Below are 259,249 nucleotides of genomic sequence, written 5' to 3' on the forward strand. Positions count from 1 at the left end.
CAACCATTGTGGAAGTCAGTGTGGCGATTTCTCAGGGATCTAGAACTAGAAATACCATTTAACCCAGCCATCCCATTACTGGGTATATACCCAAAGGATTATAAATCATGCCGCTATAAAGACACATGTACACGTATGTTTATTGTGGCACTATTCACAATAGCAAAGACTTGGAACCAATCCAAATGTCCAACAATGATAGACTGGATTAAGAAAATGTGGCACATATACACCATGGAATACTATGCAGCCATAAAAAATGATGAGTTCATGTCCTTTGTAGCGACATGGATGAAATTGGAAATCATCATTCTCAGTAAACTATCGCAAGGACAAAAAACCAAACACTGCATGTTCTCACTCATAGGTGGGAATTGAACAATGAGAACACATGGACACAGGAAGGGGAACATCACACTCTGGGGACTGTTGTGGGGTGGGGGGAGGGGGGAGGGATAGCATTAGGAGATATACCTAATGCTAAATGACGAGTCAATGGGTGCAGCACACCAGCATGGCACATGTATACATGTGTAACTAACCTGCACATTGTGCACATCTACCCTAAAACTTAAAGTATAATAATAATAAAAAAATAAAAAATAAAAAGTGTTCTTTGCAAATTTCAAATAAACAATACCATAAGATTAACTATAGTCACCAGGTTATACTTTGGATTGCCAGAAATTATTCATCTTATAACTGAAAGTTTGTATCCTTTGAACAATATCTCCCAATTTCTCCCACTCCTCAGACCCTGGCAACCACCATTATTTGTTAAGAGAGTAGATCTTGAATGTTGTCAACACTCACACACACACACAACTCTGTGAGGTGATGGATGTGTTAACTTGATTGTGCAATTTTTCACAATATTTACATATATCAAAGTAAAAAAATGTTAATTTCTTTCCAAAGAAACCCAAGGCCCTTAGCTGTTACCCACTCAATCATCCCATTCCGCAGAGATCCAGGCAATCACTAATCTACTTTCTCTCTTTGCAGATTTGCTTCTTCTGGATATTTCATATAAATGGAATCATATCACCTGTGGTCCTTTGTGTCTGGCTTCTTTTGCTTAATGTTTTCAAGGCTTGTCCATGTTGTAGCACTTATCAATATATCAATATGCTGTATTTTTCTTTTTAAATTAAGACTATATATTTTTGGAGCAGTTTTAGGTTCACAGCAAAATTGAGAGGTACCGAGATTTTCCACATATCCCCTTTTATCTCTTTTTATTGCCAAGTAAAATTCTGTTGTATGGTTATACCACATTTTATTATCCATTCATCTGTTGATGGACATTTGAATACTTTTCACTTCTTGGCTATTATGAATAGTGCTGCTATAAACATTTGTGTTTTTGTTTGAGTAGCTGTTTCAAGTCTCTTGGGATATACCTAGGAGTAGACTTTCTGGATCATATGGTAAGCTCTATGCTTAACCAGTTGAGGAAATGCCAAAGTGTTTTCCAAAGCAATTGCCCGATTTTCCATTCCTACCACCAGAGGATCCCAATTTCTCCATATTTTCACCAACACTTGCAATTATGTGTCTTTTTAATTATAGCTATCCAAGTGGATGTGAAGTGGTATCTCATTATAGCTTTAATTTACATTACCCTGATGGCTAATTATGTCAAACACCTTTTCATGTGCTTGTGCCTATTGTCTATTTGTATGTCTTCTTTGGAGAACTGAATTACTTTTCAGATTCTTTGCTCATTTTCTAAAACTTGGGTTGTCTCTTTATTTTGAGGATCTTTCACTTTCTTAATGATGTCTTTTGAAGTACAAAAGTTTTTTAATTCTGATGACATTCCAGCTTATCTATTTGGTTGCTTGTGCTTTTGATGTCACATCCAAGAAATCATTGTCTAATCCAAGGTAATAAATATTTTCACCTATGTTTTCTTCCAAGAATTTCATAGTTTTAGGTCTTATATTTATTTGATTCATTTTGAGTTTGTTTTTGTAATATGGTATAAGGGAAGGGGGTGCCACTTTATTATTTTGCATAGGGATATCCAGTTGTCCCACACTCTTGAATTAAGGTTATATTATGCCTATTTAGTCTGTGAAGAAACTGAGGCTCAGAGAACTAAAGTGATTGGCTCACTATCATATGGAGCTAAATGGCCAAGCCAGAATTTGAACTTGAGTCTTCCCACAATGCAACCAATATTCTTTCTGTTAGGCTATAGCTGCTGCCCTATTTCTATTTCCAACCACAAAGAACTTAGACATCAAATGGATTTTTTAAGCTATTTTTAATTATTATTTTCCTTATTTTGAAACATAAAGAAAAAATGAGATAAGGGTCCATTTTCATTCTTCTGCATTTGGATATCTAGTTTTCCCAACACCATTTATTGAAGAAATTGTACTTTCCCATGGTGTGTTCTTGACATCTTCTCAAAAATCAATTGACCATAGGTAGGTGGGTTTATTCTGGAGCTCTCTATACTACTCCATTTGTTAATGTGTCTGTTTTTATGCCAGTCCCATAGCATTTTGATTATAGCTTGTAATATATTTTGAAATGTGGTAGTGCGATGCCTCCAGCTTTGTTCTTTTTGTTCAAGATAGCTTTGGCTACTTGTTTTTTGTGGTTTCAAATAAATTTTAAATTTTTTTCTATTTCTATGAACAATTATGGTGAAATTTTGATAGGAGTCACATTGAATCTGTAGATTGCTTTGGATAGTATGAATATTTAAATAACACTAATTGTTTCAATTCATTAACATAGTATATTCTTCTTTTCTTTTTTTTCTTTCTTTTTTTTTTTAGGAGACTCTTACTCTGTCACCCAGGCTTGAGTGCAGTGATGCAATCTCGGCTCACTGCAACCTCCGCCTCCCAGGTTCAAGTGATTCTCGTGCCTCAGCCTCCCGAGTAGCTGGGACTACAGGTGCACGCCACCATGCCCAGCTAATTTTTGTATTTTATTTTTTTAGTAGAGATGGGGTTTTGCTATGTTGGCCAGGCTGGTCTTGAACTTCTGACCTCAGGTGATCTGCCCGCCTTAGCCTCCCAAAGTGATGGGATTACAAGTGTGAGCCAGTGCACCTGGCCTATTTTTCTATTTATTTGTGTCATCAACTTTTTTCATCAATGTTATATAATTTTCAGCATATAGATCTTTTACTGCCTTGATTAAATTTACTCCTATGTATTTTATTCTTCAATCCTATTGTAAATGGAATTATTTTCTTAATTTATTTTTCAGATAGTTTGTTGTTAGTGTACAAAATGCTACTGATTTTTAGAGGTTGATTTTCTCTAATTATCAGACAAATAAATGCAAATTAAAACCACAATGAGATATCACCTCACATCTGTTAAACTGGCTATTACAAAAAAAGATGGAAGATAACAAGTGTTGCCAACGAAGTGGAGAAAAGAAAATCCTGTACACTGTTGGTGGAAATATAAATTAGTACAGCCATTTTGAAAAACAGTATGGAGGTTCCACAAAAAACTAAAAATAGAATTACTATATGATCCAGCAACCTCATTTCTAGGTATATATCCAAAGGAACTTAAATCAGTATGTCTAAGAGATATCTGTGCTCCCTTGTTCACTGCAGCATTATTCTCAATAGCCAAGATATGAAAACAACTGAAGTGCCATCAACAGATGAATGGATTTTTAAAATGTGGTACACACACACACACACACAATAGAATACTATTCAGCCTTTAAAAAGCAGAAATTCTGTCATTTGCAACAACATGAGTGAATATAGAATGCATTATCCTAAGTGAAATAAGCCAGGCACAGAGAAACAAATACTGCATGATTTCACTTACATGTGAAATTTTTAAAAGTTGAACTCATAGAAGGAGAATAGTGGTTACCAGAGGCTGGGAAGGTAAGGTAACTGGAGAAAGAAGAAATGTTGGTCAAAGGGTACAAACTTTCTGTTAGAAAAAATAGGTTCTGGTGATCTTTTGTACAGCATGGTGACTGTACATGGTGACATGTTAATAGTAATGTATATTTTTAAATAGCTAAAGGAGTGGTTTTAGATATTATCACCATAAAGAAAAGTATTTAAGGTGATGAATATGTTAATTAGCCTGATTTAATCATTCCACAGTGCATACTTGTATCGAAATATCATATTGGACTCCATAGATATATATAATTATTATTTGTCAATAAAACTTAAAAAAATAAAATAATAGTCCTGATCATCATTCAGGAAAAGGTCTTTAATTTGCAACATATTCTAATGAGCTAAATATTCTTCCTATTTGTATATGTTTGCATAAGATATCGATTAGTGATCTAATACCAAGAAGAATTGTTTTTCTTAAACAGAAATATGTTTATGACAGAGTTGGTTAAAGTCACCTAATCAACAATATTTGATATTTGTTTTATATTTATTATGTGCTAGGCTTTGTGTTACAGTACTAATTCAAGCCATGGCAACCCTGAAGAGAATATCTTAGTAGCTCAATTATAGTCCCAGGGCTTAGGGAGATAGGGTAACTTGCAAAAGTATACACAATCAGATGCAATAGAGTTGAACTTTGAATGCATAATATTGGATATCAAAGTTTCTATTATGAACCTCTGTGCTTTACTCTCTGTAAGAATAGGTATGATGCTAAGGACACAGTTGGGTGCCTAATACATGTTTTTTGCTTTTGAATGTCTCATTATGTGAGTTAAATAACCTATATGACCCACTCAGAAATCATTTTGTGTGTGGATTCTTTTCTATATAATAAACCAATCAATTGCTTAGAAAATAAAATATAACGGCCAACATATAAATTTGACTACAATGTTATGTATGACTTTAAAAAAATTATTGTATAGCATATCCATAAAATCATTTTGGTATAATCATACTGACACCATCGAGGTGGTATTCAGCTTGCTGAAACTTATTCCTGTAAATAAAATCAGATTCGAGAAAAGAGGACTAAAGACATAGAAAGAGAATAGAAACCAGAGAATTTCATTTCCAAGGTTGTTCAGGTAGGCTAGTTTATGCTGTGGCAACAAACGTCAGTGTGTCTCTTCCATGCTGCATGTCCAGCGTGGGTTTTGAAAAAGGACATTTTCTTTCTCGCTAACACTCAGGGACCCAGGCTGATGGAGGCTCTGCCTTTCTGTTGCTGCATAGCTCCGCTGTTATGGCCACAGAGGAAGAAGATAATAAAGTCAATTTTTATCCATATGTCTACCTTGCATCTTGAAATCGACAAACATCACCTCTACTTATAGCCCATTGGCCCAAAGTAGTCACATGACCCTGTATAACTGTCAAGGTGCTGGGACTGTGGGGAAGCACCTCACATTCTTCAGGCACTAAATGTATCTGTCACAGAGAGCTTATCTAGTCCACTGTCTTTCAAAATGTGCACCTTTGAAACATAGGGCTTTGCAGAGTTGTGTAATGAGTCCTGGAAATAATAAAGTACAGTCAACTAAATAATAAACATGAAAACCACCGGATGGATTTTATCAACTGTTAAGTGCTTTTTTATTAGAAGAGCTATAAATTATTGTGTCGTGGAAAGAAGGAAAAGTTTTGCAGCCAACAGAAGTTGGGAATTCACTCATGTGCTTCATTTTTTTCTGTTTTCAAAGAATCATTCACTTAAAAAATCTCACCCAGATTAAAGCTGTCTTGACCAGCCACTTAACATCCTGCAATGTCTTATAACATCCTGCAATGTCTTATAACATGATATTTCTCCTGCTTGTGTTTTAGCTTCATAAGCAATAAAGCCAGGATGTTAAGCTGGTATTTCTAATTACGTATTACAATTCTATACATGCTAGTTTTCAACAACAACAAAATCAAAGGAAAGTTCACATGTGTTGTGAAGCAACCACCATACCCCCTCTTCTAAGACTCTCTTTTTTTATAATTCTCTGCAAAATTCCAAGTTACCTGAAAACAAAGCTTAAAAATAAGGCTATTCTGTATCTAGCTGGTACCTGTCTCCACCAGAAGAGAAAAATCCATAAGTCTTCTTTATCTTATAGTCCATTGGGTCTCTACTGATCGGGATTACTTTTGTGAGAAAACAAAGTAGAATGCTACTCCAAAAAAAAAAAAAAAAGCAAAAAAGAAGCCAATTGCTGTTAATATGTCTATTATATTGTAGATATAAACACATAGACAATGCATGCTATAATATATCATTCAAATTTATAACACTTGTTCAACGTTTACGCTTACATGCCCTTCCTAAAAATATATATTTTATCAGATTTTTTTCCCTTAAAACAGTGAATGACTCCCTCCCACATCTGGTAGGTCTCATTCTAGGCCAGTTTATGGCACAGTTCCCATAAGGGGACAAGGATCTGGAGAAAGAAACTGAAGAGGAAGAAATGCTGAGGAGCACACAACAGTACTTCTCTTTTCTCTTTCCTTTGTAATACAGGCTACACAACAAACTAACCACTTTTTGAAACATTTTTTATAGATATAGGTTCTTGCTATGTTGCCCAGCCTGAAGTGCACAATCACTACACACTACAGCCTGGAACTTCTAGGCTCAAGCTATCCTCCCACTTCAGCCTCCCAGATAGCTGGGACTACAGGCTCACCCCACAAACTAACCACTTTTTCCCTGTGAGTTAAGAGAGAACTAAATGAGTAGATCATGATGACAACAAGGTCAAGGTGCTATCTCTTGCAGCTAATAGTTTTCTCTTTATGAAGAATGCAATTCTGTTTAATGTTTTGAGGACATGTTCTGGAATCAGAGTCCATGGGTGCAAATCCTGCCTTTGCCACTTACTAGCCATGTGATCCCAATTAAGTCACTCAGTCTTTCCAAGATCCAATTCTCTCATTTTTAAAATAGGGATAACAACAACAACAACAACAAAACCTAACTCATTGGATTACTGTGAGAATTAAATAAGTTGAGGGATGAAATGGGCTTAGCCAAGTACCTGATACATAGTTATTGCAAATATCAGGTAAGCACTCACAGTACCTAGTTGCAACTTTATATTGCAAAAGAGGCATTGAAAGGGTAGAAAAACAGTCTTGAATTGCAAATACCACCCCTCCTCTACCTGCCAGCAGCAGTGGTGTGATACAGAGAGTGTCTCTGGGCTCTGGGGTAGGGAGAGTGCAGCACTTGTGAGGCATTGAACTCAGTGCTGTCCTGTTATAACAGAAAAGAAAACTGGACCAAACTCAGCTGATGCCTGCCCATGAAGGGAGCATTTAAACCACCCCAGGAGAGGGGAATCACTGATCCCAGTGGTCCGAACTTGAGTTCCCGCAATCCTCACCACTGTGGGGGAAAGGGCTCTGGGGCCCAAAATAAACTTGAAAGGTAGTCAAGGTCACAAGGACTGCAACATCTAGGCAAATCCTAGTGCTGAACCAGGCCCAGAGCCAGTGGACTGGGGGGCACACAACTTACTGAGACACTGGCTGGTGTGGGCTAGGGGAGAGCTGGCATCACCCATCCTCTAACCCCAGGCTGCAAAGTTTGCAGCTCCAAAAGAGACACTTTCCTTCCACTTGAGGAGAGGAGAGGGAAGAGTGGGGAGGACTTTGTCTTGGATACCAGCTCAGCCACAGCAGGATAGGGTACTGGTCAGAGTCCTGAGACTCCCTTTCCAGGCCCTAGACCCCAGATGGCATTACTAGTCATATCCTGGGCCAGAAGAGAACCTGATGGCTTGAAGGGAGGGACCCAGTCCTGGCAGCATTAATCGCCTGCTAACCGAAGAGCCCTTGGACCCTGAATGACCATCAGCAATACACGGATGCTATGTGAAGGGCTTCGGATGAGAGTCTGAGACTTACTAGCTTCAGGTGAGACTCAGCACATTCCCAGCTGTGGCGACTATGGGTCGAGACTCCTTCTGCTTGAGAAAAGCAAAGGGGAAAGTAAAGGGGACTTTCTCTTGCACCTTAGGTACCAGCTCAGCCACAGGGAAACAGAGCACCAAGGGGGCCCTTGGGCTTGATTTCAGGACTTGGCTCTTGGACAGCATTTCTGGACCTGCCCTGCACCAGAGGGGAGCCCACTGCCCTGAAGGGTGAGTCCCAGGATGGGCAGCATTCACAAGTTAACTAAAGAGCTCTTGAGACTTAAGGGAACATTGGCGGTAGTCTGGAAGTACTCTTTGTGGGCCTGTGGTGGTGGTGGCCATGAAGTGAGGCTCCTCTACCTTTGGAAAAGGGAGGGAAGAGTGGAAAGAACTCATTTTGTGGTTCAAGTGCAGCTCAGTCACACTACAATAGAACACTACGTAGACATCTAAGGTTTTTTATTGTAGTCCCTGGTTCCCCAACCTGGCACCTCTGGACACAACCAGGGCCTAGGGGCTCTTGCCACCCTGGAGGGAACTACACAGGCCTGGCTGGTTTTGCCACCTTCTGATTGTAGAGCCCCAGGGCCTTGTACAAACATAGGCAATAGCTAGGGAGTGGTTATAGCAGGTTTTGGGCAAGACTCTGCTGTGTTGTCTTTAGGTCTGACCCAGTGCAGTCATAGTGGTGGTGGCCACATGGGTGCTTCTGTCACTCTACCCCTAGCTTCAGATGGCTCAGGATAGAGAGAGAGAGAGATGCTGTATATTTTAGAGAAAGTAAAGGAAGAGAACAAGAGTCTCTGCTTGGTAATCTAGAGAATTACCCCAGATTTTGTCCAAGACCATCAAGGTGGGACCTCAACAAGGCTGTAAGAACCATAGAATTACTGGGTTTGAGGTGCCCCCTAAAGCAGATACAGCTTAGATCACAATACCCAAGTCATTTGGAGTATCTGAAAAGCCTTCCCAAGAAGGATGGGTACTTTCTTCCCAGACTGTTAGGGCTAAAATAAATACCTAACTCTTCACAGATGAACATCTACAAGCATCAAGACAATCCAGGAAATCATGGCCCCACCAAATGAACTAAATAAGGCACCAGGGACCAATCCTGGAAAAACGAAGTTATGGGACCTTTCAGACAGAGAATTCAAAATAGCTCTCTTGTGTAAACTCAAAGAAATTCAAGATAACATGGAGAAGGAGTTCAGAATACTAGCAGATAAATTTAACAAAGTGATTGAAATAATTAAAAAGGTGCAAGCAGAAATTCTGGAGCTGAAAAATGTAATAGGTGTACTGAAGAATGCATGAATCTTTCAACAGCAGAATGGAAAGAATTCTGAAAGATTTGAAAGAATTGAATTCTGTTATTTAAGAAGAAGAAATTAGTGAACTTGAAGACAGGCTATTTGAAAATACACAGAGGAGGCAAAAGAAAAAGTAATAAAAAAGAATGAAGCATGCCTACAGAGAGTGGCATGAAATATTTAAAGGGCTGAAGGAAAAAACCTTTTTACCCTAAAATAGTATATCTGGCAAAAATATCCTCCAAACATGAAGGAGGAATAAAGACTTTCCCAGACAAACAAAAACTGAGGGATTTCATCAACACCAGACCTGTCCTACAAGAAATGCTAAAAGGAGTAATTCAGTAGAAAGAAATGTATGTTAATGAGCAATAAATAATCAGGTACAAAACTCACTGGTAATAGTAAGGACATAGAAAAACAAAATATTATAACACTGTAACTGTGGTGTGTAAACTACTCTTCTCCCAAGTAGAAAAATTAAAAGCTGGAGATTTCAACACTTCACTTTCAACATGAAACAGATCTTCCAGACAGAAAATCAACAAATATCAGACTTAATCTGCACTATAGACCAAATGGACCTAATAGATACTTACAGAACATTTCATCCAGTGGCTGCAGAATACATATTATTTTCCTTAATACATGGATCATTCTTAAGGATAGACCATTTGTTGGATCACAAAACAAGTCTTAAAACATTTAAAGAATTAAAATAATATCAAGAATCTTCTCTGATCACAATAAATGAAACTAGAAAGTAATAACAATAGGAATTTTGAAAACTATACAAATACATGGAAATTAAATGATATGCTCCTGAGTGGCCAGTGCACCAATGAAAAAATAAAAAGGAAACCAAAAATTTCTTGAAACAAATGATAATGGAAACAATGGAAACACAACATACCCAAACCTATGGGATACAGAAAAAGCAGTATTAAAAGGGAAGTATATAGCTATAAATGCCTACATAAAAAAAAGAAAAACTTCAAATAAACAACCTAATGATGCATCTTAAAGAACTACAAGAGCAAGAGCAAACCAAACCCAAAATCAGTAGAAGAAAAGAAATAATAAAGATCAGAGCAGAAATAAATGAAATTGAAATGAAGAAACAATACAAAAGATCAATGAAACAAAAAGTTGTTGTTTTGAAAAGTTAAATGAAACTGACAAACTTTTAGCCATACTAAGAAAAAAAGAAGATACAAATAAAAAAATCAGAAATGAAAAAGGAGACATTACAACAGATCCTGCAGAAATTCAAAGGGTCATTAGTGGCTACTATGAGCAACTATATGCTAATAAATGGGAAAATCTAGAATAAATGAACAAATTTCTAGACACATACAACCTACCAAGACTGAACCAAGAAGAAATCTAAAACCTGAACAGACCAAACCAAAAACCTGAACATAACAAGAAATGAGATAGAAATTGTTATAAAACGTCTCCCAGTAAAGAAAAGCCTGAGACCTGCTGATTTCACTTATGAATTCTAGCAAACATTTAAAGAGCTAATACCAACCCTACTCAAACATTTTGAAAAATAGAGGAGGAGGGAATCCATCCAAACTCATTATATGAGGCCAGTATTACCCTGATACCAAAAAGAGACATAGACACAACAATAAAAGAAAACTACAGGCCAATATCTCTGCTGAATAGTGATGCAAAAATATTCATCAAAATACTAACAAGTCAGATTTAACAATTCAGTTAAAAGATTATTCATCACGAACAAGTGGGATTTATCTTTGGGATGCAAGGATGGTTCAACGTATGCAAAGCAATCAATGTGATAAATCATATCAACAGAATGAAGGACAAAAACCATATGATCATTTCAACTGATGCTGAAAAAGCATTTGATAAAGTTCAACATCCCTTCATGATTAAAAAAAAAAACCCTCAAAAAACTGGATATAGAAAAACCATACCTCAGTGGGGCACAGCGGCTCACACCTGTAATCCCAGCACTCTGGGAGGCCAGGCAGGTGGATTATGAGGTCAGGCATTCGAGACTAGCCTGGCCAACATAGTGAAACCTCGTCTCTACTAAAAATACAAAAAATTAGCCAAGCGTGGTGGTGAGCGCCTGTAATCCCAGCTACTCGGGAGGCTAGGGCAGGAGAATCACTTGAACCTGGGAGGTGAAGGTTGCGGTGAGCCAAGATCGTGCCATTGCACTTCAGCCTGGGTGACAGTGCAACACTCTGTCTCAAAAACAAACAAACAAAGAAAAAACATAACTCAACATAATAAAAGGCATATATGACAGATCCACAGCTAGTATCATACTGAATGGGGAAAAGCTGAAAGCCCTTCTTCCAAAATCTGGAATATGAAAAGGATGACCACTTTCACCACTGTTATTCAACATGGAGTACTGGAAGTCCTAGCTAGAGCAATTAGACAGGTGAAAGAAATAAAGGGAATCCAAAATGGAAAGGAAGAAGTCAAATTATCCTTTTTTTGCAGATGATACGATCTTATATTTGGAAAAACTTAGACTTCATAAAAAACTATTTGAACTGATAAACAAATTAAATAACGTTTCAAGATACAAAACCGACATAAAAAATCAGTAGCATTTCTATATGTCAACAGTGAATAAACTGGAAAAGAAATTTTAAAAGTAATTCCATTTACAATAGCCATACATAAAATTAAATACCTAGGAATTAACTACAGAAGCAAAAGATCACTATAATGAAAACCATGACATACTGATGAAGGAAATTGAAGTGGACATCAAAAATTGGAAAGATATTCCTTGTTCAGGGATTGGAAGAATCAATATTGTTAAAATGGCCATACTACCCAAAGCAATCTACAGATTCAATGCAATCCCTATTAAAATACCAATGACAATCTTCACAGAAATAGAAAAAAAAATCCTAAAATTTATAATATATGGACTTCAAAAGGCCCAGAATAGCCAAAGCTATCCTAAGCAAAAAAAAAGATCAAAACTAGAGGAACCATATTACCTGACTTCAAATTATACTACAGAGCTATAGTGACCAAAACAGCATGGTACTGGCATAAAAAAGAAACACATAGACAGGTGGAACAGAACAGGGAAACCAGAAACAAATCCACACACCTACAGTGAACTCATTTTTGACAAAGGTGCCAGGAACATACATTGGGAAAAAAAAATATCTTCAATAAATGGTGCTGGGAAAACTGGATATCCACACGCAGAAGAATGAAACTAGACTACCATCTCTCACCATATAAAAAATCAAATCAAAATGAATTAAAGACTTTAAGACCTCAAACTATGAAACTGCTACAAAGAGACATTGGGGGAAAATCTCCAGAACATTGTTCTGGGCAAAAATTTATTGAGTAATACCCCACAAGCACAGGCAACCAAAGAAAAAATGGACAAATAGGATTACATCAAGTTAAAAAGATTCTGCACAGCAAAGGAAACAATCAACCAAGTTAAGAGACAACCCACAGAAAGAATGGGGAAAAATATTTGCAAACTACCCATCTGGCAAGGGATTAATAATCAGAATATATAAGGAGTTCACCTCCATAGGAGAAAAATCTAATAATCCTGTCAAAAAATGGGCAAAAGATTTGAATAGACATTTCTCAAAAGAAGACATACAAATGTCAAAACAGGCACATGAATTAGTGCCCAACATCACTGATCATCAGAGAAATGCAAATTGAAACTACAATGAGAAATCACCTCACTACAGTTAAAATGGCTTTTATCCAAAAGACAGGCAATGCTGGCGAGGAGGTGGGGTAAAGGGAAACCCTCATACATGGTTGGTAGGAACGTAAATTAGAACAACCACTATGGAGAACAGTTTGGAGATTCCTCAGAAAACTAAAAATTGAGCTACCATATGATCCAGCAATTCCACTGCTGAATATACACCCAAAAGAAAGGAAATCAAAATATCAAAGAGATTATCTGCACTCCCATGTTTGTTGCAGCACTGTTTGCAATAGTCGAAAATGTGGTACATATACACAACAGAATACTATTCAGCCATAAAAACAATGAGACCCTGTCATTTGCAACAACATAGATGAAACTGGAGATCATTATGTTAAGTGAAATAAGCCAGGCACAGAAAGATAAACATCACATGTTCTCACTTATTTGTGGGATCTGAAAATCAAAGCAATTGAACGCATGGAGATAGAAAGTAGAAGGACGGTTACCAGAGGCCGGGAAGAAGAGTATGGTGGCAGAGGGTGGGGTGGGTAGGAGGTGGGAATGGTTAATAAGTAAACACACACACACACACACACACAAAATTAGAAAGAATAAATAAGACTTACTATTGGATAGTACAACAGGGTGACTATACTCAATAATAATTTACTCGTACATTTAAAAATAACTATGAGTATAATTGGATTGTTTGTAACATAAAGGATAAATGCGTAAGGGGGATGGATACCACATTCTCCATAATGTGAGTATTATGCATTGCCTGCCTGTATCAAAACATCTCATGTAACCCATAAATATATACACCTACTATGTACCCACAAAAATTAAAAATTAAAAAAAAATGTTAAGCAGCCATGGGTGATTACTTCTCTTTTTTTTTCCATATTAAAATCTTGCTCATGCCTATATCCCCAACACTTTGGAAGACTGACGTGGGAGGATCACTTCATATAGGAGTTTGAGACTCGCCTGGGAAATATGGTGAGAGGCCCTGTCTCTACAAAAAGAATGGGAAAAAAAATAGCCATGCATGTTGGCATGTGCCTATAGTCCCAGCTACTGGGAGTGGACAGGGGGAGGGAGGGTTACTGAGGCTGGAGGATCACTTAAGTCCAGGAAGTTGAGGCTGCAGTGAGCCCTGATGGCACCACTACACTCCAGCCTGGGCAACAGAGCAGAGACCCTGTCTCAATCAATTAATCAGTCAGTCAATAAAATCTTAAAATGACTTCCCTATAAATGAGTGCAAACTCTGACTTAATGCTTACACTTATGTTTTGGCAGGGAACTTCCTACTTTAAGTTTTAATGGCCTTCCTCCCTAATTTCTTGCTTTAATTACAAATGTTCAATTGCACCACCATTTACCTCTGCAGTTCTGTCAGTAAATACATAAATTATTTTGTTTCAGTATGTAAAGTATAAATTAAATTATAATCTATGCCAATTTATTTCCTTTGTATAAGGAAAAGGAAGGTCAACTTCTACTATCACAAGTGCCAAAATGGCTATCTCCACGACAATGTTCTGCATATAGGTGATCTCACTTTCATATTAAAAGATAATCAAAACATTCATCATTCCATTCTCTTCAGCTAACCCCCACTCTGGCAACCCCTCACGTGCTCATCATTAACACTGTCATCCCCCACCTGTTTGTCCTCTAAACTTTTAATTTGAGACAGTTTTTTCTCTACCTTCTACCCTCCCAGCTCTCACTCATTTATTCCCACTACACTTCCTTTTCAGCCTCAAGGATGCCTACCCCTCCTACTGCTTCTTCTTATCGTCCTTCTTCTGCCTTCACTTCCTTCCCTTTCCACCTGATACTTTTGCTCAGTCCACAAACAAATGTAGCTTGGAAGTGCAGGGTTAACATCCCCAGAGGTAATCATTAATAAATGGGAAACAGAAGCCAGTCAATAATTGCTTCTACTTCTTATCTTTAATATGGACAATTCTAGGAAGTATTATATATTATTCTCAGGTGATCCCAGTGAAATTGAGCTCTTGATGCTCTAACACCTACCTCAAAAACAGAACCTTAATAATGACTTACTCTCTTCCTGATCCCTCACTTATGCTACCTGCAAGAACATCCCAAATAAGCTATCTGCACACAAGTCCTATCTCAGGCTCTGCTTTCAGTAAAATCCCAGTTAACACATGAGAATTTATGCTGAATGTATACTTATATATAATATAAAACCCCAGGCTAGGGAAACAAAATGAAATATGGGACTTCCAAGTATATTCCTCTTAACTATTCATTATCCCAAAGGTCAACAGATCTCCTGTGTCTGCATTCTTTTTTAAAGTGCATAAACTTGTCAGCCAACATTCATCCTTACTGAGCAAGAAAAAGCAGCTAAACACTAGCTCTGAGTGACTGCAAATTTGGCTAAAGTGGATACTGTATGCAAATACAGTGCTTCATTGCGACCCTTAGCTGTTTGGGAGAAGAAACCTTCCCTCAAAATGCACCTGCCATATTCAGTAGAACCTGCCAAGTTATAGTCTGCAACTTTCAGAGATGTTGTGGACTTCTGAACTGCTTTCTTCAGCTCCTTCTGACTCCAGATCCCTGAGCCTGTAAGCTAAGCTGTGAGCTACTAACTCAGCTTCAAAATCACTACATTAGTCTGGAAGAGTTAATGCACCTCAAAGTACTTAATTTTCTCCTAGGGAGTCATGTGCTTGCTAGTAGGAAATGGATGACTAAGCAATCATTATCAACCTCATGGGATAATTCTAGCCCAGGGAAGCAAATAAGCCACAGAAGAACAACATGCACCACACAAAGCTTCCTCACTGTGAAATAAGAGAGGCAAGCAGCACTTTATATAATACTGGAAGATAAATTATGACATAAGTGTTCACTCTGTTATTAGTGTCATATGTTTTCCTGAACATGGTAAGATTTCTTTTCTGGATTTCATGGTAAATACTTGACAGTTATAAGTCTTTAATAGATTCCACTACAGTTACTTGTCTTGGCATACCGTTATATTTGTGTTTCTATGCATTAGCAAAAATATGGTATCTGCCAAACTATAATTGCAAACACTTTGAGTCAAAACAATGCTTCCAGGTTAATTAAAATATAAATCAATACATCAATCAACATACATTTATTGAATATACTCTGTAAAGAAGGTGCAATCCTGAGCATAATAAAGTGTAGAAATGAATGTAAGACACCATTCCTGTCCTCACAGGTCTCAGAAAACTACCATTTTATTACTTTTAGCATTAGATACGTTTACAATAAAGAATTATGTTAATAGAGCCTAGGAGTTCCAATTGCTAGTTGAGAATCACCTCAAGAAAAATAGAAAATTTGTAGAAATAATTATTAAATTTTAAAAATCTAAGCCTTTTAGACTTTTCAAAATAAAAATTTAAGTATGCTGCCTTCACAGTGAATTTAATGTGATAAGATTTTCATTCAAATGACATTATTTCTATTTAATGTTTTAATACAGTTATGCATGAAATCAAATTCCAACTTCTTAAAAAATGTGGAGTTTTTTTGGATCATTTGATCATTTCCTATAAACCATGTATTCCGGTCTCTATATTACTGAGAGTGATGTTAGATTCTTGGTCTACTGTTGAAGATACCAAACACATGCACCATTTGAATGTGTTCTTGAACTAAGTCCTAAAACAAAGTGAAGCAGTGTGTTTTTGTAGAGCTCAGGTCTAGGTGCTGCCAGGTGGGGTAGTGCCACTCCTCCAGAAGGCCCTGGTCCTTGTGAGGCCCAACAGATGTCATATTCTTTGTTTATATTCAATTCGGCATTGCCCTTCCGGCTGGGGGACACCCACCAAATGGAGATAACTCTAAAAACAGAAATGCAGAAGAAATAGAAATTAAGAGACATAAGTCCACAGTTTCAGACCTAAGGTTTATTCCATTGTAATCTTCTCTAAAAAGTACAAAATTTAGGTTTTTCAAGTTGGGAAATGTTTGCATCAATGAACTTCACAATATCCAACATCAACTTTAGCCTTCCATTCAGGCAGAAGAAAAAGAATACAATTCCTTATTCTAATAACAATCTCTTTAGTTGTACACACCTGAAGGCTATAGGCCTGCCACCCTTCGCTTTATCTGGCTAAAGAGGTTACCACAAATAAGGCTCTTTCTACAATTCTGGCTCAAAAACTGTGACACTTCATTTAGAATCGCTGAGTGAGATCTCCATACTGCAGGTTACAGGTGTTTAAAGAATGATGTGGAGTTGGTGATGTGAGCCACTTATAGCGTATTCATGATCGTGACTTTCCATAAAGATATATTTTTTTTGAGAGGAGTCTCACTCCATCGCCCCCATAAAGATACTTTGTAGGCTCCAAATATTCTGACTTTTTTCGCCCGAGTTAGAAATAAGATATGAAACTGTGTAGGGTCAAGGGGAGGTCAGCGTATTGTAAATAATACAAAGAGATATTTGAGGTTTAGGGGATTAAAAAAGAAAAGGAACATTTTCTGTCAACCATGAGGGCTGAGGGAAGATGAGGAGTGAGGAAAGATGAGGTGGATCCAATTTAGAATCAGTCTATTTTCAAGTTTGAATGAAATAGGGCACAAAATGGGCTCTTTAGCAAGGAGATTCTTTGGAGAGTTGAAAGAATAAGTTGCAGGGTTCCACGAACCCACTGAAATTGCATCCACAACTTTGTGTGTATGAAGAAGTATGCACTTTTCTACAAAGGGGATCCATGCATTTTGTGAGATTTCCTAAGGTTCTATGAACCCCAAAAGTAAAATGAAAAAAAAAAAAAAACAACCATACAAAGAAATAAAAACCCATTGTGTTAGCAAAAATGTGCTTGCTTTTGCAAGAGAATTAAAGTTGACTTTTCCTTAATGCTCAAAATGGAACAGCCCTCACTGCTAGCATCAGGACACTGCTGCCTGACCACAGATCCTTAAACTTTGTAGTATTTCCTTTTTGTTTGATTCATAATGGAAGAGAATTAACACTACATTATTTAAGGCCTTTTGAGGTAAAATAAAACATTGGGCTGTTGCAAAATTAAAATTGGAGATTCTAGCATTTGATTTTTTCTACTATGTTAAGTAAATTCCTTCAGGGGAGTTGGTTTCCAAGTCCACTGATTTCCCCTGCACCTGACAACAGAGTGTTCAGGACATGCTTTGACAACCCATCCCTGCCTTCTCCTAGAAGAGCCTGGTGATTTGACGGCCATTTCCTGTACTTTCTGGTCACCTGATTTTATAATTTATTGAAACAAGTTCAATAGTTAAATAAAGTTAATTGATGTTTCTCATTCTAGAATAAGAATTGTGAGATAAAATGCTCTTTGAGATCATGGGAATTCACTCAGACTTGTACTTTTTATAACCTGAGAGAACATTTCTTTAAAAAGTGTTCTCAGTGGTGTCAAAACATAAATAGGACATATATAAAATAGTATAAGAAATTAAATACAGATAATAGAATTCTTAGGAGAAAATGCTAGGAAAAATCCTGTCTTAAGGAATTGGTCAAAATTACTAATCTCCATGGTTTTAACCAATGCCATCCTTTTCACCTGAAAAGGCATTCTGGTGTCCTCTTGCTGGTGAGAAAATCTTTGGATGTTGAGTTTAACCTTGAGCAAAATTGTGACATTCAACTCAGTGGATCAGGAACTAGTATTTGATGTCCATAAAGCCTGACCCTGATGTTCATTTTGTCAACAATATAGCAGGTAGCTGAGACCCTTTGTGAGAGTTGTTTTGAGTTCCCTTTCATTGTAAGATTCTGAGAGCTCTTCATCACCGATAAGTTACTCGTCCTCAAAATAGAAGTGCAAAAGAAATCAAGTGAAATGCTGAAATGTGCATATTTGTGAGTAATAAAATACTTTCTGTGTCACTTACGCACTTACATAATTCCTATTGAAATGTCACCTAAGAGTTTTATTTATCTCTCCATACATTAGCCTTATTATATCAAGAGTAAATCAAAGCACAAAACGCTATGTGAATAGCTCTGAGATTGCAATCCTTAATTTCTGAGCTTCAGCCCCAATTTAAATAGCACCCTTTACCCAAAGTTTTCACATGATTTCCAAACATTTGGATTTAAATTGAACTTCCTTTTATTTCTTACAACAGAGGTCCTCAAAGTGTGGCACCCAGACAAGCAGCAGCAGCAGCGGCATCACCTGGAGCTTGTTAGAAATGCAAATTCTGGGCCAGGTGCTGTGGCTCATGCCTGTAATCCCAGCACTTTGGGAGACCAGCGTGGCCAACATGGCAAAACAACATCTCTACTAAAAATACAAAAAATTAGCCAGGCATGGTGGTGTGCGCCTGCAGGCCCAGTTACCAGGGAGGCTGAGGCATGAGAACCACTTGAACCCAGGAGGCGGAGGCTGCAGTGAGCTGAGATTGTGCCACTGAACTCAGCTCACAGTGTTTGGAGACTCTGTCTCAAAAACAAATAAAAAACAACCCCCCAACCAAAAAAAAAAAAAAAAAAAAAGGAAAGAAATGCAATTCTGTAGCCCCTCCCCTGTTCCTACTGGATCAGAAATTCTAGCGATAAATAGCACCTTTATACAGTCTGTTCTAACAAGCCCTACTAGTGATGCTGATGCTCACACCAATTCGAGAGCCACTGATCTATGAGAATAGATCTACAGAAAACTTAAATGACTGAATATTCAATAGTTTGAGGTAGGAATAAAACCATGACCTTTTCATTTCTGTTCACTGTTTTTACTGCTAGGTTAGTTTTTTTCCATGCTGTTCCTTTTCAGATGGACCAAGGGTTATGACTTGCATTAAAAACAATAGTTCACATTTGGATCACAGACATTCCTTTCTAGAAAAATAAGGGCAAAGTGGGCGCCATGTTTATTTAACTCAGAGAAAAGTGTTCAAATTGGTAAGTGCAATGAAGAGCTCCTAACACTGGAAGTGGTGGAAAGACTGCTATTAAGTCCCAGTCAGGTAGTAATTGGGTACATAGATTAGATCCTGAATTAAGGAGACCGAGTATCTTCTCAGTCTGGTTCAATCTAAGGCACCTGTTAAGATCAGGCCTAAGTGAGGAAATGTCAGCTCATCTCTAGTAATCAAAATTGGGGGAAGTGGGGGTGGTTATGTCATATTTATAAGTAGTCATGATACTCAAAATTCTGAAAACACTTACCTGTTTGGGTAATGGGTCCAGAAGACTACAGTCATATTTATAAAGTATTAAAATAATACACATCTGAACCTCTAACAGAGCAAACCACCTGGAAGAAACGAATAAAATTGTTACTTGATTGTGAAAGATGTATAAATATCTGCCAACAGAGAATATCTAGAAAGCATACATATTTCAGAGTAAACATGCTCTTCTTTACAATATACTCTTTTCCTATTTAAAGGACAGAGTAAGAACTTAACTCTTTCTTAATACCACCTACTCCATAGGGTAGCGGGATGATTAAATTGCTTTAAAATGTATATAAAGTGCTGAGCCAGTGGGAGCTCTCAATAAATGACAGTCCCAAGTCTCTCTCTTTAGGACTGTGCTTTCCAGTATCATAGCCATTAGATACAAGTGGCTATTTCAATTTAAATACATTTAATAAATAAGTTTAAGATTAAGCAAAATGGAAAATTTCAGTTCCTCGGTTGCACTGGCCATATTTCAAGTGCTCAAAAGCTGCATGTGGTTACAGGCTACTATACTGGACAGTGTATATTTAAGATATTTCCATGATCACAGAAGGCTCTATTGGACAGTCCTACCTAAGTCTAGATCCTGTTGCCCACTGGAAATTACTGCCTGAATGTTCTACAGGAACATCAAATTCCCCAGGACCTCTAAATCCACTTTTCCTTTTGCACTCCTTGTCTAAGAGTGCCCAAGCATTTTGATCACACACTCTTGATAATAAAATATTTCAGCATGCCCTACAATATATTGATACTCATTTATTTTAAATTATGCACATATACTACACTGTTTAGAGACTATTTTCTAAGACACATACAAATAGAAACTAAAAAACTGAAAAAAGTATAAATAGAATTCTGTTATTTTTCCCTGTGTCCCATTGGGTTGTTTTGAACTCTCTGCAGGATAGGGAAACCTTTTAGGAAGCATAGCCCTTAATGAATACAATTAGTCCAACGGGACAGAACATTGTCATAGACTAAATCCTCTCCATCACCCTCCATATCCAATTAGGCACCAAGTCCTTTTTTTATGGTTCTCCTAAATAGCTCTTAATTCTCCTCCTTAACCCCTTATCTCCAGTCCCTCCATGACTCCCTCAGTGTAGTTCTTCATCATTTATTTCCTGGATTACTGAATCAATTTACCTTCCACATGGCTTCCAGTTTCACTTCCCTCTACTCTGTCCTTTACCCTACCACTGGAGTAAACTTTCTAAAACACATATCTTCACTATCTCCTCATTACACACACACGCAGACACAGACACACACACACACACACACACACGCAATCTTTCAAACACCACAGCAGAATACAGCCAGCCCTTGAAGATCTGCCCCTTACCTATCTCTGCAGTCTCCTCTCCCCCAGAGCTCCCCCTTGACACCATGTGGCTCTAGCCACGTTATATTACTTGACATTCTCTGAATGATGATGCTCTGTGCCACAAGCCTTTCCCTTTCTGAGGCTCAATCTCCTCTGGAAGCATTTCCTGATAACTGTCCTCCAGGCTGTAGTGCCCTTCCTCTCCACCACATGGTTCCCTGGTCACATCTTAGCCACAGCTGCTACTGCACCACATTGTGATTGCTTGTTAGCCAGGGCTCTCCCAGAGGAGGATTTGTATTATGAGGCCTTAGCACAGTGCACAGCACACTATTAGTACCTAATAATGTTAACTGAATAAATGAATAGTGATGGAAAGTGATGCCTTCCATAGAGAAGATTCAATTTCCTGCCCTTTCCACCTGTCTCTGTATTTCTGTGGCACTTTACATATCCCTTAACTAATGCCTTTATCCTACAATCCTACTATATCTTACTATATTACAGCTAGAATTTGCATGTCTGTCTTCCCTTATAGACTACAGCCTTCACAAAAAGCAGGAACTATGTCTTATCTTTAAATCATCAATGTTTGTTGATTGAATGAGTGAATGTATACATATCAATGATCTCATATTCATATCAAATAATTAGATTTTTCTGCACTACTGTTCTTGAAACATCTTGACTGTATTTTATTTCAAATGAAATCTGGAGCACTCCAGGTGTGGCTATAATCCATCTGAATATCACATCAATTATTCAGTAATATTTATGATGCAAATTTAACCCTACTTACTTGCAAATGCTAAAGATAATTTATTCTAAAAGGGTATCCATGTCTATGAAATAGGACATGGCTAATATTTACTGATTTGGATCAAAGTCAGCAATGTTTCTAAGAAAAAACAACTTTGCTAACTCACATAAAGGTTCAGAATGTCTCACAACTAAGGTTTTGTCAAACTTTTCACAAATTGGAATTTCCATTCCTGGCCATGATAAAGTAACAAAAGTTGGTGTTATCTTCCTGCCTTAAATAACTCAAAAACGGGGCAAACTCCAGTGTAGGACAAAGATCTCCAGAGGAAGTAAAGAATGAGACGAAACCCATGATTGCTTCGGTTTCCTGCTTCTGGCAGTCTTCAGGCCACAGTGCAAGGACAGAAAAAACTCACAGGTCTGAGAGTATTATTAATTCAGCAGACAGAGATCCAAGTTCAGGCAAGCTAAAGAGACTAAAATTTGTAGAGAAGAGTATCAGAAAAGAAGGAGTTTCACAGAAAGAGAGCGCACAAGAGTATTCCAGGGATCTAGATAGGAGTCTACTTGAGTATTTGGCAGAGTACTGATCTCTGCATGTGTGAGAGAAAACTACTGAGACGGAAAAAGAACCACAAAAGGGAAATCAAAGCACAAGAAGCTGAATAAGGCCAAGAGCTCACACAAGACATGGAGGCTGTGTTCACACAAGAAAAAGTCTCACCATTGTACAGCACATGGACCATTAGCTAGAGCTCTTAAATGGGTATTGCCTTAGTAGTGGGATTAGATTATTTTACATTAAATGGCGCTCTGGATTTACCTTACTGAAGCTTAAAAACAAGTTTTGCAAAGTTGTTTTTCTAAGCAACTAACTGCATGTCATAATGAGGTCTAAACTAAAAGAATACAACACAACCCAGTATCCATGGCACTTAACATTTACGTCTTGCCATCTATTCAAAAGTTAACAGGCTTAGAAAAAACAAAACAGAAAAATGACCTCAATCCAAGAGAAAGCCCATTGAAAAAATATAGGCCCAGAAATGACAGATATTAAAAATAGTTATTATACTCCACAGGTTCATAAAGGTAGAAAAGAACAGCATGATGAGGAGAGAAAGATAAGATATTTTAAAAATAATTGTGCTTCTAGCAATGAAAAATACAATATCTTAAATGAAAAATAAACTGGATGGGATTAACAGATGGTAAAATGCTGCCAAAGAAAAGATAATGGAATTTAATTAACATAACAAAGAAAAATATCTAAAATGAAGTACACAGAATAAAAGCCTATAAAAATAAATAGGTTATTAACTTATAAAATAACGAAGTCTAACATACATGTTATTAGAGATATAGATGACCAAGCAGGGAAAATATTTTGAGAAGTAATAGTGAAACATTTTCAAATTTTTTTGAAAACTATAATTTACAGATCAAGACCCCCAAGCAGAAGAAATATAAAGAAAATCATGCCGACTGGGTGCAGTGGTTCATGCCTGTAATCTCAGCACTTTGGAAGGCTGAGGCAGGTAGATGACCTGAGGCCAGGAGTTTGAGACCAGCTTGGCCAACATAGCCAAACCTCGTCTCTAATAAAAATACAAAAATATTAGCTGGGCACGGTGGTGTGTGCCTGTAATCCCAGCTACTTGGGAGGCTGAGGCAAGAGAATAGCTTGAACCAGGGAGGAGGAGGTTGCACGGAGCCAAGATTGTGCCACTACACTCCAGCCTGGGCAACAGAGCAGAACTCTGTCTTTAAAAAAAAAAAAAAGCAAGGCACAGTGGCTCACACTTGTAATCCCAGTATTTTGGGAGGCCGAGGAGGGCAGATCATGAAGTCAGGAGTTCAAGACCAGCCTGGCCAAGATGGTGAAATCCCATCTCTACTAAAAATACAAAAATTAGCCAGGTGTGGTGGTGGGTGCCTGTAATCCCAGCTACTGCGGAGGCTGAGGCAGAGAATTGCTTGAACTCCGGAGGCAGAGTTTGCAATGAGCTGAGATCGCACCACTGCATTCCAGCCTGGGAGACAGCAAGACTCCATCTCAAAAAAAAAAAAAAAAAAAAAGAAAAAAAGAAAAAGAAAATCATGCTAATGTGAATCATAATCAAATTGCAATTAATAAATAAACCCAGGGATTAAAAAAATTAAGTAGCCAGAAAACAAAGACACCATAAAGAACAACAAACATTAAAAGTTAACATAGACTTTTCACTGGAAACAATGCAAGCCAAAGGACTTACAATGTGTTTAAAGAATAGAAAGAAAAATAATAAGCAGTCAAGGTATAAAGAAAGGGAGCTAATACTGTTTGTATTCATCTGTTCTCACACTGTGAAAAGAACTTATCTAAGACTTGGGAATTTATGAAAAAAAAAGAGGTTTAATTGACTCACAGTTCTGCAGGCTTAACAGGAAGCATGACTGGGAAGCCTCAGGAAACTTGCAATCATGGCAGAAGGTGAAGGGGAAGCAAGCTCCTTCTTCACATGGTGGCCGGAGAGAGAAAGCGAGCAAAGGGGGAAGTGCCACACACTTTTACACCATCATATCTCGTGAGAACTCATTCACTATCACGAACATCAAGGGGGAAGTTCACCCCCATGATTCAATCACCTCCTACCAGGCCCCTCCTCCTCCAAATGTGGAGATTATAATTCAACATGAGATTTGGGTGGGGACACAGAGGCAAACTATATCACTGTTCTTTCTAATAATGCACTAATTTTACCATGAGAGAGATCAGCCTAAGTAATCTGGGGGTAAATATTTAATTTTCTCCGTAAGGATTTAGATTATAGCATGCATTAGGAAAAAAGGTGATTGTCGGCCGGGCACGGTGGCTCATGCCTATAATCCCAGCACTTTGGGAGGCCGAGGTGGGTGGATTACTAGGTCATGAGATTGAGACCAGCCTGACCAACATGGTGAAACCCCGTCTCTACTAAAAATAGAAAAATTAGCTGGGCGTGGTGGCACGCACCTGTAATCCCAGCTACTCAGGAGGCTGAGGCAGGAGAATTGCTTGAACCTGGGAAGCAGGGGGTGCAGTGAGCCGAGATCGCGCCACTGCGCTCCAACCTGGTGACAGAGCAAGACTCCATCTCAAAAAAAAAAAAAAAAAAAAGGTGATGGTCTTTGGGAATTGTGTAAAAGAGAGAAAGAGACTGATGTTGAAATGACAATCAACCATTCATTCAGTAGAAAATTTAAAAGAATTAATATTTGGGCAGGTCTTAAGGAACATAGTGTGCCTGTGCCCGCAATGAACAGTTTTGAGGAACTCAAGTCCCAAGGACAACCATGGACAGTCCTGCTAAAGCCCCTCATGTTACTCTATACTCAGACTGAGAAATGACCTAGGGAGGAAGGGTGGTGATATATCTTGGAGAAAAATCAGCTTCTCAGAGGAGGGATGAGACTAAAAGGAGGGCAGCTGCTCTGTGACTATTTTGCAAAAGAGACAAACACATTGCCATGTAAAGGCATATAAGGTTAGGAAAAAGGAACCTTCTGTGAAGTGCTCAATTTAAGTACTTTTCTCTAGGACTATAGGAAAATAAACATTTTATGTACAATTTTAATATTTCCCTACCTATGCTGTAATTTGCTTACCCTAAAAATTCCATAAGAACTGACACATTTACACTATCTTGTGTGATAGTGCAGTGGAAAGTAAAGAGGTGATATAATGGCAGGAAGCATGAGTAGCCTCACTTTCATCCCTCTGCTGGAGATGATCTGAAAAAAGCAGCATCTCATTTTCAGTGCTGTGGGTGGTAGCACGTGGAGGAGCTGGGAGCTCAGCAAAGACTGCAGAACACCAAGGGTCAAATTTAAATGGATAACTAGGTTGTGAATGTAACACACCTGTCTTTTCTCTCTTCTCCTTTGAAAAAAAGTGACTTTTATGGGAACAGTAAAGCGACACTTAGATTATACACTAAGAGTTCTAACAATAAAATAAGACCCCCATTCATTCATTCATTCATTCGATGTTTATTGTGTCCTTATGTGCTTTATATACTTCTAAGCACTGAAGTCACCCCAGTAAACAAAAACAATATTCATGTTCTCATAAAGCTTAAATTCTAGTAGAATGCATTCTAGAATAATAAATAAGAACAGGAAAGAAAGTTGATGGAGGTGTGGGCTAAAATATTTTAGAGAAGGAAGGTCTCTCTGATGAGGTGACATTTTATCAGACCCTAGAATAAAATAAGAGGGTGAGCCATAAAAGGTGCAAAAATCCAGAGTTAGAAGAATGAGAAATGATGAGAAGGCTAGTATTGAGATGGGAAGCTACTGGACAGTTTTGAGAAGTATGACAAGCTCTGAAAGGATCCTTCAGTTGCTACACTGAGAATAAAATATAGGGTGAGATGAATGGAAGCGAAAAGAGTGATAAGAAAGCCACTACAATTTTCCAGACAATAGAAAGTGGTGACTTAGAACAGGATGGTAGAAATAGTTGTAAGCCATAGTTAGAGTCTGGATATATTCTGTAGGATGGACTGATGGTTTACATTATACATGTGAAGAATATAAAGGAATCAAGGATGACTCCAAAGTTTTCGACTTGAGGAAATGCAAGGATACAGCTGTTGTTTACCTCAGAAATGGGGAAGATTGAAGGAAGAGGAGGTTGAGGGAATTGTAATCTGGAGCTCAGTTTTGGACTTAAGTACAGCTCTCTATAGACCAGTGCCTTTTAGATATCCAAAGAAGATGTTGAATGGAAGCTAAGTAATGAGCCCCATGATTAGGAAGGATTCATTCAGGGTCAGAGATAGAAGATTTATAAATATAAGAGTCATCATTATTTAGACAATTATTTAAAGCCATGGGGCAGTATGAGATCACTTACAGAGTGAGTTAAATAAACTTGATTAAAAAAAATCTACGGAAGGAGCCCTGGGGTAATCCAAAATTTGGAAGTCAGGAAATTGAGGAAGATGAGCAAAGGAGATGGGAAAGAAGCAGGCCAAAAGGTAGAATAATAAAGGAAGGTGGTGTGTCTGCAACCCCATAAATAAAGTGTTTCATGGAAGGTGTGAGCCAGCCTATCAAATGGAAAGAAGGCAAAAAGCACCAATATGTGAAATTAGACATCAAGCTCCCACTTACATAAAGTAACCACTTCTTTTCAGTACTTAGCTCTCTTCCTACAAGTAAATTAAATGAGCTCACTTTTTCAAATAACTAAGTTGGCATTTCATGTTTGGTAGAATATTAGGAAGTAGTGACTTCCTAGCATTCAATATTTACTTGGCAGCTCTAGAAAAAATGCTGGCTAATTTTGTATTTGTGAATTATAGAACAGTTTTGTAGGTTCCTTGCTTTATTCAAATAAATCCTATCTCCTTATCATTGTTTTAAGCCCTTCTCTAATATAAGCTTGCTATTGACCAGTGCAGTGATTTCCAACTTCTCTGAGTTCAGCATCCTGGGATAAAAGGCCCCTGCCACTCTTCCTCTCAAGTCCCTAGAGGCACTGCAACAAGCGAAAAAGACAGTCAACAATTTGAGGGTGCAGTATGGGAGCTGCGCAAGTGAAGAAGGTACACTTGGCAGAGAGAAAATCCATTCCAAGGGACAGACTTAGAAGAAAAATAGTATCTAGGGACCTGCAAGTTGTTGACTCCATGCAGAAGGTGAGGTGATGAGAGATGAAGCTGGACAGTGCAGGAGGAGCCGGTTCAAGGGGGGTTTGAATGTGCCATGTGACAGTGTTGGGACTTTAATAACGAAAGTGCCCCTCAATAGATTGTGCTGATTGAACAATTATATCTAGGTGTGGAAACGGGGTTTCTCGAAGCTTTATTACAACATATAGGAGGTATTCAATAAATACTTCCTGGATCCCTAAAATAATTTGCTAAGCAAATGAGAAATGCAAACAAGATCAACGTTCATAAGTTAAGAGCACAATATTAAACATTTTAGAAATACCGTGCATATTTTGATTAGAAATAATTAGAAATAGTGGTTACCAAAGGCTGGGGTTAGGGGAGTTGGGGAAATGTTATTCAAGGGACACATTTCAGTTAGACAGGAGGAATAAGTTCAATATACTGATTGTATATCATGGTGGCTACAGTTAATAACAATATGAAAGTTGCTAAGAGAGTAGTTTGTTTGTTTGTTTGTTTTTTGAGACAGTCTCACTCTGTTGCCCAAGCTGGAGTGCAGTGGTACGATCTTGGCTCACTGCAACCTCCGCCTCCTGGGTTCAAGTGATTCTCCTCCCTCAGCCTCCTGAGTAGCTGGGATTACAGGCACCTGCCACCACAACTGGCTAACTTTTGTATTTTTAGTACAGATGGTGTTTCACCATGTTGGCCAGGCTGGTCTTGAACTCCTGACCTCAGGTGATCCACCCACCTTGGCCTCCCAAAGTGCTGGGATTATAGGCATGAGCCACTGTGTCCAGACTAAGAGAGTAGATTTTAAGTGTTCTCACCTCAAAAAAAAAAGTATGTGACATAATGCCTATCTTAAACAGCTTAACTTGGCCATTTTACAACATGTACATATTCAAAGCATCATATAGTACATCATAATTTTTACTTGTCATTTAAAGTAAATACATTTTAAAGGCCAGGCATGGTGGCTCATGCCTATAATCCCAGTGCTTTGGGAGGCTGAAGCAGGTGGATCACTTGAGCTCAGGAGTTGGAGACCAGTCTGGACAACATGGTGAAACCTCCTCTCCATTAAAAAATAAATAAAATAAACAAATAAATAAATAAATTTTTAAAAGTTTGAAGCTGAAAAATATGTTAGAAAAAATCTGTAGAGAAAGTAGAATGAGGAACAGAATGAATAATAAAAAATTTCAAAAAAAGATTAGAAATAATATTTACCAATGTATTAAAACAATTTTCTGTTACAATCTATAAGGCAGAATTTCCCTAATTAATTTTAGTCTATGTGATGTTCTTAAAAATGATAAAACTACATTTCCCTTAAAGATAAATACTCAGGCTTTTGGCCAATTCATAATGTACATTTTGAATTTGTGTGGCTTAATATTTTTCTTTTCTACTTTTTAGTGTTAGTTTAGTTATTAAATTAATAACTAGCTATTAAGATAGTATTGATATTTATATTACATTAAGATTTTGATATCTTAAAGGAAAAGTTGAATTTTCTTCAAATCCAAATATTTGGATATTCTAATAGAATTACCTCAATTCACCACTAAAGTTTTTTTCTTTACAGTGGCAAAAAAAAAAAAAAATACTGTTTTTTAAAGCCTTTACTATGTCACTGAATTTTGTTCAATGTGTAAAATACCAGAAACTGACATATACATACCTAGGACATAGAAAGCTTTTTATGTCAAAGAAAACGGGCCTTGTAAATTCGTATTTTTACAGAAGCTCTTCAGAAGCAAGCTAAGCTATGTTCAGGTAAGTAATGTTTTCTTAATACTTCTAATGTCAAAACAGTGAAAATAATGAGGCACATTGTTTATGACAGATTTATCTTTTACACTTACAAGAACAACATTACACATCTACTAATAAAGCTCATTAAAATAGAAACATGTTGAAAATTTTTTAAATACTTGGTACTTGCGTATTTTCTGCATTTGTATTTAAATACTTCATTAAGGAATGCTACACAGGCATTGAGAACACCAAGACCGACACAACACAATGCTAGCAATGCACATGGAGAGATGGAAGAGGTCACAATAATATATAGATGAAGGTAGAAACAAGGGAAACAAAATTTGGAGTCTGGAGAGCACTCTACAACCTGGCATGATTAACACTGACTTTATATGGAGGTGAAACTTGAGCTACACCATGAGGGCAAAAGAACCTTTAAATAAGTAGACTTGTTGAGTGAGAGCATTCCAGAGCCAGCAGAAAACATGGGCAAGGGGAGGAGTGGACACTCTGTAGTAAGGAACAGCAAGTAGACGCTCTGGGGAGGACATTCTCAGATGTTTAGAAAGGTAAGGCTGGTGTCAGATTATGGAGGGCCCGGAGTTCTAGGCTAATGAGTTTGGTCAGCAGGTAGTGGCACCAGAATCTCAATGAGAGAGTGACAATCAGATTATTATTTAAGGAAAACTCATCTGTATGTAGTGAGTAAGATGGATTGAAATAAGAGATAATACAGTCAGGGAGAAGGGTTAGGCAATGATAATAGTCATCTGATGCTGAGGTGAAGGAGACCTAGTTTGTTTTTTATTTTGTATTTTTTTTATTTTATTCTATTTTATTCTATTTTATTCTATTCTATTTTATTCTATTTTATTCTATTTTATTCTATTTTATTCTATTTTATTTTATTTTATTTTATTTTAAGACAGAGTCTCCCTCTGTTGCCCAGGCTGAAGTGCAGTGGTGTGATCTCGGCTCACTGCAATCTCTGCCTCAGGGGTTCAAGCTATTCTCTCCTGCCTCAGCCTCCCAAGTAGCTGGGATTATAGGCACCCACCATTACACCCAAGTAATTTTTTTGTATTTTTAGTAGAGACGAGGTTTCACCATATTGGTCAGGCTGGTCGCAAACTCCTAACCTCAAGTGATCCGCCCATCTCAACCTCCCAAAATGCTGGGATTACAGGTGTGAGCCACTGGACCTGGCTGAGGAGACCTAGTTTTAAAGGAGTGGAGAATGTACACAGAAGGCCAGAAGGAAGGAGGAGTAAAGGATAACTCCAAAAACCCAGGTGTCTAAGAGAGCAGTGATAGAAGGAGAGAGAGTACTGAAGGAATGCTAGTATTGGGGAAAATTGATGATTTTAATTTTAGATGTCTTGATTTTGAGACTGAATACCTCTGTCACTTTTAAAGAGAACACCTCTCTCTTTTTTCCTCCTAGAAGTCATTGTAGGTAATGCCAGCATGTGCTGGAAAGCTATCACTGTTGCCAGGAGCAAGAGGTCTGAAGTATATTCCTAGTTGCCACCAGCTGCAGCTTATGAAAATAGAATGATCTTGCCCCGGAATTCAGAGAAGGTAGCATACAGACATAGTGTCATAGGCATCATTCATTGAAGCGCAGCTATCAAGTTAAAGCGGAAGTATGGCAACCTCATCCCTCTGAGAAATCTTTTAGGAAAATAAAATCAATATGGTAGCAGGAGGCAAAATAATCTAGCACCTGTGATTCTCAAATTTTAGTGCATCAGAATCATCTGGAGGGCTTGTTAAAACAGATTGCTGGGCCCCACCCCCAAAGTTTCTGAGTCGGGAGATCTGGGACAGGGCCCAGGAACTTGCATTTATTACAAGTTTCCTGGTAATCTTAATACTGGTGGTCTGGGGACCACATTTTGAGAATACTGATCTAGAGGAACTTGTCAAGGAAAATGATGAAAAAAAAATATGTTAGAAGATGCAGTTTGCCAAACCTTTTAATTTTAGCACACAACATTAAAATTATAAAGAATATCTCCATTATACATGCAACATTATGTCTGGGGTACCAAACTTTTGATTGGGAATACTGGTGAAAGCATAATCTGGTAGAGTGGGAAGGTAGATGTTTTATATTAAATATAGAAAAAAAAGAACAAAATGGGAAGAGAAGAAAGGGATAAGGGTAAGCTGAATGAGAAGGAAAAGAAGAAAACATAAAAAAAAGAAGAAAATGGGAAATAAATAAAATAAAAAAAGGAGATGAGAAAGTGTAAACACATCAAACGAATCTGGTGTAGACGTTTATGTAACAATGTTGTGAGTTGCTTTTCATTTGCCATGGACCCCCAGGATGAAGGTCATGTAACCAGGGCATGCCCAGATAACCAACTGTGCAACCACAGAGGGATTAAGTGCTTGGACCAAGGAGCAGGGACTGAATTAAGCAGCATACACCACATTGCAGGATCCAGGATCCAATCAGATAGAGCACTGTCATCACCCATGGCAGGATCCAGTCAGATCATGCTTCCCGACATCACCTCATTGTTAAGATCCAATCAGATCACACATCATTACCCTATGCTTATGAAACCTACCCCAGCCTCCAGCTTGGGGAGACAGATTTGAGCATTTCCTCCTGTATCCTTGCCAGTTGACTTGAAATAAAAGTTTTCTTTTCTCAAAAGCCAGTGCCATGGTATTGGCCTCTATGCACATCTGACAGCAAACTCACTGATGCTCAGTCACAAGAGCAGATGGGACAGCAAGAATGAAGAACTGGAGAACCTCAGCCCTTCTCGATTTGACATACTGTTTTCTGTTTCATTAGGAAGATTATAAGTGGCTGTTACTAGGAGTGCATGCTCTGGAGCTATTGTTTTCCTGACTGCAGCCAGGATTGTTCTAATGGTGATCCTATGGTTACTCCTCCTAGAAATAAAATTTCCATACAAATGAGCTATGAGCTAATAGTTTGGCTATCTCTTTTTAAACATTCTGTATTGGTCCATTTTTATACTGCTATAAAGGACTGCCCAAGACTGGACAATCTATAAAGGAAAGAGGCTCAATTGACTCATAGTTCAGCATGGCTAGGGAAGCCTCAGGACACTTACAATCATGGTAGAAGGTGAAGGGGAAGGAAGGCACCTTCTTCACAAGGCGGCAGGAAGGAGAAGTGTGAGCAAAGGGGGAATAGTCCTTTATAAAAACCATCAGATCTCGTGAGAACTCACTCACTATCATGAGAACAGCATGGGGGAAACCACTCCTGTGATTCAATTATATCCACCTGGTCTCTCCCTTGACACATGGGGATTATGGGGATTATACAGATTACAATTCACAATGAGATTTGGGTGGGGACACAAAGCCTAACTATATCAGCTTCTTATTAAGGAAAAGGGGCAAAGGAATAGTACTGACTTAATTAAGTTTAAGTACTTGCAAAATAGAAATGATCTTATGGCTTATTTTATTTATAGCTCATTGAGATAAGATTGACCTCAAAATATAAATAAATAAGAATTATATATATATTTAAAGCACAAAATGAGATGATTATATATATATATATACACACACATACATATATGCACACATATATACATGTACCCATATATACACATACACACACATTGTGAAATGATTACCACAGTCAACCTAATTAACATATCCGTCACCTCATGTGGTTACCCTTTTGTGTGTTTGGGAGAAGTGGGGGGGTGAGAAAATTTAAGATCTGTTCTCTTAGCAACTGTCAATTGTACAATACATTATTATTAATTATAGTGACCATACTGTACATTAGGTCTCCAGAACTTATTAATCTTGTAACTGAAAGCTTGTACTCTCTGCCTGATATCTCCAATCCCCCAACCCCTGGTAACCACCATTCTACTCACTGTTTCAATGAGTTCAAATTTTTAGATTACACATATAGATGACTTTATGTAGGATTTGTCTTTCTGTGTGTAGCTGATTTCACTTAGTATAATGTCTTCCAGGTTGACTCAAGTTGTTGCAAATGGCAAGATTTCCTTTTGTAAGGCTGAAAAATATTCCATATATATATATATAACTTTTTTATCCATTTATCAATCAACACTTTGGTTGTTTTAATATTTTGGCTATTGTGATTAATGCTGCAATGAGCCTAGGAGGGCAAATACTTCTTTTGAGATACTGATTTTGTTTCCTTTGGATATATATCCAGAAGTGGAATTGCTGGATCATATGGCAATTTTTTTTAAATGCTTGAAGAACTGCCATACCGTTTTCCATAGCAGCTGTTCCATTTTACATTCCCACCAATAATGCACAAAGGTTCCAATTTCTCCACATCCTCACCAACACTTGTTATTTTCTTTGTTTACGGTAGTCATTCTAATGGATATGCCAACTCAAAAATATATAGAGATGAATCTCTAAGCAAGAGGTTTTGTTTGGAATATATAAGGAATAGAACTGCAATTCAGGGCACACACACAGACTAGGGTGGCCTCTGTTATGCTCACAGAACAAAGAAATGGTTAAGGTTTACTGGGGCAAGGGAAGGTTAAACAAATTGTTTTGAGAGAAAGTTCACTGGTGCTGGCAGCATCTTACAAGAGCTAGTGAGCTCTGATAGGTGAGTTTCAGCAGTTGCCAGGTGGGACTTGCAGTCTTGAAATTATGGTTAGGTCCATGCAGATCTGGATTGAGCTTATAAGACATTTTTTTTTAAAAAAAAAACAGGTGTATGTAACCTTAGTGTTTTTCTCATGGCTTCTTGACTCATTTTAGTTGGGTATGACATAAATGACTTCATTTTGTATAATCAACTTTCACAGGTATAAGGTGGTATTTCAATGGAGTTTTGATTTGCATTTCCCTAATGATTAGTGATGTTGAGCATCTTTTCATGTGCTTACTGTCCATTTGTGTATGTTCTCTGGAGAAATGTCTATTTAAGTTCTTTGCTCATTTCTGAATTGGGTTATTTTGTTGTTGAGTTTTAGAAGTTCTCTATGCATAATGGAAACTAATACCCTTATCAGATATGTAATTTGCAAATATTTTATCCCATTCTGTGTGTTGCCTTTTTGTTTTGTTGATACTGTCTTTTGATGCACAAAATTTTTAAATTTTCATAAAGTCCAATTTTGTCTATTTTTCATTTGTTGTTTGTGCCTTTGGTGTCATATCCAAAAATTAATGCCAAATCCAATGTCATAAAGCTTGTGCTCTGTTTTTCTTCTAAGATTTTTATAGTTTTAAGTATTTATTTTATTTTGAGTTAATTTTGGTGTATGGTATTAGGTTATAAGAGTCCAACTTCATTCTTTTGCATGTAAATATTTAGTTGTCCCAGCGCCATTCATTGAAAAGACTGCTCCTTTCCCATGGAATGGTCTTAGTATCTTGGTCAAAAATCATTTGACCACATATTCCAGGGTCTATTTCTGGGCTCTCTATTCTATTGTATTGGTCTACATGTCTATCTTTATGTCAACAGCACACTGTTTTAATTACTGCAGCTTTGTAGTAAGTTTTGCAATCAGAAAATGAGAGTCCTCCATTTTGTTCTTCTCTTTCAAGATTGTTTTGGCTACTTGGGGTCCTTGAAATTTTATATAAATTTCAGAATAGGCTTTTCTATTTCTGCCAAAAAAAAAATAACATCATTGCGATTACATTGAATCTGCAGACTTCTTTGGGTAGCACTGGCATCTTTAACATTATTAGTCTTCCAATCCAGAAACATGGGATATGTATCTATTTATCTATGTCCTTAATTTCTATCAGCAATGTTTTATAGTTTTCAGTGTATAACTCTTTCACCTTCTTGGTTTAGCTAATTCCTAATTGTTTTATTCATTTTTATGCTATTATAAATGGGATTGCTTTCATAGTTTCCTTGTCAGATTGTTCAGTTAGTATATAAAAATGCAATGGATTTTTTGTGTGTTCATACTGTATCCTGCTACTTTGTTGAGTTATTTATTAGTTCTAACAGTGTTTTGGGGGCAGTGGATTGTACATATAAGATCATATCATCTGTGAAGAGTCATAATTTTACTTCTTCCTTTCCAATTTGGATTTCTTTTATTTCTTTTTTTGCCTAATTGCTCTGGCTACAACTTCCAGTACTATGTCAAATACAAGTAGCAGAAGTGGCATCCTTGTCTTGTTCCTGGTCATAGAGAAAAGTTTCTAATCTTTAACCATTGAGTATGATGTTAGCTGTGGGCTTGTCATATATGGCCTTTATTATGTTGAAGTACTTTCCTTCTATACTCGATTTGTTGACAGTTTTTTATCATGAAAAGATGATAAATTTTTTCAAATGCTCTTTCTGCATCCATTGATATAATCATATAATTTTTGCTTTTCCTTTTGTTAATGTGGTATATGACATTCTTCATTTGCATAGGTTGGACCACCCTTGCATCCAAGGGATAAATACTACTTGATCATGGTGTATGATCCTTTTAATTTGCTGTTGAATACAGGTGCTAGTATTTTTTTTTGTAGAAGCTTTGCATTTATGTTCATCAGGAATATGGACCTGTAGTTTTCTTTTCTTGTAGTTTCCTTGTCTGACTTTTGTGTCAGGGTAATGCTTTGTAAAATGGGTTTGGAAGTGTTCTCTCTTCAATTTTTTCTAAGAGTTGGAAAAGAATTTGTATTAATTCTTTAAATGTTCAGTAAAATTCAGAAGGGAAACAGTTCATGGGCTTTTCTTTGATAGGAGACTTTTAATTTGTGATTCAATCTCCTTACTTGTTGGTCTGTTAAGATTTTCTATTTCTTTATAATTCAGTCTTGGTAGGTTTTATGTTTCTGGAAATTAATCTAGTTTTTCTAGGTTATCTAACTGGTTTTATTTAAATGCACATAGTAATCTCTTATGATCCTATGTGTTATCTGTTGTCCTCCTTCACTTCTGATTTATTTGTCTTCTGTCTCTTTTCATCAGTCTACCAGAAGATATATCATTTTTCAAGACTTAATTTTTTAACTGAAAAACCTTTTTGTTGACTTTTTAAATTGTTTTTCTAGTCTCTATTTCATTTATTTCTGCTTTGAGCTTTATTTCCATATGTCTGCCAACTTTGTGCTTCATTTGTTCTTCTTTATCTAGTTCCTTGAGGTGTAAATTTACATTGTTTATTTGAGGTCTTTCTTTATTCTTAATGTAGGTGTTTATCACTATATACTTCCCCCTTAGAACTGTGTTTGATGCATTCTGTAAGCTTTGGTATGTTGTTGTGTTCGTTCATTTGTGTTGCTATGAAGGAATACTTGAGACTAGGGAATTTATAAAGAAAAGAGGCTTATTTGGCTCATGGTTCTGCAGGCTGTACATGAAGCATAGTGCCAGTATCTGCTTCTGGTGAGGGCCTCAGGAGGCTTACAGTCATGGAAGAAGGTGAAGGGGAGCCAGCATGCAACACAGGGAGAGAGAATGCAAGAGAGAAATGGGAGAGGTTCCAAACTCTTTTTAACAATCAGATATTGCAGTAGTTCATTGCCATAGAAAGGCCCCAAGCCATTCATGGGGGATTTCCCCTCACTATCAAAACACCTCCCAATAGGGCCACCTCCAATACTGAAGATCACATTTCAACATGAGATTTTGAGAGGACACACATCCATACCATATCAGATATGTTTCCATTTTTACTTGTCTCAAAATGTAAACAAAGTATTATGTCTTCTTTGGCCCATTGTCATTCAGTAGTATGTTGTTTAATTTCCATATGTTTGTGAATGTTCCAGTTTTCCTCCTGTTATTGATTTCTAGTTTCATAACACTGTGGTAAGAAAGGGCACTTGATATGCCTTCAACTTTCTTAAATTTTTTATGGTCTACTATATGACCTATCTTGAAGACTGTCATAGCACTAGACATAGGTGCTTGAGAAGAATGTATATGCTGCTGCTGTTGGATGAAATGTTCTGTATATGTCTGTTAGGTCCATTTGGTCTAAAATGTAGTTCAAGTCCCATGTTTCCTTATTGATTTTCTGCTTGGATGATCTCTCTATTGTTGAAAGTGGGGTATTTAAGTCCCTTACTATTATTGCATTGATATTTATTTATCCCTTCAGTTCTGTTAATATTTGCTTTGTATATTCAGGTGCTCTGATGTTGGGTACACATATATTTACAATTGTTTTACCCTCTTGATGAATTTATCCCTTTATCATTATATAATGACCTTCTTTGTCTTATTTTACAGTTTCTGAATTAACGTCTAGTTTGTCTAATCAGAGCTAACTCTGCTGTCTTTTGGTTTACATTTACATGGAATATCTTTTTCCATCCCCTTCACTTTCAGCCTATATGTGTCCTCAAGGGAGCATTTTATAGGCAATATATAGCTGGGTATTGTTTTTGTTTGCTTTTTTTTTTTACCAATTCAGTTATTATGTGACTTTTGACTACATAATTCAATCCATTTACATGCAAAGTAATTAATTATAGGTAAGAACTCACTATTGCCATTTTGTAAAAATTTTCTGTTTTGTAGTTCCTTAGTTCTTTTGTTCCTCTCTTGCTATCTTCCTTTCTGATATGATTCGTTTTTGTAGTGGTATACTTTAATTCATTTCTCTTTATCTCTTGTGTGTCTACTATAGCTTTTAGCTTTGTGGTCACTATGAGTCTTACAGAAAACATACTTATAGCAATATATTTTAACCTAATAAAACCAGTACTACACTGTACTGCATACCTATCCAAGGGTGCACTCAATTTAACTTCATTTGCCTATGGAAACTCTACATTTTACTTCTCTCCTACCCCCACATGCATTATATGTTTTTGATGTCACAATTTACTGCTTTTTATATTATCTATCTCTTAACAAAATATTGTAGCTATAGTTATTTTTAATACTTTTGTGTTTAATATTTTTTTCGGGAGTTAAAAACATATTTATATAACACCATTATTGGATTATAATATTCTGATTTTGACTATATATTTACCATGACCAGTGGGTTTTATACTTTCATGCATTTTTATGTTATTAATTTGTGTCCTTTCATTTAAGCTTGAAGAAGTACCTTTAGCATTTCTTATAAGGCAGGTATAGTAGTGATGAACTCCTTCAGCTCTGTTTGTCTGGAAATATCTTTATCTCACCTTCATTTTTGAAGGACAGCTTTGCCAGATATATCATTGGTTTTCAGAATGTTTTTTCTTTCAGTAGTTTGAATATATCATCCCATTCTTTTCTGGCCTGTGAAGTTTCTCCTGAAAAGTCCAAAATAGTTTTATAAAGGTTCTCTTGTATGTGACAAGTCACTTTTCTCTTGCTGCTTTTAAATTTCTTTGTCTTTGACTTTTGGCAATTTGATTATAAGGTGTCATGGTGAAGTTCTCTTTGGGTCGAACATGTTTGGAGACATTTGAGTTTCACAGGTGTAAATGTCCATATCTCTCTCAGGGTTCGGGAAAATTTGAGCCATAATTTATTTAAATAAGGTTTCTTCCCCTTTCTCAATCCTCCTTCTGAGACTTTTATGATGCATACATTGGTTTCATTATTAGTGTCCCTTAAGTCCCATAGGTTTACTTTACTCTTTTCAATTTTTTTCTCCTTAGTCTGGATAATTTCAAAAGACCTATCTTCAATCTCAGAGATTCTTTCTTCTGCTTGGTTGAGTCTGCTGTTGAAGTTCCCTATTGCATTTTTTCAGTTGATTCACTGTATTTTTCAGCTCCAGGATTTATGTTTGCTTTCTTTTGATCTTTCAATCTCTTTGCTTCACTTCCAGTTTTATTCATATATTGTTGTTATGATTGATATTATTGAGTTCTCTTGTATCTTGCTGAGCTTCTCTAAAATAATTATTTTTAATTCCTTGTTTAGGAAGCTTACAGATCTCTAACTCTTTAGGGTTTCGCATTGGAAAATTATAGTGGTCCTTTGGTGATGTCATTTTTCCTTTGTGTATGTGTTTATGACCTTGCAATGATATCTGTGCATTTGAGGTAGCAGTCATCTCTTCAAGACTGATGGGCTGGATTTGTGGGGAAATACTTTCATTTGTGGGTGAGTGCTATGCTAAGTGAACAGGATGTGGTGGCATAGTCTGTGCAGTTCCATCAGCTGTAATCAATATTTGACAGGACTGTGGGGGTCCTCAGTGGCCAAGGTTGTAGATGTATTTGAAGGCAGCAGTAGTGATGAAAGTTTTAGAGGGCCTTAGTGTCAAAGATTGCTGTGGTCCTCCTGCTATTCTTTTTCCTGGGGCCGCCTATGACACTGTGGGGAGTCCTAGCCAAAGGGATCCTCTTGGTGCTGAGTCTGTCACAAGGGCATGCTGGTAACCACAGTAGCACTGGTTCCAGGGCACAGGCATTTTTGTGGCAGTGGTGGTCCCAGTATTCAGCACATAGGTGATCAGAGCAACATCAGAGCCAGAGTCCTGGGCTCAGGAGTGTATAGAACATCTATGGCACCTGGAGAACAGGGCCATAATTCTATAGCAGTGGGTGTCATCAGTGTCTGAGACAGGCATTTGACAGTCTTAACTGATATAACCAAAGTAAATGAAGCTAAGCCCTTTAAAAAAGCACAGGTTATTTAGAAAGCAATTAACTTACATGATTAGGAAGTGCTAATACAAGATTTCATGGAGTTCAATAATTCTTGAAAGAAAACTCTTGCTTTTAAGGGAATTACATTACTGAGGATACTTTTGGTTGCAAGGAACAGAAAACACACATCAGACTGATTTCTATATTGAAGGAAATGCATTGCTTTATGTATATGAAAAACCTGTGGCTCATGCTGGCTTCAGGAAGAGATCATTCCAGCAGCTCAGTGATGTTGCCATGGAGTCAGTTTCCTTCTACTGCTCTGTTTTATGTTATCAGCTTCAGCATAATATTGTCTGCTTTTCTAGTCTCAAAATAGCTGCACCAGTTTCTGGGGTCAAATGTGTCTTTATGAAGATCCTGGAAGGAATGATTATTTTTGACCCAGAGGTCTCAATAGAAACCCTAGTAGTTAATTTTCCTGCTTAAAACATCTGCCAATACCTAAACTAATCACTATCGTAAAGGAGAGAGGGGGCAGGGACATCATGTGCTGATTGTCTTAGGGAAGTGTTCCATCTCTACAGAGCTGGGAGTGGAATCAGTGCTTCAGAATCCCCATGGATATCCAAGTGAAAATTAAAACTATTAGAAAGCGAGGAGAAGGAATTAGGTGATGAGGAGATAATAACCTATGGACAATATTGTAAAATAGCAGTTTTAATTCTAGTCCCCTTTTCTTAGGAATGAAATTTCTTTTGAACATTAGAGATACCTAACTTATTAAAGAGCAGTCATTCAGTTAAGATGAGATGAGAAAGTCCATGGGAGAAAAAAGGGATATCCAACCCTAAGTGGCCTTTCTTTCTCTCCATAGATACATATCCTGCCCAGGTATTCTGTGCACAGGATGGGGGCTGGAGATCTATTTTGTAAATAAAGGAAAAGGGTGTCATCCTGAAATTTTTGCTCAGAAATAAACACAGTTTGTTTTAGAATCACTTTGGTCTAAGTATCAAAAATCACTGTTAATTTTTTTAGGGAGCCAAGATGGCCAACTAGATACAGCCAGGAAGAAATTCTCCCACTGAAAGAGACTAGACTATCAAGGAGACCAGCATACTCTGAACAAGTCTTTGGAAAGAAGGCATGGAGAGTGGACACAAAAAGGACACAGACCATAGGCTGAAAGTAGAGAAAGTTGGGAACACTGCAGGGGGTTGCCGAGCACCAGGACTCATTTCTGGGCCCAAGAGCCTCCTAAAGAAAGGGTAAGTGAAATAGGCATGGAGTGGCTCACCTTCACCAGGGGCTTCTGAGATCCTAGCTATGGGAGATCCCACAACTCCCATGACATTTGAGCTGCTAGTGATAATTGCCTGGAGAGTTGGTGGAAACAGAATTCCAGCCTGGAAAGAGCCCAGAGGGTTTGACATGGGAATGTCTATAGTGGAGCATGGCCATGGACACTCATCCCACAAGGCTCACCATACTCCTTTAGGTGACTTTAGCCTTTGTTAGCTGCTGGACCTGGAGAGAGTGGGGTTGTCTTGTCCATGCAGTCTGATTTGAGCACACCCCAGTCTGCTGGCCTCTCTCAGGGTCCCTGCCTGGCTGCAACCACATGCAGCCCAGCCTCAATTGCCCAGCCAAAGTGCTTGTCAATGGCCACCACGAGTTGTTTCACTGGCAGATGCTGCATACCCATTGGAGCACTTTTGCATCTTGCCAGTGTGCACCCACCTGCAGCCTTCCCACATTGATGTGCACTCACTCATAGCATCCCCCTGTCCCCACCTCACTGGAATACATGCACACAGGGGCCCACCACTGCCCTGCCAGAGCACTTTTGCCAGAAGCTCCAGTCAAGTGTTGTTGCCAACAGACTGGAAACACCTCAAACGCTCCAGCACAGCCCGTGCTTTAATCTCAAGGGGCCCCAGAACAAAGCTGTGGGCCTGCTCCCAGCCCTCCTGGGTTAGAACACCCAGTCCAGGAGTGATGAGCTGAGCCTTGGGCCTCTGAAAATATCCAGATATGAAGCCAGTCAACTAAATCCAACTTATACCACAGCCAAATCCTCAAGGGCATTGTATTAGTCCATTCTCACGTTGATATAAAGAAATACCTGAGACTGTAATTTATGAAGAAAAAAGGTTTAATTGGCTCATGGTTCAGCTGGCTGTTCAGGAAACATAGTGGCTTCTGATTCTGATGGGGTGGATATGGCCGAACTTCAGGAAGCTTCCAATCATGATGGAAGGCAAAGGGGGAGCAAGCTTCTTACGTGGCAGGAACAGGAGCAAGAAAGAGATGGGGGATGTGCTACACACTTTTAAACAACCAGATCTCACAACAACTCAGTCAGTATTATGAGGACAGAGCCAAGAGGGATGGTACTAAATCATTCGTGGAAAACATCTCCATTATCCAATCACCTCCCACCAGGACCCGCCTCCAAAACGAAGGATTCCAATTCAATATGAGATTTGGGTGGGGATGTAGATCCAAACCATATCAGGTATCAAAGAATATAAGAAGCAAAAAGTCCCATCCAAAAGATTAAAAGAACATCAGCTCACACAGATGAGAAGGAACCAGTGCAAGAATTCTGGCAACTCTGAAAGCCAGAGCATTTTTTAACCTCCAAACTACCACATTAGCTCCCCAGCTATAGTTCTCAACCAGCCTGAAATATCTGAAATGACAGATATAGAATTCAGAATCTGGATGGCAAGGAAGCTCATCAAGATATAGGAGAAGGTTGAAACCCAATCCAAGGAAAACAGTGAAATGGTCCAAGAGTTGAAAGATGTGATAGCCATTTTAACAAAGAACCAAACTGAATTTCTGGAAATGAGAAATTCGCCACAGGAATTTCAGAATGCAACTGGAAGCACTGATAACAGAGTAAACCAAGTTGAGGAAAGAATCTCAGGGCTTGAAGACAGCTCCTTCAAATCAACGCAGGCAGACAACAATAAAGAAAAAATAATTTATAAAAATGAACAAAGTCTTTTAGAAATATGGGATTATGTTAAGAAACCAAACCTACAACTTATTGGCATTCCTGAAAAAGATGGAGAGAGAACAAGCAACTTGGAAAACATATTTCAGGATATTGTCCACAAAGATTTCCTCAACTTCACTAGAGAGGTTGACATGCTCATAAGATTCTCCAAAGTCAATGCAAAAGAAAAAATCTTAGAGCCAGCAATGGAGAAGGGGCAGATCATGTATAAAGGAATTGCCATCAGGCTAACAATGAAACTTTCAGCAGAAACCTTACATGCCATGAGAGATTGGGGGTGTATATTTAGCATCCTTAAAGCAGAGAAATTCTAACCAAGGACTTCATAGCCAACAAAACTAAGATTCATAAGCAAAGGAGAAATAAAATCCTTTTCAGACAAGAAAATGTGAACAGAATTCATTACCACTAGACCTGCCTTACAAGAGGTCCTTAAGGGACTACCAAACAGAAATCAAAGATCATTATCTGCCGCCACAAAAACACACTTAAGTACATAGCCCACTGACACTATAAAGCAACTACACAATCAAGTCTACTTAAGAACCAGTGAACAACACGGTGACAAGATCAAATCTTCACATACTGATATTAACCTTGAATATAAACAGGCTAAGAACCTCATTTAAAAGGCACAGAGTGGCAAGCTGGATAAAGAAACAAGACCCAACTGTATTCTGTCTTCAAGAGGCCCATTTCACATGCAATGACACCCAAAGACTCAAGGTAAGGGGATAGAGAAAGATCTATCAAGCAAACAGAAAATAAAAAAAGAGTAGGGGTTGTTATTCTTACTTCAAACAGAAGAGACTTTAAACCAACAATGCTCAAAAAGGACAAAGAAGGGTGTTACCTAATGATAAAGGGTTAAATTCAACAAGAAGAGTTAACTTTCCTAAATATGCATGAATCTAATGCTGAAGCACCCAGATTCATAAAAAAAAATTCTTAGAGGCTTATATTGATACTTACATACCACACAATAATAGTGGGAGACTTTAACAACACACTGACAGTGTCAGACAAGTCATCAAAGCAGAAAATCTAACAAATATATTCAGAACCTAAATTCAACACTTGACCAAATGGACCAAACAGACATCTACAGAATACTCTACCCAACAACAGAATATACATTATCCTCATATGCACATGGCACATACTCTAAGATTGACCACATGCTGGGTCATAAAAGCAATACTCAACAAATTCAAAAAACCAAAACCATACCAACCACACTCTCAGACCACAGTGCAATAAAAATAGAAATTAATACCAAGAACATCTCTCAAAACCATAAAATTAGATAGAAATTAATTGCTCTGCTCCTGAATGACTTTAAAGAATGAAATTAAGGCAGAAATAAAAACAAATACTTGGAAATGAATGAAAACAAATATACAATATACCAGAATCTCTGAGACACAGCTAAATCAGTGGTAAGAGGAAAGTTTACAGCACCAAATGCCTACAACAAGAAGTTAGAAAGATCTCAAATTAACAATCTAATATCACCTATGGGAACTAGAAAACCAAGCACAAACCAACCCCAAAGCTAACAGAAGAAAATAAATGACCAAAACTGGAGTTGACCAAAACTGAGATGCAAAAATCGAGACGCAAAAATCCATACAAAAGATTAAGAAAACCAAAACTTTGTTTTTTGAAAGAATAACTAAGATTCATAGACCACCAGCTAGATAGATTAATAAAGAAAAAAAAAGAGAAAAGATCCAAATAAACACAATCAGAAATGACAAAGGGGATATTACAACCAATCCCACAGAAATAATTTAAAAAACCCTCAGAGAGTATTATGAACACATCTATGCACACAAACTTGGAAACCTAGAATAAATGAATAAGTTCCTGGAAACATGCAGCTTTCGAAGATTTTACCAGGAAGAAACTGAAATCCTGAACAGACCAATAATGAGTTCTGAAATGGAATCAAAACTCGTTATTATATTATAATCTAACAACCAAAAAAGCCCTGGAATAGAAGGATGCACAGCTGAATTCTACCAGATACATAAAGAAGAGCTGGTACCAATCTTGAAATTATTGGTACTGAAATTATTCAAAAAAGTCAAGGAGGAAGGACTCCTCCCTAACTCATTCTATGAGGACAGCATCACTCTGATACCAAAATCTGGCAGAGACAATGAAAAAAGAAAACTTCAAGCCAATATTGCTGAATAACATACATGCAACAATTCTCAACAAAATACTAGCAAATTGATTTCAGCCATATACCAAAAAGCTAATCCACCATACTTTGTATCCCAGGAATAAAGTCTACTTTAGAGTAAATAAAACTTACTTTGTTTACTTTATTTACCTTGGATACAAGATTGGTTCAATATAAACAAATCAATCAATGTGATTCATCTCATAAACTAAACTAAAAACAAAAAATACATGATCATCTCAATAGATGCAGAAAAGGCCTTCGATAAAATTCCACATTCCTTCATGTTAAAAACCCTCAACAAACTAGGCATAGGAGGAACATACCTCAAAATAATGAGAGCCATCTACAATAAACTCATAACTGACATCATGCTGAATGGGCAAAAATCGGAACCCTTCCCCTTGAAAACCGAAAGAAGACAAGAATGCCCAACTCTCATACTCCAATTCAACCTAGTACTAGAAGTCCAAGCCAGAGTAATCAGGCAAGAGAAAGAAATAAAAGGCATCCAAATAGGAAGAGAATAAATCAAACTATCTCTCTTCACAAACGATATGATTCTATACCTAGAAAACCCTACTGTCTGTCCCAAATCTCCTAAAACTGATAAATAACTTCAGTAAAGTTTCAGAATACAAAATCAATGTGTAAAAATCAGTGGTATTTCTATACACCAACAACACCCAAGCTGAGAGCCAAATCAAGAATGCACTCCCATTCACAACAGCCACCCACATAAAATACCTAGGAACACAGCTAACCAGGGAGGTAAAATATATTTAAAATAAGAATTAAAAAACACCAAGGAAAGAAATCAGATATGACACAAACAAATGGAGAAAGTGTTCCATGCTCATAGATAGGAAGAATCAATATTGTTAAAACGGTCATACTGCACAAGGAATTTAAATATTCAATGCTATTCCTATCAAACTACCAAAGTCATTTTCCACAGAATTGGAAAAAACTATTCTAAAATCCATATGGAACCAAAAAAGAGCCCAAATTACCAAAATAATCCTAAGCAAAAGGACAAAGCTAGACACATCACATTACCTGACTTAAAACTATACTACAAGGCCACAGTAACCCAAACAGCATGATACTGGTACAAAAACAGACATATGGACCAATGGAACAAATTAGAGAATCCAGGAATAAAGCTGCACACTTAAAAACATCAGATCGGATAAGTAAGCAATAAAAACAAGCAATGGGGAAAAGATACCCTGTTCAATAAATGGTGCTGGGATAAACTAGCTAGCCATATGCAGAAGACTGAAACTGGACCCCTTCCTTTCACTGTATACAAAAATCAACTCAAGATGAATTGAAGACTTAAATGTAAGACCTAAAACTTTAATGGCTGTAAAAGAAAATCAAGGAACTACCATTCTGGACATAGGCCTTGCCAAGGATTTCATGATAAAGTCTCCAAAAGCCATTGCAATAAAAACAAAAATAGACAGGTGGGACCTAATTAAACTGAAAAGCTTCTGCACAGTAAGAGAAACTGTCAACGGAGTAAACAGACAATCTACAGAATGGGAGAAAATATTTGGCATATGCATCTCACAAAGGTCTAATATCCAGAATCTGTAAGGAACTTAAATCAGCAAGCAAAACACAACCCCATTTAAAAAAAATGGGCAAATAATATGAACAGACATTTCTCAAAAAAAGAAATACACATGGGAAACAAGTATATAAAAAACTGTTCAACATTACCAATCGTTAGAGAAATGCAAATGAAAACCACAATGAGATAACGTCTCACATCATTCAGAACGGTTATCATTAAAAAGTCAAAAAATAACAGACGTTGGTGAGGTTGAGGAGAAAAGGGAATGCTTATACATTGCTGATGAGAATGTAAAATAGTTCGGTCACTATAAAAAGCAGTTCGGAGATTTCTCAAAGAACTTAGAACTACCATTCAACCCAGCAATCCCATTATACCCAAAGGAATATAAATGATTATACCAAAAATACACATTCATTCATAGGTTCATTGCAACACTATTCACAATAGCAAAGACATGAAATCAACCTAGATGCCCACTAACAGTGGACTGGATTTAAAATAATGTGGGGCCAGGTGCAGTGGCTCATGCCTGTAATCTCAGCACTTTAGGAGGCCAAGGTGGGAGAATTGCTTGAGCTCAGGAGTTCAAGACTAGCCTATGAAACATAGTGAGACCTTGTCTCTACTAAAATTTTTTTTAAAATTAGCTGGGCACTATGGCATGTGCCTGTAGGCCCAGTGACTCAGGAGGCTGAGGCAGGAGGATGCTTGAGCACAGGAGGTTGAAGCTACAGTGAGCTATGATCACGCCAGTGCACTTTAGCCTGGGCAACAGGGCCTGTCTCAGAAAAAAAAAAAAAAAGAGAGAGACAGAGAAAAGAAAAAGAAAGTATGGTACATAGTAACACCATGAAATCCTGTGCAGCTATAAAAAGAATGAAATCCTGTCCTTTGCAGCAACATGGATACAGCTGAAGATCATTATCCTAAATGAATTAATACAGGAACAGAAAACCAAATACAGCATGTTCTCACTTACAAGTGGGAGCTAAACATTAAATACACATGGACACAAAGAGGGAATTGTTGTGGGTGGAGCATGGGAGGGGGGTGAGGCACTGTGCTTACTACCTGGTTGACAAATCATTTGTATATCAAACTCCTGAGACACTCAATCTACCCATGCAACAAACTTGCACATGTACCCCCCTTGAACCCAAAATAAAAGTTGAAAAAGAAAAAAAGACCACTCTTGAATTGCTGTTTCTGTTCTTCTGTTCTTGACATACTTATGTCTTAGCTTCATAATGAAGTATCAAAATGAAATGGCCAGGAAAATAATGACTGCAATTTTGCCAATGGTTTCTATGCTCCTTTGAGTGACTCATTGCTCCTTTGCAAAGCAGTGAGAAGAGAGAAGCATGGCTAAAAATCAATAAGGATTCTGATAACCTGGCTCAGAGTCTCAGAATTAGCCACATTCACCTTTCCCACCCTCATTCCTAACCCTCTTTTATATACTCTCCAGGATATGTGCACACTCTTGTGAAAATGTTAGGAAACAATTATACAAGTAAATACAATTCCTTTAATTATATTTAACAACTAGAGTTGAGGGGATGCATTTGTTTATGGAACAAATTCCTCAGAATAAATTGGATTTTTAACTTGTCACTAAATTTATGGGGATTTAAATTTGCTCACTCCTTAAAAGCAATCAGCTATTTCTAAGTATAAAAGGGAGAAAGCTACTAATAACACTTCTCAAATACAAGAGTGTGCAGATACTTTACTATATAAGGCACAGCTTTTAAAATGGCATTATCTTTAACATAAATATATAGAAAAAGATGTGCTCAGAGCATCATAAGTCCCAAATATATCATCGCCTTGCTATCACTAACATATAGGTATATTATATTCCTATAAGCACTTAATTTTTTTTCTTCCCTTGAAGTTTGATACTGCTGCATCTTAGGAAGCTGACCTTTCTTTTATGTTGTTTACTGATTATTCTAATCTAGTCCAAAAGCCTTTTCTAATCCCCCTTCCTCCAAATTCTTATGGCAGTTGTTACATATCTGAGTCTTCTGGCATTTGTCATGTGCCATCTTAAGCTGTTAAGTAGGGCTTTTTTTTTTCATATGGCTATGTCTCATTTCCCCAACCACATTATAACCAATTCAGAAATGTTATGAGTCTTTGACTCTTCCCAGTTTTTAACAAGGTGACTTGGGTGGGAATATAACATCCTAAAGGAAAGGGGCTTCATCTGATTTGTTTTCCATGATAACTCCCAGAACCCTAACCTGACACATAGCACACACTCAGTAAATAGTTATCAAATAAAAGAATAATTGTATTAATACTAGATGCTCAAGAGATGTTTGGTTAAAAACAGTACTACTAAATTACTATTAGATGGACCTCTGATTTTAATTAATTTTCCAATAGATGTGAGATTTTCATTAGGAACTCAAGACAAGCCCATGACTTTGTGGCCTAGGACTCCCTAGAATACATGAAAGACCCAAACATACACAAAAAGTAAAAATCACACTTTCTATTCCTGAGGAATCCATGCTTCATTTTAACTTCTCAAGTATTGCAGCCTTCCTCTTATTACACTCTCTTCTTATCCAAGCATGCCTTTATAAGCAGATTAATCTTGCCAAAGATCAGGGCTGTTGTTTTACACTGGAGTTTAAGCCATATCAATTTGCACAATGACACAGCAAATCAGGCATCCTCTTGCAGGAATTAGAACCAAGGAAAATCAAGCTTGTTGGTTTTGGTGTGTGTTCCAGGGGACAGGTATAGCAAGCACATCCCTAAGATCATCAACTCTCAGAGGTGCTCACTCAAAGAAGTTTTCCTCCACACTGAAAACCCTCCGTCTTATTCCTCCATTTAAATCGTATAGTTTAATGTGAGACTGTCTGCTATAATGAGACTCTTCACTTTGCAAGCTACAATTTCTGAAGAAGTCTGGTGGTTCATGCTGCTCTTTCCTGTTTGTTTTTCTGAAACAAAACAAAACAGAAATAAATCACCAGACTTCTCCAGTAGTAGAATTACTAGAAAGATTTTCTTCCATGTGCTACAAGGAAGTGCCTCGCAGTGGGATCCTGCTCCAAACCTACTTTCAGAACCCCCACGAATACGAAGAGGAACCACAGTTCTTCCATTCTGATTTTTGGTTGTTATCCCATGGCAGCACCGAGTACATACTGACTTAAATCAGCAGAACCTTCTGTGTTTGCTTGTGAGAGGGGTTCTCATACCACCTCAGTGGCTTGAACTCCAAGAAGTGACAGCTGCAAGGCCATAAGAGTGTGTGTTCATGATGAACTTTGATCATCAGCCATATTACAGGCAACTTTCTCTGACTCACTGAGTATTTGGTGCATGAGAAAATAAATTGGCGCCTGGAACACAAATCAAGAACGAGTGCAATTTTCTGGGGATTACAACTAAGGATTTGTGGGATTAAATTTCTAGTGCAAAAAAAATCTACCTTGGTATACATTGTCCAAATGAAGTCATTTGCTTTCCTGAACAATTTGCTATTTTATTTCTCTTTAGAAACAAAACATTTCATGCATTGGCTGTTTAAAATAAGTAATAAGTAATAAGACAAAATTAAGGACATTTTAAAACAGAAACAGTAGAAAACTAAACTTGATGAGGTTTCTTAAATAGGTCACATGTATTCAACATTTATATTTAACTGGTAGATTTTGGTTAAGTGATATATATATTTTGACACACTCTACTTTCAAAGGAAAACTTCAGATCTTGCTCCCAGACTCTCTCTCATTCCTGATTTCTGTATTTCCACCACCTCTACCAGACACCTGGATTTAAAGCCACAGTCCACCTCAAAGCCTTCCTCTCACCTGACCCCCGCTTCTAATCATCTTCCAAATCTGGTAGATTCTACCACTCCCTGTCTCACACATAGAATATTAGCATAACCATATAACCTAAGTCATGCTTCACATGAATCCACTCTGCCCAAAACCTTTTAGTTCTTTATTAGTGCCATGTGAGCTGCATACAAACTCATACATCAGGTATTAAGGGGCCTTTTCAATTGGGCCAGTGTACATTTTCAGCCTTACTTCTCACCACTGTAATCTGGTCCCAGTAACAGTAAAACCATAAGGCCTTAAGCCACATGCCTCTGTGCTTAGTAACCCTTTGCTCATTCTGTTGTCTCAAGCTAAAAGGTCTCCCGCCACTTTCCCCAGGAAATCTTCTGAGAGCATCTTGACCAGACATATCCTTTCTCTTGAAGCTCAGTGTGACGCTTTGGCATCTCTCGACCAGAAATCCTTGCAGTTATTTATTAATTGAATGTCCACTTTGCCCCTACTAAGTTGTTTCTCATGTGGGTTGAAACATGTCTTACTCATGCTCAAAGCCCCTATGGTAGCCAGAGCACTGCCTTGCACAGAGTAAGAGCTCAGCGTGCTCTAAAAATACGTAGTTTCTGTCTAAAGAAGATACTATTGATTGAGTTACAGCATCATGGTTCCCTTTATTATACCAATTACTTTCAAACTCAAAAAAATGTCTGTTAGCCTCAAATGTCATCATGGAAGGTAGTAATAGCGCCTCTTGGAAACAATAGTCAACAGGTAATCCTTGACCATTGGCCCATACTACACACTTCATTGCAAGACATTTCAGTCATTGGTTTAAAATACTGCTAGCTCCAGGTCAAGGATGATTACAATAAATTATTTAGTTGCTATTGGTATAGATAGATAGATAGATAGATAGATAGATAGATAGATAGACAGACAGATAGCTAGATATAGTGATATAAAGAAACCTGAAAAAAGTAGCATCTATTGTTTTTAGAAGAACTATTCTTAGGACATTGACATTTGGTATGTGACAAAAACAAAAAATTTGTTATTGGCTTAAGAACTGCTTCTCTAAAGTGAAAATAATATGAGAGGCAGGATGAGCATGATGGGTTTTTGTTGCTAATGTTGTTGTGTGTTATATGATGTCCCTAAAGTAACTGATACTCAATTATAATGTTCAGCTTTGGAGTTTTATGGTGGGTATGTCAGTATATGGTGGGTATTCAGCTCCAAACAATGGAACCCTCAACTAAAAGTGACTTAAAAAGTAAGGACACTTATTATCTAACATAACAGGAAGTAGACAAGCTCCTCAAATCTGATGAATTCAGCGACAAAATAATATTACTGAGATTCCAGGGATTCAGGCTCCTACTATATTTCTGCTCTGCCATCTACAGACTGCACCATCATACAGCTTATTCCTCTTGAACTTGCTGCTAGTAACATCTGAGGCTGCATGCTTCCTTGTTCATATCCAATGGGACAGGATGAACGGGGCCTCATCCTGAAGAAGTCTCTCCTTTCACTCTGTTTGGCCAGTTTAGCTCAACTTCCTACCTCAGGACAAGCAGCTCATCAAAACACCAGGCACCCATTTGCTTAGGCTTAGATTTCTAGAATAATGCCTAAAATGAGGATAGAATTTCCATGATTGGCTATGACTGATTAATACTATTTTAGGGGAAGCGTAAATTACCAAAATCATACTAATACTCTAAACACATGAAGAACGGAAGGATGGAATGGATACTGCGGAGCAATTAATAACTGCAAATATGGACTGGCATTATTGTTCAAATAATGAAGAGGACTGACTTCAAGAAACTACAATTTTTTAAATATAAAAATTTAATGGATTTCTACATTTATTGAGTGAGATTTTGTCATAAACAGGTACTGACATTTCCCCTACAGAATCATCCCCAATGAAGAAATGTGACATATTTAATGTAGATTGTAAATTCTATGAAGTCAGGGACCATGTTGGTCTTCCTCAGTGCTCTCTGAAGCTTAGAAGAGGGCCTGGCACAGATGAGATGTTCAAAAACCTTTTCTGCTTGAACAAATAAAGATAACAATAACTTTCATTAAACAATGGACACTTGCATTAGAACAGGGTATCACACTGAGGAGGAGGGCTGGGTGCCAGATTAATTTAACTATAAAAGGTATCAAAAGAAAGTTTTCACAAGCCAAACTAACACCATAGACAAAAACCACCTAGTAAGTGCCTGCTATGCTCCAAGCCAAAGATTTTCTAGAACCCTAGCAAATATCCATGACAATGTCATAGTGAAAGAAATATAATTCTATCTTTGTTTTTAAAGAAGGTAGCACTCAAACCACTTCCAATTATGTTTGTGTGAAAGCTGACAATTTGAACCATAAACGCTGCTTTGATGTGGCATCTGGCAAGTGTAATGTTCTCTTCTCATAAGGTCTTCTATCAGAAGCCACTTTAGATATTCCCAGAGAGACACTGCACAGGACCACAGATAAACCAGACAAAATGTGTTCTTCTGGATTTCCCTATAGTTTAAATATATATATAAAGAGATTAAGCCAAAGTTGTTCCCCTCTGAGCCATCATCTTTCTGCAGACTTTCTGGATAAATGTGGCCCAGCTGTCTCACTGACCTTGCAGGACACTGGAACTTCCCGCTTCCAAATGCCATGAAGCAGTCCAAGAAAGAGTGCTTCTCTAAATTTGCCTTTTTCCAACGTTCCTGTGGGAAGAAAACATTTTTTTTTCCAAATCAGCCTTATATAAATAAGCTTAACTTTATTTCTCTAGGCTAAAAATGACCTTGTACAGCTAATCCTTGCATATAAAGTTGCAGGGTTGTTGGTAATTTTTTCCACCCTGTTATTAATATTAGACACAATTGTGTTTCTGGAACATGAACTTATAAATAAAAAGGTTTTTAAAAAATTCTGTTAAGTGGTAAATGTAAATGATAAGGTAAATCAACCACAGAATTGACCTAAGAAGAGGAAGAATATTTATAATAAGGTCTCAGGCTCCGTCATAAAATTGCTCTTGGTAATAAATTTAGTAGTAAGACACTGACATCCCTGCCTGTTAGAAAAAGCTTGGGATGCAGAATGAATGCATCTGGATGCCATTTTTGACAGTTTTACCTAAAGGCAGAGAACAGACTAAATGACCTCTTAACATTCTGTTCGGCCCTGTAACTTTCCAGTTCTAAGAAACAGCAGATCACGGTTTTAATTTGCTTTATTTGTATTTTTTTGTACTCCTTGGAAACCAATGACAGAAGCAATTGCCTGAAGAACATGAAATAAGTCTTCTATCAAAAACAGGCTTATTCACTTGAACATGCCCTTCTGGTTTCATGTAAAATGTATTTTAAAGTTAGAGAAGTTTACTACAAAAACTTTTCTAACTGATTTGTAAATGTTGCACTATCTATATTGCAAATCTGTTCTGTACTTTGTAGTCAACTTTGTTCTTAGTTACGAGAGAAATATGGCTGCTTAATTATATAGTCCTAATTAATTTCTGAATTTACCCTTCTGAAATAAAAAGAAATTAAAATGAAAGAATAATATATACTGAAAGAGATAACTTACAGGTTTGAACAATTCAGGCTCAGGAAAATACTTTGGATTTCTATGCAGCCAAAATGGAGACAACATCAACAAGTCACCAGAAGGAATGATGTAATTCTATAACAGAAAAATCAGCTGCAAATCATTTTTTTGAAATATACTTTAAAGAGAATTTGGGCCACTAAAAATGATGCTACAATTATATTGTGGTGAAGATATACCTTTTATAATTGAATGTGAGAAAATCTAATTTTTAATATCTATATAATTATATAATATCTAATTATAAATAATATAAAATCTAATAATATAGTATCTATATAATTCTGATTTCCATATACATATATTTGGTTACATAGAGGAAATTATATAATTCTGATTCACATGTACATATATTCAGTTATATGGAAGGAAATATTAGCTAAATGTCAAAATTTTAGAAACTAGTATAAGTCCCTTCTAATGTACCTTTTGATGTTTGATATTAGGGTTTGTGGCCAGAGTTCTTGAAGGCAGAAACTACAGTGGAGGCTCAGGTTATGAAACAGAAAAATTGGACTCTGAGACAGGGACAATGGCCATGGTAGCACTGAGAAGAGGGGCAGAGGATGTCCTGTTCTTGTGGATACTAATGACAGTGTTAGAGCAGGGGCAGTGGACTTTTCTTTCCTCAGTCCAGCACCGGTTATTAGGAAAGAAACAAATGAAAAACGACTGGTTAGGAAGACACAGGAAAAGGCAAGTGTTGTGTATTTGTTTGGTTGGGTTTGTGTTTGGGGTCACAGTGCTTGTGGAAATGAGGATAAACAATGTGTTTCCTCAGGTAGTCTACATTATCCTTCCTGATTCATATGACAACAGATTTTCATGATCTATAAACTATACAAAGAACTAAAACCCATTTCACAAAATCTCCCTATCATCACCATGTTCAGGAATCACAGGACAAAGAGATCTCCCAAGTTTTATAATTGCTAGATAGCTACCAACTTTACTAAGGTAGAGATATTTTATTAGGTAATTCCCACTGCCCATCATCATAAGCCACATCTATTTAACCGTGTATAATTTTGAAATGTCCTCAAGATATTTGAAAAACTTTTACTTTAGGTTTACTTATCCAAAGCATAAACACCTTACAATTAAAAACATGTCTTCTGCTGGGTGTGGTGGCTCATGCCTGTAATCCTAGCACTTTGGGAGGCCTTGGTCGGAGGATCCTTTGAGCTCAGGAGTTTGAGACCAGCCTAGGCAACATAGGAAGACCTTGTCTCTACAAAAAAATGAAAAATATTAGCTGGGGATGATGGTGCACCTGTAGTCTCAGCTACTTGGGTGGTTGAGACAGGAGGATTGCTTGAGCCCAGGAGGTTGAGGGTACAGTGAGCTATGATTGTGCCACTGTACTCTAGCCTGGGAGACAGAGTGACATTCTGTCTCGAAGAAAAATAAAAATATGTCTTTTACTGGTAGCTATGAGTGGAGTATGGGTAGGGATGTCATCATTTTTTTAACCCAGGAGAACCCCTGTTGGCTCTAGTGGCAGCTGAGTATTGCTTGAGATTTGGCAATTTCAGAACTGGGAGAGCTGGAGAGACTCAAATCCAAGACTGGGAAGACAGTGAAGCTTTTGCAGGTACCTTCTATCATTTTAAAATAGAGAGACCTGTGAGATCCCAATCCTGTCTGTTTTACTTCCATTGGAACTGAGGCTAGAGAGGTCATTACTGACTCTGGAATCAGCCACAGAGGGCCGTGATGTGTATTTGAGAGCAGGGTTGGGGGCAGCACAGGGATGGGCCTTCAGTCAGGACAACCACAGCCCTTCCCCTTCCCACCGCAAAGTCCTCTTAAGTTGCTGTTGACCTGTGATCATGACTTGGAGGCTGCTGACTGTTGTAGCCTATAAAGCAGGTTAGCAAAGGGAGGAGAACTTCATACAGGTCCTCAGTAACAGAATTACCACTAGCAACAGGGAGGAGACAAGAAAGAGGTGCCTGTTGCAGCAGCAGCAACTGCCAGACTGATAAATAGCATGAAGGAATGAATGCTGGAGCTGGTTCTGTCAAGAAACCCTCTGAGCAAGCAGACATCATCACGCCCAGCCTAAACAGTCCCTATCTTTACTTACATGACAGATGAAGTGAAAGATCAAGAGGGAGGCAAAACAGTTGCAGAATGAGAACACAGATCACTAGCAAAGGGAAGCTACAACTTCTGTGTGTTGCAAGAACTGCATCTCTCAGGTAGACAGAATTGAGCCTGGCCAGCCCACCTCACCTGGATGGTGTGAAGCCAAAACAAGCTTCATCTGATAATCTAGAAGTGGGGCTTTCTTTAAAAAAGGAAGAGAAGGCAGGACTCTGTGTTGTAATTCAAGAAAGGTGCTCAGAGCTAAGTGGGTGCCAGGAATACATAATCTTAAAGAGAAAGGAGGAGTCCAGAGGCAACACATCTATAGCAGGAGGTCTAAAGCACACAGCCTTTTCTCCTAGCTTTCAACCAGAGGCTTGGTTGGTGTTTGTGCCGAAAAAAAATAAAAACAAAATAAGTATTTTTTAAATTAAAGAGTATATTCTTTTGTATGATAAAAACTTATCTCTACAAAAAGTTTGGAAAATTCTGAAAAGCAGAAAAACTAGAAAAGAAAATCCAGAGTTCTGACACCCAAAGACAGTCATTAACTAGCTAGATTTCTTTCCAGTATGTTTACTTAGTATTAATAGGAGATATTTTGTTGTTGTTAAACTTTAAACATAGTTTTGATCCTCCTGAATAACCAATTTAATCTTTCTTAGTTCTCTTAACTTCATAACCTGTTTTCCCTTTTTATTGTATATTCATGGTGAATATTTCTTCCTCCAATGACTGTTTAATCTTCCATTGGGTACATTAAACAATAATTAATGTAATCATTCCCTACTTTTTTTCCTGTGGTAAATAGTGCCACCATAAGCACTTTCTTCCACACAGCATTTTTCCACATAGATTCTGTTAACACAGATGTTCAGATGACACAGGACATGCATATTTTAAGGCTATAAATGCATGTTATTCAACTGTTTCCTCAAATTTTGTAGCAAAATATATTTCTAACTATAATTTATGAGAATGTAAGTTTCATTACCCTTTTATCTGTAATCTAACATTTCTAATGGTTGTTTTAGGTTTACATTTTTATGTTTTTACATTTACATTTTTATGTTTGAGAGTTTTTCCATTTATTTTATCCTATAAACTTTTATGTTCTGTCCTGATTAACCTATGTGACACTCATTCTTATTGATTTGTGTCAGTTCTTTAAATATTAAAATTATTTATAGTTGTGTTGTATATTGATGTTTACATTATATTCACATTTGAGTTACACTTTTAAAAAATGAGACATTAAATTTTGCTATGGTACATTCAAATCTGTTTATCCTTTTTGTGGCTTCATTGATTAATCTTAAAATCAGGCAGTCCTCTTCTTTTTATAAAATAAATATAGTTAATGTTTTAGAAAACTATGTATCATGTTAGCATGTAAGAGGTTTTTGTTATTTTAAATGAATCACCAAATTAATATTTTAACAATTTCTCAGTTTAAATTTAAAATATAGCTAATATTGATAGATTTAAAATAGACATAGACAAAAACTCTTTGGGATCTTCAATAATTCTGAAGAGTGTGATGGGATCATGAAACCAAAAAGTTTGAGAACTTCTACTTAAGAAGTTTAAAAAAAACCCACTTTTAGTCAGTCATCCCAAGCCACATATTAATTTCTTCCCTTTACATTGATTTATTAAAAGAGTCACTTATCCTACATTAAATTATTATGTATAAGGAAGCTAATTCTTTGTTATCTTTCCAGTTATTTCTATTGATCTGAACATCTGGTCTGACACCGGGATCATAACATTTTAATTCTTTTGGCTTTATAACAGGTTTTAAAGGATAATTAATATTTCTCAATTACTCATCTTTTCCAATACTCTTTTTTGTTACTCTTTTCTGGATATTCTTGAAGATAAACTTTTCTACTAAACATATAAAACCTTGAAAAGAGAACACAGGTAGAAGTTTCAGAGTTTTAGAAAGGTAGCATAATAAAGAGAAAGAAAGAATGCAGTAAATCCAAGAAAGTAGAGAGTGTTCGTCCATTTCAATTCATTCCATTTCCAGGAAAGGGCACAGAGGCAAAAGCAAACAAAGAGAGCCTGTTCGAACTACCTTAGGGAAGGGTGGTGGGAGAATACTTCTAGTATGCATAAAAAGGAACATTGACCAGTTGCCCAACAGAGGAGAAAATATGAGCCTCTGTCATTACTCAACATAGATAAGCCCATGTGAAATGTGTTTTAAAATACAAATTTCTGGGAACATATCGTTAAACTTCAGTTCAGCAAAAACATTCCACCTGTTTTTGAAAACATATGAATCTTGAAAGAACCAAATTGTATGAATTTATACTAAGGAAATAATTAGTAATGTATACAAGGATTTAGCTAAAAGGATGTTCATCTTCACACTGTTTATAGAAGTGAAAAATTGGAAGCCACATACATATGCAAGAACAGGGACTAGTTTAAAAATGTATACTATATCCATATATTAGATGACTTTGCTACCAATTCAAAATTGTGTAGATGTGTTTTATTAAAACAGAAAACTTTTCAGCTGAGCGTGGTCGTTTATGCCTGTAATCCCAGCACTTTGGGAGGCCAAGGCGGGCAGATCACCTGAGGTCAGGAGTTCCAGACCAGTCTGGCCAACATGGTGAAATCCTGGCTTTACTAAAAATACAAAAATCAACTGGGCATGATGGCACACTCCTGTAATCTCAGCTACTTGGGAGGCTGAGGCAGGAGAATTGCTTGAACCTGGGAGGTGGTGGTTGCAGTGAGCCAAGATCATGTCACTGCACTCCAGCATGGGCAACAGAGATGCAAATAATTACCACATTAACATAACCACAAAGTAAAACAATCTAAATTCTGAAGAGTCAAAAACTACTAAATATTTATGCTTTCAAGAAAATGGACTATTATGTGACCACTGAAATAAATGTGAAAACTCTCTAGATGCATAAAAAGTGAAGAATTAGTGTTAAAAAAATTTTAATGACAGATTTACACTATGCTGAAACTTTGGTTTCTATATTAATGTCATACAAAGAGAATATTAGATAGTTGCGGTAGTACATTTAAGAGGTTGTGCAGATGGGGTATTGTGCATGCAAGAGTATACATCTGTGTGCATGTGTTTGAGCATGGGTATCTCTTCTGGCAAAGTTGTCAAAATAAGTAAAATTACTTTTGAAAGAATATGGGAGGTTAATAGCCCCAACAAAAGTTACAACTCCCTTTATAACATAATCCTGACTAATACATGAGGTTAAAAGACCGTGGAAGAGCTACTTGTAGGTTGTAGTGAGCTGAGATTGTGTCACTGCACTCCAGCCTTGGTGACAGAGACCCTGTCTCAAAAAAATTAAAATAAAATAAAAATAAATAAAAGTATGAACTGTTGAAATCCCACAAAAACTAAATACTCTAATTTACATAAGGTCAGTTAAATAAATCATGTCTCCTTTGGAAGCAAAAGTTTCAACTTTTACAAAATTTGGATTTTTATCTGTGTTCTATTACAAAATTTCCTTGGTTTGAATCCAAGCACTCTCAAGCTGCATATAAAAAAGCAAACAATAGTAGAGGACTGATTAAATGTGATCCATTTGGATAATGCAGGCCCTAAGTCAAATCATTTCAAAAAAAATAATTTGTTATGCCATATTGATTCACAAATATTTAACTAATAAGTCTGCCATGTGCACATACCCTTTCATGGTGCACTTGAGAATTTCCTCCTACTTTGTCCATAGAAAATCCTCTCACCTTCACTCAGCTGCTGCCTCCTAATATAAATTGAGATTATCCAATATATTCCTGTTATCTGTTCCCATATCTGTAATCTGTGGCCTAAAATTGTCTTCCAGCTATGCAAAATAACTTTCTTCACATCCTGAATTCCTTAGCTCATTGGTGCTAAGAAATTCATGTTGGTTGAATCAGTAGACAAGAGACCATTCAATTCACCTGCCTGATTTAAATAGGATTATATTGATTCTGATTCAGAATCAGATGGCCAGAATGATTATTAAAGGGTTATTATGTTTTACTTAAAGTACTTGCCATAAGATAAATATCTATATTAATGAAACATTGCTACACAACTCTTATTAATAACCTGTTCTAGGGTCATTTTGTGCTCAATGGAATTCAAGAAATTACATAATATATGCTATCAAAATTCTAATGACATTTTTACAGAAATAGAAAAAACATATGAAACTACAAAAGACCCTTGAACAAAGAAAAAACCTGAATCATCACACTATTTGACTTCAAAATATATTATAAAGCTACAGTAATCAAAACAGCATGGTACTGGCATAAAACCAGGCACATAGATCAATAGAACAGAATAGACAGCCCCAGAATAAATACACACATTTACAGTCAATTGAATGTCAACAAAGGTTCCAAGAACATACAATAGAAAATGGACAGTTTCTTCAATAAATGATGTTGGGAAAACTGGACATCCACATTTATAAGAATGAAATTAGACCTGTATTTCACTCCATATACAAAAATCAACTGTAATAGATTAAAGACTTGAAAGTAAGACCTGAAACTGTAAACTACCAGAAGAAAACATATGGGAAAAGACCCCATGACAGTGATCTGGGCAACAATTTTTTGAGAATATGAATCCAAAAGCACAGGTAACCAAAGCAAAAATAGAAAAATGGGATTACATTAAACTAAAAAGCTTATGTATAGCCAAAGAAACAGTCAACAGAATGAAGAGACAACCTAATGGGGGAAAATTTTTGCAGGCCATACATCTGACAAGAGGTTAATATCCAAAATATACAAGAAACTTAAACAACTCACTAGTAAAAAACAAAAACAAAAAAAATGATTTTTAAAAATTGGCAAGGAATCTGAATAGACATTTCTCAAAAGAAGGCATACAAATGGCCAACAGGTATAAAAAAATGCTCAACATTACTAATCATCAAGAAAATATAAATTAAAAACACAAGGATCTATCACCTTGCTCCTGTAGAATGGCTATATCATAAAGATGAAAGATAATTGTGGAAGAGGATGTAGAGAAAAGGGAACACTTGCACACTATCGGTGGGAATGTAAATTAGTATAGCCATATGGTAAACAGTATGAAGGTTCCTCAAAAAATTAAAAATAGAACTACTATATGATCTAGCAATCCCACTACTGGGTACATATCTAAAGGAAATGAAATCAGTATGTTGAAGACATATCTGCACTCCCATGTTTATAAAATGTATATATACATAATGGAATACTATTTAACCTTTAAAAAGAAGGAAATGCTCTCATTTGTGACAACATGAATGAAACTAGAAAACATTTTGTTAAGTGAAACAAGCCAGGAAGAATGACAAACCACATATAAGTGTATTTTCACTTATATGTTGAATCTAAAAAAAGTGAGCTCAGAAATAGAGTAGAATGGTAGTTACCGGGGATTGAAGGGTAAAGAAGGGGTGGAGGAGGACCTGGAGAGATATTAGTCAAAGGATACAAAACTTCAGTTAGACAGGAGGAGTAAGTTCAAGAGGTCTATTGTATAACATGGTGACTATTCCTAGTAATGACATATTGTTTTCCTGAAAATTACCAAGAGAATAGATTTTTAGTCTTCTTACACAGAAAACTGATAAGCAAGTGAAGTGATGCATATTTTAATTAGTTTGATTTAGCCATTCCATAATGTATACATATTTCAAAACCACATGTTGTACAAGACAAATATATAAAATATTTATTTGTCAAGTAAAAATAAATCAAGATATGTCAACCTGAAAAATATATGTGGGCAAAATGTGTACTTTTTTTGTAGAAGGTTGATTCATTTAAAACCAAACCAAAGCTTACCAAAATTTCCACAGGCTTCACCACTTTTCTAGTAATGACACCAGGAGCTTTTAAACGAATGGTTTCCAAAACACACCATTTAATTAGAAGGAGATTCTCCAGGTCATCCTCAGACACTTTAATCTTATCTTTGCCTGTAAAAAAATTTTTAATGAGAAATAAATAGACTACAGAGGTCAGAAAGTGATTTCACGTAAGCTCATCAGCAGAGGTTAGATGTTGCCTCTGACAGCAAGTAAAGTGTTCCTATTACTATTACCTATTACAGGTTTAGTCATTAATTGCCTCTTTTTCTTTATCACTTTTCTCTTGACAAGGTAAAATGTATGACACAAAAAACTAAGCCAATGTTGATTACTGTAATGTGATGGATTGGTATCCAACTTAGGTTCCCACAGTCTTATAGCTATCAAATAGCTAAGACAGTCCTTGTCAGAAAGGTTTTACTCATCTTTTTCTTGTCTAAATTCTCATTCCACTTATGTAAAAAGCAATAAAAGACTGACATCAAAAGCACAAAGAAAAAGATACGAGAAGCCATCCGGCCTTTTTCTTCTGCCTTTACCCTTTTGAATTGCTTTTTTTTTTCCCCCTAAATCATTCATTTCAAAAAAACAACTGGAAAAGGGGCAATGGGGCACAAGTATCTGAGCTGGAAGAATGAAGATGCCCTCTAAACACAGGTGCATCAAACTTTCTTAACGTGATGTGCATACTTTATTTGATCTTTAGACTGAAAGCACCTGAAAAAGGAGGGGGTGGGGTGGACGAAGGGCATCAACCATCAACCTTTGTACCATCTAAAGTAATGGCAGGAACTTTCAGTCAAATTAGACAGTTTAGTTAACAATATTTCAAGTAAAATGTTTGCATTTTGAAAATTACTTGAAACAACTGCGCTTTCAATTTGTTTTTGACAGTATTTGCTTAAGAAAAGTCAACAACAATATTGTCAGTTTAATTAAGTCAACGCATTTCTCTTTTTCACATTTGCTTTCAGACCATCTTGGGAATGAGTGGGTAAGAGTAGAACTAGGGTCTCCAGCCATGTCTCTCTTTGACTCTGGATGAGGCGTGTTCAAAAGCAAGCCCATTTTGCAGGAAAAGGTTTATTGGGTGCTGCCTGGGAAACCTTTTCTGTCAGTATAGATAGAATTCCTAAGGAGTCAGAAGCAAACACCTTTGGTTAGTGGAGTCTAGGAACCTATGAACTCCATTCAATCTGACAGATTCTTAAGTACCACGTAGGGACCAGGAGCTGAGACAGGCTGTACCAGTATTACAATAACTAAGGCGCAGCTCTTGCTTGCAATACACTTAGTCTACTAGGAGGTAAGAGACAAGCACACAGTTGACTAGTACAACATGTAGGCAAAGAAACTATTTTCTAAGATGTAAAATATTCTAAGGTAGTTAAAAGCAGATAGGGTTCACAGCTAAGGTAGTTTAAAGCAGATAGGGTTCACATCCAACTAGATGAAAAAGAAAATATTTTATGAATATATTTCTCTAAAACTACAAATATGATTAGTTTCTTGCATAGAGTCAACCCCAGTATATATATATTAAATTAGCAAATGGTCCAACTTCAACATAGGGAGGTGAATGGGTGGATATTTTAGGCAAAGAGGAAGAACAAAAGTAAGACTGCAGACAACATGAGTACATTTAGAAAATGGCAATGGGTCCAGTTTGCCCAGAAGGTGAGACATATGTGATGGAACAGTGAGAGATCCACTAAGGCCATACTACAGACGATCCTAAATGCCATTCTGGAACATCCGGAGGCTAGAGAAATTGGAAACTTCCTGTCTTAGGCTGAGGGAGTGTTAACACCTCAACAATGAAACAGTGATATACAGCACTATTCTGTATTAAATTAAGACCTTCGGCTTATTTGCTCAGATCTGAGCAATCTAATATTAAAAGGAGATAAGCACTTTTATGGGATTTTTGTTGTAATCTCTGCAGGCATTGCCCAACAAAACTGTTGGTTTTCCTTTTCCGTAACAAAGATTGGAAAACAATAAGTATGCCTTCTGCATCTTCACAACCTAAATGCCACAGTTTTTCCAAATTGTGTTCTATGAAATATTTGCAAGATGTCAAACGTATGAAGGAGGAAAAAGGTTCATGGGCAACCAAATACGAAAAATGCTACATGTTATTGGTGATTCACTGGACACATTAGTGTATTACAGGCTTTGAGAAATCCTGCAATAAAACAGTTATTTACACTGTTATTCTCAAACTTTTTGTAACATGGAATCTGTCTTCTACCAATATCCATACAAGCAAATCATTAGCTACATAAAAGATAACTAGCTATATAAATTAGGATACAGATTATTTCCAAGGCAATCCTCCGAAAAAGCAAACCAACCCTATTTTTAATGTCTGAAGATTACTAGCACATGGCATAAACTTTCGTGCACATGGCATAATCTATGAGTAGTTATTAAGAACTAAAACATGATCACCAACTGAAAACTGTCTTGATACACCATGGAAAGACAGGGGTACCATACATTTTACTTAGTTTACATTTTCCCCAAACTATCCCAACATTTTCTAAACTAATTCGGAAAAATAATTTAGAAAAGCCATGGTCAGAATTCTTTATTTGAAAAGTGGCTGAGATTTTGCATATGTAACAGATATCATTGCTAAATCAAATAGACAAATGTTTGGCATTCACTGGAGAATAAAGTGCTAAGGAAATATAAGAAATTTAAGTTTTGGAGATCTTTACCATCAAAAAGACTATAAGATGAAAAATTAAAGAAAGAATAAGTGCTTTGTCTAGACAATGTTAAAATGAGAAATCCTGAGGTTCTAATTTTTGAATTAGTTTATGAATGACACACAAACTTAGAGCAGTGCCCGGTATGTACTAAGTGTTCAGTACAAGGTGGTGCTGATTTACTTTTTATTTATTATTACCGTTACTATTAATGCGAATTTAATAATGACTCTTTAGAAACCACACCTTCCTATCTACTTTTACTCCATAGCTAATAAAGTTATTCTTTTTCCTGAAACCTTTATTGGGAGAAAATTTAGAGATTGGCGTGTGGGGTTGCATATGCAACACGAATTGGGGGCCAGGTCTGAGGAATTCCTTCCATTATTTGTTCAGTAGATATCTGCAGAGACTGAGACCCTACAGGTAGTTTGCAAGTGCTGAGTATGAAGATGTAGGTCATGTCTCTGGCTCTGAATAGTCTGATAGAGAAGACAGAGAACTAAAAGTGGTTAATGCAATAAGCGCTATCACATTAAAGTGTGCAACTCGCTATAGGAGCACAGCGGTGACAGTGACCAGACGGGGGAGGGAGGTGTCAGAGAGGCTTTTCAGAAGAAAAAAATCTGAAGAAAAAATCAGATACACAAAAATAAAGAGCATGTTCAGATAACAGGAATTCAGTGTGAAATAGAGTCTGGTGTAGCAAGTGACTAGGTCAATCAACTGTAGATGCAGATCAGAACAAGCTGTCGCACTGGTTCTTGGCGGTTTGGTAATGGATCCACCCTCTCTTCCAAGGGTGTTCCACTGAGGTTCCAGTCTGCTCATACCAGATGAATCCAGAGATGACAGGAGGTATCTTTCCCGCTATCCAACTTCTGAATGTACCCCAAGACTGCCAGGTGTCAGTTCTGGGCCCTCTTCTCTTCTCTACATTATCCTCCTGGGGGACTCAAACAAACCCTTTTCTATAAAATACCATCAGTGGGCTAGTGACACCCACAATAACATTTTTTGCCTTCATCCCTTTTGTGAGCTCCAGATTATTGTTATCCAGCTGGCTTCTCATTGGCTTTGTTTGCAGGTCTAAAAGGCATCTCAAAGCAACACTGGCCTACACAGAACTCTTCACTTGCCCCACTGAAATAAAGCCTTTCTTCCCTTGGTCTTGCCATCGCAGAAAATGGTAACAATGTTTGCCCAGCTGCTCAAGTTCAAACCTAAAAATCATCCATGATAATTCTGTTTGATATTGTGATATAATAAATATATATTTGGTCTGTGGTTCCTAACACAGATCTCCTAAAACCTTTGCAATTTCTTGAATGATAGGGGAGAGAGGAGCATCTTTTGGTATTCATACATAATAAGCCCCTTTCTTTTCTTTTCTTTTCTTTTTTCTTTTCTTTTTTTTGACATGGAGACTCGCTCTGTTACCCAAGTTGGAGTGCAGTGGAGCGATCTTGGCTCACTACAACCTCTGACTCCCAGGTTCAAGCGATTCAGCCTCCTGAGTTGCTGGGATTACCAGCAAGTGCCACTACACCCAGCTATTTTTTTGTATTTTTAGTAGAGATGGGGTGTTGCCATGTTGGCCAGGCTGGTCTTGAAATCCTGACCTCTAGTGATCTGCCCACCTCAGCCTTCAAAAGTGTTGGTATTACAGGTGTGAGCCACCCTGCCCAGCAAATAAGCCCCTTTCGATTACACCTGACTATGCTAATGAAGTGACTCTTGGAAATTAGGGGCTAGTTGTCAAAGGAACCAACCATGAGATGAGAGGATTGGAACTGCCAGCCCCATTCCCCAGCCTCTGGGGAAGGGAGGTGGGCTGGGGATTCAGCTAGTCACCAATGGAGAATGAATTAATCAATCATGCCTTTGTACTGTAACTTCCATAAAATCCCTCAATAAAGGGGTTCAAAGAGCTTCTGGGTTGGTGAACACATGCATGTGCCGGAGGGTAACACACCCAACTTCAGAGAAAGAAGCTCCTATGCTTGGGACTCTTCCAAACCTTGCCCTATGTGCTTCCTCATCTGGCTATTCATGTGTATAGTTTCTAATATCCTTTGTAATGAACCAGAAATAGTAAGCATAGTGTTTCCCTGAGTTCTGTGAGCCCTTACAACAAATTATCGAATCTAGAGAGGTGGTTGTGGAAAACTCCCGATTTGTAGACAAGTTGGACAGAAGTGTGAATAACCTGGGGCTGTACTAATTTCAATGGGCATCTGAAGTTGGGGAGAGTCTTGCGGGACTGAGCCCCTAACCTGTGGGTCTGTGATAATGTCATGCAGTTAGTGTCAGAATTGAATTAAGTTCTAGGACACCCAGTTGATATCTGAAGAGAACTGGAGAATTGTTTGGTGTGGAAAACCCACACATTTGGTGTCAGAAGTGTTGTGTGTAGAGAAACAGTTTTCCTTTGTCCTTCCTTTCCCTTTAACTCCCTTAAACAATCAGCAAAATTTGTTTTTATTTGCAAACTAAATCCTACTTCCATCCACATCATTCCATCTCCATTGCTACCACTCTTGTCCAAGCCGTGAATATTTCTCACCTGGTCCAGGGTGACAGCCTTCATCATGCTTCCTACTCCCACCTGGCTCCTCTACAACCCCTTTGTAAATAAGACCAAGTCAGTACCGTCTCAGGACCCACGAATGGCTTCAATACCATTTAGAATTAAATCCAACATTCTCACTTTGGCAAATAAAGCCGTATCTATCCCTCTAGTCCCATCTCACACTGAATCCTAGAGGCTATGTGACCTTTGTAAATTATCCAACCTCTCTATGCCTCAGTTTGCTTACATATAAAATGGAAATACAGAAAGTACGTGCCCACAAGGTTGCTGTCAGGATTAAAAGTGTTAATACGTGTAAAGCGCTTACCACTATAATTGGCATGTGGCAAAATCTCAGGTTACCTATTATTATTATTATTATTATTATTATTATTATTATTTAGAGACAGGGTTTCACCATGTTGGCCAGGCTAGTCTCCAACTCCTGACCTCAGGTGATCCGCCCATCTCAGCCTCCCAAAGTGTTGGGATTACAGGCGTGAGCCACCATGCCCGTCCTCAGGTTACTTATTATTATTATTTCCTCTGCCTTTTCCAACTGTTTGAAAGGCTGGATCCCTTTCACCTTTTAGCTCTCAGCTAGAAATTCTCCTCTGCAGAAACCCTTTCCTGGCCACCCCAACTAACATCTCCCTAATCACTATTATTTCATTTTATTTCCCTTATAGTTCCTATTAATATATAAAATAACCCGGGATCCCCCAAATAGGATGTGATTACATGTGTTTCAGAATCTTGTTAGATCTGTTCTTCGATGTATATCCAGTATCTAACACAGTGTCCAGCATACAGTAGGTACTCTATATATTTTTATTGAATAAATGAATGGATGGATGGATGGATGGATGGATGAATGCATGTCTAAAATGGTGGAAGGTGAGGTTAATTAGGAAGCTTTTAATTTGTGTAACAGCAATGGGAGGTATGTAGAGAAGTCAAATTTGAAAGACGTTTCTGAGGGAGAATGTAAAAATCTTTAAGTAAAAAAGAGTTAGTAAAAACCTGATATATACTAGAGAAGTGGTTCTCAAATCTTAAGCATGCATCAGCATCACGTGGAAGGCTTGTGAAAACACAGATTGCAGGGATCCAAAAGTTTCTGATTCAATAGGTTGGATGTGGGGCCCAAGAGTTTGCATTTCTGGAAAATTTCCAGGTGATACTGATGCTCTTGGTCCAGGTACCACACTCTAAGAACCACAGTGCTGGACTGGGCGTGGTAGCTCATGCCTGTATTCCCAGCACTTTGGGAGGCCGAGGTGGGTGGGTCACCTGAAGTCAGGAGTTCAAGACCAGCCTGACCAACACAGAGAAACCCCGTCTCTACTAAAAATACAAAATCAGCTGGGTGTGGTGGTGCACGTCTCAAAAAAAAAAAAAAAAAAAAAAAAGAACCACAGTGCTGAATTAAAAGAGGTAGAAGACATCCTTGGATTTTATTATTAGATAGTCTAGGCTTAAAGCAGTTATTATTGCCAATTTTTAAATTATCTTTTCTATTTTATAAAATGTAGGTAAATACACTTAGTGGGTAAAAATTATGATTTGAATCAGAAATCCTGACTGGATATATTGACACTGAAAGCCACTAAATATAAAATGGGGGGGGGGAGCTTTATTTCTTCTTCTGAACAATAAAACTAAATAATGTGATGATCAATTATGATTGAATTTTTAACTGGCCAGGATTTCATAAATGGTTCAAAATTATATCATTTTTACACCTACAAAAGTCTGGAGCTTACATGCAGCCACATATATTGGACCCTATTCTCCTTCTCCCCTGTATGCAGCCATAGCATAGGGTATGAGTTGGCAAATTATGGCCAACAGACCAAATCCAGCTCACTGCTTGACTTTGTAAATGAAGTTTTATTGGAAATGTGAAAGAAAAATAAAATCTCAGGACCACAAATTCACTATGCCAAAGGGAAATATTAAGCTGGAACTGCCTTTCCTTTTGTTCCTAAGCAAATAGCTACAGATAGAAGGCCAGAGGTCTCCACAGGTAGCTACTCTATGTTTACTTATATAAATTGACCATTTTCTGTGGGCTAGATGAATATACAGTTGACTATTCCTCTATCACCTCTTTCACATGTAAAATGTGGATTCAGTGAACACTGATCAAAGACCCAAAAGAATGCAAGCATTTGCCCCTTTTATCTACCCTCCTTCCTTTTTTCTCCCCTTCCTCTTTCCCCCACTGCCTGTTCTTCCTCCTTTGAACATGGAAGTCCCCAAACTCTCTTTGGAAAAAGCAGGACTCACAAATGTCCCTGTGGTTTTGTATTCCTTTTTCCCGGGCACATCCTTAACCTTGGCAAAATAAACCTCTAAATTGATTGAGACCTGTCTCAGACACTTTTTGGTTTACTCACTCGTTTACACGTCTATGGCTGTTTTCACACTACAATAGCAGAGTGGTGAAAGAGACCTTATGTTCCATAAAGGCTATGTATTTACTCTCTGCCTTATATAGAAAAAGTTTGCCCCTGCCTAGGGGACATCAAGGGGACAAGCTACTGGTTTGCTCCTCATTGTACTTCCTATTGCTTAGAAGTCCAGATTTTATTCCAGCATTTGAATTTTACAATACTATAAATTCTATGTAGTCTTCGCTGTACATATCATTTATATAACCAAGTCAAGTATACAATGCCTAGCATAGTATCTGGATAACCCTGTAAAATATGCTTATTTTACAATATGCTTTCCCTAAGAGGTAGTCTATATTTTACAAGGAAAATTTCTTTCCCTGAGAGGTAGTCTATATTTTATAAGGAAAATGTCTTTGTTTAGAATACATTATAATCATCTTCGAATTATATTCACATACCCAGAGGGCACATGAGAGCAAATGTTAAGGAAATCAATTCCCTGATACTCAACTTCCATATTCACTCTTTTCTAAAACTGATCTGTTGAATAAAAGACTGTGGCCCAATTCTCTTTTCCCATCTCCCCAATACAATCACCTTTTCCTGACTTTACGATGGAATATCTTGCCTCTCAGCTATCCCGATTTTTACTCTAGTGCTTTTTCCTTGAGGTATAAACATCTCTTGGCTGCCAAACAAAAGGGCAATTAGATAACACATGGAACCTAAGGGAAAAGCCCTTGAGAGCAAAGTAAAACAGGCACAGGAAAGAAATACCAAAAGCAGACATGTCTTCTTTCACCTATTTGTCCACTAGTCCTTGCTTACAAACCATGTTTGTCCACCTGATGATCTACGAATCAGAATTCAAAAGTGAGATGAGTGTCACAGCAACACATATTAACATGTTTATTTGAATTGAAAGAATGAAATCAGACCTTTTCTGTTAGAAGATAAATTGGATTGGATGATTAGTTTGGTAATAAGAACTGGCTTTGAGAATTAGGTTATATGGCACCCATTTTTCATAACTGAGTGAACTATAATAAACCTGTAACTTTTGATATGTATTTTAAATAGACTAAGAACATGTAGAAAATATACCAGGAATGATATCCTTTGCAATTACTTAAACATAAGATAGCAACTATTAGACATCAATTTAAAAATCTATGAGGGGATACAAAATTCTTCTAGAATACAGGTATCCAATCTTTTGGCTTCCCTGCGCCACATTGGAGGAGAAAGAATTGCATTGGGCTACATATAAAATACTAACACTAACAATAGCTGATGAGCTTAAAAAAAAAAAAAAGGTCCATGCAAAATCTCATAATGTTTTAAGAAACTTTACAAGTTTGTGTTGGGTCAAACACAAACCTCAAAGCCATCCTGGGCCACATGTGGCCTGCGGACCTCAGGTTGGACAAGCTTCTTCTAGAATGTACTCTAGAAAAAGAAAGCAAGAAAACCACTGCCTAGCAGTATATATGAGAAGATGAAGTCCTATGTTAGAACCCCTGAATGTCCATGGTGAGACAAAGGGAGAGTGAGCAGCTTTGCACAGGAAGTGAAAGGCAACTGGGGCTGCCAGTGTGCAAGGTAAGGAAGACAAAGCTGGGGATTTCCAAGAAGAGAGAGGGCCCAGCTTCAATGATAGGTCACTGATAACCTAGTAGAGTGTCAAGGAAAATTCTTTGGCAGACAGGACTTTTGTTTCTGACTGCAATGTAATTTTTACTTTCCTTGTCCCATATTTTTAATATTTTAATAAAATCAGCTAACATTAACTTAACACTTTGGGAAATAAAGAGCTGGAGGATGTCCAGTGAGGCAATGCAATGCAGAAAACGTGGCAGACACGCAGAAGGGAAAGAGTTTAGAAATTGCAAAATCAGCAAATGCAGGAACTAGGAATCAAGAGAAGGCTAGAAAAAACACAAGCCTCTACCTCTTGCCTCCTCTCCCATTTCTCCCTCCAAAGATAATTAGAAACCTGAGATGGGGTCCAAACAATTTACCTTTATTTTAAAAACCAAGGTGGTTCCAGCAAGCTAGGGCCCTTCACAAATGGACATTATAAATAAATTAGCAGTAGCTTACAATTTAAATTCTAGATCTTACTTTTCAAAAAATTTGTTTTCTCTCAAAATCTATTTACAGCATCTACACTGGACAAATCAATCAAACAATTCCTCTACTTTTTTTCTATTTTATTTTACTGCAGCTATAGGATGCCGAAAAGAAGTATCTTTCTACTTGACCAAGGATAGGTGGCAACTACGGTCAGTTTGTGTTTGAAATCAGATCTGTGAAAATCCAAGAGACTCCACAGTGACCTACATATTGCATAATTCTGGTCTTGGAAAAGTTTGGACTCTAGTAATGGTGAAGTTCTTGACCTCCTTCAGAAAAACATTTTTGGATAAAGTACTCTTAGTAAGTTAAAAAGGGTAAAACGTTCTATATTAATAATATAGAAACAGAAGCTTGTTTTGAATTGAAAACATTTAAAATTATGACCTATAAATGTATTAGAGATGTAGCCTACATTTGGAAAATAAATATTTTGATAAAATATTTTTAGTTTCTCAAATGTCAGTGTCATGTGAGAAAAATAATGTAGCATTCTTGGACCATACAAAGAAAAAGAAAAGGAAATACACTAAGTTTTCGAATGATTCTTTAGTGTAAAAGACCTTTTTTACTATGACTCTTAGAAATAGCTCCGTACCCATACTGTGCATACTTCAATGCACATCTGTGATTTGTTCTTCCAGCATTGTGACTCTAAAATTAGAAGGCTTCACTTGGAAGAATGCCAAGGTAATCATGAAAAGGGCTACAGTCTAATGGAGACAGGGACCAGTACAGATGACAGACCAATAAAGAAACTGAGTGATTTGGGCTAAAATTCAGAAACCATCTGTTTAACTCTTGGCATAAACATGATGAAGGCAAACCTTAGGATGTTGAAAATCAAGTAAAAGAAATGATGATTCTTGCGTTCAGAAATAGCAAAAAAAGTTTATAAAACATTATACATAGTTTTAGGATTGCATACTCATAATGATGTGTATTATAACACATTACATATGTTATATTTGTTAATAATTATAACAAATTGAAATTCTATTACTTTAGCCATTGATTCACTCAATGTAAATTTGCTCCATATCTGTTATGTGCTAGCCTAAGCATAGGTGCTATAAGAGATAGGGAGGAAATAAAACTAATTTATTGCCCATCTAATGTCACAAATATTTTGGATCACTTCATTTATTCCTCATAGATATCTGCCAGCTAACTGAGCCTCAGAGAGGTTAAAATGTTCAAGGAGACAAGCTTGAAAGTATCAGAGCAGCCTTCAAACCTATGTCTGTCTATACTGAAAGCCTTCAACCTTGCTACTACGCCACATTGCTTCCTCAAAGACAAGAAGGGAATGAGAAACACACGGCCACTGCCTTAAAGGATCCTGGAAACAAGAACACACACAAAAAATACCTGGATATAAATATCTCTAAGTTTCATATAAGAGAATTCAAGTGTCTCTTCTCACTTAGGGCTGAAATTTCAACTAAGCCTGGAAGGATGGGTTGGAGTCAGAAAGAATGCTAACTTAAATTCCAAAATTAATCACAAAAATTTCTTGGGCTTAAAAAAAAAAAAAGAACATGAGTCAAATAGAATCACTAAAGGATGTCCTTCTTTGAGAGATGGCTTCTCTAGCTCCTTAATATTTCAAGCCCCTTCCCCCTACACACACACACACACACACACACACATGCATACATGCAGACATAGTAAGTAAATAAATAAATATACATATAATTGTTTCTACAGCTTTGAAGTAATATTCATTAAAAATTTAACTAATAACTTTGGGGAAATAATCCATGTTTTGCCAGAAAAGAAGGGGAATGGTAGGCATTTACTAACTCATTCAGACCTTTGGAAACATAATTTCAAGGAGACTGAACCAGAAGGTGGGGTTGCAAAGTGGAGTTGAATACTGAGGAAACCCCTGTGCTTCTCCAAGAATGAAAATCAGAATGAAAAGATGAAAAAAATGCAAATAATAAAATCCTTCCAAGATTTAAAGAGTGCAACCCCAACACAGTTCACCACCTCTTTCATTACTTTTGAAAGCATGAATTCTCAGTGCTGTTTGCTCCTCTGTGTCATGACTAAGTTTTCCTTCTCAGAGGCTGCCTTTCCATATTCCTAGAACAGCTTGTTTAAAATATATAAAGTTGAAGTGTGTGCAAAAGATCATAGTGCACATGAAGGAGAATGAACTTGGAATAAATATACATGAGATAATAGATGAAAAACAAACAAACTGATTCAATAACCTTCAGCAATGACTTCTATCAACATTTGGTCAATACATCTACTCTTCAAATTTTACAATAGTAATATCTTCAAAAAGTAAAAACCAAATTATAAAAAATTAGTGTTTATACTGTCACTTCAGAAAATTATTCAATAGTTTTGGAAAATATATAGCATTTGTATGACTTCTATGCAAAAATAATGAAGCAATGACAACAATTCCTGTGAGAAAATAAGGGCAGAAAACTGTAACTGTTCAGATTTCTGGCTTATTTTCTCAACCAGAGACCTCCAGATAAGATTCTACAAAGTCAGTTTTTAGAGAACAGAGACAAAGCTAAAGATAAAGAATAAATAAAACTTTACAATAGTCAGTATTCTAGAGTGGGAAAAAAGAGACCCTTACATCCTTCCCTTCATTTCAGGAATTTTTAAAACTTCAATAAAAGTAATGTTCAGCAATTCCATTTTTTAAAATTATATATCTATTTTTTAATAAAATATATACTCACTCTTACGGAGGTGATAATATCTGAAGTAGATAATACCATTCACAATAGGTTTTATTTTATTTATTTATTTTTTTTTTTGAGACGGAGTCTCACTCTTGTTGCCCAGGCTAGAGTGCAGTGGCACAATCTCGGCTGATTGCAACCTCCGCCTCCTGGATTCAAGTAATTCTACTGCCTCAGCCTCCCGAGTAGCTGGGACTACAGGCACTTGCCACAAACCCGGCTAATTTATGTATTTTTAGTAGAGACGGGGTTTCACTATATTGGCCAGGCTGGTCTCGAACTCCTGACCTCAGGTGATCCACCCACCTCGGCCTCCCAAAGTGCTGGGATTATAGGCGTGAGCCATCGTGCCTGGCCTACAACAGGCTTTATAACAGTTATTTATAGATAGCGAGAATGGGCTGGTTACAGATTTGTGGGAATTTTTTTGTGAGACGAGTATTTGTTGACTTGTCTCTAAATGGAGAAAACAATAAACACTTTTGTACAATTATTCTTTTAATTTTGAAAGGAAATAGTGTGAAACTGATCTTTGATTACCGAATAGAAAAATCAATTTTAGGGCCAGGCACCGTGGGCTCACGCCTGTAATCCCAGCACTTCGGGAGGCCGAGGTGGGCGGATTACGAGGTCAGAAGATCGAGACCATCCTGGCTAACACTGTGAAACCCCATCTGTGCTAAATATACAAAAAAAATTAGCCGGGCGTGGTGGCGGGTGCCTGTAGTTCCAGCTACTCGGGAGGCTGAGGCAAGAGAATGGCGTGAACCCGGGAGGCGGAGCTTGCAGTGAGCTGAGTCCGCGCCACTGAGTCCGCGCCACTGCACTCCAGCCTGGGCGACAGCGAGACTCCGTCTCAAAAAAAAAAAAAAAGAAAAAAAAGAAATTTATTGGGTACCTAAAATCAGTAGACAGTAAATGTGATTTTCCTAACATCAAAAAAATTGATTTATCTTTTTTGAAAAGAGTAGAATGGGTCCCTGGAGATTAGTTATGTCTTGTTGCCTCAGTCAGAGAGCTCACAGAAACCTCTTGAAAATGAAGAAAGGAAAAACAGAAGGAGGTCCACACAGGGAAGCTCCAGAGCTGAGGACACATATGTAAAATATAAGCTATTCCAGCCTTCTTTAACACACAAGGCTTGTGCTATCATTCCAAGCAACTTGTAAGCTTACTGTGCTGAGAGACCCTTCAAAAATTCAATATAAAAATCAATACTCTATATTACCTCCCAAATATTGCTTTAACAAAGAAAAATGATTTACTATTTGGGTTTGTTGTTTCTTAAAAAACTTTTATCTCTTTTGTAATTGCACACGTTTATTATTATACATGTTGTGTAAGATAAAATATCTATGGGAAAGATAATAAGTCAAATTATAGAAAATTCAAGGAAGAGGGGATGACAGCAGATGAAAGATCATGATGGTAGCTGTGAAGTTAAATGTCTTTTCACTCACCGCTATCCCCGCAAATTCTTTATAGGTTCTCTCCATTGAGTGCAGGTTTCTAGAATATTAATTCTTTCCAAATGTAGATCGTTTGGGAAATTTTGTCTTGACAATGTGAAACAATTTTTTAAAAAAACTATTTACCCACAGTTTTAGTTTTGAAAGAGAAGATTATAAAGTTGATTTTTATTGGTAAAAGATACACAAGGGTTATGTGGATCAATTGTTTTTCCTGTGCCAATTGTGTACTCTTTTGTTATAGCAGTTTTATAATAAGCTTTAATAACTTATTAAAATCTGGCCTTAATTAGGGTGAATCTGGCCTTACTAATTTACATTTCACGTATACAAAGAGATGGGGTCTCACTTTGTTGCCCAGGCTGGAGTGCAGTGGCACTATCATAAATCACTGCAGCCTCGAACTCTTGGGTTCAAGTGATCCTCCCACCTCAGCATCCCAAGTAGCTGGGACTACAGATGCATGCCACCACATCCGACTAAATTTTATTTTTTAATTTTCATAGAGACAATCTCACTATGTTGCCCAGGCTGGTCTCAAACTCCTGGTCTCAAGCCATCCTCCCATCTCAGTCTCCCAAAGTGCCGGGATTACAGGTGTGAGCCACGGCACCTGGTCACATTTCTAATAATTTTTATTTATAATCACAGTTATTTTTCTATATAGTTTTAAATCATTTAGCTAACTACACTCCCCCAAAAATGGAATTCTCATTATATGTACAGTAATCTGAAAAGTGTATTTTCATATTAAATCTTCCCATCCAGGAAGGTGATATGCCTTTTTCTTTATTTAGATTGTTTTAAAACATACATATTTTAAAAATCTTGTAGTTTCCTCCATATAGGTCCTGCCCCAGTCTGATTTCTTTATGCAAGAGAAATACCAGTTAAATGAATAGGAAGGAGAGATGTAACATGAGAAGGAAGGCTTAAAAAGCAGCTTAAAGTATCTGTGGTGAATACAGACTGGGGAAAGCAAATAATAAGCCTAGAGATTGTCCATGGACTCTGGGAATATGAGCACTGGGGCCTCAGGGATTGTAGCAGTAGCCTGGCAAACCACACATGTTTCTACTCTCCTCCTCCAGCCACCAGCTTCTTCCAAGCATCTCAGTCATTTCTGGCCTTCAGCTCTAGTTCTGACTTTTACAAGGATGGATATGGCCTTTTGGCATGTGAAGGATTTAGGATAAGATTTTATTATCAAAGACATATTCCTATTGAAAAATTACAAGTAATAACCTTTTGGAAGTAGATCCTGCTCAGCTGTTTCAGTTTGACATTCATAACAATAGGCAAAGCCTGGAAAAGGCAGTGATAACAATGGAGTGCGAAAGATATGAAGGACTGACTGCAACGTTTCTGAGAACAGGTTATTACATCCAATGGAAGATAAGGAGAATTGACAGGCTGACCCTCCCAACTCTTTCTTCCATCAGTACGTGCACATATTAAATATCCCAAATCCCATTCTATCATGTCAAAAGAAGTTCAATGCCACTATACCAAGTCAACCATATAAGATTCTACTCTGAAAAATAATATTTGGTGTTATTTTAAGAAGTGCTTCTCTCATATTTTAAAAAAGAGATTATCAATTTCTCTAACTACTGGAGGACAAAAATGGAGCATGCCTCATAATCATGATTTTTTTTCAAGGAATAAAGGATATAGTCCAATACATGATAAATAAAAGGGAGAGAATATTGCCTAAAGAAGATAACAGTGGGTAGATAATAATATGTGAAATAAATTTTGATCTAGAAATACCCTTATGTATAAAGCCAGTGTACTGAGTCTGAGTCCAAATTTTTGGTTTATGTTCTCTGGAGAGATGTCAGCCTGACTTTAATAGTTTTTACCTTAGTATTTCCTAAAGAATAAAAAAAAGATTATCCAAATGTTTGAAAAATTCACCAACAGAATGCTCTGAAGAAAGAATTGTGTCTAAATGAAAAAATGTAGAGAACAAATAAAGCAGATCAACAGTGCTGCCCCAGAATAAGATAGTGAAAGATTTAAAATGAGAGGCACCAGAGTAGAACCTATCTCCAAGCTTATAAATATGAACAGGGATATCAAATAATCTACAGCTATCAGAGGCATCTCTTTCAGCCACTGAAGCTAAGCAATGAAAAAGGAGAGAGTGACTTCACACAAAATCTCTTGAGCTAGGGTATCACAAGACCCACTTTGGGTATTAAAGGTAGAAAACAGTGGAAGAAATAAAGCTTCCTGAGAAATCTCTCCTGGGCCAGGTATTAGACATGCAAGTCTCACCCTAGTCATTATGGCTAGGTTAGTAGATAGGAAAATCACAAGTTATGAGTTCCAAAATGACATCATCCTGATCTTCAAGGCCAAGGGAATAAGAAGATAGCCAAACTGTATATTTGGGGTAGAAAGAATAGTTTCAAATGAACTTTCTTGCATTTATAAATACTTTTTTAAGTAATCTATATGTGGTCTTCAAGGTTGATAAATGAGAAGTAGTTTGTAAGAAGCTCCTCCATAATCTACAATTTCCTGGGTCCATTCTTGGATTTTAAAAGCTAGGCTAGCAAAGGTAAATGAGGCTATGTGAGAAATTTCCTGCATGATAAGCTATAGCCTCCCGAATCTCTGTGTTAGGTTCATAATGTCAGGCTACTGGTGGGAATGGAGATAATTTTTTAAAATAAAATAACTTCCTTCTGTTCACAATTCCACTGGAGCGTCCTTGGCTCTGCTCCTTGATCTCTTTCTTCATTATTTTGGGCAATGCATCGCACAAGGGGCCAAGAATCTGTCACAGACACAACTTTGGCCATCAGCCATTGGGCCCTGGCAGGCTGCAGTTGGGTAGTGAGCATGAGCTTAAGTTCACTGAAGGGACTCAGGTCTACAATATGCCATGATGGAGTCCTCCAAGAAGGTTGTTATTGGTTGGCAAGATGGTGCTGAGACACACCCAAGTGAAGGGAAGCTGCATACAAGTTATAATATGGGTAAACAATGACAATATATAAGATTTCAAGAATAAATACAGATGCTTAAATGCAATAAAGTAAAACTAATCAACTAATTAAAATAAAGCAGACAATATGGAGTTTACCTAGAATATCACTTTTCACTTTACTAGTGTTTATACTTGTTTGTATTTATGAGAAGAGTCAGACGCTTTCCTCACCAGTGTATAACGTGTAGCTACCTAAGTCAATGTCACCAGGTAACAGACGCTGGCCATCCCACAGTGTTGGTATATCCCTAGTCAGGATTGCTGCTAAATCAAAACACAGTGGTACCAAAAACCACTGTTGATTGGCTCTGAGCAAGGTTTCTCTTTCATCCACAATCACACAATTAGTGAGTGACAAGATTGAAATTCATGAATCCAACTGCTAACTCTCTAATCCAATGAAAATTCTGTATGTGCCTTTTATGATGCATAAATCATGACTTTTATGTAAAATAGGAATCATTTCTATGCAGGTGCATTTCTATTAATTAATCTGGTTCCTTGCAAATTAACAGAAAATGTTTATTAATTTATTGTTTAAATAAAGGCAAAGTAAAACTGATCAGCAAAAAAATAAAATAAAATGGGTGCATGTGTATGCTATCCTATGTTAAAAAGCATAGGTGGAAAAGTCAAATGCAAAAGTGAAAAAAATTCCAGCACATTTTTATTTGTTTGTTTTTTTTTTTAGGAAAGAATGAGCCTCTATTGATGGGCAGATTCTCACAGTGGGAGCCCTGAATTAGAAATGAAAATTACTTTATAACACAGCCTACACAGGAGCTAAACATTAATGTCTTTGATTGCTTTAGGTCAGTTACCCATAAGTGTGAGTACTTACGCTGTCAATTAATCTTTTACAATCTGGTATTACTTTAGTAGTTATTTTGAAAAAAACAAAACACAAAGAAGCAAAAAAAAAAAAACCCACCACATCTAAATATGTACTCTAAATATTTAAATAAAATTATATTTTAATTAAAATAGAAAGGTAAACCATAATGGTAGGCTGATGAAATCCTCCTTAAACAAATTAAAATGTAAATATTTAAATAAATAAAATGGAATCTGTGATACTAAATAGCTTAATGTCAAAGTAAAAAGATAGATAACTTTATTCTTCAGCTCTGTGGATACAATAATATTCACCATATTGAGAATACATAAAACTCTACAGGAGGAAGAAATGTCTCAGTGGTGATGGAAGCCATTACATCTTCTCCTCTTTATACATCCTCTCTAAATAAGGTAAATAAACTAATGGCAAACACCACCATTACTTTTGCACCAGCCAAATAACTTGATTTACCATATTTAGAGAGGACATACAAAGAGGAGAGGTGTCATGGAAGTATATCCCTAGTCCTTCCGAGTTTCCATCACACAAGAACCGGCTGGATTCATGGCTTTCACAGTTCTCTTTTCACCTGACTTTCTGCTTCCTACAGACATTTCCAATGTAAAAAGTCCACTGTACATTGATCACAGCATAAAATCTGGATAGATGTGTCTTTTCTTCTTCATCTTACCCCTTATACCACCACAGGAGAGTATGCTCATTTTCTCCTTTGGCTCCATTCACTTTTCCTGATAGCTGACTTTGTCACTTCTACTTTTTTCTCCATATTGGACATTCTGATCATTACACTTTCTATATTTTATCAGCAAGATCTGTTAGAGGCAAGCAGCAGAAACTAAACCTAGCTGATTTAGTAAAATAATAATAATTTATTAAAAGTTTGTTAAGTAGTTTATGTAACTTTTAAGAGGGCTGGACAACCAGGCTTGAAGGATGCATAGCCAGGAATCTTGCTCCAAATCAGGCCACAGAACTGGTCTGGCAAGCATGACACTGCCACTGATGTCAAGTGCATTGTGGCCACTGGCATAGGATACTGAATGACGCTGTGTCCCCAGAAACTTCATCCTGCAATACCTGCAGTTGCTTCCAGGGAAAATTTTTTAGTCTCCATTTCTTTATTTCAGTAACTCTTGATTCAAAGTCTTGGGTTGGTAGATCTGAATGGCAAAGTCTTATTTTCATGGTAATATCCTAGTTTCAAGGAAGGCAAGGAAAACAAAAATCTAGCATTTTTCTGCCCACTATGGTAGGCAAGTTTCTGTTGAAACATAGGGTTCAGATTTTGCGTGGCCAAAAATGGATACGTATCAATATGTGTGTTTGTAAATAATATATATGAGTATAAAAAATATATTATATCATTATGAACATATATTTTTATAAATATAAATACATTTTATAACTATAACTATATACCTTTTTATAAACATAACATATATTTATATATGCACATGTCTGTGTGTATATATACAAATACACTCCTTGTCTATTCCCAGGCTAGTGACCCCTCGCTTAAAGACTCTATAAAAGCAGACTAAGTACAATGATATCTCCCCACCTTTCTCATGATACTTCAAACTTGTCTAATGACAGTTTTTTAAAACAGTGCAATAATTAACTAGAACACCTGTGTACTGGTGTCATATTTTCTGAATGGTAGTCATATTTTCTGAATCAAAACCAAATGCTCATCCTCTTTTTTTTATTTAAAAATCCACGCATTGAGAGTTGAATCAAATTTTGCTTTGAATAATGTGACAAAGAAAGAAAAGCTTTTTCCTGAATCTCTTCTTCCAACCTAATATTAACCATTTTTTAGAAATGTGCTCACATTCTCCTCTGGAATAAAAAAAAAAAAGGACAAACATCTTCCAACAGAAATGCCATCATGATGGTGATCTCAAAGAGTTTTGTGAGCCCACAGTGAGGCCACATCTGCTGTCTCTGACCCCAATCAGCTCTTCCTCTAGATATCTGCTTGTCTAACTCTTAACATCTTAAAGTCCTTGCTCAAATCTCACTTTGCCAATTAGGGCTTACACTGATTCTATTTAATACTATAATACCACCTTCCCCCATCCCTGACATTCCTGATTTTCTCTAGCCTTTCCCTCCCTCCCCCCTCCCTCCCCCTCCCTCCCTCCTTTCCTCCTCTTTCTTTTCTTTTCTTTTCTCTCTCTTTCCCTCCCTCCATCCCTCCCTCCCTTCTTTCCTTTCTTTCTTTCTCTTTCTTTTCTTTCTTTCTTTCTTTCTTTCTTTCTTTCTTTCTTTCTTTTTTCTTTCTTTCTTTCTTTCTTTCTTCTTTCCCTCCCTCCCTCCCTCCCTCCCTCCCTCCCTCCCTCCCTCCCTCCCTCCCTTCCTTCCTTCCTTTCTTCCTTCCTTCCTTCCTTCCTTCATCTTGCTCTGTTGCCCAGCCTGGAGTGCAATGGAGCAAACTTAGCTCACTGCAACTTTGAATTCCTGGACTCAGGTCAATCCTCCCACCTCAGCCTCCTGAGTAGCTAGAACCACAGGTGCATGGCACCATGCCCAGCTAACAATTTTTTTAAGAGATGGAGCCTCATTATATTACCCAGGATGGTCTTGAATGCATCAAGCAATCCCAAAGCTCTGGAATTATAGGCATGAGCCATCATGCCCACCCATTTATCACCTTTTAATATTTTTACTTTTAGAGTTTACTTATGTATTACATTTATTGTTAATTGTCTGTATCCTCTACAAGAATGTAAGCACCAAGAAAAAAGTAATATTTACTTTGTTCATATTTCCAAGTTCCTAAAGCAGTCCCTGTCATATAACGGGAGTGCAACAAATATTTGCTGAATTAATAAATGAATGGGTGTGGCTGGGGTAAAATAAACAAGGATGAAAGGGCAGAGATGAGGTCGTTGAGTTAGACAGGAATCAGATGACAAAGAGTCTCTGAGGCCATTTGAAGGCTTTAGATTTCATTCTGAGTGAGATGTGAGGTCACTGGATGTGTGCACTGAATACCACAATCTGACAGAGAGAGAGAAAAGAGCCAGTGGAGAAAGAGAAGTTGAACCCACCAAGAGATTGGCGATCGATCAATGGAACAAAATCTTAGAGGTAATTAGGGGGGTTGGGATCTACATGTCCAGGTGGCCTTGGTCAGAAGAAGGTATAGGTATGCAACAAGTAAAGATGATTGTCTACATAAACTACAGACCATCGCTCTGGTTAAAGTGCCCTGGTTAAGTGGCCCTTAATTTCTTTGGGTAATTCTATTGTCTTGGCAGACACATCATATTGTTTTGGAAAACAACTGGGTTATAAATATGGTAGTCATATTTTTTGAATCAAAAATGAGGTGAATGGCTTAGAAAATGTTTTTCTCTAATCTATAAGTTTACTTATATGTAAAGTTTTATAACTATATTAGAATTAAATCATATTCAGTGTTATAAATGTTAATACATAGCAGAAACAAAATGCAGAGTGTTTTTAGTGGGTATTCCAAAGTCTACCTTGGTTAGATTGTGATTCTGCATGCAAAAGTGGGTCAAACCTACCATCATGGCCACAGGTATCAGGCTCAGGGGTATGAATGTTACTCCAGGAACATTTTCTGAGTATACATATAGCATACCTCCAGAGCTATGCTTTAGGAAGATTAAAGTGGAAGCAACTTGGAACAGAATAAAGCTGGAAATTGGATTGAAGCATCATAATTCAGGGATTCTAAGTACAATTTTGAAACAAGGAGATTTGCTGATTTGTATTGTCAACTTTCATGCCAAACAAACTAGGCTCAACTCACACCCCTACCACTTGCTAGCTGTATGGTCTTAGGTAAGTTATCTAATTGGGATTTCACATTCCTCGTGCATAAAATAGGGCAAACAATAATGTTTAGGAAGGATGATCCAAGGATTAAATAAGCCAACAAGGAAAGCACTTAAAATAGGGCCTGCTACTTAATTAGCGCTGACTATTAACTATTACTGTTTCTACTACTCCTATCTTGTAGGGCAATATTAGACATAAATAGTCTCATGCTATATTTCTGCTGCATTTTGACACCACCAAAAGTACAGCCAATTCATATGAAAGTAATTCATTTCTGACTATAAACATTCAACAAAACTATCTTATTTCAAAAAACAACACTGACTAATATTTGGAAGTAGAAAAACTCAAAGTTACAACAGTTACTAATTTCATGATGTGGGAGGATTATAAAATTTCATATAACTGATATAGTTGTATCAGTTTTGGCCATAGCTAAGACTTACAAAGCAATTACGATTTGCCAGGTACTACGCTATCTATCTAATTTACATGTGTTATATCCTTCTAATAACTTCACGAGATGAGGATTATTATTAACCATCTTCCCAAAGAGGAAAAAGGCTTAAAGAACTTGATAACTTGAGTAAAGATACACCATTAATAAGTGTCTCCACCTGGATTTCAACTCAGGCAGTCTGACCCTAGTGTCCACACTACATTATGAGGTTATGACAGGCAATTGAAATAATGTGTAGTAACTTATCAATTAAAATTTAAAACAAAAAGACTAATTTCTAGGAATTATACCCCAAAATTTGATAACAAAGCAAAAATATTCTTTATCAGATCATCAATGATTTGGTAATATATGTTTCACCCAAAATTAAGGAACAAAATAAAACCATAGGCAAAAAAAATGCTTTACAGAGATCAAAAACCTAGAGAAAAGTTAACATTATTTACCATTCATACGGATTACTGGGCTTGAAATTACTCAGTGTCTCAAAGTACTGATAAGATATTGGCTGGGACTAGGTGTATTACGTATTTTTTTTTAATTTTCTGTATATAATGATTTGTGTGGGTGTGTAAATTTTTTTAAAATAATATTTCTTAAATGTATAACATCTTTAAAAGAAACAGAAAACCTTCCTGGCTGGGGAGAGATTGCTCCTCTCCCTCTCGGGGCAAGCTAGTTCTTCCAGTTGGCACAGAACTCAGCCTGGAGCATACCTTTGACATGCAAATCAACCAATCTAGAACTACACCCTTCTATCTGGCCCAGATAACCCAAGAAGCAATATTCCTCTGCCTTAATCATCTCAGGGCCAGATATCAGGCCACTAGAAACCACTCTACAGTTTAGAGCCCCTGGGGATTATTCAAACTAGCTAATGCTAAACTGTTGACTTGTCCCTTCTCTGCCTTTCCTGTGGAAATCCTAATAAAGGATCTAGCTCCTTTTGTGGCTCCCAACTGACTGACCATCATACAATAGGGTTCTGCTAACTCAAAATTCAGTGCAGAAAACTGTCAAAAAGTCTTTATATAAAACATTCGTTTCATATAAAATGTCAAATGGGATGGTTGATAGAGCTGCAAACAGAGGCTAGACCAAGATACTTATCTCTTAAAACTAGCCATATATTCTTACATTTGTTCATTAAACTCATTCAGTAAATAGTTGTTGAATAATTTTTAAGTTCTAGGCAGCTAGGTACTACAAAGACCAACTATGTTTAGTTTCTGTTGTTGGAGACGTTGCATTTTGGTGGGGTAAATACATAAATACACAAATAAAAAATATTTTTAAAAGTTAGTGATTCTCTAACTTGTCTTACTTTTAAGGAAATATAGAGTAAGACAAGTCAGAGAATCACCAAGGGCAGAGTTGGGGAAAGTGACTTTAGATGGGGTAAGACTAAAATATCTATCTGAAGAGGAGACATTCAAGCTGACTGAAAGATTAGTAAGAGAAAGAGTTCCAGGCACAGGAATCTTACTGAATTTACCAGTAGGTACATGTCTCCAAAGAAACAATGTAAATATTCCTTTTTCTCTCCTAATATCTTCTGGATACTTCCAAACCTGTCTTCAATTTTTATAAAAAGCACTTAGTTCATAAGTTTCTGCAAGAACATGGACTGTTACTTTACTCATCTTCATAGCTCTGGTACTTCACACAATGCCTTCACATGGTGAGCACTCAAAAAATAAGTTTGAGGGCCAAGTAAAATAATGGATGAATTAAGGGTTAATCCACATAAGCCTGGGAGGTTTTCCAAAGAAATTTTAAAACTTATATTTCAGGGTGATGTCAGTAAAAATAGCAGAGCAAGGATCTCCTAAAGTTCCCTCCTTAAAAGCAATAAGAAATTTGGTAAAAATTCTAAGTATCAAGTTTTTAGAATTCTACAGATTAACCAAAGTTTTGCAGCAATTCAAGAATGTCTATTCAAGAAAAAAACAGTTGAATCTTGATAAGAACATCAAGCTTAACATCATTTTAACCTGCCCTATTCTCAAACCCCTCTTTATATCTCCATAGAAGCCTTAAAAGCCAGAAGTCTGCATTCACAGTGAAAATCAACAACCCACAGTCACTAGATAGGGCACAACAAGGTTGGAACTTCTTCTAAACCTCAGTACTACAGTATTCTCATTATGCGACAAGTTTGGCAGTTTCCTAGAAGACCTTACTTGCAAGACTGTCTTTATTTGACATGACTTGGAGCTCACTCAGTATGAAAAGCCTTTCCTCCAGGGGTGTTGGTTTAAAATATTTAAAGACAACTGTTTAACTTTGCAACTATCTGAGTCAGTAGGTAACTGTTGGACAAACAACAGGCAAACCAACAAGATGAAAATGAAAGGCTAGGGAATGAGTTGTTCATAGTGGCTTTGCAGAGGTCTAATGAATTCCCAGGAATTTAGAAGGGCATCCATTTGCCCAGGGCTTTACTCATGTTCAGGAAAGACATGAGAAGGCCACAAGCTGTCATGTACACCCATCCTTGAGGCTCTGGCACAGGTAGAAAGCGAAAGCTAAGGCAGAGTTGTCAACTGCTTGGCTGAGTGTTGAAGGCATGGCCAACATGCACACACAGTCCCTTAGCAAAGAATGGGGACTTCTAAATTACTGAGGTAAAGAAATATCTGTCTAGTTAATACCTGATCACTAAATAATGGAGCAGAGACTTCTGTGGCCACCCATGACAAAGAATGCAAACATTACAGAATTAGTTAAGGAAAATAACTAAACAATCAAACAAACAACAAGAACAATAAACAGCAACAACAACAAACCCTGAGGAAAGGGAAGAATCTAATTTCCAAAGTTGTTACATTCTATTATTTAAAATGTCCAGTTTTCAACAAAGAATTATAAGGCATATAATAAGAAACATGAAATAAGACATGAAATAAGAAAATACAGTGTTGAATGTGTATCACTTTCACACAATCATAAAGTTAAAAAATCAAGAGTTGAACCACTATAAGTAGAAGACTGTCTGAATAGATTATTCACAGAGGAAAAAAAGGAATCAACAGAAAGCGTCCCTGAAGAAACTGTTGCTGGACTTAATAAAGATTTTAAATCAGATATTTTCATTATGTTCAAAGAACTAAGGAAATCTTTTCTAAAGAACTAAATAGAGAAATTGTAAAGATTAGAACAAAATTAAATTAAATACAAAAATCACTAGGAAAAATAAAATCAAGTTAAAATAAACAAAATTAAAAAGTGAGTTCTTTGAAAACAAAATTGACAAATATGTAGCTACAATGACCCAGAAGGTAAAACAGGACCCAAACTAAAATCAGGAATGAAATATTTGGTTTTCCAGTGCCCTTACAGAAATAAAATGGATTGTGTGGAACACTATGAAAAATTTTATACCAACAAATTAGATAATCTAGATGAAATGGACATAGTCCTAAAAAGACATAAAGTATAAAACTGACTCAAGAAGAAATAGATAATCTAAATAGACCAGTAACAAGTAGAAAGACTGAATTAATCAAAAAACTTCTCAAAAAGAAAATCTTAGGACCAGATCACTTCATTGGTGAATTCTACCATATGTTTAAAGAAGAAATAATATCAATCTTTCATAACCTCTTTCAAAAATTAGAAGAGGAAGAAATACACTCTCTAAAGCCAGAATTATCTTGATACCAAAACCAGACAAAGTTATTTTAAGAAAAGAAAATTATAAGTCAATATTCCTTATTAACATAGATTCTTCAAAAAAAATACTTCAAAAAATACTAGCAAACTGAATCTAGCAACATATAAAGAAAATTATACATGAGGATTAAGCAGGATTTATTCCAGAAATGCATGGATGCTTCAAGACCTGAAAATCAATTAATGTAAAACATTATAATATAAAACTGTACACTAGACGAAAGGAGCCAGACACAAAGGACCACATATCATATGTTTCCATTTATATGGACTGTCCACAAAAGGCAAATGTGTCAGGACAATAAGTAAATTAATGGTCGTCAGAAGCTAGAAATAGAAGGAAACAGAAAGTGACTCCTAATGGGTATGGGATTTATTTTGAAGGTGATAAAAATGTTCTGGGACTAGACAGTGTTGATGGTTGCAATCTTATAAATATACTAAAAACTACTACATTTCACACTTTGAAAGGATAAATTTTATGGTATGTTAATTATCTATGATTATATATATATAATTTTATTTATAAGTTGATGCATGTTACATGCACACAAACTTATAGCTCAAGATGACAACCTGAGAACGCACTTCTACCTTCCTCTGCCCCAATGTCCCATTAAAAAAAATGAAGCCCAATATGCTGGCACACACTTGTGGTCCTAGCTACTCAGGAGGCTGTGGCAGGAGGATCACTTGAGCCCAGGAGCTCGAGGCTGTAGTGAGCTATGATCATTCCACTGTACTCCAGGTGACAAAGTGAGACCCTGTTGCTAAAAAGTAAATTAAAAAGTGTGCAATTAAAAAATAAAAACACAGCTGTAAAACAAGAAAAGGAAGAAGCAGATAATGAAGACTTAGGAAGATAATAAAGACTTAGATAATAAAGACTTAGATAGAAGGTGTACAGGATTAGTTAGAGGAAGTAGAATAATGAAAAGCACCACCCAAAATAATTGGGGCTAAGCAAGCATCTTCACAAAGGAGCCCCAAAAAGCTTTCATTTTAAAGTAAACAAATAGAGAACACAAGAGTAGGCTGAAAGGCAGCTATCAAGATAGTTCAAGAACTAACTGCCTTTAGAAAAGTGGTATGAGTCTGACCCTTTCCTTTCGCAAGTATTCAATAGTAGTTTTTACCCTGAGATTTGTTTTATAAGAAAGTTGGGCAAAGTGCCTAGAAGTGAGTGTTGAAGCCACAGAGATACAGCATTGGAAATTCATAAAAGACTTTCCCAAGAAGGAAATGGTGATCTTGCGGGAGACAAGAGCATAGAACAGAAAAACTGCTGTGCTGAGTCAGATTCCTGTTCCATGCCTGTGATGATAATTTGTACATGTAACTTGACTGGATCGGGGGTGCCCAGATATTTGACTAAACATTATTTCTGGGTGTGTCTGTGAGGGTATTACTAGTTGATATTAGCATTTCAATCAGTAGACTGAGTAGGGCAGACTGCCCTCCTATATGTGGGTGGGTAAATTTACTCAGGGTTCTCCAGAGAAACAAAACTCAACAGATTAGATGATGCCTAGATGATGGTTAATTCTATATGTTAACTTGACTGGCCATGGGGTATTCAGTTTAACCATTATTCTGGGTGTGTCTGTGAGGGTGTTTCTGGATGACAGATGAGTATTTGAATTCGTGGGCTCAGTAAAGTAGGCTTCCCTCCCTAATGTAAGTGTGCACCATCCAATCCACTGAGAGCCTGCATCAACAGCACATCATGGGACTCCTCAGCCTCCATAGTCAGGTCAGCCAATTTTTTATAATAAATGTCTTTTGAGTTTTCTCTCTCTCTTTATCTATGTATCTATTTACATCCTAATTGGTTCCATTTCTCTGGAGAATCCTGACTAATCGAATGTACTTAAATGTTCCTTCCTTGACAGAATCCTTTGTATGGACACATGGATATCTTCCTTGATATCAGCTTCCAAAGATCTGTGGACTCCTCTCACAACATTTAAATTCCTGAGCTGCTACTAGATCTTATGTATGGATTATTGAATAGCTTCTGTATAAGTATGGTTAAAAAAAAAGTTTGATGTCTTTCATAAATAGTTTTCAATTCTGCAGTAGTGTCTTATAGACTGAAAGCATCCATATAATGTAGCTGTTGCAGTGGTAGTACTATTCGAAGGAGCATTTTTTGTGTCAGAAGAGAACAATGGGTTTTAAAAATAAACAATAACATAGAAAAAGCAAAAAGGTTTTAATCTTTCTCCACTAGAACTGGGTTCAAGAGTTCTAGAATCAAGCCTTGTAGAAATTTAGATTAATGTTACACTTCTGTTGTGGCCTTTGGGTCAGAGAGGACCCCCCACGTTATCCCCATCATCCCCTCTCTACTCTTTTATTTCCTAAAGCCACAAATTTGGAGTACCCTAAGTCAGGAAAAGACTCTAGTAAGGAAATGATAAAGGAGAATATGTGACAATCAAGAGTGCATTGCCTTTTTCCATTTGTAGACATGTGGGCATGTGCCTTTCTATTTGTTTTGTAGATGCAAGCTGCACAAAGGCCAGTTGTCTTCTCTTATATTCACCAGTGTCTTTCCAGAATCTAACCTGTTAGCATTGTTGGCATTCAATGATAATGATGCTCACCATTTCTATAAGGTCCAGCATCTGCTGACGCATACTCAAGGCTCAGACAATATTACTTAGATATTCATGGTTGCCAAGCCAGTTTACTTTTTGGTTTAACTCCATAAGAAGCAATCCAAAAAAAAAAACTTTAAATAAAATATTTTCAGTAATCATGGAAGGGAGAGGGAAAACCATTAACTGGCATCATACCTTTTGCCCTAATATTATATTGTTTTCTTCCAAGAAAACCCTATCATTTCTTATTCTTTTTATATCAGGATACATAATACGACATATTAAGAAGTTTAAAAAAGTCAACTCCCCAGATTGGTCAAATTATGCTGAATAAACAAGTAGTTGAGTACTCTCTATTCAAGCTTGTATTTGCTTTTTAAAAGAGATGATAAATAAACAGCTGACATCTGAACTAAAGAGTTCAAGGCAACAATCCCTATTTGCAGCTCCTAAATCCTCAAATTTCTAACAACCATAAGGGTTTTTTTATTTCTTTTTGTTTACTTGTTTTTTGTTTGTTGTCTTTTAATAATCCTTTGGTAGCAAGCCTTACCTGACCTCTACAGTCCTATTAGGGCTCTTATGTAATATATGGAATATACCCTTATTACTTTTATAAAATCTGAAAAATCCTGAACTTGAAAACTGTGGACATTCATTCAATTGAGGTGAGGATCCAAGACATTAGAAGAACAAACAGGTGTATATATATTTAAGTAAGGAAATTAGGCAAATCACAATCTCTATAGCACTGATTTCATCATTTGGAAAATGAAGGAGTTGCACAAAAATATGCTTGACAGTAATTAAACTCTAGGATTCTACCTGATCAATTTATATCCTGATATATAACAAATTATGTTGAATTTTGGATTATGTTGAATTTTTATAAAATTATAGGTATTTAGCTTTGCCAATAATGTGTGACAAACATGCATTATTAGCTGTGTCTTCCTATATAATAAGGTTTAGTACCTGCTTTGCCAAACACAGAAGATATGCCTTCCATAATGGCCTTGTGGATATCAGGATGAGAAAGGACGTATGCAAGTGTCCAAAATGCAACCTTAAAAAGAAAAACATATATCAAAAATATGAACTTCTTTGAAGGTGAACAAAAGCATATTTAGTATTAGCCATACATATATTTTTTAAAAAGGATGATGTTTAAATTAACCTTAAGAGCACATTAGTAGAAAGCATATTTTGAAAACAACTAGATATTATTAATAAGAGATATGTAATATATCTCCAAGAAGCCAGATTTAAATTTTTATTTTGTCACTATAATTTAACTATATAATTTAAATAGATTAAACATCTATCTTCACTAAAAATGAGAAAAGTTGTTATTTTTACTAATGAGTAACACAAAATATTATATAGGCATATATTAAATTTTCAGAAGCAACTAGTTATGACACTTAAGAATATTAATCCAAAACAAAAACATTTCTTAAGATTTAATTTCCTTAGAATACAAGTGAATTAGCACATTTTATATTCTGCAACTGAAACACAGTAGTTTTAAATAAGCCCAGGAAAATGCAGCAGGAAACCATCCCGTAAACTAAATTATGAGAGTACTCAATGTCAAAAACAAAGTCCTTTTTTTTGGCTTTTTTTGGCTCTGAATTAGTAAATAAAAGAAAAAAAATTTTTGAGTCCTTTCACACTTGAATGCTATTGAATATAGTATATTTGCACATTTTCTCTCTTGGCCACTCAAACTTATTTCATATCTTTCCTCGTTGTGGTATTACAAGATAAAATCATACTGCTTTACATCTTAAAAATTAACTTCCTCCTCAGGTAAATAGTTTTGCTTCTATTCTTAGGTTACGTAATAAAGAAAACCTGTATAAAATCATCCAAAGAAGTGTGGGTTTCACTTTCATTTTTTTCTAAATACATTTATTATGAAAGAGATTTCATCTAGGAGAATTGGTCCTGAAATGATTCATGCAATATTTTGACTAAATTTAGTCTGTCTCTTTTGTGAGGTAACATTATGTACCTTTAAATAATACCAATACTCCCCTCTGTGGTCAAAAGAGGAAGAGCAATTGTCCGAAAAGAAGTGCTCAAATAAGCCAAATTCAATACTGTTCATTATTTTTCCCTTTCTAACTTTAAATTGATAGTGCAAGGATAAATATGGTACTGTTTACATAAACGATGTGAATAGGGGAACCAAGGGTCCTCAATTTAGAGGCTTTCTTTCAGGAGTGTTATCCAGATTAAGAAAGATTTATCCTAGAGATTTTCTAGTTCATTTTTACAGATGATGAAACAGATGCTCAGAGAACTATCTTGTCCTGTCTCTACTCAGGCCCCCTTTCTACTATTAACTACAGATAAAAGTGCTAAATTACTGAATTCAATTAATAACTACTCCATACTCACTTCATCTTACTTGAAGAGTCAGAGTTCATGTTGGGGAAAAAAATAGTGATAAGACATAATGTATTAGTCTGTTTTCACACTTCTTTATAAAGAATTCCCTGAGACTGGGTAATTTATAAACAAAAGAGGTTCAACTGACTCACAGTTCTGCATGGGTGGGGAGGCCTCAGGAAACTTACAATCATGGCAGAAGGCAAATGGGAAGCAAGGCACATCTTACACGGTGGCAGAAGAAGGGGGTGGGGAAAATGGCCAAACACTTTTAAAGCATCAGATATTATGAGAACTCACTCACTATCACAAGGACAGCCTGGGGAAAACTGTCCCCATTATCCAATCACCTCCCACCAGGTCCCTCCCTTTACATGTGGGGATTACAATTCAAGATGAGATGCGGGTGGGTACACAGAGCCAAGCCATATTACTTAGATTTTCAGTTACGCAAAACGGATGTTCATAGTTGTATGTGCCTAAATATAGCTTTAGAGATTCAATAAAATTGGATACTACTTTTTAAATGACAAACATAAGCAATTTAGCTAAACTACAAATGGCTGTTACTTTTATTTATTTATTTTTTTTTTTTTTGAGACAGAGTCTCGCTCTGTTGCCTAGGCTGGAGTGCAGTGGCGCAATCTCGGCTCACTGCAAGCTCCGCCTCCTGGGTTCACACCATTCTTCTGCCTCAGCCTTCCGAGTAGCTGGGACTACAAACACCTGCCACCACGCATGGCTAATTTTTTGTATTTTTAGTAGAGACAGGGTTTCACCGTGTTAGCTAGGATGATCTCGATCTCCTGACCTTGTGATCCGCCCGCCTCAGCCTCCCGAAGTGCTGGTATTACAGGCGTGAGCCACTTTTTTTTAATGTCTCCTTTTTCCTTAACAGATTACAGTTTTTAAAATTTTTTCTATTTTTAAAAAAGCCAAAGTATTTTTAAAAGATAAAAAGGCATATAAAATAGTTAATAAAAGTTTATATGTATTACTACATCAATAAGCAAGAATAAGTGACTTTGAGGTCTTTGTGCACCCACATTTGGGAAAGGGGTTGAAAACTGCTCCCAACAGTACCAATTAGTATTTTGTAAAACAGTTCAAGTCCAAGGTCAGAGATGGGCAAGAAGAAGAAGGGCCACTCAGCTCACTGAACTGCAGAAGCAGCCACCATAATGTCATTCCATTGTTTTGGAGAGGTAAGAACAAATGAGAGAAAGGGCAAGGAGGAAAACTCTGTATCTTTGCTGTGTCAAAGAGAAGATGAATTGAGTGTGTTCTTTGGTACTGATTTATCTATTCAAAAAGAGATTTTGATGGAGTCTTCATACCATGCCAGAGAGTCTTCTACCGATCATGGTAAACACAAATATGTTGGGAGATAATTCCTGTCCAAAGTATTTTCACATTTAGTTGGGCATATGAATACATATTGGAGAAAAATGAACGAAATGTACAAGACAGTGAGAGAGCAAACACATGTTACAAAAAATAAATACTGTGGGAGTTGAGAGTGGGATGGGGTAGCAATTGCTACTGAAAGTATTTAGAAAGAATGTAAGAGATGCAGCAGATAAAAAAGGTAAAATGTCAGCTTTGTGATTGGTTTGGAGAAATCTTCTAAAAAAATCATTTGGCAGTCAGAAATTTCTTGGAACTTAGAAATGGTTTTCCCATAAAAATAATTTCATAAATTATAGTTAATATCTTGGGCCACAATGGAGCCTCCTAGTGACCCAGTGCCTAACCCATCTGAAGCCTGAGCTCTGAGTCCTATGGGCCTTGAGGCAGAGTACAAAGTAGGAGAGAGGAGATATAGATATACTCTGGGCTCCAGGAAAAGACAGGCCCCACCACCTACACCTCTGGTAGGGCTTCTGGTATTCTCAGCAGCAATAAAGGTCACTAAAGCAGAATAGCAGTGGATATTCCCACTCTGGGGCCTTTGAGCCATCAAATATTTGGAAGCCTATGTTCAGTATTAACGGGCCATTGAAAATAATGATTGACTGAAACTAGGGAGATAATTTTTGTAAGGGAAGAAAACTAGCATTTATTGAAGACCTATGCTGAACCAGGTGCTATTAGCCACAATCTATTTCTTACCAAAATAATCCTTACAACAACCCTTTAAGGTAGGTATAGCATTAATCCCATTTTACAGATAAGGGCACTGAGGCTTGGGCAGGTTAAACAATTGGCCCACTGTTACCCAGTGCTGGCAATTGGCTTTGGATCTGACTCTAAAGCCTCTCCAGGATCTCTGCCTGCTCACCAGGCTGCCTCTTGGAGGTGCCAACAAGAGCCAGTGAGATGGAATATTCTCTAATCATCAGACACTTTCTTTCTGAAATGAATGATTTAAATCCTTTCAGACCAGCGCCAAGAACAAATTCCAAAGAACCGACTTCCCCTGTGTCAGATCAATGGGGCTTTGTGTGTCTTTCTTCCGGGGGATGTTTCTAACAAGATATTGAAAAATAATTCTTTGACAGGAGTGCCTGTTTTGTTGCTACTTTGAGAGTTGTTTTGATGTTTGTTTCTCAATTTTGCTATAGCTTAATCAGTTTCCAAGAATATTATTTAAGGAAAAACCAGAGAAGAATATTATAGGTACATAAAGAAGGGGAAGGGTTTAGACTACTTTTACTTGACCATATCAGATGAAATGTATATTCCACTGGCTAACATACCTTTGAGAAAAGAGGCCAGAATTTCTATCCCTTCTCTTTATGCAGTAAATTTTTCAACAAGTTAAGGGAAACTAGAATATCATGACTGAGAAAGCCTTTAACAACCTAGGCCTTTATAAAAGTAAGGCTAAATAAATAATACTTAAAACATCTTCCTAATTTCTATCTGTTAGAAGAAAAAGGAAGAAAAATGCCCACACATATCATCATGGATAGGTTAAATCCTCCTGTTTAGTAGAAAACAAGTATATTTAAAAAGTTACCCTTTAATTTCAGATAATATAAGTAGCATCTTAGGCTAATGTGAGAACCTCCTGGCCCAGGAAACTGTTGGCACTGAACATGACGTGACAGACAAATCTCATGGCTCTAATCTAATGCAAGACAGATTTTAAAAGAAACAGTTTTTTAGCCGGGCCCAGTAGCTCACGCATGTAATCCCAGCTGCTCAGGAGGCTGAGGCAGGGGAATCGCTTGAACCCGGGAAGCAGAGGTTGCAGTGAGCCGAGATCACGCCATTGCACTCCAGCCTGGGTGATAGAATGAGACACCATCTCAAAAAAACAAAACAAAACAAAACAACAACAACAACAAAAAAACCCACAAAAAACAGTTTTTTAAGTCTTGCCTCTCTTTAGAAGTGTTGAAAGTTCCAATTTCACCAGCACCATTCATGCGGAAGCTTGTAGGACCATAATGCTAAGCAATGCAAACAGGAATGGCACACAGAAGGAGAATGGGTACAAATGGAGAGAAAGAGCTAATATTCATTGATACCAGCTAGGCTTATCTTATTAAATCCTCATAACAACTTTGTAGAGAAATGAGAATTACCATTTATTGAGCACCCAAGTTCTAAGACCACAGTGGGAGGTTCACATACATTATCCCTTTTTTTACCCTTATTAGGTAAAATAGTACATTATCTCTTATTAGGAAATGGAGGCACAGAAAATTTAAATTACCACCATGACAGTCTACAACTACAAATTGGGATGTCTGGATCCAAGCCCAAGTTACCTGAAACTATCCATTTACTTACTCTTTCCAATAAAAGCATGTGGCCAATCCCTATTCATCTTTTCAATACCAATACTGAGCACATTGGTAGACATACAAAAAGTGTTCCATAAACAGATGTTGTCTACAACTGGCCCCAAAGGGCAAGCTTTTCCCTCATCCTGTTACACACTGCCTTTCAGAGGACAGAATTTGCTTGAGATCTGTTTCGTCTCCTTTGTAACCTAATCAGATTTCATTAGGCATTCAGTTTTGGTTTTTATCTCACAACCAAATCCACTGTAGTTTTTTTCTTTTCCATAATGAGTGATGAGTGGAAAAAAGAATGGAAGACAGAAATGAAGGAAAAAAAGATGAAAGGACAGTGGAGAGCAACGTAACTCATACTTTACTAATATACTTACAGGAACAGCATTAGACAGAGAAGCCCAAAGCAGTAAGAGCCCATAATTGGGTGAGTTTTCCTTACTTGTTTCCGTCTCTACAATATCCAGCGTAGCTTGCAATAATGTCTGTTTAAAAGAAATAAACATTGCCAAACCATGGCTATGTGACAAATATCGATGTTAATAAACAAGAGATCATGCCTTTTTCTTTAATATGAAAGATATCATTTCTGCCATTCCCAGGTTTTGCAGTTTGAGGCATGTGAAGGGATTTATGTCCTTACTGTAGTATAGTAATTAGGAGTAGGGATTCTGGAGCTTGACCGCCTCACTGCATTTGTTCAAATCCTGGCTCAGCTATTTAAGAGCTGGATGACCTTGAACAAGCTACTTTAATCTCTCTGTGCCTCTGTGTCCTCATCCATAAAATGTTCATAATATGGTACCTACCTCGTAGGATTGTTGTGAGAATTAAATGAGTTAGTACCTAAAAAGTGCTTAAAATAAAACCTTTCAGAGGGTAAAATGCACTTTGGATCTCTACTTTACCAAACTGAATTGGCAAATTGTGTGTTATTATCTCTGCCCTCCACACTGCTCTGGAATCCCTGTCTTATAAACCTCTGCTCTTAGCAAAATGCAAGCAATAGAGAAACACACATCTCTGGTGCATTCAGGAGAAAACTACACCCCCATCCACCATACAGATTCTCAGCCCATTCACCATGGGAGACAGAACTGCCAAGCCAGAATATTACAAATACCACAATACTCTAAAACCATACAGAGAACGGACATTTGACTTGAACAGTGACAGCTCAGGGCAGGGCCCCATCCAAGGCTACCCATCTCAAGACATGTTGTTCTCAAGTCACCAAACAAATCCCACTAAAGTATTTTCTTCATCGGGCGGTTTCCCCAGATTTGTCTTTGCCAGTGACGGCTCTCCATCATGGGAAAAAATTCAGACACTGTAACATTTTCATTAAGTTACTCATCTACTTTTAATCTTAAATAACTTATGTCTAGGTGATAGAAATAATGGGAGCTAATATCAACTCACTGCTTGCTAAGGGCAAGTACTGTTTTAAGTGTATTGCAAGTATTTAACCCATTTCACTCCTCACTATAACTCCAAGATGCAGATACTACTATCTTTTTTTTTTATTTTTAAGAAAAGATGTTTACTTGAGAATAGAGCATGGCAATGGGAAAATGCATGCAATAGTAAACTATGTGCGTATTCAGAGAGTTAAAGGAAGACAACAATTTTTAAAGGAAAAAATGAGAAGGATTACATAATTGTTGTGCAATCATTATTCTTGTCTACAAAGATCAATAACAATATTGGACAGGCCAGGTGCTAGATAGGTGTTCCTGTAGAAGTATTATTGTGTAGGCTGTGATGGTCTTTGTGCAGGTTTGTGGTTTTTGTAGAGTTTTCTTTTCTTTCTTTTCTAAATCACACATTCAAGCATGAGAACCCTCTCTTCATGACCTTCCCTGGCTCTATTTGTCAGGTTTTTTTTTTTTCTTAGGTTCAGGGGTACAGTTCAGGTTTGTTCTATAGGTAAAATCGTGTCACAGGAGCTTGTTATAGATTATTTCATCACCCAGGTACTAAGCCTAATACACAATAATTGTTTTTATCTGTTCCTCTCCCCCCTCCCAATCTCTACCCTCAAATAGGGTCCAGTGTCTGTGGTTCCCCGCAGATACTATTATCTTCACCATTATGCATATGAGGAAACTGAAACACAATAAAGTTAGGGAATTTTGCCAGGGACATATAGCTTGAAGGTGGTTGAGTTAGGATCCCAACCCTGTGAGTCTAGCCCTGACTCCAGAGCCCATACTCTAAGCCACTATGCTATACTGGCCCCCTTAGAGACACAAATCACAACTCTCTTGTATTAGGGATTTGGAGAACTGCATTGTACCACAGCATAGTAGCTTTGATTCAGATACTATGACACAGAAAAAAAAAACTATTCAATCACTAGCCTATAAAATACATTATAAAATAGAGACTGATGCTATTATTTACTAAAGCATGTAATTTGTCAAGGGATTAACTACTCTAATCCCTAGCTTTCTGGATTTAACATCCTCAGTTTTCCTTGTATTAAAGTTGTGAAAATAAATAAGAAATTACTTGTGAAATATGTAACACTATGCTTGCCACAAGGTAAGCACCCCAAAAATGTTAGCTAATGTGTTATTACTGTTTTTGTGATAATGGATTAGCAGAATTGAAAATAGTTTAGATATGAATTTCATTTACTGCTTGTCTCTATTATACTTATAATGTAAGTTGTCACAGGACAAAGTTTATACCTCATGAAAATCCTATAGATATATTTCATTATTTTGATATTCTATGATACAATAATAATTTTAAATGAAAAACACTAGTTTAAGATATATCTAAAATAACATGGAAGAAATCACATTTTACATTAATGATGCAATAAAGCGTGTATATATTTTTTAAAAATGAAACTCAACTTCTACCCAGTCTTCTGCTTCACTAGGCCACTGAAATCTATTTATGCAGTTGAAGACAACAAAATCTTTTAAATTTCTTCTTAGCTCACACTTTTTTTTAATATTAATATAAAAACATTAGCTCGGCCAGGCACGGTGGCTCACGCCTGTAATCCCAGCAGTTCGGGAGGCCGAGGCAGGTGGGTCACGAGGTCAGAAGTTTGATACCAGCCTGACCAATATGGTGAAACCTCATCTCTACTAAAAATATAAAAAATAGCCGGGTGTGGTGGCATGTGCCTGTAGTCCCAGCTACTCGGGAGGCTGAAGCAGGAGAATTGCTTGAACCTGGGAGGCAGAGGTTGCAGTGAGCCGAGATCACACCACTGCACTCCAGCCTGGGTGACAGAGCAAGACTCCATCTCAAAAAAGAAAAAAAAATGCCACTGCCACACAAAACACACAAACACACAAGCTCAGTGTGAACACTGCTAGAGGAAAACAGAGACGCAATACATAAAAAAATAAAGTTAAACTGCTCATGGATGTTCAAGTTGAATTCTCTCCTAAAGTTTTAAACACTGGATTAGCTTCAGCAGAATTCAAACTTTGTTTTTATTCAAATAATGATATGGTTTGGCTACGAAGCCACCAAAATCTCATCTTGAATTCCCACATGTTGTGGTAGGGATCCAGTGGGAGGTAACCGAATCATGGGAGCAGGTCTTTCTAGTGCTGTTCTCGTGATGGTGAATAAGTCCCATGAGATCTGATGGTTTTACAAAGGGAAGTTTCCCCACACAAGCTCTCTCTCCTTTTGCCTGCCACCATCCATGTAAGATGTTACTTGATCCTCCTTGCCTTCCACCATGATTGTGAGGCCTCCCCAGCCATGTGGAACCATTAAACCTCTTTCTTTTGTAAATTGCCCAGTCTCGGGTATGTCTTTTTCACCAACATGAAAACGGACTAATACAAATAGGGAGTTAAGAGTACCTATGATTAAAAATACCTCATTTCTTCAGAGTAAGAAAAATAAATGCTATTCTAGAGGTATTGTTGGTAGGGAATTTTACTTTTTTTTTCTTTTTGCTTTTTTTTTTTTTTTGAGATGGAGTTTCACTCTGTCACCCAGGTTGGAGTGCAGTGGCGCAATCTCGGCGCACCATAACCTCCGCCTCCCAGGTTCAAGCAATTCTCCTGCCTCAGCCTCCTGAGTAGCTGGGATTACAGGCGCGCACCACCATGCCAGGCTAATTTTTGTATTTTTAGTAGAGATGAGGTTTCACCATGTTCGCCAGGCTGATCTCGAACTTCTGACCTTAGGTGATCCACCCACCTTGGCCTCCCAAAGTGCTGGGATTACAGGCGTGAGCCACAGCACCCAGCCTTAGCAGGGAATTTTAACTGGGAATTTAAAAACTCTGTTTGCTAGGCCCATAGATTACAGATCTATCTCGATACATCTTTTATATACATGTGCTTTTGCCCCTAAGTCCTGGAAAATAATGCAAAGAACATGTGTGTTTGTCTGGGTTGTTTACACAACAAAAATATTAGCTGAAACACAGTTTGTCAATGAAGGGCCTTCCAGTATGGCTTCCTATTCCCTTTATTCAGGAAGGAGATACCTAAACATTCACATAGTCCTTTTTCCTAAGGCCATCTTCCTTTCTAGTTTTAAGCAAAGCTGTTTGTGATAATATTTGCTATTTAACTAAAAACAAACAAAAACTTTTGATGCCATCTTTAAATATAAAAATGTTTGAAGAGTTTTTTTAAATGATGATAACAATGATAAGCTCCTATCCAGTCCTCTGTTCTCAGTGCTTTACAAAAATTAAATCATTTAATTCCCACAACTTTATGCGGTGAGGAAACTGAGGCCAAGAGACTAGGTACTGTGCCCAAGGTTACATAACCAGTGACTGGATTTGAGCCTAGACAGTCCAGACCAAATGAAACCCAGTCTCTGTGGGCAGACCCTGGCCTCAGACAGTTTTCAAAAGCTCCCAGAGTGATTCTAATGAGAGGCAGAGGTGAGAACCATTCATTAGCAAGCATCTGAACCAAAGGTAAGGCTTGTTAAAGCAGATTGTCTACCTCAGAGGTGTTTGTTTGTTTGTTTGTTTGTTTTTGAGACAGGATTTCGCTCTGTCATCCAGGCTGGAGTGCAGGGGCACAATCAGGGTTTGCTGCAGCTTTCACTTCCCCAGGCTCAAGTGTGATCCTCCCACCTCAGCCTCCTGAGTAGCCGGTACCACAGGTGTGTGCAACCATGCCTGGCTAATTTTTTATATATATAATTATTTGTAGAGACCAGGTCTTGCTATGTTGCCCAGGTTGGTCTCGAACTCCTGGGCTTAAGCAATTCTCCTGCGTCGGCCCCCCAAAGTGCTGGGATTACAGGCGTGAGCCACCATGCCTGGCCTACTGCAGAGTTTCTGACTGAGTCCCAGGTGATGCTGGTGCTGTCGGTTTATGGGCCACATTTGAAGAACCACAGATCTGGAATAACGCTTAGGGCACAGGTTCCTAGTGCCTGGCTTTTTAAATTATACTATTCTGCTTCCTTGCATCTGAAGAAACAACTAACGGTAGTGGCATCAACAACAAAGCCTATTTTGTAGAGCTTTGTTTTTCCTAATTTGCCATTAGTTTCACCTGTCGCTATTGACACAGCCAACTGTATGATAACACAGAAATCAATACGGAACATCGGAATTGTATTTTTTTGCTCGTTGTCTCTGGTTTTTTCTTATGTGGAATAGGATACCTCTTCTACATAGGTTGTTGTGATGATGTAACAGTGAAATAATGTATCTCAACATGTCCAGTACAGTGGTTGACACAAAAATGGTATCTAATCAATCTCATGTGTTTTAGCAAAATATATTTTAACAACAATAATTTATTACTATCTTTACATTAGCAAAAGAAAGGTAAGAAATACTTACCATGGAATTATCTTTTGCAGATTTACATGCTTTTATATCTGGAATGTTTTTCTCAAACAGTTCCAGGAACCACTTTTTGGATTTTGACCAGTTTCTACATGAGAAAAAATATATATAGAAATTAATTGGAAAGCACTTTAGGAATAACAGGTCACAGCATAAAAAAGGGATGTCTGTGGAATTAAAATTAGTTCTCCAAATTTATTCTTCATTTTCAGGTATAATTTCATGGAAGGTCTACCTTCGGAATGATTAGTCCACAAAGACAGCTGGGGAGGCAGAGCAACTACATTTTAGTGTCTTTTGTAAATAAAACTTTGGAGTCCTACTGGATTGGCACTGAATAAGAAGGCAGAACCCACACTTGCTTGGTCTGCCTTTACTGTGGCTGCTGTAAGTTGCAGGAGGATGAAAACCCAATGCACAGAACCAATCGCTGACTTAAGCCGGGAAAAACAAACTGGCTCTCATCTTCTAAATCTTGTCTGAACAGTCACCATTGTAGATGAATGGTCTACGTAGGCTATGGTCTGAATGTCTGTGTCTCTCCCAAATCTTTATATGTTGAAATCCTAACCCCCAAGGTGATGTCATTAGGAGGTGGGGGTCTTTGGATGGTAGCTATGTTCTGAGGCTACAGCCCTCATGAAAAGGAGTACTAACCTTATGAACAGGGTCTGAGGGAGTCTGTCTGCCCCTTTTACCACATGAGAATGCAGTGAAAAATTGGGAGTCTGCAACCCGGAAGGAGCCCTCACCAGAACATGACCATGCTGGCCCGCTCATTTCAGACCCCCAGCCTCCAGGGCAATGAGAAATAGCCCTCACCAGAACGTGACCATGCTGGCACCCTCATCTCAGGCCTCCAGCCTCCAGGGCGATGAGAAATAAATTTCTGTTGTTTATAAGCCTCCCAGTCTATGATACTTTGTTATAGCAACCCATATGGAGAAAGACATAGAGCCACTGCCAAGAAATTTCAAAATCATGCAGTTACTTTGCATGTGCCTCATTTTACAAACATTTGTCTGAACCAACTGTGAGAAATGCATTTAACCACGCCCATGTTTGCCTCAGAGAGAATGAGGAGCACAGTGTCTGATTCTGAGACTGCTCAGGTTGACGATTTAGCAGGAATCTTAACTGTAGCAATGAGTGCAATAATAAAAAGCTGTACATGGGATAAAAGACCTCAAAATAAATTCTTAATCCCATCGATCTCTTTCTCTCTTTTGTTTTTGTTCATCACAATAAGAAAAGCATCTCTCTTCCTTGGTCCTCCTTCAATTCACATACAGACACCAAAAACAAACAGGTCATAAGAAACGGCTTCTCTCCCACTTAAACTGCTGTTACATCTACTTAGAACAGAAAAATGAGAGGTGTTGAATTGCTGAGATAAGCTTGGTCAATGAATTAATTATAGGAAACAACTGTTACCTTAGAAGACACTCTGGCAACTGGGACCCATACTCAAAATCTTCATCATAAACTTGAAAATACTGATGGAACTCCTTGATTTTTTTCTTGTTTGTGGAAAACAAACTTTTATTAAAGAGCATATTCACTGTGACTGGATAAAGGAGATGTCTACAAAGACAGAAACACACAAAAAGTCAGACCCGAAGACCAAAGAAGAAAGGCAAAGGATACAAAGCAAGGCATTATTTCATAGCAATATATGGGGAGCAGATAATAGGTGACAGATTCTCTTGGGAAAAAGTCACTCTTAAGAAGTTTTGATATTTGCTTACTGTGGTCAAGATAATACAGGGGGAACTGAAACTGTGGTTTGATTTATCTGAAGATATTTAAATGCTTTCTAAACAAGCTTATTAGACTCTGACAAATATGAGATAATAAATAAACTGATCTAATACAATTCAACAATAATTTATTTAGCAAATAATAGTAGCTAAGATATAGTCCATGCCTTTAGACAGCAACAACAACAATAACAACAACAACAACAACAAAGATTCAGGGCAATATTAGTCACCAAATTCCCTAATTTCTCACAGGATCCCATAAATTCAAACTATTGCCCATTGAAATATAGTACATATCATCAATAAGTTTTACCATTAAGAGAATAAAGTGATTACTGTAGCATACTTAAGATAAAGAATATAAAATATTGTTAACATGCCTTAAAACACTTAATACTGTTTATTTAATTTTTATTTACCATCCCTTCATAATTTCCTCCACCCAAAGTTTTAAAAATATCCAAGAATATTTTGTTCATTTCAATATCTTCATTTTGTTATAGATATTGGGTATGCTTCAGCACATTTTTAAATTTGGTTGTTTTTGTGTCCCCCCTCCACCCCCTACTACTGGACCTCTAACAAAATGTTCACTGTCATTCTGAGTCTGAACTGCTCAATCTTGCCTTGGGCATTCCAGGATTCCTGCTGAGATGGCAAAGTGACTCAGGTAACTTCAACTTACGAAATCTCTTTATGCATGTGGGAAATTTTCTCATGTCTCCCATGCCCAGACTTTAACTTTTCCAGAAAGCTTCAGAATGGGGCTGACTCCGTCTGCTGCTCTTCCCTGTCTCTTGGGATCTCCCTTAATAGAGGACCCTGGGGCTCAGTCCTGAGGCCCACACTGACTTTGCCTGAGCCACTTGTTAAGTAACACAAACATCTCCTGGACTTTTTTCACCACTTTATGATTCCATTCTCTCCCCTATCCTCTCAACGTCCTCTCATTCTAATAATAGCAAATTGCACTGAATGTTTTATCAAAATTCTACAGGAAGTATGAAAATTATAAGAAGAAAATCCGTGTAGTTTATACACAAATGTATGGAATGACTAAGGATAAATTACTGCAAATGTATTACAATGACTGTATTGGCTTGTTTGCTCACCATAAAATAGAAATGCTAAACTGAATTAGAATTTAAAAGATTGGTGACAGAGCGAGACTCTATCTCAAAAAAAAATAATTTAAAAGATTAAAATAATCTCTTAATAGCCTAGTTAGGTAGATTTCATTAATCAACCTGACAATGTTTGAAGTCCAATCTATAGGTTTCAATTTTTTTATTTAAAACAAAAAGCAAGACTAAATCATACTAATGCGTCTATTTACCTTACTAAGTTGTTCAGGTCCATTGTCCCATGAGTGCCTAAATTCTCCAGTTGTTCATGTAATTCTTCAGTCAGTTGCCCAGTAAACTGATGGAGATTGACAGTCCCCATTTTCCCTTTCAACATAATATAGAGTTTTTCATGCAGTGCTAAAAAGACATTCTTTGGAATTGATGCTATGAACAAAGAAAACTATTTTCAAAATAAGCAACAACTCCTTGAAACACACAGTCAATATATATCTACTATTATTTGGTCAGCAGGGACTACAGCCAAAGTCCTCTCAGTACATAAGGTCACCTCCCATAAATAAAAGTAGATAAAGATTCAACCTATTCTCGACTGAGTGTGGTGGCTCACAACTGTAATCCCAGAACTTTGGGAGAACAAGGCAGGTGGATCACTTGAGGTCAGAAGTTCCAGACCAGCCTGACCAACATGGTGAAACCCTGTCTCTACTAAAAATAGGAAAATTAGCCGGCTGTGGCGGGCACCTGTAATCCCAGCTACTGGGGAGGCTGAGGCAGAAGAATCGCTTGAACCCAGGAGTTGGAGTCGCAGTGAGCCAACATCACACCACTGCACTCCAGCCTGGGTGACAGAGAGAGACTTTATCTCAAAACAAACAAATAAAAAAGATTCAACGTATTCTGTGAGATGATGGAAATCTATTCACTTTAAGGGATAATCTATAAATGGGTGATTAAGAGAGCTGGTATTTTCAGCCCTTCTCCCTCAAAATCTACAGTCCAGATACATTAAAAACATATTTTACATATCCCAGCATTTCAGAGGCTGTTCTGTCTGCTCAGAATGTTCTCTCCTTTATTATACCCATATCTACTCCCACCCAATCCCACACACTTATACCTATGAGCCTCAAACTTCTCCTGCAAATTTCTATTTGTCCTTCAAGTGTCTTCTTGAACACTACTTCCACCAGGAGGCCTTTCCTAACCCCATGAATAGCTTTGAGCCCACTATTTTCTTTATGTTAGTATTCGTGCTCCTTCTATAACACACATTCCTAATTAGAAATTGTGGTTTATTGTTTACTCATTTCTTTATATTTTTATTTTATCTTGTTTTATTGACCTTGAAGTAACTTTTTCTGTTTTAAAAAAATTTTGAATTTTATTTTAGATTCAAAGGGTACATGTGCAGGTTTGTTATACAAGTATATTGTGTTATGCTGAGGTTTGGGGCATGATTAATCCCATCACTCAGGTAATGAGCACAGTACTCAATAGTTAGTTTTTCAACCTTTGCCCCCTGCCGCCCACCCCCCTCCCTCTAGTAGTCCCCTGTGTCCATTGTTGTCATTTTATTGAAGTAACTTTTTCAAAGAATAAGTTTTAATTTTGTATTTCGTCATCCTATTACGTGTAAGATACATTTTGTGTAAGTTAATGAAAAACAGTTTTTAGATTTCCTGAGCATACATCTTCTCTATGTTACCATACCAGTATAGTATGTATACTATGCTACTATACATATACTATGCTGGTATGTATAGTATGCTACTATACATCTTCTGTATGTATAGTAGCATACATCTACTATATGGGAGGGATGGGAAGCTGACTCAAGAATAAATATTAATATATTTCATCTGTTCAATGAAATATTTAAACATGAAAGTCCCCAGAGGAGGCTCAGGTGAAAAAAACTCAATCATTTCCATACACCTCTGATAGGTAACTTAGTAAATTTTTCTGAAGGGATACGCGACTCTACAGATCAAAGGCCTTCAAAATATTTATATTATTTGATCTAAAATTCCATAGTCCAAGTATCAAGAAGCACTAAATAATCAAATAATTTCACCAACAGGTTGTGATGATCATGCATACAAGAAGAAAAAATATATATAATTCTATTGATTACTGGTAGCTTTTAAAACAAACTTTCTTGTCTTAATGGCAAGAAATGCACAAAAGGTTACATGAAAAGGAACCAAAGAAGAAAAAAGGGAAACAGAGAGAAAGAAGCCACAGAGAATAGAAGCAAGCAAAAACATTGTGAAAGCACAAAAAAGAACCAGACACAAATTGAACCAGCTCTGCGTTCCAGGGAGGACACATGGCCCCAGTACACACAATTGCAGCCTAGGAAGAAATGAAGGCAGACAGCCATACTGGAAGCATGCTGACTGTACAATCTGGTAGTCTCTGAAGATGGAGGATTTGTGAAAGGGCAAGTCAAGCTCCCATTGACCATAACAGCCCTATAAAATTTGTCAGGAAATGCCACTGTAAAGGATTTACTAAGCCATGGAATTCTAGTTTCAGGGACTGAGTAACATGTAACCAGTCCAAGAGCTGTACCCTGTAGAACACTGTATACACAGCAGTGGAACAGAGTTAGTGACATCTTGGAAGCTGTAACATGATACAGATTCCAAATATTCTCTAAAGAAAACATCAATGAGGTAACCTTATCACTTTCACGTGTCTAATTCAAATCTAAATGTATTAGGCTGCCATTCATTTGCATTTCAATGGCCAAACTATTCTACCCATAACTCTTTCCTCTTCTACCCATACCTCAAGAATAAAATAATGGACCCTCATCATTCTTGATAGAGGAATGAGGATGTAATTTTTACCTAAAACTACTCCTGGATTCCAATGTTGGATTTCGAATGGACTATCTGAAAATATTCTTTACCTGTACGATAAACGATATTTTGCACTGCTAGTTCAAAATCTACTTTTTTGGATTTTAGAAACACATTAATTCCTTCTTCTTCAGTAACAAAGGTCATTCGGTTTCCCATAGCAAAGACTGTAAATATTGGTCCATACTGAAATAAAACAAACATAGATTATATTAGTAAGCATTCCTAAGCCATGTTTAAGACCATTCTCCTCAAGAATCCTAATGCTGAAGTTATAGTCAAAAGAAAAATTATTATGATTATATTTGGCAATTAGTTATAAATTTTGATTGTTTCAGCCAGATCTGAATTATATACATTTTAATTTGTTCTGTCCTAATATGTAATATTCCCTTTGATCATTTTATTGCCTATTTATAGCTTCTTTTCTTGTACTATGAAATAAGTAGAAAATAATAATTATAAATAATTAGAAATTATATCAACATTGTGACATTTAAACATTGTTTTCAAGATATTGGTAGACTTATAAGCAACCTATAGCTGAATATTGTTCAACAAAAAGGTTCAAAATTGCCAACTGGTTTATGGGAAATCCATGGTTATTCAACAATGTCTTGCAATCCTATACACTTTTCTAATCTGTTCACTTTCCTAGTTTTCAAAATGATTATTTCACCTGTACAACCTGCCCAACCTCTCCATTCTGACATAGTGTCCCTGCCTTGTAACTCACTAGAAAAATGGAGCAATCAAGTAGCGGTCTCAGTTTCTCGCTACTAAATCCTGCAAGGTATATACATTTGCACCCATTCTCCATGCGTTCCCTCCTCTTAACACGGATGGAGGTTCCTGCCCTTGTGAAATGTCAACACTTCTCCATTTGTGTTATGGATCCTACACTCTTGCCTTCTCTCTTCTACATTTATGACTCTCTCTCTCCTACATCATTAATTTTCCCCTCTTTATCAGATCACTCTTAGCAACCTTTGAACATACTGTAGCACAGGGTTTGATAGCAGGGGTCTATGACCTTGTTGGGAAAAAAAAGTCATCATTTTTATTGGCGTCTAAGTATAATTTAGCAGTTTCTTCAATTATGAATGTGGGCAACAAACCTCAGTCTTCTCCATGACTCTATCATCAAAAGAAATCACCATACTTTCATATTCCATTACAGCATTATACATATCTCAAGGCATAATTTATGCTCATCACTACTTCAGTATTAGTCATTTCTATACCTCCCAAGAGATGACACATGATTACTCCTGCAACACAGTGTTGGGTGCTACTAGGCAACTTGCAGGCCCAAAAATCATTAAGCCACCAGAAAATGAAGTCCCATTTTTGTGCATTAGTGATCCAGACATCTACACTGCTTTCTAACATTCCTATCTGTAATTGTTTGTTAACCAGTAGTTAGAAGATGACTCATTTTCATTGTTAAAGTTTTGTTCAAATGAGAATTCTTAACTTCCCATTAGTAGGTAGCTTTTTGTAACATCTATAAGCACCTGGCCACAAGTGTAGACTAACCACATTCAAATACATTGAATCAGCAGTTGAGATAATTGTTGATGTGAGGCATTTAAAGTAACTGCAATATAACTGCGGAGTAAAAGATGGTCATGCACAGTGTTAGAAATTATGCAACAGGGTTTTGTTGTTGTGTTTGTTTTACTTGCTTTCCTTTTGTTCTTTTTTTGTATGCAATGTCAGCAGCCTCGGTGTTACGAAGTACAGGCAGGCACACACGGTATGTTGTAGAAGTGGTGCTTGTATATTTTTTAACTAAACTTTTTATTTAGAGATAATTGTAGATTATCATGCGGTTGTAAGAAATGTTACAGAAAGAGCCTACGTATCCATTACTGTTTTCCCAGTATTAACATCTTGCAAAACTATAGTACAGTATCACAACCAAGTTATTGACATTGATACAGTCAAGATACAGAATGTTTCCATCACCACAAAGATCTTAAATGATGCCCTTTTATAGCCAGCCCCCACTGTTTCTCTCACTCCTACCTTCTCATTAATCCTTGGCAACCACTAATCTGTTCTCCACTTCTATAACTTTGAATTTCACTATGTCATATAAACAGAAGCATTTAGTATACAATTTTTGGGGACTGGCTTTTCATTCAGTGTAATTCTCTGAATGTTCATCCAAATTGTGTGTATCAATCATTCATTCCTTTATATTTCTGAGTAGTATTCCACTGTATGAATGTACGACAGTTTATTTAAACATTATGAAGGCTGGGCTAGACATGCCTATAATCCTACTGCTTTGGGGGTCTGAGGCAGGAGTATCACTTGAGCCCAGGAGTTTTTGAGGTTGCAGTGAGCTATGATTTGCACCACTGCACTCTGGGCAGGGCAACACAGCAAGACTGTCTCTAAAAATCAAAACAATAAAAATGAATAAGGTTGAAAGACAGTGAGATTCTTTTCAGTTTAGGGCTATCGCAAATAGTGCTTCCATAAACATCCATATCTGGGTTTTTATGTAAACATTAAGTTTCTCTGTGATAAATTCCTAGAAGTGCAATTGCCAGGTCATATGGTTGGCTGCGTGTTTGGATGTTTAAGAAACTGAGAAAGTGTTTTCTGGAGTGGCTGTACCATTTTATATTTCCACCATATGTATAAGTAATCCAGTTTCTCTGTATCCTCACCAATATTTGGTGTTGTTGCAATTTTTATCTTTGCCGTTCTGATAGATGTGTAGTAGTATCTCATGATTTTAATTTGCATATCTCTAATGACTATTGATGTTGAACATCTTTTCGTGTACCAATTTGACATCTGAATATTCTCTTCATTGATACATCTTGTGTATGTCCTCTGCCCATTTTCTAACTGGATTTTGTATTATATTGTTGAGTGTTGACAGTTCTTTATATATTCTAGATACTAGTCCTTTGTTGGATATGTGGTTTGCAAATATTTTATCCCAGTGTGTAGCTTTTCTTTAAATCTTTTTAATGAGCTCTTTTACAGAGCAAATGCTTTTAATTTTGATGAGGTTCAATTTATCAGTTTTTCCTTTTATGAACTGTCCTTTTGGTGTCAAGTCTAAGAGCTATTTTCTATCCCAAATTAGGAAGATATTCTTCTATATTTCTTTCTACAGGTTTTATATCTTTATGTTTTACATTTAAGTCTGTTATCTATTTTGAGTTAATTTTATATCAGATATAGGACTTAGGTAGAAATTCATGTTTTGTGTGTGTTGGGGGTGGTTCTTTGTTGTTGTTTTGTTTGTTTTGGCTTACGCTATCAAATTGCTCCATCACCATTTGTTTAAAAAGGCCATCTTTATTTCATTGAGTTGTTTTTGCACCTTTGCCAAAAATCACTTGGCATGTTTGTGTGGCTCTATCTCTAGATACTCTATTTTGTTCCACTAATCTTTGTGTCTATCCTTCTGCCAGTACTAAATCATCTTGATTAATAATAGGCCTTGAAATTGAGTGGAATGATTCCTCTCATTCTATTCTACTTTTTCAAAATTGTTTTATGTATTTTAGTTTCTTTGTCTTTCCATATAAATTTTAGAATAACCTTGTCTATATCTACAACAAATCTTGCTGGGAATAGCATTTGCATCAAACCTGGATATCAGTTTGGAGGAAACTGACATCTTTAATATGTTGACTTTTCCAATCAGGAACACAGTATGTTTCTCCCTTAAGACCTTTGATTTTTTTCATCAATGTTTTGTGGATTTTAGCATACAAGTTCTAAACATTTTGTTACATTTATACCTAAATATTTCTTGAGTTATTTTAAATGGTAATGTATTTTTAATTATGGTTTCCACATGTTCATTGTTAGTATGTAACCAAACAATTGATATCTTTATGTATACCTTGCATTTATTCCAGAGGTTTTTGTAGACTCCTTGGGATTTTCTACATAGACAATCATGTAATCTGCAAATTAAGACAGTTTTATTTCTTATTTTCGAATCCATATATATTTTCTTTTCTTTTCTTACTTTATTGCACAGGCTAAAATTTCCAGCACTATGCTGAATAAGAGTTGTGACAACAGAGATCTTTGCTTTGTTCCCAATCACATGGGGGAAGTATTTAGTCTTTCATCATTTAAGTGTCCTGTTAACTGCAGGATTTTTGTAGATGTCCTTTATTGAGTTAGGAAATTTCCCTCTATCATGAATCCTGATATCATGAATGGATATCAGGAATGGATATTGAATTTTGTCAAATGCTTTTTCTGTATCAATTATGTGCTTTTTCTTCTTTAGCTTGTTAATACAGCAGCCTATGTGGATTGACAGACTTCACTCGGTAATTCTTTTCATATACTGATAAATTTTATTTGCTGATATTTTGTTATTTCTGCATCTATTAATATATTCATAAGTAATACTTGTCTGTAGTTTTTTTCCGTACTATCTGTGGTTTGAGATCAAGGTAATACCAGCTTCATAAAATAGACTGGGAAATGTTCCTTTGTCTTCTACTTTCTGGAAGAAATGGAACTCATAGTTAATTCTTTTTTAAACATTTGGTATAGTTTTCCAATGATACAATCTGGGCATAGAGAATTCTTTTTGGGAGGTTATCAAAATACAAATTCAATTTCCTTAATAGTGTAGGGCTATTAAAATTATGTATTGTATATTGGATAGTTTTGTTAGAATACGTTTTTCTAAGAATTGATCCATTTTATATAACTTGTTAAATTTATGTTTGTAGAGTTATTCATAGTATTTTCTTATCATCCCTTTTGATGTCTGCAGTGATATTCCCTGTTTCATTCAAACATCGGTCATTGGTGTTTTCTCTATCAGTCTTGCATGAAGTCTGGCAATGTTATTGGTCTTCTCAAAAAACCAGTTCTTTCTTTCATTGATTTTCCTTATTTTTTTTTTTAATTTTCAACTTCATTGATTTCTGTTCCTTACTATTTCCTTCCTTCTGCTTTATTTGGGCTTATTTTACTCTGTTTATAAAAGGAGATGATTCTTGAAAGTTTATCGATTTCAGGTTTTTCTTTTCTAATATAAGCACATAGTGATAGAAATTATGACATGTTGTATTTTTATTTTCATTTGGTTCAATCTATCTTTTATTTTTCAAGAGACTGGGTTAAAATACAAAGACTCAGAAAAATTGAAAGGGATAGAAAAATATGTATCATCCAAACACTAACCAAAACAAAGTTGGTGCAGCTTTAATAATATAAGAGAAAGTAGATTTTAACTCAACATAGATGACTACAGGTAAGACTTCAAATATCGCTTAGAGTGGCTTAAAGGAGGTGCCCTTCCCAAGAGCTGTTTAAGTAGACAAACTGCAGAAGTTGTCTAATTTACCTATTTTAATGTAGGGAACTTTGTCTTTTTGGGGGCTGCTTGACATTTAGATCCTATGCCCACATTTTCAGAATTTCACATTCTACACCTGTTGGTGGGAGGTAGACACCATTTCCCTCATTAGAACCTGAAAAATAATGATGCTTTATTGAGCAAATATTTTTCCAACAATCTACTTAAACTATTTATTGAATATTTTTGCAAAATATCGAACTTCAGCCTAGTACACTTTGGGACACTGTGTTTTCAAGTAATGTTTCCAGTGATGATGAGCATTTTTTCATCTGTCTGTTGGTTGAATAAATGTCTTCTTTTGAGAAGTATCTGTTCATATACTTTGCCCACTTTTTGATGGGGTTGTTTTTTTCTTGTAAATTTGTTTGAGTTCTTTGTAGATTCTGGATATTAGCCCATTGTCAGATGAATAGATTGCAAAAATTTTTTCCCATTCTGTATCACTGGCCATCAAATAAATGCAAATCAAAACCACAATGAGATACCATCTCACACCAGTTAGAATGGCGATCATTATAAAGTCAGGAAACAACAGGTGCTGGAGAGCATGTGGAGAAATAGGAACACTTTTACACTGTTGGTGGGACTGTAAACTAGTTCAACCATTGTGGAAGACAGTGTGGTGATTCCTCAAGGATCTAGAACTAGAAATACCATTTGACCCAGCCATCCCATTACTGGGTATATACCCAAAGGATTATAAATCATGCTGCTATAAAGACACATGCACACGTATGTTTACTGTGGCACTGTTCACAATAGCAAAGACTTGGAACTAACCCAAATGTCCATCAATGATAGACTGGATTAAGAAAATGTGGTACATATACACCATGGAATACTATGCAGCCATAAAAAAGGATGAGTTCATGTCCTTTGTAAGGACGTGGATGAAGCTGGAAACCATCATTCTCAGCAAACTATCACAAGGACAAAAAATCAAACACCACATGTTCTCACTCATAGGCGGGAATTGAACAATGAGAACACTTGGACACAGGAAGGGGAACATCACACACCGGGGCCTGTTGTTGGGTGGGGGGAGGGGGGAGGGGGGAGGGATAGCATTAGGAGATATACCTAATATAAATGATGAGTTACTGGGTTCAGCACACCAACATGGCACATGTATACATATGTAACAAACCAGCATGTTGTGCACATGTACCCTAGAACTTAAAGTATAATAATAAAAAAAAATTATAAACCTACTCTTATGCAAACAGTATTGGCACAACAAGAAAATGATTAAGATGCAGAGAGGGTAGGTCAAAAAGACTAAAAGGATTAATGCAGATTGTTTGATGTATATTAAAACAGTTGGTAAAAGTTAAAAAAAAAAACAAATAATGTTTCCATTGTGTCAACAAATAGATACTTGTAGATAGCTGCAGATTGTCTATACTATTACATGTTTAAAATAACTCTCTCAGAGTGCCAGAAATGTTATCAATGTCTCATGCTTAAAAAATGGTAAATTCTAATAAACAAAAGACTGATATAACCAGGCAGTTTGAAGCATAAACAAAATCTTCTGTCTCAATTATAAAGTACAAAGTATCAGGTTTGCAATATGGGTTTTTCTGTTGTAACAGAATTTCGTAACTAAAGATTGGGTTCTAGCCATCTCAAGGCTCAACTCAGGTAGTCGTATTCACTACCCAGCTGACACGGTTGGTGGCAGAATTTAGTTTTTCACAGGCTACTGGATTGAAGACTTTTGATTTTTACTGGGGTTGGCCAGGGCCTCCCTCTATTTTTTGCCTTGTAGGCCTCTCTATAATGACAGCTTTCATCATCAAAGAGTGCAAACTAGGAAGGCAATTGAGTCTGCTATCAAGATGAAAGCCTAATCACAGAAGTAACATCAGATCACTTGTGCCATATTGTGTTCATTAGAGGTGAGTCACTAGGTTTTGTTGACACTCAAAAGGAAGTGATTACACAAGGGAATCGTTGCAAGATCATTGCAGGTTATCTTAGAAATCTGACTACCATATGTCTATCGATGAGGAAACTTATTAAATAAATGTAGCCATATCCATGCATCTTCAAAGAATTAGGAGTTCTATATGGTACTAATATGTAAAGAGTAAATCCCTACTGACATAGGAACAGTGTGAATAATATGACACATTTTGCTTATAAGGCGGAAAATAAAAATCTATAATTCTATTTGCTTGTATACAGTTAAAGAAACTATGAAACAATATATAAGAAATGAATTACAGTTGCCAAGGTTGGGAGTGAGGAGTGAGAACTGGGTGGAAGGGAAAAAGAGGTTGAAGGGACTTTCCCCGTAGTTTTTATATTTACAATTTTTTGAACCGTATAAATGCATGATCTATTCAAAGATTAAATAAAAATAATGGGAAGATGTTTTTGTGGTCACCAAAGTTGTCTCTTCTCAGTCTTCTAGAGGAGCATGAGAAGCTGAGAGTGTTAGCTAATGATGGAGTTTTAGAAGTTTTTTCTTGAAGGTTCAATACGCCATAAGTAGTGTCTTATGCAGGTGCCATTTAGATGCAATTTCGCATCAAGTCTACTGAGTACCTGTTGCAGCCACTGCGAAAACTCAGAATGGACCCCCACCCAAGATCTGGTTTGGATGTTAAGACAATTACTACATTTACACACACACACACACACACACACACACATACACACATACACACCTTGAGAGGGTATGAAGAGGTTTATTTCATACACAATGAGACTTCTCTGGGGAAAGAAGGGCAGTCCTCTCAAGCTGATCTGAAAATGACTTGAGAAAACAGTGAAAAGAGACAGGTCTTAGGGTTTCATTGTGGTTAGGGGGTAGGCTGGTGTGAGCCTTCCTGCATGAAGGTTGAGGTTTGTGTGATTTGAATCTCCCCTGGCACCAAAGGTGGGAGCACTCTGGCTTTTTTTTTTATCATACTGCCCAGATTAAGGGTACAAGAAAAGACAAGAGTGAACCTTAAAAGCTTTTAGTAGTAAAACATCAAATAATGCAGTCATATTCTTTTTTTTTTTTTTTTTTTTTTTTTTTTTTTTTTTAAGAGACAAGGTCTCGCTCTGTTGCCCAGGCTCGAGTGCAGTGGCTCAATCATAGCTTACCGGAATCTGGAACTCCTGAGCTCAAGCAATCCTCCCGCCTCAGCCTCTCGAGGAGCTGGGACTACAGGCATGTGCCACTGGACCAGATTAAATTTTTTATTTTTCTATTTAGTTTTTGTAGAAATGAGGTCTTGCTATATCTCCCGGGCTGGTCTTAAATTCCTGGCCTCAAGCAATCCTCCCACCCCTGCCTCCCAAAGTGTTGGGATTACAGGTGTGAGACACAGAGTCCAGCAATAACTTGTTTTGTTTAGTCAGGAAAGCAATAGAGACCTCACAAATATTTAGCCTTCTGACACAAGCTTGTAAAAAAACAGTTCCTTAAAAATTATCAAGATCATATGCATAAGGAAGGCTGTGGGAGACAAAGGAGTATTTCTTTAGGAGATATAATGTTTCATCTATCAGACTAGCAAAAATTGCAAAGAATTATGGTATTCAGTATGGCCCAGGATTTGAGAAGTTAGGCAATTGCATACAGTCAATGGAAAATAAAAATTGCATATTCATACTTCTTTTTCCAAAAGTAACACATTCATATAAACAATTTAAGTGTGCATGTCCTTTGACTCAGCAATTCTACTCCTAGGAATTTATTCTGAGTAAACAATCAGATAATTGCAAAATGTACAACCACACAATCAATACATGCACACAAACACGCAAGAATGTTCACTGAAGCACTGGCTGAAAGAAAAAAGTTTGGCAGCAACCTATAAACCCAACTATTGAGATTTAAGTAAACTATTGTATCCTCCTATGACAAAATATAGCCATAAAAGGAAGATTCAAAGTATTTCATGGTACAGGAAAGTCATTCACATTATATGTTAAAATCAAAAGCACATAAAAGAGTATTATACTATTATTCCATTGTTGTTCATTAAATAGTTGTAAATACATAGGAAAATGACCAAAATAATATAAATACACTAAATTTTTACAGTACAGCTGGTGTGATATTCTGGGTTATTTTTATTTTCATCTTAGTTCTCTTTAATTTTCTATATGTTTTTTACTAAATTGGAATCTCAGAGATTTTGAAGGCAAATGATCAGTGGTAAAATAATGCTACTACGTATAAATTCATTCTACAAATTGGGCTAACCAGATGGAAAATGGGTCACCACAGAAAGTATTATAATTCATAAGAATAATTATAATATCATACAAATTTATTAGACAATCAAATACCATAAAATATTTGTGACTGGAAATTGAATAAAACTTAAAAGACATTAATAAAGGTCTGTTCCTTAAAGTGCTCAGACATTTAAAAGATACTTTCAAGACAAAAACATCTACTACAAGGAGGATTACTAGTCTCTTCAGGCCGTAGTGAAAATGGAGTACATCATCATCAAATAACAACGTCAGCTAAAAATACAGAGCCTGTTTATTGTGTACGGACCAACTGTGCAAGCAATTTGTACAATACTTTGGTGTTAACTCCAATTTGGATACGAATTACTCATTTTCACAAACTTAAATTGGATTACACTTTATCTTTCCCAATTACTGAAAACATTTACTTAACACATACACATTTGGAACTTAACTTCGATGAAGTAAAAATACGAAAAGTTAATCTCTACTTCCAAAAATGTCGATGCACGCTGCAATTGTATTTCATTTCTTTCGCAAAATTTTGCACAGGATATTGTTGTTAATTGTTAGTAGAGGAATTCAGAAATGACTAGATCCTTTAGTTGAGGCAAGCAGGTATGTTCCCCGTGTTCTAGCCCTGCACTTAAGAGTCAATGAAAGAAAGTTTAAAAAAGAAAGCATTGTCTCCTCTGGAGACCCCGTCTGCCACGACCACATACCTTGATTCTTGCTTTCTCTATAAATTCTAGAGGGGCTTTCCCAAACTCAAATCCAACTCCAATCCAAGGAATCCAGCCCTTGATGCACGGGGGTCTACGCAAATTCTTCCGCTGAAGGAGTAAGAACAGAGCAAGGCAACCCAGGATTATAATCACTGTTGGGGAAATTAGTTCCATGTTTTTGTCCAGCACCTTCCAGAAGCAGAAAAGTGTGAAACAGTCCTGCCGTCCCTTGCTTCTTTTCTGTGGGCTACGGAACCTGTCGGGACTCCCAACCTTTCTGCTGCAACTTTTGCAGCTCTCCTTCGTAACTGTAGCTTCCTTCCTCTGTCCCAGTTTTCAGGTGATTTTTCCATTGTCGCTCCCTCCCACCTCCACTTCTCTTTGAATCTCAGCCAGCGCGGAAAAAATGCAAGGAGGGGCAGGGCCGGGCTAGGACTGACGGGCGAGAACCAGCCGCGTTGCCATGGAGGCCGGGGGCGGAGCCGCAGAGGGACCCGCGGCCGGCCAATCAGAGACGTAGCGGAGCCCGGCGGACTACATTGCCCAGTAACCTCCTGGGCTCCGCTGTGTTTTTCTATTCTGGGGTGTAAGGGGCAGCTGGACCACTCCAGCTGGGACTGCTAGGAAGGTTGCGGGTCCACCCGGCCGAGCCGAACGAGGGAAATGGTCCTCACCCGGCCACTCGCCGGTTGAAAAGGGGCCGCCCTGGCAGGGAAGCGGCCGCCGCGGCGCGGTGCAGCGCAGCGGCGAGAAGGAGTGCGTTATCGTCTTGCGCTACTGCTGAATGTCCGTCCCGGAGGAGGAGGAGAGGCTTTTGCCGCTGACCCAGAGATGGCCCCGAGCGAGCAAATTCCTACTGTCCGGCTGCGCGGCTACCGTGGCCGAGCTAGGTACCCGGCTGCCCACGCCTGGGCCTCCCGGGCCAGTGGCACGCGCCGCGCTGGGGGAGGGTGCGCGGGCGGCTTCGCGCCCGGCAGTGCGCATCGGAGAGGTCGCCCCTTCCATGCCCGCCTGGCAGAGGTGGCGGTGGAGGCCAGGCCCGCGGTGGGAGGAGGAGGGATTGAGGTCTCCACGGCCTTTTCCTTCTAATCTCTTCTAATGCTTCCCTTAGGCATGTGCTGTGGTGCTTGAATGTTGTACTTTAAGAAGCTTCGCGAGCTGTCATTCCTCTGTAGGAATCATTTTCCTTTTCATGAGGATGACCTTTTTAAAAACGTAATCTGTTTTCCATCCTTACTGAGATCATCTCTGTGGTTTATAGTCTTACACAGCCACACTGTCATTATCTTGTGGGTCCAAGTTGTGGACCTACCTTGTGGGACTTCCGTTATTAACCTGCCACTCACAGAGCATCGACTACTTGACCTCTTTGAGTGTAATTCATCTATACTGTTTACCTTGCAGGATTCTGAGAAGTCAATAATATATGATTGCTAAACCCAAGGCAGGACACCCATTAGTTGCGACATTTTTATAATTCCTACAATACCAGGGACTGTGGATATATATTTGAAAAGACCCAGTTCTGACCTTCTTACAGGCTGCTGGGGAGACAGAGAAAGACAATTATAATGTGCTACTTGTTATAATGAAGATATTATTAGGTGTCATAAAAGCATAGAAGAGCAGTTACATCTGCCTACATGAGTAAGAAAAAACTTTAAGAGGCCATCTAGAGTGGAATGATGATGCCCTTGAATGAGCAAGTAGCGTTTATTCCAAGGATTTTGTGAGTAGTATACTCATGTGTTTCCTGTGAAGCCTTAACTGTGTATTTTAAGATTACCCTTACATTTTCTTGCCTGTTACAAAAAAATAAAAAGAACAGTTCTGATGCGTTATCATTTGTAAATGTTAGTTGGTCCTATTTTAAGAGTTTATTTTTTAATTCTAGCATAGCCAGCCATGATCAGTTGTTTCGTGCTCTTCCATTTTTGCCTTTTAGCCCCTCTATTTTTTAATGTCTCTCCTTTCGAAAATGATGGAGAATTTTTACTTTTCATTGTTTTTACTGAAATAAAATTCATCAGCTTAAAAAGATCTAAAAGCAGATTGCTGAATGATATTTCCAGGTTTTATTTTTAATTGATGTGTCCCCCTCTGACTCAATGGCTTTTATACAGGACTATTCCTCGTTAAAAATTCATGGAGAGAATTGTGTGTGGAGAATGGATGGGAATCAAAATGTGGGATGGTTTTAAGTACAAACCACTTCAGGAACCTGAAGCATCATTTAACAAACCAGCGAGAAAACAAAACTTATTTTGAAAGACATAATCTGTGTAATATGGAGAAATCTATTAAGATTTTTCAGGTTTCATATGTCAATAAAATATTGCTTGAAGTCTATGCAAGCTACTTCTGTTCTAGGGAAACTGTCAGCAAGATACTAACTTTTCCAAAAACCAGTGGTAAGATTTAATATTCACTTCCCTTCCCCACATTGTTTTCTCTTGGAAAAGGTATACTAAGGTTTTGTGTCAGGTGGTGGTCATTGAAAAGTCTTATATAATGTAAGTAATGTTCATGAACTTGTCTGAATGTTATTATTTTAATTATTCAGGACGTTTTCTGTATAAGGTTATGAGCTCTATCTTCCTTATGTAGGCCGTTTAGCTTAACTGTATTAAGGTAAAAGGTCTGTATCTAATTTAAAACTTAAAACCAAAAAATTTTTCCAAAATACAGTTAGTACTTGTAAGGAGGCCATGAGTAGGCGATGCATATAATTTAGTGCTGGAAAAATAATTCCATATATGCTTTAATTGAAAGGATATTGAGCTTATGACCCTTGCATATAAAAGACAACATTATAAACTCCATTACATCTTCTGTATCTCAAACATTATGTCAGTCATTCATCTGCATGTGAACATCACCCACGAAATTATAGAGTTCAGCTTCATCTAGCATTTGTTATAGTACATAAGAATATATAGTGCAGTATTCTAATGTTACATTAGATCTCAAATAATCATGGCTGCAGTCAAGAGGATAGCACACAATATGGTACTTTAAATTATTTCCCATTGAAAAGCAAAAATTAATGACTAACAGATATTAAAGTTAAATTTCTGAATAGAAAGAACCCAAGGCTTGTCATTTTAATTTTTATTGTTAATGTTTGTTTTTTTTTTTTTTTTTTTTTTTTTTTTTTTTTTTTTTGCTAGTGATCCAGGATGCTCTTGCGTAGTGATTCTTAAATTTGGGACTGTGTGAGAATCAAGTTTCTAAACCCTCTTCAACCTACTGAATTAGAATCCATGGGCACGGGGCTAGGAAATTTCTAATTTTTAAAATCTCCCTAGCTGATTCTGATATATTCTAAAATTTGAGAACAACCAGTCTTGGGAAAATATTACTCCTATGATTTTAGATTTTTGTTTGTTTCTCTGAATGTTGTGGGTTTTTCCCTGCATTTGTGTTTTTGTTAGCAACCTTTCCCCTGGATCTCACAAAAACTCGACTCCAAATGCAAGGAGAAGCAGCTCTTGCTCGGTTGGGAGACGGTGCAAGAGAATCTGCCCCCTATAGGGGAATGGTGCGCACAGCTCTAGGGATCATTGAAGAGGAAGGCTTTCTAAAGCTTTGGCAAGGAGTGACACCCGCCATTTACAGACACGTAGGTATTTATCTTGATTCTAGCTGGTAAGTTTGTTATGAGTTCTGTGTTTGTCTCCTGTGCTTTTCTGTTTGTCCAAAAACAAGTTAGTTTTTTTATCTTACTGATACAATAACTGAACACATACAGCACATAGTCTTTTTTTATTATTATTTAGGTTTTTTTTTTGAGATGGAGTCACACTCTGTCGCCCAGGCTGTAGTGCAGTGGCGCCATCTCAGCTCACTGCAACCTCTGCCTCCCAGGTTCAAGCGATTCTCCTGACTCAGCCTCCTGAGTAGCTGGGACTACAGGTGCACGCCACCACACCCAGCTAATTTTTTTTTTTTTTTTTTTAGAGAGTCTCGCTCTGTTGCCCAGGCTGGAGCACAGTGGTGTGACCCTGGCTCACTGCAACCTTTGTCTCCCGAGTTCAAGCGATTCTCCTGCCTCAGCCTCCTGAGTAGCTAGGATTACAGGCACATGCTACCAAACCTGGCTAATTTTTGTATTTTTAGTAGAGATGGGGTTTCACCATGTTGATCAGACTAGTCTCAAACTCTTGACCTTGTGAAATTTTTGTATTTTTAGTAGAGACGGGGTTTCACCATATTGATCAGGTTGGTCCCAAACTCCTGACCTCAGGTGATCCACCTGACTTGGCCTCCCAAAGTGCTAGGATTACAGGCGTGAGCCGCCGTGCCCAGCCAGAACACATATAGTCTCTTAAGAAGAAAAAAATTAACTACTGATTATTATTAAGAAGTTACTGTCCTAAATTTTTAGAAACGCATACTCACGTATTTAGGGATGAACTGTCATGAAATCTGTAAACCACTTTAAAATATTTAATTAAGCAAAAAACAATGAAGCAAGCCAGATACAGTGGCTTATGCCTATAATCCCAGCAGTTTGGAAAGCCGAGGCGGGATAATTGCTTGAGCCCAGGAGTTCGAGACCAGCCTGAGCAAGATGGCAAGACCCTGTCTCTACAAAGAGTAAGAAAATTAGCCAGGCCTGGTGGCACATGACTGTAGTCCCCACTACTTGGGAGGCTGAGGTGTGAAAACAGCTTGAATCCAGGAATTCAAGGTGGCAGTGAGCTTTGATCCTGCCACTGCTCTCCAGCCTGGGTAACAAAACAAGACCCCATCTCTAAAAATATTAAATTGGGCCGGGTGCTGTGGCTCACACCTATAATCCAGCACTTTGGGAGGCACAGGTGGGTGGATCACCTAAGGTCAGGAGTTCGAGACTAGCCTGGCCAACATGGTGAAACCCTGTCTCTACTAAAAATACAAAAATTAGCCGGGCCTAGTGGCGCATTCCTGTAATCCCAGCTACTCAAGAGGCTAAGGCAGGAAAATCGCTTGAACCCAGGAGGCAGAGGTTGCAGTGAGCCGAGATCATGCCATTGCACTCCAACCTGGGTGACAAGAGCGAAACTCTGTCTCAAAAAAATAAAAAATACAAAATAAATTTAAAAAGTTAGAAAATTAAGGAAATATGGCAAAAATGTTAGCAGTTAATAAATCTCAATGGTAGAGATAGAGGGAGTTACATATTATTTACTTTTCAGTGTTTGAAAATTTTCTTAATAAAAATTTGTATAGGTTTAAGAAAGAAAAAGTGAATAGCTGATTATCATTTTTCTTCACTTAAGAACTTTAAACACAGAATTTAAATTTTTCATATTTTTTGAAAATTAACATATATTTATTACAGTGCCAAATCTCATGAGTCCCTGTCTCATAATCTAAGACCAGGCTACTCTGAAAGAGGACAGAGTTCACTGCCTAATCCAACACTGGCTGTAGTGTAAATGCAACACAGGTGATTTTTGCCCCAGTTCCAAGGCTACCTAACTAGCTATGTGGGCCTTAGTCACCCTTAAAGGAAGATGGTTGCAACTATGCCAGTTAGAACATTTTTCTGCTCTGCTTCCACAGTGGCACTCACAAGAGGAGGACTTGATTTTATAGCTTGTGTACAGGAGAATATAAAGTTGGCTTCAAAGGAGGTAGGATAGGTTTGGCATTTTTCTCCTCATAATGTTTCCTGAAGCATGAAAGGATCCTTGATCAGAAGAGTGCTCAGTTCTAATTTCTAAAATTTGCTGGCTTAATATTTTTAAAGATTCAATTCTCCATATGAGTAAGTTAGCGTGTATCATCAAAAACTATCTAGAACTGTGTGCAGAGACTGTTACTGGTTTTCCAAGTTGTATATTTTTGAGTATCTTAAAATATTTCATCAACTTTCTAAAACATCAAGAAAAGCTCTCTATACAAATACCATGGTTGATTTTAATTATTTTGTTTTCCATCCTTTTAAAAATATTTTCTGCTTTGCATCCCATTATTATTTTGAGTTTCTTTTCATTTGTAGTTTGTTGTTCATTGTGTTGTTTTACAGCTAAGATTCATTTCATACGTTTGATGCTTAGCTGAAAAATTACAATAAATTCTCCAATGAAATTATGTATCTTTATTTAATGAAAATGCCTGCTGCGTACCAAGGTATGTACTAGGGCATCTGGGGTAAGTAAAAACAAACACATAGAGCCTGCCTGGAGAAGCTCATGGTCTGATGGAAAGATAAGCAAGAAGAGTTAATTTCTAATCAATATGATAAAAAGGTCAGAGAGCAGTTTCTGAAAAACATGTTTTTGAGTTGAGTCCTGAAAGACAAGGAGATGTTAGTAAAGCAGAGAAGGGAGAATTCATTCTAGAAAGATCAGACAGTGTGTGGGAAGGGCAGAGTCTGAAAAGAGCATGCCCCATTTGGAGAAGCATCAAGAAGCCCACGTGTTAGAAGCACCGGCCCCATGAGACAAAGACACAGCTAGAGAGATTGACTAGGCCATGTCGGAATGTCCTCTTATTTTATACATACATAAGCATATAGATACATATAGCCAAAGTTACCTTTTTAATGATCTTTTTTACCCAGTGTATTCTGGAGGTCGAATGGTCACATATGAACATCTCCGAGAGGTTGTGTTTGGCAAAAGTGAAGATGAGCATTATCCCCTTTGGTAAGTTTTGTTTGGAAAATAATATGCTGTTGCCCCAAATGCCTTAATGTTTATTAGGTTTATGTAAAATTGTACATTTGTACCCAAATTGCCTTAAGTTATGGACTTAAAATAATAATTACAATATAAGTCCAGATAATTGAGCATTTACTGCAGATGTATACAGACATACATGTATATACATATATAAATTGCATATATAGAGATATTTAGTATTTTACTGTTGAAAGAATTCTTATAGAGTACCTTTTTATTCCTCTTTTTATTAAGAACTCTCGGCTTTAGAGTCAGACAGGGATGGGCTCAAATTCCTGCTCTGCTACTGTATAACCTGGACAAACTGCTTCACCTTTTTTATCTTCAGTTTTCACAGCTATAGAAGTAATACAAACCATTAAGTGTTTTTATAGGACACGGTGAGATGATGAATGTAAGTGTATATTATTTAACGGAAACTGAAAAAATCGGTTACTAAAAATAATATACATAGAGCTCCTATAAATAAATAGAAATATAGAAAACACACGCTGGGCGGGGTGGCTCACGCCTGTAATCCCAGCATTTTGGAAGGCCAAGGTGGGCAGATTACCTGAGGTCAGGAGTTCGAGACCAGCCTGGCCAACATGGCAAAACGCTGTCTCTACTAAAAATACAAAAAATTAGCTGGGTTTGGTGGTGGGGGACTGTAATCCAAGCTACACAGGAGGCTGAGGCAGGAGAATCGCTTGAACCCAGGAGGTGGAGGTTGCAGTGAGCCGAGATTGCACTGTTGCATTCCAGCCTGGGTGACAGAGCAAGGCTCTGTCTCAAAAAATATAAAATAAAAATAAAAAATTGCATATATATATATAATTATATATATAAAATTATATAACCTCTCAGCTGGACCACTGCCATCTAACTCGTCTCCTCCTCCATCCTCAAATGTGTACCCGGTATCCAGAGTGATTTATTTGAAACACAGATATTAACACATTATTGGTGTCCTTAAAACTTGTCACTGGCTTCTAATCACCCACAAAATAAAGTGGAGATTTTGGAATGTGACTTAGAAGATCTGCAATATCTGGCCTGTGTCTTCAGAGAACTAAGCAATTCATTGATTCTCTTGGAAAGAGTGGTGCACTAATGAGCTGAAAGATTCCACTGCCTGCACATACCAAACTGTTCTTCACCTCTGTGTCTGTGTGTGTGTGTGTGTGTGTGTATAGAGAGAGAGAGAGAAAGCACAATAGAAAAATAAGGAAAGGATACCAATAGGCAGTTCACAAAAGAAATATACATGTTCATTAAACATAAAAATGTTCAAACTCACCAATAATCAGGGAAATTAATTAAAACTAACTTTAAGCTGTTAGTGGAAATATAAGTTACTATAGTCTTTTTGGAGCATAAATTACTTGTTAACATTTTTGAACGTGTAACCCCTTTGTGATTATAATCATTTATAAATGCTTCTACATATGCATTAAGACAGACACAAAGATATTGACTGTAGCAGTGTTGATGATAGAAAATTATTTTTTTAATTTAAACTATTGATTTGGAAGCAGTTAAGTAGGTTATGATATATTTATGGCATAACACAGCTATTGAAAGCATGAGGTGGGTTTCATATGACTAACATGGAAAGATGCCTATAAAATCTTTCTTAGGGTTAAAAAAATCTAAGTCACAGCTATAAAAAGGGGCAATATGTAGAGTTTCACCTTTCAGGCAACATTTCTTTATCTTGTTTTTGAAAAATTGTAATGTACTAAGCTATACTAATTGCTTTCCCAGAGTCAATTATGGAATAGATTTATAGTCCTTGCGTTTTGGAATTTCTTCCAGAAGGGAAAGGTTTAAGTAAAAAGTGCAAAGGAAATATTATACCAGAACTTTTAGGGTGGATAGGTTTAATGTCCTTTTGACCCAATCAGAACAATTCATTCAGTCAGTAGGTATTTATTGGGTAATTATGGTATGGTATGCCAGTCTTATACTTAATACTGAGGCTATAGTAATGAAAAAGAAACAGTCCTGCCGTCATTCAGCTTACAGTAACAGAGTCGATGAATAAACAATTAGAATTATGTAAAAAATACAGAGAAAAGAGTGGTTATGAGAGATGCAAAGAGAAAAAATATGATAATGTATGTGCTCATCATTGTGTGGAGAAACAGGTATGAGAGATGCAAAGAGAAAAAATATGATAATGTATGTGCTCATCATTGTGTGGAGAAACAGGCATTTTCACAGGTTGTTGGTGGAAGTGCAAATTGATAAAGGTTTTCTGGAAAGCAATTTGACAGGCTCTAGCAAATGTTATGTAAATGTTCAAATTTCTTAAAGTTATGTTCGTTAAATAAATTATGGCATATCCATAAAATGAAATACTGTCAAACTATTAAAAAGAATGAGGCTGCTCTATATGACCTGATAGGGATAGCCTTTAAGATATGCTGTTAAGAAAACAGTGCAGAACACTGTACAACTTGACATTCTATGTTAGCGCTTTTACAAAGGAACATTTATACAGATATGCTTGTGTATGCACAAACTGTCAGTCATAACTTAGTGTTTAAGACTGTGGGCTCTGCATGCAGGCTGTCTGGATTCACATCTTGGCTGTCCCACTGATTAGTTGTGTGATTTGAGCTGCCATTCAACTGCTCTATGCTTCAGTTTCCTCATCTGACAGAGAGAATGACAGCACTGTCATGAGGGTTGATATGAGAATGAAATGGTATTTTTAAAATGCTCAGAACAGTGCCTGACATGAGCATTCAGTGAATTCGTTATTATCTCTGGCAAGGGATATAATAAAATAGTAATTGTGATTGCTTCACTGGAGGGGAGCTGGACATAGAGGTCAGAAGGAGACTTTTCTTTTATACCCATTTGTAGCTCTTCAAGTTATTTTAAAGTAAAAGGAAATAAAATGCTTATTTTCCCCAAGAGACTACTGCAGTAATCTGGGTTAAAGTTGACCGGAGTCTAGCCTTTGTCTGTTAGGCTGACTACATCTATGCAGTTTTTATTCCCCTGTAGTTGGAATTAAACTACAATTAAATTATCAATTCAGATGTGTGTATCTTTGAAGCAACTGCTCTTTCCTTTGGATTTCAGGCCATATAAGGCCTGAAATTTTCACTCATTGTACTCCTTTAACCTCCCATCAGTAAACAGTCAAACTGTTTACTTTACTCTGTGACTTACTTGGGTATATCCTTTTCTTTACTTGATCTGAAATCTCTTACCTAGGCCCTGTACCAGCTCAGTATTGGTTCACTATAAAATTCGTGAAATTAATGGCAACTTTAAAAAGAATTTCCTTCTGCAATTAGGAAATCAGTCATTGGAGGGATGATGGCTGGTGTTATTGGCCAGTTTTTAGCCAATCCAACTGACCTAGTGAAGGTTCAGATGCAAATGGAAGGAAAAAGGAAACTGGAAGGAAAACCATTGCGGTAAGTTCTCCAATTAACCAATACCTCTCTTTTTCCCTTGGCCACCGTCATATTTTTAACAAGTACCTAATAGAATTATCATCCAGTATGCAGTAAAGATATTACTTCTGACTTTTTTAATCTGGAAGTTCATTAAGAGGAACACTAAGCTGGATCTTTTCTTTGCACTAGGAAGTGTACATGTTCTATACCAGACAAATTATATATGTGTAATGTTCTTTGCTGCTTTTCCCAGCCAAGGCTAGACTTGTCCCCTACTGCAGGTTAACATAAACAGTTTGATTATTAAAATTTGCCCTGGTGTGAATCTCAATTTTGCCACTGTGGCTTGGTGTTGTGGAAGTCACTTAACATTTCTGGTCTCTTGGGTTTTCATCTTTATAAACTCGCTCAAAAGGCTGTCATGATGGTTAACATGCCTGACTGCTCATTAGTGTGAAAAACCTTGCTTTCATTCCCTTTCTCCTGCAGAAAGAGAGTAGCAAGGATAACGTTGCATATTGTCCCAACTTTCTTGTTGAATCTCATTCCTCCTTCATCTTGAAGCCCTCTTTTTCCCTAATATGGCTTTGGGATATAAAATCCTCCCATTGCATTACACTATATTACTAAAATCCACCTTTCTTCCAAGGGTTTCATGTTCAACAGTTTATTAAAATACCACTTAGTTTCCCCTGGGAAAGGGACAAAATCATGCAGATGGATAGACCTTTCCCAGAAAAAAGGTAATTACAGGATGACTTGAGCTGAGTACAAAGGGAGCTGCTCCTGTGAACACTCCAGGTCTGCAGCTGAGCCAGAGGCAAAGGAGGGTTTGGGGCCATCTTCACCGCTGACCACTGCTGTCTGCCCCTCTTCATGTAGCTGACTCAGTGGAAAAGGAGACTGGGCTGCTGCAGCCCAGGGTCCCCTTCAGCCTTCAAAGCATGTAGAGAATATGCACAGCACAGGAGAAAAGGGTACCACTGTGACTTAACCAAGTAGTTTATAGAACCCCAGGGCCCAGTTTGTCATCTTATAACAACTTCTAATGACTAAATAACAGGGAGAAGTCACACTGCCTTGTTGGATAGGAGGAGAAAACTGGTTATTAGGATCCAGAATATCTGAGTTTTTAACTGATCACTCAGTTTTTTTCCCCTCTTTGTTCTTAATGTTGGAAATTTTTGGATTGAATGCACCTAATGTAGTACACTTTAATAATCAAACTCTTTATATTAACCTGTAATAGGGGACAAGTTATATACTACAGTAAAAAGCATGAACATTGAGATCAGACAGCCTGGGATTCAAAGCCAGTCTTTACCATATTTTAGCTTTGTAATCATAGTCAAGTTCCTTACCCATTTTAAGCCTTGGTTTCTTCGAATGTAAATTAGAATCATATTATATACCTCACAGAATTTTCAGTATTAACATGCATCTCATGTATATTAAATGCTTGGTACTTAGTAAGTGCTCCATAAATTTTAGTTACAGTGATCATCATTCATGATCATAACTTCTCATGTATCATAACAGCAATTATGTGTGTCCAATAAATATGTGATATTATCTTTTTGGTGAGATTCAGAGAGTGTGATGCCTGAGTAAAAGCCACACAGGCTAGTAAGTGGTGAAGGTGGCATGTGACTTCAGGTTTTTCTGACTACATAAAGCTCAGACTTTCTTTTAATGCCAGAAGTTTTCATATTTGTTTATGCTTCTTCAGCACCATTCTTCATCTATCTATAGAGAAATGAGCAAGATAAAGATAGTCTACTAAATTTTTTTGAAGCTAAAATTCTTCCGTTTTAAGAACTTTTTATGAAATTGTCCTTTTTACTTCTTAGTCTGTCATTTTTTATGAGATTAATTGTTGTTAATGTCATTATTTGATGAACTCTAAAAATTTGCAGGTCCCTTCCATCACCAGTAAAATTAACCCAGAATCTGATAACCTTTGGTTTTCTCCTATAATTAATACATGTACTGATAATATAAAATATCAAGAAAGGTATTTTTATCCATTTAATAATCTGAGAAGAGGATGATACAGTGTATAAAGATTTTGATTAAAAATATTTAAGTCAAATGTTGGCCTTTTTTCTAAAGGATTATTATGTTTATCTGTAAATTAGACTTGCATAGATTGCTTCATTTCTAATAATTCTGGATAAATTATATCTGGATGTTATTTACTCCAGATTATAAGAGCTATAAGTGAAGCTTATCCAGTTGAATTTCATACACAGGAATACATGGAGTTTTCACATTTAATTATTATTCTCCTTAGATTTCGTGGTGTACATCATGCATTTGCAAAAATCTTAGCTGAAGGAGGAATACGAGGGCTTTGGGCAGGCTGGGTACCCAATATACAAAGAGCAGCACTGGTGAATATGGGAGGTAATGAAAACTTTGTTAAATTCTAAAAAGTCCTAATTGCCTTAATAGCTGTAAGCACTTATATTAGGGAAATTAAAATTTATGTTTTATTTTTAATATATTGGTGACCATATATTGTTGACTGGCTGTATAGATGTTCTAGGTCATAACTGAATATTTTCCACAGAGCATTTTTGCTTCATTCTATAGTGATGTATGAAAAGGATAGGATTTACTAAAATAGGCAAATTGTGACAATAAGGACACAAGGCTAAACTATTTGTAAGGCCTCCCCTCCAGTCCAGACCTTCCTTTAAGATTAAAACTGATATATACAGCTATCTGATCATTATTATATCCAGACTGTCCAAATCTTTCCCCTGGCAATCCTGCTCCTATTCCTAAATAATCAATTTTTATACAGTCTCACACCCCAGGCTGGAAACCTCAATGTTCTCTTAACTCATCCCTACCCCTCACTTCTCATATTCACATACCAATTCTGTCTCCCAAATATTTCTTAAAAGTTTTTCCCCTCCGCCGGGTGCGGTGGCTCACACCTGTAATCCCAGGACTTTGGGAGGCCGAGGCGGGCGGATCACGAGCTCAGGAGATCGAGACCATCCTGGCTAACATGGTGAAACCCCGTCTCTACTAAAAAATACAAAAAATTAGCCAGGTGTGGTGGCAGGTGCCTGTAGTCCCAGCTACTCGGGAGGCTGAGGCAGGAGAATGGCGTGAACCCGGGAGGCGAAGCTTGCAGTGAGCTGAGATCGCGCCACTGTACTCTAGACTGGGCAACAGAGCGAGACTCCATCTCAAAAGAAAAAAAAAGAAGTTTTTCCCCTCCTATACGTACTACTTTAGTATCCTTAAAATGACCATTTCTACACCACTAGCCTTCAAAACCTCTCCGCTGGACCACTGCCACAGCCATCTAACTTGTCTCCTCTTCCATCCTCAAATGTGTACCCGGTATCCAGAGTGATTTATTTGAAACACAGATATTAACACATTATTGGTGTCCCTAAAACTTGTCACTGGCTTATCATCACCCACAAAATAAAGTGGAAATTTTGGAATGTGACTTAGAAGATCTGCAAAATCTGGCCTGTGCCTTCAGAGAACTAAGCAATTCATTGATTCTCTTGCAAAGAGTGGTGCAGTAATGAGCTGAAAGATTCCACTGCCTGCACATACCAAACTGTTCTTCACCTCTGTATTTTCTGTCCTTTTCCCTCCTCTCCTACATAGTTTTCTTCTAGAGGTCCTCTAATACTCAGCTAAGGTGTCTTCTTCACCAATATATTTTTCCTGAACCTGCCACAATCCCTTCCCCCATGCCATGTTGTATTATATGCCCTTTTGTGTGTTTCTATAGCTATTATTGCTTGTGTCTCTTTTCCTTGCCTGCTACTGCATGTCCATATCCTCCACTATATTATAAACCCTTTGAAGGCAAGGACTGTGTTTTATTCATCTTTATTTTCCCAGACCCTCATACGTAGTCAATAAACATTTGAAGAATGAATTAATGAAATAATCCTTTCTAAGACTAATTATATGGTTCTAAGAAATATATAAATAGCATGTTTGAGGGTTCTAGAAATATAGCACCTAAACATCAAAGGAAGTCAATCTGTTTTCAGCTTTGCTATTAGAGTCTGTCTGTGTCTACTGTATATTTGTGGATATTTTGATTTTCAGAAAATCTTTATGATTGTACTTTCTTAATTCATTGGTTCAAAATCTATTGTAGCCAAAATTTCTCTTCCAAGTTCCAGCTATTTACTCAGTATCTTCTTTTGGATATCTCAAGCACATTACTTTGAATATGTCCAAACCAAACTCTTTTATCACACCAATTCTTTCTTAGTATGAGAAAGAAGCTAGAAACTCTTCTTTCACACCATTCTTTCTACATTCTTCATAATTTCAAAAATATATCACCACTCTCTCAGCTGTACAAGCAGAAACTCAGGCATGATTTTTGGCTCTTCTCTTTCATTTGCTCCATTGCTTATATCCAAGCAGTCACCAAATCCAGTCGTTCCATCTTCCAGATATATCTCAAACTCATACACTTTTCTCCATTCCTGGAGCCATTCTGTAGTCCAAGTATTATTTATCCCCTCCTACTGGACCACTACAGAGGCCTTCTAACTAGTCTTTCCATATCTACCCCATTCCCATTTTGCCCCACTATGCCTTTGAAACTGATTTTATCAAGATTACCTTTGCTACTACCTTATTTTTTTTAATTTAAAACTGTCTTCATTTTCACCATCCCTATAAATGGTGCCTCTGTCCTTTAAATTGTTCACACTCAAAACCTTGCAGTTGTTTTTGATTTCTTTCTCCGTTCCATATTCGGTTTGCTGGCTGATCCTGTTGATTCTTCAAAATTTATCCAGAATCTGACCAGGGCTCCACAACTCCCTAATTCAAGTCGTCATCATCGCTTACTGGGATTACTGCTCTGCCTTGTTTTCCTGTAGTCTACTCTTAATAGGAACTATTGAGTTCTATTAAGTTCCAGTAAGAACTCGATAGTTCTATTAAGTTCTAAATAGTAACCTTGGGCAGTCACTCCTCTGCTCAAAAGCCTCCCCTGGCTTCTGCTCTTCATCATCTAGACTCTGCTACTTCTTGCATATTCTGCTGCTGCCGGCCCAGTCTTCTGGCTGTTCCTCTAACACAGCAAGCTGACTCCTGACTCAGGGTTAGAAAACATACTGTATTTTTGCCTGGGGCAATTTCTCTTAGCTATCTACAGGGTTGTTTTCTCATGCTTTCTTTTGGTCTCTGTTCAAATGTCCACTTATCAAGAGGTCTTGCCTGATCACCCAATTTAAAATTAATAGAAACTATTCCTCCCTACCCTCTGGTACTCTCTGTCCCCTTTCCTTACCTTCTTTGTCTTCAGGGCATTTACTTCAAGAGCAAGTGCATCTGAAACACCATGTAGTTTACTTTATTGTCTCATCCCACAACAGAGAGCAAGGATTTTTGTTCATTTTGTCCATGGCTGTTTCCCCCAATGTGATCAAATGTACCTATCCATTCTTGCCTCATTACAACTTACTTCCCCATACTTTAGTGTGGGTTAACTTTATATAACTCTAGCATTGTGATGTCATTCTCCTATTTAAAACCCTTCCATAGCTCTTCATTGCCATTAGAAAAATGTATAAAAGGGCCAGGCGCGGCGGCTCATGCCTATAATCCCAGCACTTTGGGAGGTTGAGGTGAGCAGATCTCTTGAGCTCCGGAGTTGGAGACCAGCCTGGGTAATATAGTAAAACCCCATCTCTACAAAAATATTGAAAAATTAGCCAGATGCACACCTGTAATCCTAGCTACTTGGGAGGCTGAGGCACAAGAATCACTTGAGCCCAGGAGGCGGAGGTTGCAGTGAGCCGCGATCACGCCACTGCACTCAAGCCTGTGTGACAGAGACCCTGTCTTGAAAATGTATAAAATGCTTAATGTAGAATAATAGTCAGGACCTTTTATTTATAAGTGACAGGATCTCAATTCAAATTACTTGATCAAATTACTTTTTTGGCTAAAAAAGTAATTTATTGGCTCAAATACTGAAAGGCCCAGGGGTTGAGCTGAATTTAGGCATAGCTAGATTAAGGAGTCTAAATGATACATTTGACTTTCTGTCTCTTCTTCTTTTTCTCTCCCTCTATCTGTAGCTGTGCTTTCCTTGAGAACAAGAAGGATTCCTTGGTAGCTTTCATCCTGGTACACATTCCTGCCCCAAGCCTAGCATATTCTTGACACAAAAGACATTCACTGTTGACTGATGAATATTTAAACTTTTTCCATTGCCAGATTTAACCACTTATGATACAGTGAAACACTACTTGGTATTGAATACACCACTTGAGGACAATATCATGACTCACGGTTTATCAAGGTAAGGATTGTTTTAGTTGGACTCTGTTTTTTTTTTTTGTATCACTTTTTCTTCCATATTTGACATAAATTCTTTAGGCTCATTTGATTGGGATTGTACTGGCATCACCTTTAGAGAAGAGTACATTTATAAAGAGAAATTTCTTAAAGTTTCTTGCAGTTAGAATGGGGAAGAGACAGACAAAGTTGTAGGATGTTTTGGATTAAACCTCTCAAAATATTTGCATCTTGATGGGGCCATCCCAGGAACAGGCTATGATGATGGACTCTCCAACTCATTTCAACAGATATGTTTGAGTGCCTTTTATGTTAAAGGCACTGGGCAGGGCTCTGCAGTGGGCACCAAAGGGGTAAACTCAATTCCTACCCAGGGAACTTACCAACCAGGAAAACAAGACAAATATAAAAACACTCTACAGGAAATGCTAAAAGGAAGCAACTAGTTACTACAGGGTTCAGGGGAAGGAAAAAACATAACCACTTGGAAGGATCCACAAAGGAGGTAGAAATAGACAAGGGTTTTCAAAGGCTGTGACTCTTCACAGAAAGGGATACGAAGGGCTTTCCAGGAAGGAGCAGTACCTTGATCTCTTTGCAACACAATTTCAAATTATCCATTAGAATGACTTATTTTATAGATGTCTACTGTCCTTGACATTATAGTGATTTCATTTAGCTTCTGATCGTTTCCAAATTCTAAAACTTCCTATGCTATTTAGATGACCCTAAAAGTAGACAACCCTAAAAGTGTAATAGTGTCAAGTCAAATATTTGGAGGTAGGGGTGTGTGTGTGCACGCGCATGCACACACGCATGTGAATTTAACCACTCCAAGAGTATTACTGACTCGGCTTTTGCATGTACTGTTCTATCTTCTTGTAACATTCTTCCTTCAGGTCTTCATATACATGTGTCCTTTGTAACCACTCAATTCTGCTGTCACCCCCGGAGCTTTCCCTGACTGCCTGTCACCCAGTTGCTCCCTGTCACACTTCCCCATGTTTTTTTCATAGCTTTTGTCAGCTTCTGAAATTATTTATTTGACTTCTGCCTTTTCCCAAGTGAAGTATAAGCTCCTCAAGGGCAGGGTCTTACCTGTCTTGTTCACTGCCTAGAAGAATGCTTGACACCAGCAGGTGCACAATGCCTGTTTGTTGACTGACATTCTTTTTGTTGTTTTTCTACCTCTTTAATTAATTTAGCATTAATTTTAAGCAAAAAGAGCATTATGAAGCTTGTAAGAATATATTTAGTATTATATTCTTTCTGAATACCACATTCCCTTTCCTAAGCTACAAACTACTACATACCATCTTTCAATTTCATTTATTTGTATTTATAGTTTATGTTCTGGACTGGTAGCTTCTATTCTGGGAACACCAGCCGATGTCATCAAAAGCAGAATAATGAATCAACCACGAGATAAACAAGGAAGGTAGATAAAAAGTCTTCAGTATCCATGTGCTTGAATATCTGTAATACCTTTGTGTTTTAAAGATGCATCTCTGCATTTTTTATTGATAGAAATGTATTTGTGTGTTTTTTGAGAAAATTGAGCGCATTTTTTTTATGCAATTACCTGCTCTTTGATGAAAAAGTGACATGCATTTGGGGAGATAAGCTAATTAACAATCATATTATTTAGACACAAGATTTTTATTATGACTTTATTGTTTTTAAAGAATTGTTAAAAGCATATTCTGCTGAGAATTTACAGAGCACTTTCTTCAGACGCTTATGACTTGAGTAGGTAACGTGGAGAATCTGATTTGATATGAAATAGTATGTTCTCCCTGGAAGAGAAAAGATAGAATGAATTCTAAATATAAGACCAAGGGTGGCATGAATCAGAAGAGTTAACCTTGAAAATATCTTTAAGATCAAAACAAGTTTTCTGTATCTGTAGAACCACAAATATTTTTCTAAACTAGCAGAAATTTTATTTATTTATTTATTTTTTTTGAGACAGAGTCTCACTCTGTCTCTCAGGCTGGAGTGCAGTGGCGTGATCTCCCGCTCACTGCAAGCTCCGCCTCCCAGGTTCAAGCCATCCTCCTGCCTCAGCCTTCTGAGTAGCTGGGACTACAGGCGCCTGCCACCATGCCCGACTAATTTTTTTAGTAGAGATGGGGTTTCACCGTGTTAGCCAGGATGACCTCCATCTCCTGACCTCATGATCTGCCTGCCTCGGCCTCCCAAAGTGCTGGGATTACAGGCGTAAGCCACCGCGCCCGGCCAATATTTAATTTTTATAAGATTCCTTAGACAATTTTTATGTACATATATATTTTTTTACACAGAAAAAAATTAAAAGGATCTTGTTTCCTTTTTAGGGGACTTTTGTATAAATCATCGACTGACTGCTTGATTCAGGCTGTTCAAGGTGAAGGATTCATGAGTCTATATAAAGGCTTTTTACCATCTTGGCTGAGAATGGTAAAGTTAGGTTTACTTCCTTTGTTTTTTTTCTTTGTACTTAAATTACTTTTAATTTATAAGCATTTTCCCTTTTCTCTTCTGGTTTGAAGCATGGCCCTGCCCCCCAAATCAAGGTCCTTTCTTTCTTTTTTAAATCTTCTTTTATTTCCTTTCACTTCTCCTCAGAGTTATCTTGCCTTCTGTGGTAGAGTAAGGTAAAATAAGTTACATCCATTGACGAATAAGTTGATAGTCTTGTTATAAAGCCAGTAAATAGATTTTCTGTAATGTAAAATTTTTAGTATTTCATTTAGTCATATTTTAATACAATATTTTAGAATATATATACAGATTTTACACTAGAGACCTCTCCTACAAAAAAAAATACTGTTTCAAAAAAATTTGTTACTTTGATAGCAGATGTTACATTACCCATTAATATTTATTACCACAAAACTCTGCTTAGTAAGAAAATATTATGTCATTTTTATTTGGTTTAGATGTTATTTTTCATTGCAGTGAATTAAGATATAGAATTAGATAGACTTGTTTAAGCAATATAGCAAATAAAATATAGAATTCTAATTCTATAATGTAGAATTAGATAGACTTGTTTAAGTAATATAGCAAATATAATAAAAACAAAGTGCTGACGTTTTTTGTAAGTTAAAACATTTGAAAGAATAGGTGAGTTATAGGTTTAGAAATTCAAGCAATCAAAAATTAACACAATATATTATAATACAATTATATATAATGTAATATTATATGTATCTTTTTAATTGAGTACCTACATCATGCAAAGCCCTATACTGAGGACTCAGCTTTGAATAAGAAACTATAAGTGATAAATGTTATGGGAAGAGTGCATAATGCTATGGAAATATATAGCAAATAAGCACAGCCTAAGCTGGCAATTGAGTAAACCTCCCTGGAGAATGGACTTCTGAATTTAGATTTGCAAAATGAGTATGACTTAGCCAGGAAAGAGGGCAGGAAAAAAAACATTCTCTATAGAGGGACAGTTGGAGTGGACAGAGAGCAGGGTGAGTTCAAGGAAACCTAGCAGACCAAGCTACAGAGACCTCATGGAGAGAGTCAAGGGGTGAGACCACAGAGAGGCAGACACCACACTAGGAAGGACCATATGAGCCAGAAGAGTAATGGGCACCAGTTTGAAGAAATATGCATTTTTAGAAAATTTGTTCTGCCTGTCGTGTGGATTGGGAAAAGGCCAGGAGTAGTGATATATGAGAGATAATGGTGGCTTGGACAAGAGTATGACAGTGGGAATAGAAGATGGATTAAAAACATGTTTAGGAGGTAGAAAGGGAATAGAAACATGACTGATTGGATGGGGATGGGAGAATGGTTGGAGAAGATAAGGAAAAGTCAGACTTCATTCCCAGATTCCTGCTCTGAGCAACTGAGGATGATGATGTAATTTCCTAAAACGGGGATCATCTGCAGGGAAGATTTGGGGATAAAATAAGGTTAGTTTAAGACCTATGAAATTTTGGATACCCATAGGACATCCAAGCAGAGATGTCTAGATGACAAACTGAATATATTGGTCTATGTCTTAGGAGAGAATACAGGGATGGAGGTTTAGATTTGAGCATTTTCCACATATAGATGGTAATTGAAATGTTGATAATAAATGATATCATCAAGGAATAGTAGGTATTTGTGTATTAACATGAAAGTAATAGCCAAAGCCCTTGGCAATACCTGATAAAAGTATACCAGAGTTTGAGATGTTATTTTGGTGGTTTTGATTATACCTTGAAATTATGTCAAAACTGTGGTTGTTTCTTACTGGAAAGGTAAATTTTGATTTGGCCTGCATAAACCAGGCACTGTTATAAGTGCTGGTAACACTGAGGAATAACATAGTCTTTGCACTGGAGGAGCTTACAATGAGATGTAGAAGTTAAACATGTAAGTAGTTAAAATTACAGAAATAATAAAAATTACTAAATAAATACTACTGAATCACTTGGTATATGGCCAACACTGTGCTAATCATTTTCATGACTTAACTCGTTGAATTTCCCCAACAATCTGTGCAGCAGGTTACTATCATATCCCTCTTTTATAGAGAAGGAAACAAAAAGCATCAAAAGTCTAAATAGCTTGGCCAGGTGAGTGGTTCAGGGCATCAAACCCAGGTGGCCTGACACCCAATAACACAGCCTTATTAAGGAGGTTGTATTCTTGCTTTACCAGTGGTATGAACAGTACTCTGTGGGAACACAGATAGTGGAGTGGAAATGGCTATGACCATATTTGGGAAGTCGCAAGAGGCTTCACAGAGCTGATATTTGATCTGGGCTTTGAGGCATCAATAGGCGTTTGTCAAGAGAAATATAAAGGTGCAACATGAGCATAGGCATCATGTCATGTGTAGGCCTGTTATCTTTGAAGAACTACAGAAAATTCAGTCTGGTTGAAGAATAGGTCCTCATAGGGGAGGTGGTAGGAGATAAGGCTAGAGAAGTACTTAAGGACCAAGTTGGGAAGAACCTTGTGGGCCAAGCCTAGTAGTTTAGATGAACTCTATGGAGCACTTGCTTAAGCCCGGGAACAATGTGCTAAGGTTTGTTTGACAGCAAGATTACTTTGGAAGTCGTATAGTAGATGCATTGAAAGCTAGGATGTAAGAAAGGAAGTTCTAGCAATGATCTAACCAGTTAGATGACTGTAGAAATGGAGAGGAGATAAATTTTAGGGACATTTATGGTTAACTCCATAGGACTTAGTAACTGATTATATGTAGAAGGTGAGGGACAGAAAAAAGCAAATGGGACTTCCTGTGTTTCTAATTCTAATGCAGGAAACTAGGAGGATGAGTGAGACCATTGCAGAAACACAAACTCAGGGTCAGGAGGGATGAGGGGCAAGTAGAATATTTAAGTACAAAGGATGGGACCACTTTGTTTAATCCTTTGTCTTTATACATATGACTCAGGAAGTATAAATAAGGAAAAAAAGAGTACTTAATACGTGCAAAGCTCTACATACATTACTTTTTAAAACTGTATAAGAACCTAGCAAAACAAGCAGTATTATCCTCATTTTTCAGATAAGAAAATCATGGCTCAGAGTATAAGAAGCTTGCCCAAGTTCATGTAGCTAGTATGTGGCAGAGCTGGGAACTGACCTCAGATCTGTTCCACTCAAAACCCTACGCTCCTTACTGATACAATATACTGATTTGCTCAACATCCTGCAGCTAGCTACAGAAGTTTTAAAATTGAAGAGACATTCCTAGCAGTGGAGGGGTATTTAAAGAAAGGCTGGCTAACCACCAAAGATCACCAGAAAGTCACTGCCTGGTTGACTTGCCACAGTGCATGACCCAGAGCACAGAAACCTAATTCATGAGCATTTCCAAGTAAATTGGCCTTGAAAATACAGATTCGACTCAGCTGATCTCATTGACACTGATGATCAGGCCACAATAGTTGGCTCATTCACACTGCACAACACATTTGGCAAGTGATCTGGATGTTCAAGTCCTCTGGCCAATGTGTTTTTTCCTAAATTCAAGCTATATGGGTACTCAAGTAATAATTAGAAGGTTACTTTCTTAACACAGATTCAAAACAGGAAGAGCTTATTTGTAAACTTAATCAACCCAAGAGAGCTCTTATATGTTCAACTCCACAGTAGCAGGCATGAAAAGGGACCCTGCTTCTGGTTTTTCTCTAGCCTTATGGCAAAAGATAGACCAAAAGAAACAATATGGGTTCATATACACTGGATTATTTGCAATGCTCATAGCTGTATCAGCGAGAAAATCAGCAAGCAAACATAGTGCCCACATGTGCTACTCCTGTACAGAGGCTTGGTAAATCCCATTTATATACCACCCACATTTTTGGCTATATGATCTCCCACTCTTTAAAAACTCTATTCAAAATCTAGCTAAACTCTATCCTGATCCCTTCTACTGGGTAGAGGTACTATGACCTTGCTTTGCTCAGTCCCTGGTTAGTACTTATTTCATTTGCCTATGGATTTTGTTGCTATAATGTCATTAACATGAAGAAGATTGATTACCACAGCAATTAAGAATGATTGCATAGGGGTTCTTAACTAAGACCTCTACCTTCTTCATCCAACTCCAAGTATATTGGTTTACTTCATTTTTATTACAAGAATATGGTATCATCGTAGCTTTATATTCCTTATTTCATCTATGTCATCATACCTTTAAATAACCAAGATATATTCTCCTAAATCCACTATTTAGTGAATTCTCAGTTTACTAATATAGCATGCTCAGTATTTCCAAACAAATATGAGATAAACCTTGCTTTACAAACAAAACCAAATACATTTGATTTTCTAATTGCTTAAGCTTATTTATCTACTCTAGAATGATAGAGCTACTCTCTGTTCAATTTTGATTAGAACTGAATTAGGCAGGAATTATTAGATCCAAGGCACTCTTTCTCTGTTCCAGTGTTTACCCTGTGATTTCCCTCTGTGTCTTTACAGTTTACATCTTTAGCATTTATGTCCTCTTCTAACCCTTATTCTTTTATAATTCCTTTAGATGTAGCCATACCTTCATTCAAGTTAAAGACAAGCCTTTCTGAACTGGAAGGGCTTTTTTCTATTTAATGTGAATTTTTATATAAATGTTGTGAGACATCAGGTGTTGGTTTTATGACCTAAATCTCCATGGATAATCTTTCACCTTCCTCACTTTCAAGTTCTAAAGTGACTTATTTTTATGCTCCATATACAAACTAGATATAGAAAAGCCTGCCTAGAATTCAGGCATCTTGAGTCCCAGCCCTTTAGCCAGTAATGGTTCAATAAAAAGAACTCTGAGAATGGAAAACAGAAGCCTGTGGTCTAGCTCTACAACATGTCAACAGGCATTTGACTGCTAAGCTTCAGTGGTCTCATCTGAAAATCAGGGATATTAATATCTTTCCTTTCTATTGTAAGATGTTGTTTAGAGAAATCTGTGATATATAAGACATAAAAAATGCTTTGTAAATTATAAAGTCCTTTACAAAGGTGAAATACCAAAATATTTGTTTTCAGCCTAAGTGGTTGCAAAATGACTTTGTCATTCAAATATATGTATGCACATATGTAGACTATTTATAATTGCTTTGAAATATGCACTAACTTCTTTGGTTAATCTTTCAGACCCCTTGGTCAATGGTGTTCTGGCTTACTTATGAAAAAATCAGAGAGATGAGTGGAGTCAGTCCATTTTAAACCCCTAAAGATGCAACCCTTAAAGATACAGTGTTCAGTATTATTGAAATATGGGCATCTGCAACACATACCCCCTATTATTTCTACCTCTTTAGGAAGACACCTATTCCACAGAGACTGATTTATAGGGGGCAGCACTTTATTTTTTTCTGGAAACCCAAGTTCTCTTTGACTCCTCTTTTTGTCCAAAAGTGATCTGGTCGGATCTCACAAGGCCATCCAATGAGACCCCGCACAGCATTTTCTAAAGAAGAATCGAAGCCTGACCACTTTCACCTTGGGCAAGAAGGTTTGGCCTTTGAGTTGCTATTCTATGCTGAAGAGCCTGCTTAGAGGAGGAGTACCAGGAGGGAGCCAGCATTTCAGATCTGAAGTAGACGATAGGAATGTGGAAGAACACATACATAGTGCTTAAGAAATACATTTAACCTGTTATGTCAGTATTTATCAATGAAGTTTGATAATTCACTTTTCTGTCATTGTTAAAGCGTACATACTGTAAATTAAAGGGAGGTGAATGGAAATTAATGAATAAACATTTTGAGTTTCCCTAGTGTTGAAGGAAGGTGTACTTTTTCTTGTCAGAAAGATAAAAAAAATCAAGTTGAGATGATGTTTGAATTTCAAGAAAAGAGGCTGCTTTCTGTCAGTGCCCTCTCATTAGATCTGTGTTAATTAGTTAGCACTCCACTGCACATGCTAATGACTTCCTCTGACAGCCACACACCGAATCTTGATGAAAAAAGAGAAGAGCATTTGCCTTGTTACATAGTCTGTTACAAGCCAGATATGTTGCTAGCTCTCAAGAGTTGTAATATATTAAGAACTACAACTTATTTGATTAAAACTCAGCTGTATAGATCCTTTTATAAAGCACCTTTTGTTAAACATCAGCCTTTCATTGGTATTTTAAAAGCAAGGCAGATAGATATGAAGTCAGCCAACTCTGACATGCGTCCTTTCTTATCTCCCTTACCTGACACTAGGGGCTCTAGAGAGGCAGAGAGAGCACTCACAAATCACACTAAAACTGCCAGCGGCCTGACTCTTACTCAGTTTAGCAAAAATTCTTGCCTAAAAAGTGATAAGTAAAAATCTGTTTATGGTATACAGTTATGTCTCGAATCTTTGAATCAAATCCATGTTCTTATTTTAGAAAGGTAAGAGTTCTTCAAATTCAGCTACATACCACCGGCTCTCCCAACCTCAGACGGTGGGCATTTCTGGATGGATGGCTGCGGTTATGGATAAAGGCTGTAACTGTTAACACAGAAAAACATGAAAAGCTCAGGCCCAAGAAAGGCCTTGGAGCCAGCCAAACAGAATTTGTTCTAATGGACATGGATGATGTTGAACAGAAAAAAGTTTACAAGTGCTTTGTGGTTGCACTAATGTATACTCACTGCCATTTTAAGAGGGGGAAGTACATTTTAAAATATATTTGAATGTCATGTACTGATATGCAGTAGCTTATTGTTTTTCTAGTTGCAGAGAATGTGAAGTTTAATCTCTTAAAATATTTAGATGGTCTACTTTTTCATTGAATTTGTCAATATGTAATTGCGTTGTAAAATATTATATATATATATATATATATATATATATATATATGCTTAACTTCCCAAGTGTTCTGCATTGAACCACTTAGGGAAAATTTTGTTTGTTTTTATGTTTTGTAATTTTTAAAATTAAGTAAAGACTGGATCAAAATAATTGCATCCAACCTGGACCGTGAACAATTGATTTAGCTTTATTCTTTGTGGGGTCGGGGAGTTGGGATGAAAACACTGCTTACGCACTGACATCATTCCTTGGGATCTGGATCAACACGAATTTCAGGAACTTTTAACCTGAAATGACTCCTTGGGATTATCTAATTTAACCTTCCCATTTCACATGTTAGTAAACTGAGATTCAGAGAAGTAGAGTTGTTTATGCTCATGAGTGACTTAGTAGCAGAGCCAGGATAAAAACACAGTTCTCCTAATATGATTATTATGACTGAGAGTTATTGTTCACTAATTAGGTACCAAGGAAGGGTCTTATGTCATGGTCACAACCCAGTAGAGTCTTCTAAAAACAGATTTTTCCTTATGGCATTTTTATGTCTCATACATTTTAGATGAATCTGAATTGTCTCTAGCATACATTTTAGAATGGAGTCACCATGCTTTAGCTTGAACATGAAGACCTTCTATAACCTAACCAAATCCAGTATACCCAATACTTATCCAATCACATTCATAATTTTCTGGTGAAATCATATCTACTGATTATTTTGGAACATTGCTTATTTTTGCCAACTTGGAATCATCTTGTTTTCCAAAATAATCCTCAGTAAATAAAAAGGATTAAAAATTTCAGTAATTTTTGTGTCCATACTCACAGACTTAAGAATTCCAAACTCACTTACTTATAGTACTACTCTATGTGGTATTTCTCTATTTTTTCTCCTCTCAAATGATTTTTTTCTTACTGAAAATGCATATACTTATTTTTAATTATGTAGTTTTTTATATGTATAAATGAATTAGTATATATAATTATAGACTAAATTTGCCATATATGATATAAATTATATATGAATTAATTTATATATAATTAAAGGGATAACATTTATTAAGTTTGCTTTCAATATGGAATAACATGTCTTTTTCAAGTGCTCCCAATACTATTTGATTGTAAGCTACTAGTGGGTAGGTATACATCTTCCATTTTTATATAAATCTCTGCTCTCTTTAGTAGCATTTCTTTGCTATTAAGAAAAAATGATTACAGCTACGTATAACATGAATCAATTAATTTTATCTTTATTGTTTTAAGAATCTGTGACTGGCCAGGCATGGTTGCTCATGCCTGTAATCCCAGCATTTCGGGAGACCGAGGTGGGCGGATCACGAAGTCAGGAGATCGAGACCATCCTGGCTAACATGATGAAACCCGTCTCTACTAAAAATACAAAAAATTAGCGGGGCGTGGTGGCGGGCGCCTGTAGTCCCAGCTACTAGGGAGGCTGAGGCAGGAGAATGGCGTGAACCCAGGAGGCGGAGCTTGCAGTGAGCCGAGATCATGCCACTGCACTCCAGCCTGGGTGACAGAGTGAGACTCCATCTCAAAAAAAAAAAAAAAAAGAATCTGTGACTATCATATGAGTCTGCAATTTCTCTTTTACTTTGCTAATAAAAAAATAAAAATTCAGGACAATATAAATATGAAAGGATTTGTTATTCAGTCATCTTCAAATTTTCAAGCACATTTATTTACAGTTGTTATAATTACATATATTTTTTCTATTAATGAAAACAAATTCCTTCAGGACTTTCCTAGAAAAAATGGTCAATTTTAATACTTGATGGTTAAAACAATTTCTTTGGAAAGGAAAATAAGTAATTCTTTTCTTCCCAATTAAACTGAGACTCTTTAAAGATGACTACCCAGCAAATATATATTATTATTGAATGTCAGATAATGTGGAAGAAAGACTGAACCCAGAATCTAAAGATCTTTATCCTATTTTGGGTTCTACTTCTGACAGAAGAGTATAACTAGGATCAAGTCCCTCCACTTCTCTGAATTCCCATTTCCTTAAAAGCTGAAGTGGGACGGGCGCGGTGGCTCACGCTTGTAATCCCAGCACTTTGGTAGGCCAAGGCGGGCGGACTGCCTGAGCTCAGGAGTTCAAGACCAGCCTGGGCAACACAGTGAAACCCTCGTCTCTACTAAAATACAAAAAATTAGCATGCGCCTGTAGTCGCAGCTACTCGGGAGGCTCAGACAGGAGAATTGTTTGAACCCAGGAGGCAGAGGTTGCAGTGAACTGAGATCACACCACTGCACTCCAGCCTGGGCAACGGAGGGAGACTCTGTCCGTGAAAGAAAAAAAAAAAAAGAAAAGCTGAAGTGATTGAACTCTAGAATCTTAACCTGTGTATACCTAAAGGGAGCCATATTGATGTGATGTTTAAAAAAATAGAATTTTAAAAATGTCATTAGGATTCTTTATGCTTGGGTTTATATTCTCATATTTCAAGATGGGGAAAAATTATTCAGACCTTAAAGTACAATACAGACTTCTGACGTGTCTGGACTGTCACCCTGAAATCCATTCTTCACAGGGAAGCACAGTCGTCTTCCATGGGGCAACTTTGGGCATATTCTCACCTTCAATTTCTCCTATATACACACATACTAAAAATTAAAACCTTTAATGCTATATCCAAGACCCTCTCAACCTGACTCCAGCCCATTTTTCTCACTTTTACCTTTCACTGCATACCTGTACCCTACCTCCTTGGAAATGCATTGCTCTAATTATTTCCCTGGAGATGCACTATACTTGCTGCTTTTCTATGTAGTTTATTCTGTTCCCTCCATCTACCTTTCTTCCCACCACCACCACCTATTCATCTTTATTTGTATTGGTTAAATTCTACCTCAGTTATCTAAAATAATCACCTACTATTTCCTCTCTGAAGCCTTCAGTATCTTCAGTACCCCCTTTCTCCCACTGCTTCCCCTACTACATAGATGTACATATCAGCGTCCCCTACACAAAATGTATTGCTTGAAAGCAAGGACCATGTAACACATCTTTGTATCCCTTACAAACTTCAAATAGGAGCCACTCTGAAGGTATCTGTTGAATTGAGAGGGTTTTTTGGAGAGTGGGGAGAAAGACATTTATACACATGATTAAATCATTTTGTTCTCTTCTTCAGAATAATTATGTTGGGTCAATAACACTTCTGATTTTATGAAATTTTTTACCATATTAAATGCTTAATTATGTTTTTAAATGATCATGTGTGTTTAAAACATGTCATAATTTTAAGGATCATCTTCATCTGTTTAATAGCTATTCCATAAAATTGAGAATTTGATAGTTTTAAATAATATATAATTGACTAACAGTTAATAAATATGTGATTTTAAAGCATGTATGGAAATTATATCACTATTTGGCCTTCATTGATGCCATATACATGAACATTTTACCCACTCAAGTGTTTTATTATTTCTGAATTTTGAGGAATACATTACTTTCTTCTCTCCCCATACTTTACCCCCAACAGGCTGCTGTGATTGTCAACAGCAGCAGGAGCCAGTTGAAGGTTTGATAAAAGCAGATGAAGATGCTTAAAGATGTCTGTTTGCTGAAAATATCTGGTAACAAACAGGAATATATGTGAGTAAATAAACTGTGTTATTCTGATTTTAAAAGTAAATATTTTAAAGTGCCTAATTGCTTGTTATCACGGGTTTTGTTTTGTCCTGATATAGTTCTGAGTTAAGAAGGTAATAACAAGGAAGGAAATACATGCTACAGCATGGATGAACCTTAAAAACATTATGCTGAGTGAAATAAGCCAGGCAAAAGTGAATACATACATGATTCTACTTGAGGTACTAGAATAATGAAAATTCATAAAGACAGTTTCGAATAGTGGGGAGGGAATGAGGAGTTGTTTAGTGTGTACAGTTTCAGTTTGGGATGATGAAAAAAATCTGGAAATGGATAGTGGTAATGGTTGTACAACAATGTGAATATATTTAATGCCACTGAGCTCTACACTTTAAAATGGTTTCAATGGTAAGTTTTGTTTTACGTATATTTTACCACAATAAACAGAAAATTTAAAAATCCATGTACGTAGATGTGAAAAATATTAGCAAATTGAATCCAGCATCATATAAAGTATAATACATCATGACTAAGTGAGACTTATCCTGGGAATACAAAATTGGTTCAACATCCTAAAAAATCAATATAATTCATCCAATTAACAGAACAAAACAAAACATATATCAACAGAATGTGAAAAAGTATTTGATAAAATTCAACAGTATTTGATGTAAAAATTCTCAAATTTTTACATGAGTAAAAAAGAAACTTCCTCATCTTGATAAAAAGGATCTAAGTAAAACCTGTAGCTAACATCGTATTTGTGAAAGACTTTCTCCTTAAATCAGGAACAAGGCAATATCAATTCTTACCATTTTATTCTAATCTGTACTGAAGGTCTTAGCCATTGCAGTAAAGCAAGAAAAGGAAATAAAAGGCACATATATTAGAAAAGAAGACATGGAACTGCCTTTATTCACAGATGATATAATTACATATATAAAAAAAATCCCAAGGAATCTACCAAAAGCTACAAGAATTAATAATGAAGTCCTAGCAAATTCACAAGATATAAGGCCAATATACAAAAATATATTTTGGTATACTGGCAATGAAAAACTAGGGACTAAAATATTTAAAAATTAATATTATTTACAATAGCATAAAAACATTAAAAACTTAGGGATAAATCTAACAAATGTGTACAAGATTTGTTCACTGAAAAATATAAAACATTACTGAGAGAAATTAAAGATTTTAGTAGAGCAATGAACTGTGTCCATGGATTAAAAGACTCAGTATTGCTCCAAAGTTAATTATTGTCAAATTGATCTCTACCTACAAAGCAATTCTAATAAAACCCCAGCAGCCTTCAAATTTTTTTGCAGAAGTTGACAAGTATATTCTAAAATACATATAGAAAATCAAAAACAATTTTGAGGGAAAAGAACAAAGAGGATTCATATTACTTAATTTTAAAATTGGCTTTTAAGCAGTTTAGAAAACAATCAAAACAAAGGGGTATTGGCACAAAGACAGATATATAGATTGATGGAACAGAATAAAGGGTCAAAGAATAAACTCACATACATATGGTCAATTAATTTTTGGCAAAAGCACCAAGATAACTTAACTGGAAAGTATAGTCTTTGCAACAAATGGCAGTATAACAATTGGATATCCATATATAAAAATAAAATCCTCAACCCTTACCTCACTACAAAAAGTTAATTTAAAATGAATCATAGACCTAAATACAAGAGCCAAAATTATAAAACTTCTAAACAAAAACATTGAAAGTTTGTTTTGTGGGTTTTTGTTTTGTTTTTTTACCTTGGGTTAGTAAAAGATTTAGTGGAACAATAACAACAAAATAAACTACCATTTAGAAAAGAAAAATATGTGAATAATTTGATTTCATCAAAATTACAAATTTTCTTCAAAAGACACTATTTAAGGGAATAAAACTGTAAACATTTGTCAAAATATCAAACTACAATATGAAAGTGTGAGTTTTACTGTACAAAAATTATGCCTAAATAGACCAAATTTTTAAAAAACCTAATTTAAGATTTTTAATCTTTAAGAATCCTAGGAGAGAACATATTTTTTAAGTTTTAATTTCATTCATATCACTAATAACTACAACTTATTACATGTTTCCTGTGGTGGGTCTTTTACCCATATTGGCTCATTTCGTCTTCATATTTAAGTATAGTTCCATTTTTATAGATGAAGAGAACCTAACTCTGAAAATTTTATTATCCATGTCACCCTGAGATGATAAACATGGACTTTCAAAATCTAAAGCCCTTCCTTTCCCACTATGTTTTGCTGCATCTCAAGTATTTATTTAATGCAAACATGTTAACTGTATTTACATTAATTCATGCAGTCCTTGGAACCAAAGTGTAAGGTGTATGCCGTTATATCCATTTTCAGATATGGAAACAGAGGGTAAATTATTTGCCTGGGTCACATGGCTCTTACAAATGGAGGCCAATCCTGCTGTAATTCAAAAGACTATGCTCTCTCTACTCTCATTGCCCCCTATAATGATCTGGTCTTGAATTGTCTGTGTGTGTATTCTAATAAAATTGTATTTTGTGACACTGAAATCTTAAATTTTTAAAAGCTTTTTATTTTGAAATAATTTTAGATTTTCATAAAGTTTCCAAAGAAAAACGTATAGGGATATACCATGACTGTTGTACACAATCAAAACCAGGAGCAAATTGACATTGGTACAATCCACAGATTCCAAAGTCACTAATTTATAAGCACACATTTGTGTGTGTGTGTGTGTGTGTGTGTGTGTCATTCCATGCAATTTCATCACCTTTGTGTAGCTTTGATAACTATCACTGCACACAAGATACAGAACAGTTCATCAGTCCATGCCTGATGCTATCCCTTTATAGGCATTTTCAACCCTTTTCTTCCCCATCCCTAACTCCTGGAAGCCACTAATCTTTTCTCCATCTCTATAATTTTATTAATCTAAGAATATTATGTAAATAGAATGCAGTATGTAACCTTTTACTATTTTTTTTTCACTCAGTAAAATTCTACGGAGAACCTTCCTAAGTTGTTGCTCACATCAATAATTCATTTTCCTTGTTATTGCTGTGTAGGACCCTTTGGTATTGATGTACCACAGTTTGTTTAACCATTTACCCATCGAAGGGCATTTAGGTTGTTTCCAGTTTTGGGTTCCAGGTTTTTGCATGAGCATGTTTCCTTTCTTTGGGATAAATGCCTAAATGCAATTTTTCAGTCATATGGCAAGTACATAGTTTTTAAAATGTGGCTGTACCATTTTACATTCTTACCAGCAACATAAGTGATGCAGTTTATTCACATTCTTGCCAGTACTGGTGTTATCACGATTTTTTAGCTTAGTCATTACCATGGCATGTGGTGATATAACATTGTGGGTTTTTTTTTTTTTTTGTCTAATAGCTAATGATGTTGAAAATCTTTTCATATTCTTCTTTGTCATCTGTACATCCTCCTCCGTGAAATGCCACTTCATATCTTTTGCCTATTTTCAAATTTATTTTTTTTACTATTGAGTTTCGAGAGTCGTTTATCTATTATAGATACAAGTCCTATGTCAGACGTGTGGTTTGCAAATATTTTCTCCCTGTCTGTAGCTTGTCTTTTTCATTCTCCTAACAGGGTATTTCTTACTTGAACTGTTTTCTAAAAATATCCAGTAAATGTTAATTTTTCTAAGCAACTTTAAACAAAGTCAATTAGTAGTATAGAAACTATAGACTGTAAAGTATACTGCATTTCTGCTTAGAGTTCTCTATACACAGAGGCCTAAGACAGCACAAAATAAGTATGATTTATTTAGCCCAATTTTCCTGCATCGTTTCCATAAAAAATATTGAAGTGGCTCATAATATTAGTATTCAAACACCTGTCATACACATTCCATCCCTGGCCTTAACCTTTCCCCCTTTATCCCTTACGTATTTGTATTAGGATAAGAATATCCTCTCTCCCAAACTTCACATACCGGGGCCTGTCAAGGGGTGGAAGGATAGGGGAGGGATAGCATTAGGAGAAATACCTAATGTAGATGATGGGTTGATGGGTGCAGCAAACCACCATGGCATGTGTATACCTATGTAACAAATCTGCACGTTCTGTACATAATGTCCCAGAACTTAAAGTACAATAATAATAAAAAAAAAATCCCCTCTCCCTTCTTTTCCGAAACCAAGGGCCTCTCAAGACTAATGGGAGGAAAGTTTATTTATTATAAAACTCAAGATATTTTGTTTAATATAGTATGGGAGATATATGAGGGGAGCTTAATCTTAACAGTGCAATGACCTGATTTTTAAAATTAACCCGAGTCCCTGTCCAACAGCAGAGCATGACAGAACAAACTAATGCTACCTGCTCCAGATACAGAAAAGGTAGGACATTGGAAAATCTGGGTGGATGGGGGTAAAGGATTCAGATCAGCCCATAACGGCCACGTGATATACCCTGACGTCCTAGGATTAAGGCCATGAGCCATGGAAGGAGGTTGGAGGACAAATGAAATACAGAAAGTCATAATATCTACAACCCTGTGGTCTACAAAGGAGTTTGGTTATACTACATGAACCTGAAATAGATGATGGATTAAAGTCTCCATTATTCCATGTAATGATAAAACAATTTCAAGTGATCATAAGACCATTTTATAATGAATTCCTTCTTTCCACTGTAAAGGCCATAGTGTTAGATTGCTTACTCTTGTTAAGATTTACTGGATGCTAACAGTCCAGCACTGGCTAGGCATCGAGAACATAAAAATAAATGAGAAGTGTTCCTGCTTTTAAGATGTTCCTACTGTGGCAAACAGAGAGCTACAAAATATAATAATATAGAAGTATGTAAAAAAAAAAAAAAAAAGGAATAACCAATTCTGCCAGGTTGAATAGTAGGGTCACGAGGAAACGACGTTTGAGCTAGGTCTTGCTAGATGTTTTTAAATAAAATGTTTTTCTTCCATAATGAATATGAAACAATTAGAAAAAAAATGGGAAAATTGAGTTTTCAAGGATGAGTTCTTCAGGAAAAGAAAAGCTTTGGCTTTTAGAGAAATTGGATTCATTCATTCATTCATTCATATTCATTTAGCAAATATTCATTGCCTTCACTCCAAGCTAGATTCCGAGAATCCAACAAACGGTACTTGCCAAAGGGAACCTGTCGGCTGGTGGGATGATAGAGATCAGACAGTTGCCACACAATGTGAAAAGTGCCGTGAAAAAGTAAGCATAGGGTGATGTGGAAGCACATGGTTGCCTCTAATCTGGACAGACTGAAGACACTGAGATTTACAGTTAGGCCAGGGTCATTTGAAGCACTGCCTTGTTGTATTTGTATGTAATGACATTTCGAAACGTGGAATGAAAGGAAAAGTACAGGCAGACTATAAGAAGCTTCCACGGATGTGTCTAACTTTGCAAATGAACAAAAATCTAATGTAGACATATCCTGGAAACTTCTAGTTTGCCTGCACTTTTCCATTCCAAATGGAGGTTTGGACATTTAACAGAGGCCTCAAAGGGTTATCCTGTTAAGATTTTAGTATATACAGCAGGGGCTTGAAGGAATGTTGATTCCATTCCTCTTGGCCTCCTTTTATGAATCCAGTTCTGTGCTAGCTCTGTGAGTAAATGAAAATGCCTTCAAAATTGGGATGCCAGAGTTAGACAGCAAAGGAGCAAAGGAACCCGTATCAGCTAAGTGTGGGAAGGGAAATATGTACCAGTTGCTATATACTTTCACACGTTATTTTAACCTCATAACAACTCTTATCAATTCAGATGATGGAACAGGGTTAAAGAATAGAGGCTGAGCACCTGGCTGTCCACGGACACACTGAGCCAGCAGGAGCACCCGTGCCCCGCAGCAGCACCCAGGGCCCTCCTAGAGTTCCGGCCTTAACGCCTAGGAACGTGCCATTGGCTCCTGCGTTTCTCGTTCCCGTCGGGAACGCCACTGGCTAGTACCTTGCCTGGCCCCCAGTGCTCAATCCCTGGTAGTTGGGAGGACGAAAAGGAAATCCCTCTCTGGTCGGTCCTCACCGCAGCCCTGTGTCAGGCCGTCACACGGCGGCCTCCAGAGTCGAAGGCGCTCTGAGGAGATGCAGGTTGTGTCCAAAACCTCCCACCTCGGGGTCTCCTGAACGTCCCAACAAGCTCCTTGGGCCCTTAGGCGTTAGGCCAACCCCAGGCCTCGGCTGGCCCCGCCCACTCTCCGCGGCCGGAAGTGGCGGCGCCGAGTGAGGTAAATGCGTGCCCGGAAGCGCGACCTCGGGCGGTTGGAGGGGCTACCGGGTCTTACCAGTCCGTGGCGGGAGTCCCGGAGGACCCTCGACGGGGGAGTTGCCGAGAAAAGGCCTCGCCGGCATTCTTCCCCTCCACTGGGTCCTTTGAACCTAGTTTGGCTGGGACTCGCCTTCAGGCGGCGCGGAGGATTTCGAGGCCCTGAGGCGCGGCCCTTAATTTCCGGAAGTGGGGGCCGCGCCGCGCCGTCAAGATGTGCTCGACGCCCGGAATGCCGGCGCCGGGGGCCTCGCTGGCCCTGCGGGTGTCCTTCGTGGACGTGCATCCCGATGTGATCCCGGTGCAGCTGTGGGGGCTGGTGGGCGAGCGGCGGGGCGAGTACCTGCGGCTGAGCCGGGAAATCCAGGAAGCGGCGGCCACGCGCGGCCAGTGGGCGCTGGGCAGCGCCTCGGCCTCGCCCGGCGAGCTGTGCCTGGTGCAGGTCGGGCTTTTGTGGCACCGCTGCCGCGTGGTCAGCCGGCAGGCACAGGAGAGCCGTGTCTTCCTGCTGGACGAGGGCCGCACCATCACGGCCGGAGCAGGCTCGCTGGCGCCTGGGCGCAGAGAGTTCTTCAATTTGCCCTCGGAAGTGCTGGGCTGCGTGCTAGCGGGCCTGGTGCCGGCAGGCTGCGGCGCGGGCTCAGGCGAGCCGCCGCAGCACTGGCCCGCCGACGCCGTGGACTTCCTTAGCAACCTTCAGGGCAAGGAGGTGCACGGGTGCGTCCTGGACGTGCTGCTGCTCCATCGCCTGGTCCTCCTGGAGGTGCCTGATGTGTTCCAACAGATGCGGGAGCTGGGCCTGGCTCGGCGGGTGCCCGACAGCCTCTTCCGTTCGCTGCTGGAGCGCTATCTCACAGCGGCCACTGCTAGCGTGGGCTCCGGGGTCCCGGTTCTCTCGCGAGTCCCGCTCAAGCAAAAGCAGCCTGGTCTGGATTACTTCTATCCCCAGCTGCAGCTGGGCGTGACGGAGGCCGTGGTCATAACCCAAGTGTGCCATCCCCACCGCATTCACTGCCAGCTCCGCAGCGTCTCGCAGGAGATCCACCGCCTCTCCGAGAGCATGGCCCAGGTATACCGGGGTTCCACGGGGACAGGGGATGAGAACTCTACCAGTGCCACCTGGGAGGAGAGGGAGGAGAGCCCAGATAAGCCGGGCTCTCCGTGTGCATCCTGTGGCCTGGATGGACATTGGTACAGAGCACTGTTGCTTGAGACTTTTCGGCCCCAGCGCTGTGCCCAGGTGCTTCATGTGGACTATGGAAGGAAGGAGTTAGTGAGTTGCAGCAGCCTTCGGTACTTGCTGCCTGAATATTTTCGAATGCCGGTGGTGACCTACCCTTGTGCTTTGTATGGACTCTGGGACGGTGGGAGAGGCTGGTCTCGGTCACAGGTCGGTGACCTGAAGACACTGATACTAGGCAAGGCAGTGAATGCAAAGATTGAATTTTATTGCTCCTTTGAGCATGTGTATTATGTCAGCCTGTATGGAGAAGATGGGATTAATCTGAACCGTGTGTTTGGAGTACAGTCGTGTTGCTTGGCTGACCGAGTCCTTCAGAGCCAGGCAACAGAGGAGGAGGAACCAGAAACATCTCAGTCTCAGTCTCCTGCTGAAGAAGTAGATGAAGAGATTTCACTCCCAGCCTTAAGATCTATCAGGTTAAAGATGAATGCCTTCTACGATGCGCAGGTAGAGTTTGTTAAAAATCCTTCTGAGTTTTGGATTAGGTTGAGGAAACACAATGTCACCTTCAGTAAGCTGATGAGGAGAATGTGTGGTTTCTATTCCTCTGCCAGTAAGCTGGATGGTGTAGTTTTGAAACCTGAACCTGATGACCTTTGCTGTGTCAAGTGGAAAGAAAATGGTTATTATAGGGCCATAGTCACCAAATTGGATGACAAGAGTGTGGATGTATTCTTAGTTGACCGAGGCAATTCGGAAAATGTGGACTGGTATGACGTAAGGATGCTGCTTCCTCAGTTTAGGCAGCTACCAATATTGGCTGTGAAGTGCACCCTGGCTGATATTTGGCCTTTGGGAAAAACTTGGAGCCAGGAGGCAGTTTCCTTTTTTAAAAAGACTGTGCTCCACAAAGAATTAGTCATCCATATTCTTGATAAACAGGATCATCAATATGTTATTGAGATTCTTGACGAATCAAGAACAGGGGAAGAAAACATTAGTAAGGTAATTGCCCAAGCTGGATATGCCAAGTATCAGGAATTTGAAACAAAGGAAAATATCCTGGTAAATGCCCACTCCCCAGGGCATGTTTCAAACCACTTTACTACGGAGAGTAACAAAATACCTTTTGCCAAGACTGGAGAAGGAGAGCAGAAAGCCAAGAGAGAGAATAAAACCACATCTGTTTCAAAAGCTTTGAGTGACACAACAGTTGTAACAAATGGTTCAACTGAACTAGTTGTGCAGGAAAAAGTGAAAAGAGCATCTGTTTATTTTCCTCTTATGCAGAATTGCTTGGAAATTAAGCCAGGCTCCTCTAGTAAAGGAGAGCTGGAAGTTGGAAGTACAGTAGAAGTCAGAGTGTCTTATGTTGAAAACCCTGGCTATTTCTGGTGTCAGCTGACCAGGAACATACAAGGACTTAAAACTCTAATGTCTGATATTCAGTACTATTGCAAAAATACAGCTGCTCCTCACCAGAGAAACACCCTTGCTTGTTTGGCTAAGCGAACAGTAAACAGACAGTGGTCCAGAGCACTTATTAGTGGGATACAGTCTGTGGAGCATGTCAATGTAACATTTGTAGATTATGGAGACAGAGAAATGGTATCTGTGAAGAATATTTATTCAATTAGTGAAGAATTTCTGAAGGTTAAGGCACAGGCTTTTAGGTGCAGTCTTTATAATTTAATTCAACCAGTTGGCCAGAATCCCTTTGTTTGGGATGTAAAGGCAATACAAGCTTTCAATGAATTTATAGATAATGCATGGCAAAAAAATCTAGAATTAAAATGTACAATATTTGCTCTGGCTTCAATTAATGAAGAACTGTTTAACATTGTGGATTTGCTAACCCCCTTTCAGAGTGCATGCCATTTCTTGGTAGAAAAGAGACTTGCAAGACCAGTAAAACTTCAGAAGCCTTTGGAGTCCTCTGTTCAGCTACATTCCTACTTCTATTCTACACATGATATGAAAATTGGAAGTGAAGAATTAGTTTATATAACGCATATTGATGACCCTTGGACATTTTATTGCCAGCTGGCAAGAAATGCAAATATTTTAGAACAGTTGTCATGTAGTATTACACAATTAAGTAAAGTTTTGCTGAATTTAAAAACATCTCCCTTGAACCCTGGAACCTTGTGCCTTGCCAAGTATACTGATGGAAACTGGTATAGGGGCATAGTAATAGAGAAAGAGCCAAAGAAAGTCTTCTTTGTTGATTTTGGGAATATTTATGTAGTAACAAGTGATGATCTGCTTCCAATACCTAGTGATGCATATGATGTCTTACTTTTGCCCATGCAAGCTGTCAGATGTTCATTATCTGATATTCCTGATCATATACCAGAAGAAGTGGTGGTGTGGTTTCAGGAGACTATTTTAGATAAGTCATTGAAGGCTTTAGTTGTAGCAAAAGATCCAGATGGAACACTGATTATAGAACTATATGGTGACAATATTCAAATTAGTGCTAGTATTAATAAGAAGTTGGGGCTACTTAGTTACAAAGATAGAATAAGAAAAAAAGAAAGTGAAGTCCTCTGTTCTACAACTGAAACTCTTGAAGAAAAAAATGAGAATATGAAGTTGCCATGTACAGAGTATTTAAGTAAATCAGTAGGGTACAAGTTACCTAATAAAGAAATTTTGGAAGAGTCATATAAACCTCAGATCAACTCATCATACAAGGAACTCAAACTTTTACAAAGTTTAACAAAAACAAACTTAGTCACTCAATATCAAGACTCTGTGGGAAATAAAAATAGTCAAGTGTTTCCATTAACAACAGAAAAGAAAGAAGAAATTTCTGCTGAGACACCCTTGAAAACAGCAAGAGTAGAAGCTACTCTTTCAGAGAGAAAAATAGGAGATTCATGTGACAAAGATTTGCCTCTGAAATTTTGTGAGTTCCCACAGAAGACTATAATGCCTGGATTTAAAACAACTGTATATGTTTCTCATATAAATGACCTTTCAGACTTTTATGTTCAACTAATAGAAGATGAAGCTGAAATTAGTCATCTTTCAGAGAGATTAAACAGTGTTAAAACAAGGCCCGAATATTATGTAGGTCCACCTTTGCAAAGAGGAGATATGATATGTGCTGTTTTCCCAGAAGATAATTTATGGTATCGTGCTGTGATCAAGGAGCAACAACCCAATGACCTTCTCTCTGTGCAGTTTATAGATTATGGCAATGTTTCTGTGGTTCATACTAACAAAATAGGTAGGCTTGACCTTGTTAATGCAATATTGCCGGGGTTGTGCATTCATTGCTCCTTGCAGGGATTTGAGGTTCCTGACAATAAAAATTCTAAGAAAATGATGCATTACTTTTCCCAACGGACCAGCGAGGCTGCAATAAGATGTGAATTTGTTAAATTTCAAGACAGATGGGAAGTTATTCTTGCTGATGAACATGGGATCATAGCAGATGATATGATTAGCAGGTATGCTCTCAGTGAAAAATCTCAAGTAGAACTTTCTACCCAAGTAATTAAAAGTGCCAGTTCAAAGTCTGTTAACAAATCAGACATTGACACTTCAGTATTTCTTAACTGGTATAATCCAGAAAAAAAAATGATAAGAGCTTATGCCACTGTGATAGATGGACCTGAGTACTTTTGGTGTCAGTTTGCTGATACGGAGAAACTTCAGTGTTTAGAAGTAGAAGTACAGACTGCTGGAGAACAGGTAGCAGACAGGAGAAATTGTATCCCATGTCCTTATATTGGAGATCCTTGTATAGTAAGATACAGAGAAGATGGACATTATTATAGGGCACTTATCACTAATATTTGTGAAGATTATCTTGTATCTGTCAGGCTTGTGGACTTTGGAAACATTGAAGACTGTGTGGACCCAAAAGCACTCTGGGCCATTCCTTCTGAACTTCTGTCGGTTCCCATGCAAGCCTTTCCATGTTGCCTCTCAGGGTTTAACATTTCAGAAGGATTATGTTCTCAAGAGGGAAATGACTATTTCTATGAAATAATAACAGAAGATGTGTTGGAAATAACAATACTAGAAATCAGAAGGGATGTTTGTGATATCCCTTTAGCAATTGTTGACTTGAAAAGCAAAGGTAAAAGTATTAATGAGAAAATGGAGAAATATTCTAAGACTGGTATTAAAAGTGCTCTTCCCTATGAAAATATTGACTCAGAGATAAAGCAGACTCTTGGGTCCTACAATCTTGATGTAGGACTTAAGAAATTAAGTAATAAAGCTGTACAAAATAAAATATATATGGAACAACAGACAGATGAGCTTGCTGAAATAACTGAAAAAGATGTAAACATTATTGGAACCAAACCAAGTAACTTCCGTGACCCTAAAACTGATAACATTTGTGAAGGGTTTGAAAACCCCTGCAAAGATAAAATTGATACTGAGGAACTGGAAGGTGAATTAGAGTGCCATCTGGTTGACAAAGCAGAGTTTGATGATAAATACCTGATTACAGGATTTAACACATTACTACCACATGCTAATGAAACAAAGGAGATACTAGAACTGAATTCACTTGAGGTGCCGCTTTCTCCTGATGATGAATCAAAAGAATTCTTAGAACTGGAATCTATTGAGTTACAGAATTCTCTGGTGGTGGATGAAGAAAAAGGGGAGCTAAGCCCGGTGCCACCGAATGTGCCACTCTCCCAAGAGTGTGTCACAAAAGGCGCCATGGAGCTATTTACACTGCAGCTTCCTCTCAGCTGTGAAGCTGAGAAACAGCCAGAACTAGAACTACCTACAGCCCAGCTGCCTTTAGATGACAAGATGGATCCTTTGTCTTTAGGAGTTAGTCAGAAAGCACAGGAATCCATGTGTACTGAGGACATGAGAAAGTCAAGTTGTGTAGAATCTTTTGATGACCAGCGCAGGATGTCATTGCATCTACATGGAGCAGATTGTGATCCTAAAACACAGAATGAAATGAATATATGTGAAGAAGAATTTGTAGAGTATAAAAACAGGGATGCCATTTCGGCATTGATGCCTTTGTTCTCTGAGGAAGAAAGCAGTGATGGAAGCAAGCACAATAATGGTTTACCAGATCATATCTCAGGTATGTGAATTTTTTTTCCTTTTTACTTTTTTTTTTTTTTTTTTTTGAGACAGGGTCTTGCTCTGTCACCTAGGCTGGAGTGCAGTGGTGTGATCTTGGCTCACTGCAGCCTCTGCCTCCCAGGCTCTAGTGATTTTCCCACCTCAGCCTCCCAAGTAGCTGGGACTACAGGTGTGTGCCACCACACCCAGCTTATTTTTCTGTTTTTTGTAGAGACAGGGTTTGTCATGTTATCCAGGTTGGTCTCAAACTCCTGGGCTCAAGCAGTCCTTCTGCCTCAGCCTCCCAAAGTGTGCTTTTACTTTTAAGTTTAACATAGTGACTTTCCAGAGTTGTTATTTGTTTTAAAGAAAAGAGAATAATTCTTATATGGATTTCTAAAAAATAATTTTTTGTAAGAGATTAAAAACCTGGAAAGTGAATCAGATTGGATTTTATGAAGGGCATTTTAAACTTGGGGAAAATATATTGTGAAATCAGTGCAAAATATGTGCTGGAAGAAACACTGAAATATTAGTTTTGTGTTTAAAAGTTGAATGCTTGAAATCTATTAGTCTCCAAAAGGTAATCACATTTAAAATGTAATCACATTTATAATCAAGAGGGCATGTGTTGGTAAGTTTTATAAAACATGGTATTCCCTTGCCAAATTTATGGCACTACTACAGGCATTAATTTACACTAAGGATTATTTCAACAGGGTCTTTTAGACTTAACTGTATCATGCATTGATCTTGCAATTCATTAGAAACCCTTAAAGAAAAAAAATAGATTTAGGTAGCCTATATTAATCAAAAACTGTTTCATGTGTAAATCTTGGAGAACATTTATTAACTTTTTTATAAATTATTTTTACTACTGTTTGCTACTTAAAAAGAATTGTTAAATGGGTAACTTTTAGCTTTTTATAATCAATGCTATACTTTTTAAATGTCAATTTTTATATTATTAAATTTGAACCATTGTAAAAATAAGGAAAATAATGGAATAGTGAGAATGAAAATCAACAAGAAGTGATCAATGTTAACACCATGATGTATTTTCTTTTTGTTGTCTTTTACTGTCTTTGTGTATGTCTACTATATAGTTTTAAAAACAATTTAGATCATACTATCATACAGTATTGAATCCTGCATTTTAGTCCCTTAAAAATGCTTTCAAAATATTTTAATTGCATGGTATGCCATCCTATGGGTAACACATAAGTTATTTAAGTATTACCCTTGCATTAGATATTTATTCCTCATTGTCATATTTAATAATAGTATTAACTCTGTGATAAGAATGTCTGCTCATTTGTAACATGCTGCTTTCTTATAGAAATGGCTGTTGTAAGTATAAAAAACACCACTTGTCTTAATAGTACCATATTTTATTAGCGATTTTCACTGTTAGAAATCAAATTCACATCCTTGTGGTGATTTTTTGTTTGGTTTGTTGGTTTAGAAAAGCAATAAGAGATTATATGGGGGGGCGGGCACTGTAAGAATTTTAAACAAAATTGAGGGAGACAGTCATACCAATGTACTAATTACATGATATTGATGATATAGAAATAATGCAGATTAGGAAAATGCTTTGCTTGTGTATGTTACATTAAGGAATTAAGAGATATGCATTGAGTCTTACTCAATTCAATTTGGCAGCTCAACTACAGAACACCTACACTCTGAAAGCCTTTACTGTTGGATCTAAATGTGTTGTGTGGTCAAGTCTAAGAAACACATGGTCTAAATGTGAGATTTTAGAAACAGCTGAAGAAGGAACAAGGGTAAGTGATGTTTAAGTACTTTATCTCCAAATGTATTTGCAGACTATTAAGGAAAGTTTACCAGACTCTGTCAGACTAGAGAACGCGATTGAACAAATGTTTACTTGCTTGTTCCCCCTGATAACTTGATGTAATGCACATATATTTTAAATCTCCATATATAAGAATCGTAGCAAGAAATCATCCTAGGCTGTATCATCTATCTCCCTTACTCTTTCTAAATGCTATTAGTCACCTAGTTCCACACTTTACACATCTTATCTCTTAGTTGGAATTTTTTATATCTAATGCCACTACCTTAGTTGAGTCATTTCACAACTACATTAATAACCTTCTATTTTGTTTGCTTCTTCTAGTCTTCCTTAAATTGATTGTCCATGGTGTCAGGGTGAAGTTTGTAAAATGTAAATTTGATTACTTCATTATTGTGTAAAACTTATTAGGGAGCCTGTTGATCGTGTTTCTCCCGTGATTTGAAAACCACCTGTTCGAGAGTTACTTGGTATATATATATATATGTATATGTGTGTATATATATATATATATATGTATATGTAATATATATGTATATATATGTGTGTATATATGTGTATATATATGTATATATGTGTGTGTGTGTGTGTGTGTGTGTGTGTGTATATATATATATATATATATTTTTTTTTTTTTTTTTTTTTTTTTTTTGAGACAGGGTCTCACTCTGTCACCCAGGCTGGAGTGCAGTGGCGCCATCTTGGCTCACTGCAAGCTCTGCCTCCCAGGTTCACACCATTCTCCTGCCTCAGCCTCCCAAGTAGCTGGGACTACAGGCGCCCACCACGACGCCCAGCTAATTTTTTGTATTTTTAGTAGAGACGGGGTTTCACCTTGTTAGCGAGGATGGTCTCGATCTCCTGACCTTGTGATCCGCCCACCTCAGCCTCCCAAAGTGCTGGGATTACAGGCATGAGCCACTGCGCCCGGCTGTTTTTTAAATTGTATTATAGATTCCTACGCCTTGGCCTGGACTGCTAATTCAGAATTTCTGGGGTTAGGATTCCAGAATATGCATTCATATTCCATTAAAATTGGAGAGCCCCTGGCCTGGAACATAAAAGTCAAGCTCATTAACATGGCATAGGAAATCCTCTAGGGTTAAGTGTTTATGTACTCTCTTTGGCCCTAATTCTTTATATTTTGTACTTTATATTAAATGGACATCAAAATTCTTGACTTCTCTTACATATACCATCTGCTTGCTCTTTCGATATATTTAATATTGCAGTTCTATTTTACCTATATTCCATCCTGTTACCAAACTGGTTAATTCCAATTTACTTACCCATTGCCTCTACCAGGGAGCATTCACTGATGTTATTTTCTAAATTTATTCTTGTCCTCAACCTTCCCCCATCCCAAAAAAAGCCTTATTTCTGTATTACAATCCTATACCTCCTACTACAGAAGTCTGAACTTCCTATGGTGTATTGTAATTATCTGCTTAGAGGTCTTTTCTCCACTAGATTTTGAACTATTTGATGTTGAAATTTTATCCATCTTTGATCACCAGTCATAGATACTCTACATATGTTTGGGAAACTGAAGTAGCATGGAGTTTGAAACATAAGGTTGAAGCTCAATAAATTCATTTTCATTGTCTTTTAAAGTGTTTCATTTTAGGGCCAGGTGCAGTGGCTTATGCCTGTAATCCCAGCACTTTGGGAGGCCAAGGCAGGTGGATCGCTTGAGCCAAGGAGTTTGAGACCAGACTGGGCAGCATAGTGAAACCCTGTCTTTATCCAAAATACAAAAAATTAGCTGGGCATGGTGGTGTGCGCCTGTAGTCCCAGTTATTCAGGAGGCTGAGATGGGCAGATTGCCTGAGCCCAGGAGGTCAAGGTCACAGTGAGCTCTGATCCTGCCACTGCCCTCCATCCTGGGCAATAGAGCAAGACCCTATCTCAAAATAATAATAATAATAATAGTATTTCATTTTTAAAATAATTGCTCTGGTACATAAATCAGTTATTTTTTTGAATTGGACACTTTAAAAAAATTTGTTTTCTCCTGTAGGTTTTGAACCTTTCAAATGGTATGGAGGAGATAGTGAACCCTGAGAATGTCTGGAATGGCATACCCAAATTGGATAAGAGTCCACCTGAGGTATGGAATTCTATAAATAGTAATTAGTGAGAGCATTGTTCTTCATTTTGAAAGGTGATTTAACAAACTATTTCCAAAGTCCTTGTGTTTGGAAAAATGGGAGAAAAATCCTGTGACAATAGTTAAAAACAGCAATAACAAAATCAGTGATTTTAGTCCTTATGCCAAGTATTCTTCTGAGAAAACTAGTTATTAATGTTTTACTCCTTGATTAGAAAATGTTTTGGTCTTCATGACTCTAATAAAATACATATTAGATGCAGAAAACCTGAGAAATATAACAATATTAAAAATGAGAAAGTAACAATCACCGATAATATACCCATCCAGAGACAAATAGGTTGACCAGTTTGGTTTTCTTTTATAATTTTTCTGTTTATATGTAATATAAGTATTTCATCTACATATTTTAGACACAATTGATTTCATCCTATGTATAGTTTTATATTCTGTTTTTCTTCATTTAAGACTATATGGTGGGCAATTTGCCATGACATTATGATGTGTCTGGGCATTTGAGTTTATCCTGTTTGGGGTTGGTTGGACTTCTTGAACTTCTCACTTCACAATCTTTGTCTGATAGTTTTAATATCTGGTCATCTTGGGGTTTGTAGCTGTTGATTTTCTTTTCCCTAGAGAAATGGTCAGCTTTTCTTGGTTCTTTGTATGTTGAGTAATTTTGGATTATATCCTGAACATTTTGCATATTATGTTTTAAGACATTGGGTCCTGTTAAAATCTGGAGAATGTTGAAGTTTTTGTTACAGCAGATGATCAGCTGGTTTCAATTCATCCTACATGTTCTCTTTCTCCTTCTGTGGTTGGTGATTGTCCTGTCAGTTTAGTTTTCAAAGCCTTTGTTGTTCAGGTCTTCCAGGTACATAAGCCACCCAGGGTAGTCAGGGACTTTGGTCAGTGGTTTATATAGTAGTTAAGTGTCAAAGACTTTGCTGTGCTTATTTGGCTCTGTTCTGCATGTGCATAGCTCAGGGGCAATCCTGAGACTTAGAGTTCACATGTAGCATTAGGAGTTAAACATTTTCAACTCCTTTCCTCTCTGAGATGTCCTCCACATTTTCTGGCTCCCAGGATCCTCTCTTATCCAGCCTCCAATGGCCCCTTTTTCTGGTCACCTAGCCAGACAGTATTTTTCTCTCAGCCTCTGCTCCACCACACAGTTCTGTTTGCCCGTAAGAGCGAAGCAGATAAAGAGATAACAAAAACAATCTCCTATTACTATTCTTCAGATGACAGAAAGCTCTTTTCCTGGTTCCACTGGCTAGAGAGACGGGTCATCTCTCACATTTGTAGGTGCCTATGTTGCCATAGCTGTCACCAGGCAGTAACTGGGGTTAGCCACCCTCAGGGCAGGGCCAGAAAAAAAAATAGAAATAAACATAACACCACAATACAGCAAAGAGATTTCCTACCTATTTCTTACTCTCTAGCATTCAGGGTTCCTTTATCCCTAGTCCACTGGCTATAAATAAGAAATTTCTCTCAGAGTTTTGCTGTCTACGCTAGCTAGGCAGTTTTGATTTGGCCCACCCTCAGATCAAAATCAGGAGACAAAGAAGTAAAAAAAAAGAAAAGAAAAGGCCTATGAAACTCACTCCTGTTGTGAGTCATTATTCACGTTTTTACTTTAATTCTTAATCTACCTATTTCTGTTCACTTTTGAGTCTTTGAGTAGTTGCTTTTTATATTCTGTCTAGAATTTTTCATTGTAATCAGCGAAAGAGGTTATAGTCAGCTTATTCCATCTTGGCTGCACCCAGAAGGCCATAAACAATATTTAATAGCTAAATAATGCTGCATGACACTAGTGAGCCATAATGTATTAAACCATTTCCCATAGTGTTGGATATTTAGGTCATTTGAAATTTTTACTATAAAAAATCAATGAATATCTCTCTTTATGTTAATTACTTTTTTGCTTAGGTCAAAAATACCAGCCTACTACACTTTTTGCATCAGTATTTACTAAAACTTTTTACATTTGGGTTGTCTCCATCCATTAATTATGAAGAATCCACAGCCAAATGCATACATATGTACATACAAGATTCAGTTTGGATAAAGTTCTCTATGCCTGCTACATAGAAAAGAACTATTTAAAGTAGACATAAAATTATATATCTAGATAAGTAAATAGATAACTACCTCTGGCTTTGACTAGGCCAGTTAGCAGACATATAGAAACTACTTATGAGTAAGACTCTAAAAATTTTGATTTGGTTACTAATGAGATTTAAATATCCTTCCCTCAAATTCGAGGAAGCTCTTAACTCTGGATACCTGTCTACAAATGAGCTAGCTTTCCTTACAAAGTGAGTGTTGTATTATGCATGACTTTTTTTTAATGATACATCAAGTCACTATGATCTAGGAATCTAATTACTTTTTTTAAAAAAATGGTTTCTTATCTGAGTTATTTTATTTTACCATAAGAGTATTTTGTTAGTTACTGTATCACATAATGCATGCACATGATGCTATTGGTTGTTAAAAGGAATATAGGAGAAATATTTCCCTTTTCATTGTCCTTAATAAAGCATCTGTGGCTCTACATGGATACTGTGTTTGAATAACAGCCCCTTGAACAATGATGTCCCTCCCTCCTTCACCAATTACCAGAGTTGTTGGGGATTTGAGAGCTAAACATTGGAAAAGGGTACTTTACTCCCTGTGTAGAGTGCTCCAGGGATATGTTCTAGAGAAATGAGTATTTGAAGAATAGAAAAAGTACTTGACATGATTCCTCATTATAAAATCAGATTGTCATAATTTTGATAGAAATACATTTTGTTGTTTACATCTTTTCTGGCTTATCTGTGGTTCCATTTCTGATTTGAATTATTTTGTACTCGTGATAAAGAATCAATAGCAATTCAAAGGTTCCTTTTGTTAGGCTGTATCCCAAAGAGTAGGGAAAGATCTTTACTTCATGTCAGTGGGTGATACCACTATTAAAGGTAACTTGTGTTTTTAAAACAAAATACTTTTATCACCCAGAATTACAATTTCTTAAAAATATTGTTATGCTGAATCCCTCAAACAAAAATGGTTTATCAATTTCTTTGGACATAGGTAGCAGGGAAGAAAAACCACTTTAGGTAAAAAAATTTAAATATACTTATGGAGATAAATAACCCAAGATGAGGATTTCTTGAAATATAGGAAATTTATTAATTGAATTAATCTTGAAAGTTAAATTATGAATGTGATAAATTCACATTTTAAAGAATTTTCTCTGTTAATTAGCTCATATGTTCAAATGATATTTGTTAAATAATCTCTTGGAATTTCTGAATCTTTAGTTTATATAAGATTCAAATTATTGGCTGGTTCTTGGTATTGCACATTCTTGTTCATAAATAATGCAGTGGTTCTTAGAATTGAGGCACATTGAGAATAAAATCAGCTAATGGTAGCTTTAATATCATGTGAAAAATATATACTAATCAAAAAGGAAAAAGAACTAATTGATTATCAGCCTTGTTCACACCATTCTCTAGCAAAATATAAAATATGCCAATTTCATAATTTTTAGAGAAACTTGATTTGATGGTACAGTGTGAGAACCAAAATATTAATAAGAAAATAAAACATTGTTTCTATAGAAATAATGCCCTATAGTAATTAGAATACTCATCTGTCCCCTCTCCCTTTTAGAGAACATTACATTTGTCATGGTAACACCCATGGAAATAAATTTTTTTGTTTGTATGTTTCTTTCTCAGTTTGAAGTTTTTCTCTTTTTGTTTCAGAAAAGGGGTTTGGAGGTGATGGAGATTTAACCGTGGATCTATAGCTGTGGCCAATCAGTCAGAAGCTGCCCTTGAACAAGTGGCATCTTACGCAGACCAACAGAGTATTTGAGAAAATTGAAAACATGTAACCACAAGAAGTTGTCATTTTCAAAAACTTCTATATAGGTGGAAAACAAATTAGGTCTCAGGTTGATGGTGGGGTGTGTTTATAGTGATCCTGTTATATATACAGATCTGGGATCTTTCGTCTTTATTGTCTTACGTTTCTAATTAGTTGGGAGGATTTATTTTGCTAAACAGTTTACTAACACATTACATTTCAAAAACTATTTTGGTACCTTTCAAATACAGTGTTTAAATTAAAATAGAAAAATAAGGGCTCATGACAAGTACATTATTTGATTCTACTTAGGATAGCTTTTTAGCAGGATCTCCTTCAGAATTTTTGTCTTGACTTTGAATCTTTGCCTGTTTGTCTAAACATTTGACTAACATTCTGTTTGAATTTGGAAGTATTCTAATACAAGATTTGAATAAAGTTTATCCTTAAATAAAGTTTATCCTTAATATGATGGTCTCATTTTATTAAAAAGGAAATAGAACTCTTAAATATACTTGGTTCCATCTCTCCTCTGTAATGGAGGATTGGGGAAAGCATAGTAATATTAAATGTTAGCTCTTATGTATTAGTCACTTAGCTTATACTTTAAATGCATTTTTTCACTTTATTCATCAACTTTGAAGTGCATATCAATATTATCCATATTTTATAGGTGAGAAAATTGAAGCTTCATAAAGAGGTTAAATAACTTGCCTAAGGTCAGATAGCTGATGAGTCTCAGAGGCTTGATCAAACCCAGACCTACCTAACTTTGAAGCCCATGACTTTTTAAACATGATTTTGCAAAGCATAGATCTTAGCTTTTAGAAACAGATCTGAGCTATATGCTGCTTAACAGATATGTGACATGGGCAAATTATGTAATATTTTGAACTTTGATCTTCATCTGTAAAGTGGTGATAATAAAACCTTTCTTGCAGTGTTTTTTTAAGATGAGAAATAATTGATATAAAGTCCCTGAAAAGGAGTAGGCATTTGATAAATGTGTCTTTCTTTACCCTGAAAAATACTCAGTGTGCACTATGTTAGGTTATTTCTTTTTAACCTTAACTTATTAGATATTTTCAATAGTTATTTTCTCCTTTCAGCATCAGCATGCGCCACCAACAAAAGACTGTAAAAAACAAACAAACAAAAAAGTGTTGAATGGGACATCCATACAGTTGGAATGCTTATTTCTAAAATGAATAGGGAAAAGGTTTGCTAAATGAGACTGGGGTAAAGGTGTATCTCTGTGAAGCATTATCAGACTCTGAAGCCTAATGGAAATAGAATTATGAACCTTAAAAACCCATTATAATTTCCGTAAGTAGAAGGGAGAGAGGTTTGCATTAAAAGTAATTGAGGTAGATGAGTATATTACTTATTCCTGGAATAATGAATAGACAAGTTTGGCTTACTCATATAGATAATATAATGTGAATTGCCAGAAGCAAAGCTCAGAGAAGATGCATTAGGATCAGATTATAGGAAGCCTTCAATTTCAAGCTGAGTTTAACTCCCTATTTTAAAAAATTTAATCTGAATGGCTACAGAAGTAAAATTTCTCAGAATGAGTGACTTTGCACCTGACACCACTAAGATAGGACTAGGGTACCAAATGAGTGGTATAAATTTTTATGTCCCCTGGGAAATAAAATCATTTTCCATGATTCCCATATTTATAAGTATAAATTCTTAAGCTATATTTTTACCTCCATTTAATCGTGTTATTCTGTTTTACTACTACATATAGAATTGAAAACATTAAATAAAATTAACTGGAATATGAAGAAGCTAAATGTAATTCTGAATGTTTTATTATCCTTCACAGCCTTTGTGTGAGTAACTAATGTATTCTAACTGGAATCCCTGCTATATGCTGTAATACCTGTGGAACCTTTCTTTAGCAAGTAGAATGCCTTAAAGAATTAAAGAAAGTGTCAAAAAATTACCAATTTAATCCACTGCCTTTGCCTCATCTCTAATATTCTTAACCCTTCTCTACTCCTTTTAGTCATCATTTGAAATTGTGTAGTACCACCAATCCTGTGCTGAAACAATGGCTTTTGCTTGTTCTAATTTTTCTTACCGTGACCAAAAGTCAAAGAGAAGAGCTGCCAAATTCTACCTAGAATATCATGTTGCTATAATTAAACTCCACTGCCCATAGTAGATAATAAAAGGCAAGAAATTGTTTTTTACTCTATGTTTAGGGAGTCTTGTATCATTGCAACAGGTTTTCACTGGGATTTTGCCTGTTTTAATCTACTTGTCTGTCAAAGTAATGTAAAAACAGTTTTTAACTTCGACACTGAAAAGGAATCATCTTTAAAATTAAAATTTAGGCTGATATGAATATTGTATACTGTATTCTTTCTTTACATCTAAAGGGAAAAAATTCTTAGTCCAAGCTTCAATCACGATTACAGTATAGCCTACATTTTAAAATATGAGTCCTTTGGGAAAATACATTAAAATTCTCTCTCTCTCTCTCTCTCTCTCTCTCTCTCTCTCTCACACACACACACACACACACACACACACACATAATTTTAGACAGTTTTGAAACAAGACTTTTAAAAAACCTATTTTAATCCTAATTGTATTTCTCTATTCCTGAAGAGTTCTGTAACATGATGTGTTGATTGGTTGTGTTAATGTTGGTCCCTGGAATAAGATTCTCATCATCTCCTTCAATCAAGCAGTCCCACTGATCAAAATCTTTATGAAGTCCTATAAAATATAAAGTGTTAATCAACATATTAAACTTTTGAGAGCATTAAACAGTTTGGTGCCCCTAGGTGGCAATAAAGATTTACAAATTACACAAGTTCCGTTAGGATGGTAGAGACGATGTGCTCTGTATCAGCTGCCTCATGGCTGCTTTAGCAGCTGAATGCAAACGGGATAGGAGTGAGGCAACCTGCTGTCAGTATCCTCAACATGGAAGTCCACTCTAGGCTTCATACAAAGAATATTACCTTTAACAGTTGGATTTGCTTTCTATGATATAGAGGATGTAAAGCAGCAAAATTGACTTTCTCAAATTTCTGTTTTCAAATTGATATACTGCTTTGTTCCATTGTAAACCAACTGGAAATAGTTTAAATAGTACTAAAGCTGTATTAAGATAGACAGCTTTGTCCTGAGATTCATCTGGTTTAGGTCATGAAAAAAATAGTTTCTTACCTAAATGCTTTTGTAAGAATGCTAATGAAGCTTTGTTGCTAAGATCAATAGCTACATTTGAATCTATGTCTCCCTTTAATTTGAGCATGTGTCCAATTATTTTGCCAGTTGCAAAAGTGAAGTCAGCAAAATTCTGGTGGACTGAACCCCTAAAAGAGAACAAGACATTTAAAAGTCACATTGTTTGATAAAATTATTATTTTTTTAGTTAGAGTGTAAGAAAGGTACTGGTCTTGTTGGTCTGTTTACTGAAAACCAAAGAAGAAATAAAACTTGTAATTTGATCTACTTAGATGTGTTTCAAGGGTCACAGGCTGTTTGTTTAGGGATCCCAGAGTATATTCTTCTTCCCTCTAGAAATACAACTCAAAGAATCTTGTTCTTGCTTGGTATCTTGATTTTAGAAGAAATGATTCTTGCTTTTTAGTGAATTGGAATACTTCCAGTTTGAATACTGGAATGTGTTCTGTATTGAAGGGTCCCTGAACTCAGAGCCAGAGCCTGCTACCTGCCCTCACCACTGAACGTGGTATGTATTTGATGCTAGTCACTTTAAATTTAAATCACTTTAGATTTAAGCCTTAGAGGAAACAGATTTCAAACACCACTTTTCCCAGTATTAAACTGTAAGCACTTTATAAATATCATTTGCACTGCTCTGTAAATTCATCAATAGCCTAACGTCAAATAGAATGGCCTTTTTTAAGTCCTCGTTTTCTACCACCACTGGGACATTTGACACTTGATGGCCTTCTTGCACTTTTTTTCTTTACGTTTCCTTAACATTGCACCTTCCCTTCTGACGCTAACCACTCTATGTTCTTCACTGGCTCTTCACCCATTTCCCATTGGCTGAATGTAGGCATTCCTTAGGATTCTACTGGCAGACCAACTCTTTTCTCACTTTGCAATCTCTTCTACTTCAAATGTTTCATCTGTGTTATCATGTAAATTATGTAATCATCCAATGTGTGGCCAGACATCTGTGTACAGATTCCTCAGTTCTCAAGCTAAGAAATTGTGAAGTTAAAAGACATCTTCCCAGTCCTGCCCAAAGCTGCTCTGCCTCTTGACTCTGCTGGTTCTTATAAGCAACCCATCATTCTTTTAGTCATCTAAGCTCAAAACAGGGCCACTTAACTCCCTCTCACTCTTCCCCACATTGTAGTAGGAAACTTGAATGTCAGAAACATAAAGAAGATAAACAGCAGGAATACAAGAGAATTGCGAGCAGAAGCTTGGATGATCTGACTGTAGAGAACTGCCAGAGGAGAAGAAATGGAAGGAGTGGTATAAATGACAGGAGAAGCAGCAAAGAGGTGGGTCATAGTAGCCAAGGGAGCAGGAAGAGGGGTGGTCAGCAATGTTGAACAGATGCAGAGAGCAAGGTTGAGACTCTGAAGAGGCTGCTGGTGTGGCAGGCAGCAGGCCTTTAGTGTCTTTGTTTTGGCATGCCCGTGGGGGCCCAGGAAGCTAGACCACAAGAGTCAAAGAGTGAATAGAAGTAAGCACATGCAATGACTAATATTGGCTATTCTTTGAAGGTTTCTAGCAGAGAAGGGACAAAAGCAAAGGTGAGAGCTTAGTAAGGAAATAGGGTTGAGGGAAGGTTAGGTGTTCTGTATTATTTCCGTTTTAGAATTAGAAAGAGTTGCACATACACATAAGCTAAATGAAGTCCTTGCCTGAAATACCTAAACCCTTCCTTACTATCTAAACTCTCTTGATCTTACAAAATCCAATTTTAGTGTCATCTATGAATCCTTTTCTGTTGGAAGAGACCCCTCTATTCTCTGAGCCCATAGTGTTTATTGCCTATACTCCATATATTTCCTTCCTGCCTCTTCTCTTCTCCTAAATAAACCAGATTTCAGATAGGAAAGGGGTGAGTTCAGGTCCATCTTTGCTTTGTAATATCTCATCGAGAGTTCAAAACCTTATCAGGAGTTCTTTTTCACCTCCAGGATACAAGAATTGCCAACACGTCATGGTACCCCATTATAGCTTTGGGGAATTTATAAACTCATATTCTTTCTCAACAGGTTAGTATATTGCAGGTCTCAGTCGATAATCTGACTTTTTCTTTAAAGAGTTCCTACCCCAGCCTAATGATGGAATACTTCCCCCTAGCTCTACCCCCAAAAATCTGTAGGCATATTCTGGTGTTTAGATTGAAGTAGCATGTAGTATAATGCTAATTTTAATTACCAGTGATATAGTTTGGATCTGTGTCCCCACCAAATCACATGTCAAATTGGAATCCCCAGTGTCAGAGGCAGGGACTGGTGGGAGGTGATTGGATCATGGGAGCAGTTTCTCATGGTTTCACACCATCCCCCTTGGTGCTGTCATTGTGACAGTGAATTCTTGTGAGACCTGGTTATTTAAAAGTGTGTAGTACCTTCACCCATCCCTCTCTTCCTCCGGCTCTGGCCATGTGAAGTGCTCATGCCCCGGTTGCCTTCCACCATAATTGTAAGTTTCCTGAGGCCTCCCCAGAAGCCGAGCAGATGCCAGCATCATGCTTCCTGTACAGGCTGCAGAACTGTGAGCCAATGAAACCTCTTTTCTTTATAAATTACCCAGTCTCAGGTATTTCCATATAGCAATGCAAGAACAGACTAATATAACCAGTATATATACTATATACGTTAACATTCCCATTTTAAAAAGAGTAAGACTAAATGTACTTAGAAACTGAGATTATCTAATTCTCTCCTTATTGAAAGTCTAAACAACCAATTCAGCAATTCTTTAATAGTTACCAAATGATATCGATTGATATTTACCCAAGCTTCAAGTTTGTTTCACATAATGAAATAAGTCACTAATACTTACCTGATTGTAATCATCTTTCTTTCTTTATCAGGTGAGTAGCATTTTTTCATTTTTATGATATTAGCAGGATATTGGAAATATTCAGAGTTGATAAAAAAGAGGGGCTGAGGAATTCTGGAATATACTTCATCACCCAGTGGAAACATCCATGCATCCAGGGCAATACCACATCTGTAGATATTTGTTGACAATGATGAAATTAAACTGGTTACATACTAGCCAACATTGAGGACATCCTAATAATGCTAGGATTGGTGGACACGCACCATACCAGTTTATTATGGGTTATCTCATTGGAATAAAGAGGTATCATACTTCAATGTGGGAAAGGGATATGATTAACTTTGTAAAGTAGCAGACCTGGAATTTTATATAATCATTTTCTTTATATGCCTTTAGGAATTGCAACCATTTGAGTGATATATCCTTAAAACTTTTTATTCAAAATAAATTTTAGAATACATAATAATTTCTTCAACACTGTGGAGTATCTGAAAAAGTATAATAAATACACCTTTGTTTTCAGAGCTTTTATGCACCTTGTAGTGTATTTATTATAGCTTTATTAGAGTAACAATTGGGCCCATTACTTTATATTTAGAGGCACTTCAGCTGAAAAACTGTCTGAGGGTTGAAGAAAAACATATGGAGCATATCATTTGAAGATGAAACTAACTTCCTTTTTAAAAGTAAGTTTATCCTATGTTTCCTGATCTTTTGGTAAATGGATCAAAGAAGAGAATTCTTACACTGAAATGGACTTTTAAGAAATTTGAGGTGAAGTTTCAAAAATGATCCTGCCCACTCTCTGTACGGTTGGTTCTATGTGATCTCATCAGTCTGGAATGAAGGTTTAAGAAAGAAAATGTTCCTGCAAGCTAGAAAACTGGGGTCTTGTCCCAACTCTTACCCAAATAATTGTAATTTTAGATCCAGCTCCATCTTAAAGGTGGAAGGGGGAAAAACCTAATTAAAAAATGTCCTGCCCACTGGAGAAGTCTGGCAATACTGTTAAGATGACAATATTATTATCACAATCATTATGTCACAAAAAATTATATAAAGATAAATTTTTCAGTGAAAAGTGTTAACCCCTTGGGTAAACAAGAATAATGAGGGAAAACTTATGGGAGTAGGGGGAGATTTTAATAGCAGGAGAGGTAGATGTTTTAGCCTAGGAAAATGTATATAGAGTATTTTATGGGGGCAAAAGAATAGCCTTATAAACTCCAAGAGATCCCTTCTTCACTAAGAATTTGAATAAAAAATTATATCTCACAATATAATTTCTTCCAATAATTTACTATTCTCTTGCTTTACTATCTTATTTTCTTACCTGAATCTCTGATCTTCACTAAGAGTCTGAATAACCGTTGCTCCACCAAAAGAATGTCCAATTACTGCTATTTTTTCCCTATCAATAGAGTCCTATTTGAAAAAGCATGATATAAATTTATAGCTATTTCGTGGTGTTAGAAGAAATGATTTTGTCAATCATATAATTGTTCATTTCATGGGGATGGTTAAATACATTGATTTCTTATAAAATAGAATATACATATACACACATACATTTATACATACCATACACACATATACATCTATATACACATATAAAACACATTTACACATATATATAACATATGTAAAGGTTTGAAAGTAAACTTAATGTTCTTTGTAGTCACCCACACTGGAAACTTCAACATCAGTTCTGACTTCTGCCTCTCCTCACCCCATGTTTATTTGTTTGTTCATTCCATGAGTATTTATTGAGTACCTACTCTGTGCCAGGTACTGCAGTCTCATTTCAGTGAGTTTGCAGTCCATCAGGGAAGAAAGTTATACAGAGGCATGATGCAATACAGTACAGTGGTACAAAGGAGCACACATGACAGACAGCGAGCCCAGTCCAGAAGTGGGTATTGGGGTCCAAGAAAGCTTCTTAGAGGAGGTGATGCTCAACTGGAGTCTTGAAATTAGGTAGGAGTTAGGCAAGGGGAAGGGTGTGTCAGGCCAAGGGGACAACATGTACAAAGGCAAGGATACAGAAGAGAGTGGCTGCTTGAGGGATAACAAATTTCTTCATTGTATCTGGAGAACAGACCATCATCTTATTCTCTAGTTCCCCCTAATCCCTGCACTTCACATGCCACACACACTTTTGAGTCTTTGTTCATGCTGCCCACTCTGTCTGATATTTTTCCACCCGCTCCCAAACTTGTGTCAAGTTTTCAAGATCAAGCTTAAAAACATGCAGGAGCTGTCCATGAAATAATAATACTTCCACAGGAGTTGAGTTGAACCATATGACATTGCTGTTTTTGTAGATCAAAACTGACTAACTTTTGGCAATTTCATATCTAGTCCAAGATAATGCATTCTTCATTGCTGCAATACTTTACCTGTACTGCTTTGTGTGTCTGTGTGTGCGCATTGGGGAGGGGGCTGGTTGCAGCCCTTTATCATATTGTACCTTGCAATATAGCAGAAAATTAAATGACAAAAAACAATAAAGAACTGTAGGACAAGAGAAAAATTACTTTTTATAGCTTACCTTCAGTTGTTCCATATCAAACTTTAAATCTAATGCATTCTTCACTGGCTTTCCATGATCAATGTCAAGAATCAGACTGAGAGCTTGGGAACATTCTTTTGCTCTTTGCCGTACCTAATATAATTATTAGAAGAAGGAAATGACAAAGTAAAAAGTTATAACACTTATTTTAAAGTTTAGGTAGAAGCTGTATTTGGGAAAAATCGTTGGTCAGTTATAAACTGGAAATCTGATTAGTGACTATTACTTGCTACCATAATGACACAGGCCCCAGCTTTGCACATAGGTATAGCTTAGTCCAAATCCTGGCTCTGTTGCTTACCTACTATGTGACTTCAGACGATTTACTTAACCTCTCTGAGTTTCCATTGATTGTATAATAATTCCTACCTAAAGGAAATGTGGGTGGACTCAAACATAATAACACATGTAAAACACCCACTATAAAGAGGAAGCCAATATGCTTCACTTAACTTAACTGCCCTAATAGCTCTGTAAGACAAATAATGTTTCTATTCATTATTCTATAACAAAATTAAGTGGTGGAGCCAGGATTCAAACATAGAAAGTTGGGTTCTAAGGCCCATACTCTTAATTCTATTGTATACTGCCTCTCTGAAAAGTAGTCTTTTTATATTGTCTGTGAGGAAGAATCTATTAATTTATTTTCTAGCACTTTTTAGATTCTAAAATTAGAAGTTTTAATTCAAGGGAATTCTGAATATTCACTGTCATCTCCCAAATTTTTGTATTTGCCTTTGTTTTTACTATGAACTAGATATTCCATTAAGGGAATTTTACTGCTCCAGGAATCTATTGACAGATCTTTTGGGAATGGGAAATAGGAGAGCTAGGAGCATAACTTGCCAGGTGTAAAATTAAATTAACAAATGTCATCCTTTTGTACATGCTTTTAGGTCACCAACCACCTCTCCTTTCACTGCAATGTACCTGCTCATTTCGTATATGTGTCTCCTCCTCTTGTTTCAGGGTTCTAAGGTAGAGCCAAGACTTGTCCCCTATTTCTGCAGCAGATTGGTCCTTGAAATAGTAAGTTGCAGATGCAGATCTATCTCTATAATACAAGCAAAATTATTATTTATGCATGCTCCTTCCCTTCCTCATCTGACCCATGTTTCTCAGTTCCATCCTTGACTCAACTTCCTCTGATCTTTTGACTTCCCTTTCTTCTTCCACTCTATATTTTCTCTTAAATTAAAGAAGACTGTAAAAGAGTTCCAGGAAAAAAACCTTATTGTCTATCATCAAGTTGCAGGTAAACTCAATCCATTCTATCTTCCTAATTCTGGGAGGCAATGTTAGCCATGTTGAAACTCAGTCTCAGGAATCAAATCCCGGCACTGCCACTTACTAGTTGTGTGACTTTGGGCAAATTACCCTTTATCACCTCTATATTCCTCTTCCTTAAAACAACAACAATAATAATAATAACCATCTCATAGGATTGTTATGAAGACTGAATGAAATGGCGTATTAAAAACATTTCGCATAGGACATGGCAGGCAATAAACACTCTAGAAATGTTAGGTGCTTTTAAGTCTTTTAAGTCGATAAACTCAATCTCCTTTTTTGCTCATGATGTTACCATACTTGAAAGTTCCATCAACATTTTAAATAAACTTTTATGAAAATTAGAAACATAGTTATGAGCATTGACATTCCCTGTAGTTGGCCAAAGAGCCCAATTATATCAGGTAACATACCTGTGTTCTACAGCAGCAACTATAAACCCATGAGATGCCAGGTCAATGCCAATAGCAGAATAAAGTGTCCTTCAAAACAAAAAGAGGGAAGAATTACAACTACCAGTCATGATTACAAGGCTGAGTCCACTAATAAAACTGGGAACATGGAGGCCATTACACCCCTGTAGTAGTGCCCTGGGGTGGAGTGGAGAGCTACGGTTCTTAAAGGAGGGTGATTTTGTTCCTTAGGGGATATTTGACAATGTCTGGAGGTATTTTCATTATCATGAATGTGGGCGAGGGTATTTCTGGTGTCTAGTGGGTAAAGGGATGCTGTCAAGCATCCTACAATGCACAGGGCAACCCTTCACAACAAGAGATTATCTGGTCCAAAATGTCAAGACTACTAAAGTTGAGAAAACCCAGGGCAGTGATTATAAATATTGCCTTTGAGAGTTTTGGGTTTTTAATCTTGGCTCTGCCACTTCCCAGCTATATGATTTTAGGTAATTACTGCATTTTTGTCCTCACCTGTAAAATGGGCCTAAGAGTAAAGCATTTGTTTTAGGGTAGTTGTAAGGTTTTGCTAAGATAATGTATATAGGAAAGCAGTACAGTATTGTAGTTACAAGAATGAGACCTGCAGTCTGACCACTGAGTTTGAACCCTGGTTCTACCACTTGTTAGCTGTGTACCTTTAATAAGTCACAATATTTTTGCTGCCTTGGTTCCTTATCTATAAAATGGTGACACTATAATAGTATGCTACCTCATCAGTGAGGATCAATTGAATTAATACATTTTCAGTACTTATATTAGAAACAGGTAAATACTTAACACATGTTAGCTATTATTTAAATGATTGGACTGGGTGAAATAGTTGAAAAATCATGTGCTAAGCACTGCATTTATGCCCTCTTCCACAGCTTCATTTGCACAACCTTTTCCTCATACCATGCATTCAATAGGAAATGTCCACAGAGAATAAAAAGGAGGTAGCTAGAAACTATTTATTTATTGCTGAAGATACAGGACCTTTTCAAGAGGGGGGAATGATATAGCACAGGGATTAGCAAACTTTTTCTGTTGAAGGCCAGAGAGTAAATATTTCCAGGTTTGTGGGCCATAGTCTTTGTCACCACTACTGAACTCTGCTGTTGTAGGACAAAAGTAGCCATAGACAGTGTACAAAAATGAATGGGTGTGGCTGTGTTCTAATAAAACTTTATAGAAATAGGCAGTGGGCTGGATTTGGCCCTTGGGTTCTAATTTGCCAGTCACTAATGTAGGAGAAATCAAATAGCTAGCTGAACTACATTTACAGTGCTGAAGAGAATTCTTTATTGCAAGTGCTACCCAACTTCTTCCCAGCTAAAAGCCATCTCTCTTATTTTCTGAGTTTTACAATCCCTTGAAGTAGAAGAGGGGTGACAGGTGAGAAAGTGGTGGAAGAAAGTGAAGAGGGTGGTTGTTGTTATGAAAATGTGCCACTCAGCTATCATGCTACAGACTGCATAGCTTACTAAAGACCCTATCCAGCTCCTGCCCCTCTGTATCCATCACCATGGTCAAGTGGAAGCTAAGCATCCAGTGAGCTGCTCCCAGAGACTTGGCACAGCATGGGTACTAACATTAGCCCATTCCTATGAGATACAGGACTCTTGATAAGCAAATATAGTCCAGCACTCCTTCCATTGGCCTGGCTCAATATTTCTTAGAACCATGCTTCATTCTGAAGCTCTTCTTATCCAATCCTTCTCCCTTCCCCATCACCTTTTCAGGTGTCCAACCTGTGTCATGGTCCAAAGGTTCTCCCCATCTTTTCCTGCTCCTTCTCTTGCCTTCACAGATATTTCTCTTAATAACAGTCTTTCCCAGCTAATCTAAAATTGGTTTCTCAAAAGTTCTAAACTTTACAGAGGATAATTTTAAGAGTGTAAATATTACAATAATGAAGGACAACTATAGAAAATGCAACACCCTTTCTTCTCTGCTGTGAGGCTAATCCCAATGAGCTGATAGTAGGGAAAAAACTACTTGACCAGACAGGTCTAGGACTGATCAATAGACCCACAGCCAATTATTGAGGAAACCCAACTCCTCCAGACAAGGGCCTGCATGACATTCCAAACTCTGCTATTTCTTTCTTGAATAAAAAAATTGTCATTTATTCCTGGAAGCCAAAATTGTTCAACCTCTCAAACATTACCTGAATGCCCCAAGACCATGAGAAAAAACAACAAGTGGATATTTTTCACCAGGCCTCAGAGGGGAATTCCAGTTTGCAGGAGTTGTCATTGAACCTAGACAACAATGGAAGGTTATAGTTAAGGTTTTCTCTGAGTGTTGCTAGTGAATTTAATTCATATCTCATTAGCATAAAATGCAGACCCATCTGATTTATATCTACTTTTTTATGGATGAATAGTAGATTCATTAAAAAGACTGCTACTAGATACCCACCAACCAAAGAGCTGAACTGTAAGTTTTTTTTTTTTTTTTGAGATGGAGTTTTGCTCTTGTTGCCCAGGCTGGAGTGCAATGGCACAATCTCGGCTCACTGCAAACTCTGCCTCCCGGGTTCAAGCGATTCTCCTGCCTCAGCCTCCCGATTAGCTGAGATTACAAGCATGCGCCACCACGCCTGGCTAATTTTATATTTTTAGTAGAGATGGGGTTTCTCCATGTTGGTCAGGCTGGTCGTGAACTCCCGACCTCAGGTGATCCACCTGCCTCAGCCTCCCAAAGTGCTGGGATTACAGGCGTGAGCCACCGCACCCGGCGTAAGTTCTTTCCTCAGACCATAGGATCATTAACGATGAGTTCTTACTGACAGCTCTGGACTTAAGGTGAGAGATTTTCCCACTTATAGGTGTATTCATAAAGGCTGCTACTTACTGCCATTCCCAGGTTTTGGAAAAATTTTAAAGGGAATGTTCTGAAACCAAACTACCCATAAAACCTTGGATACATTACACTAAGAGCCAGAATCTAAGAAACAGAGACTCTGTTCATTATGATTTGGTCATAATCATGCAGGAAAAGGTAGAGAAACCACTGACTTCATACTGAGTCATGGATGCAGCTCTGCCACTTCCTAACTATGGATCTTGGGCAAGTTCCTTAAACTTTCTGTACTTCAGATTCCTCTTCTGTAAACTTCAGAAAATGATATCTCTTTCATAGGGTTTTTGTGAGAATTTTATTTAATTAGGTAATATATGTAAAGCAGTGGTGCAATCCATCACATAGTAAGGGGCTCAAAAAATGGAAATATTGTCTTCTTTCACTTCTCAATTTTTATTGTCACCATTATTATCAGCAATCATTTGTGTTTCATTTTCTCATCTATAAAATGCAGATGCAGTCATAAAGACTGAATGTGATGATTGCTATGGAAGTGATTTATAAATTATTTTGCAACATAAATATGCAGAGTTATGCTATTTTCATGTCTGTTATAAGTGGTTTTTAAGAAAATTAAAAGCCGATGTTTAAGATGAATCCCAAAATTTGTAGATCGTTTTGAGGGGTAAATGTGAAGACACAGTTAACATCAGTCCAACAGTAGTGTCTAGTCAAACAGATAAGGAAGGAAAAGTCTATATTAGCAGAATGTAGACAGTAAGTGAAGAATACACATCAGATTGTCTTAGCGATGGGGGTAGGTGATGGGAATGAGAGTAGAGTCTCTTCATGTATGACAAGAAAGGCATTAGCTTTGACTCCTTTGTTTTGGATCTGGAGAGTTTGATGGCTTCTACTTTCTTTCTCTTTTTGTCTAACTTTAGCACAGAGCATGCGGGATAGTGGCCACACCAAATAACCTGCTATTCTCACCACGGTATTGCCTTCTCCATGGTATGTCAGATGAAAACTAAAGAGCAGCCACAGAAAGATGTCAGAGTCAGTCTGATACTCTCGGCCACTCCCATCCAACTCAGAATGGACAAAATGAGAACCTTGATTCTGTCGTAGTTGCCTGGGCTTTAAAGAAATACTTTCCTTATCATTTTAGGAGCTATTTGGACTGAAGAAAAATCTACTTTGGTCTTAACTACTTGAAGTTCTTGTTGTTTTCAAGGTTTTCATACATGCAAGAGCCTACAAAGAAGGATCAACAGAAATCTTACCAAAGAGTAACCTCAAAATGTTGCCCATAAGCCAGTGTGTTCCAAGAAATTTGCTAAGACCCCAAAAATATTCTTTATTTGGGATCCAAAGGGTGTCAAGGCGATCATTATCTTGGGATGGATAATATAAACGCAAGAAGGTGCCCTGTTAAGAAAGAAATTAATGCACTTTTAGAGAAGTTGTGTCTCAAACATATTCCAGCAGCTATTTTGCATATTTAATTAGTGGGGACTCAAATACCTCTGTGTTCACAAAAAGGTCTAAAGAACTTTTTAGGCTGCTGTGGTGATTGAAGATAGTCATGAAAGAGAAACAGAAAAACAATATTCTATCTCAGTGAAAGGAAAATACAAGCAGCCTGGCTTCAGGTATTAAGGAAGTGAAAAATAAGGTTTATAGAGAAATTAATCAGACAATAACAAAGAATTGAGGAATGGCCAAACTAGTAAAAGCCTTCATATGAAACAATACAAATTGCAAAATGAGTCATTCTCAGGTGAGGGCAAGGTCACATTTGAACACCTTCTAGTGGTCCATAGCGACAGACAATATTAGAGTATCAGGATAAGTTGTATAAATCAAAGCATTACCTTATTAGTGTGATCAAACATTAAGTCTGTACAACCAACGGAATAAGGCCCATTTCCCCGGGGGATTTTAGTTTGGCCAAAGCTTGCAGCAGCCATCAGTACTTGTATTTTGTTGACCCATGCTGAAAAACAGGTAAATATTATCTCATTTGTCATCCATTACATATCAGATTTTATTATGCAAAAGAATTCCAACGGAATCAAGTTACTTCCCATAGTTTCTGGCCTTCTTTCTTTCTCAACCTAACAAGTAAGATATGCAATTATTGAGGGTCTGCTCTGTTTGAAACACTGTGTAGGGGTTTTGGAGGGTAAAGAGATGAAAGTAGACATAGCCTTTCTCTCAAGCTGCCTTGGACTGTTACCTCCTAATGTTTGCAGCCTTGCCCTCTCATTCTACTTCTATCCAGAGTAAATTAAAGATGACTTCACAAATCTGTTTTTCCTAAACATGAACTTTATTTCACATTTCAGATTTGTGCCTATAACTTCTCCTTGAGCATCTCTACCTGATGTCCTTCCCATAAGAATGTCAAAATGAAACTAGTTTCCAAAATGAAACTAAATGATCATCTTTCAACTCTCCCTTCTCACTTTCCAACCACACAGCCTGCAACTCAAGAACTCCTCATCTCCTGCACCACAAGCCAGAAACCTGGGAATCATCCTATTCTCCTACCTCTTTCTCACCAACCACCCTACATTCAACGGAGCCTCTATTTTCTTTCTTTTTTCTTTTTCTTTTTTTTTTTTTTTGAGACAGAGTCTCACCGTGTTGCCAGGCTGGAGTGCAGTGGTGCAATCTTGGCTCACTGCAACCTCCGACTCCCTGGTTCAAGTGATTCTCCTGCCTCAGCCTCCTGAGTAGCTGGGATTACAGGTGTAGGCATGTGCCACCATGCCCAGCTAATTTTTGTATTTTTAGTAGAGACGGGGTTTCACCACGTTGGCCAGAATGGTCTTGATCTCCTGACCTCGTGATCCGCCCACCTCAGCCTCCCAAAGTGCTGGGTTTACAGGCGTGAACCACCACGCCCAGCCCCAAACCTCTATTGCTAACATTAGTTTTTAGCTTAGAATGATCTCCACAATATATCGCTGACCCTCTAGCTCAACTGTCTCATTTATGCCCTCACTGTCTCTTGACCAGACTGTTGCTCTCTCTCCTAACTGTTCTACCCACGTTGGATCTTGACCCCTTCAAATGCATCCTTTACACAGCTCCTGGAGGGATTTAAAGCACAAATCACACCAGACAATTCTTAAAATCCTTCAATGCCTCCCTATCAGCAAGTGTTCTTTCCTTGAAGGAGGAATGTATTGTAATCTTTTTGGAAGGCAGTTTGTAGGAGGAATTTAAATCTACACATGCTTTCCTAAGCCAATACTCTGCTACTTGCAAAAATGTGGCCTATCCTTCCAGTGCTCTGGGGTTGAAACATACTGAGGTTCACAGGTGCACAAGTTAAATCCCAAGTTTCTGGGCACTGCAAAGAAACCCTCCACTGGAGGCCCATTGCCTCATACTCTTCCTCTTCTTCTTCCCCTTAAGTTATACCCCTTCCTTGTGCTACAGTACTCCTGAGCAACACACTGGGCTGGTTGATGCCACTGCACCTTTGTAAATGCTACTGCCTATGCTTAAATCCCCTTAGCAAACTCCCATTCACACTTTAATACCTTGGTCAGATGTCCTGTCTTCTCTGAAACCTTCCCTGATTTCCCAGACAGACTTAATCATTTCATCCTCAATATTACATAGATTCTATGTGCATGTGTGTATACACACATGTAATCATTCTTCCTGTCACATATTAAACTTATGTGTCTGCATGCTACACTAGGCTCTTTCTTCAGAGCCATATCCATGTCTTTGCATCCTCTTAACACAGTGTCTGGCACATAGTCAATGCTCAACAAATACTTGTGAAAATAAGCTCAGTTAACTTGAATGGCCACTGGTCTCTCTTGTTTTCCTTTAAACCCTTTATCACATGCAGTATTTTACTCATCCACTCCTAAAACTACTTTTCTCTCTCTGGTGCAATCTTCCACACACCAGCAGCTTCATCCGTTCTCCTTTCTAAACCTCAATCAAATCCATATTTAATTACAAAATATCAGTGTATTCAGACTCTCACTTTTCTTGACATATTCAGCTTGTCCACCCATTCCTTCCATTGGATGGTGGGAGTTGATTACTCTCTGCTAGCCAGCTATCAAGAGCTATGTTAGATAAAGCGTCTGCATCAATACCATGGAACATTGCCCAGAAAAGTTTTGAGTCATGGGAAGAAACCAATTTACAGCCTCCACACTGGTGACTCATGTGTGAAACACCTGCCCATGATGAAGCCTTTCAATACATAAGGCTCAGCTACTCAAAGCTGATCCATGGACCAGCATCACTGGCACCAGCTGGAGCTTGGAAATGCAGGCTCCTGGACTTCACCACAATTCCACTCAATCAGAAAAGGAGTGCCCATTAAAGTTTAAGAGACACTGGGCTGAAGTTCCAGACCACCTGCCTGACACACAGGTCAGCAATCCATGGTCAAATGGTAGGAGGTAGTTTCAAGAAAGGCAAGGGGAGAGGGGATGGAGATGAACAAACCCTGTGAATTGGAGGGACATGGTTCTATTTCAGATTTCAGGTGTACCTCTTACAAGCTATAATCCTCTGGCCTAGTTGCTCCCCTCTCTGATCCACATTCGTAAAATGACATAAAAGCACTTGACCAGCCCACAGTACAGTTGTAAAGATGAGGTGAGAATGTAGGTCAAGTTCTTAGTACAAAACATGACACATAAGGGGTAGACAAATAATGCTGTTTACTCCTTCCCCAGAGTCCATTTACTCTTGCTAGGTAAATCTGTGCTGAGTCCTTAGGGAAGTTTTAGCAGGTCTAACCTCTCCCCAGGTAGATTCAAACCCCAGAAACTTTTTTTTTAAACTTTACCTGCAAGGTGAACTTTCAGGGTCTATTTTGAATTACAAAAGGCTCTTCTTCCATTAAAAGAGTATCTACTGAGCCATGCTTCTGGTGTAACAGGGAGATGTGAAGTCCCAAGGAGGAGGACCTTAAGGTAGGGACACCTGCTTCTTCTTCTGTGGTAAGCAGCCTGGTGCTACTGCAACCCCACCCCTAGGCAGGCATGGTGTGCCTGTGCAGGGCTTGCTGCAGGGAGACCTCTGGCTCACACAACTCGCTAAGGAGCCCCAGGGCCACAGCTGCTGTTGGAGACACTACCTCTAGAATTGGAGGCTCAGTTCTGGAGGCATGGGAGGGTTTCACCCAACACAAGCCTCCGCTTGTGAGATCTCAATTCCAAAGGACAGGGGAACATTTTCCAATAAGTTAGGAGTGCCCTGGTTGTCCAACACCTGTTCTCCCTGGGAAGTTTCCTCACTCAGCATTCAGGAGCATTCAGGTCAAGGTGAGGTCTGCCTGTTCCAGGACACCTGACCTCTGAGAAGACCTCAGGAATCATCAGGCTGATCCAGGTTTTGGTATAGGTCTATGGGGTCCTATGCACCAGTGCCAGGGTGCCTGGGGGTGGCTGTGGAACAGGCTCCATAGCCTACAGCTGACCCGGTTATGGGCCTGGATTTCCCATTCTCTAACCATCTGTCAGGAGTCATCATTAAGGAAGTGGAAGGAGGAGACTCATCAGATCAAATGACCACTCACACAGTTTTGTGGTTCAGAATTTATAAATGTCTCTTCTTAGTTTTCTTCAACTTTATTTTAATAGGAGGATTGGAACCTATGGCATGCTATTAATTTTATTACATATTTTTGGTGGTTTTCATTTGTCAAATATTCCTGATGTTCAGTCTTGGGTTTGGAGATGAACTGTATACATGCTAGGACAATTACACTCTTATATGGCTTTATGTCCTCCATTAGTAAAGAGGATATCTCTAGCCCATTCCTACAAACCTTTTAACCTGCATAGCCATATTTTCTGTGTATTCATTTAGTAAGAAATTATAAAGAATCACCTATTATTTTAATCTTATTTAATAAACTGTTTCTAATACTTTAAACCAATATATATGCATTCTTTTTTTGTTTGTTTTGAGACAGAGTCTCGCTCTGTAGCCCAGGCTGGAGTGCAGTGGTGCAATCTCAGCTTACTGCAACCTCCTTCTTCTGGGTTCAAGCAATTCTCCTGCCTCAGTCTCCCAAGTAGCTAGGACTACAGGTGTGCACCACCACACCCAGCTAATTTTATGTATTTTTTTTTTTAATATAGACGGGGTTTCACCATGTTGGCCAGGCTGGTCTCGAACTCCTGACCTCAAGTGATCCACCCACCTCGGCCTCCCAAAGTGCTCAGATTACAGGCACGAGCCACCATGCCCGGCCTGCATTCATTTTTGAACATTTAGAATGGGCATTGCATTGGGCTCAATGCTGGGACTATAAAGATAAAGCAACGTCCCTGTCCTCAAGTTTCTGTCAGTCCAGCAACAGCCTTCCAATTATTTTTAAAGACAAAGGGATTTTAAAAATGTTTAAATTTTTACCCTGTACCAATTAAAAGTGAAGGATATAAATGTTTCCCGAATGATGATTTTCCCACCATCTAAGATATTACCTGTTCTCAATCCATGAAAAAGGTAGTAGGAAAAATGAACTTAATGTCATCTAGGATGCAGGACCCTTGAATTTGACTACACATTTATTGTCTTAGTCACCAGTGTATCCTTGATGACTTAACTTCCTGATGCGTTATAGGATGAATGGACCTGTGAGATATTATTCTATTTCCTATGCAAATGTAGATATAAGATATAAAACCTCTCCTAATGCATTCATTTTCCTGCTTATGTAGTAGGGCAAAATTTAAGGTACTGAATTATGAAAGCTCTTTTGCAAATGCTATCGTAAGGAGTCACCCATCAAGCTTGAACAATTAGATCCAGAGTGACCCACAACTATCCAGGTGCACAGCTCTGTAGGTATAGTCAGTATGACACCATTCAGAAGCCACCTACACTGCTCTCCATAGGAGACTGGAAAGAGAAGTTTATGCATCACAATCCTCTGGGATGAGCAGGAATTTGCAAAGCTCCAGAAACAATCTTTTTCCAATTAAGGTCTCTCTTAGTGACATTAAATGTAGCCGTCTAAAGATGGCTGTCCCGTTTTGGCCACTCCTCCTGGGTTAGTCTATGCCTTCCACCTCTTTCTTTCCCCACTTACCACAAGGCAAGAAAGAATGAGTGATCACATCCATTCTCATCTGGAACTCCCTAGCACCTACTTGTCCCTACTTCTCTCTATTATCAGGTAGGAAAGATTGTTTCCTTTTGGATCCCAAGACCTGAAATTGTTATCTCACATGACTTTCCACTATTAACCAGGAGTATGCCTGTTGAACAAGACACCTGCTTCTTTTTCACCTCATGGAAGCAGGTTTTGAGGCTGTCTTGGAGTGGACTCCAGACCAGTTGCATTACTATGCTTGTGTGGGCATGCGTTAGGGCAGTCAGAGAGAGAAGGGGTGGCATTAAGGAGGTTCTCCGTGGTGATTGCAAGCTGAGCGTCCAGTATATCTTAAAATGTCCCATCCTGGTTCTGTCCTGCAGTCCTGATACTGAAGAACACAAGTGCTTCTTCAATTTCAGTTGAAATGAGGAAAAAGTGAGAACCTCTCCCCTACTCCAGGAGAATACAGGATCTCCATAAGCCTTTAAATAGGACTTGTTTAGATGTGCAGATGTGCAACTTCTTGGGGCCCACTTGAAGTATGGCGACAGATCAGTTGCTCAAGACCTTGAACAAATACACCTCTTACCTGATGATTTCATATGGGCAACAGGATTTATGTATTGCCAGTCAAAAGGATAAACCACAGCCAGGCAGCCGCAGAGGCAGAAAAGCACATGCAATTTGGGTGGCACCATCTTGGGAGCTGAGCAGCAGTTTCAGCTTAGTCTCCTTCGAAGCAGATGATTAAAAGAAAAAAGAAGTATGCAATGAAGAGGCCTTAAATAAGCTGACAAATCAAGAAAGGCTGAGGTACTAGTAACACTTGGAAAAAATAAAACATGTATTTTCTGTGCTGGGTTTTAGATTGGTACTACAATGGTAAAATCCTTGGTAATGTAGGATTACCATTACCTACATTACTAAGGATTACATTGGATTGTAGAGCAGAGAAATAATACTTTCAGACAGTTAGATTAAGTTTTTGGTCACTAGTTTTCTAACTTTATAACAGTATGGTCAGCTATAAAAATAGCCAACAAAATATAACAAATATAACAACCATCTGTCATCATCATAATAATATCCATAGGTATGTCTAGCACATAGTAAATAATTCATAAATTTTGGCTATTTCCATCATTTAATTATATAGTGACTATATTTCTGCTGCTGTGGTTGTTTTGGGTGTTAATATGATGTTATATTCTTGCTAATTTCTATAATCCTACTATGATATAAGTTTCCAAAAAGCAGAAGTCAGGTCTTATTTGTTGTCTCAGTGCCTAATAGAGGGCCTGGAAGAAGTAGTATTGCATAGATGCTTGTTGAATCAGTAAATGAAACAAGAGAATATGAGATGTGTGGTAATAATAAATTATAATTAGTCTGTATGCTAACATCTTATTAGCAAAAACTATCTTGCATTTGTGCATCCATTTTCCCCCCTAAAATTTGGCCCTTCAACTTTTGTGGGGGATAGAAAAGGTCCAAGCCACCATCATCTCTTACCTAAAATTTGCCATCACCTCTAACGAGTCTCCCTGCTTTTGCCCTTGACCCTAAAATCTATCCCCAACACAGCAGCCAGAGTGATTGTGTCACCCTTCTGCACAAAACCCCCAAATGGTGTTATATGTTACGGGGGAGAAGCCATTCACCCAAAATAGCTTATAATGATCTACATAACCTTTACTCAACACACTCCCAATCCTTCCCCTAGCCCCTCTTGGACACCTGCTGCAATCACACTTGCTTCTTTGCCATTCACCAAACATGCCAAGTACTCCACACCCACCTTCCATCCCCACTTTGAGGGCTTTGAATGTGTTCCCTTTTATGGGAATGCTCTTTGCTCTGACACCCAAATGACTGGTCCTCTCACCTCCGGGTTTTTGCTCCAGTGATACTTTCTCAGTGACACTTTCCCGGTTCAATCTATTTAAAATTGCAATCTAACCTCCTTCTTCACACCAATACATTCCCTATTTCCCTCCCTACTTTATTTTTCTCCAATATTTATCACCAACTAACGTACCTTGTATGTTATTTGTTAGTTGTTTATCACCTTCCACTAAAAACTTAGTTCTGTGAGTGTAAGGATTTTTGATGGTTTTTCCCCCTGCTGTATTCCCAAGACCTAGAATAGTGCCTGGTGTACAGAGGCACTCAGTAAATGCCTGCTGAGTGAATAAATCTAGCACATCTGGTTACTAATACAAACCGAGCCAAGTTTAATGATCCGGTGTCCCACTGACACTAATGAAGCACTCGTTAGTATAGCTATTTTGCGGGAAGATGTAATATAGATGTGTGGCACAGACAATGAGTGCTCCTGAACATCTATGTGCTTCCCTACATTTCTTAGCCGCCCCTGTGGTTGGGCTGGGCCCATGGGGCTAATTCCTGAGAAACAAAAATTTGAACAGAAGTCGTCTGCAACAGAGTCACTGTATCTCCTTCATGCCTTCCTTTCCCTGACACAGCAAACTTAGAAATCATGTGCTGATGTAGTGCAGTCTTGAAGTGAAAGACGCCTGGATACCTAGTCACTGAACAGAGAAGAGCCCCTGCCAATTCAAATGACCTTTCACAAATGGGAAATAAACCTTTGCTGTGTTAAGCCACTGAAATTTCCAGGTGAAGCTGTTATTGCCTTAATGGAGCACAGCATGGCCTATCCTGATTATCAGATCTGCAGTCATTCAATCAAAGGGTATTTCTTAAGCAAATACTATATGCCCTCTCCTATGGCAACAACTGTGGTAAGTACCAGAGAATTTGACACAATCCCTACTCTCAGAGAGTTTACAATTGTGTTTCAGAGACAAGACTAGCATATATTAACAATATAATACAGGAAGAAAGCAAATTACAGGGGCATTTTATAATTCTTAGATGATATGGTACAAGTTCTGAGAGCAACAGGAATGTAGACAGAAAGATTTCAAAGAGATGGGGCTTTCGTGTAAGGGCAGCTCCTATTGTACAGGCTAGAAAGACCCAGATAGGCAGCTGGTAAATGTGTTGCTGGAGCTCTAAATTTTTTTTTTTCTTTGACAGAGTTTTACTCTGTCACCCAGGCTGGAATGCAGTAGTGTGATCTCGGCTCATTGCAACCTCTGCCTCCTGGGTTCAGGCAATTCTCCTGCCTCAGCCTCTCGAGTAGCTGGGACTATAGGTGCCCACCTCCATGCCCGGCTAATTTTTGTATTTTTAGTAGAGATGGGGTTTCACCATGTTGGCCAGGATGGTCTTGATCTCCTGACCTCATGATCTGCCCACCTTGGCCTCCCAAAGTGCTGGGATTACAGTCATCAGCCGCCGTGTCCAGCCAAAACTTCTTAAACTACTTGCAGAGGGACTGTATTTCCTTATTCAACATCTTTCTTTTGATCAGAAAAAAAAGGTATATATGTGCAACTCTTTAAGATTATTTATAATTTTGGTTGATTTTATTTGATCTTATTTCAGTATTACATTTAATTATATTATAAAGTTAATACATGATTTCAAAAATCCAAACATAACAGAAAAAGGTAAATTGAGTTATCTCTTCGCAAATAATGACTTGCTAACAGATTTTTTTCCAGAGGCATTTCTAGGCTCGAATACATGCACACTGAAGGGGCCAAGGGGGCCACGGGTGGCATTCCCCTTGGACCTCTGAAGGGTCACTGAAAAATCAACTTGTAAAAGGCAGATTATTTATTTAATGTGTATTCACAAGGAGCCTTCAGAATGAAGACCCAAAGATACAGGGGAAACTGTCTATTTTTATGCATAGGTTCAACAAAGTATGAACAGCTGTGTAGAAATATGACTGGACAGTAAGGGTAAGCTCTAATGCTAATAGACTCAGAGGGGCAACCCAGCAAGCCCTGTCTATTCAGATTCTTCTTGGTCTGTCTGTGCAGCATTCCTTTTTCCAAGGTAAGAGGACCCTTCCCTGAATAAGGGTCTTATAACCTACAATCAGATTAGAGTCCTGCCTTGGGCAGGTGAAAGGAAGGCAGGAAAAGGTCAGAGAGAAAGATTCTGCTTTCTGAGACCTGCTTCTGGGGTCTAAAGCACTCCAATATTATAACCAAAGACTGTAGCAAGGGCAACGGGAGTTATGAGCCAGGAACCATATTAACATGTAATAATCACAATGACCACAGAGGCTTCTGAATATGAACACACAGGAATAATTCATAAGAAGTCTTTTAACTTTTAAAGTTCTCTTTACACAGATAAGTGCCTTTTTCTCAACCATGGGATATGAGTTAGCTAGAAATGTATTTATATTTAAGAACTAGGACCCTGAAAAACTTAATGGTAACTTTAGACATTCTCTTAGAACTAGAGAATCCAACAGGACTACACTAAAACCCTTGATACAGCCGTCTTCATCATCATATTGTATGAAAATCTATTACCATAACCCCAATCACTGGTCAATACAAAAACACAAACTTTTTTTTTTTGGAGATGGAGTCTCACTCTGTCACCTAGGAATGCAATAGCACCACCTCAGCTCACTGCAACCTCCGCCTTCCAGGTTCAAGTGATTCTCCTGCCTCAGCCTTCTGAGTAGCTGGGATTACAGGCACCCACCATAATGCCTGGCTAATTTTTGTATTTTTAGTAGAGACAAGGTTTCTCCATGTTGGCCAGGCTGCTTATGAACTCCTGACCTCATGTGATCCGCTCACCTCTACCTCTCAAAGTGCTGGGATTACAGGCATGAGCCACCAACATTCTAAATCAATGGGAATGTTCACTTTAAAAATCAATGATTTTCTTCAAATAGTAAGGCCTGAAAATAACTATCTTCAATTTGGCCCCTTGACCACTAGATAAAATATCATCCTGGCAATCAAGAAGACTTTCAATGAGCACTCAGATAATACATTCCATTTAAACGGATTCTACCTTTCTGCCTCTCTCCTGCAGACTTCATTTCTCCCACTGAAACCACAGTGCCCTACCTGTTCTTCAGATCTCAGTTGTAGTCTCCATACACAACCATAACTGCCACAAATCCCGATTTCCCCTATTTGTCACTGTTAAATTCTCATCAGGCATCATTTCCCTTTTCGAAACAAAAGACAACCCAAAACAATAGATAAAATGTCCAATCTCGAGTTTGAAATCTCTGTGAAAAGCTGACAGATAAACCATCCAAGTAAAACCCAGTCCTGGCAAGAGATTAGGGCAGGTGGGCCTTAGCTCTTGTGTTATTAGTAAAGAGTCAGAAAAGAAAATGCTCATTTGTTAAGTATCAGTACTCTCTTTCCAAATTCTTCCTGATTGACCTTTGGAATGGGGGCATGTGGCAGGTTGAATAATGCACTCCCACCCAAATGTCCATATTCTAAACCCCAGAACATGTGAATATGTAATGTTCCATGGCAAAAAAGAATTAAGATGCAAATGGAATTAATGTTAATCAGTTGACCTTAAAATAGGGAGATTATCATGGATTATCTGACCCAATGTAATCACAAGAGTCCTTAAAAGTATAAGAGGATGGCAGAAGAAGAGATCTGAATGATGTGATGTGAGAACTCAACCCACCATGGCTGGTTTTGAAAATGAAGGAAGCGGGCATGAGCTATAACATGTGGATGGCCTCTAGAATCTTGGAAAGGTAAGGAGACAGATTCTCTCTAGAGCCTCAGGAAAGCAACACAGACTAGCTGACCTCTGAAGGTTCACTGAACCTGTTATTTTAGCCTAGTAAGGCCATGTCAGACTTCTGACTTTCAGAACCATGAGATAATAAATTATGTTGCTTTAAGTGACTAAATTTGTAGAAAATTTTTACAGCAGCAATAGAAAACTAATATGGAGCATATAAAGTAACTGAATGAGACAAAAAGCAAATAATAGCCCAATTCAGTTTCAACTAAAGTCAAAGAAAGTGGCTTAAATACCTCAAAACTGACCCATTACCACACCAAATGATTGCTGAAGAAGATAAAATCTTCTTTGGATATTTTACAATAGGATGAAGGCTGGAGAATGCAGCTAGAACATCACTCTACAGCAGTGTCTCTCAACTAAGGCATTTTTGCCCCCCAAGAAGACACTTATTAATGTCTGGAGATATTTTTGGTTGCCACAACCAGGAGGGGGCTGCTACTGGCATCTAGTGAGTAGCAGTCAGGGATGCTGTTAAGCATCCTGTAGTGCACAGGACAGCCCTACAACATAGAGGAATCTCAAAATGTCAATAATGCTGAGGTTGAGAAACCCTGGTCTAAGAAAATGCTGGGGCAACTCTATCCTTGTTTAATAAGGAAGAAATATTTATTTCATTCTAGGGAGGCAGATGCATGAGATGCAAAACCTGCAAGTAACATATAATTAGTTGATTCTACTCACAATTTTGGAAATGGGAATTAATCTGCATCCCATGTGCAAATGTCCAAATGTTTGGTGTTCTATATGGCTTAAAGGTCATAAAAGGTAAAAGTTGTCTAAGATCAATGGGCAGCCTGCTGCTATACTGTAAGTTCCTGATCTTACTCTCAGACTCAGTCCCCCAACTATATTACTCACAATAGTAAGAGTAAGAGTAACTGGATCTGTTGAGTGTTGTATGCATAAATGGCTACATGATGGTTAGGTTAAGGTCATGGGTATACTTCTTGAGAAAACTTACCTGTATCAGAGTAATAAAGTGGTTTAGAAATTTAGCTCCAGTTTCTGGCTGCCAAGGTTTGAATCTTGAATCTGCTACTTACTAGTTTGGTGACTTCAGTTAAGTTCTTACCTACTTTCTGCTTTTCTCTCCTCATCTGTCAAAGAGGAACCCTGATAATGGGGTTCTTATGGGGATGTGAGCCCTTGGAGAAATGCTATTATTATTATCCAAAGTCTACCAATTGCTACACAGCCCCAGGAATCTGTTGTGCAGGTGCAAGCCACGGTGACTGGGGTGTGGAGGAGCCTGGGGCACACCGGAAATGGGATGTACAAGCAACAGGCACAGATGCTCTCCCGCTAAAGGAACTCAGTGTCCATATTCTCCAGGAGGATGCAGTATTAAACTGACATATATGCCCCAATATGGAGGAAAATACTAAAAGAAGCCGGAAAAATGATAATGGGGACCATAGAGAGAAGGCATTTCTGAGAAAAGCTGTTAGCTCCCTAAAACATCCAAATGCACTAGTGCCCATCCCATAGGCAAGATTAGAAATGAAGTGCTATCCCTCAAACTTTACCCACCCACTTATCTGATGTCATATGTACACACCAAAATGAATAAAATATGGTAGAAAAATAAGATAGTGTTTGTACATACAGTTACCCTTCTAAGCATTTCATATAAATGAACTCATTTAGTCCTCAGAGTTCTTTGACATACAGTTGAGATAATGAAGACAAAGAGGTTAAATAACGTGCCCAAGTTCACAAGGATAGGAAGTAGCTAAACCAGGATCTGAACCTAGACCCGGACCCTAAAGTAGGAATTCTTAAGCTCAGCACTGCTGACACTAGGGGCTGATAAGTCTTGGCTGTGGGGGCTGTCCTGTGCATTGCAGGGTGTTTAGCAACATCCCTGGCCTCTACCCACTAGATGCCAATAGCACACCCCAGTTGTGGCAACTAAATATTACGTCTCCAGACATTGCCAGATGTCCCCTGGAGTGGGGGCATAAATCATCCTCAGCTGAAAACCATTGCTCTCAAGCTGTACATTGAGCAGTTCTCCTGTAAACTCTCAGGAACAATCTAACTGGAAAATAAGCCCTGAAAGTAAATTTAAAAACACAATGGATAGGCCAGGAAAAATCTAAAGACATCTTCAGTTGCATGACAAAAGTATGACATCATAGAGAAAGGGAGGCCACCCTCCCACTGCATTCTGCACCAGTTAGACCACATCTTATTGAATTGGTGGGGATTTAAGGATTTTAACAAATAAAGGTTCAGGACAAGGGACAGTAACCCAAAAATAACCAGAATGATGAGGGAACAAGGCAGCAAGTCACATGAGGAGCTGTTGAAGGAATGAGGAATGTTTACTTTTAATGTGGAAAACCTAGGTTGCATGTGACAGCCACAGTCCTGTGCAAAGTTCCTAAACATGTTCTATGTAGGCCCAGACTGTACAGCTCCATCAACAGTAGCTTTTCAACAATTAGCATTATCTTCTTTATCAGAGGAGCAGTTAAAGTACAGGTTTGGGGACTACCAGCAGGGATACTGGAATATAGATTCCTGCATTACATGAAGGTGAAAGTATAACAGACAGGTTACACTTGATTGCCCTAAACCTGAAGTTAAAAATCAAAAGTCTACAAGGGCCAGACAGGTAATTTAAATGAATCAAACAGGTTCATGCAATAGAATAAGGACTGGCGTGAACTGTCCTTATTCTATTTGGATGGTGCAAACTGGACCATCCAAAGAAGGCAACTACCACTCTATTCCAGTTAATTGCTTCCATGTAGGAATGGCAGCTCCATGTCACTAGATCATCTGATTGCTTCCAAGAAAAACTGGAAAATTACATTTGTATGTAATATCCACTGATTTTTAAAGGAGCAACTAATTCAACCTTTCAAAACGTGAGTGAAACAAATAGATTTCTGGCTTCAAGGAGAGATGTAACCTCTCCCTTTAAGATACCCAAACACCCCCACTCTCCAGCCCTAAGAAAAATATGGTGGTTGATATGGCAAGAGATAAATCATACAGATCCCAGAATTACTATCACATTTTGTCTGCAATTTGAATCACCAGACTAGCCACTTCAAGCTGAAATTCAGACACACTGACCAATAAATAATTAAGGGGATCTGGCAAGTTAACATGACCTAGGGACTATTAAGTCACGAGCTGACATTTCTGCTGCCCACAATACAAATGAGGAAGAGCTTTTTTTCCTCTAAGCAGGCATATCTCCTTCTAGTAACTTGCACATCAGAGTGAGTCAGGAAAGAGAAATAGAGTTGCCTTATTGTGGCAGTTACTTGTCCTGTCTCTGCGAAGAACGTCACTATCCTAGTTGGTAAACAACTTTAAAACTTCCTGACACTCTAAAACTTAGTGATAAACGAGAGAAAATTCAAGAGCTTCCTCTGAGAGAGAATGCTTCACTAAGGGAAACAACCCTACCCAACTCTGGTCCACAGACTTCTCCAGAAATTCTGCTGCCATATAGATATTTTCAGTTATCTACAAATCTTTGCACTCACAGATATCTGCATGACCACAGCCAGGACAAAGGCAAATCTGTCCAAAATATTTTTTTCCCATTCCCAGCTTTAATTATTCTATTTTTGAATTTTTATCTGACCATATTCAACTTTTGAAATTAAGCCAGCTATTATTTTAGCAATAATTTCCCTGCATTTTGTGACGACTTGTTTTTATTGGTAACTCTTAGTTAAGAGTTTCCAGTTCTCCGAACAGAGAAAGATACTTTTATGTATAATAAATTAGGTTTACTGAAAATAATATAATAAGACATCAAATTTATTAAAATAAATTTTAAGATAAAGCACAGGGAATTCAAAGTAATACAATATGAGCAAATAATAATGGTAATAATGTCTTACATTATGCTTCAGGGCATATTCATTTGTTTATTAGTTTTTACAAGTGGACCAGGTATAGCAATCTCATTCCCATTTTGTAGATGGGAAATTCGAGACAGAGAAACATTAACTTCCCACTGTAACTCCAAAAAATAGCCTACGCCCATCTACTGCTACCACCCCCCATCAGTAAACTCGCTTCTGGCCTTCTTCTGTCCCCTCTCCTTCCCCTGTAATCCATTCTCCACATAGCACCCAGAGTCATCTCTTTATAAAGTAAATCAATTATGTCACATCTCTGCTTCAAACTCTCTTTTGGCTTCTCTCATTGTAAAGAGTAAAATCCAAATGTTTCCCTTGGCCTATGAGGGTCTTCCTGACCTGGCTCCTGCCCCTAAAGCTCACTCCTCCAACTCTCCTTCTCCCTCACCTAACTCCAGCCACACTGGCATTCCAACTGTGCCTCCAACACATCACACCTGTTCCCAGGAGCAGGACATTTGTGCTTGTGGTTCCCTCTGCAGGGACGTCTGCCCATCTTCCTGAGGTTTCATCTCCAGGCCTTCTTGCAGAGAAGTCTCTCCTCACAATCCAATCCAAGAAGCTAGGCCCCTCCCATATATCCAACACACACATACACACACACACACACACACACACACACACACACCACTATACTGCAGCAATCTGCTTGCTTTTCTTCTCATTATATGAATTCACCCTGTTCATCCCTCAATTCTAGAATGTGAGCACTGTGAGAGCAGAGAGCATATCTATCTTACTAACTGTGCTGTACTCAGTACCTGGCACTTAGGATCTGATCAATAAATATTTTTTGAAGTGAATGAATGAATGAATACAAGTTCTACTAGGAATCAACTAGCCCACTTAATTCAATGAGCATCTACTCTTACAATAGACTTTTTATTTCTCCTCAACTGCTAAGTTTCTTTAAAAACCAAAAACCTACATGTTTGTATGTATTAGCCTGTTTCTGTTAGTGTTGAGTCACGCCCATAAAATTGAGCAAAATGACAGTGAGGGCACATAATGTGTCTAACAGGTGGCTGGCGTCATGAAGAAAGTCAGTAAGAACCCAGAATCATATTCTGAAACAATACAATTTTAGAACTGAATGTTTCTCTTCAATTTCCCTTCACTCAGTACTTTCTCTTCAATGCTTTTATTTTATGGAAATTTCTCAACATCTTGAGACGTCAGTCAGGCTTATTATCACGAATCTTGAAAAAAAATTAGGCTTAAGAGGAATCAGAGTGTAAATAATCCAATATCCACCTTCCTTTCCAGGAAATAGCCATCTTCTTGGGTATCAGGAAAAGGAAGATAAAGGGGACTCCTAAACTGACTTTCCCAGGGGCTCCCACTCCAGCTGCTCAGGTACCCAGTTAGCACTTTTCTTAATGTTCTGTGCTGACAGAGCTTCAAAGAGTGTGGTAAGTCATATTCATGTGCAAAGGTGAGAGTGAGGGAATGTGTTTAGGCCCATGTATGTTCCTCACAACAAAAGTGCAAAGGGGACAGAGACACAATGGAGAGGAAATGAGGACCCAGCTGTCCCAGGTTCTGTCTGAGGGAAAAGTCCTGCGGTGCTAAGCAAGCCCTTCCACACCTCAGAAGGGATTTCTCAACTGTAAAATGAGTGGCTGAACCAGATTCACAACACTCCTAATGCTGCAACTCCTTCAGTCTTGCTGGCTGTACAGTAGGCAGTCACAGACTATGGTGCCAGCCTTGGGTATGAAGGGCCCAGTTCAATGAAGAAAGACATTGAGACATCACCACATGGCCAGCAGCAGCTTCTGGTGCACAAATATCTGGGGAGGGGAAAGCACTTTCAGTGCCCAAGTGCAAGGAGCTGAAGTAGGCCTGCTGGAAAATGCCAAGGTGGTGCGCTGTCTCACCACTTTCTGCAGGGCCAGCAGAATTCCTCTGTGAGGGAATCTGCCTGGGTGATGGAGGCTCACCAGTGCCTCGTGACCAGAAGGCCATCTGCTTCTTCTTGATCAGGCCAGTGCTTAATGCTCAGATCTCTGAATTCAATGTAAGCTCAAGGTTTCGTGCTGAGCCTCTTGGGATTGCCAACACCTCAGGGGATACATTTTCCAGCTCCTACCCATATACCAGTCTCCCAGCTCAGCATTCTCATTTGGATCAAAAGTAATTTGTGCAAGCCTGATTTGTTAACACATCCCAAATCTGAATCCGTGTGCCTTTTAAAGGTGGCAAGCTGCCATTTATGAGCCATACGCACCTCTCCTTCCTCATCACCACTGCAGTAATCCCAAGAACCACAGGCATGAATAAAAGCCCGAACTTTTCGTTTTTGGTGACAGAAATTTCTCTTACAAGCTCCAGGAGATGATGAGGAAGACAGTGTTCTCTGTTTTCTGATTTTGCTTAATTTTTTAAAAATGAGCCTCTCCCTTGACTTGGTGACACAGCTGTGATCTTATCTGGCCGGCAGGGGGATGCTCCAGGTAGGACAAAGAGTGCTTTGTTTTGTTCTTACAGCAGCCACGCATAACTGGGCTCCAAAAACGCAATACTCCTCAAAGGGAGAGTGAGAGAGAGGGAGAGAGGGAGAAGGGTGTGTGAGAGAGAGAGCGGAGGGAGAGAGAGAGAGGAGGCAGAGTGAGAGGTGTGTAGTGGTGTGTGTGTGTGTGAGAGAGAGAGAGAGAGAGAGAGAGAGAGAGAGAGAGAGAGAGAGAGAGAGAGAGAGAGAGAGAGAGAGAGAGAGACGGAGAGAGAGATTGTCCCTGTAGGAGATCTACAGATAAGAAAACTCCGGGGCGGGCGCGGTGGCTCATGCCTGTAATCCCAGCATTTTGGGAGGCGGAGGCGGGCGAATCACGAGGTCAGGAGATCGAGACCATTGTGGCGAACACAGCGAAACCCCGTCTCTACTAAAAATTCAAAAAAATTAGCCGAGCGTGATACGGCACGCCAGCAGTCCCAGCTACTCGGGAAGTTGAGGCAGGAGAATTGCTTGAACCCGGGAGACAGAGGTTGCAGTGAGTCGAGATCGCGCCTCTGCACTCCAGCCTGGCGACAAAATGAGACTCCGCCTCAAAAGAAAGAAAGAAGGAACGAAAGAAAGAGAGAGAGAGAGAAAAAAAAGAAAAGAAAACTCCATGTGTTCCCTGCCTGTCCTGATTCTCCCCCCAGCTCTGAGCTCTTAGGGTTGCTTCCTTTCGGGAAAAGGTTTGGAAGAACTGGTGTCTAATACCGTCATCCTCTCCCTCTCCCCGCAAGGATCCTAGCGCTGTTTCCGAGGGCTGCAGGGACTGTGAGCCCAGGACCGGCCAGCAGAGCGGGTGCGACTCAGCGAGCCCACCCCGGCCGGTCGCCGCTCCGGGGTCCCGACCTCCAGCGCGGCGACCGTGCCCTTCCTCCCACTCCCGCCTCGCCCCCGGGGCCCCTCCTCACTCAGGCGCGGCGCGGAGCTGCTCGCGGGAACTGGGGTCCCTGGGCGCGTTCCACCGCGCACCAACGCGACCCAAGCGCTCCAAACCCGACTGCTTCTCGCCGACAGCACTGCGAGCCTCCGACCAGCCGCTGTCCCCCTGGCTGCGGGCCGAGCAGCTCTGGCAGGCGGCGGGCGGGTGGGCTGCGCGCGGGCTGTGTCCTGGGTCCGCCTAGCGCGGCCTTGTGGCCCCGACCCTCTCCTCCCCTGGTGATGCTGGAGGAGGTACCGGGGAGGAGCGTGTGTGGCCCCGGCCTCTCACTAGCAGCGGCGGCTCCCGACGCTAGCCTGCTCGAGCGCACCCAGCACCCTCCCCAAGACCATGGCCCGCACCTGGACCCGCGGTTAACTTAGCCCGCCGCGGAGAGAGCCAGGCAATGCCTGGGTGGTGTCGTGCTCACCAGCTCCTTTCCGCAGACCTGATGCCGATCAGATTTACTCCCTGCTGAATTCACCCCCCAGTCAGGCCGGTTTTCCTTGTTTCACCGTGTTCTCTGAATACACTGAATTACTCCGAGCATCTATAGTTGGCAATGCCCTGCGCATTTTCCGCACTCCGATACACTTTACACTGAACACCAATTCGGAAGTTGTGTGGACCGTGCTCCAGATTGGAAGGCCTGCCACTGTGCTGGTGTCATTTCTCCCTGGAAATGACAATGAAGGACAATCAGGAATAGCACTTAGGTCTGAGGAGAAATGGAGCTAGAAGGAGCCGTTTCATAGCTCAGTGTAACACAGAGTTATTTGGGGTTTAACTGAAACGCCTTCCTTCATCTTCCAATGTTTTCTCTTCAATCCACTTTCTAATAAATTAAAAACACACTCATTTAAAACTTCAGCTAGAAACTTAGGGAAAGTAGTTTGAAATTTATGTGTGGTGTTATTAAAATTTTATATTTTTAAATCGTGTTTTGGTTTTTGGTGAGGTGCCAGAACTGGAGATGAAATTTTGCTTATTTTGATTTTGAGTATTCTGCAGTAAGATGGCCTGAATTTTAGCTTGTTTCTCCCACTTATGAGTGGTGTGACCTTGGGGAAGTTCATCATCTCTGCTTCTCGGTCTCCTCATCCATAAAATCAAGAAAATCAAAATCAGTCAGTCAGAGGCAGTTTGTGAGCACGAAATGCAAATACATGTGAAATGCTTGGGACAGAGCTTGGCCTATGGGAAACATTCATTCAATATGTGTTATCTAATATTGATAGCTTAATGAAGCAGTGACTCATTTAAACCTAACAATAGATTTTATTTTTAATTTAAATGGAACTCTATCCGCCTAATGACATTGTCTTGTACTTCCTGGACTAACCCCCTGTAAAACAAATGGCCCACAAATATCAATCTAAAAGGATACATTATGCCCTACCAAAGACATCTCTAACGTCTTCTTTTGACCTTAAGACAAAGGTGAAGACAAAGTTGAAGTTGAAGACCTAATCCCACACTAAAAAGGTGGTAAGCTTTGAGAACAGCTCCTGAAAACAAGTATGCAACATTTTATTCACTTCTCTCATTGCCAGCAACATGTCATCTCCCATTGTCATTAGGTCATATTCTCTGAGCAGCCCCACAGCAGTTGGCATTTGGCAGGTTAGTGCCCTGAGAAGATGCCCAGTGAAGAGTGCCCAGATTTAGCAAATAAAAATGCAGAACATCTGGTGAAATTTGAATGTCAGATAAACAATAAATAGTTTTTTAGTATAAATATGCCCCATGCAATATTTGGGACATATACTAAAAAGTTATTTGTTGTTTATCTGAAATTCAGATTTAACTGGGCTTCCTGTATTATATCTGGCAACCCAGTAAGTAAAATTAATAAAGAATATTCCTCACATTCCAAGAGGATAAGTCAACACAGACATACAGATTATAAGGTGTGTCTGATATGGGTTGTTTTAGTTTTTTATGAGTTGGTTCTTTGTTATTCTGTTTCCTACATTTAATTCCTCCTCTCATTTCCCATTGACATAACAGTACCTATTTCCTCTTTAATATGAATGAAACTGATGTCTCACCTCTTCCCTTCAATCAAGATATTAAATTGTAATAATGTGCTCAATTTCTTTTTCTTTTCTTTTCTTTCTTTCTTTTTTTTTTCTTTTCTGGAGATATGGTCTCACTCTGTCACTCAGGCTGAAGTGCAGTGGCATGATCACAGCTCACTGCCGCCTTTACCTCCCAGGCTCAAGCAATCCTCCTACCTCAGCTTCCCAAGTAGCTAGGATCACAGACACATATCACCACACCTGGCTAAATTTTTTATTTTTATTTTTTGTAGAGACAGTGTCTCACTATGTTGCCCAGGTTGGTCTTGAACTCCTAGGCTCAAGCGATCTTCCTGCCTCAGCCTCTCAAAGTGCCAGGGTTACAGGTGTGAGCCACTGTGCCTTGCCATGCGCTCAACGTTTTTTTTTAAATTTGAATAGTGTTTACTGAGGTGAGGGCCAGCTGTATGTCAGGTACCATTTCAAGGATGAATAAGACACAGTCCTTCCCTGGAGGATAAGGAAATAACAACAAAAAGTGCTACCCTATTAGGCAAATACAGAGGACTGTGGGAGTTCAGCAAGGTGAGTTATTTAATTATCCTGAGAAAGATGTGGGAGTCAAGGACACCTCACTGTCTGGGACCCAAAGAAAAGTGGCTCCAACCGAGATAAGCAGGAGAGGTCCCAGAATGGCAGCAGTGTGGAGGCTAGGAAGCAACCCATCCTGATTGCAGTAGGAAGTCTGGAGGGAAAAATAGGGTTCAATACAATTGAAAGCATGACTAGGAACTTGGAAGCCCTCGAGGTTGTTAGAAGGTGACAGAATGCAAAGAAAAAAAATTATGGTTAAATTATTTCCATCTAAAATATAAAGTTGAAATTAAAACTAGGATCTTCAAGGGAGAAAATGTCCAGGAAAGGCCTGACGCAAGTGTGATGTACCTAAAATGGATTGATTTTGAGCTATTAGTGGTGTCTCAAACAGGAGATCCCATTTAAATCTGAAATCTGAATGTTCTCCAAATGACCCAGAGCAGGAAGCATAGTCAAGCCCTCCACTAGATTACAGGGAACAATATTCACATAGTCGCAGAAATGCTGCATATTGGTTTTCTGCTTTTAGATTCACCTTATAGGCAAGTCAAAGAATAACTATGACTCTAAAAGATAATGTAAATATGATTAATTTTTTTAATGCACAGGGTAAACGTCAATAGGTAAAAAGGGGTAGGAGCAGGAGTAAGGTGGAGAGAAGGGTGGGGTACTAAGGTTCTCATTTTAGGAAGTGACAGTCAAAAGATACTGTCTGTAGTTGACAGGACGAAATGGTCTGGGTGTACAGAGGAGAGAGCAATGCAGGGCTGAATATAGAGACGTATCTCTATTAGGAGGTCAGGGAGGAGGTAAGACCAGTGTGTATGTGAGTTAAATCTTCATTTCTCTTAGGAAAAATTAGGTACATAGGGCCTAAGATGATATACCAGGAAATAATAAGATAGCATGTTATTTTGGAAACATGGAGATCACCACCAGAAATCTAAAAGCAGAAACCATTAAGAATTTGGAGAATGGCAATGAGATTGAGACTGAGGTTGACGTTGGGGTTGGGGTGGGCTGAGGTGGGGACTCTTGCTTTTCTTTTTTGTACTTCAGTGCTACTTATTTGAACTATGCTCATGATTGTATGAAATACATATTTAAAACTTTTCAAGATTAGAACTTTGTGAAAAGACTTCACCATGGCAGTAGCTTTCAAGCATGAGTAGGAGTTCTTCCAGATGAACTCCTACTCATTCTACAGAATATGGAAATTCATGAGCAAAGGCTCAGGGGCCTAGAAGTGAATAATACATCTTAGGAATGTCAAGTTCTCCATCATGTCAAGAGCATTAGGCATATGGATAGGACAAACCAGAAGATAAGAATGAAAGGAGGGCTGGGGTTACTAAAAAAGTCCTCTGGATAATGTAATAGAGTTTGGACAGTGAGCACCTTGAGGACAGGAACCACATCATTTTTATTCTTGCATCCAGTACAAAGTCTAGCACATGGCAATAGTAGTACATCACAACATGATCAATTATGTCATAAGAAAATGACATAATCGATGGTAATTTGAAAACATTTTTCCAGTTAAGATGTAATATTGATATTGCTAGACATCTAAACAAAACAGAAAAAAATAGGAAGTTCAGGTTGCCCTGTAACCCCAACTTCATTTGGTAATTATTTAACAATTTGGTACATACCTTCTAGATGCTTTATTAAGATGTGATTGTGGTTATTAAGAGAGCAGAGTCAGACAAAGCCTGGAATCCACCTCTACCTGTACTCCTTCTACGGTCTTGGGCAAATTATGTAGCCTTCTAACCCCTCAGTTTCCTAATCTGTAAAATGGAAATAATACCTGCAACTACATCACTGGGTTGTAGTGAGGATGATAAGGAATAATGCATGTAAAGTGCTTGGAATAGTGTTTGACAAGCAGAGTGAGCACTTCATAGATGTTACCTATTAGTATGTATATAGATATATATGCATCTAGAGATATGTAAATTGTTAGAAATAAAACTCGGAGTCTTAAAGAAAAGTGAGCAAACAAAGGATTTTTTAGCAAAGCAAATTTACTTCGGTGCAGAAGGGTGCTTCTCGTAGGGCTGATTGCCACGAGAGCACACCGAACAAAGGAGAGTAGAAGCTTTTATTCCTAAGATGACTCCTGCCCCTGTGTCCTTTCCCCATCGGCTGGAGTCAGACTGCACAATCTAAACTAGACTCGATTGGCTAAATATTTAAACTTTCTTAGATAAGGTGGGCTTATGATGGGAGAGAGGGAAGAGGAGGAAGGGGTCATCTACAGAGGACTAGAGCGCCCGCCAGTCCATTCCCAAATAAGGAAATAAATGTGAGCTGGGGCTGTGGCATGCCTGGGCATATAGTAAAATCAGAAAGAAGAAAAGGAGAAGAAAGAGGGGTGGTAATTTAGAATTAGAGAATAAGAAGATGAGCAGGCTGTTTGAAGAGAAATCTTGCCATATCTCACATAAATATACATATGAGAAAGACAATTCATACATATATGAATAGGTATGTGAATAACTAGGAAGACCTGGAAGATACTGGTGGTTTGTGTGGGTTGGAAGAACCTACCACAAGACAGAGTGACAGAAGTGAGAAGGTAGAATATCACGATCTAAGAATAGAATTTGAGATCCAATAGTCCAATGATGATAACTATGCCGCTAAGTTTTTGAAGTAGAAAAAATTTATCTTTTATTTGATATTTTAGCCAATTCAAAAACTTATTATCCAATGCCAGGCTAAGCCTTCATTCCTCATTGGCAATGCCTTGATATCTTTTGTGGACGTGGTTCACTTAAGGACTTGAGAACTGTGGATGTCACAATGGGTTTGTTTGTGTGCATTCAGTAACTGGATTCTACCATCTGGCCTGCCAAGTTGGTCTCCAGGGCATTTTTCCTTACCCCAGTCATTGATAACACCCTTACTCACCTTAATCAAGATATAGGAAGCATTGTGCTAAATCCAAACTCCCAAGTTTCTCTCAGTTGGCACTGTGATTCAGTCACTCACATCCTTTATCTACTTGCATAGTTCCTACTGTTTTCATGCTAATCAAGGCCCTCAAAAGGTCTAACCTTGACAATTACAAAATGTTTCTTTTGTTTACACAAATTATACATGCTCATTAAAAAATGTGCTTATTACTAATTAAATATATATCCATTTAAGCTTTTTCCACATAAACAAATATATATACTGGAATTATTGGCCATTTATATTAGGCTCTATTTTCATTCAGCCATATAATACTAAATTTTACCAAGTCAACAAATCCACATCTACGGCATTGGTTTGAAAGGCTAAATATTTATTTTCTTGTTAGTGAAAATTTGGGTTGTTCATAATTTTTAATTTTTGAAAAGGTACTTCGGTGACTGTCATTGCAATTAAATCTTTGTGCATGTTTTTAATTATGTGTGAGAAATACCCAGAAATGAATTTTCTGAGTTAGAGTATATGCATATTTTTGTCTTCTAACTCATTCTTCCACCTCCATGGGTATCCTTTACCCCTGAATACATTTTACATTCTTATGGCAAAATTACCTCTCCAAAAGTGAGGGATGGACTTTAATTCAGTCTACTTTCCCATTCAGAAACTGCCAGTGTTTCCCACTGGACACAGGTACAGATAAAATCTAGACATCCTGACATGGCATTTGTGTCCTTCCAGGATCTGGCCTCAAGCTCCTTTTCATTTACGTCTCCCATATTCAGCTCACTTTATGCTCAACCATTCTGGACTTCATGTCATGGCATCCCCTTAGCTTGTTGAATTCCTACTTTATTGGTCCAGGTCCTGGCAGGAAGCATGCAACAGGCTTAAACTGGATTATTGGATGAATGTTTAACAAAGTGAATGTGGACAAAGGTGAAAGCAGAGTTTAGGAAACCCAACAAGGCATAGTGCAGTGCCTCTGGGCAAACAACACTGAAGAGCCCTTATCATGCATGGGCCTGCAGGAGCAAGAGGAGAAAGCAGTAGCTGTGACCTGGCAAGACCAACTCTATAGAGAAGGCCACCAGAGAGGAACTGTGACCTTCACAGCAAACCCTTGGCACTCAGGCAGGAAGGAGGCCGAGGGACTAAATATTCCAAACCCATTCTCCATCCATCCTTCAATCTCATGCTGGAAATTGCCCAGGCCCAACTGGAAACCAGTGGCACCAGAGCCCATGGGTGCCAGGTGGGAAAAATGGAGAGTGGATCTGATGAGACAAATGAAGGATGTCCAGCATACCTGCTTATTCCTATATACCAGTCTTCAAGTGCTTCGGTGCCCCTCTTACAGCATTTAACATAGCCTCGATTACATTTTGTTGTGCAATATCTTACCTCCTCAACTAGATTAATAACTACTCAAAGAGAGATGTGATCTTTTTCACATGTGTGATCAGGTGCTCAGGAAATATTTGAAATGTAAAAGTATCCCCCAAAGAGACTCCTTCAAGAAACGTGATTCAGGGACAATCGGTCCACCAGAGAGGCTAGAAAGGATGACATGTCTGGACAAGGGCTCCTTGGTGGGAGGGATATGAGATACCAAGGCAGTGATATAGAACCCTTTTGTAAACCCATGCAACAGTCGAAGTCTACAGAGTGAGGGAGCTACCTAGGCCCACCTTCAGTTTGTGCAGCACACAGGAGAGACTGAGAGGAGAGCCATAGCTGTGTCTTTGAAGCTGGTATCTGCTAGTAAAACAACACCTTAGAGGAAATATGGCCCACTTGGAAATCCTAACTCCACAGAACAAAATTTTACAAGCTTCCTGATGGATTGACACACACTTCTAGTTTGGGCTGATCAGCAGCAATGCTGGAATCCTAGATCCAACACATGCTTTTTCTCCAGGCTCTTCCCACGGGTGGTCCAAGATGTCATCTCAGGTTCTACTCTTTGACTAGGAGGCCCTGTGAAAGCTCCAGCAAAATGGATATAGATAGAAGGGAATGAATAATCCAGAAGCCCAGATGGAACCCAATTCTCACCCTCCTAGTCCCAGATGCAGGGAACTCTAGAACTTGCCTGAGGTATGAGCTTTGGTAGTAGCGCCATCAGGCACCAAGTTTTATCAGCTGTCATCCTCATAACACTCAACAAGAAATACAGAGACCTGCTTTGAGTATGCTTAAGCCCTCTGAGCCTCAGTTTCTTTCTTTTCTTTTTTTTTCAAGAAAGAAGTAAGGAAAGAAAAGAATGGCTACTCCATAGGCAGAGCAGCTGAGACTGTTTCTTTGCCTGCAAATTATCTGTATTTCAGGCTTGGTGTTAGGATTGATGAGATAATATCCATAAAATACTTAGAACAATGCCTGATGCACGAAGGCATCTAACAAATATTCCATTTCCTTCCTGCCATTCCCATTGTCCAAGTCACCATTCCGTCCCTTTACTGTATTGCCTCTTTCATACATATTGAAGTTGAAACTGGGTTATTTCCCAGGGACAGAAGTCTTAACTTCATTAACTTTTGCATGTAAGTTTGACTTCCACCTCAAGAGGCAATATGTAGCACAGTAGATAAGAACATGGATATTGCAACCAAACTACCAGAACTGTCCCACAGCTAGCTTTGTAAACTTAAGGAAGTAACTTGATTACTACGTGCCTTTGTTTTTGCTTCTGTAAAGTAGGCATAATAAGTGTAACTGCCCCACAGAAATAAATTTGTTAATGTGTTTTAAAGTACTTAGAACAAAGACTATACAGGTTTGTTATTATTATCATCCTCTTTAGAATTGGAAGGAGGTAGGAGAGAATCAAGTCTCAGTGTCCCAAACATGAGTCAGCAGCTCATGGATGGCAGTGCTGCCCAGACCACACCCACTCAACCCTGAACCCTGAACACTGAACCCTGAACTGAACCCTTAACATGCAGTTGCTGTGCATCTATTCTGTATGTTGAACTTAGCTGGGGTGGGGGAGGTGGTAAGAGATGAATGAAAACACAGTAGCAGTGTTACTTTAAATAAATAATTTAATGTCAATGGCTCTCAATATTCTCACCTGTTAAATGAGTTTTGGATTCATTATTTCCAGAGTTTCTTCCTGATCTAAAAATGACTTTGATTCTATGGAAAAAAGGTCTCATGGAAGTCACCTTATCCAGAAACTTTAGTCCCAGTGCTTGAGCCAATGGGACCAAAGATCAATGACTGGCCCATCGATATTTCCCCAGGTGGCCTCTGTGACCTGTTGCAGGATAGGTGAGAGACTGTTGAATGTAGACTTTTGACCTTCATTCAGTCACAAAGGCACACTAAGAGCACTGAGAAACATATATCATACAAACTGAATATCACATTAGCAGACCCTACTACTTGTAGTTAACAAATAATTAATATTTTCATAAGATCAAGATTCATTTTGGCCTTATTTTTATATAGCCCTGTGTATTATGTCAAAATTTTATTTTTTTATTCAAAACATACTACAATATTTTGCACCTTTTTTGTCTCTTCTTCTTCTTCTTCTTCTCCTTCTCCTTCTCCTTCTTCTTCTCCTTCTCCTTCTCCTTCTCCTTCTCCTTCTTCTTCTTCCTCTTCCTCTTCCTCTTCCTCTTCTTCTTCTTTTTCTTCTTCTTCTTCTTCTTCTTCTTCTTCTTCTTCTTCTTCTTCTTCTTCTTCTTCTTCTTCTTCTTCTTCTTCTTCTTCTTTCTTTTAGTATAGTGGAAGTAGCTCACTCTTGACTTGTGGAAAATCCTGGGGAAATCCTGGGGGCCTCTCCCTTTGGTTGCCTCACTCTCTGGCCAGTTCATGGCTTGTCAAGAAATTAGATGTCAGACACGTGTTATTATGGGAAGGAAACCTGTGAGAGGGTGTAAGAGAAGGTGAGGCCCCAGACGCATGCAACTTTTTACCATCGTCCCTTATTACAAGCTCTTTGAGGGTAAGACCTCTGTTTCTGTACCCTTGCATCAACACATACTAGTTACCCATCAAGTATTTGTTCAATGAAATCAAGCTGAACCAGAACTGTTACAAATCTCAGAAAGGGTGATGAGACACTGAGCTCTTTGAGGGTGGGGAAGGGGTCTCATATGCATCTTTCTGGCTTGTGATAGTTACACATTAAACTCTACTCCCTTTTACATGGTTGACAGCTACTCCTTATAACCACATTCTTCTCCTCTTGGCTTCTGTAAGACTCAGTTCTCCTGGTTTCCCTCCTACCTCTCAGTGGTGCTTCTTAATAACCTTTGCTAATTATTCTTTGCTGCCAGATCTAAGGGCCTCAGAGCTTGGGTCTCCTCTCTGCATTTGCTATCCTTAGATTATCTTATATACTCTTACATCTTTAAATGTCACCTATGTGCTGATAACTCCAGAATATGTATCTTTAGCCCAAAGTCACAGAACTCTGGATTCCTACTTGATATTTGGGTGTCTCATAGGTATCTCAAACTTAACACATTGAAACAGAACGCTTCATTTATACTGTCCTTCCCTTACCCAAACCTGGCCCTACCCTAGTCACCTCCTACCACGAATGTGAGCACCTTCCACCAGGTTCGTCAAGCCAGAAACCTGAGGATCATCCTTGATGCCCTCTTTCCCCCCAGTACTCATGTCTAATCCATTGGCAACTTCCATCAATGTTCCCTCCTAAAAAACTTTTAATTTCACTCACTTCTTTCATCTCTATGGCCACAGTTCACCAAGTCACCATCCTTTCTTGTCTGGACTTCCACGGTAGCCTCCTCAGCAATCTTCCTGCTTTCAATCTTGTCTCCTTTTGCTCCATTTTCCACATAATAGTCAAAGTAGTCTTTTAAGAAAATAAAAGTTGCACATTCTTCTTCGTTGTTTAAGTGCTTCCAATGTCTACTCGTTGTACTTGGAATACAATCCAAACTCCTTACCATGTCCTAGTAGACCGGGAATGATCTCATCTTCTACTTGCCCCACACTGCATAAACCAGCTGCATCCTCCTCTTCTTCATTCTTCACCTAAGCCAAGCTCCTCCCCTCCCTCTACCTAGGTCATCTTCCTAGCTCTTCAGATGCCTGATTTCTTCTGCTCTGCCAGGTCTCCCCTCAGACCCTCAAATGTCATCCCCTAAGTTGCCCATACTCCTTTCCTGGTGTTCTCTGCTATTGTATGTTGTTTGTTCATTGTACTCGTACAGGTTGTGAGTCTACTTGTGTACGTTTATTTGTTTTCTTGTTTATTCTTATCTAGACCAAAAGCTCAAGGACGACAGGAACAATGGGTATCTTGATCTTCACAGGGCCCAGTACAGTGGTGCTTGACAGATATAAGGCATTCACTAAATACATATGGGAAGAAAGGCAGGGAGAGAAATGGATGGAGAATGAGGGAGGTGGGAAAGATAGTAAGAGAGAGAGAGTGAGAGAGAGGAACTCCCTTCAGAGAAAGGGAAAAAGAAAAGGAAGGAGAGAGGGAAAAGGCAGGGAAAATGTAGAAAGAGAGGAAGAAGAAATAAGGTCTTTTTGACCAGCATCATCATCAATATGGTAGATTTTCGCTTAGAGCAAGGGGTAAAAAGAGGAAGCAAAAAGAAAGCACCTAGGAATTTTTATTTGGTTCTCCTTCTCCTTCTCCTTCTCCTTCTCCTCCTCCTCCTCCTCCTTCTCCTCCTTCTTCTTCTTCTTTTTGTAAAAGCATCTACCCTGTGCCAAGTGTTTTCTAAATTATTTTAGCTAGTCATATTTAATAGCACTATAAAAAAAAGATGTTAAAATTTCATGTTATTGGTGAGAAAAAAAAAAAAGAAAAGAAAAAAGCCTCTCTAAAGTTAAGGAACTTGCCCAAGACCTGACAGCTGCTTCTGAATGTGAGGAGCCCACACTGTCCCCACTCCCCCACAGGTCTCACATCTCTTATGGTTATGTGGTCTGTAAGCAGCCTACCTCCGTCACAGTATTATGTGGGCAGACAATCATTCACAGCTTTTTAAATTTTATTTTACTTTTATTTTTTGCATTAAATACTATTTGAAAGAACCTGTTAAGGGCCAACACATTTGGACTAAAAAAGATGGCTGGAACTGCTGAAGAGTTAGGGTGTGAAGCAGACTGGCAATCCCACCCCACCAGACACCTAGGGAAGCTGAAGTTGACTGGCTGGCTTTCATGCAGAAGGAGGAGTCAGTTTCCATGGCATGGACACAACACTCCGGATGGTTAGGACTGCCTGTCAGCACAGAGCTCCTCAAATTTCACACAAGACAGTAAGTGTTTTTAAGTTACCCTCTCTTATTTACTATAGTTATTAAAAATCACTCACATTTATTAAAACTGATATTTATTGACTACTTTGCACTTGATTTCCTATCTTTATGGTAGATGTGCCTCTACCAGAAAGATAGGAAATCAAGTGCATTTAATCAAATTCACAAGGATTGGTTACTAAAGGAACCAATTGATAAATTTCAGTAGTCAATGCCAAGCTAGTGAGTTGTATATATTTTCTGCAAACAAATTGTGTTTGTTTTTGTTTTGTAGAAAGCTTCTAATTAATAGTTTTTTGTAAAGCAGCTTTGTTAAAATACAATTCACATACCATAAAACTGGATTCATTTAAAATGTAGAATTCAGTGGTTTTGGGCCTTTTGGAGTTGTGAAAGCATCTAATCTAATTTAAGAACATTTCATCACCCCAAAAAGAAATCCTGTACTTATCAGCAGTCACTCCCCACCCCAACCTCCATCGCAGCCCTAGGCTGCCTATAGTCTACATTCTAGCTATCTAGATTTGCTTATTCTGGGCATTCCACATACATGGAGGTATGCAATATGTGGTCTTCTGTAACTGGCTTCTTTCACTTAGCATGTTTCAAGGTTCATCCATAAAGTATGTATCAGTACTTCATTCCTTTTTATTGCCAAATAAGAATGCTTTATATGGATATTCCACATTTTGTGTATCTATTCATCTATTGATGAACCTTTGGGATGTTTCCACTTTTGCCTCTTATAAATAATGCTTCTAAGAACATACATGTACAAATGTTTATATGGATATATGTTTTTCTTCTCTTGGGTATATAGCTCATTGGAATACTCAGACTTTCCCATTTCAAAACTTACTACAAACCTGCAGTAATCAGGACTGTGTAGTACTAGCATAAAGATAGATATTTAGAGCAACGGAGTAGATCTGAGAGTCTAGAAAAAACCCTTATATTTATGTTCAATTGTTTTGTGGCAATTGTTGTCAAGTATAAAAATTAACTCAAAACGGATCACAGACCTAAAAGTAAGTCTTAAAACTATAAAACTCTTAGAGGAAAACACAGGAATACATCTTTGTGAGGGAGAGGACCAACTTCATTCTTTTAGCTGTAGATATCCAGTTGTCTCAGCATCATTTATTGAAAAGACTATTATGTTGTCACTGAATTTTCCTGGCATACTTATTGGAATCAGGAAGTGTGAGTCCTCTAACTTTGCTCTCTTTCAAGATTGTTTTCTTCTGGGTCCCTTGCATTTCCATATGATTTTTTAGAATCGGCTTTTCCATTTCTCTGGAAATAAATTTTGCTGCCTAATGCTTCCACTTGAATTGCAACTCACCCATGGAAAGTTATGGAATCTTGGCATGAACTCAAATGTGGGACAAATGGGGTTAGTTGAAATGTACACCTGCTTAAAGGCCTCTATGAAAGGCAAGCGAAAAACTTCTAGATACTGATTTAAAAAATGGTTTTATTTTAGTGGCACCCTCAGATTAGAAACACTCTAGCATTTTTGTTTACTATTCTATCATTGATCAAACACTCCAGTGTAAGGGATTTCTATTAAAATGAATTTTGAAAGTAAAATGCAGTCTGTGCCATCTTCTCTTTTACCTAACATAGTATGTACAGAGCATCTACTTCACAAAACATGCCCAATCCTTGTCCTGCACACCCAAAGATTCTGATTCCTTTTGGACTGAGGCCCAGGCATCTGTATTTTTGAAAATCCACTGCTGATTCTCATGTATCCCCTCAGTTGAGAACAGCTGCCACATCCTTACTCCCTCCTCAGCTCTCCAATTTTGCTTCCAGCCAGTCTATACCTTACTTTTCAGCCACAAAGATATTGCTACTCAGAGTGTGGTAAGTGAGCTAGTACCGTTGTGAGAACTTGTTACAATGCAGAATCTCAGGCCAGGTTCCAGACCTACTAAATCAGAATCTGCATTTTAACAAGGTCTCTAATGATTTGCCTATATCAGAGGCTAGCACACTATGGTCTACAGGCCAAATCTGGCTCACCCCACTTTCGTAGGCCCGTGGTCACCATTTAAGGTGTTGAACCTCCATGGGATAGCACAGTGAGACTCCCAGAGCAAGCCCAGGCAATGCCCTCTGCCCCTGCTGGCCCCTCAGCAGCCCACAGCTGTGCCTGGCCACTGCCCAGGCCCTGCTGGTCACCACCTACACAATGGAGACTCTGCTGGTGGCAACTGCTGGGACTGAGCAGTGGAATCTCAGTATGGGAGTTGGTGGCTCCATGAGCCTCCATGTCTCCTGCCAACTAACTGGAGATGACCCCTCTAGGAGGAGAGAAAGTTCACTGGGATCTGAGCATCACTAGGGCAGAGTGAAACTGACCATCTCACCGACCAGGCCCTTCCCCCTCAGGCTTGTCCTCGTTCGCCTAAGAATATCTCCACCTGAGGGCTCCAGGGTACAAAGAGGGTAGAAAGATCCACCCCAGGCAAGGGGGGCAGGGTGGAGCAGGAGTTTTCTTTCCTACATATATGTAATAGACTCTTGGCATAATTTTTTTTTCTCTTTTATTCCCCCCCCCCCCCCCCCGCTTTTTTCTTTTCCTCTTGGCATAAAAATATTTACTATCTGGTTCTTTACAGAAAAAGTTTATTGACTCTTGGTTTACACATTAGGAACTACTTCCCCTTTGCAGCATGTGACTCTGGACACATACATGCTGTCTTTCAGCTGGGGATACTCCACCTCCATCAGTCGCCAATATGTCTCTGACCCATCGCATCAGGACCCAGCTTAGGCCACTTTTAGAGAAAGCTCTTTTACTTTCCGGTCTTTGTGAATGGTTCTTTCTCTCTGTCCTCTGGGCATTTAGGGCATTGCATTTTAATTACGTTTACTTTTCTTTCTCTCCCTCCAGGGCTGTTCTCACATTTCAATGCACTCACCTGGAGGGCTTACCACAACAAAGATGGCCGGACCCCTGCCCAGAGTTTCAGATTCTGTAAGTCTGGGGCTGAGCACAATAATTTGCATTTCTAACAAGTTCCCAGGGGCTGCTGCTGCTGCTGGTCACAGTTAGTGAAGTTGACTCCAGCTCCTTCTTATGATCCCAACTTAAATCTTGAGATCAGAGACATTCCCAATGGCCCCATCTCAAGTGGCACTCTCTCCACTCTTGTTTTCTAGCTCAGCTCCTTCTTTACGTCAGCAGCTCTCAACCTTTTCGTTCTCAGAGCTTCTTTCTACTCTTAAAAATTATTGAGAGCCCCAGAGAGCTTTTGTTTATGTGGTTATGGTTGTCAATTTATTCTATTGGAAATTAAAACTGAGAAAACTTTTAAATATTGATTAGTTCATTTAAAAAACTGTAATAAACTTATTACACTATAATATAAATGACATTTTATGAAAATAAATATATTTTCCAAAACAAGTGTGACTAGTCACATAGGTTTACTCTCCCCTGCCCAATCTCTTTAATATCTGACTTAATAGAAGACAGCTGGATTCTTGTATCTGCTTCTGCATTCAGTTTGTTGTTTTGGTTAAAGTATATAAAGACAATCTGGTTATACACACACACATACACACAAGTATATGTAATATATATACATATATGTGCATGAGATATATATACATACACATATACATACACACATATGTATATATAATATATAATTATATATTATATACACATATACACATGTATATTATATATACGTGTGTGTACATATAATATACACATATATATTATATATATAAAGTTGGAAAAGGGAGGAATATTTTCAGATAATTGTGGATATTGTTTGATACTACAACAATATTGTGTAAGTTGTAGTGTCTTAAAGATTAGTTGCAATGTGCAGTCTGAAATGATATCAATGCACTTTCTATATGGTTTTATTAAAATCCATTGGTCTACCAAATGGATCTCTTTATCCATGCATGATTTTGTAACATTCTATCTTTGCCATGGAAAATATTGGTCTTTAGGGTGATAAATATTTTCTAAACATGCACACATTTCATTGTACAATATTCTAATAACACATTCATTAAGTCATGTAATCAAAGATAAAGATTTAATAAAAATAATTCTTATTGTTTCATTTAGGATGTTCCTATGTAACTGGCTTTTTAAAATTTACTCTGAGTGTGTGGTGAATGGCATGATTCCAGGTCCAGTTTGGTGTCATTGCCTTGCTTCATGCTAAGGTACCAGCAGTTTTCTACACTATTGCTTTTGAGCCATCAGAACAATTGTCAACACAGTGTAAAAAGGCCAATAACATTTTAATATAATGAAAACAGCTTTGACTTCACAGATCCCCTGAAAGTGCTCCAGGGATTTCTGAAGGTCTATAGACTATAGTTTGAGAACTGCTAGTTTATGGCATAACATTAATAACAATTTTCACATATTTATTTGTGTGATTGTGTGTCCATCTCAACGGGTGTAACAACACTAATACTATTTAATTTTCATGGAGTACCTGCTCTGTATCCAATATAATTTTTTTTTGCAAATTGACATTTATCCTTACAACAACCCTGGCAGATTACATCCATTCTATAGATAAGAAAGATAAGGCACAGAATTACATGCAATTCTAGCTTACTTACTAACTTACTTACTTACTAACGTAAGGGAACACTACTAGAACTCTGAAGTAGGAGTAGGAAATAGCACTGGAGGATGGTTTGAGGCCAGGTAGCCCGTGAGTTTAGACATAATTCTGTGTGCAGTGGGAGCCACCAATAGTTTTAGGGTAGGTGACAGGCAGGCACTAACCACAGGAGCTAAGGTCTAAGGACACACTCATGCCACACACATGAGGCAAACTGAGAGGCAAATGCATGCGGCAGGAAAGGAAATAAATGATACAGAAGTCTATGGGATTACTCGCTAGGAATAAAGAGTTACATAGAATTTCCTAAGTGGCATGTCTCTCCCACAGTTGTTTTCTGCCATGGAATTGGCCAAAATGTCAGACATGACAAAGCTTCACCAAGCTGTGGCTGCAGGAGACTACAGCTTAGTGAAGAAGATTTTGAAGAAAGGTCTCTGTGACCCAAACTACAAAGATGTAGACTGGAATGACCGGACCCCACTTCACTGGGCTGCAATCAAAGGTGAGTGGGCAATGCTTAGGTAGATCTGCCCTTTTGAGTCCACCATTCATGAGGCTATCAATCAGTAGGCTATGTGGGGGAGTGGAACAAACATTTCTTTAGAGCCAGTTGGAAACTTCATTTCATTTTTTTTCTTTTTTTGAGACAGAGTCTCGCTCTGTCATCCAGGCTGGAGTGCAGTGGCACAATCTCAGCTCACTATAACCTCCACCTCCTGGGTTCAAGCGATTCTCCTGCCTCAGCCTACCGAGTAGCTGGGATTACAGGCATGTGCCACCACGACTAGTGAATTTTTGTATTTTTAATGGAGAAGGTGTTTCTTTATGTTGGCCAGGCTGCTCTCAAACTCCTGACCTCCAGTGATCCACCCACCTCAGTCTCCCAAAGTGCTGGGATTACAGGCGTGAGCCACCACGCCTGGCCCCAGATGGAACATTTTAATCCTGATATCACCGCTTACTAGTTGTAGCATCTTAAGCAAGTTATTTGATATCTCTGGGCCTGTTTATTCACCTAAATAACGTGTGCAGGAATGCCACCTTGGAGCCCTGTGATGGGAATTCAGTAATATAATGAGTGTACAGTGCCTATCTTACAGTCTGCTCTCAGTTAATATTAGTCCTTTGCCCTCTCAACCTCTAACAGGAATAGAGCATCACAAAGAAGGATAGGGGACTTTGCTTCATTCCTCATTGAATCCCCCACGCCTTACATAGCTCAGTTACAGAATTAGAGGAAGATAGTGGCAAAAACTCAGGCTGTGGGCCTCTCAAAGCCTTTGGCAATAGAAAGCCATTAAAGAATGTTAAGTAAGAAAGTGCTATGGTCAACTTTGCTTTTTACACATTTATTGTGATTCTTGTGTGGAGAATGGGTTGACAAGAAGCAAGACTGGCTGCAGAGAAATTAGTTGGGATATTTTTGCAAAAATCTAAGTACAGAGTGATGGTAGCTATACCGAAACACCTTTTAGTGAAGATTTGCTATGTGCTGGGCACTGTGCTGTGTACTTCATGTCTGTGATTTCACCTGCACTCTACAAGAATTCAGTGATATAAGGGGTAATATCCTTAATTTGCAAATGAGGAAATTGGCCTCAGATATTTGTTTCTTGTCTGAGGTGCCACTTGTTAGCAAGTGGGATTGTCAGGGTATGAAATCACATCTATCAACTAGAAAGCCTGTGCTCTTAACCTGTGTTATTTATCACGTAAATAGGACTTAAAATATTTGGTTTTGGCTCAGTGTTGAGACTGTCAAAAGCACAGTGGGCCTTACCAATAGGCAGGTATAGTGTGGCTTGGGAGAGAAAGCAAGATTCCTGGGCAGGGCCTGTGGCAATGCACAGGGGAGGGGAGTGTCCTGGAAGGAGGACAGGGAAGGCTTGCAAGGCTCAGGCCCTGGGTGGGAACAAGGTTCGTGGGGTGAGGTAGGGCACTGAGTCCCTGGTGAGAAGAGGGAAAAGGGAGGAGGGGATGATGATAGGAAACTGGAGGCTCCTCAAAGGCAAAGTTTCCCCTTCTATTGTGTTACCTAGACTGGCCCTGGCCTCAAGCCACTTGGGACATCTTTATCCTAACCTCATCCTGTTTCTTTTTGGTACATCTAAGGGCAAATGGAGGTGATACGGCTCCTGATAGAATATGGAGCCAGGCCCTGCCTGGTTACTAGTGTGGGCTGGACCCCAGCTCATTTTGCAGCAGAAGCAGGCCATCTGAATATACTCAAAACTCTCCATGCATTGCACGCTGCCATCGACGCCCCTGACTTCTTTGGAGACACACCGAAGAGGATTGCACAGATCTATGGACAGAAAGCCTGTGTGGCATTTCTGGAAAAGTAAGTTTATTTTTTTTCCACCTATAGAAGGAGCAGAGGAACAGGAGTCTGTGATCAAGATCTTGGGTGATTCTGTGGTCTCAGGTCAATGAAAATGAAATGAGGAAATCCAGCCAATGGACTATTATTTTTATTGATTTTTTTAGTTGAGTTATTTTTATTAGTGTTTCACTTAAAAGACTAGTTTAGGGGTCAAAACTATATTAACATGTTGTTTTGATTATACAAAAATTATCTCAGATAAGAGAATTGGAATACCAAGTTTGAAGATGGGACATGGTGCAAGAATCATGACCTTCAGCTTTCTAAAAGGCATCCAAACTGGCTGTGTGACCTTGTGCAAGTCAATGCAGCTTCCCGACCCTCAGTTTTCTCATATTTAAAACGAGGCAGGTGAATTAGACTTCCATTTTTCAGTGCCCTCCTATCTTTTAAAACTTCTATGTTCATCTGTGAATGCCCTATTTACACACACCAAAGAACTTAACTAGCACCTGTTTATTTTTTTCGCTCAGCCAAGCATTCAAACATAATTAAGCACCAATAATTTGCATAACAGTTATAGCTCTGAGAGGATGGAACAAAATTTGGAAACTTAGAATTCGATTGTTTCGACAAGCAATTCATACAAGAGAAAGTAGAGTATTGGAGTGAGGGCATCGTTGCTTGGAAACCAAATGATATAGATAGCAATGCCATCTATAGGGGCAGTTCATGATGGGGTGCCCTCCGAAGAACCTGAAAATGCAGTTATCTTCAGAAAGTTGAACAAGTGAAAATTTTGCCTATGATGAGATTAGTTATCTATAGAAGTAACCCAAGAGACATTCTCTTAAAGGTAATGTCTTACATTAAAAATATCCAATATCACAATTGAGATGCTTTGGGGAGTAAAGAGGCAGAACCTTGAGTCCTGACTCACAGATTCACTTTTCCCAATTTCATCCATCATCCCCTACATTCAACGATCTCCATCCTCTGTGGACCTCAGCATCAGCAGACATTGTTCTCTGAACTTTTTAAAATCCTAACATACCACAATGTGACCATAGCTCTCTTCACTTTATCAGTTCCTGCATTATCACCAGGTCTTGAATTCATCAAGATCTCTTGTCACTCAACTTCTCCTTTTTCTCCTAATCTATCACCTTCCTGAAGGTCTCACTAAATTTCCTCTACCATATGAGTACCATAATACACTTCATTCTTCCACTCTCTTCCCGCTATTCCTGCTATTAATTCTCAACCCAGCACATAACCTGGAATTCCCAACCTTAGATGAATCTCTGTCTTCTCCACGTTTATCCTTGTTCAGCTAGAGAAAATCCCACGTCAATATATGGGTATCCTAGCAGTTTGAATATTTCCACTTTTATCTGAGCCCTCAGAGCAGCTTGGCTATCTCTTCCTATCCTACTCCTCACTGGCAATTCCAAAGCCACATCACACCTCAGCCTGTCTTTCAGAGGTATGCCTTCTACTTTAGAAAAAATATTGAAGCCATGGGTTACACATTTTTCAAGTCTCACACCTGCAGATTTTATGTACATTTATATCAGCTCCTTCTTGCCGTCCTGTCCCTCCTTTGTAAAGTGTTATCCCTCCATATAGACTCTTGATCTAATCCTTTATGTCTTCTAGAAGGCCATTCATTATTCGTGTGTTCTTTGTTACATCTTTACGGTTTCTCCTGTATTTTTAGTGTTTTTTCCTTTCCCTTGACTTCTTTTTGGACTGTGAACATGTTCAAATAGGTATTATCAAACAAACAAAAAGTTAGAGGCCCTTCTGAATTGCGCTGTGTCTTTCTTCTTCCCTACACTTCTAAGCAACTTGAAAGCTAATCTACTTTTTTTAATCCAAAAGGAAAAGCACTTATCCTCTCAGAGTGTCTAACATGTTTTATAGTAATAACTTGTGTAAAAAATATAATTTTTGAATAGTTTTCTGTATTTTTATTGTGATGAAAAACTCATAAAATTTACCATATTAACTGTTTCTAAAGTGTACAGTTCATCAGTGTTATGCACATTTACATTGTTGTGAAACAGAGCTCCAGAACTTTTTCATCTTGTAAAACTGAAACTCCACACCCATTAAACAACTACCTTCTCTTTCTTCTCCCCAGGGGAATAGAATTTTGACTCTATATAAATCAAGAAACGCCTGACTTCTTTAGTAGTTTGTATTTGCAAGATCTAAGATCATGGTAAACATTAGGTCCTAAAATCTTGGGGAAGGACAACATGTCCTTCCTCTGACTTGTTAGCAATCAAATTGAGTAGGTTTTAAATGTCTGTTAATTGGAAGGGTTTGTTATTTCATTTTCAGCCAAAGGAGAGAGGTGCATTTTAAGTATCAGAATTAGATCAGCTTTGAGTTTGTACTAAATTTGGAATGTAATAGATTTTCATAAATTACGTGTGCCTTTTTGGAAATGTCAACTGTCTTTATGTCTGCTTGTAAAAGTTTCAAAATATGTTTTTCTCTCAAAAAGGCAACGTTATTTCATTTGCTTGAATATTATGATAGGAACGCTTACTGATATTACTTGATAGTTTTATATAGCCTTGGAACTTTAACATATAATATAGCAGTATTAATCATGATAGTTGTACTTCTTTGAAACATTAAATTTGAGGAAACTAATCTATGTAATTGTCTCCACTTCTTCACCTCTCACCCACGCTTCAGACTTCTTCCCTGATCCCCATACTGAATCAGCTGTCACTCAAGTCATTAGGGAGCTCCTCACGCTAAATCAATTGCCTCTTCTCAATTCACATCTTACCTCCACTTAATTCGGTATTTAATATTCCTGAAACTCTTCTCCCTTGTTTTATCTGATGCTATTCTCTTTTAGTTTTTCTTCTACTTCTCTGATAATTCCTTATGACTTTTAAAATGTGCTTTTTCTAAGAATAAATCTTATGATATGTTCTTGCGTGCCTTTTAAATGCTGACATTCCTTAGGGTCCTGCCCTTGGCTGTCCTCTACTGACTCTCTCTAAGTAATCCCAGCCCCTCCCTAGTGACCAGGGATCAACATGAAATATGATCCCAGCATAACTGAAATGCAGGAGGGGTGCTTGCCTCCAAATAGTGGGGAGTGCTATTACCAAGAAAAGTAGGCAGACAGTGTTGAGCCAGCAAAAACAATAAAGGTCAGTCACATCACGTGTGAGTCATTTCTACTTATTATCAGCTCCCACTAAGAACTTCCCTGACAGAGCGTTTAGGGAGAAGAATCCTGAATTAAGGGGGGATTAACCTGGATCTTGAAAGCTAGCTGGCTAATGAAGGAGGGAGAAAAACTGTTGATTTAGAGTGAAGGCACCAACTTGGAAATGTGCATAGGTTGTGTGTATATGTGAGAAGGTGAGGGATAGTGGAGTGCAGGGATGAGTGGCCTGGCTAGGCAGAGCATTCACACTAGAGAGGAATGGAGCATAAGGTCAGGTGACGGGGTGGGTGACCACAGTGAACTAGGCAAGCAGAAGAGTGTGAGCTCATCAGGGGAGTCACAAGCTGAAACAGATGCATTAGCAATTTATTTGTGTAGTAGAGGAGTTGGCAGTGGTACTGCGTGGGATTGAAGACTGCTAGACTTTAGGCAAGGGGATCACTTAAGGAATTTCTTATTGATTCACATTTTGAGTAAGTTGGCTCCTGGGCTAGGTGATGAAGATAAAGGATATAAGAGAACTTCAAAAGAAGCCTAGACCATATGTGATCATTTTCTGAATATCCTAGGGAATGTTGTGAAACAATTCAGCTTTTGATTCAGCCCCCCAAGTGATAAACCTCTCATTTAGCAAATATTTTTGAGTTCTACTATGTGTATGTCATTGAGTTAGACACTAAAAACAACCTAAAATAAACCAGATACAGTGCTGGACATCAAGAAGGTTAACTGTGTGGGAGACGAAATAACTTGTTTACATAAATAACACTAATACAAGACAGAGAGTGACTAGGCAGAGGAAAGACATGGTGTGGTCTGAAGATTGAAAGGTCACTTCCAGCTTAGGGTGAGGGACTAGTGAGTTTGCTGTCCTTTGAATGAACTGTGCTTTTAATAATGGTTTGCACTTAAAATGCTATTTGCCTTCCCTATACCATTATCTATCCTCTTAAATTCCATTTGTCCTCATATTGGTTCAAAAGTGACTTTTCCAAGTACCTTTAAGCAAGTCACATACTCACCATTGGCCTCATACAAAACTGTATATGTGTGTATTTCCCATTGTCTATGTGTGTATAATGCTCTATTTATTTATCCATCCATGTATCCATTTACAATTATATGTATTTTTACAGAATCCATACATACGTATAATACATATGTGATTGTGAGTGATTCTCATTTTGTTCCTTATATGTTTCTGTACTTTTAAATTTTATACAAGGAACACACATCACTTTTATGATTATGAAAAATAAAACTAAAAATAAACGAAAACAGTCTCGCAATAATCTGCAGGTTGCTCTATAAATGTGAGCACTTCAAGAATCAGGAGCATTTTCTTCAAGCTGAGTGACTATCTTTGAGTCTGTTAACATCTCACTCGGGTCCCACAATTTTTCTCCACCTCCAAGTAGTTTCTTTAGTGTCTGAGACCTTCCCTAAGTGTATGCTTGGAAATGCTCAAACTTGGCCTCCTTCCTTCTCAACTGAACTGCGGTGTGCAGAACCTGTGAATAAAGGCCGATTCCCAGGCTGGAACAGGTCCTCCTGATCCAAGTTCAGAAGGCTCTCTCTTCTTTCCTAGGGCAGAGCCCGAGTGCCAGGACCACCGTTGCGCTGCCCAGCAGAAGGGGCTGCCTCTGGATGAGCGTGATGAAGACTGGGATGCCAAGAAAAGGGAGCTGGAGCTGTCTCTTCCTTCCCTAAATCAAAACATGAATAAAAAGAATAAGAAAAGTCGAGGCCCCACCAGGCCCAGCAATACCAAGGGGAGGAGAGTATGAGAACTCAACCTTATGTTTTCTGGCAAGGAACTTTCCCTGGTGCCAGAAATGAGGCTGTTAGGCATGGTGGCCTTTCCATGACTTTACTCATAGACCCTTACCCACCTGGCTTCTGCCCATGGACCTGTCATTAGGTGCTGTCCACATGGGCTGTTGTTTCCTGGCTAGCACCTACTGTGTACAATAATTACCGGGAAAGGACAAAACCTGCTTGCATTTTGTCATCAGTGGTTTGCACAGTCAGCATCTTTTGACCCCTGCCCCCCAACAATAATAGAATTTCAGGAGACAAGGAAACTCTGGCATGAATTAACTTCATCCCTGATAACGATCGAGAGATAATGTAAAATAATGAACATGTGATTATAGGTCTACTTTTTCAACTGTAAATTTGGGAAAATTAAATTCAGATCAGATAATTCCAATAAAAAATTGCATCCAAATTGAGATGCAAAATACACATTAGATTTCAAACACTTAGTACAAAAATATAAAATGTCTCCTTAATAATACTTAATATTGATTCCACATTGAAATGATAATATTTTGGATATTGCGTTGAATAAGATATATTACCAAAATGAATTTTATCTTTTTCCTTTTCCTTTTTAAAACATGTGGCTACTAGAATGTTTAAAATTACCCATGTGCTTTTTTAGTTTATTTCTATTGGACAGCATTGCTATAGAACCCAAACAGCATGTTAAGCCTCTACTAGGAGACTAGTCTGGTGTATTTTACTTTCCCTGGCTGCTCTGCATTTTAGATATACTAATTTCTCTGCCTAAATCAATTTATTTAGCTATCAAGTATCTTTATTACTTATTCCTCAATTAATGCTTGTGTTAATACAAGTCATGCTTTGTTTGAATTTTCTGGTATGAAAAAAATGCTTGAATATCTTATAGAAAAGCAGTATAGCTATAGAGGATACCTTTCCTCGTGTTGATCTACCCTTGAGCATCAATCCCTTTCTCTATGCTCTGCAATGCAGAGTAGTTCCTGCTTTGGACCAGTAGAAACATTGGAAGACAACTGACTCGAGCTGGACTAATAAGATTCTTCTCCTGGGTACTTGAAAAGAAATCCTCATGATAGGCTGGACCAATAGCAGATGACTTCAGAAGTATGGAGTGGCTAATTCTACACTAGGGCTGAGGAAGGGTACAGAGATGCTCTACAAAAAGGACAAGAAGACCGAGGAAAAGACAAAGGGATAGAGATAGGTCAGTAGATAAATGAATAGAGAGATTAGATAGATAGATAGATAGATAGATAGATAGATAGATAGAGATGAATAGTTAGATAATTTGCTATTCCTAGTTCTGGTTCCTTACTCAGGAATCTGTGAAATACTATTTTATCATAAAAGTTGCCCTTTGCTTACAGTATATTGAATTGATTATTTTCCTTGCAAGCAGACTTTTCTAATAAGTACAGTATTTTAATCATGGGCTTATGAGTAATGGTGACTTAGGTTTGTATCCTCCTCTACGGAAATAGGTAAAAGAATTCCCATTTCCTGGGGTTGCTGTGAGGATGAGATGGACAATGTGTGTAAGATGCTGACATTGGCACACTATAACTGGTTTATGTCATGACTGTTGTATTACTATAGAAGTGAACTCAGTTTTCCCCTGGGAATCCCAAAGGGATCCAGGAATAATGCCTTTTATAGGTCACATGAGGCTCTTTATTGTCCAGTCCATAAATATCCCATCTAGTTTTGTGGCATGGATAATAGCCTGTCCTCCATCAGCTGGACAAAACTGTGATAAGCAAAGTGTCTTTGGTTGTGTCCACAACCCTATGGCCTCCCAGTGCCCTCATTGTGCCCTCATTTCATACTTATTCTCATTGAGATATAAAGAGACTTATGTCTTCTCCCACAAGTTTTTAGGTAGTAAGTGAGAACAACAGGAAGAGAATGCTAAAATAGCTTCTCTGTATGAATAATTTAATGCAACATAGACTCTATACTAAGTGCTTTACATGGATTGTATCTAATCTGCATGACATACCTGCAAGGCAAGTATCATTATCCCCAACTGACATCACAAACTGAAGTTCTGAGAGGTTGAATGACTTGCCCTAGGCCACCTGACCGATGTTTGTGCTGGCTGTAAAGCCTGGCTGGATTTGGTCGATGGGCTAATCTTTCAGGCTCTAAGACCTTTGGCAGGTTGCTTAACTTCTCAAGTTTCCTCTTCTGTAAACAGGGAGATCATACCAGCACCTATGTCATAGGGTTGTGGTGAGGATCAAATGAGATAATACATGTTAGCTACTTAGTACAATGTCCTCAACAAGGTGTGGGTCACCAAATGTCAGTTGCTGTGGTAGTTATTATTTTTCACAGCCTTCACTGTCCCAGATACGTAACAATGAAGAATGGCTTGCCTCGAAGCATTTCCCTCAGTCCAGAGGGGGAGATTTGGGGTGACATCATTCTCTGAAGTCCATCAAAACCCTGAATGAAGTTGTCCACTATATTCTTGCCCCTGAGGTTGAGCTCTCCACCGAGCAGCCTTAGGGCTGAGGTTTGTCCCTTGCAAGGTATCTGAGCCAAAACAGGTGGACTTCCAACATCCTGCCTTCATTCTGTCGTGCTGACTGTCCATTTCACTGGGATCTATTTGAAGATTTGCAGCAGTTGAAGGGAGTGGTATTTGTGGTCCTTGCCTGTTCTGTCCCATCCTCACAGGCAGGGAGAAATGAGCTGTTTATATCATGTAGGAAGTAGAGGCAGTATCATGTCATACAAAGGGCAGTGGAAGAGGAGAGACGATTCTGGACTTGACTTCACCTGGCACTGGCTATGTGACTGTGGGCAGTGATTCTGGGATGGGATTCCTTATTTTTATTATTATAATTATTATACTTTAAGTTTTAGGGTACATGTGCACAACGTGCAGGTTAGTTACATATGCACACATGTGCCATGTTGGTGTGCTGAACCCAGTAACTCATCATTTAACATTAGGTATATCTCCTAATGCCATCCTTCCCCCTCCCCCCACCTCACAACAGGCCCTGGTGTGTGGTGTTCCCTTTCCTGTGTCCATGTGTTCTCATTGTTCAATTCCCACCTATGAGTGAGAACATGTGGCGTTTGGTTTTTTGTCCTTGCGATAGTTTGCTGAGAATGATGGTTTCCAGCTTCATCCATGTCCCTACAAAGGACATGAACTCATCATTTTTTATGGCTGCATAGTATTCCATGGTGTATATGTGCCACATTTTCTTAATCCAGTCTATCATTGTTGGACATTTGGGTTGGTTCCAAGTCTTTGCTATTGTGAATAGTGCCGCAATAAACATACGTGTGCATGTCTCTTTATAGCAGCATGATTTATAATCCTTTGGGTATATACCCAGTAATGGGATTGCTGGATCAAATGGTATTTCTAGTTCTAGATCCCTGAGGAATCGCCACACTGACTTCCACAGTGGTTGAACTAGTTTACAGTCCCACCAACAGTGTAAAAGTGTTCCTATTTCTCCATATCCTCTCCAGTACCTGTTGTTTCCTGACTTTTTAATGATCACCATTCTAACTGGTGTGAGATGGTATCTCATTGTGGTTTTGATTTGCATTTCTCTGATGACCAGTGATGATGAGCATTTTTTCATGTGTATTTTGGCTGCATAAATGTCTTCTTTTGAGAAATATCTGTTCATATCCTTCGCCCACTTTTTGATGGGGTTGTTTGTTTTCTTCTTGTAAATTTGTTTGAGTTCATTGTAGATTCTGGATATTAGCCCTTTGTCAGATGAGTAGATAAAACCAAAGGGTAGAACCAGATCTGCAAGATCACATCTATTGCTGTTATCATACCAGAGTCTGGAACCTTTAGATCTAGACTGTCTAAGAAACCAAGTTAAAGCAGGATGTTGCCCCTGATGAATTCACACCAGGCATCCAATCTACATATTTAAATTAAGATGTTCACATTCACTAGAATCATTAATTTTGGACCTATACAAAACCTGAACTCATTAAGGAAATGACAAGCAATTATTCTTCTTTCACTAGGGAAGATCTAAAGTAAGCACAGTCCTGCCTTCCTTCTTTTGTTTTACCAGTTGTCAAATATTTATAGAGCCATACTTTATGTCTAGCACTATGCTAGATTCTGAGAATCAAAAGATAAATAAGGCCTGAGTAGACTGTGTGCTCCTGAGGGCACTTTATTCAACTTTGGATATCTATTTCTTAGATCAGTAATTATAAATGCTTGCTAAAAGAAAATTTAGAAAGTTACAATCAAAATATTAGAAGATGCCTTTATAAATGAGAAATCAAAGCTGTTAAGGGTTGAATTGTTTCCCCCCCTAAATTTATATGTGAGGTCCTAATTTTCAGTTCCTCGGAAAGTGGCCTTATTTGAAAATAGGGTCACTGGGGGTGTAATTAATTAAGTGGAGTGGAGTTGAGTGGGCCTCTAACCCAGGATGATTGCTATCCTTATGGAAGGAGACACTAACTGAGGAAAGAGGATGTGAAGAGACACAGGGAAAAGATGGCCATCTACACACCAAGGAGAGAGTTCTGCAGCAGATCCTTCCCTCACAGCCCTCAGAAGGAAACAGCCCTGCCAACACCTTGATTTTTGAATCTCTAACTGCCAGAACTATGATGAAACAATGAATTTCTGGTTTAAGCGACCCAGTGTGTCATACCCAGTGTGTGATACTTTGTTATGGTAACCCTAGCAAACTAATTCAGAAGCTACTGACTCTTGGCTCTGAGCTACTTCCATTATATTACCAAGAGGGTGAGTAGCACTATGTATGTCCAGGGCTCTTCTGCGTAGCATTTACATGTTTACTTTGGCCAGTGACTGAATTATATGGAAATACTTTCTTGTCCATGGGAAGATTTTTATATCTTATTTTTAAAAACCAACCTTTACTGTGGATTCTAAGAACTGTACCACAGAACACTGCATTCAGGGTATGTCTCCATGAAATAAAAGCAGCTAGTTAGAAACATTAAAAATGCAGGCAACAATGTTATTGTTTAGTACTTATATTATCAAAAAGATTGGTGGGATCTATTTTGCTTAACAATACCCCTTATTGGTCATTCCTTGGGAGAGAATCACAAATACCCTGATTTCAGCCAAAAACATTGTTAAAATTTTTTCTTATCAGTTTTCAGACCTTAATCCTTGAACTTCGGAATTAACAACCTTTTATTTTCTGTTTCTGTCTCATATACTCCCTTGGCAGGCAATGTTATTTTAAAAGTTCCTGAAGAGAAACATTATAAGTAAAACAAAAAAAGCATCTAACAAAAACCAATTTAACCAGATCACATATTTCACGCTAAATTTTTCTGTAACACTTAAAATGATTGATTCAGTTCATCTTCTTATAATATTGCAACACTGATTTGGGAGACAATGATATCTTGACTCCTGCTTTCCACCCTCCACATTATTAAGTGAAGAGGAGAAAAATTTAGAAGATAAAGTGACTACAATGTGGATTTTAAAATCTCTCAAGAAGGAGACCCTTAAAACAACCTCGATCGGCCGGGCGCGGTGGCTCACGCCTGTATTCCCAACACTTTCGAGGTGAAGGTGGGCGGAGCATGAGGTCAGGAGTTCAAGACCAGCCTGGCCAATATGGTGAAACCCTGTCCCTACTAAAAATACAAAAACTAGCTGGGTGTGGTGGTGCGTGCCTGTTGTCCCAGCTACTTGAAAGGCTGAGGCAGAAGAATCGCTTGAACCTGGGAGGCAGAGGTTGCAGTGAATAGAAATTGTGCCACTGCACTCCAGTCTGGGTGACAGAGGGAGACTCGGTCCCAAAACAACAACAACAACAACAACAAACAACAAAAAAAAACCCACCTCGATCAAGAACAATACTAAAACATAAGGCTACAATTTTCAGAGAAAAGACAGATTTCTTTAAAAAAAAGTTAATAATAAAAATTATGAATAATTATATACATTTTTTTCTGATCCCAATTCTCCAATCTAATTTCATTTCCTAATACTCCGCTTTGTACACCCCTGGTGCCTGCCAAGCTGGGCTGCTCACTGCCTACTGATACCTACCCTGTGTGCTGTTCCAAACATGTTACCATGTCTACTCAACAAGTTTTTGAGTTAGTTGTTATTTTAAATGAGGACATAGGGGTTCATAAGGTTAGGTAATCTGCCCAAGTCACACAACCAGCAGAGGACAGAGCTGGAACTTGGACTTAAGCTCCACAGCCTGGCCTCACGTCCGCGTGCTACACTGCCTGTCTGCTCTGAGCCCTGGCTCCTGTCATCTCTGCTAGACACCCTCTGTCTTCCCTCCTGCTTCTCCAAATCCTATTCCTTCTTCAGGGTCTACCTCCACCAGAAAGCCACTCAGAGTACAAGGCCCACTCTATTTAGTCCTGCTTCGGGTTCGAAATAAACTTCTAATGAGATAGTTTCCTTTTCTTGATTGATTCATAGATACCACTTTCCTCTGAGTTTGGGTCTTCTTTAAGATCTCTAAAAAGCAAGGGCTCTGCATATACTTCTTTTGTTTCTCCCAATGGGCCTAGGTAGTCCCATGTCATGCTCAATATACATTTCTTGACTGAGATTGAGTCATCGAGTATTTTCTAGATAAGGGTGAGGAATAATTTTTTTTCCCCTAAAACTGAAAAAACCAAATAAAATCCTCATTGAACCTAAGCTAAAGTATTTAAGAAGTTAAGGATGGTTTTCTCAGCAACCTGGAGAAACTTGACCTTTTTGTTTTCCAAGCCTGGCCTTTCGAAAGTGGCTCAAGTTGAATTTTAACTCAAGTTACTGAAGTGGTTGCAGTGACAAATAGTAGAAGCTTCTTTTTACTGAGCATCAGCCATGTGCATGCCAGGTATTTTGTATCAATCTCTTCAAAATGTCATACTTAAGTAAGGGTTTTTACAGATAGAGAAATGCAAGTTTAATAAAGTTATTTGTCTGAAATCAACCAATAGTTTATTTTTATTTTTTATTTTTTTTGAGACAGTCTCCCTCTATTGCCCAGGCTGGAGTGCAGTGGCATGAGCTTGGCTCACTGCAACCTCTGACTCTCAGATTCAAGATATTCTCCTGCCTCAGCCTCCTAAGTAGCTCAGACTTCAGGTGTGCACCACCACACCTGGCTAATTTTTGTATTTTTAGTAGAGATGGGTTTTCACCATGTTGGCCAGGTTGGTCTTGAACTCCTGACCTCAAGTCATCTGCACCCCCCTCAGCATCCCAAAGTGTTGGGATTACAGGTGTGAGCCACCATACCCAGCCAATCAATAAATTATTAATGAAAGATTGCAAACTATAGCTGCTGTGCTTGATTTTTTTTAGCTCATTATTTTATATTCTCCAATGCTGCCTTTTTTGGATTTAGATGAATTCCCTTAGTTCTCAACCTGCATCTGGAATGTTTCTGGGAAAACTACTTAAAATTTCTGATCTCAATTTTCTTTTTTATATTGTTTTCACAGTTGACATGATGTCTACTTAGAAAATCCCAAAAACATCTGGAAAAATAACTGCTAGAACTATTTGGGCCACTGGGTTGCAAATACACCAGTGATGACCTTAAAAGAATAATAGTTCAAAATGACCAACATAAATCAATGGTTCTTAATAGGGAAGACTGACCTTAATAAGCCAAACATCTAATTTTTTGCTTAGGTCTAGAATTACATCAATCCAGTGAGATAACCCTCGTTCTTTTATGGTAATCTGATTATGGTGACTACAAATTTGATAAAATTTTTGATTAATAAAAATGGAGAAATCTATAGATATTAAAAGTAGCAAAATAATACTATGAAAAACTTGATGCCTACAATTTGACAACTTATCGGAAATGGGAAAATACATTGAAAGACATAATTTGTCAAAGTTTACTCATAAAAAATTATCTATTTTAAAAAATTCAAATTCTAGTTAAAAATAATCCAAGATGGAAAACTTCAGGCCCAAGTAGCTTTACTGGCAAATTCTACCAACCATTTAAGGAAAATACAATACCAATTTTATATCAATCCTTCCAGAAAATAGAAGAGGGAGGAATGCTTCTAACACTTGTTATGAAGCCAGTATTACCCTGATAACAAAACCAGACGCAAACATCACAAGAAAACTACAGGCCAATATTTCTCATGAACACAGGTACAAAAATATTTAACAAAATGCAACAAATCAAATCCATCAATATATAAAAAGATAATACACCATGGCTAGGTAGTATTTTTTACCCCACGAATGCCAGACTGGTTGAACATTCAATAATCACTCCTTGTAATTCTCTATTTAGTCTATCAACAGACTAGAGAAAAGAAACCACATGAGACATGAGAGAAGCATCTGAGAAAATTTAGTAAAATAAAATAAAAACACTCAGAAAACTAGAAAAACCTACTTCATCTCATCTATCAGGAGAACCATAGCTACTGTAGTGAGTGGTAAAAGACTGAATGTTTTCTCCCTAATATTGGGAACAGGACAAGGATGTTCTTTTCTCCATTCCTATTCCACATTATACTGGAGGTTCTAGCTTGTGCAATAAGATAAGAAAAAAAAAGCTGAATAAAAAGAGACTAAAATAATCTCTGTTCATGGATGACACAATTGTTTATTTAGAAAATTCCAAATAATCAGAAAAGAGAGCTACTAGAACTAGTAAGTGAAACCAGCAAGGTTGCAGGACACAAGTTCAATATAATTAAAGTCAGTCCTCATTTCTATATATTAGCAAATGCACTACTGGTAATTGACAAAATGCATAAAATGCCATTTATAATAGTACCCAAACTACATGAAATACTTAGAGATAAATTTAAATATGAGCAAGGTTAGTATGCTGAAAATTATAAAACTGATGAAAAATCAAAGATCTAAATAAGTGGAGAGATACAAATGCTCATTGACTAGAAGACTCAATATTGTTAAGATGTCAGTTCTTCCCAAACTGCTGTATAAATTCAATACAATCCCAATCCAAATACCAGAAGGACTTTTTCTTAGAAATTGTCAAGCTGATTCTAAAACTTATGAAGAAACGTAAAAGAGCCGGAATAGTCAAAACAATTTAGAAAAAGAACACTGTTCAAGGATGCACACTACCTGATTTCAAGGCTTATAATAATAATCAAGATAGTGTGATGTTGGCAAAAATATAGATACATAGATTTATGAAACAGAATACAAAGTCAAGAAATAGATCCCCACAAAGATAGTCAATAGATTTTTTTGTCATAAAAGTGTCAAGGACATTCAATAAAGAAAAGTTTTTTTTTAACAAATGATGTAGGAATCATTTGTTTGAATGGTTTGGATATCCACATAAGCAAAAATGACCCTTAATTTATATCTTACATCAAATATAAAAATTAACACAAGATGGATCACCGACTTGAAAATAAAACACAAAACTTTGAAAATTCTAGAAAAAAAAAGGAGAAATTATTTGTGGCTTTGAATTAGGCAAAGATGTCTTAGATATGGTACCAAAGCCATGATTTAGCATTAAAAAAATGAGAATTAAGAACTTCCATTCAGAAGACACTATTAAGGAAATGAAAATACAAGATACAAACCTGGAGAAAATCTTTGCAAAACATCTGATGACAGACTTGCATCCAGAATATATTTTTTAAAAGCTCAAAACTCAATAATAATCAAACAATCCAATTTATAAAATGGGCAAAAGATTTAAACAGATAATCCACCAAGGAAAATACACAGATGGTAAATAAGCACATGAAAAGATGGTTGTCCTCATTAGCCATAAGGGTAATGAAAATTAAAATCACAATGAGATACACGCCTATTAGAATGGAATAAGAGAAAAAAAAAGCTGACAATGCCAAGTGCTGGGAATGCAGAGCAATGGGATCTCACATACTTTGCTAGCAAAAATGAACAATGGTACAGCCACTTTGGAAAACAGCTTGGGAGTTTTAAAATAAAGTTAAATATACACTTACCATGTGACCAAACAATCTCATTTTTAGGTAGGTACTCAAGTGAAAGAAAAACTTACGTAAAACCTGCCTATGAATGTGTATAGAAGCTTTAGTCATAATTGCCAAAAACTAGGAACAATCCAAATATTCCTCAACTAGTGAATGAGTAAACACACTTGGTCCCCCAATACAATGAAATATTACTTAGTAATGAAGAGAAATGAACTACTAATACACACAATATGTATTAATCTCAAATGCATTATGCTCAATGTAAGAGGGCCAGATTCAAAATATATGCATATAGTATGAACCATTTGTATAACTTTCTGGAAAATATACAACCAGGACAGAAAACAAATCAGTGGTTTCTAGGTACTGGGGATAGGATGGAGAGTTTACTCCAAAGGAACACAGGTAATTTTTTTAGGGTGATGTCACTGCTCTCTATCTTGATAATTGTAGTGATTACATGACTGGGTTACATGACTGTATGGTACACTAAAAGTATAAGTTTTAGTACATGCAAAGTATACGGTAAACATTTTTTAATATGGGGGAAAAATTAATGATTATTTAATTCATGTAGGAAGACAAAGCCCCTGTCAAAACACCAGGTCCATGAGAGTTGATGATGGAAAAGGGAATGTATTCCATAAATTCTTGGTGAATAAATTATTGGAAATATTGGGCTAGTTCAGTGGATTCCCTATTGGCTTTGTATCAGAATAACCTCTGGAGTTTATAAAAAATACAAATTTATGGATTTCTCCTCAGAGATTCTAATTCAATAAGTCAGGTCCCAGGAATTTCTATTTTTTCAATATTCACTAAATTAATGTGATGTCCATCCAGGGTTAGAATCCTTGAGCTGTATAATTGTTAAAATCCTTTCTAAACTAATCATTCTTATAACTGCATAGAATTTAGGATGTATGTAAACTTCTTTGGAGGAAAAATATTTACGTTTACTAGCCCTATGTGACATTTAACATTTCCTTCAACTATGAATGGTGGGTAACAAAACTCATACGTATTATTAGTTCATGTGGCTTCGTTGCACACAGATATCTCAGATATTTTCATGTTATATTAATATTATATTTCAAATTAAGAAATATTTTGATAATATCTCAGATATCTTAAAATATTTATACTCATTAACTGGAAATTACAGTAACTATTAGAATTATCTCTAAATCTAGTTATGTAATATATTAATAATGACATAAATATGCCACAGTTATTTTAATATTTTAATAATTGCATTATGATAATATCAGTATTCTTTGTAATCTCTTATATTACATTTTATATAAAAAGGCTTTTCCTAGAAAGGGGTTTATAGACTTTACCAGGCAGCCAAAGTGGCTCATGGGACAAAATAATTAAACACTTTCATGGTAAGTTTCCCTGATTTAAAGTGTTAGGGCTCCCGTTGTCATTGCCCATTTTTGTAATGGAAATGTGTTTTCTTTTTGCCAATCTGTACATTACCTTTGTCCACTAAGAATATTAAGAGAAACCATTTTTCCCAATCTGTGATTTATTTTTTAATAAAAAAGTGGGCCGGGCATGGTGGCTCACTCCTGTAATCACAGTAATTTGGGAGGCTGTGGTGGGTGGATTACCTGAGGTTAGGAGTTTGAGACCAGCCTGACTAACATGGTGAAACCCTGTCTCTACTAAAAATAATAATAATAAAAAAATTATCCACGTGTGGTGGCACAAACCTGTAATCCCAGCTACTTGGGAGGCTGAGGCAGGAGAATCGCTTAAAACTGGGAGGCGGAGGTTGCGGTGAGCTGAGATCGTGCCATTGCACTCCAGCCTGGGGGACAGAGCGAGACTCTGTCTCAAAATAAATAAATAAATAAATAATAATTTTAAAAAGGGGAGAAAAATCATTAAAAAAATAAAGTATTATGGCTCCTGTAACTGCAGACACACCCATATTTAAATGAAAGCAGAGGGGGAAAGCTACTTTAAAATAAAGGTGTGATGGGGTTCTGGATCACCTAAGGCATTTCTGGTTACCAACATCCCTTTACTCAATCAAGCTGGCACGGAAATATATTTAGGTCAGGCGCGGTGGCTCACGCCTATAATCCTAGCACTTTGGGAGGCCTGGACAAAAAAAGAGCGAAGCTCAGTCTCAAAAAAAAAAAAAAAAAAAAAAAAAAAAAAAAAAAAAAAAAACGGAAATGTATTTACTTGTGCAAGCCCAGCTGACAGGTTGAGGATGATAAGGCTTGGGTGTTGAAAGACACATTGAGCAATATGAGCATTCCCATATCACTCAAGTGCCTATACTTACGCTCATTCACGCTGATGGAACTTCCTCTTCTCCCACCATTTCAAAACATGGCACGCAAAATGAAAGGAAGAAAGACAAAAGAAGCAGCTAAGGTTGACAACGGAGTTGAAAGGCGCTGGTTTGTGAAAGCAAACAGATATGATGGAATACACATAAATACACACATATACACACACACACAAAACCAGATGGTAAAGTCAACCTTTATGGGAGGGGGACCACATAATTTACTCATTCTCTTCTAGGACACTATACATGAAGTTCTGCTCATAGCAGAGTGAATAAAACCTGAGTCGTTTTTATTTTGTTTCATTTTTCCTCAAAGATTTTAATGTTCTAGGGAAAAAAAAACCCCTCAGTGGAAGTAAAAGATGACTGACTAACGAAGGCATAATGCCTATGTTTTTGAAAAGTGCTGTGTCAGAGGGCAACAGAACATGGGGGTAAGAGCAGGGGCTTTTGCCTGAGACAGGTAGGTTCCAGCACTTCCCAGCTCAGTGGCCTTGAGAAAGTTGCTGACCTTTGTAAGCCTCAGTTTCTTCCTCTATAAGGCCCATTCATGCTGGCTTCATTGATACTTGTGAAGATTAAGCAATATGTGGCCAGAGAGAAAGAATTGAGAAAGCTTAATGAGAGACACCTTTCTTAGAACTCATCAAGACTAAAGGTTCCTCGAAACATAAGATTGACGGAGGGATAGTGAGATGGCAGGTGACTAGTTATGTGTGAAAGCAAGCAGTAAGAGCTAGTAGAAGGTAGGTATTAGGATGGTACTATAAAATTTTTAAAAATTTTTTCTGTGTATTTGAAAGTTTTCTAAATGTAATGATAGGGGGAAAATCTAGAGGCTTTTCTGTAGTAGCCAGTGGCCTTTGGAAATGTCTGTGGTGCCCACAAGCCCAAGAAATTAGAAACAATTCCCTCACATTCTGCTGTGTAGTCAGAGTTCAGGATCTATTTTAGGGTAGTCAGTTCAAGCAATTCTTTCTAAGCAGTTTGAACTTGAGGAGTTTGGTTAGTCTGCCATATCTTCAGTTTCCTCATTTGTAATTGGTGATAGGCATGCCTGCCTCTTAGGATTACACATGATGTACCTGGCACTCATGATTATAGTTATGACTCTTATTATCGGAGTCAAGAGGACCTTAAAGTTCATCTAACCAAAAACCCTTATTTTACAGATGGGCAATCAGATGCTCAGAGAAGAAAAGTGATTTCCCCAAGCTCACATAGCGGATTTGTTGTAGAATTAGTATTTGAATTTGGGTTTTCTGTGTTCTAGTCCAGTCATCTGTCCACCGTCCCACACTCCCTCCAGAGGATTGTTCCCCCCATCTTATAAAATCACATGTAACAACTATAGGGCAATCAGGCATCACCAATAATTCCTATGCAAAAGAGCAAATTTCACTAAGAGACAGCTCAGGAATTCTCTCCCCTGCTGGCTTTGTCACTCTGTTCTCAACATTTGGGTAGTCCTAGATTCCATCAGACCAAAGGACTTTGGGGCAGAAGCCGTGAGCTCTCCAGGAATCTTGGACTTGAGGGGTACTAGAATTTTTCTCTTTGGGCACTCTGGCATGGCTTGTGGGAACATTATAAGTACAGCAGCAGTCTCTTAGCAAACCATTTCTTGTCACATGTCATTTGACAAAACCAAGGCAAAGAAGAAGCTCCCTTCCAGGATATAACTGGAGTCCCAAGGCCAGCCTGTGGCCACACATGTTCCTCTTATTGGGCCGGGGAACTCTAAATTCTTGCCACATTTGCAGAAGAGAAATCAGAGACCTTCCACCCACTAGGAACCATGTGACTGTTTAGCAACTTTGCAGCAGGGGTTCAGAAATTAGAGAGAACAGCTTCTGCTCTCTAAGTTGGCTTCCTATTTCTCGCCTGGTCACACTCAAGACACTTCTCTGGCCTTATCTAACACCCATGCACATTGTGCTAGTCTCCAAGTAAATTTAGCTACAAAGATTTTTTTTTTAATGTTCAGTACTGGAATTCCCTCAGCCATGTGACTCTGAGCCTCCTTATCAGGTTCCATGAAACTTGATGACTGCAGATCCTGAAGAATCTAAGGTAGCAAAATACTTTCCACTGAGAAGTCAAGGTTGTGTGTGAAACAGTGAAACATGAGGTCTGGCCCCTATTGCTATTATAAAAATGTTAAGCTATGTAAGCTTTTGGGATGGCTTTTCTGCCATCAGAGCAATCTGTGGAACTGGTTGCCAAGGAGCCAGCAAAGGCTAGATGAGTTCCTTTACAAAACAGTTCTATTGAAGAATAATTTACATGCCATCAAATGCTCTCATTTTAAGTGTATAACTCAATGATGTTTAGTAGACATATGGTTGTGCAACCACCACCACAAACCAATTTTAGAAGATTTTCAACACCCTAAAGAGATCTCTCCTGCCCATTAGCAATCACTCCCAGCTGCCACTCACATGCTCTGGCAGTCACTAATCGTTTTGTCTCTATAGATTTGCCTTTTCTGGACATTTCATGCAAATGAACAGATGAGTTCTTAAGAGTAGGTGTCTCAATGACTCATCTATTCAGTCATATAACAAATATACATTAGGCACACTTAATGTGCCAAGCACTGTTGTAGGTGCCAGGTGCTCACCCTAAAGTGGACAGATAGGCTAGATCCCATGCAGCTGAGAAGGCAATAAGTTAACTCACAAAAACAGTAAAGGGGGATGGAATGTGAAGGGGAGGCCCAAAGATCTCAGGAGCCCTTACCTGGAGCTCATAATGTAGTCTGAAGAATTCAGACCAGAAGAATTCAGGTCTCTTGGAGGAGGTGGTGGTATCTGAACAGAAAACTAAAAGGGAGGCTGGGTTAAGCAGAAGAAGAGGAGGAGAGAGCACACACTAGGCCAAGGAGCTGCTTTAGGAAGGCCCAGACCGAAGAGAATTTATGCCAAGTTTGAGAGACCAAAGCAAGTTTGGCAAGGCTGGAGTATGGTGTATGTGAGGGATCTGGGACAGGGAGGGGGAAGCGATGGCCCTAGTGACCCTAGAAAGCAGATGAAGCCCGGTCACAGATGCCCAGGGCATATCAGTTTGATGGTACCTTGAGGGCAATGAGAAGCCTCTGGAAGGCCTTAAGTAAAGTTGGTTGTGACATAGTGGTATTGCAAACATATTGGAACAGGGCAAAAATGCAGGCAGGGAGACCAAGTAGGAGACTTCTGGAGCAACCTAGGTAAGAGATGCTGAGAGGTGACAGCGTGCTGGCAGTCCTCACAGCCCTCGCTCACTCTCGGCGCCTCCTCTGCCTGGGCTCCCACTTTGGCGGCACTTGAGGAGCCCTTCAGCCCACCGCTGCACTGTGGGAGCCCCTTTCTGGCTGCCCAAGGCTGGAGCCCACTCCCTCAGCTTGCAGGGAGGTGTGGAGGGAGAGGCGCGAGCGGGAACCGGGGCTGCGTGCGGCGCTTGCGGGCCAGCTGGAGTTCTGGGTGGGCGTGGGCTTGGCGGGCCCCGCACTCGGAGCAGCCGGCCGGCCCTGCCGGCCCCGGGCAATGAGGGACTTAGCACCCGGGCCAGCGGCTGCGGAGGGTGTACTGGGTCCCCCAGCAGTGCCAGCCCACCGGCGCCGTGCTCGATTTCTCACCGGGCCTTGGCTGCCTTCCCGAGGGGCAGGGCTCGGGACTGCAGCCTGCCATGCCTGAGTCTTCCCCCGCCTCCGTGGGTTCCTGTGCAGCCCTGGCCTCCCCGACAAGCCCCGCCCCCTGCTCCACGGCGCCCAGTCCCATAGACCACCCAAGGGCTGAGGAGTGCGAGGGCATGGCGCGGGACCCGCAGGCAGCTCAACCTGCAGCCCCGTGCGGGATCCACTGCGTGAAGCCAGCTGGGCTCCTGAGTCTGGTGGGGACGTGGAGAATCTTTATGTCTAGCTCAGGGATTGTAAATACACCAATTGGCACTCTCTATCTAGCTCAAGGTTTATAAACACACCAATCAGCACCCTGTGTCTAGCTCAGGGTTTGTGAGTGCACCAATCTACACTCTGTATCTAGCTGCTCTGGTGGGGCCTTGGAGAACCTTTATGTCTAGCTCAAGGTTTGTAAACACACCAATCAGCACCCTGTGTCTAGCTCAGGGTTTGTGAGTGCACCAATGGACACTCTGTATCTAGCTGCTCTGGTGGGGCCTTGGAGAACCTTTGTGTCCATACTCTGTATCTAACTAATCTGATGGGGAGGTGGAGAACCTTTGTATCTAGCTCAGGGATTGTAAACGCACCAATCAGCACCCTGTCAAAACAGATCACTCGTCTCTACTAATCAGCAGGATGTGGGTGGGGCCAGATAAGAGAATAAAAGCAGGCTGCCGGAGCCAGCAGTGGCAACCCGCTCGGGTCCCCTTCCACGTTGTGGAAGTTTTGTTCTTTTGCTCTTTGCAATAAATCTTGTTACTGCTCACTCTTTGGGTCCACACTGCTTTTATGAGCTGTAACACTCACCGAAAAGGTCTGCAGCTTCACTCCTGAAGCCAGGGAGACCACGAGCCCACCGGGAGGAACGAACAAGTCCAGACGCGTTGCCTTAAGAGCTGTAACACTCACCGCGAAGGTCTGCAGCTTCATTCCTGAGCCAGCGAGACCACGAACCCACCAGAAGGGAGAAACTCCGAACACATCTGAACATCAGAAGGAACAGAGACTCCGGACACGCCGCCTTGAACTGTAACACTCACCACGAGGGGCCGTGGCTTCATTCTTGAAGTCAGTGAGACCAAGAACCCACAAATTCCAGACACAATGCCACAGGGAGGCAGCACAGTAGGTAAAGGCTTGGATTCCCAAGTCAGCCTGATCAAAGAGTTGTTGAACCTTGGTTACACTGCGTAACTTCTCTAAACTTCTCATCTGTGATTGCGGAGTATAATAATCCCTCCTCACAGGATTGTCAATGTGAGAATGAAGTGACAAGGCTTCCACAGCATTTTACACAGTGCCTGGCATCAGGTGCTCAGCAATGTGAGGTTCTGGGTGGCAGGGACCCACCACGGCCTCTCCATCTCACGCTCTGCTCAAGAAAGACTCACTGCACAGCAGCAATGTGTTAAGCACTGTGAGTGAAGATGAAGATATACTTCCTGCCATATTCATTGAGCAAGGTAAATTCTTAGGGTTTGTGTACTATGGACTCCTTTGGCTGCCTGCTGAATCTTGCAGACCACTTATCAGAATCATGTATTAAAAGCATAAAGTAAAATGCATAAAAGCTTCTTATTGATTCTCAAGTGTAACCAAAGTAGAAAACCCCTACTCCAGGTGTCTAGCGTTGTAAGAGAAAGCCTTTTAAGTATTCTTAAGTGGCATTTCAAGTGGGGTAAGCTTTTCAAGTAGAATTCATTCAACATTTCCCAAGCAGCTACCACGTGCTAGGTGCTTACCTAGAGCAGAAAATAAGACAAAGTTCCTGCCTTCATGAACTTACATGAGGGGTCAGGCAATAAACAAATAAATGAGAAAATATATTGTGTGCCAGATGAGGGTAAGCACTGTGGGAAAAATAAAGCATGTTGTATTAGGGTTCTCTAGAGAAACAGAATCAATAGGATCTATTTATTCATTAAGGGGCTTTGTCTCATATGATTATGGAGGGGGAGCAAGTCCAAGGCCCGCAAAGCTGATGTCCCAGTTTGAGCCTGTAGGCTGGCAGACTGCTGCAAAATCAGGAAGGGCCAATGTTCCAGTTGGAAGGCCATTAGGCAGAAGAAGACTCTCTTATTCTGGGGAGGGTCAGCCTTTTGTTCTATTCAGACCTTCAGCTGATTGTCCACCCATGTTAGGGAGGACAGTCTGCTTTACTCAGTCTACATATTTAAATGTTCATCTCATCCCAAAACACCTGCACAGAAACACCCAGAATAATGTTTGACTAAATATCTGGGCACATCTATGGCTCAGTCAAGTTGACACATAAAATTAACAATCATATGGGTTAATGGGAAAGGTGGTAACTGGGGGTGCTATTTTAAAAGGGTTTTCAGAGGAGGCATCTTTAGGGAGAGGCCATAAGAACAGTAATCTAAACGAAGTAAAAGCCAGAAGCTGTGAAAGAGGATCTTTCCCGGGGAAGGGCATAGCAGGTATGAAACCCTATATCTGACACGAGTTTAGGATATCCAAACTACTGTAAGAAACTGCTAAGGGTGGATCACAAAGGGCTGGAGAGTGCCTCAGGGAATGAGATAAAGTTGGAGAGATGGACTGCAGCAGCAGGTTTATGCAGACCTTGTAGGCCAAGGCAATAAATAATTAGGCATTTTGTATTAAGGGTCATGGAAAACTACTGGAGAGTCTTAACCAGCTCTCTCTGGCTACTGTGCTGAGAGTAGGCTATGCTGAAAATAGGCCAGGGTGGAAGCAGGGAGACCGAAAACCGAAGCTATTGCCATTATCAGGCTAGAGGGGATGGTGGCTTGAGCTGCAACGAAGTTGGTGAGAAGTGCCCAGATTATGAACATACTGTGAAGGCCTGGTAGATGACTCAATTACGGGGTGAGTAGGATATGCAGTAAATGTGCAGAATGTGCCCCCATCAACCCGTTTCACAGACACTGATCATGCTTGATGACAATTCAACATCCGCACAGGGAAAATTTGCTGGGGGCGGCCCCTGACAACTGACTACTTTTCTCATGAGCTATGGATTCAGCAACTTCTGGAAATCTGCTCTTACTTTATTCATCACTGTAGGTTTCTGTCTTTTTGCCACGGAAGCTATCTCTGTAGGTGTTGCCTTTCACTGTATCTTGGTAGATCAGTTTCACTTTGTGAGCTCTTTTTGACTACTTAAATCTCACAGACTTGTTGATTTTCTCTTACATTTCCAAAGAACTGACATATTATCGGGATATGACTGGCATATGTCAAATGCACAGAGCATAAGTGAACTGTTTAACGTGTACACTCATAAAATCCACACCCTACACAGGATGAGAACATTCTACATTCCACAATACCCCTGTCTAGTCAATCCTTACCAGTCCTATCCCACTCCCTCCTCTGCTCCCTCTTCCTCTGGCCGGAACTTCTGTTCTGATTTCCGTCAACATAGATTAGTTTAGTGTATTCTTCAATTTTGTATAAAGAAATCATTAGTATGCATTACCTGTGTCTTGCTTCTTTCACTCAACATAATGTTTTTGAGATTTGTGTGTTATTGATTGTGTCAATAGCTTATTCTCTGGATGAATATACCATAATTTGTTTATTAATTCACCACTTGATGGACATTTGGGTTGCTTCCAGTTTGAGGTAGTTACAATTAAAACTACAATGAACTTTCAGTGTATCTTTTTATTTACAAATACTTTCATTTATCTCTGGTAACACCTAGGAATGGAATTGCTTGGTTGTCAGGTAGACATATGTTAAACTTTGTAAGTTTTTTTTTATTTAATTGCCATGTATGGAAAGCCACAGAAGCATTTTAGCCAGGTACATTCACTGAAGGACTTACCACATCATCAAGTCTTAAACAGAAATAATGTGTGACAACACAGATAAAAATAATGATGTTGAGGAGGAGAGGAGGATAATGATGATGGTGATGGTAGAGGTACTGTTTTTGTGTAATAGTATTTACCATGTACAGCTTTGTGTTCCATTTTATTAAATCATTGTAACACTGAGAGGTGAGTATTATTATCCTCATTCTAAAGCTGAAGAGCTGCTCAAATAAATCAGCAAGAAAAAAGCAAATAATCCCATTAAAAAGTGGGCTAAGGACATGAATAGACAATTCTCAAAAGAAGATATACAAATGGCCAACAGACTTGAAAGAATGCTCAACACGCTAATTATCAGGGTAATGCAAATCAAAACCACAGTGTGATACCACCTTACTTCTGAAAGTATGACCATACTTAAAAAATGAAAAAAATAATAGATGTTGACATGGATGTGGTGAAAAGGGAACTCTTCTCCACTACTGGTGGGAATGTAAACTAGTACAACCACTACGTAAAACGGTGTGGAGATTCCTTAAAGAACTAAAGGTAGATCTACCATTGACACTGCTGCATATCTACCCAGAGGAAAAGTCATTATAAGAAAAAGACACTTGCACACACATGTTTATAGCAGCACAATTCACAATTACTAAAATATGGAACAAGTATATATAACAAGTGTGTGTATATGTATATATGTATATATGTGTATATATATGTATATATGTATATATGTATATATGTGTATATGTGTATATATGTATATATGTGTATATATGTGTATATATGTATATATGTATATATGTATATATGTGTATATATGTATATATGTATATATGTATATATGTGTATATATGTATATATGTATATATGTATATATGTGTATATGTGTATATATGTATATATGCGTATATATATGTATATATGTATATATGCGTATATATATGTATATATGCGTATATATGTATATATGTATATATATGTATGTGTATATATGTATATATGTGTGTATATATATGTATATATGTATATATCCCATGGAATACTACTCAGCCATAAAAAGGAACAAAGTAATGGCACTCACATCAACTTGGATGGAATTGGAGACCATTATTCTAAGTGTAATAACTCAGGAATGGAAAACCAAACATCAAATGTTCTCAGTAATAAGTGGGAGCTAAGTTATGAGGACACAAAGGCATACGAATGATATAATGGGCCAGGCGCGGTGGCTCATGCCTGTAATCCCAGCACTTTGGGAGGCCAAGGCGGGAGAATCACGAGGTCAGGAGATCAAGACCATCCTGGCCAACATGGTGAAACCCTGTCTCTACTAAAAATACAAAAATTAGCTGGGCGTGGTGATGCGTGCCTATAGTCCCAGCTACTCGGGAGGCTGAGGCAGGAGAATCGCTTGAACCTCGGAGGCAGAGGTTGCAGTGAGCCGAGATGGCGCCCCTGCACTCCAGCCTGGAGACAGAGCGAGATTTCATCAAAAAAAAAAAAAAAAAAAGATATAATAGACTCTAGGAGGAAGGATGGGAGGGGGTGAGGGATAAAACACTACACGTTGGGTTCAGTGTACACTGCTTGCATGATGGGTGCACTGAAATCTCAGAAATCACTGCTAGAGAACTTATCCATATAACAAAATACCACCTGTTCCCCAAAAACTATTGAAATAATAAAAATAATAATAGTAAATGAAAATAAAATAGATTAGAAAAAAAAGTTGAAGAGATGGAAGCTCAGAAACATTAACTTTCTCAAAGTCACTCAAACCCATACTGAAAGAGAAACGTATACTCTTCCTACTAACTTTATAACCTCATATATAGATGTCATTTCTCACATCTTTTGATGCCCTGGCTAGCCTCCTGGGTGGCTGCTTTGCCTTTTATGTGATGTTTTGAGTCCTTCTCAAAGGACTCAAATGCAAGTTTGAGTTTCCAGTGAGGCTGGAAGCTGCTGTCTTGTGTTTGTTGTCCTGACCTAATGTCTTCCTGCCTGCAGGGTCCCTTTGACTATCAGTTTGTTCCTCCTTCCTCATCCCCTACCAATCTCCCAACTTCATTCATTTCCCTTCCTTTATTCCCATCAACTTTGCCCCACTCCCTTCACCATCACCATCCTCTCCATCATCAGACTCCATTATAATTTGCCTAAAGTTTATAAATGTGGACCCTTGAATCAAATTTTCTCAATGGGTAGCAGAATCTTTCCTCGAAACTGCTTATTTGCTCTCCAGAGTGCTTTATTGTTTTTGTGAAGAATTCTACCCCAAATTATTTTTTATTGAAAATGTCTGACTCAGTGGCTTTATTTTGATAAAGCCACCATGTAGCATAAAAAGTTTGATGCTGTTGAGTGCAGACATGCTATTTACATGGTTATCTTTCATCTATTTGATAGGAATTTCAAGTAGAGACATTTCAAGATGAAAAACTGAAACTTTTATAATTTTGTTTTAACTTTTCCCGCTATAAATATGTAATGATGATTAAGATAATTAAGACAAAACCTGAGTCCTGATTTTTAGCAATAAACTCGTGCCTAAAAACAATAGCCTATATTTAGATAATGTTTCAAATCATTTTCATGTACTTTAAATCAACCTCCATAAAACCCTCTGAGGTAGACCATTCAGATGTAATTAGGAAGCATGCCTATTAAGTAGGAAGTTAAGAAAATGAAGGTTCTCTAGAAAGTCTAATAGAACCCCAAGTATGTCTTCATATAAATTTGACGTCTTTCATCATTTCAATATCATTGAAAAATCACCAGTTCACCCCATTTGTAGAGATACTCTTTAAAAACTTAAATAAATTTAACTAACAATTATCTTTTGAAATATTTAAGCAAGTTATATTTACTATTTAAATAGGTTACAAGTTTAAACTGCTGTTTAAATTGCCCTCGGGGATTTCCCTAAAATTTGAAGCCTATGGATATAATATCCAATTTGCCAGAAAGTGGGCGCCCTCTTGTGGAACACTTAATACCAAAGAGGAGCAGACTTGCATCAAAAAGGATTAAACAGTCTAAGCACAGCAGCATTCATTCACCAATGTATGCACTGAACCCTTAGAAATAAATTAGAAAAGCAAATAATATCTTAGTAGATAAGTTTACTCAAGACAACCGAGAGCCTTAGAATTTGAGAACTACATCACCAAGGTGTAACATCATTTGACGGATAAAGCAAACACATTTCAAAGAAATTAAGTGACTTATCCTCAAATTATAAAACATCAACAATCTGAGATCCTGCTAAGAATGTAAGATCTTTCATGAGAATAGCATTAACACGGTGAGTGTGCATAAAAGATCCTGAAGAGATATGCCTCAAGAGAAATATATAGTATGGCAAATATTTCAATAATACCTTTTAAAATACTTTTAAAATTAATTTTTAATTTTAATTTAATAAATTTAATTAAAATTAATTTAATAAATTTAATTAAAATTAATTTAATAAATTTAATTAAAATTAATTTAATAAATTTTAATTTATTTTTATTAAAATTAATTTAATAAATTTTAATTTAATAAATTTAATTAATTTTAAAAATTAATACTTTTAATAATACCTTATGGTTCTTCATCCCTTAGACATTCTTGAATAAGAGTCATTGGTGGAGGAGGCTAATGATAAGGCTGATGCCCTGATGGAAGGGGGGTGATGATGCTGACCTTGACCTACGATGAGGTGTGGGTATCAGGAAGACCGTAAACAGATGGTTTAGAGAGTTTTGATGAGGGTGAATCCACAGAACCTGCTGAAACTGGTTGCCGTGAAAGGAAGAGGCAAGAATGGCTCCAAAATTTCTGATTTGGAGCAACTAAGTGGATGGCAATTGACGTAGGAAATATGAGAGCAAGAACAGGCTTGAATGAATAAATTGTAGCCAAAAAAGTTATTAGCTTGTTGTCTACATTTTCTTTAGGAGGAGTGGGTCACATAATCTGAAACCTTGCATGTATTGGAAGTGGAGGATATGTGAGAGTGTATCTGCAAGAATATTTAACTGACAGCAAAGGAATTAGAGAAAGTTCTTGCCTGGTTGGCTTGCACGTGTTGATAAGACTCGAAAAAACAAAAACAGAAACAAAAAAAAATCAAGGGTATAATGGAGGCTTTATTCTTCTCTGTCATTTTTTTGTCAGTAAACCTTCAAAATACCCCAATTTTAAGATGTAATTATAATAGAATTAAGTAGCTCTAAATTATATAATAATTGCATTTAGTTTTAATTATGATTACTTTTTTATTTTAGCCTTCTTGCTTGACATTTTTTTTGCAACATAATTGCAATGATGGGCAACTGGGTAGGCCTGGTTGTTCTCCTTATTTACTGTCTAGATTATTAGACAAAGGTAATATTCTGAAAATATTACCTTTGTAATGTACAGGTGAGCTATACATTTGGGGAGGGGACTATATGTCAGATTCCTTGGTTTAAAATATTATTCTTTTTGGGAGGTTTCAGAATTTCAGAGAAAAGTTCCAGAAAGAGAGTAAACCTTGGAACATTGGGCACAGATTCTTTAATGGTGGAATTTCAGGAATGGAGGCAGATAATAATGAACATGTCTTAGGACCTAGAACAGTTGACTAGAGTGTCTCAAATCACACCTGAAAGGTAGTCAGTCACCAACTTTTTTCCTTCTTGTAGAGTCAAGAAGATAAAGCAGATAGACCACGGGCTGTGGCCTCAGACAGAGGTGAGTTCAAAAACTGTCAGATCCTTACTGTATGACCTGCTGTATATTGTTAGCCTTCCTCACTTGAAGTTTTCTCATCTATAATGTAGATGATGATAATATCCATGTTGTATTAGACTTCTCAGACTGCCATAACAACATATGACAGGCTGAGTGGCTGAAACATCAGAAATTGTATTTTCTTACAGGTTTAGAGGCCAAGACATCCAAGATCAGGGTGTTGGCAAATTTGGTTTTTAGTGAGGGCTTTTTTTTTTTTTTTAAGACGAAGTCTTGCTCTGTTGCCCAGGCTGGATCTCAGCTCATTGCAACCTCCCCCTCCTGGGTTCAAGCCATTCTCCTGCCTCAGTCTCCCTAGTAGCTGGGACTACAGTCACGCACCACCACGCCTAGCTAATTTTTGTATTTTTAGAAGAAACCAGGTTTCACCATGTTGGCCAGGATGGTCTCGATCTCCTGACCTCATGATCCACCTGCCTTGGCCTCCCAAAGTGCTGGGATTACAGGCGTGAGCCACCATACCTGGCCTGTTATCTCTTCTTTTAAGGACATATTCTGCCTGATCATGGACCCACCTTTTTGACCTTACTTAACTTTGATTATTTCCTTAGAGGCTCCATCTCCAAATATAGCCACACTAGGGTTAGGACTCCAACATATGAATTTTGGGAGGATGGGTGGACATAAACATTCAGTCCCTAACAAATGTCAAAGAGCCTCAGTGAAGATTAAGTAATATAATGGTGTTAAATACCTGACTCTTTTCTGGTTGTAGAATACAGATAACAGAAGTTGACTTCCTTTGCCCCTTAAGAGACATGTCATGTCTATTGTATTTAAAACTATCATTCCATTTGAAGGGTCTACTAGAGGAAACATATTTTGCCATTCTTGCTAAACGTGTTATTACATGTAACACAGCATCTATCAAAGAATGGAAGAGTGGAAATTGCTTTCTCCACTTTATTGGTCCTAATATTCCTCATTTTTGTGTTGCCTTTTGTAAGCCACCAAATCATAGTATTATTACTTTGTTTCCCTCTTGAGGAGTTAATTCCTGAATTCTTAGGATCTTTGGCTGAAGGAGCTCAAATTGCCTTCACCTTTCTTTAAGGTGCTTTCAGAGAGTGGGGAAATTGGGGATGTTATGTAATTATATTTTCTTCCTTTATTTTTTTTAAAAAAACAACTAAATATATTTAACTCAGCAATTCCCCTTCTTGGAATTTGTTCTAAGGCAATAACTTAAGATTGCAAATGCAAGGATATTTCCTGTAGCATTGCCTGTGACAAGCAAAATCAACTGGAAGTAACCTCTACATTTCATAGCACAGGCTTGCTTAGTCAGCATATCCATTTAATGAAATTATAGGTCACTACTGAAAAGCATGCTGTTAAAGAATATCTGTGGACATGCAGAAATATTTAGAAGCCAGGCTGTAAGTCCAATGTCACCAGTATTTTTACAAAGAAAAATAGGCACGGAGGAATAATCTAGGACACACCCTGAGATGCTGACAGTGGTTACTTTGAGATTAAAGTTAGCATTTTCCTAGTGTTTTTTTCTTCCAATTTTCTTGTATTAACTATTAATTGTAAATATAAAATAACTTAATAAGCATTACTTTTTAAAAAGCTGAGACATCTGGAGACCCACAGTATTTTCAGTGGGGTTCTGCCTTGGTCAACATCTGTTGGGGAAGAATTGAGCACTGATGAATGCTCCTGAGGAGGGTAATTTAGGAAAAATGGGTGACACTCCAACTCAATGACTCTTTGAAAGCCCTAATGGTCAAAATGTAAGTGGATAAATTTTATATTATTATAAAATATGTCTATATAAATAATAAAAAACTGGAAGGAATCAGAGCATAAGTCAACAGTGGCACTTATAGTGATTTTTCTTTTCTTCTTTTTATATTTTTAAAGAAGGATTTAATTTCATAATGGACATGTTTTAATGTCATAGCATTTTTTTTTGCCACTGACTCAGTAAATGAAGGGACTGCACTTTCAGGAAAAATTAAATTTAAAGGCCTTGAGAACAAGGAAAGTGCAATATTCTTCTTAGTTTCCCTCTTAGCATCCAATATGGGCCCAAGTGCATGTTGGTGACCTGATCAAATACTGACTGGATATGTCAAGATGGATTTATCTGTGCTACTCATGTTTCTTTACAGTGTGAACAGTTTTGAAATCAGTGGCATATTGAGCTCTAAAACAAAAAAATAAATAAAAATTGGTGGGAGAAGAATTGCTTTCAGAATGGAGAACACATTTTTGCTTCTTCAGGAAAACAGCCAGCAGTAAGGAGATAAATCCTTGGATGAGAATCAAGGAAGTTTCTAACCACAAAGCTAACCATCAGTTGCTCATGTTGTTCCATGAGCAGATTCTGCACGGATCACCCTCAGCATTGGTTTCTCATCCAGTCACACAGGGGACATGGACTTGTTGATTATTTAGGGGTGTGTGGTTATTGGTAAAAAGCTTCCAAAGATCTTGTTCCCATCTGCTCAGCCACTTGATGGGCTAAATCCAGAGCCAAGTGTTGGGTCTTCCCTAAAACGTGCTGACCCGGAACCACAAAGCCCGGGCTCAGCCTCCAAAGCTGCCCTTCTTACAAGGAGATCAAAACCAAACTGTTACGAAATCCATCAAAATAAATCAACTCAACCTCTGAGAATCATGAAAGCATAGTCCTCAGTGAGGGAACAATAACGATGAAGTTAAATATTTACATAGCATCTAATACATTGCAAAGCCTTTTACTTGCACATTTGAAATTCTCTTGACCTAGTAATAAGAGAGGCAGACAAGGTCTCATTAGCCCATGTTAAGAAAAGAAGAAACAAAAACACAGATTCAGTGTTTCACCCAATGTCACCTGGTGTGTCAGTGGAAGAGGTGGGATATGGCTCCCAGGGTCCCTAATTTTTTGTAAAGTCAACTTTATTAAGGTGTAACTTACATACAAGAAAACTTGTCAATTTTAAATATACAATTCCATGAGTTATGACAAACTTTTACGATGTGTAACCACCAACACAATCGAGATATAGAACATTTCCATCACCCCCAAAGTTTCCTCTTGTCTTTGTAGTCAAATCTCCTTCCACTCCCAACCTTTGGCCACTGGCAACCACTGATCTGGATTCTATTATTATAGCTTCACCTTTTCTTGTATTTTATGTTAGTGAAATCACACACCATATGGCCTCTTAGTATAACACTTTCTGAGATGTATCCATGCTGTTAGCTGTATTTGTAGCTCAATTATTTTTATTGCTGAGTAGTACTCCATGGTGACAGTATTCTGTTGTGTATTTTATTCTAGTAGAATTTTATTGGAATATATGAATATATCACAGCTTGTTCATCTGTTTACCTGTTGACCCACCTTTACTTTGGGATCTACTAAAACGCTGGTGGGTACTTGCCTCCCCCATCTTTATGTAATCTTTATGAGGGCAGTGACAGTGTCTGTCTGGGCCACGACTGTTTCCCCAGTGCCTAATACAATGTTCAGCACAGGGGAGGCACTCAGTAAAGATTTTATGAATGAATGCATGAATGAATGAACACATGCGTCAATACATTGGTTTAGCTAATCAACTGAGAATGGAGACTGACCTATGAAAAGAACACATTATTAGCTAATTTCTCTATTTTGACCTTTTTCAGGTTCTGAGCACTAGACTAAGCTCAGTCTTTCATAAACTGAGAGAAACAATTCTTATCTTATGTGATTATTGTGAGTATTAAATGAGATAACCTATGTAAGACACTTTACACAGTGCCTGCCATGTAATAAGCACCTAATAACTTCTCTGGGTATTATAATAATTGCTATTATTTTAATAAGAACAAATGCTATTCAAGCTATGGAACTTTGATGGGGGTTGGCAAACTCCTGTTCCCAGAAATTCAACTGAAAAACCAAGGTGTAGCTATTAAAAGCTTTCTTCCTTTCCTGGTATGTAAAGAAATGTAACACTTCTACTCACAGGTCATCGGTGACTGACACTCTGGCTTGCATGTTTGTGCAAAGCTGTCCTTATTAGTGTAATATGTGACATTGTTTTAGAAAGTGGCTGCCATTGCAGTCTTCACACTCCCATCATTGGCAATTAGAAGGTAAATTTATATTTTAAAATTTGATTCAGAATATGAGTATAATCTCACCTGCTACCAATTCAGGAAGCCTCCTTTGCCAGTCTGTCAACTTTGATCGATTATTCTGAGAATTTCCAAAAATGCCCCCAATAGGCCTCCTATCACCTTCCCCTTGTTACTTCAACTGACATTCCTGTTAAAGTGGCAGATAATGCAATTGGCCCTAAACAGAGCTGTTGTCCACTTGCATAAAAGAATCAGCTGCACCAAAAACAATTTTGCCATTTTCAAAGGGAAATGGGATTACAGATACTATTTATTTTCTTAAATGGCTAAACCTCCTGTTGTCTGGATCAAGTTCCATGTGTAACTTACTATCATCTTGCTTCCATTAAAAGACCTCAAAACTGAATGACTTTTCTAGGACAAACAAAAAATCCCCAAACCAAGCCCTACCCATTCTTTCTCCAATACCACCCCTATCTGAAGAATTGTATCTGTCTGTGGCTGCCTCACACCCAGCCTGCAGCCATGGCACTATTTTCTATGACTAACATTGTCTCCCTTCTTAAAATACTTTAGGATCCAAGAATCCTCAGATGCCCTGGAAGGTCTTCACAGCTAACGATCAAGTGTCCCTTTTGCAATTTAAGCCTGTTTCCTTGTACCCTTATTTCAGAAGCAGTAGAAAAACTTCTTCATAGGAATCACATTTCCTTTCAGAGAAAAGTCCAGCTCAATTGTGTCTTCCCTTCACTCAACAATTTCCATGTGTTAAGTATTCTCTCCCAGATGTCACAGTCCAACTAGGCCGCGTGAGCAGCGATAATCCCTCTAATTAGCAGAGGTTGGAGACTTTTCCTGAAATCAGGGGACAATCTTGTAGCTCATAGCTGAGTTGGCTTCAGTTTAAATACTTTATGAGGGTTCGATAAGTAGAAAGAGAATTGGGAAAACATAAAGTAAGCTGCTTGTCTGATTCTTCCTTGTGTCATAAGAGAAAGATAACAATGTGTTCTTTGGGTTCTATAAAAGAGAAAAGGCTGGAACCAAATCCATTGAATGCCCACCTGGCCCTAAAGAGTGGCTTATTAGGGTCCTCAGTGCCCAGCTGAGTAAGAAGTACCCCTTGCCTCACCAATTGGGATTGGTGTCTGTACACACTCCAAAACACAGTTGCCTGCCCAGGTCAGCAGGTCTCACATTTTCCATATAGAAATAACCCCCAAGCTTGTTAAAAATGCAGGTCCTCAAACCACACTGCAGAGGGGCTGTTTCCTGGAGGCCTTCTGAAATGGACTTCTGTGTTGATGATCTCTCGAATTCTTAACATCTGATGTATTCCCTATTAGGAAACTGAAGGTTCTATGATCTTTTGATTTTCTTATACAAAGGGAATCAGAGGAAAGCTATTCGATAACCACAGTGAGAGTGGAAGCATCTGACTGATGCAAATTCCACAGTGTCCTGTTCATCAAAGTGTGTTCCACAGACTACCTGCATCAGAGTCACAAGGGTGCTTATTAAAAATGCAGATCTCTGGAACTCACCATTTGACGTGAGTCAGGATTTCCAAATTCCAAGCCAAGAAATTTGTACCTCAACAAACCATCCAGAGGATTTTGAAGGAATCTATAGCTTGGGAACTGTTTCCCTCAGGGTTAATTCTTCTTAGTAAACTGTTAGAGATGGAACCCTGTGAAACCAGGGGTCTGCATGCTACAGCATAATGGTGGAGGCCTCACTCCTGGGCTGTCAAAGGCCAGACATAGGTGTAAAGAACTGCCTCTCAGGTGGAATTTAGGAGCATTGTTCAGGATCTGCATGACCTTGAGAAGGTTCCTTAATTTTTCTTCATCTCAGTTTCTTAATATATAAAATGGAGATAATAATAGTTGCTTCTTCGTAGGATTGTTGTGAGGATTGAATGGATAATTACCCTTAGATACTTGGAATACTGCCTGGCCCACAGTAAGTACTATGTACATGTTGGTTGCTGCTACTGCTTCTGTTATAATTATTATCACCGTCTCAATTTCCACCACCTTGAGGGTTATTCTCTAAAACCCAGGGGTCAGCAAACTATGACCCTTTGCTTTGTTTTTGTGAATAAAGTTTTATTGGAACACAGCCATGTTCACACCTTTACATTATTGTCTACAGCTACTTTATGCTACATACAACAGGAGAGTTACATAGCTACAACAGGGCTCATATGGCCCACAATGCTTGACATATATCTCTTTGCCCTTTACAGACAGTTTGCCGACTCTTGCTCTATACACCTTTGGGCCCCTGTTAATATGTTGATTGCCCTGGGAGGAACAAGGACTGTTGTGTTTCAGGTTAGCTGACAGCTGGTTGAAGGCAGAACTCTGTGAGTGAAGCAGAAGGAATCAGCATCTTGCAATAGAGTAGAAAGAGGGCAGAGAACATCCTTGAGAAGGGTTTGGGGTGAGAGGACTTTGCAAGTCTCTTAGCCCAACTCCTTGCCTGAGCTTTTATGAAGCTGGAGAGTGTGTGGAAATAGCTGGGGGCGGGTTTTTCCATTTTCTACCTGTCAATGGCTTTCTTCCTCTAAGCTTCAGACCACTTTCTCAACTGGTCAGTTTATGAAATGCCCTTCCTGAGATCAAAGCAAGTCACCCCATCCGATACCTTCAGAGAAATTTCTATTTACTTTTTTCAGTTAAAATGAGAACTAATTACCTACTATGTTTCCAAACACTGGGGCAAATACAGGAAATAAAGCATGGACCTTGACCACAGAGTGCATAATCTTCTTTAAACTGAAAAGCCATAAACCCTTCAAATGAAGGACTTAAGGCCCCAGCCTTACTCATTTGATACCCTGACACAATGAAGAAGTGACTAGGATTGCAAATAGCTGGTAACTAATTAACATCTGCCATTAAGATTGTGACAATAAAATAATTGGGGGCAAGTTGTGTCTGCTGAAGACCTATGTTCTCATCACTGGAGATTCTACTGAGCAAGGAGTGGGCTGAGCTGTGTTTTTAGTGCCCATGTTTTGCTAGGAGGCAGTTGCTAACTAGCAGGTAGAAGGAGCAGTTTATTGAGTGCTTCCTATGTTTCTAGTAGCTGTGGTTTACATATGTTATCTCATTGAATCTTTACATTGGCCCCATGAAGTAGGCACCACTATCCATTCTACACATAAAAAGCAGGTACTAAAATTACTGTAGCTAGTCAATGGTAGAGGTGGAGTTCCTGCTTATCTGATTCCAAAGCCATTGTTGTAGTATATCATTCAGATAAGTTTAAGAAGGCAGGGAAAGATAAAAACACATCTGGCTGGAAGCAAGAGAAGGTGGAGAGAATTAAACAGCCTCACTATTCCCTGTTTGAAATCCTGATACCTGAGATTTAGTAGAGAGGTGTACCAAAGCAACAGCACTGCCTTTTTCTTTAGAAAATAAAATAACAAACTCCTACTTCCTGGTTTCCAAGATTAACAAATATTCAGTTTTACCAAATATTCAGTTTTACCATAATTGCTTCAGAATTTGAGAAAAATTAAACAACACATTTAAGAAATAAAAGTCTCATATGTTTTCCACACTGATACTTAAAGCCAATTATTCTTACGATGTTGGCCAGTTTTAAAATTTGATTATTGCCCAATTTTTAAATGGTCTAGATTGTAGTTGCTCACTTAAGTCATTGCGGCTGTTGGGCAAATTTGGCTTTTTGTTTTGTTTTGTTTCGTTTAAAAAATAATATTAGTGGTTTGTAATGGTTAGAGACGGTGGAAGATGGCCTTTTATCACCTCACCATCAGTGGCTTAGGTAAAACAAAAATCAGCCATAGAACGCTTCTGCCCATCAGAAGCAGGCCCCCAGTTGACATGCCTCCTATTTTACAGCTCAAGAAGCTCTACTGTTCACCTTCTAAAAGTCTTTTGTGACAGGAAATGCTTTTTTGACAGCAGGACTAGCCCACCTGCCCAGTAGTAAGTCTGAGGTAGAGAGATGCAGGCTCTAGACCTTGAAGATTGCTCTAATGCCAAAGATTCTTATATCTGGTGCAGGCAAGAATAGGTGGGTGTGTGCATATATTTAGTATTGTGCTGGCGCAGATGGAGCCCACTGTGTACATCTCTTCCCAACACTGCATTCAGTGACATGGTGTTGGTAGCTTGAAATTGACCATGGCAATCAACAAACACTACAAATAAAGGCTTGGTTTTGTTTGTTTGCTTGTTTGTTTTTACTTTTTTTAAAAGAGCCGATTATTAAACATTTACCTGTGCATGGCTGAATATATTCCATAATTTATCTTTTCTTTTAGTATAAACACATTTTCCCCATTCTTTACCATAACAAAAAAACTTCAATGAATATGCTATGTGGAATTTTGTGCACATATGTGTGAGTTCCTTTAGCATATAGACCTAGAAGTGAAGTTTCTATCTTATGAACTGTGCACATTTCAACTTCATTAGATAGCATCAAATTGATGTCCTACTAGATTTCCTATTTTCTTACCTTCTTGTTGACACTTGATATTGTCAGTCTTCTTAATTTATGCCAATCTTAGCTTGAGGTGGTATTTTACTGCTATTTGAACCTATAATTTTTCTGATTACTTACGAGGCTAAAAATCTTTTTACATATTTATTGGCCATCTGGGTCTTTTGTGAATTTGCTACTCATATTTTTTGTTCATTTTTTCCTTAGATAATCTCCTGTTCTTTTTATTGATTTGTAGAAATTCTTTACATATCCTGAATACTTATTCTTATTCAATTATATGCAGTATACATATCATCTCTCACCTGTGGCTTGTCTTTTAATCATGTTATGTTTTTGTCATAAAGAAGTTTAAATTTTGATACAGTCAAATGTATTATTCTTTTCCTCTGTAATTTCTATGTTTTTTTCATGTTTAAGCAATCTTTCTTGACCTAAAGGTTAAAAATATGTTCCTATATTTTCTTTTTTGAAGTTTATATTTTCATATTTAAATTTTTAATCTATCTAGAATTTATTTTTGTCAATGGTATCAGGTGTACATTTAATGTATTTCCTCATATGGAAATGCAATTATTCCCACATTATTATGAAAGAGACCCAAGTTTCCCTCTTGCCTTTTTGGTTCCTCTTATACATAAAAGCCCTGCATATGCTTGCATCTATTTGGATATTACCTATTCCAGTCTATAGATTCATTTTATCTTTATTTTTGGAACTATTACACTCTAATTACTGTAACTTTACCAAAGCTCCTGATATTCTTTTGAGGCAATTCTTTTCTCTTTATTCAGCCTTTTCAGAATTTTCTTATCTATTCTTCAATGTTTACTCTTTCATGCGAATTGAACCATTTGTCAGCTTGGCAAGTTCCACTGAAAACCCTGTTAGATTTTTTACTAGAATGACAATGAATTTATAGATTAATATTAAAACAATCTATTAATATTTCATACATATGTACATATAGAGAGAGAGTCAGGTATTT

The 259,249-nt window shown here is 38.0% G+C and overlaps 5 protein-coding genes and 1 long non-coding RNA gene across 32 annotated transcripts, besides 7 other annotated features; 3 read left to right on the forward strand and 3 right to left on the reverse strand.

Moving 5' to 3' along the window:
- Positions 15,837-119,075, reverse strand: CYP39A1 (cytochrome P450 family 39 subfamily A member 1). 11 transcript variants are annotated; one of them, NM_001278738.2, is made up of 12 exons: positions 118,663-119,075; positions 108,420-108,555; positions 105,751-105,865; positions 104,086-104,235; positions 102,646-102,739; positions 97,220-97,327; positions 91,675-91,765; positions 62,244-62,377; positions 54,291-54,386; positions 53,334-53,422; positions 20,024-20,111; positions 15,837-16,694 (listed from the first exon to the last, which is right to left on the reverse strand). In NM_001278738.2, exons 1-12 carry the CDS (start codon positions 118,837-118,839, stop codon positions 16,623-16,625), a joined length of 1,350 nt encoding a protein of 449 aa, NP_001265667.1. In that variant the 5' UTR covers positions 118,840-119,075; the 3' UTR covers positions 15,837-16,622. The 11 variants fall into 11 exon arrangements, with proteins under 11 accessions (NP_001265667.1, NP_057677.2, NP_001265668.1 ...); NM_016593.5 differs by having other exon boundaries at positions 105,751-105,925; NM_001278739.2 differs by lacking the exon at positions 105,751-105,865.
- Positions 41,322-41,822: an enhancer, noted in NCBI's record as "H3K4me1 hESC enhancer chr6:46542802-46543302 (GRCh37/hg19 assembly coordinates)". NCBI's record gives its function as "activates a minimal SCP1, AML or CMV promoter by ChIP-STARR-seq in primed H9 embryonic stem cells {active_cell/tissue: H9 hESC(primed)}" and the evidence as "EXISTENCE:reporter gene assay evidence [ECO:0000049][PMID:30033119]".
- Positions 41,823-42,323: an enhancer, noted in NCBI's record as "H3K4me1 hESC enhancer chr6:46543303-46543803 (GRCh37/hg19 assembly coordinates)". NCBI's record gives its function as "activates a minimal SCP1, AML or CMV promoter by ChIP-STARR-seq in primed H9 embryonic stem cells {active_cell/tissue: H9 hESC(primed)}" and the evidence as "EXISTENCE:reporter gene assay evidence [ECO:0000049][PMID:30033119]".
- Positions 71,397-71,446: an enhancer, noted in NCBI's record as "active region_24652". NCBI's record gives its function as "activates an Ori minimal core promoter by ATAC-STARR-seq in GM12878 lymphoblastoid cells {active_cell/tissue: GM12878}" and the evidence as "EXISTENCE:reporter gene assay evidence [ECO:0000049][PMID:35858748]".
- Positions 118,980-119,029: an enhancer, noted in NCBI's record as "active region_24653". NCBI's record gives its function as "activates an Ori minimal core promoter by ATAC-STARR-seq in GM12878 lymphoblastoid cells {active_cell/tissue: GM12878}" and the evidence as "EXISTENCE:reporter gene assay evidence [ECO:0000049][PMID:35858748]".
- Positions 119,050-119,139: a silencer, noted in NCBI's record as "silent region_17272". NCBI's record gives its function as "represses an Ori minimal core promoter by ATAC-STARR-seq in GM12878 lymphoblastoid cells {active_cell/tissue: GM12878}" and the evidence as "EXISTENCE:reporter gene assay evidence [ECO:0000049][PMID:35858748]".
- On the forward strand, positions 119,232-144,447 carry SLC25A27 (solute carrier family 25 member 27). Of its 8 annotated transcripts, none has more exons than XR_007059387.1 (10): positions 119,232-119,555; positions 122,100-122,291; positions 125,219-125,303; positions 128,633-128,755; positions 131,031-131,143; positions 134,966-135,050; positions 136,392-136,484; positions 137,383-137,485; positions 142,640-143,000; positions 143,868-144,447. XR_007059387.1 is itself a non-coding variant. In NM_004277.5 (9 exons), the coding sequence occupies exons 1-9, from the start codon at positions 119,450-119,452 to the stop codon at positions 142,709-142,711; spliced, it is 972 nt and encodes a 323-aa protein (NP_004268.3). In that variant the 5' UTR covers positions 119,232-119,449; the 3' UTR covers positions 142,712-144,447. The 8 variants fall into 8 exon arrangements, 5 of the variants coding, with proteins under 5 accessions (NP_004268.3, XP_005249540.1, NP_001190980.1 ...); XR_007059388.1 differs by having other exon boundaries at positions 142,904-143,000; NM_004277.5 differs by having other exon boundaries at positions 142,640-144,447.
- Positions 119,260-119,389: an enhancer, noted in NCBI's record as "active region_24654". NCBI's record gives its function as "activates an Ori minimal core promoter by ATAC-STARR-seq in GM12878 lymphoblastoid cells {active_cell/tissue: GM12878}" and the evidence as "EXISTENCE:reporter gene assay evidence [ECO:0000049][PMID:35858748]".
- Positions 119,570-119,669: a silencer, noted in NCBI's record as "silent region_17273". NCBI's record gives its function as "represses an Ori minimal core promoter by ATAC-STARR-seq in GM12878 lymphoblastoid cells {active_cell/tissue: GM12878}" and the evidence as "EXISTENCE:reporter gene assay evidence [ECO:0000049][PMID:35858748]".
- On the reverse strand, positions 136,701-154,422 carry TDRD6-AS1 (TDRD6 and SLC25A27 antisense RNA 1). 3 transcript variants are annotated; one of them, NR_134643.1, is made up of 2 exons: positions 154,191-154,422; positions 136,701-136,842 (listed from the first exon to the last, which is right to left on the reverse strand). It is a non-coding gene; the product is annotated as a TDRD6 and SLC25A27 antisense RNA 1 (long non-coding RNA). The 3 variants fall into 3 exon arrangements; NR_134644.1 differs by lacking the exon at positions 154,191-154,422 and adding an exon at positions 153,932-154,090; NR_134642.1 differs by lacking the exon at positions 154,191-154,422 and adding an exon at positions 153,857-154,090.
- Positions 146,525-170,576, forward strand: TDRD6 (tudor domain containing 6). 3 transcript variants are annotated; one of them, NR_144468.2, is made up of 4 exons: positions 146,525-147,896; positions 162,078-162,202; positions 164,255-164,344; positions 168,115-170,576. NR_144468.2 is itself a non-coding variant. In NM_001010870.3 (4 exons), the coding sequence occupies exons 1-4, from the start codon at positions 154,386-154,388 to the stop codon at positions 168,142-168,144; spliced, it is 6,291 nt and encodes a 2,096-aa protein (NP_001010870.1). In that variant the 5' UTR covers positions 154,142-154,385; the 3' UTR covers positions 168,145-170,576. The 3 variants fall into 3 exon arrangements, 2 of the variants coding, with proteins under 2 accessions (NP_001010870.1, NP_001161831.1); NM_001010870.3 differs by lacking the exon at positions 146,525-147,896 and adding an exon at positions 154,142-160,431; NM_001168359.2 differs by lacking the exons at positions 146,525-147,896; positions 164,255-164,344 and adding an exon at positions 154,142-160,431.
- PLA2G7 (phospholipase A2 group VII) lies at positions 170,458-201,978 on the reverse strand. 5 transcript variants are annotated; one of them, XM_005249408.5, is made up of 12 exons: positions 201,875-201,978; positions 189,040-189,182; positions 183,232-183,353; positions 182,641-182,785; positions 180,717-180,810; positions 178,526-178,594; positions 177,753-177,876; positions 176,802-176,915; positions 175,584-175,675; positions 174,248-174,418; positions 171,410-171,558; positions 170,458-170,953 (listed from the first exon to the last, which is right to left on the reverse strand). In XM_005249408.5, exons 2-12 carry the CDS (start codon positions 189,146-189,148, stop codon positions 170,817-170,819), a joined length of 1,326 nt encoding a protein of 441 aa, XP_005249465.1. In that variant the 5' UTR covers positions 189,149-189,182; positions 201,875-201,978; the 3' UTR covers positions 170,458-170,816. The 5 variants fall into 5 exon arrangements, with proteins under 5 accessions (XP_005249465.1, NP_001161829.1, NP_005075.3 ...); NM_001168357.2 differs by having other exon boundaries at positions 201,807-201,978; NM_005084.4 differs by lacking the exon at positions 201,875-201,978 and adding an exon at positions 201,437-201,632.
- Positions 213,190-225,763, forward strand: ANKRD66 (ankyrin repeat domain 66). Of its 2 annotated transcripts, none has more exons than NM_001162435.3 (5): positions 213,190-213,247; positions 216,153-216,236; positions 218,194-218,368; positions 219,979-220,207; positions 224,980-225,763. In NM_001162435.3, exons 3-5 carry the CDS (start codon positions 218,206-218,208, stop codon positions 225,176-225,178), a joined length of 591 nt encoding a protein of 196 aa, NP_001155907.3. In that variant the 5' UTR covers positions 213,190-213,247; positions 216,153-216,236; positions 218,194-218,205; the 3' UTR covers positions 225,179-225,763. The 2 variants fall into 2 exon arrangements, with proteins under 2 accessions (NP_001155907.3, XP_016865637.1); XM_017010148.2 differs by lacking the exon at positions 224,980-225,763 and adding an exon at positions 222,336-224,971.
- Positions 225,764-259,249: the final 33,486 nt, after the last annotated feature.

Source organism: Homo sapiens, chromosome 6, assembly GCF_000001405.40.
Source record: "Homo sapiens chromosome 6, GRCh38.p14 Primary Assembly".
NCBI classification, from domain to species: Eukaryota; Metazoa; Chordata; class Mammalia; order Primates; family Hominidae; genus Homo; species Homo sapiens.

Excerpts from the sequence above, each read along its gene's own strand:
- CYP39A1 (XM_017010921.2), bottom strand. The coding sequence starts at position 118,839 with ATGGAACTAATTTCCCCAACAGTGATTATAATCCTGGGTTGCCTTGCT. Across the intron at positions 102,740-104,085 it reads TTGCCAGAGTGTCTTCTAAG|AAACTGGTCAAAATCCAAAA; the intron begins GTAACAGTTGTT and ends TTTCTCATGTAG. Across the intron at positions 62,378-91,674 it reads TTCTGTGTTTGGCAAAGCAG|GCAAAGATAAGATTAAAGTG; the intron begins GTACTAAACCTT and ends ATTTTTTTACAG.
- TDRD6 (NM_001010870.3), top strand. The coding sequence starts at position 154,386 with ATGTGCTCGACGCCCGGAATGCCGGCGCCGGGGGCCTCGCTGGCCCTG. Across the intron at positions 160,432-162,077 it reads TTTACCAGATCATATCTCAG|CTCAACTACAGAACACCTAC; the intron begins GTATGTGAATTT and ends TCAATTTGGCAG. Across the intron at positions 164,345-168,114 it reads TGGATAAGAGTCCACCTGAG|AAAAGGGGTTTGGAGGTGAT; the intron begins GTATGGAATTCT and ends TTTTTGTTTCAG.
- PLA2G7 (XM_005249408.5), bottom strand. The coding sequence starts at position 189,148 with ATGGTGCCACCCAAATTGCATGTGCTTTTCTGCCTCTGCGGCTGCCTG. Across the intron at positions 180,811-182,640 it reads CATTTTGAGGTTACTCTTTG|GTTCAATGACAACTCCTGCA; the intron begins GTAAGATTTCTG and ends ATTGTTGTCTAG. Across the intron at positions 176,916-177,752 it reads CACATATACGAAATGAGCAG|GTACGGCAAAGAGCAAAAGA; the intron begins GTACATTGCAGT and ends TAATTATATTAG.
- SLC25A27 (NM_004277.5), top strand. The coding sequence starts at position 119,450 with ATGTCCGTCCCGGAGGAGGAGGAGAGGCTTTTGCCGCTGACCCAGAGA. Across the intron at positions 119,556-122,099 it reads GGCTACCGTGGCCGAGCTAG|CAACCTTTCCCCTGGATCTC; the intron begins GTACCCGGCTGC and ends TGTTTTTGTTAG. Across the intron at positions 125,304-128,632 it reads GATGAGCATTATCCCCTTTG|GAAATCAGTCATTGGAGGGA; the intron begins GTAAGTTTTGTT and ends TTCTGCAATTAG.
- ANKRD66 (NM_001162435.3), top strand. The coding sequence starts at position 218,206 with ATGGAATTGGCCAAAATGTCAGACATGACAAAGCTTCACCAAGCTGTG. Across the intron at positions 218,369-219,978 it reads TCACTGGGCTGCAATCAAAG|GGCAAATGGAGGTGATACGG; the intron begins GTGAGTGGGCAA and ends GGTACATCTAAG. Across the intron at positions 220,208-224,979 it reads TGTGTGGCATTTCTGGAAAA|GGCAGAGCCCGAGTGCCAGG; the intron begins GTAAGTTTATTT and ends CTTCTTTCCTAG.